The sequence below is a fragment of the Homo sapiens genome, chromosome X (assembly GCF_000001405.40).
Source record: "Homo sapiens chromosome X, GRCh38.p14 Primary Assembly".
Classification (NCBI taxonomy): Eukaryota; Metazoa; Chordata; class Mammalia; order Primates; family Hominidae; genus Homo; species Homo sapiens.
Window position 1 is genome coordinate 141,418,380 of NC_000023.11, and position 288,358 is coordinate 141,706,737.

General features: G+C 38.8%; 3 protein-coding genes and 2 long non-coding RNA genes across 5 annotated transcripts; 3 read left to right on the top strand and 2 right to left on the bottom strand.

The window, feature by feature from the left end:
- The first annotated feature begins 84,469 nt into the window (after window positions 1-84,469).
- On the top strand, window positions 84,470-231,560 carry SPANXA2-OT1 (SPANXA2 overlapping transcript 1). Its single transcript, NR_037183.2, has 4 exons — window positions 84,470-84,860; window positions 96,333-96,450; window positions 102,093-102,140; window positions 230,420-231,560. It is a non-coding gene; the product is annotated as an SPANXA2 overlapping transcript 1 (long non-coding RNA).
- Window positions 165,295-166,359, bottom strand: SPANXA1 (sperm protein associated with the nucleus, X-linked, family member A1). Its single transcript, NM_013453.3, has 2 exons — window positions 166,228-166,359; window positions 165,295-165,580 (listed from the first exon to the last, which is right to left on the bottom strand). The coding sequence occupies exons 1-2, from the start codon at window positions 166,297-166,299 to the stop codon at window positions 165,359-165,361; spliced, it is 294 nt and encodes a 97-aa protein (NP_038481.2). The 5' UTR covers window positions 166,300-166,359; the 3' UTR covers window positions 165,295-165,358.
- Window positions 171,329-172,383, top strand: SPANXA2 (SPANX family member A2). The gene is made up of 2 exons (NM_145662.4): window positions 171,329-171,460; window positions 172,108-172,383. Exons 1-2 carry the CDS (start codon window positions 171,389-171,391, stop codon window positions 172,327-172,329), a joined length of 294 nt encoding a protein of 97 aa, NP_663695.1. The 5' UTR covers window positions 171,329-171,388; the 3' UTR covers window positions 172,330-172,383.
- On the top strand, window positions 207,487-208,365 carry LOC645188 (uncharacterized). The gene is made up of 2 exons (NR_171017.1): window positions 207,487-207,862; window positions 208,052-208,365. It is a non-coding gene; the product is annotated as an uncharacterized LOC645188 (long non-coding RNA).
- A 47,471-nt stretch (window positions 231,561-279,031) lies between the features above and the next one.
- SPANXD (SPANX family member D) lies at window positions 279,032-280,360 on the bottom strand. Its single transcript, NM_032417.4, has 2 exons — window positions 279,955-280,360; window positions 279,032-279,307 (listed from the first exon to the last, which is right to left on the bottom strand). The coding sequence occupies exons 1-2, from the start codon at window positions 280,024-280,026 to the stop codon at window positions 279,086-279,088; spliced, it is 294 nt and encodes a 97-aa protein (NP_115793.1). The 5' UTR covers window positions 280,027-280,360; the 3' UTR covers window positions 279,032-279,085.
- Between the last annotated feature and the right edge of the window lie 7,998 nt (window positions 280,361-288,358).

The window sequence follows — 288,358 nt, forward strand, 5'->3', positions numbered from 1 at the left end:
GTGGGTGGATCACCTGAGGTCAGGAGTTCAAGACCAATCTGACCAACATAGTGAAACCCCGTCTCTACTAAAAATACAAAAAATTAGCCGGGTGTGGTGGCACATGCCTGTAGTCCCAGCTACTTGGTAGGTTGAGGCAGGAGAATTGCTTGAACCTGGGAGGCAGAGGTTGTGGTGAGCTGAAATTTTGCCATTACACCTGGGCCTGGGCAACAAGAGTGAAACTCTGTCTCAAAAAAAGAAAAAAAAGAAAGAAAGAAAGAAAAAGAAAAAGTAAAACGATATCCACCATAAATTCAACTATATCAACAATAACATTGGATGTAGATTAACTTTATAATCTAATCCAATAGGCAAAGATGGTCAGACTGGATAAAAGAAATATGGAATATAAAACAATAAAGAGAATCAGTTAAACCAAAAGTTGACTCTTTAAAAAAAAAAAAAAAAATCTCACAAACCTGTATCTAGACTGACCAAGAAAAAAGAGAAATAAAAACTGACAGGACTGAAATCAGAAGTATAACTTAGGACAAACCTTACAGAAATAAACAGATAAAAGAATACTATGAAAAACTGCACCCCAACACACTAGATAACCTAGATGAAATGAGCAAATTGTCAGGAGAATAAAACTGCCAAAACTGACACAAGAAAAAATAGAAAATCTAAGTACACTTTTACAAAGTAAAGATATTAAATCTATAATCAAAAATCTCCTAAGGAAAAGTCCAGAACCACAATGCTTCACAACCAAACATTTAAGGAAGTATTAACACTAATTCTTCTCAAAATTTTCTAAAAATAGAAGACACTTCCTAACTCGTTCTATGAGAACAATATTACCTGTATACCAAAACCAGATAAAGACATCATAAGAAGACAAAACTATAGGCCCCGCATGGTGGCTCATACCTGTAGTCCCAGCACTTTGGGAGGCTGAGGTGGGTGGATCACCTGAGGTCAAAAGTTCAAGACCAGTCTGACCAACATGGTGAAACCCCGTCTCTACTAAAAATACACAATTAGCTGGATGTGGTGGTCCATGCCTGTAATTCCAGCTATTTGGGACGCTTAGGTAGGAGAATTGCTTGAACCCGGGAGGCGAAGGTTTCAGTGAGCCAAGATCATGCCGTTGCACTCCAGCCTGGGCAACAAGAGCAAAACTCTGTCTCAAAAAAAATAAAATAAAATAAAATAAAATAAACAAAAAAACTATAGACCAATATCTGTTATGGACGTAGATGCAAAAATCTTCAACAAAATACTAGCAAATATTTCAGTAGCACATTTAGAAGATTATATATCATGGCCAAGAGGGATTTATTTTAGGAATACTAAGGTGGGTCAACATGCAAAGATCAAGCTTTATAATATGCTACTTTAACACAAGGAAAAAAGCTCATGATTATCCCAATTGATGTACACAAAAATGTAACAAAATTCAACACTGCTTCATGATAAAAACAATTAACTAGGAATAAAATGAAAGGTTTCAACATGATAAATTACAGTTATGAAAAAAAGCCCCACATTAATATTATACTCAGTTGTGAAAGACTGAATACTTTCCTCCTAACATCAGAAATAAGAAAAGCATGTCTACTTCTATTCAACCTTATATTGAAATTTCTAACCAGAATGATGAGGCAAGAAAAAGAAAGAAAATGCTTCTATCAGAATTGGAGAAATATAATTATTAATATATCTATTCAGAAATGAGATGATCTTATATAGAAAAAATCCTAAAGACTCTTTCAGTTGCCAGATGCAGTGGCTCAGGCCCATATTCCCATCATTTTGGGAGGCCAAGGCAGCAGGATAGCTTGAGGCCAGGAGTTTGAGGCTGTAGTGAGCTATGATTATGCCACTGCACTCCAGCTTGGGTGATGCAGTGAGGGTCTGTCTCTAAAAAGAAAAAGAAATGAAATGAAAAAAGAAAAAGACTCTCTCAAGAAAATATTAGAGATAATAAAGCAATTCAGCAAAATTACAGGATATAAGATGAACATATAAAAATTAGTGCATTTTTATACACAAGCAATAGACAATCTGAAATGGAAATTTTAAAAAAACAAAAACAATAAATTATAAGAAAGTATTTAACCAAAAATAAATAAGACTTGCATACTAAAAATTAGAAAACATGTCTGAGAGAAATTAAAGAAGACACAAATAAATGGAAACACATTCTTCATCGATAGACTGGAAGATTTAAGATTGTTAAAATGGTGATACTACCCAGGCATCTACAGAGCCAATGCAATCTCTATGAAAATTCCAGTGGCCTTTGTTGCAGAAATGGAAAAGCTGATCCTCAAAATTGTATGCAATTTCAATGGTCTCTGAATAACCAAAACAATTTTTAAAAAGGAAATCAAAGTTGGGTGATTCAACTTTCAAAGTTTACTACAAAGGGACATTAATCAAGATGAGGTGGGACTGGCATGTGAAAAGACATATAAGTCAATGGAATAGAACAGATGGTCCAGAATAAGCCCTCATATTTATTATTAATTTATCTTCAACAAGGGTTCCAAAATATTTCAATGGGAAACATATGATCTTTTGTACAAATCGTGCTAGGACAGTTGAGCTTTTATGTGAAAAAAATAAAGTGGTATACCTACCTCACACCACATACAAACATTAACTCATAATCAAAAACCTAAATGTAACAGCTAAAGTTTTAGCATACTTAGAATAAAACAGGTGTCAACCTTTGTGACCTTAAATTGGGCAATATTTACTTAGATATGACACAAAAAAACACAAGCAACAGAAATAAAAAATAAATAAATTGGACTAATCTAAATTTAAAACTTTTTTTTTTTTTTTTTTTTTTTTTTATTATACTCTAAGTTTTAGGGTACATGTGCACATTGTGCAGGTTAGTTACATATGTATACATGTGCCATGCTGGTGCGCTGCACCCACTAATGTGTCATCTAGCATTAGGTATATCTCCCAATGCTATCCCTCCCCCCTCCCCCGACCCCACCACAGTCCCCAGAGTGTGATATTCCCCTTCCTGTGTCCATGTGATCTCATTGTTCAATTCCCACCTATGAGTGAGAATATGCGGTGTTTGGTTTTTTGTTCTTGCGATAGTTTACTGAGAATGATGGTTTCCAATTTCATCCATGTCCCTACAAAGGATATGAACTCATCATTTTTTATGGCTGCATAGTATTCCATGGTGTATATGTGCCACATTTTCTTAATCCAGTCTATCATTGTTGGACATTTGGGTTGGTTCCAAGTCTTTGCTATTGTGAATAGTGCCGCAATAAACATACGTGTGCATGTGTCTTTATAGCAGCATGATTTATACTCATTTGGGTATATACCCAGTAATGGGATGGCTGGGTCAAATGGTATTTCTAGTTCTAGATCCCTGAGGAATCGCCACACTGACTTCCACAATGGTTGAACTAGTTTACAGTCCCACCAACAGTGTAAAAGTGTTCCTATTTCTCCGCATCCTCTCCAGCACCTGTTGTTTCCTGACTTTTTAATGATTGCCATTCTAACTGGTGTGAGATGATATCTCATAGTGGTTTTGATTTGCATTTCTCTGATGGCCAGTGATGATGAGCATTTCTTCATGTGTTTTTTGGCTGCATAAATGTCTTCTTTTGAGAAGTGTCTGTTCATGTCCTTCGCCCACTTTTTGATGGGGTTGTTTGTTTTTTTCTTGTAAATTTGTTTGAGTTCATTGTAGATTCTGGATATTAGCCCTTTGTCAGATGAGTAGGTTGCAAAAATTTTCTCCCATGTTGTAGGTTGCCTGTTCACTCTGATGGTAGTTTCTTTTGCTGTGCAGAAGCTCTTTAGTTTAATTAGATCCCATTTGTCAATTTTGTCTTTTGTTGCCATTGCTTTTGGTGTTTTGGACATGAAGTCCTTGCCCACGCCTATGTCCTGAATGGTAATGCCTAGGTTTTCTTCTAGGGTTTTTATGGTTTTAGGTTTAACGTTTAAATCTTTAATCCATCTTGAATTGATTTTTGTATAAGGTGTAAGGAAGGGATCCAGTTTCAGCTTTCTACATATGGCTAGCCAGTTTTCCCAGCACCATTTATTAAATAGGGAATCCTTTCCCCATTGCTTGTTTTTCTCAGGTTTGTCAAAGATCAGATAGTTGTAGATATGCGGCATTATTTCTGAGGGCTCTGTTCTGTTCCATTGATCTATATCTCTGTTTTGGTACCAGTACCATGCTGTTTTGGTTACTGTAGCCTTGTAGTATAGTTTGAAGTCAGGTAGTGTGATGCCTCCAGCTTTGTTCTTTTGGCTTAGGATTGACTTGGCAATGCGGGCTCTTTTTTGGTTCCATATGAACTTTAAAGTAGTTTTTTCCAATTCTGTGAAGAAAGTCATTGGTAGCTTGATGGGGATGGCATTGAATCTGTAAATTACCTTGGGCAGTATGGCCATTTTCACGATATTGATTCTTCCTACCCATGAGCATGGAATGTTCTTCCATTTGTTTGTCTCCTCTTTTATTTCCTTGAGCAGTGGTTTGTAGTTCTCCTTGAAGAGGTCCTTCACATCCCTTGTAAGTTGGATTCCTAGGTATTTTATTCTCTTTGAAGCAATTGTGAATGGGAGTTCACCCATGATTTGGCTCTCTGTTTGTCTGTTGTTGGTGTATAAGAATGCTTGTGATTTTTGTACATTGATTTTGTATCCTGAGACTTTGCTGAAGTTGCTTATCAGCTTAAGGAGATTTTGGGCTGAGACGATGGGGTTTTCTAGATAAACAATCATGTCGTCTGCAAACAGGGACAATTTGACTTCCTCTTTTCCTAATTGAATACCCTTTATTTCCTTCTCCTGCCTGATTGCCCTGGCCAGAACTTCCAACACTATGTTGAATAGGAGTGGTGAGAGAGGGCATCCCTGTCTTGTGCCGGTTTTCAAAGGGAATGCTTCCAGTTTTTGCCCATTCAGTATGATATTGGCTGTGGGTTTGTCATAGATAGCTCTTATTATTTTGAAATACGTCCCATCAATACCTAATTTATTGAGAGTTTTTAGCATGAAGGGTTGTTGAATTTTGTCAAAGGCTTTTTCTGCATCTATTGAGATAATCATGTGGTTTTTGTCTTTGGCTCTGTTTATATGCTGGATTACATTTATTGATTTGCGTATATTGAACCAGCCTTGCATCCCAGGGATGAAGCCCACTTGATCATGGTGGATAAGCTTTTTGATGTGCTGCTGGATTCGGTTTGCCAGTATTTTATTGAGGATTTTTGCATCAATGTTCATCAAGGATATTGGTCTAAAATTCTCTTTTTTGGTTGTGTCTCTGCCCGGCTTTGGTATCAGAATGATGCTGGCCTCATAAAATGAGTTAGGGAGGATTCCCTCTTTTTCTATTGATTGGAATAGTTTCAGAAGGAATGGTACCAGTTCCTCCTTGTACCTCTGGTAGAATTCGGCTGTGAATCCATCTGGTCCTGGACTCTTTTTGGTTGGTAAACTATTGATTATTGCCACAATTTCAGAGCCTGTTATTGGTCGATTCAGAGATTCAACTTCTTCCTGGTTTAGTCTTGGGAGAGTGTATGTGTCGAGGAATGTATCCATTTCTTCTAGATTTTCTAGTTTATTTGCGTAGAGGTGTTTGTAGTATTCTCTGATGGTAGTTTGTATTTCTGTGGGATCGGTGGTGATATCCCCTTTATCATTTTTTATTGTGTCTATTTGATTCTTCTCTCTTTTTTTCTTTATTAGTCTTGCTAGCGGTCTATCAATTTTGTTGATCCTTTCAAAAAACCAGCTCCTGGATTCATTGATTTTTTGAAGGGTTTTTTGTGTCTCTATTTCCTTCAGTTCTGCTCTGATTTTAGTTATTTCTTGCCTTCTGCTAGCTTTTGAATGTGTTTGCTCTTGCTTTTCTAGTTCTTTTAATTGTGATGTTAGGGTGTCAATTTTGGATCTTTCCTGCTTTCTCTTGTAGGCATTTAGTGCTATAAATTTCCCTCTACACACTGCTTTGAATGCGTCCCAGAGATTCTGGTATGTGGTGTCTTTGTTCTCGTTGGTTTCAAAGAACATCTTTATTTCTGCCTTCATTTCGTTATGTACCCAGTAGTCATTCAGGAGCAGGTTGTTCAGTTTCCATGTAGTTGAGCGGCTTTGAGTGAGATTCTTAATCCTGAGTTCTAGTTTGATTGCACTGTGGTCTGAGAGATAGTTTGTTATAATTTCTGTTCTTTTACATTTGCTGAGGAGAGCTTTACTTCCAACTATGTGGTCAATTTTGGAATAGGTGTGGTGTGGTGCTGAAAAAAATGTATATTCTGTTGATTTGGGGTGGAGAGTTCTGTAGATGTCTATTAGGTCTGCTTGGTGCAGAGCTGAGTTCAATTCCTGGGTATCCTTGTTAACTTTCTGTCTCGTTGATCTGTCTAATGTTGACAGTGGGGTGTTAAAGTCTCCCATTATTAATGTGTGGGAGTCTAAGTCTCTTTGTAGGTCACTGAGGACTTGCTTTATGAATCTGGGTGCTCCTGTATTGGGTGCATAAATATTTAGGATTGTTAGCTCCTCTTGTTGAATTGATCCCTTTACCATTATGTAATGGCCTTCTTTGTCTCTTTTGATCTTTGTTGGTTTAAAGTCTGTTTTATCAGAGACTAGGATTGCAACCCCTGCCTTTTTTTGTTTTCCATTGGCTTGGTAGATCTTCCTCCATCCTTTTATTTTGAGCCTATGTGTGTCTCTGCACGTGAGATGGGTTTCCTGAATACAGCACACTGATGGGTCTTGACTCTTTATCCAACTTGCCAGTCTGTGTCTTTTAATTGCAGAATTTAGTCCATTTATATTTAAAGTTAATATTGTTATGTGTGAAGTTGATCCTGTCATTATGATGTTAGCTGGTGATTTTGCTCATTAGTTGATGCAGTTTCTTCCTAGTCTCGATGGTCTTTACATTTTGGCATGATTTTGCAGCGGCTGGTACCGGTTGTTCCTTTCCATGTTTAGCGCTTCCTTCAGGAGCTCTTTTAGGGCAGGCCTGGTGGTGACAAAATCTCTCAACATTTGCTTGTCTATAAAGTATTTTATTTCTCCTTCACTTATGAAGCTTAGTTTGGCTGGATATGAAATTCTGGGTTGAAAATTCTTTTCTTTAAGAATGTTGAATATTGGCCCCCACTCTCTTCTGGCTTGTAGGGTTTCTGCCGAGAGATCCGCTGTTAGTCTGATGGGCTTTCCTTTGAGGGTAACCCGACCTTTCTCTCTGGCTGCCCTTAACATTTTTTCCTTCATTTCAACTTTGGTGAATCTGACAATTATGTGTCTTGGAGTTGCTCTTCTCGAGGAGTATCTTTGTGGCGTTCTCTGTATTTCCTGAATCTGAACGTTGGCCTGCCTTGCTAGATTGGGGAAGTTCTCCTGGATAATATCCTGCAGAGTGTTTTCCAACTTGGTTCCATTCTCCACATCACTTTCAGGTACACCAATCAGACGTAGATTTGGTCTTTTCACATAGTCCCATATTTCTTGGAGGCTTTGCTCATTTCTTTTTATTCTTTTTTCTCTAAACTTCCCTTCTCGCTTCATTTCATTCATTTCATCTTCCATTGCTGATACCCTTTCTTCCAGTTGATCGCATCGGCTCCTGAGGCTTCTGCATTCTTCACGTAGTTCTCGAGCCTTGGTTTTCAGCTCCATCAGCTCCTTTAAGCACTTCTCTGTATTGGTTATTCTAGTTATACATTCTTCTAAATTTTTTTCAAAGTTTTCAACTTCTTTGCCTTTGGTTTGAATGTCCTCCCGTAGCTCAGAGTAATTTGATCGTCTGAAGCCTTCTTCTCTCAGCTCATCAAAATCATTCTCCATCCAGCTTTGTTCTGTTGCTGGTGAGGAACTGCGTTCCTTTGGAGGAGGAGAGGCGCTCTGCGTTTTAGAGTTTCCAGTTTTTCTGTTCTGTTTTTTCCCCATCTTTGTGGTTTTATCTACTTTTGGTCTTTGATGATGGTGATGTACAGATGGGTTTTCGGTGTAGATGTCCTTTCTGGTTGTTAGTTTTGCTTCTAACAGACAGGACCCTCAGCTGCAGGTCTGTTGCAATACCCTGCCGTGTGAGGTGTCAGTGTGCCCCTGCTGGGGGGTGCCTCCCAGTTAGGCTGCTCGGGGGTCAGGAGTCAGGGACCCACTTGAGGAGGCAGTCTGCCCGTTCTCAGATCTCCAGCTGCGTGCTGGGAGAACCACTGCTCTCTTCAAAGCTGTCAGACAGGGACACTTAAGTCTGCAGAGGTTACTGCTGTCTTTTTGTTTGTCTGTGCCCTGCCCCCAGAGGTGGAGCCTACAGAGGCAGGCAGGCCTCCTTGAGCTGTGGTGGGCTCCACCCAGTTCGAGCTTCCCGGCTGCTTTGTTTACCTAAGCAAGCCTGGGCAATGGCGGGCGCCCCTCCCCCAGCCTCGTTGCCGCCTTGCAGTTTGATCTCAGACTGCTGTGCCAGCAATCAGCGAGATTCCGTGGGCGTAGGACCCTCCGAGCCAGGTGTGGGATATAGTCTCGTGGTGCGCCGTTTCTTAAGCCGGTCTGAAAAGCGCAATATTCGGGTGGGAGTGACCCGATTTTCCAGGTGCGTCCGTCACCCCTTTCTTTGACTCGGAAAGGGAACTCCCTGACCCGTTGCGCTTCCCAGGTGAGGCAATGCCTCGCCCTGCTTCGGCTCGCGCACGGTGCGCACACACACTGGCCTGCGCCCACTGTCTGGCACTCCCTAGTGAGATGAACCCGGTACCTCAGATGGAAATGCAGAAATCACCGTCTTCTGCGTCGCTCACGCTGGGAGCTGTAGACCGGAGCTGTTCCTATTCGGCCATCTTGGCTCCTCCCCCCAATTTAAAACTTTTTAATCCAAAGGATATTATCAAGAGATTGAAAAAACAACCTACATAATCAGAGTACCTATTTCCAGATCATATATCTGATGAAGGTCCAGTATTTATAATGTACAAAGAACACTTAAACTCTACAGCAAAAAAGAATAAAAGTAAATAAAAATAGGCAAGAATTTGAATAGATAAGTCTCCAAAGAAGAAAAACAAATGGCCAATAAGTACAAGAAAAGATGCTCGACGTCATTAGTTATTAGGGAAATGCAAATCAAAACCATAATAAGATATCACTTCACATCCACTAGGATGTCTAGATTATCAAAGATGTGGAGAAATTTGAACCCTTGCACATTGCTGGTATGAATAGAAAATAATGCAGCTGCTAGGAAAACAGTCTGATGGCTTCTCAAAATGTTAAACATAAAATGGTCATTCTATGTTTAATTCCCTGGCAATCGTACTCCTAAGTGTGTATTTAAATGAATTGCTAGCAGATACTCAGACAAATAATTGCACGTGAACGTTCATAGCAGCACTATTCACAATGGCCAAAAAGTGAAAAACTGCCCAAATGTTTTTCAGTGGATAAACTGATAAACGAAATGTCATATATCCATACAATGGAACATCATTCAGCTATAAAAACGAATAAAGTATTGTTACATTTTACAACATGGATGATAACAACATGCCAAGTGAGAGAAGCCAGACACAAAACATCACATATTATCATATTTCATCATATGAAATATCCAGAAATGGATAAGTCCAAAGACACAGAAAGCATGTTAATGGTTTCCAGGGCCTGTGGGAATTAATAATGAGACTAACTTCTTAATGGGCACAAGATTTCCCTTTGGGGTAATGAAAATATTTTAGCAATAGAGGTGATGGTGGCACAGCCTTGTGAATGTACTAACTGCTACTGAATTGTATATGTTAAAATGGTAAACTTTGTGTTATATGAATTTTACGTCAATAAAAATAAGTTACAGTAGGAAAATAAAGCCGCATCTTTTTACACTGGCATATGCAGCAGAAGTCTTTCTGTTCAGGAGATACTTCTCCCTTTCTCCATGCCCCATGACCAATTAATTTCTAAACTCTGTCCATTTTTCCTTTGAAAACCCTCTTGGTTCTTGTTTTCTCTGATTTACCACTTTACCATAGCCCTAGGTGAGGCCTCCATCATGTCACACCAAACAAGCACAGTGTCTTCTTCCCTGGTCCACTGCCACCCAGTCTGTCACCCCCTCCAAGGCATCCTGTATCCTGCATGAGGTATCCTTGCTAAATAACTTATTGGATTCCTTTAGTCCATACTCCTCTATCGAGAGCCTTCTATTGAACCCTGTTGCCTAGAATTACCTCACTTGTAAAACACAGCAATAATAATAATGAACTTTATAAGGTTGTTATGTGAATTCAATTAAATTATATACCTAGCCTATCTTCTGACACAGTTTGGCAATCAGTGAATGGTAGCTTTTTCTTCCTGAGGAAGAAGTCTAGTTAGAAGGTCTAAACGAGATGCTGAGTATTTTTCTGGAATCAATGTGAAGCTATTTAGAATTTATTTAGCTATTTAGAATTTATATCAGAATAGATTCAAGAAGACAGACTTCCTGCATATTTTAGAATTTTGTCATAAAATCAGACCAAAATGGTGTACATGAACAGAAGACTTAAGAAATAGCACCACAGGCCCGGGGCGGTGGCTCATGCCTGTAATCCCCGCACTTTGGGAGGCTGAGGCAGGTGGATCACAAGGTCAGGAGTTCGAGACAAGCCTGACCAACATGGTGAAACCCCGTCTCTACTAAAAATACAAAAATTAGCCAGGTGTGATGACACACGCCTGTAATCTCAGCTACTCAGGAGCCTAAGGCAGGAGAATCGCTTGAACCCAGGAGGGGGAGGTTGCAGTCAGCTGAGATCACGCCACTGCACTCCAGCCTGGGTGACAAAAGGAGACTCCGTCTCAAAAAAAAAAAAAAAAAAAAAAGAAAGAAAAAGAAAGAAATAGCACCATACACGTGGTAGATGAATGAGGGATTCAAGTAGATTCCGTGATATACTTATTACCCACAAGAAATAATGAACAGAATCACGAACCCTTAACTATCTTATTAACTACTTTTAACAAAATAAATCACATATTATACTTATTTTTAGTACGTTATATAAAACAGTGTACCTGAGGCAAGGGAAAAAGTAAGCGTCAATTTCAGAGGCATTCCTGGGCATGATGTTTATAGGAAAAACTCACTATTTTTCTCTACAAACTCAACACTTCTGGGTCCTCATGTGTGGGTTTTTCCACACATCGACCAATTCTAGTCTCTAGACACTAACTGGGTAACCTACAATTCAATTCTGATACTATCTGGAGTTAGTGCAGATCCTACAAGTTAAGGGCTCAATATCACAAAACTGTTGCCCATTTTAAATGCCAATCCCAATTAATAGGTCCTCAGTTACCCACATTTCTGTCCAACATGGCTACAAATCAGATTTTCATGATTCCCCCTTCAGGTTGACTATGACAGCTCACAGAACTTGGAGAAACATTTTTGTTTACTGGTTTATTATAAAGGATAAGATAAAGGACATAGATAAGTAGCCAGATGAAGGAGTAGATAGGGTGAGGTCCAGAAGGGTCCCAAGTTGAGAAGCTTCTGTCCCCCTGGGTTTGGGGTGCACCATCTTCCCAGCACGTGGTTGCATTCACCAGCTCAGCTTTCCAAACCCTGCATTCCACACTTCTGGGATTTTTATGGAGGTTCATGTACTAGGCAAGATTGATTAAATCGTTGGCGGTTGGTGATTACGTCAATCTCCAGTCTCTCTCCCCTCTTCAGTGATCAGGTGGTGGGGCTGAAAATTCCAACCATCTAATCACATGTTTGGTTCCCCTAGAAACAAGTCCCCATCATTAAACTGTACAGGAACCCCCAGTCACCAGTCATCTCATTAGCAGACAAAAGACACTTATCACTTGGTGGATTCCAAGGGTTTTAGAAGCTGTGTGCCAGGAAAGGGGGGTGGTTGGCAGAGACCAAATATATATATTATGTCACAGATGGCATCATTACATTGGTACACATGAAGAACAAATAAAATAATGCAGACGAAAATGGCTTGGTTTACATAAAATTAGCATTAAATTAACATGAACCTGAAAAAATACAAATTAATTCTTTATGAAAAAAAGCTTAAATTTTTCTGTAAGGTTGAGATTTATTTATCAAATTTCCCTTTTTTTTTTTTTGGAGACAGTCTTTCTCTGTCACCCAGGCTACTGAAGGGCAGTGGTGCCATCTTGGCTCACTGCAGCCTCGCCCTCTTGGGCTCAAACAATCCTCCCAACTCAGCCTCCCAAGTAGCTGGGACTAAAGATGCTTGCCACTGTGCTCGGCTAATTTTGGTTTTTAATTTTTTGTAGAGACAGGGTCTCACTATGTTTCCCAGGCTGGTCTCAAACTACTGGGCTCAAGCGATCCTCCCACTTTGGCTTTCCAAAGTGCTGGGATTACAGGCATGAGCCACTGCACCCAGCCTTACAATTGCCTCTTTAATAACACGGGCACCTGAATGTCTGAAATAGCCTCTCTGGGCTTCTTGTGATTAGTAGCACCAAAATGCCTTTAGACAAAAGTTCAAGAGTAGCACAACAGGCAATAGTATAGGGCGTGTCAATACATCTGTTCTGGTCTTATAATGCCATCCTTAATGAGATGTTTCCCTTTCACTCTCTTTTCATATTTTTTTTCCTCCTCTGCAACCCAGGTCCAGACCTGGTCACAGTCCACCTGCTCGCTTTATATAACAGCAGCCCCTGCACCGCCACTCCCAGATTCTTATGCTCCACTAGGAAGCCCTCCAAAGGCTTGATATTTTCTCATGGCCCGTTATGCATTTCCCTTCACCTAGAGATTCTTCACCCCACCCCCACTCACACACTCACCTGCAACATCTCTGTTAATTACAGTCTTTCAAAGTCAAGTTCAAATCTCATCTCCTTAAAATCTTTTTTAAAATCCCATATTCTCTTTAAGCATGATGAGCTATCAGTAGCTGGCTTCTATGTACACATAATCTACCTCGTTTCATGATACAATCTTCTTGTAAAAAATGGTGATCTCTGTCATACTATATCCTGACAACTAAACTTTTATTTTGGCACTTACCACCTTCGGCCGTGTCTGTAAGGACAGGACCTAGCACAATTCCTTGAATATGGCAGGAGATTGATGTATGTTTGTTGAAGAGTAATATTAAAGGTATAATTAAGATTATTCTTGAAAATATATTGTTCCTTTTAATAAATTCTTCTAGCCACGAGATAAAATTTCCACAAACATGCAAAGGTGTCGGAATTCACTTTCTGAAAAGTCAAACAGTATCTGGGATCAGACAAGTTCACCTGCATCATGGTTTTTGCTTGATTACACAAGATGGTGACAAAGTGGATAACATTTCCATCCACAAATTCCTTAAACTCAACTAAAATAAGTGCAAAATTTTTGTAAAAAATAATGCTGACATCTTATGCAATCAACTTTATCGGAGCAAAAGTTGTTCAGCAGAGATTTGAAATCAAGTAAGCACCACTCTAAGCCACTTTGAAAAAGCATTGACCATCATCAAGATGATCTTATCTGGAAAGAGTCATACAAAAATAGCTTGTTGAATGAGGCATGGGCAAGATGTAGTGATGATCGTCTTCTAATAAAAACAATTCCATTTCCACAGAAAAAGAAGAGCATTACTTGTGAACAGAAAGGGCCTACTGGTCTTTGTGAATAGCTTTAGCACCTTAGGCCACTCCATAGATTATGCATATTTTACTGCATATAGTAAGATGAGTATAGAAAGGTAATCACGTTATACACAGCACACTCTAAAATCATTTATTTGAAAACATGGCTACACAATATTCCTAGAACTTCTACCAAACTACATATTAATCAAGATAATGTAAGTCAGTGACTCTCATTTTTTATGACCTTTTATATTCATAAAAGTTACTGAGGACCCAAAAGACATTTTTTACTGGATTCTATCTACTTAACCTTACCACTTTTTAAAATAAAACTGAAACTTTTAAAAATATTCCTTTACTGTAATCCCAGCACTTTGGGAGGCCGAGGTGGGTGGATCACAAGGTCAGGAGATCGAGACCATCCCGGCTAACACGGTGAAACCCCGTCTCTACTAAAAAATACAAAAAATTAGCCGGGCGTGGTGGCGGGCGCCTGTAGTCCCAGCTACTTGGGAGGCTGAGGCAGGAGAGTGGCGTGAACCCGGGAGGCGGAGCTTGCAGTGAGCCGAGATCGCGCCACTGCACTCCAGCCTGGTGGACAGAGCGAGACTCCATGTCAAAAAAAAAAAAAAAAAAATTACTTTATCAGTTCATTTTTAAAAGTGACAAACTCATTACATGCTAACAATTTATTTTTATGAAAAGTTGACATGTTTTCCAAAACAACAAATGAGTTAAAGACTCACATTGTTTTCATTTTTACAAATCTTTTAATATCTGACCTGATAAAACACTGGCGAAGTGCCTAATTTGCTTCTGTGTTTAATCTGTTTTAACATGTCGTTTTGGTTGAAGTATATGAAGAAAATTTGGCCTCACATGTATATGTAATTAGAAAAGTGAGGAGCAGTTTCATAGCCTTTAAAAATAATTGCCTATGTTCGTTGACACTGTACCAAAACTCGGCAAGGAGTGGTTTCTTAAAAGTTAGTTTGAATGTGGAATCTAAAAATATATCAGTAAAATATTCGTTTACAGTAAAATTCTTTGGTCTACTTTGCATCTTGAATGAATCTTTTACTCATGCATGATTTTGTAACATCATTCGACGGTCACTTTGAAACCATTAATTCACAAGTTAAGCAGATCTTTATTACACAGTATCAAAAACATCACATTTGTTCATATCGCCATGAATCTTATCAGAAAAGTCTAAGTATTGGGTAGCTATTACATTCAAGGCAAGGGATACAAGTTTTTCAAAATTCTAATATTTACTTGAAATTTCAAATTTTACAATGAGTAACAGATATCATCCGTTGTTTTCCTTGAAGTAACAGCTCACTTTAACTTCAGAAAAAATGTTCTGCCAAATACCCAAGTCAAAAAAACCATAAATCCCAATAGTTTCTCTTTCATGTAAAACGATCTCACAACTCAAACAATTGCAAAAGCACTTTTCCTTGAGACGACCATTGTCTTATGCCATGCAGAAAAAAGTGCTTTATGCATACTTCCCATTTCTTCACACAGAATATTAATCTCATAAGATTAATACTATTATAGTTTTTACAAAGGATATTCTCAGGTGAAACTGGTAATTTTTTCTTTTCATTCTGAGTGTATGGTGTGAAAAAAAAATCAAGGACCAATAGTACAAGCAGGAACCATTGCCTTGATTTGTACCAAGCCACCAGCAGTTTTACCCACAACTGCTCTAGCATCATCAGTGCAACCGTAAACACACTTGTTTCAGGATAGAACCTGAAAGTCAAAAATATTATTCTATTTTAATATTTATCACCATTGTGTTTATTGCACAGCATTCAAATGAAAGAAGATATACTTTGCTGATTAGTCCATGCTCATACCAGATGAACATAAGCAAAACAGGAAGCCCAGTTACATCTGTAGATTTGTTCATTTGTAAGGCAAAAGTACACTTCTGAAGATAAGATATTAACTCAGTCTTAATGTTTGCAACTAAATATTTAAGACAATGAGTGACTATGTGTTTGGAAAGTGGCAGCACCATGATTGTTTTTACTGACTTTTCATTGAGCAGGTATTTGGCAAAGTGAAATGTAAAAAATTGTGTGTACTTCTCCAGACAATAAAACACAAGGAACTTCCCTATAAAATCCTTTAGTGGCTTTTCCATTTATGTTTTAAAAGTCTGTAATAAGCAATTTTTGACTTTTAAATAGTTTATCATGTCTATGTTAAAATATACAATGCCTTATTTATTTTTAACTTTATGTTTATTGTATATATTTAAGGTGTACAATATAATGTTTTGATATACATATACATGGTGAAAAGATTACTACAGTCAAGCCAATTAGCATATCTGTCTTCTCACATAGCGTAACCTTTGTCTGAGAGTGCGTGTGTGTAGGTGTAGTAAGAGCACCTAAAATGTAATCTCTTTTCAGATTTCTTAGACACAGTACAAAATAATATTAACTATAGCCCTGGTGATGTAAATTAGACCTTATCCATCATAAATGACTACAACATACTTCTTTATAAAAATTTTAAATTATTGGTTTCAAAATCATGCTCCAACTTAGCAGACTCCATAACACTATTCAAAATGTTTTGCATATGAAAAACTAAGATAATTTATTGCCACATATAAGACTGAAGAAAATAAATTTTCATCATATATTTTGTCTTATTAGTTTTTCACCGTTTCTTTGGAGTAGATTATTCTCTTCCCTAAAACAGGCAATTATCTAGAATGTCAGCTTAATATTTTTTTCAGCATCTTTATGTGTACATATTACATTGTAAGCTGAGAAAGGAATTCTAGTCTTTCTTTTTAAGGCAAGAGTGTATCTTTAAATATAAGAAATTATAAATATATTTTGTTTTAGTAAACCATATGGTTTAAGTTATAAAGTAACAACTTTAGACAAAATTTAAAAAGTAATTAAAAAAAAATTTTAATATATTGCCAAAAAAACCCAATAATATATATCCATTTCCAGTTGTGTTTCTCCTTAGGCCCAAGAGAAATGAAAATTTTTTAAAAATTTAATTTAATGCACGATTCTGAAATTACAGAGATTAGAGCACGTATAACCCAAAGATATGTAGTAATAGAAAAGAAGCATCAAGAACAAATGGAATTTATCTCTGAAGTGCATATTTACATCTTAAACATACTACATTCTAAAGTTCTAGAAAACAGAATACACAAGCACACATTCCAGTAGCCTTAAGGGCACTGATGTTATTACAGGTCATGTAGCCTCTGGAGCATTCTCTGTAAACTCATGACAAAATTAATGGAAAAAGCAAAGACTATTTTAGAATTTTGATGAAAATAATTGTTGTTTTGTGGGTCTTGTTAAAGGATCTTGGGGACCCCATACCAATGTTCTTTGGACACACTTTGTGATCTTCTGGCATAGGCAGTGTTTTAACAAAATGAAACTATATTCATCATTAACATACAGTTCAAATGAAGTCAAGTCATCTTCTTCTGAAAATTTAAAGGGCCAGTCCTAAAATAGGCTTATGTCAATTCCATACAAATTCCATTGGCCAGAGTCCAGTCATGTAACTGTAACCTAACTGAAAGGGAATCTAGAAAATACAATGTTTCCCATGAATTTATGGTGAACAATAAAAATACATGCAATAGAACATTCAACCATAAACTCCTTATGTACCAACTTTTCCCAAGGAGCTGCCCAATAACCCACACTGGATTTTAAAGACCTTGAATTCTAAAACTATGTTTTATTCGATATTATACCTAGGGTCCTTGGTACATGGTACAATGTGGGGTACAGATGGCTGAATAAAACATAGCAGGTAATGTGACTAAACAAAGTCTCTACATCAAGAATACCATCATCTAAAAAAGAGAAACTGAAAGTTCTCATTTTCTATTTCTCCTTGATCACTATTGACAGTAATAGCTTATATTTATTAGGGAACAGTACAATGTGAAATTTCCTGAAGCGTTTATCTAAAGTTATCATGACTATCATGTCATCAATATGTAACATCTCCTGAAATCTGTTATAATTGACTATTATTGGGGCACAATATAGTAGCATCATTGATGATTAGCTTCAAATTCAGCTCTTGACAGGTCAAGTTTTGCAAAAAAGAAAAAAACAATATTTCACAGGCTTGATTTGTTGCCACTCCAGATTAAAAAAAAATGACTTACGTTCTTTATTTACAAGACACTTCTGCACAGAGTTGTACCCCAACTTTGGTGTTTACTACTGTGTTCTGCCAAAACAGAATCCTGTGTTTCTAAGTCTGTGAGGTCAAAAAATACATAATTAAGAGAACTCCTACAATTCTGCTTTATCCTAAATAACGATGATTGATGATTAATTGGAAATATTGAATTCACATGCCCTACCAATTCCATAAGATGATAGTCCTTCTCTAGAATATTTCCAACCTGAGTAAGGAGTTAGTCCCTCTTGGATAATAGGAACTATAATATGTGAAATTTGGGGTCTGAGATCCCAAATTTGAGATACTATGCTCTCCACTATATAAATAAAGCAAGCCAGTATAAGGTAGAAAACGATAACCAGATGTAGAGAGAAAATCAAATGACCGCCAGAACAAAACTTCTGCTGCCAGTTGTTCTGAAGCCTTGTTGCTACCATGTTTAATTAATATATGCTTTTATTAGCTCTCAGAAATTCCTCTATTTTCTTTCAATGTAGTATATTTACAGCCTAAACTAATTCAAGTTGCTTCTTTGCCATCTATAAACCAAAAAGTTTTAATTAATATATCAGTATTTTAAGTACAATTTTCAGTAATGAACTCAATAGAATCTATTCACTAAAGCAAATTGAACATTTATTAACTCAGATAAAAAAGGTCACATGAATAAATTTGAAAGGCTTATAGGAGGTAAATCAGAATGAAGTGCTACCATTTGATATTTCTCTTATATTTTCTTATATTTAAGAAGAAGTTCTTAATTCTTCTGTAAAAGTTATCTAAAGCTTAAATTTTAATGCATCTATTTTTCTCAAACTCCCTTGGAGGAATAGAGTGTGTTATTTGAGAGTAAAAACATAGGAGAACTTGAGGAGAACATTTAACAGCCTATTTCTCACATTTTGTTCAAAATGTTACCCATTTATATACCTTGTCAACTTTAAGTAATCAAAAAGATCAGAATCCAGTTCTAAAGAGTTTATTCGATTGAAAACCTAGAAATGACCATTTGGTACACACAGACCCCAGAGAAAAGGGATCAGTTCTCCAAAATTAAAAGTTGAGTTCTTGCTTATATTGGCAGAAAACAAAGAAATTTAATAAGACTGAAACACTTTCTGTAAAAGGCTGGTTTAAGAATTACAAAAAGTAACAGTTTGCTTTCTTCCCATAAGGCTTGTTTTCTTTTCATTACGGCTGGTTTTCATTTCCTTTCCAATTTAAAACAGTGTATTTAACATTTCATCTGAAGACAGTGTGGTAGTCATGAAGCCCTGTGTGAGAAAGATAAGAGGGAAGTTAATCTATAATGAAAATTAAGTGAAGAGGGATAGGGTCTTTCCTGGCATTCTTAAGTCATTTACAACATTTTACAAAACAATGCAGGTAAGGAAGAAGATTTAATCTATAATCACAGAAAGAAAGGTGACAACTGTCTAGGTTATAGCTGCTTGTCACATGACTCAGACCCCATAATCACGTACCTTTAAGGCTCAAAATAATTTAGAGTTCCAACACCTTAGGTTTTGAATTACTTGTTTTCAGAATCTTTTGAAAGTGTCTCTGCCAAATTCCCACTAAAATACTAAGGGAGACATAGAAGAGAAACTAAAAATAAACAATCATAAGAAACCCCATGTAATTATTTATTTATTTATTTAGAGACAAGGCCTCACTCTGTCTGTCTCCTAGGCTGGAGTGCAGTGGCACAATCATGGCTCACCGCAGCCTCCACCTCCTGGGCTCAAGCAATCCTCCCACCTCAGCCTCCCAAGTAGCTTGGGACCACAGGTGTACACCACCATGCCAGGCTATTTTTAAAGTTACTTTGTAGAGATATGGTCTCACTATGTTGCTCAGGTTGGTTTTGAACTCCTGGGCTCAAGTGTTTCTCCCACCTCAGCCTCCCAAAGTGCTGGGATTGTAGGCATGAGCCACAATGCTTGCAACTCTTTTTTAAAAAAACTTTTTATTTCCATAGGTTTTTGGGGAACAAGTGGTATTTGGTTACATGAGTAAGTTCTTTAGTGGTGATTTGTGAGATTTTGGTGCACCCATCACCCGAGCCATATACACTGAACCCAATTTGTGGTCTTTTATCCCTCAGCCTCCTCCCCATACTTTCCCTAGTCCCCAAAGTCCATTGTATTATTCTTATGCCTTTGCATCCTCATAGCTTAGCTCCTACTTATGAGTGTGAACATACGATGTTTACTTTTCCATTCCTGAGTTACTTCGCTTAGAATAATAGCCTGCAATCCCATCCAGGTTACTGTGAATGCCATTAATTCTTTCCTTTTTATGGCCGAGTAGTATTCTATCACATATATATACAGAAGAGTTTCTTTTCCACTCGTTGATTGATGGGCTTTTGGGTTGGTTCCACATTTTTGCAATTGTGAATTGTGCTGCTATAAACATGCATGTGCAAATATCTTTTTTGTATAATGACTTCTTTTCCTCAGGGGAGATACACAGTAGTGGTATTGCTGGATGAAATGGTAGTTCTACTTTTAGTTCTTTAAGGAATCTCCACACTGTTTTTCATAGTGGTTGTACTAGTTTACATTCCTGCCAGCAGTGTAGAAGTGTTCCCTGTTCACCACATTCATGCCAACATCTAATTTTTTAAAAAATTTTTCGATTATGGCCATTCTTGTGAGCATAAGATGGTATCACATTGTGGTTTTGATTTGCATTTCCCTGATCATTAGTGATGTTGAGCATTTTTTCATATGTTTGTTGACCATTTGTATGCCTTTTTTTGAGAATTGTCTATTCATGTCCTTAGCCCATTTTTTTGATTGGATTGTTTTTTTCTTGCAAATTTGTTTGAGTTTATTGTAGATTCTGGATGTTAGTCCTTTGTCTGATGTATAGATTGTGAAGATTTTCTCCCATTCTGTGGGCTGTCTATTTTTCTCTGCTGACTGTTCCTTTTGCAATAGCTCTTTAGTTTAAGTCCCACCTATTTATCCTTGTTTTTGTTGCATTTGCTTTTGAGTTCTTGATCATAAAATCTTTGCCTAAGCCAATGTCTAGAAGGGTTTTTCTGATGTAATCTTCTAAAATTTTTATAGTTTCAGGTCTTAGATTAAAGTCCTTGATCCATCTTGAGTTGATTTTTGTATAAGGTGAGAGATGAGGATCCAGTTTCATTCTCCTATATGTGGCTAGCCAATTATCCCAGCACTGTTTGTTGAATAGGATGCCCTTTCCCCATTTTATGTTTTGATTTGTTTTGTCAAAGATCAGTTGACTGTAAGTATTTGGGTTTATTTCTGGGTTCTCTGTTCTGTTCTGTTGGTGTACATGCCTATTGTTATAACAGTACCATGCTGTTTTAGTGGCTATGGCCTTATAGTATAGTTTGAAATCAGGTAGTGTGATGCCTCCAGATTTGTTCTTTTTGCTTAGTCTTGCTGTGGCTATGTGGGCTCTTATTTTTGGTTCCATATGAATTTTGGGATTGTTTTTTCTAGTTCTGTGAAGAATGATTGTGGTGTTTTGATGGGAATTGCATTGCAATTCATAATAAGTACAAGGTCATTGCTTTTGAAAGAAAAAGCCCAATTAGTGATTTATAGATGCTTTCCTCCTGAAATAAGACAGCTCAGATGGTTGATGGCAAGAGAAAGTTGCTTCTGGCCTGTGTTTGGTAAACACTAGTTCTGATGGGATTACTTCTTATTCCAAGGGAAACAAAATAGAGACTTATGAAAAACCGTTGAAGAAAAGAAAAGAAATAATGACTCAGAGGAATATTATGCTACTGAATATTATCTACTACAGGATCCAAAGAAAGTTTTAGAGAATTATTTGGCAACTTTCATAAATGACAGGACAATATGTCCCCTGTGAAACACAAGAGAAGAAAATGCAATGAAACATTTATATATGTGTGTGTATGAGTGTGTGTGTGTGTGTGTGTGTGTGTGTATATATATATATATATATATATATATATATATATATATATATGTATATCAGCAAAAATCAATTTGGAAGTTAATGAAAAATATAGTTGGTTTGCAACAATAATAAACCTATAAAATGCTTACAAATACACAAGAAATGTGTAGGATATATATGAGGTGAACTACAAAACTTTATGGAAGAAAACAAAAGACATTCTGCAAAATTAGTGATATGCATCGTGCTCCTGGATGGAAAGATTCAGTATTGTAAATCTGTTTAATCCCTTTCACATTAATCTGTAAGTTTAAAGAAGTGGAACTTTTTGAAGTTTATTAGGCAGAATAAATGCCCAACATTTATATATAATTTTTAAAGTGATGTAACAGAGTTTAAGGAATTCAACTAGACATTAAAAATTTATTTTAATAGACAAATTTAAACAGTGTGACACTGCTGCAAGTTGAAGAGACATATCAACAGTAGTGAAAGTAATATATATTTTTGCCTTTATATTTTTTAAAGTTTATAAAATTAGCATGCATTATTTCTGTGTAAGTAACAAAAAATGAACATTATTAGTTTTAAATAATTGTTCATTCTCTCTCATCAAGAAATTCTTTCTCTGGGCTCTATTCCATTACTACGGGGAGATACACACACACACACACACACACACACACACACGGGGATGGATGTATGTGTGTGTGTGTGTGTGTGTGTGTGTGTGTGTGTGTATAGAGATATATATATTCCCGTATAATTCATGATTAGTCCTCCTTCATACCCGTTTTCCTGGTATCATTATTAATAATGCCCCATTGGCCAGGTGCAGTGGCTCACGGCTGTAATCCCAGCAGCTTTGGGAGGCTGAGGTGGGTGGATCATGAGGTCAAGAGATCGAGACCATCCTGGCCAACATGGTGAAACCTCATTTATACTAAAAATCCAAAAATTAACTGGGCGTGGTGGTGCGTGCCTGTAGTCCCAGCTACTCGGGAGGCTGAGACAGGAGAATCGCTTGAACCCGGGAGGCAAAGGTTGCAGTGAGTCGAGATTACGCCACTGCTCTCTAGCCTGGCGACAGAGCGAGATTCCATCTAAAAAAAAAAAAAAAAAGCCCCATTATACTCCCCTATGCTTCCCAGCTTGCACAACGAAGTATATGGTTGATCACTCTATTTATAAAAGCACCATCATCCATACTTCACATTTAGGCATCAGTATATTTTAAGGATGATATTTCTTCAATATGGCTCCCTATTAGACAAACAATTAGCATATAAAGACCGCATTAACATTCAAATTAAGATTTATCTGCTACAAAATATATGATATACCACTTCTGCAAACAATTATAAAGCTATTTCTTTATTATTTTCTTTAATTTTTGTGGGTACCTTGCAGGCATATACATTTATGAGGTACATGAGTTGTTTTGATACAGACATGAAATGTGAAATAATCACATCTTGGTGAATGGGGTTTCCATCCCCTCAAGCATTTATCCTTTGAGTTACAAACAACGCAATTATACTCTTTTAGTTATTTTCAAATATACAATTAAGTTATTATTGGCTACAGTCACCCTGTTGTGCTATGAAATACCTTTTAAACGCTGACAGGAGTAAAATTTCAATAGAAGACTGTGATACCGTGATAGTGTTTAAGAGGAGGACAAGTATAAGAGAAACATTTTAGATTTTCAAAGCTATAGTGGAGGATAACTGAATCCAGGATAAAACAAGGTCTAACTTATATAAAAGTCAATGCAATCTCATGATTACAGATGCTTTTCTGAGGCCTTATGGGCCATGTTATGCTGCCTCATAGTTCCCTAAGGTGAACAGAAGTGATAAAGATCTCTTTGCAAGTTAGTAATTGTTCCCATTCCAGGGTGGTAACCACAAATAAATCTATTTTTCAATTGTATCCAATTATTTTCACCTTCACAGTAACCTTGATGCACTGCTGCCTCTGTTATATCTTAAATGCAGCCAACTATTATTTTAGCTGATTTCAGCTTTCACTGACACTTCAAAAGCTTGTGTGCCATTGCTATCCTTGGGAGTTTTACTAATGGAAAAGGTGATTAGGAAGAATAAAAGCATAATGATAAAATTACTCTTTCTCCCAAATCTCTTTCTTTAGTGTCCCTTTGCTACCCAACATTGGTTACCCTCATGCTAATTTAAAAACAACAAAAAGAAGGCTCTTATATAAAACTAAATTACAGAACATCTTTCAAAATCAGTACCTGTGATGAGTCAGACATCAGGTTAATAAAACTCATTTTTCCTAAGGGCTTTATAAAATTGAGGGTTATTATTTTCTTCCATCATTTTCATTTACCTGGCTAGAAACAACTCAAAATGCTCAAGGTCAGTAGCTAGTGGACTGCACTGTGCGAATGACTATGAAGTAATTATGACAGCACCCTAGAGTATCCTATTATTTAACAAACAAAAGTAGAACATGCAACACTCCACATAAATACTGGTCCCTCTTCACTAAAGGGCTTTAGTTTGAGTCCCATTGCTTCCTGTCAGTTCAGGATTATGGTCTGTGAAATAGAAAATCAGTTACTGAATTTGAATGTGCTAGCTACCTGCTGCTCTTGCCTGAGTGTTGGTTGCTACAGGAAGAAGGAAAGTGTGTTTGGTAATTCCTTTGTGTTTCTCCTTGAAGTTTTTCCATAGACTCTGGGGAGAGGAATACATATCAATACAGATTCTATTCAAACATATCTATCTTTACAAGTGACTTTTTGTGTACTACTTTAATTAAGTTAATCATACAGGTATATTTAAAGAATATAACAATAGCTTGCCATTCTACGGTTACTCTTTATCACCTTATAAATTTAGCACAACCCCCCCACCAGCCTGATATTTAATAAACGTTCACATAAAAAATCGGCCAGGCACGTGGCTCATGCCTGTAATCCCAGCACTTTGGGAGGCCGAGGCGGGTGGACCACGAGGTCAGGCGTTCGAAACCAGCCTGGCCAACACAGTGAAACCCCATCTCTACTAAAAATACAAAAAATTAGCCAGGCATGGTGGCAAGCGCCTGTAATCCCAGCTACTTGGGAGGCAGAGGCAGGAGAATTGCTTGAACCCAGGAGGCGGAGGTTGCAGTGAGCCGAGATCGCGCCATTACACTCCAGCCTGGGCAACAAGAGCAAGACTCTGAATCCAAAAAAAAAAAAAAAAAAAAAAAAAAATTAACTATATACTCCCAGTTTATTACAACTGTCCATTCAAACCGAACACTTCATCCAAATAAAGCTATCTGGAGGATTTCTGTAATGACACACTAAGACCCTACCAGATGGAAGTCACTTGCAGAAAATAATTATAAAATGTAAACCTAATATAAAAACCAAATACTTGCAGGTACTGGATTGTCAATGGAAGCAAAAGACTCTGGTAGGAGCGCATACTCAGAAGAGGGCAGGTAGGTAGTTCCATGAAGAAGTTTCTGCATTGGTGGATTGTATCCTAGGATCAATTGCAGTTGATTGTGTGGTACATAAATTGGTGGGAATATAAAGAATATAATTAATGATAAGTGCCATAGTCCATGCAAATCACTATTATTTTGGCTTCCTTTCCTCTTTGTTTGTTAGCAATATGTGTGACTATTTAAAGGTAAATGTATAATATTGCTTTGTAGTGTTATAATGTAAGTACATTTAATAGATATAACAACAACTGTAGAATAATAGAAGAAATGGGGCATATGATCCTAGACTGTTGCAAGGTTTGTACATTTTATGTGAAGTAATGTGGTATTAACTGAAAATTAACTATAAAAAGTAAAGGATGTATATAAGAATCTCTACAGGAGAATTTTCAGAACTGCAAAGTATAGCTAAAATCTCAATAAGAAAAATAAAATACAATTCTGAAAATAAAATAAAAAATCTTATTAAAAGGCAGGAAAAAAGTAACAGGGACGTAAAACAAAATAAATAAATAAATAAATAAATAAATAAATAAAAGCCAATAGTTAAAAGGTAAACTGAAACCTACTGTTTTAGTTTGCTAGGGCTGCCATAACAAAGTACCATGAACAAGATGCCTTAAACAACAAAAATTTATTTTCTCACAATTCCGGAGTCTAAAAGTCTGAGATCAAAGAGTCAGCAGGATTGGTTTCTTCTGAGGTCTCTTTCCTTGGCTGGACGATTGTGGTCTCCTTCCTATGTCTTCACATGGTCTTTCTTCTGTAAGTGTCTGTATCCTAATTTTCTCCTTTCTTTTTTTTTTTTTTTAGACAGTCTTGCTCTGTCGCCCAGACTGGAGTGCAGTGGCACGATCTCGGCTCACTGCAACCTCCGTTTCCCTGGTTCAAGCAATTCTCCTACCTTGGCCTCCTCAGTAGCTGGGATTACAGGCCTGTGCCACCACACCCGGCTTATTTTTGTATTTTCAATGGAGACAGGGTTTTGTCACGTTGGCCAGGCTGGTCTCAAACTCCTGACCTCAGGTGATCCGCCCACCTCAGCCTCCCACAGTGCTGGGATTACAGGCGTGAGCCACCATGCCTGGCCTAATTTCCTCTTCTTAAAAGGACATCAGACATATTGCATTAGGACCCATCCTAATGAACTCATTTTATTTTAATTACCTTTTTAAAGACCCTATCTGAAAATACATTCGCATTCTGAAGTACTGTGGTTCAACATAGAAATTCTGAATAACACTATCAACCACAACAGCTTAATTGATATTTACAGAACACTGCACCTAACAATGGTAGAACAGCACATTCTTTTCAGTGGCATATGTTATATTAAGATCATATGTTCAGTGATAAAACAAGTCTAAATAATTTTAGAAAGATTTAAATAACACAGTCTTTTCTCTTACCACAAATAAATCACACTAGAAATCAATAATATAACTAGACAAACACTAAATACTGGTTAAATTAATAATGAGCAAAAGCAATACAAGAGACAAGAAATACCAAGGTGATTTAGGCACTATTTTGAAAGGAATAACAAAAAAAATTGTTGGTATATATCTAAAGCAATACTTTACAGGGAAATTATGGATTTGAATTATTATGTTAAGAATAGGAAAGATCTAATATAAGTGATATGAATTTGCATCACAAAAGAATAAGCAAAAAATGAGTAAATCAAAGCCAAAGGAAAAAGTAGAAGGAGATAATAGAGGTAATAAAATAAATGAAGTATTAATTGGAAAAATAATAGAGAAAAAAATCGATGTCACTGTAGTCTGGTTCTTTGAAAATAATAATTTTGGTAAGTCTCTTACTAGATTGAAAAAGATAAAAAAAAGAAAATGTAAATTACCATTATCAGGTCCAAAAGAGTGTCCTATATTATTAAAAAGCTAACAAAAAATGCTGTGAATAATTTTATGCCAATGAAATTGAAAAATTAGATGAAATTGACAAATTTCTTAGAAAGCACTAATTATTAAAAATGACGCTAGACAGGCTGGGCGCAGTGGCTCACGCCTGTAATCCCAGCACTTTGGTAGGCCGAGGTGGGTGGATCACGAGGTCAGGAGTTCAAGACTAGCCTGGCCAAGATGGTGAAACCCCATCTCTACTAAAAATATAAAAATTAGCCGTGGTGACACGCGCCTGTAATCTCAGCTACTCAGGAGGCTAAGGCAGGAGAATGGCTTGAACCCAGGAGGTGGAGGTTGCAGTGAGTCGAGATCGCACCACTGCACTCCAGCCTGGGCGACAGAGTGAGACTCCATCTCAAAAAAAAAACAAAAAAGAAAACACCCTAGACAAAACAGTAAACTTGGTAAATCCTAAATCAATTAGAGAAATTAAACTCATATCTTTTAATGCTAAATAACTTTATTAGAAAGTTAATTAGACAGAGAGAAATGAACAGTATTTTTACCAGTAAACAGAAGATACATATTGTATTACAATACTAGGGGGGATACATTAATAGCAAGGTGTAGGGCCCAACAAAGTCATTAATTTCATGAGAGCAGAAATTCAACAAATTATATATATATAAATTTTAAACTTTTATTTCCTTTCAGGGGGTACATGTGCAGATTTGTTATGTAGGTAAATTGCATGTCACTGGGGTTTGATTATTTCATCACACAGGTGATAAGCATAGTGCCAATAGGTAGTTTTTCGATCCTCACCCTCCTTCCATCCTCTACCCTCAAGTAGGCCCCATTATGTGTTGTTCCCCTCTATGTGTCCGTGTGTACTCAATACTTAACTCTCACTTATAAGTGAACACATGCAGTATTTGGTCTTCTGTTCCTGTGTTCATTTGCTTTGGATAATGACCTCCAGCTCCATCCATGTTGCTGAGAAGGACAGAATCTTGTTCCTTCTTATGGCTGCATAGTATTCCATGATATGTACCATATTTTCTTTATCCAGTCTACCGTTGATGGGCATTTAGGTGGATTCCATGTCTATGCTTTTGTGACTATTACTACGATGAACATACACATGCATGTCTCTTTATGGTAGAATAATTTATATTCTTTGGGTATTTACCCAATGATGACATTTTTGGGTTGAATGGTAGTTATCTAAAGTTCTTTGAGAAACTGCCAAATCACCATCCACAGTGGCTGAAGTAATTTACATTCTCACCAGTAGTGTATAAGCATAGCCCTTTCTTTGAAAACTCACAAGCATCTGTTGTTTTGAACTTTTTAATAATAACCATTCTGGCTGGAGTGAGATGGTTTTGATTCCCATTTATCCAATAATGAGTGAGGTTGAATATTTTTGTTATTTTTTTTCATTTGCTTGTTGGCTGCATGTATGTTTTCTTTTGAGAAGTGTCTGTTCATGTCTTTTGCCTACTTTTCAATGGGGTTGTTTTATTTTTTGCTTAAATATTTAAGTTCATTATAAATTCTGGAAATTAGACATTTGGCAGATGCAAAGGTTGCAAATAGTTTCTCCCATTCTGTAGGTTGTCTGTTTACTCGTTTGATAGTTTCTTTTGCTGTGCAGGAACTCTTTAGTTTAATTAGATTCCACTTGTCAATTTTTGCTTTTGTTGCAATTGCTTTTGGCATCTTTGTCATGAAATATTTTCCAAGGCTTATGTGTAGAATGGTATTTCGTAGATTTTCTAAAAGGGTTTTTATAGTTTTAGGTTTTACGTTTGTTAAGGCAAACTAAATATGTCCTGAAAAGGATTCTGAACTTCTATATTTGAGTCCTTGTGGATGAACTTTAACCTTGTGGACAGTCAGACAAAATAGAAAACCTAACTTAATAGTATACACCTGTATCAATAGCTGAGTGTTGGCCAATCCCAGAGGCCATACTTCAACTACTTATAGGCTGCTGAATGTTCAAACTGCGTTCAAATAAGGCAAAGGCCAAGCTGTAACCAATTTTGCTGTTTCTGTACCACATTTCTGATTCCTGTACGTCACTTTACCTTTTCTGTCTATGTATTTGTTCTGACCACAAGGCACTCCTGGAGTCTCTGTGAAACTACTGTGATTTTGGTGGCTGCACGATTCGCGAATCCATCACTGCTCAATTAAATTCTTTTAAATTTAATTTCGCTGAAGTTTTTATTTTAACACATTTAAACCTTTCTTTAAACCTTTCATCCATGTTCAGTTGATTTTTGTATATGGCCTAAGAAAGGGATCCAGTTTCAATCTTCTGCATATGGCTAGGCAGCTCCCCTAACATCATTTATTGAATAGAGAGTCTTTTCCCCATTGCTTGTTTTTGTCAGCTTTGTCAAAGATCAGATGATCGTAGGTATGCGGCCTTATTTCTATGCTGTCTATTCTGTTCTATATGTCTATGTGTCTGATTTTGTCCCAGTACCATGCTGTTTTGTTTACTGTATCCTGGTAATATAGTTTGCAGTCAGGTAATGTGATGCCACTAGCTTTGTTCTTTTTGTTTAGGATTGCTTTGAATATTTGGGTTCTTTTTTGTTCCATATAAAATTTTGAATAGCTTTTCCTAATTCTGTGAAGAATGTCATTGGTAGTTAGACAGGAATAACATTGAATCTTTAAACTGCTTTGTGCAGTGTGGTGGCCATTTCCTTTACCTGAACATGGAATGTTTTTCCATTTGTTTGTGTTATCCATGATTTATTTTAGCAGTGTTTTATATTTCTCATAGAGATCTTCCACTTCCCTGGTTACCTGTATTCCTAGGTATTACATTCCTTTTGTGATTATTGTGAATGGAATTGCATTATTGATTGGCACTAAGCTTGGACATTGCTGATATATAGAAATAGTATTGGTTTTTGTTCCAAGATGGCGAATAGGAACAGCTCCAGTCTACAGCTCCCAGTGTGAGCGACGCGGAAGACGGGTGATTTCTGCATTTCCAGCTGAGCTTTGAAGAGAGCAGTGGTTCTCCCAGCATGGAGTTTGAGATCTGAGAACAGACAGACTGCCTCCTCAAGTGGGTCCCTGACCCCCGAGTAGCCTAACCGGGAGACACCTCCCAGTAGGAGCCAACTGACACCTTATACAGCCGGGTGCCCCTCTGAGGTGAAGCTTCCAGAGGAAGGATCGGGCAGCAACATTTGCTGTTCTGCAATATTTGTTGTTCTGCAGCCTCCGCCAGTGATACCCAGGCAAACAGGGTCTGGAGTGGACCACCAGCAAACTCCAACAGACCTGCAGCTGAGGGTCCTGACTGTTAGAAGGAAAACCAACAAATGGAAAGGAATAGCATCAACATCAACAAAAAGGACATCCACACCAAAACCCCATCTGTAGGTCACCATCATCAAAGACCAAAGTTAGATAAAACCACAAAGATGGGGAGAAACCGAGCAGAAAAGCTGAAAGTTCTAAAAACCAGAGCACTTCTTCTCCTCCAAAGGATCGCAACTCCTCACTACTAATGGAACAAAGCTGGATGGAGAATGACTTTGAAGAGTTGACAGAAGTAGGCTTCAGAAGATCAGTAATAACAAACTTCTCTGAGCTAAAGGAGGATATTCGAACCCATCGCAGGGAAGCTAAAAACCTTGAAAATAGATTAGAAGAATTGCTAACTAGAATAAACAGCATAGAGAAGACCTTAAATGACCTGATGGAGCTGAAAACCATGGCACGAGAACTACGTGACGCACGCACAAGCTTCAGTAGCTGATTCAATCAACTGGAAGAAAGGATATCAATGATTGAAGATCAAATGAATGAAATGAAGTCAGAAGAGAAGTTTAGAGAAAAAAAGAGTAAAAAGAAACGAACAAAGCCTCCAAGAAATATGGGACTATGTGAAAAGACCAAATCTGCATTTGATTGTTGTACCTGAAAGTGACAGGGAGAATGGAACCAAGTTGGAAAACACTCTTCAGGATATTATCCAGGAGAACTTCCCCAACCTAGCAAGGCAGGCCAAAAATCAAATTCAGTAAATACAGAGAACACCACAAAGATACTCCTCGAGAAGAGCAACCCCAAGATACATAATTGTGAGATTCACCGAGGTTGAAATGAAGGAAAAAATGTTAAGGGCAGCAAGAGAGAAAGGTGAGGTTACCCACAAAGGGAAGCCCATCAGACTAACAGCATGAACAGTGGATCTCTTGGCAGAAACTCTACAAGCCAGAAGAGAGTGGGGGCTAATAGTCAACATCCTTAAAGAAAAGAATTTTCAATCCAGAATTTCATATCCAGCCAAACTAAGCTTCATAGGTGAAGGAGAAATGAAATCCTTTGCAGACAAGCAAATGCTGAGAGATTGTGTTACCACCAGGCCTGCCTTACAAGAGCTCCTGAAGGAAGCACTAAACATGGAAAGGAACAACCGGTACCAGCCACTGCAAAAACATGCCAAATTGTAAAGACCATCGATGCTAGGAAGAAACTGCATCAACTAACGAGCAAAATAACCAGCTAACATCATAATGACGGACCAAATTCACACATAACAATATTAACCTTAAATGTAAATGGGCTAAATGCCGCAATTAAAAGACACAGACTGGCAAATTGGATAAAGAATCAAGACCCATCAGTGTGCTGTATTCAGGAGACCCATCTCACATGCAGAGACACACATAGGCTCAAAATAAAGGGATGGAGGAAGATCTACCAAGCAAATGGAAAACAAAAAAAAAAAGCAGGGGTTGCAATCCTAGTTTCTGATAAAACAGACTTTAAACCAACAAAGATCAAAAGAGACAAAGAAGGCCATTACATAGTGGTAAAGGGATCAATTCAATAAGAGGAGCTAACTATCCTAAATGTATATGCACCCAATACAGGAGCACCCAGATTCATAAGGCAAGTCCTGAGTGACCTACAAAGAGACTTAGACTCCCACACAATAATAATGGGAGACTTTAACACTGCACTGTCAACATTAGACAGATCAATGAGACAGAAAGTCAACAAGGATACCCAGGAATTGAACTCAGCTCTGCACCAAGCAGACCTAATAGACATCTACAGAACTGTCCACCCCAAATCAACAGAAAGTACATTCTTCTCAGCACGACACCACACCTATTCCAAAATTGACCACATAGTTGGAAGTAAAACACTCCTCAGCAAATGTAAAAGAACAGAAATTATAAGAAACTGTCTCTCAGACCACAGTGCAATCAAACTAGAACTCAGGATTCAGAAACTCACTCAAAACCGCACAACTACATGGAAACTGAACAACCTGCTCCTGAATGACTACTGGGTAAATAACGAAATGAAGGCAGAAATAAAGATGTTCTTTGAAACCAATGAGAACAAAGATACAACATACCAGAATCTCTGGGACACATTTAAAGCAGTGTGTAGAGGGAAATTTATAGCACTAAATGCCCACAAGAGAAAGCAGGAAAGATCTAAAATGGACACCCTAACATCACAATTAAAAGAACTAGAGAAGCAAGAACAAACACATTCAAAAGCTAGCAGATGGCAAGAAATAACTAAGATCAGAGCAGAACTGAAGGAGACAGAGACACAAAAAACCCTTAAAAAAATCAATGAGTCCAGGAGCTGGTTTTTTGAAAAGATCAACACAATTGATAGACCACTAGCAAGACTAATAAAGAAGAAAAGAGAGAAGAATCAAATAGATGCAATAAAAAATGATAAAGGGGATATCACCACTGATCCCACAGAGATACGAACTACCATCAGATAATACTATAAACACCTCTATGCAAATAAATTAGAAAATCTAGAAGAAATGGATAAATTCCTTGACACATACACCTTACCAAGACTAAACCAGGAAGAAGCTGAATCACTGAATAGATGAATAACAGGCTCTGAAATTGAGGCAACAATTAATAGCCTACCAACCAAATAAAGTCCAGGACCAGAAGGATTCACAACTGAATTCTACCAGAGGTACAAAGAGGAACTTGTACCATTCCTTCTGAAACTATTCCAATCAATAGAAAAAGAGGGAATCCTCCCTAACTCATTTTACGAGGCCAGCATCATCCTGATACCAAAGCCTGGCAGAGACACAACAACAAAAAAAAGAATTTTAGACCAATATTCCTGAGGAACATAGATGCAAAAATCCTCAATAAAATACTGGCAAACCGAATCCAGCAGCACATCAAAAAGCTTATCCACTAAGATCAAGTGGGCTTCATCCCTGGGATGCAAGGCTGGTTAAACATATGCAAATCAATAAATGTAATCCAGCATATAAACAGAACCAAAGACAAAAACCACATGATTATCTCAATAGATGCAGAAAAGGCCTTTGACAAAATTCAGCAGCCCTTCAGGCTACAAACTCTCAATAAACTAGGTATTGATGGGACGTATCTCAAAATAATAAGAGCTATTTATGACAAACCCAGAGCCAATATCATACTAAATGGGCAAAAACTGGAAGCATTCCCTTTGAAAACTGGCACAAGACAGGGATGCCCTCTCTCACCATTCCTGTTCAACATAGTGCTGGAAGCTCTGGCCAGGGCAATCAGGCAGGAGAAAGAAATAAAGGTTATTCAATTAGGAAAAGAGGAAGTCAAATTGTCCCTGTTTGCAGATGACATGATTGTATATTTAGAAAACCCCATCATGTCAGCCCAAAATCTCCTTAAGCTGATAAGCAACTTCAGCAAAGTCTCAGGATACAAAATCAATGTGGAAAAATCACAAGCATCCCTATACACCAATAACAGACAAACAGAGAGCCAAATCATGAGTGAACTCCCATTCACAATTGCTTCAAAGAGAATAAAATACCTAGGAATCCAGCTTACAGGGGATGTGAAGGACCTCTTCAAGGAGAACTACAAACCACTGCTCAACGAAATAAAAGAGGACACAAATAAATAGAAGAACATTTCATGCTCATGGATAGGAAGAATCAATATCGTGAAAATGGCCATACTGCTCCAAGGTAATTTATAGACTCAATGCCATCCTCATCATGCTACCAATGACTTTCTTCACAGAATTGGAAAAAACTACTTTAAAGTTCATACAGAACCAAAAAAGAGCCCGCATTGGCAAGACAATCCTAAGCAAAAGAACAAAGCTGGAGGCACCACGCTACCTGACTTGAAACTATACTACAGGGCTACAGTAACCACAACAGCATGGTACTGGTACCAAAACAGAGATATAGACCAATGGAACAGAACAGAGCCCTCAGAAATAATACCACATATCTACAACCATCTGATCTTTGACAAACCTGACAAAAACAAGAAATGGGGAAAGGATTCCCTATTTAATAAATGGTGCTGGGAAAAATGGCTAGCCATATGTAGAAAGCTGAAACTGGATCCCTTCCTTACACCTTATACAAAAATTAATTCAAGATGGATTGAAGACTTAAATGTTAGACTTAAAACCATAAAAACCCTAGAAGAAAACCTAAGCAATACCATTGAGGACATAGGCATGGGCAAGGACTTCATGACTAAAACACCAAAAGCAATGGCAACAAAAGCCAAAATAGACAAATGAGATCTAATTAAACTAAAGAGCTTCTGCACAGCAAAAGAAACTACCATCAGAGTGAACAGGCAACCTACAGAACGGGTGAAAATTTTTGCAATCTACCCATCTGACAAAGGGCTAATATCCAGAATCTACAAAGAACTTAAACAAATTTACAAGAAAAAAATCAAACAACCCCATCGAAAAGTGGGCCAAGGATGTGAAGACACTTCTCAAAAGAAGACATTTATGCAGCCAACAGACACATGAAAAAATGCTCATCATCACTGGCCATCAGAGAAATGCAAATCAAAACACAATGAGATACCATCTCACACCAGTTAGAATGGCAATCATTAAAATGTCAGGAAACAACAGGTGCTGGAAAGGATGTGGAGAAATGGGAACACTTTTACACTGTTGATGGGAGTGTAAACTAGTTCAACCATTGTGGAAGAGAGTCTGGCGATTCCTCAAGGATCTAGAACTAGAAATACGATTTGACCCAGCCATCCCATTACTGGGTATATACCCAAAGGATTATAAATCATGCTACTATAAAGACACATGCACACGTATGTTTATTGCAGCACTATTCACAATAGCAAAGACTTGGAACCAACCCAAATGTCCATCAATGATAGACTGGATTAATAAAATGTGGTACATATACACCGTGGAATACTATGCAGCCGTAAAAAAGGATGAGTTCATGTCCTTTGTAGGGACATGGATAAAGCTGGAAACCATCATTCTCAGCAAACTATTGCAAGGACAGAAAACCAAACACAGCGTGTTCTTACTCATAGGCGGAAATTGAACAATGAGAACACTTGGACACAGGAAGGGGAACATCACACACTGGGGCCTGTTGTGCGGTGGGGGCAGTGGGGAGGGATAGCATTAGGAGAAATACCTAATGTAAATGAGGAGTTAATGGGTGAAGCACACCAACATGGCACATGGATACATATGTAACAAACCTGCACATTGTGCACATGTACCCTAGAACTTAAAGTATAGTTTAAAAAATAAATAAATAAATAAAAGTAGGCAAAAGACATGAGCAGACATTTTTGAAAAGAAGACATACAAATGACCAACAAACATATAAAAAATGCTTAACATCAGTAATCACCAGAGAAATGCAAATTAAAACCACCGTAAGACACCATCTCACACCAGTCAGAATGGCGATTATTAAAAAATGAAAAAACAACAGATGCTGGTGGGGATGTAGAGAAAAGGGAACACATGTACACTGTTGGTGAGAATGTAAATTAGTACAACTCCTATGGAAAACAGTATGGAGATTTCATAAAGAACTAAAAGTAGAACCACTATTCAACCCAGCAATCCCACTCACTACTGGGTATGTACCCCCCCACCGAAAAAAAAATCATTCTCCAAAAAGACGCATGCACCCCTATGTTTATTTCAGCACTATTCATACTATCAAAGTCATGGTATCAACCTAGGTGCCTGTCAACAGATAGCTGCATAAAAAATGTGGCACTTTGGGAGGCCGAGGCGGGCAGATCAGGAGGTCAGGAGATCGGGACCATCCTGGCTAACATGGTGAAACCCCGTCTGTACTAAGAATACAGAAAATTAGCCGGGCGTGGTGGCACGTGCCTGTAATCCCAGCTACTCTGGAAGCTTGGGCAGGAGAATGGCGTGAACCCTGGAGGCGGAGCTTGCAGTGAGGCGAGATCGCGCCACTGCACTCCAGCCTGGGCGACAGAGCGAGATTCTCAAAAAAAAAAAAAAAAAAAAAGTGGTACATGTACACCATGGAATACAATGTAGCCATAAAAATGAAGAAAAGCATGCCTTTCACAGCAACATGGATGGAGCTGGAGGCCACTATCATAAGTGAAATAACTCAGAAACAGAAAATCAAATTCTGCATATTCCGAGTTACAAGTGGAAGCTAAACAGTGTGTACGTGTGAACGTAAAGATAGAAGTAATAGACACATGGAGACTCCAAAGGGAGCGAGGGAAAAGGATGGAGATTGAAAATTACCTAGTGTGTACAATGTTTCCTATTCAGGTGATAGGTACACTGGAAGCCCAAATCTCACCATTACACAATATATCCATGTAACAAGCCTGCACATGTACCCCCTTAATGTATAAAAATAAAAAATTGCAGTGTACAAAATTAATAAAAATCAGATGGGGAAATGGGGTATGACTGATTAATGGGTATACGGTTTCCTTTTAGGGTGATGAATGTATTCTAGAACTAGACAGTGGTGATGGTTGCGCAATATTGTGATATACTAAATATCACTAAATTTCACATTTTAAGTTGGTTAAAAAGGTAAATTTTATGTTATGTGCATGCTACCAGGGTAAATAAAACCTATTCCTTCTGATCTTTATTGATAGATTTAAATACCAACTTGGAAACTTGTTAGCTGCATGATCTTAGGCAAGTTACTAGCCACTCTATGTCTCACTGTCCAAGACCACAAAATGGAGATAATACCAACCATGTAGGAATTTTCTAATGATTCCAAATAGTATATACGGATACAGTACTGACCTGAGCATTAACAGATACTCAGTACGTGGCAGTGCTGGTCGGGTATTGGTAATACTGATGGTTGTAATGGCATTTTATGACGTAATGTAATGGCATGGTACATCATGGTCTTTACTGGCAATTCTAAAGCCTAAAATCTAGCTTGGTCAACTAAAACAAAAACTAATTAAGCAGCATAATACCTTTCTCGATTTCCTGTGCAGAAAGTTTTACTTTTCTCAGTTTAACATGAGAGAAAGTTAAAATTCTGTGTATTCCCAAAAGACTACATGAAAATGTGATTATACATACATTATACGGTTTGTTATAGCTGTCTGCTTTTTTAATTGAGAGAAATGTACTTCACAGACAGCAAAATCAGTGAATAAATTGGATATATGCCTTATAGGACTTTTACAAGTTACAACTTTCAAGCTCTGAAAAATTATAAAATCAGACATCATGATCCATGATGGTCATGATCATTCCATGTGAGGCTGCTCACAATTAACTCTGGAGCTTTTTAAAAAAAATCTGAAGGCTTCACATGGACATCATTCGAGTATACGTTTTTAGGTGTTTCAGTTTCTTGGAAGCATTGTTGAAATATTTGAGTGCCAACAATATGCCAGGCACTACAATATGCTACATATTGAAGATGTATCACTGGTCAAAAATAAACGTAATTCCCTATCCAAATGGAATGTACAATCCACTACAAAAGACAGACATTAATAAAATTGCATCCAAACGTGTATTACTACAGCACTGGTAGGTAATATGAAGAGGCAGTACTTCTTCTAGACAGGATTTTTACTAATAAGGGAAGTCTAAAGGGCTCTCTTGGTAAAACAATTACTAAGATCAGTACTCAAAGAAGAGTAACCAATTCCAATAAGAGTACAGAATAATTGAAACTAAAGCTTAAGTTGTAACATTAGATTATATAGGTAATCCTATGTCTTTGAGAGTAGTAGAGACAAAACTAGAAATGAGAACCAAATGGAACTTCCAGAAGTGAAAGTGCAATATATGTAATAAAAGATACACTGGATGGCATTAATAATTGATTGGAAACTACAGAAAAAAAAGATCAGTAAATTAGAAGGGATAGAAATAGAAACTATCGAAACCAAAACACAGAGAGGGGAACAAAAAGACTGAAAAAATGAAATCATAATGAGTTGGGGGCATTTTCAAGTCTTATAATACATGTATCGTTGGAGTCCAAGGGAAAAAGAAGAGATGGGAATACACACAAAAAAATATGTAAAGCAGGTGAAGAAACTTGGTTACATAATTTTACTCTCTGCTTCCTGCCAAAAATGTTACAGTTTTGAAGTAATAAAACTGGTTTACTTGTGCAGAGAATGACTTGAAATGAATTTTCAAAGAGCAGCTAAAGATACCGTTTGAATGTTGTATATATCACTAGAAAGTGAGTTGACTGCCGAAAGACCTAGTTTGATGTGGATAACATGCTTTTAACTATATAAGATCACATTTATTTGTTTAAATATCAGGAATATTGCTTATCTGTGAGGAAAGGAAGGCCTGGTTGAAGACGGGAGCTTTAAGGGGGTTCGTATTTACGGAATACCTATGTTTTACAAAAAGTATCAAATTTAACCATCAGAACATCTCCATAAGTTAAGTCAGACCATTTTTATATTATAAATGGGGAACTGTGATCAAAGATTTAGCCCAAACGACTTAGAGTAAGTAGCAGTGTTGAGATTCAAATCCATGTGTATCTGGCTAACATATAAAAATAATGAGAAATTTACTGACCTAAAATTATGCCGCCCATCAAGTCTATGTAATTGAGTATTTTTTCTTGTTACTCTTCACTTTGAGGGTATATCTCCAGGTTATGCCAACTGAAGCATTGTAAATCTGAAATTAATACTTCATCAGTCATTTTTTAACAAAAGGAAGGAACCCAAGAATATATTTTGCCTAATACTACATCTAGAATCTCTTTTATGTAGCCTTTTTTCTTAAATAAAGACTCTCTTTTCAACCTCTACCAACAGGAAAAGGCTAAGGATGGAACAAAAGAAGAGTCTTTCATAAAAACTTAATGGAAAAATAGCATACAGAACCGAGTGGCATTAATTCTTTTAAATATTTAACCGAGGAGACCTTTTCTCCTGACTTCTAAGAAAACAGTATAAGCAGTCTACTAGACATAATCTCAGCATGCTTTATAAATGAAACTGGCTCCTCAATTATTTTTTTCATTCGAGAAAATGAAGATAATGTTATTTGCTGCCATTTCAAATTTTAGATCAGTAGTCGAAATTAGCAGCATGTCTCTCATGAATTTTATCCGCTAGTCATTATTATTTTTTCATGTAACCTATTTTTTTCCAACATCACCTTTGTTCATGGTTGTTTAATTTCATTATTATATATTCAAAATTCATGTTGTCCTAAACATTTTCATTTTTCAAATTAATTCAAATTTAGACTAGATTTATAAACAAATTTACTTTCCGATTCCAATTTGTTTCAGAATTTATTTAGTCAACAAGATATTTTATTGTAATCTACCAACAGTAATAGGCATATGAATTGACTAATTAAAATAACAATTTGGGAGCCACTGAAGGAAACTCAGCTCCATATGAACATCATAGCAGAAGTCACTTGGGCTACCAGTGCAAATGTACCTTGCATTTCCAAACAGAAGAAAAGACTGTTAAATAATCACTGTTTATAATAGTAATGCCATAACAAGGTACAGACCCATCCTGAGAATAGGAGCAGGCCAGGGTGAAGGCTGTGATTTCAGAGTAGCCCCAACCCCATCCACAAACACCTCCATTAACCAATTATGTAGTCCTGAAATTCTGCTTTTGGAGGATGTCTTTAATTTAAGGCTTTGGAGCCTATTAAAACATTAACTCTGAGTGAAGTCATACTCTAAGCTTAATGTGCTGATGGTGTTCATCATATCCTATCCTGAGAGCAGGACTAGAGAAAGAGAAGTGGAAAAACTGTGAGTACAGTGAGATCCAGGCAAAAAGTAAGTGGAAGGCCAGAGATTCCAGAAACAAGCCTAATTTTCACTTAGAAAACAAACTAAAACAAAACCCTTTTAGAAAGTAAGCTAAGGCTTCGTAAGTAGCAACATATGGAAGACAGGTCAGATTTAAAAGTCACAAAGGGAAGGTTGGTGGTTCAAAGACACTTTTGGCAAATAAGGATCAGTTATTTTTATAAAATACATTAAGAAACCTTCAATCTTTGAACATTTGCTGGGCCCTGTCAATAGGCCAGATACCATGCAAGGTACTGGGCATATACAGAGATTGCTGGTTGCCTCTCGGTATTTCTTTTCTTCTTCCTTAGTCACAGAACCCCAGTTGCAAGCTGGGTACATTACCACCCAAAGTTAAAACTACTGGCTGGCTTCCCAATTATTTTTTCATTTGAGAAAATGAAGATGACAATGTTATTTGCTGCCATTTCCCAGTCTGCCTTGCAGGAGGTGTGATTGAGTTCTACACAGAGAGATACAAAGGAGCACACTGTATAAAATATCCTTGATGTTTGCTTGAAGGGAGTGTATTCAACCGTTTGTTGATTGGCCGCAACAAAACAGAGATGTTTCTGCAGCATCTTGGGTGACCTTAAAGATGAAAACCATGATGGCTTCGAAACATAGGAATATTGTTTTGAATATTGAATATAATTAATTTATAAGAATTATAATTAATGGATTATACTTCGATAATTAGTATTTCTATTAATTAATTAATGGCAATACTAATTGTATATGAACAAAAAGCAACATAGAAGGATCTTGAGAATAAATCCTTACATGTTAAGGCTAAAAGAAAAACCTTAAAAGAAGAATCAACTCATCGAGTCATCAGATGAGTTTCATTTTGTGCCAAACCCACTTCTATGGGTTTGCCTTAAGGATTAGAGAGAAGGGGAGACTAAACTGACACTGAGCACCTAAGCTTGGTGTATTAAATATTGTGGTAGGCATTTGCTTTTTAAAAAAGTGTTACCCCTAAAGGGCAAAGGAAAAAAGGCCAACTAGGAAGCTACTGAAATGATTCCTGCCCCAAACAACCAAGCAAAACAATAAAGCAACAAATGACAGTGGTAGTGAAGGATTTGTTTCAATTCAATCTAACTTGGTGGTTAGTTGGACGTGTAAAGATGAAAAAAGAAGAAGGAAGGATAAGTGTAAGGTTTTACTTGGAAGATTGGGTGAGAATAGCTGGCAATGTTAATTCTTTATGAAATAAAAGAATTTGTGTGTATTGTGTAGGAGTTAGTGGATTTATAATTGAGCAAGTTGGGTTTATATCTGTGTGATACCTGTTTGGAGGTATCGGGAGGTCAAGAGAGTTATCTTAAATTAAGATAAAGGCAGACCAGGCACCATGGCTCACGCCTGTAATCCCAGCACTTTGGGAGGCAGAGGCGGGCGGAACATAAGGTGAGGAGTTCAAGACCAGGGTGGTCAACATAGTGAAAACTCGTCTCTACTAAAAATACAAAAATTAGCTGGGCATGGTGGCGCACACCTATAGTCCCAGCTACTTGGGAGGCTGAGGCAGGAGAATCGCTTGAACCTGGGAGGGAGAGGTTGTGGTGAGCCGAGATTGCGCCATTGCGCTCTAGCCTGGGCAACAGAACGAGACTCCATCTCAAAAAAAAAAAAAAAAAAGAAAGAAAGAAAAGAAAAGAAGAGATAAAGGCTTTGGAGGCATTTACACATAATTAAAACCAAGGGAAAAGCTTAGAAAATTTGTAGAAAATGTAATGAATAAGATGAAGACCCCAGGAAACAACATTTTAAAAATCAAACATGGGAAAGAATTCAGTGAAAGAAATTGAGGAACAACATACAATGATGTAAGAAGAGCACAGGAAAAGTGTAAAATCATGTAAAGCACAATAAGGGCATTTCAGGAAAGAATGATCTACAGTGATATTTTGGAGAACACTATCAGCAAATTGAGGGGAGCAGAAGCCAGATTTAAATATATTGAGGAATAAATGAAATTTAGGAAAATGCCAGAACTAGAATCTTGACTGAGGAAAGAAAGAGAGGTGTAGGGGAGTTGCTAAAGGCAAGGTGTTGGGTCAAATAAACTTTTTGGTTTGTTTTTTATTATATTTTGTTTAAGTGGAGGGGGCGGGAACTACAGTATTTCAAAAGATGAGGACAACAGAGAAGTGTAAGTTGAGTATATGGGAGGCAGTGAAGATAATTGATAATTTCCAGAGCAGCAAGAAGGGAATACAATTCAAAAGACAGGTTGAATGGCATATCCGGGACTGAAAGAAAAGAGAAAATCGTTGGTAAATGTGGATACAGAAAGCTTTATGTAAGAAGTCAGGAAATTGAAGAATTCTGTTCCTGGTAAAATAGAATAGTAAGCCTGAGAACAATAAAGGAAACTACTTAGAAACTTAGTGGTAGTAGTTTCTAAGAGGGATTGACTTGTCAACCTCAATTCTTCACCCTCCCCTGCAACTACACTTTGGCCACGCCATTGATGAGCAGAAAATGTACATTGTCTCCCTTAACTTGGGGCTTGGCCTTGTGAATTGCATTGGTCAATAGAATAGGGCATAAATAACAGTATGCCAGTTCTGATTCAATAACTTAAGAGGATTCACATGTTTCTGCTTGCCCTCCTATGCCTCTGCAATGACCATGAGAAGAATATCCCTGCAATAGCTGTTCACTTTTCAATCTGAGCCCAAGAAAAACAGATCTGGAGATAAATATCCCCAGCTGCTGTACCACTGAAGCAGAGACATCAGCCAATTAACAGATTGATGAAAATAATAGACAACTATAAGCCATAGAATTTGGAGGATTGTTACACATAATTATTGTGGCAATATTTAACTCACACAAGAGAACTGACCAAAGATAAGAAGAAGATGCCTCTTATGTATCCCACATGAGATTAGGAAGAAGGAAGTTAGAAAAGAGAATTATAAGGAGGGGATTGAAGCTCGGAGAGCCCAAGAAACTTGCCCAAAGTTGTGGACAAGGAAATTATGAAACAATGACTGGAATTCAGGACTGTCTGATTCCAACTCCATGTTCTTTTTGCTGTATCAATCTGTATGGTCTCAGAGGAGTCAACCTGACATTCCTGAAGAGTTCTGAATGGAGATGAGCTCTGAGAAGTACAGAAGTCTCCAGGCACCAGGGACCAGAACTCATATTCTATGGCTGATCGTGTATGAAGAAGTGCAATTTATATCACCCACTGGCTTTCTAGGGGAACTCTATATTTCTCTTTGGGGCACACATTTTTTTTAAATGTAGGTAGTATGGGAACATCAGAGTTTGGAAATCAGACAGGTTTGGATTTGAATCCCAGATACGCAATTTACTTACTATGCATATTTCAGCAATTGACTTAAACCTGGATGCACTTCAGTTTTATCATCTATGAAATGGACAAAATTTACCTTGCTGGTTTGTTCAGGGGATGGCTAAGCTTAGGCATCTTTCCCATAGTAGGTGCTCAGTAAGTGTTAGCTCCTCCCTACTTCTTATCACAAGGGCACTGCTGTCTACAAAATGAACCTTCATGCACAAAAATTAGAGAACAACAACAACGACAATAACAATAACAAAAGCTTCCTCCAGGTGTGAATTTTGTTTCCCTTAAAAGTAACAAGATACTGTCTTTATTATAAACAAATATATATTGCACCCCTCTTTTTTTCATCTTTCTTACTTCAAATTTATGTTTACCCTCTGTATTAGTTAGTTCTTGCGCTAGTATAACAACATACCTGAGACTGGGTAGTGTATAATGAAAAGGGGTTTCAGGCACAGTTCTACAAGCGGTACACGAGGCATAGCTGGCGAGGCCTCAGGAAACTTACAATCATGGCAGAAGGTGAAGAGGAAGGAGGCGTGTCTTCACATGGCCGCCAGGAAAATAAGAGACAGGGGGAGGTGCTACACACTTTTACAACAACCAGATCCTGTGAGAACTCACTCACTATCACAAGGACAGCAAAAAGGAAGTTGGCTCCCATGATTAAATCACCTTCTACCTGGCCCCTCCTCCAACTCTGTGAATTACAGTTTGTCATGGGATTTGGGTGGCAACACAGAGCCAAACCATATCACCTTTCTAATTTCCTCATGAATTACTGTGGCACCTCAACTACTACTCTGCAATATTTCTGCCAAGACTGGACAAAGGGCAACATGAGTGAGGTACTAGGGAAGAATCCCATTTCCTCTGCATCCTAAATCTTGCCATAATGTTAGCCTAAAGGTTGAATTCCAACAGCAGGGAAAGAAGGTGGAAAAGAATAATTTTTATTGATCTCTTCCCGCCGCAATTTTCTTCCTTCAGTTCGGCAGCAGTCATGTCAAGGGTAGCGGTGGAAAAATAAATGGCTTCTCTCTGTGATCTGTGTTTTATAACATCTCTGTACTCCTCTTTCTTCCTCCCTTTTTACTAGATTTACAGAAGAAAAGCAAAGGTGACAGATTAGTATAGTGATTTGTGTGTCAAACATAAAAAATAATAATGGTTCCGTGTAGACTATAATAATAATAGTAATAGTAACAATAATGGCCGGCATTTTTCAGGCTTTTAGAATGTGTCAGGTATTATTCTAAGGCCCTTACACCCATTAACTCATTGAATCTTCACACAAATTCTGTTGAGTAGGCACTAGTATTATTCCTATTTTAAAGAAAAGAAAAAATATCTCTGACTATAACATTGGATTTATCTGTTTCTCCTTGTAACTTTATCAGTTGTTGAATCATGCATTCTGATGCTCTGTTTGTAGGTGCATACACATTAAGGATTGTCTCTTTGTCCATTCAGGCTGCTATAACAAAAGCATACATTGGATGGTTTATAAGCAGGCATTAATTTCATACTCCTGGAGACTGGGAAGTCCAAGATCAAGGTGCTGATAAATTCAGTGTCCGGAGAGGGCCTCTTCCTGGTTTGTTGGCCCCTGACTTTCAGCTGTGTCCTCAAGTGGTGGAAGGGGGAAGGAATCTCATTGGGTCTTCTTATAAGGCTGCTAATCCCATTGATGAAGCCTCAGTCCTCCTGACCTAATCACCCATCAAAGGCCACACTTCCTAATACCCTCTTTTTGGGGATTAGGATTACAACATTTAAATTGTGTGTTAGGGGGAGGGTGGGGTAGGGACACAAACGTTCAGACCATAGCAGATTGTTATGTCTTCTTGGATGACTGACTCCGTTATCATTATGTAATTATTCAATTTATCCATGATACCTTACCTTGCCTGGTGGTCTGCTCTGTCTGAAATTAATAGAGATAGTCCCACTTTCTTTTGATTAGTGGTAGCATGGCATATCTTTATTTTTAGTTTTATTTTTTTTATTATTATTATTTTTTGAGATAGAGTTTCACTCTTGTCGCCCAGGCTGGAGTGCAATGGCGCATTCTCAGCTCACTGCAACCTCCGCCTCCTGGGTTCAAGTGATTCTCCTGCCTCAGCCTCCCGAGTAGATGGGATTACAGGTGCCCGCCACCATGCACAGCTAATGTTTTTTGTATTTTTAGTAGAGACAGGGTTTCACCATGTTGGCCAGACTGGTCTCAAACTCCTGACCTCAGGTGATCTGCCCGCCTCGGCCTCCCAAAGTGCTGGGATTACAGGCATGAGCCACCGCACCTGGCTGGCATATCTTTCTATATCTGTTTACTTTTAACCTGCAAGTGTCTTTATATTTAATGTGAGTTTCTTGTAAAAAGCATATGGCTGGGTTTTGTTTTTTGATACACTATGACAATATCTGTCTTTTAATTGCGATATTTAGACCATTGATGTTTAAGTGATTATTGATACAGGTGGGTAACATTGAACACATTTGCAACTGTTTTCTATTTGTTGCCCATGTTCTGTTTCTATTTTTGTCTCCCACACTTTTTCTGCCTTTTGTAGTTATAACTAAATATTCATATGATTCCATTTTCTCTCCTTTATTAATATATCAGTCATATTCCTTCTTAATCTTTTCTTGGTGGTTTCCCTAAAGTTGCAATATATGTTTAAAACCAATCCAGGTCCACTTTCAAATAACACTATACCACTTCATGGGTAATGAAAGTAATTTAAAATAACAAAATAATCTGAATTCCTCCATCCTGTCCTTTGCAACATTGCTATCATTTATTTTACTTATATATAAGCATATAAATACAGAAGTATATATATTGAATACATTGTTGCTATTCTTTTTTAAACAAACCATTATATGTTACATCAATTACAAATAAGAAAAATAAAAGCTTTTAGTTTACTTATTCTTTCTCTAATTTCTTTATGTAGATCCAAGTGTCTAATCTATATTATTTTCCTTCTCTCTGAATAACTTTTAACATTTCTTTCAAAGCTAGTCTTCTGGCAATAAATTCTCTCAATTTTTGTTTATTCAAGAAAGTCTCTATTTCTCCTTCACTTGTGAAGGATAATTTTATAGGATTCAAAATTCTAGGTTGGTGAAGTTGTTTTTCTACCAAAACTTTAAATATTTCACTCCACCTTTTTCTTGCTTGCCTGGTTTCTGAGAAGTCAAGTGTAATTCTTGTCTTTGATCCTATATAGGTGTCTTTTGTTTCTGATGGCTTGTTTCAAGACTCTTTTCTTATCTTTGATTTTCTGCAGTTTGAAAATGGTATGCCTGGCTGGGCGTGGTGGCTCACGCCTATAATCCCAGCACTTTGGGAGGCCAAGGCGGGTGGATCACCTGAGGTCAAAAGTTTGAGACCAGCCTGGCCAACATGGTGAAACCTCATCTCCAGTAAAAATGCAAAAATTAGCTGGGCGTGGAGTGGGCACCTGTAATCCCAGCTACTCGGGAGGCTGAAGCAGGAGAATCGCTTGAACCCGGGAGGCAGAGTTTGCAGTGAGCTGAGATCGTGCCACTGCACTCCAGCCTGGGTGACAGACTGAGACTCTGTCTTCAAAAAAAAAAAAAAAAAAAAAAATGGTATGCCTATGTGTATGTTTGTGTTTTTTTTTTTTTTTGGCTTTTATCCTGCTTGGTTCTCCAAGCTTACTGGATATGTGGTTTGGTGTCTGATATTAATCTGGGGAAATTCTCAGTTATTATTCTGTTACACATTTCTTCTGTCCCTGTCTCTCTTTCTTTTCCTTCTGATATCCTCATTATGTGTATGTTATACCTCTAAGAGTTGCCCCACAGTTCCTGGATATTCTGTTCTGGGGGTTTTCGGTATTTTTTTTTCTTTTTTCTTTTTAGTTTTGAAAGTGTCTATTCCATACCCTCAAGCTCAGAGATTCTTTCCTTAGCTGCATCCAGTCTACTAATATGCCCATCACAGGCATTCTTCATTTCTGTTGCAGTGTCTTTGATCTCTAGCATTTCTTTTAAATGCTATCTCAGAATTTCCATCTCTTTGCTTACATTATCTATCTGTTCTTGCATGTTGTCTACTTTTTCCATTAAAGCTCTTAGTACAATAATACGTATTTTCAAAAAAATTCCTCGTCTGATAATGCCACCATTCCTGATATATTTGAATTTTGTTCTGATGTTTGTTCAATCTCTTCAAACTTTGTTTTGCCAGTAATGTCCTTGTAATATTTTGTTGAAGGATGAACATCGTACATTGGGTGAGAGAAACTGCAATGAAGAGGCCCTGAATGATGTAGTGGTATGTGTTTGAAGGTGGCATGTGAAGTGTTCTATAGCTTTATGATTAGCTTTGTCTTTTTTTTTTTTTTTTTTTTTTGAGAAGGAGTCTCACTCTGTCACCAGGCTGGAGTGCAATGGGGTGATCTCGGCTCACTGCAACCTCCACCTCCTGGGTTCAAACGATTCTCCTGCCTCAGCCTCCCAAGTAGCTAGGACTACAGGCGCACGCCACCATGCCTGGCTAATTTTTTGGTATTTTTGGTAGAGACAGGGTTTCACCATGTTAGCCAGGATGGTCTCGATCTCCTGACCTCGTGATCCACCCGCCTCAGCCTCCCAAAGTTCTGGGATTATAGGTGTGAGCCACCGCGCCGGGTGATTAGCTTTGTCTTTTGGTGAACCTGTGCCCCTAAACTGTGAACTTAGCCAATACTTCTCAGCTTCTTCCCCCTTGGATAGGACAGAATGTTTATAGTGGTGAGAGTTGAGCATCTCCCTTTCCTCACATGAAAGGCTACAGGGAGCTGGAATTGGGTATTTTCCTTCCCACAAGTAGGTTCTGAAATAGTCCCAGCAGGTTAGACTCTTGTAAAATACTGTAGTTTCTCCTAAGGACATGTCTTCTGAAGAAGAACAAAATGCTTTGGTGTATTTCAGAATGTTTACTTTTCTAAAGCATGAGGGGACTTTCTGATGCTCATTATGAAGACCCAATAGAGCTCCAAAAGGTAAAAACTCACAAAATGTAAGTGCAGCCATATAACAGAAGTTTTTAACTTTCAGAGTTGTCCACTCTGAGCCTCCAGCGTTTCACCAATTACAGTTTACGTTTTCTTACTATGGCATTGGTTCTTGTGGAGGTTTCTGCTTTGGGGTTTCTGCTCTAGTAAGCTGTGATTCCCTTTGTCTGCCTGTTTCTGTCTCCAATTTTGGGGGCAGCAATTTACTCTGTGACCTCACTTCTTTGATGAATCTATAGCCTAAGAATAGTTGTTGATTTTCCCTTTTGTTCAGCTCTTCACATGTTGATAGGAAGGAGCAACAACTTCCAAGCACCTTACATGTTGGACCAGACACCAGAAGTGGTAGAAATTAAAATGAACAGAATAATGTTAAGGACATATCCAAGGTTATACACCTAAGAAGTAATGAATCCAGACTCAAAACTAATGTCAGAGCCCACTGTCAACCACTGCCCTAAGCTGATCTCAGACCACTCTGCTATACTTAAAAAGCGTATATTGGTTATATGTGGGCTCTAGAGCTAGACTCTTTAGGTATGAATCCAGTTCCATCACTTTTATTAGTTGTATGACTTTTTGCCTAAGTCTGTTGTAGGGATTAAGTGAGTTGGTTTCTGAAATGCACTTACAACAACAGTGACTAGAAGTGAGAAAGCGCTTACTAAATGGTGGCAGCTTTTGGTACTGCATGGAAGAGCCAGCATTCTTATCCCTCCAATACATGAAAAATGCACAGGTGTGGTATGGTGAATTTGTAGCATCTCTTCTGGAAATTCGGGCGGAAGAGATTTCCAAAGCATCTGTTTTCTTGAAATGCTGCACCCTATATAGTTTCTTGCTCTTCAAAGTCTGGTACATTAAACCAACAACATTGGCATCTCCTGGGAGCTAATAAAAAAATGAAAATTCTCAAGTCCCATCCCAGACCATTTGAATCAGAATCTGCATTTTAACAGGATTCCCAGGTGATTAATTGGTGCATTTTAGTTTAAGACTCTGATATAGCATAGTGGTTAAGAGCACAGGCTTTGAATTCAGACTCATTTGCATCAGAAGCGAAGTTCTGTCAATTATAAGCTCTGTAATCTTTGAGCAGTTTTCTTAACTATCTGTGCCTAATTTCCTCATCTATAAAATTGGAATAATAATAATACCTCTCTCACAGGGCTGTTGAGAAGATAGACACACAGTAGGTGCTCAGAAAACAAATGTTATAGCTACATTGCTACCATTATCATCAAAGTGTCAAGGCTGAAACAGGCCAGGTGAAAAGCTATCCCCATGAAGTCAGTATATAGGGGAAAGAGGGCACTTGAGGATGGCTCAAGTCTGGAGGGTCACAGCCTGGATACTTTATTCAACTACAGTGGAGAGCAGGGTATTATCACAAGGAATGCTTAGATCACATGTGAAACAAAAAGGGCATAAAGTTGAAATTGTGAGGCAAAGACATCAGGACAAGAACAAGTTGAAGATTAGAAGGAAGGACAAGGAGAGAACTAAGCAGGAAGAGTGACTGCTGGTTCAGAGAGAAAACCTAGTCTCCAGCACTGGTACAACCAAGTGGTATGATTGTGTTCTGATGCACTTGGATCACATGGCCAGAATAATAAAGGGAGCTCCTTAAAGGTACTGGAGGGGCTCCGCCAGCACCGCTCCCCACCCCCCAAAAAAACACACACCTGGTTTAGAATACCCCCAAGGACATCGATCCATCTCATCTACTGTATCCTTAATGCATCCCAGGAACAATTAACTAAAGCGGGGTTTCACTGGGTGCAAGAGGAGGAATTCATTCCCTATTTCCATACATTTACTCTTTCATTACTGCTTTGGAGTGCATGAAACTTGACCATGATTAAACAGAAACACTTTTTTGAGTATGCAATCCAAGGAGCTATTTTTCCCCAACCTACTGGGCTGAAAAATATTTATTCTTCCTGAAGGATGGAATGGTAGCCTCCGTGGTTTGGCTTCTTGCAATAACACTCCCTAAGGGTTAATGTGCTATTAATATGGCAAAAAAGGAAGAAACCCCTTTAAATAGCAGCTTATGCTTCTTTTTGATTTCTCTCCTGCAAAAGTTGATTTACTGTGTGTTTCTTCCATCTGGCAGGAAGCTAATCTGAATATGAATCAATCCTTGCAAAAATAACTGCAGGAAATTTTAGACATTCATAACTTTCCAAAGTTTTTTTTTTTCTTTAACAATAGCATTTTTGTCATTCTTTCAGTTGTGCAAAGTTTTTCAATTGAAATGAAGTATGACTATTTAAGGAATTCTGCCACCTCATCCTGAATGCCTCCTTTACTGTTATAGATTCACATTGCTCATCTTCTAGATATTTGCACATAAATGAATAATTGCTGTTATCCCAAAAAGTTTTAATCATGAGGGGAAAACAGATTAATGTGATGTTCCCAACTAGAAAAGCAACATAGCAAAAAAAGATAATTCTCAAATATCTAATTCTTCTTTCCTTGTAGTATATTTTGTAATAATGATGTTTTCTTCTAACACTGCTTGTACCAATTACTATTTCTGGAGCTGCTAAACAAAATGGGACAAGAAAAAGCTATCTTATAAATCTAGACTGGAGTCTTTAACAAGTAACTTGGCATTTTCAAAATCATTGCTTCTCAACCGTTGCCACATCGTAGCATACCTTAAAAATAATGTTTGTACAGCATACTGAGGTAAATAGATGAGGCTGCTTGGGCAGGAAATGACTGGCCCAGGGACTCCAGCTGCCTCAGGTCCCATCAAACCATCTCAACGCTTGGGGAATAAATATTTCATTACACCCACAGCCATTTTCACTAAGCACACAAGCTCTGCTCATGATGACCCTGTTCCTCTGAACTTAGAATTGGTGAAGGAACGGGCCAGGTGTGGTGGCTCACACCTGTAATCCCAGCACTTTGGGAGGCTGAGGCGCGCAGATCATGAGGTCAGGATTTTGAGACCAGCCTGACCAACATGGTGAAACCCTGTCTCTACTAAAAATACAAAAATTAGCTGGGCGTGTGGCACGCGCCTGTAATCCCAGTTACTCAGGAGGCTGAGGCAGGAGAATTGCTTAAACCTGGGAGGTGGAGGTTGTAGTGAACCGAGATCGTGCCACTGCACTCCAGCCTGGGCAACAGAGACTCTGTCTCAAAAAAAAAAAAAAAAAGAAAGAAAGAATTGGTCAAGGAAAATGTTTTCCATTAGAAAATTGAAGTCACATCATCCAGACTAATGGATGAGTGTCTTTGGCAGAATTTCCAGACAAAGGCTATATGGCCAAGTCACTCCACTTTATACTGACTTGTCAAGTATGACTGGCTAGCCCAGCACTTTCCAAACTGTGTTTCATAGAATGCTAGTATTCCACGAGATATTATTAGACACTAAAGAAATTTCCCTTCTGTAGTCAAATAATTTTGAGATTTAGTGGGTTAAACGTATTTCATTACTATAAGAGTTTCTGAACTCTTTCACATCCTAATGTGATTTGTGAATTTCCAAAAAAATAAGATAGAGCTGATTGGCAACATATGGTTGTGCAAGTTGTGCACTGTACAACTCTAGAGGTAAATATTCACATTGTAGCTTATTATACGACACTCATTTATGTAGTGTACAACCTCTACATGGCAGGACTAGAATATAGCATGCAATATTTTCCATATATTCGACCATGGGACGTTGTCCAGAATACTTGTTAATGTCTACTAGAGCACATTTGGTTCTACGTGAACTCCACCGATGATCTTGTTCATTTTGCTACCTTTCCAGCATTCTATGTTCTAAGTAACTCGACTCCTTTTTCCCAAACAGATTGTGCTTTCTCTCACCCCTGTGAGGAAAGAACACGGTCTTTCATGTGACCCCAGCCTGAGTTCAATACCAGATCTGCCACTTATTTACCAGCTCTGGGCCTTGGTGCTATCTGCAAAATAGAAAGAGTATCATGCACATTACAGGGTGCTTGTGTGGATTAAATGAGCAAGCAAATGTAAAGGCCCAGTACAGACCCAGACACAGAGTAATACATGTTGATTGTCCCTTATCTTAAATGCTTGGGACCAGAAGTGTTTCAATTTTTTGATTTTTTTGGATTTTGGAATATTTCCATTATATTTACCAGTCAAGCATACCTAATGCAAATATCTGAAATCCAAAAAGCATTTTCTTTGAGCACCATGCTGGTACTCAAAAAGTTTCAGATTTTGGAATGTTACAGAGTTGGTGTGTTCAACCTGTATACAACAAATATTCCTCTTCACCGTCAGTGCTTTTGCTGAAATTCCCACTGCCTGCAATGCCTTTCTGTGCTCAGTCTGTCCTTGAAGGAATATCTCATTTACAAAGCCTTCCTGGTGCAGCTACTCCCTTCTTCAAACCTCTGTAGCACTTTGTAGTTCATTCAAAGGTATATTCTAGCACATTATTTCTGATAGAATAATTTTGACCAATTTCTCATCTCCCTTGCTTGAGTATGAAATCTTGAGGGCCGCAGCATTGTCTTGTTCACCTTTGATCCTCAACGGAACCTGGGATATCTTAGGTACTCAGTAGATGTTTGTATAATCTAGTGAAATAAAAATCATAAAGTAGCTGGCAGGTAGCCACAATATTTTTCACTGAAGAGGTGATGATAATAGCTCTTCTGGGCTGACTGGGTGCACATTATAGTCTGGGCAAAAATTTGTCTACTGGTTTGCATAGACAGACACAGCAAATCATAAAGATACATTTTGCATAGCACGAAGAAGACATAGAGGTTTAAATTGCATGAATGTGCTGTATAATTAACATCTTCTATGGAATAAAGGCCTTGAAGCATAGAGTTGATGATTAATCTCATAATTGATTAAAAATTCAAAAATAAGGCAAATACTTTAGAACAGAGTCCCAGACTCAAAGATCGATATACATAAAATCCCTTTTCCTTAAGTTATCTTCAACTGCTAACCTATACTAAACACTAAGCTAAGCCTCTTTAGAAATTTCTATTAAGATGATGCATTTGCTTACATTACAATATCTACTGTTCTGAGTATATGTAGACAGCCCATTTTTACATCAATAAAATATGAATTATCTATACCCAGCGTTATATTTTATTCAGGTTCTCATGCTAAAGTATTTTTAAATGAGATATATATGTCCAAAATAAGTTGCACATTAGCTTTTCAAGTAAGAATTTTGTTATGAAGATTTAAGGTAAATGCAAACAATCTTGTAAAGTGGGGCTACATTCATCAACAGGAATTAGATACTTTAGGAAGAAAATTCAAGATCAAGAACATCTTTTTAAATAATGTCAAAGGGACTTTTTACAAAAATCACCTAGTTAAGACATACAGTTCTATTTCTTAACAAGTGTTTTGGCCCTTGACACCTTATTTGAAGAGTGATTTATCAGAAAACTACAAAATTATGATGGTTGAAGGTGTTGATAACTTCCATAACAACTGATTAGTTTCTATAACAGCATGATATCAAAATGCCCCCATACAACGTGTCAATAATAATAATGTGTAAGCATATGAATTGTTTTAATTTACAAATCCAGAGAGTTGCAGGCTTTATTCAATAATTTAACACTTACATTTCAAAATATATATACTGTGTGGACACAACCCTTAAAGCAAGCAAACAATTGATTATTAAAGTAGTCGTTTCAGGACAAATAAAGAAAGATGCTATTGTAATTGTTGCTGGTTTATTTTTTATTTTTTTATTTTTTTATTTTGAAATGGAGTTTCACTCTTGTTGCCCAGGCTGGAGTGCAATGGCATGATCTCGGTTCACTGCAACCGCTGCCTCCCGGGTTTAAGTGATTCTCTGGCTCAGCCTCCTGAGTAGCTGGGATTACAGGCCTGCGCCACCACGCCCGGCTAATGTTTTGTATTTTTAGTAGAGGCGGGGTTTCACCGTGTTAGCCCGGATAGTCTCGATCTCCTGACCTCGTGATCTGCCCGCCTCAGCCTCCCAAAGTGCTGGGATTACAGGCATGAGCCACTGCACCCAGCCGTCTGTAGCCGTTTTAATGTTCTTGTCTACTCATTCTATAGGTGCCATTTTCTGGTCTCTTTCTATTGAATGGCTTTTCTGCTCTTATTTCCTTTCCTTCATGCGTGATTGGTAACTTTTTATTTGATGTCAGACAATGTGGATTTTACCTTTTTGATGGTGTTTTTCTTCTCCTAATATTATTTTCACACTTAAATCTGAGATGCTTTAAATTTACTTGGAAAAAAAAAACATTGATTCTTTCAAGGCTTGTTTGTAAACTTCATTAGACAGAACCAGACTAGCTATTAATCTAGGACTATTTTTCTTCCACTACTGTGGCGATACCCTCTGACGAACCTACCTAATATCATGTGAAATACAAGGCTTTTCACTCTGACTTGTGGGAACAAGAAATGTTTGAGCTCTAAGAATTGTTTTTTTCTGCTGTTTACAGATAGTTGCTTCTCCAGCTTCAGTTAGTTTCCTCATATTCATGCACTGATTCATGCTCAACTAAAGCTGAGAAGGACCTTCAACAAATCGCTGCAGTTGTCTTATTTTTTGTGCAGCTTTCTTTTCTCTTGTATTCTTCCCTGAAATTTGTAGCTGTATTTCCCTTTTTGGACTCCTAGCTCTGTCTTCTCAACTTAGGGAGGCCACTGGATTCCATTTAGGTTCTCCATTTCTTTTTATTTTATTTATTTACTTATTTGTTTATTTTGAGATGGAGTCTTGCTCTGTCGCCCAGGCTGGAGTGCAGTGGCCAGATCTCAGCTCACTGCAACCTCCGTCTCCAGGGTTCAAGCAATTCTCCTGCCTCAGCCTCCTGAGTAGCTGGGACTACAGGCGTGTGCCCCCACACCTGGCTAATTTTTGGATTTTTAGGGGAGACAGGGTTTCACCGTGTTAGCCAGGATTGTCTCGCTCTCCTGACCTTGTGATCCCCCCACCTTGGCCTCCCAAAATGCTATGGGATTACAGGTGTGAGCCACCGCGGCCGGCCTGAGTTCTCCCTTTCTATGATGTAGCCTGAAGTCTCCTTTCAGACAGTAAGCCAGGACAATCGTAAGGGTTCACTTTGTTTTCCCTCTGTAAGGAATTATTTTCTCACACTACCTAATTTCTAACGCTTAAAAAACATTTATATATATATATATGTATATAGTCCAGTGTTTTTAGTTGTTTCTGCCAGGAAGATAACAACTCCATTACAAGTTACCCCATCTCAGCTAGACAGTTCCTAAGAGAATACATTATTGGCCGGGCGTGGTGGCTCATGCCTGTAATCCCAGCACTTTGGGAGTCCAAGGCAGGTGGATCGCCTGAGGTCAGGAGTTCGAGACCAGCCTGACCAACATGGAGAAACCCCGTCTCTACTAAAAATACAAAATTAGCTGGGCGTGGTGACACATGCCTGTAATCCCAGCTACTCAGGAGGCTGAGGGAGGAGAATCACTTGAACCCGGGAGGCAGAGGTTGTGGTGAGCTGAGATCACGCCATTGCACTCCAGCCTGGGCAACAAGAGCGAAACTCCGTCTCGGAAAAAAAAAAAAGAATATATTATTATATAACTTTTTATTATGAAAATAATATTTTCTTATAAAAATTTCAAGCAGTGCAGATGTATATACAGAAAAACTTGCATTTCTACCATTCTCTCCACCCTCTATTCTCCCAAAATTCAACTGAATTACTGGTCCTCAAAGGAAACAGCTTGCAATTGGTATGCTCACTTACAGATAATTTTATATTCATTTAAATATATATACAAAGATTCATAATATAGTCATATACATATATGCAAATATTAAAAATACATAATTATATATTTTTTAAACAGGGTCTTGCTCTGTCGCCCAGGCTGCAGTGCAGTGGCATGTTCTCAGCTCTCTGCAGCCTCAACCTCCCAGGCTCAAGCAATTCTCCCACCTCAGCCTCCTGAGTAGCTGGGACTACAGGCATGAGTCACCACACCTGGCTCTTTTTTTTTTTTTTTTTTTTTTTTTTTTTTGTAGAGAAGAGTTCTCACTATGTTGCCCTGGCTGGTCTCGAATTCCCGGACTCAGGCAATCCTCCTGCCTCAGCCTCCCAAAATGTTGGGATTGCAGGCATGAGCTGCTGCGTTTGGCCTACATAAATATTTTGACATAAATGAGATATTAAGTACTTTTGTAAATTAATTTTCTTGTCTAATTCTGTATCTTTGTTTTTCCTCTATATTTGCCATACATATCTATGTCAATATTTTAATTGTCTGCATATAACTTCATAGTATGGATACATCATTTTTAAATGTAGGTATTTCTCTATTGATGTACAAATGTTTTTCACCAGTTTTTCTGTTTAACAAATGTTACAATGAACATTTTTGAATCGTATGTTTTCGTGCACATGTGTAGCATTTCTAAAAGGAAAATTCTTAAAAATTTAATGAGCATTTTAAAGTTTGCTAGAAATTGCCAAAATATCCTGCAAAGTACTTGTACTTTGTTCTAACAGTGTTAGGATTTCCTATTCCTTCATGATTTTTGTTGTCAATCCAATGGAAGAAAATTGCTTCTTTGTTTTAATTTATATTTACTTTACGAATAGTAAAGTTGAATATCTTTTGTTATCTATTTGTAGTTATTAATCTGTGAATTGTTGCCATATTTTTCTATTGGGTTGTTTGATTTTTTATTTATAGAAAAAATTTGTATAGTCATTTGTTTGTTATACATATCACAAGTATTTTCTCCTAATCTCTTCTTTATATTTTAACTTTGTATAAGAAATAATTTGCCGTATAGAAATAGTGCTGGAAAACATGTCTTTTGAGAAAGAACATACCTTGTTCTATTTTTTTCCGCTTTTGAAAATTCCATCTCATCCACCAGCTGCAGGACAAATCACTGAACTAAATGTTTAACTGGTTTTGAGAAAGAGAAAAACAGCTTCTGACATTCACAAGCTATGCCCAGTTGTTGCTAGGAGCTGGCTTGGCACTCACAGCTAGGCCTTGGTATTACTCTATCAGGAACATCAGCATTAAATGAGGCCGCTGTGTGACCATGACGGATGAAGGCGAAAACAAGACCGCTCTGCAATCATGTCTGAACACAGACAGAACATGGACATTGTGCAAGTCACGAGAATGACCAGTTATCTCACTATTCTGAATAATATAAGTTGCTGGGTTTTTTTCTTTTACCAATTACAAGTCTACCCTTGCTTTAGACTGCCCTCACAATAGATAAGGTGTATTAAGATACCTGATCATCATATTACCCCGACTTCCCGAGAGTATTCAACCCAGAGAAAAATTCTGCTTCCTCAAAATCTCCCCCAAATCACCTAATACAAATCCAAACACTATAACAAATCCTTTTATTATCTTCCTACTGAGATGCCCCCATAATTGATAAAAATAGTTCTCTATGATGTATATTCTCTCCTACTGTAATGAGTAATAAACCCGATTTGTTCAACTATAGTGTGTTCCTGATAGTCTTTAGCTAGAGGGCTTTCAAATAATAATATGAAAACATTGTGGTATATAGTCCAACTGCTTTTTATTTTTATTTTATTTCATTTTTAAACATTTATTTATTTTAATTGATGAGTAAAAATTGTATATATTTATTGTGTACATCATATTGTTTTGAAACATGTATATATTGTAGGATGGCTAAATCTAGCTAATTCACATATACATTGCTTCACATATTTATCTTTTTTGTGGTAAGAACATTTAAAATCTATTTTCTTAGCAACGTGCAAGAATATAATGTTTTTATTAACCACAGCCACCATGCTGTCTGCAAAATAGATCTCTTAAACTAATCCTTCCTATCTAGCTGAAATTTTGTATCCTTTGATCAACATCTTCCCGACCCTTATATTTTATTAGAATGAGTCATTTCCAGTCCGATGAAATCCATTACTGTTTTAAAGCCCCATTCCGTGTAGGTCACATACTAGTTTAAGTTTTGAGAGATACTATGTATATTCGGATAAATTGTATCAGGGAGTCAGTATAGGATCCTTGAAGAGCATTGTATTTGATATGAGAACTGGATTTACAACATTCTAGAAGGAGGATTTTGGGGAAATGTGTTAATCACTCTAAGTTTTTGCTTCCTTATTTGTAAATGGAGACAAGAACTCTTATCTTAACACTATTGTGGTAAGGATTCAATGAGGGAGCTTTTTGTAAACTAAAGCTAAAGTTCTGTAAATAGGAAAGACTTTCAAAATAGTAATGGTTGAGCTTGGGTGGAACTGATTGAACTCACATCTCCTTTCATCACCCCTTATTTATTCATGGGAAACAAGAAAGCACAGAGAAGGAGAATTCTTTTACTTTAGGTGGAGATGGACTCCAGGTTTTTTGACTCCTAGTCTAGCATCCTCTATACTTCATGGAAACTGTTTTCTATTTTATTTCTTTTTGCTTCTTTGTAATAATAAAAAATTCTAGTAAATGATTTTTTGGTACATCATGCTATCTTCCGGGATTAACTCCTCAGAGTCCTCCAAACAATTTGCAAAGTTAATGACTCCTGGGTATTTATGAGATTATGGTTAAGTGAAGTTAAGCCACAAAAGTCTATTAAAAAATAATTTCCAGACTTTTCATATGCAAATTATTCTTGTGGATTTACCTCCCACCCTTGTTTATAGTATGTTGACCATCTTCTTTCTAAGCAAGATTCAGGGTCTTATTTCATCATGATTTCACCTGTTGTGATTGGGTTCTGTGTTCTTATGTTTGTTCTGCCCAGCAGTATAGGTTTAAAAAAGAAAAAAATAATAATAATCTTGGAGCCTGAGGAAAGTGTTCTCTTCACTGATGGAAGATTGCTCTCTGTTTGCCTGTCAGCTCTTTGTTCTGGTTACTTATTCTTTCTAACATGCTTGGCTGCACAAATCACAAAATAGAGGGATAAAAAGATCTTTTGGAATCTGTATTTGCTATGTTGCAAGCTCAGTTACCATATGGAACACAAAAGCCCAGAACCTTAAGTATGAAACAGCATTTTGTTGTTTTGCTTTCTTCCTTACCATTTTAGCAATGTGTCTTTTATCACTACGGAAGTGAAGTCTTTACTGAAGAAATTAATTGTGTGTGTGTGTGTGTGTGTGTGTGTGTGTGTGTGTGTGCGTGCACATGCCCCCGTGTATTGTGTATGAAGTGAGTGATGGGGGGGGCACCAAAATTGTTATAAGAAGCAACATTTTATGCCGTAGGCAAAGATGGTACTTTAGGCATTGTAAATAATCAGATATTTCTTGTGAGCCTTCTGAATATTGCTCAGGAATTGATTACTCAAGCATATCCATTATTCTTCTTCTATGTTGTCAGAATAAATGTTTATTATAGCATTACTTAAAAGGTTTTGGATAATGAGAATTGGCTGCAAGGTAGATGAAAGATGAGACAAATAGTCAAGTGAGCCTTTTCTTCATTCATTTCCTCATTCACTTTTCACACAATTTTTTTAATGTATATATATTTTTTATTATACTTTAAGTTCTAGGGTACATGTGCACAACGTGCAGCTTTGTTACATATGTATACATGTGCCCTGTTGGTGTGCTGCACCCATTAACTCGTCATTTACATTAGGTATATCTCCTAATGCTATCCCTCCCCCCTCCCCCCACCCCACAACAGGCCCCGGTGTGTGATGTTCCCCTTCCTGTGTCCAAGTGTTCTCATTGTTCAATTCCCACCTATGAGTGAGAACATGCGGTGTTTGGTTTTTTGTCCTTGCGATAGTTTGCTGAGAATGATGGTTTCCATTTAGTGTCAGAGACTCTGTTCTGGGCATGAGAATGCAGAGTGAGCAAGACATAGGACTACCCTTATTATGAAGTAAGTATAGGGAGACACATGACAGGGAGACAAAGAGCTGCCTGTTGATAGTGACAATTCTATAATTCCTCTGACCTTTGTAGATGAGGCATCTTCTATGCACTCCACTACATAGACTGAGCTTCATTAGTCCTACGCCTTTTGGGATTCCATTGATAAGGCCTCAAGAACTGCAAACCAAATTGGATATTAATGTAGATATATTCTTAGGAAGACACATCTGCTTTTCAGGTTAACATATGACATTTTTTTTTTTTTTGAGACAGAGTCTCACTGTGTCGCCCAGGCTGGAGTGCAATGGCGCGATCTTGGCTCCCTGCAACCTCCGCCTCCCGGGTTCAAGCCATTCTCCTGTCTCAGCCTCTTGAGTAGCTGGGATTACAGGCACACACCACCACACCCGGCTAATTTTTTTTTTGTTTTGTTTTTGTATCTTTAGTAGAGACGGGGTTTCACCATATTGGCCAGGCTGGTCTTGAACTCCTGACCTCGTGATCTGCCTGCCTCGGCCTCCCAAAGTGCTAGAATTACAGGCTTGAGCCACTGCGCCCGGCCAACATATGTCATTCTTGAATCAGACATTAATGGTCATAAATGTGTCTGGCCGCTGATGAGGACATTGGTATAGGTAACAGAATTTTGAGGAAATTTTGTAACTAATACAGTATTTATTTAACCATGAATCTGTTGCCAAAATACCAGAAAATGTAAAATCTTGTGATAGGAAAAAAATTGCAAAAGTAGAGGACACTTTGGAGGTAAGTTTTACTGATAAGGAAATGGAACCTTAAGAGTTTAAATGATGTTCCCAGGATCACCAGCTGGTAAATACTAGAGTTCCAAACATCAACTCATTTAATTCTTTCAACAACCTTTTATTTTAAGTACTACTATTATTTGTATGTTACAAATTGGTGACTGAGGTCCAGAAAAGGTAAGTAATTTGGCCAGGGCCCTGTGGCTAGTAAGTGTCAGAGCCAGGATTCAGGCCAAGAAGTTTGACTCCAGAGTCGATGCTTTTAACTTTACACCATTCTGTCTCTTCAGGAATAGCTGTACTCAGTTTCCAGACTCCACTTCCCTCAACCCCTCCCACTTTTCTTTTCATTCTATTATGGTGCCAAGCACACACATACACACCTGCTAAAAGACATATATACCCCCCTATAAAACATTTTAAACATAAGCATGTATATGTGTATACATTCTTTGCTTCTCAGTGTGTCTGCGGAATGATGATTGATAAATGACTCAAATCAGAAAGCAAAAGAGACTGATTCTGTTTTATCATCAGCCAGAAACAGGAAGCTTCCTTTAGGCATTCTAAGCATAAGGCAAGATGAATGGGGTGCTAATTAGCTCTTCTAGCTCTATCAGCCTGCTGTCCTTTGTTTGGGGCCAAGAATGAAAGAGGTTAGATTGTGCCTAACAATATGGTCCACTGGCCTGATTACAAGGCTCCAAGAGGGCTTTTGCAACATGAGCATACGGACGTTTTGCAATATTTACAGGAGGAAATGTATGCTGATCGGCATACAGGCTGCAAATGGCTTCCTGTTGTAAGCTTCTTCAATGTATTTCCATAGGTATGGTTGCTCATACTCCACTTGGATATATATTTTTTAATTTGAAGAAAATATCTTACTCAATTATAACCTGAGCTGTGATTTTTCTAGTGAATTTAAAATAAAATACCATTAATATAGTATAGTACAAAGAATATTGGTCTTAGAGTCGGAACTCATGAAGTTGGGTCCCATTTTTGCCTTGCACATTAATTACCATTTCTTCATAGCTGGAGAAAATCAAATCATCAGGCACCCTGGTTTAACTTTAATGCTCTCAAAACTCAAGTCAGGTCTCAATACTTCCTGGAATTTCAACTGTTTTTCTATAGCAAGTTCACTTTTTCACTGTCTGAGAACTCATTTTCATATGTTCCCTTTCCTTAAACTTCATATACCCACCTGTCCCAATCCCCTTATTTCCAGTTGTATACCTCACTGAGAAAATCGAAGGAAGCCATGGAAAGAGGTCTGCTCCATCTTTTGACTGTGATATCTCCAAGCCTCATGTTAATATACCCCTTTTCTTTATTTCAAACCAAAAAAGTGTCCCTGTTCCTATGAAGGGGCAGTCCCTCCACAATTGCACTGGGTCCCATTCTCTTTCACCTCCCCAAGGATTTTGCTCTTTCAGTTGCACCATCTTTCTCTTGCAACATCAGTTTCTCCTCTATTGGATCATGTCTGTTAACACCCAAATGTGTTAAAATAACTACTATCTTCAAAATAAAATAATGAAAAACTTTATTCACCCTAAATCTCATCTATAGTCTAATTTATCTGCTCTCCTCACTGCGAAACCTGTTATAAGAGTTGTTGGCTGGGGGCGGTGGCTCACGCCTGTAATTCCAGCACTTTGGGAGGCCGAGGTGTGCGTATCACGAGGTCAGGAGATCAAGACCATCCTGACCAACACGGTGAAACCCTGTCTCTACTAAAAATACAAAAAAAAAAAAAAAAAAAAATAGCCAGGCATGGCGGCGTGCGCCTGTAGTCCCAGCTACTCAGGAGGCTGAGGCAGGAGAATTGCTTGAATCTGAGAGGCAGAGGCTGCAATGAGCTGAGATCGTGCCATTGCACTCCAGCCTGGGCTACAGAGTGAGACTCCATCTAAAAAAAGAAAAAAAGAAAAAAAGAAAAAAGAGTTGTTGATACTCACTGTTTCGTTTTTTCAAAATTCCTATCGCTCCTTAAACCACTCCTGATTTCAATCTGTCCACTCCATTGATCTTGCTTTTGTCAAGGTCATCAGCGACTTCCATATTTCCAATTTAACGGTGACCTACCACTCTTAAACAGTTGGTCATTCTCTCTTTGTTTGAACATCATCTTCCCCTGTCTTTTATAACTTCACATTGAACTTTGTTTTCTTCCTACCTCACTGAATTCTCTTTCTCACTCTCCTTTACTGGCTCCTACTTTATTCAACCCCTAAACATTTGTCTTAGGCTCTCTACTTATTTGCTACTTTCACTAGATTGCACCTCACCTCTGCTTCCAATATGCATTTTTTTTGTTTTACTGTGTGTCCACCATTTTTATTTCGAACTGTTGGGAATAACACTCAAAATTCTAAGGAAATCGAACAGTCGAACAAAGGATTCTTAGCAAAGCCATTTTACTTCTGTGCAGTGAGGTGCCTCCTTGGCCAGTCGCCATGAGAACACACCTGAACAAAGGGGCACCAGAGCCTTTATTCCTGATGCAAGTCCTGCCCCTGTACCCTTTCCCCATTGGCTGGGGTCGGGTCATACAATCTAAACTAATCCCGGTTGGCTAAACATTTGATTTTTTTTTAGACAAGGTGGGCAGGTAAAAGAAAGCAGAGAGGAAAGGGGAAGGGGTGGCTGTAATGAGCTAGAAAGTTAGTCCTCTTTCCAAATAAGGAAAGGAATGTGAGCTGGTACTGATAACGCCTGGTACTGTGGCGTGCCTGGGCATCTAATAAAGGCAAAAAGGAAATAAGGAGAAAAAAGAAAAAAGAAGGGAGGAGGGTACTATGAATTAAAGAATAAAAGATTGATCAGGTTATTTGAAGAGAAACTTCATCATATCCCACATCATACATAGCATTTATCAAAAGCTGATTAGACATAGTTTGTGAAGGAATATAGTTGAGGTTTAGATTGGAGGGTGGTTTCCGATCAGATTTTATACGCCTTGAATACTCAGGTTTACAGTCTCTATCTTATAGTCATCAAGTACCAGATATAATTTTTAAAGCAGGTTGAATTTATACAAACAGGAACAGAACATGGAAGACAATGGAGGTGAAGTCTGTCAGTTAAAAGAGTTTGAGTGTTGTAACATCTTAACGTAAGGTGAACATGACCTGAATTAGGTATTTTGTGGGAGTGCAAATGTAATGAACCACAAAAGACATTCCAAAATACTTGACAAGAGTAGGCAAACGGCTGAATAGGAGGGTTAAAAAACAGAGAATTGTACCTCCCCATGGTTTTTAATCCAAATGACTTGGAGGATAAAGTGCTGCTAATATTGGTAATGAACACATTTCTCTCCAGAGACTGACTGACTCCAAATTTGAAGCCAAATTTACTTTTATGGCTATGCTTAAACTGACATAATGATATATTGGTCTGCTTTCTTTTATGAAATCAGCTCTAAAAATAAATATTCTTGTATTCAGACTTTCTGTGTGTTCTGTTTTCATCTTTTTACTGTAGCTAAAGATCACTTTGTGACTTTTTCTTGTTTTTGGCCAAAGGCTTTTGCAAAAGCAATGAAGTTATGACCTAGTTCTGTGGCAGAACAAGTATGGTCTACAGGGAAACCTGACTTGGAGCAACAGATGTGGTTTTAGACATGTTGGGTTTAAGGTGGTGTCAAGATATCCTAGTGAAAATGGCAGTTACAGAACTATGGCTCAAGGTCAAAGAACACTCTGAATGGTGAATGCAGACTGGAAAGTCATTCAACCATGATATAATGGCCTGGAGACACATAGCTAGTAGTGTCCTAAATATTTAGGCTGGGGTTTACATTTCGCAACTAGCAGATGACATAATAAAGCCAAAGAGAGAGAGAACATGCGAGCAGAAAGGGAAAAAAAAAAGGGAATGAATAGCCAAGGGACACATTTCGCAAGGCTCAAACAAGTTGACTATACTGAATGTTGGGAGAGCTGTCAAGGGAAGTAAAGACTGAAGATTTTGTAATGATAAGGTTGACCTTGAAGAGTATATTTTCCGTGGAGTAGTAGGGGCAGGATTCTTGGAGAAAATGAGATGACTGAATAATGATGAAAAGGAGATAAGCAAAAAAGAAAGAAGATAAATAGCTTTAGGGAGGTGTTTTCAAGGGAAAGTATTTTTTAATACCTTTAATAGGTTATTGCTTTATTCAGTGAAAAATATGTGCCTATTGTAAGATTTAAAAATACAAAAAGTACAAAGAAGAAAGTAAAAAAACCACATGTAATGCAACAATACAGAAAAATAACCACCCTTATTGTTTTGATAATTTTCATACTTGCAGGTTTCAATTAACAGCAACATAAAATTGATTGAAAAGAGTATGTTAGGTTTTTTTTGGAAAATAATTGCTAAACATACAATGTTAATATTTATTGAAAATACATTTCTTGGCCGGGCGTGGTGGCTCATGCCTGTAATCCCAGCACTTTGGGAGACTGAGGCGGGCAGATCACCTGAGGTCGGGATTTCGAGACCAGCCCGACCAACATGGAGAAACCCCATCTCTACTAAAAATACAAAATTAGCTGGGCGTGGTGGCACATGCCAGTAATCCCAGCTACTCGGGAGGCTGAGGCAGGAGAATCGCTTGAACCTGGGAGGCGGAGGTTGCGGTGAGCCAAGATCGCGCCATTGCACTCCAGCCTGGTCAACAGGAGCAAAACTCCGTCTCAAAAAAAAAAAAAAAACTACATTTCTTAATGAGATGGCCCATATTGTTCCTGTTCCCCTCTCATTTACTCCCATTCATTCTTGTAGACATAGATAACTATTACTAATTGCTAGAATAAGAGAGGGTCCATTATTAATTCTATTTTGATTTTTTTCTTTGTCAAAAATAGACTTTGTTTCCATGCATATGTATATAGGAATGGAAGAAGGATTTTTTTTTTTACAGCAATTTCACTCAATTCTTTGAATTCTTCATGAATTACATACCAAAAACTATGTACATGACAATTGCAAGTCATTCAATTTTGTTGAAAACAAAGCATTGGAAATTGCTTGACTTACAAAAGGAGTTGCTATCTAGTCTTTAGAAATTGTTCACCTTGTCAAGTCAATGAGTAATATTCCTAATGTTAAAAGGTAAACTGAGGCACAATACCATTTTTAAAGAGTTTGAGCAAAAAATATTCCCTGAATTGTACAGCTCCAAACTAGAAGCCATTCGGGAGCTCCATCAAGGGAAAACAATGGGGAGAATTTTATAAAACAGACACGGAAGTAAAGCAGATGGTGTTTGATTGGTTACAGTTATACAGTTGCCTCATTTGATCTATCCCATTGGAAAGTCCTAATTCTATAAGTTTGTTAACTGCTTCTGATTGGTTGAGTTTACATTCTGTTTCTCTGTGATATAAACATTGAGAAATAGCTCAAGTTAAGTTTTGCTTATGTTTGCAAATCAAGCAAGGTTGAAGTCACTTCTGAGGCCTAACTGTGTTTTTCTTCTAAGAGATTCTTCCGGTCTCGTCTCTATTTTAATTTGGTTCAGCCTTAATCAACCTCTTGTCCTCAACGTGTTTCTTTTTTGTTGTTTTTATTTTTACCTTTTTATTTTAAGATAAAACTCAGATATGGAAAGCACACGACAAAAGTGTATGGTTTTATTTCCGCCACGCAGATATAAAGCAACAGAATATTGCTACCCAACCTAGTATTCCAACGCAGATACCTTGTCCCAGTCACCATTCCCTTTAGGCCGTTTAACAAAACTAAGACATTTGTCTGTGTTAATAGGAAGCCACTAAGTGGCCAATGAAGAAATGAAGACCAAAGACAAACTAAGAAGAAATACATCATATGAATCAAAGTCTTGAAGAAGGCATGAGTGGAAAGAATCAGATAAATTCTACATCATTGACAAGGTTTAGTCTTAGAAAAAAAGAAATTTCTCTTACCGCAAGTCAGAGAAAAGAGAAGAGACGACAAATTCATTCAACCTATCATTTAACAAAGATTTATTCAGCCCCTATTAATTGGCAGTACTGTAGAAAGCACTAGAGAGAGACTTTAAAGAGGAAAATAAACTGTACTCGGGCTCTCCTGCTAGATGGACTTAATCGCTTCGAAAAAGGAGGAGATGAGGTTGTGGTTCTCAATAAAAGCTGTTTAAGGGATTGTGGATTTGGACATTTGAAGAGTGAGAACGAAATTTCAAAAAGCTACAGTAGAGAAAGCCCTATGGAATCAATACATTTTCTTTGCAGGACTCTGGAAAGAGGCAAGCCTAGCATTTTGTTTGAAAAGCTAAGCTTGGAATGCTTTTATCAGACATCACAGTGAATCTAATTGATTCCATTTTTAAAATTGCACCTGCCATTGGAGTTATGCCAAAACACACATACCAAATTAAAGCACAAAAACCAATAAAACATAACAGGAGCAGAATGCTGCAAACTCAATTGCTTATTAAAAACCTATTAGCTTTAAAATGTCAGCATGTCAGAAAACAGTTTCCTTCTACTAACATCAGCTTTGAAGGCCAGCTAATCGGAAATACATAGAATTAGGACAGGCAGTAAATTCAATAAAGTAGACCTTGCAGTAAAATAAACTTTGCTCCAGGCCCATGCCGTTGCAATTAGAAAGGCATCATCAGGCACAGGCCTGCAGATCAGAGGTCTTAGTAAGCCAGTGGTCATTCTGGTATTTAGAGTCCGCTTGTTATAACTTAAGTCATCTTTTTAAATATCCTATTTGATATAATATTTAATTGTCTCTTTAAGAGTGCTGAAAAAATATCAGGATGCTTGAACACTTTAGAAATAAAAATATCCAAATGAGCTAGCCAGTGGGACTTCTTTTGTGTTTTTCTTTCTTCCAGCAAGACAGCCTTTTTTTTCTTTCAATTCCTTCCTTCTGTTCTCATAAATTAATCTGCATTTGTGATTTTGGATTTGTGCAGAGTGGAGTGTGATTACTGAGGTCTTCACCAACATTCAGGCTGACAGAGAACAGTTGAACCAGCTATTATCTTTTGTGCTGAGAGATATGTTTATGGTAAATGCTCTTGGCTCTCTGAAAAGTTGGGAGAATAGGCCCTTGAAACTGATGAGGGTGTCAAAATGTTGCTTTAGATCCCTATAGCTGAGAGAACTGCAAAGGTGACTTGGCGAAGAGTTATTTATAAGATCATTGAATGGAAGATAAAAAGGAAATTATTTTACTTCAAATATGATATGTTTTGTAATTATTAACTGAATCATAGAATTTGAATTGGAAGCGATTTCATAAGGCAATCAGTCTAGCGATTTCCCAATACTGATTTCTAGACAGACACAAGACTGGGATAATATTTTCACTAATCCATGGCAGAATTAAAAGAAAAATAAGAAAACAGTATAGACAGGTTTTCAATGAAGCTAGATTTGTTATTTGATTTTAATCTTAATATTACATTCTTTTTATTTTTAGTCCTAAAATACTCTTTCTTCTTTGAGATGACAGATGTATATGGTGGGATGTATAAAGTGCTCTTGGTTAGATTAAATGAAACAATCATTGTTCTTTTGGGAACTGGAGTAGGGGTGATGTGAAGCTAGATTAGAAAGTAGGCAGCATTCGGTTTGAGGACCAGGATCTTGTTGTTCCTGAGCTCTTTTCTTCCTCTACGGTACTCAGTATCCTTATTTTTCTATGCAGTTTACAATTTTCATTTTGTTCCGTACTCCCTTCTCTCCCAAATAGAAACCAACCTTGAAAAAGAATCAGCTTTCAGCCATTTATCCAACTCAAAGGCAAGGTGAGAGTGAACTGTTGGTGCTAGAAACCACAATCCACTGCTCTCAATTTTATTTTCTCATGTACGTTAATCTCTCCCTCTCTGCCAGCTCAGTATACATGTGCGATTGTGATCTAAATTCTTATATCACTTTTACAAACTAGAATTCTCCCCGTTGTGTATCCCCCTGCCACCTACCCCCTCATTTGTTTTCTCCACTAAACACACTGTAGCCACTTCCCTCATTTCTTCCCACTTACTTTTCAGTTCAGTTCAATTTGGTTTTGTTCTCATTCCACTGGAACTGCTTTTATCGAGGTCAGCATTACCATCTGCACTATTAAAACCACTGGTTACTTTATCATTTTCCTCTTACTCAAATTCTCGGCATTATTCTGCACATTGGCAACTCTCTGTTCTTCAAACACAGAACTATGCCAAAATTGTCCTATTTTTGAGCCTTGGCAGCTGTTTTTTTTTTTCCTCTTTTTCAATGCTTGCTCTTTCTGATATATCAAATAAGACTTCCTTGGAGAAAGCTTCACTTAGTACCCAATATCAATATACAGTAGTTCTGTCCATTACACTAACCATCACTGCTGTCTGTTACTCTCTTGCAGCATCCCAAAATTTCCTTCACAGCATTTACAACTGCTTGTGTCTTTTATTTATTATCTGTCTCTCCCTGTACATAAAGCTTTATGAAGTTCAGGGACTATGAATCCCATATTCATTGCTGTACCTCCAGAACCCAGCACAGTGCTTGTTGCATAGTAGTTTTTTTAATAAAGACTCGTTGAATAATTTGATGGATAGATGAATGCCAAGAATCCCACAATATTTTTTACTAGCCCCAACTTGAAAACTCATGCCAAGACTTTTTTACTTTATCTTTGCAATGATTCTCGCATCTGTCTCTTTCTTCCAGTCCTTGCTTCCGCTTTCCTTGCCCAGGCCACCATCATCTATTAGTTTAACCATTTAATAAAACTCATAACTCACCTTCTGTCTTCTCTTGTTGATCTTCAATCCATCCTATATATTGCAGTTAGTCTTATACCCTTCCTGAAACTCTGATCTTATTTTCCTATGAAAAACAAAACCAAATAAAACAAACTCCCCTTTGTGTAGACAGTTTGTTCTAAGTTTTCTATCCTGGCATTCATGGGCCTTGAAGACCTGGCTTTAACTGATACCAGCTATAAGTGATATATAATGTCAGACGCATTTGCCTAGCTCTTTTTTTGTGTGAACTTCTCTTTCGAAACTTCTATGACTCAGTGTTGTGTTATTACACCATTTAATAGAATGACAACATGTTGAGGGCAGGTACATGGTATGTTTTCTAATTTCAGCACTTAGCACAGTTTTTGATACACACAAGCTCTATACATATTTACTGAATAAATCATTGTGTGACCCTCTTCTTGAAGTTGTACAATCAGTGTCAAACAGAATATAGAATGTAAAAATGATTAATTGCAAACCCTATCTAGTGTTTGGGTGTAACTAAAAATATTAAGTTCTGTACATTTTGTTTAATGCAACGGATATGACTTATTAGCTGTGCTAATGTTAAATATTGTTGTGCAACTGATGCCTGCAGTTTCCTGAGCCAAAATAGGAGAAATCTTGTCCTTAGAAATTCTTTGACTGAAAGGTCATCCAATTAATTACAAGACCCTTAGCAAAAAAACTGCTGATGCATGCGGCCTTTTCCCCAGAAAGATCTGCAAGATATGAAGAGAACAATAGCCTCAGGCAGTACACTCAGAAGATGAAAGTGTATGTGAAAAAACCCACTCTGAACATTTCTAGCACAGGCTGGCTGCCTGCAGGTCCTGATATTGACCCTCAAGCATGCTGCTCAGACTTCCATTGCAGAGGAATTAAAGTGGCCAAATCTGTGTGTGTGTGTATATATATATATACACTCACTTTGTTGCCCAGACTGGACTGGAGTGCAGTGGCTCCATCTCTGTGCACTGCAGCCTCAGCTTCCTGAGCTCAAGTGATCCTCCCCAGCAGTCCTCTCGCCTTACCTTCCTGAGTAGCTGGGCCCACAGGCACGCACCGCCAGGCCCGGCTAATGTTTGTAGTGTTTGTAGAGACAGGGTTTCACCATATTTTCAAGCTGGTCTTGAACTCCTCAGTTCAAGTGATCCACCCACCTCGGCCTCCCAGAGCGATGGGATTACAGGCATGAGCCACTGCGCCTTACCACATATATTTTTAAATATTTAAAAATACAAATTTTGGCCGGGTGCGGTGGCTCACGCCTGTAATCCCAGCATTTTGAGAGGCCAAGGCGGGCAGATCACGAGGTCAGGAGCTCGAGACCAGCCTGGCCAACACAGTGAAACCCCGTCTCTACTAAAAATACAAAAATTAGCTGGGCGTGGTAGTGGGCGCCTATAATCCCAACTACTTAGGAGGCTGAGGCAGGAGAATGCCTTGAACCCGGGAGGCAGAGGTTGCAGTGAGCTAAGATGGTGCCACTGCACTCCAGTCTGGGCGACAGAGCTAGACTCCATCTCAGAAAAAAATTAATAATTTTGACTTGTATCATGCTGCATGAGAACAGTGTAGTATAATTAAGGGCAGATGAGTAGATAGGAACTTACTTTCATGGATTATTTTTCTTGACATAGAAGCTCTCAATTTTGAATGCGCATTAAAGTTATCTGTCAAGCTTTCCAAAATTCAGATGTCCAGGATCCATCGATCCCCATAAATTCTGATTTAATTGGTCTGGGATAGATCTCCCACGTGGTATGCTTTTTGTAAACTCCCCAGGTAAATCTAAGTTGTTTCTATGGTTGAGAACCGTTTCTACTAATTGAAGATTGCCATTCTGCTGTAAGTTATTCAGGAATAAAATAATTGATGTAGTTGTTGAGGGGCTTTGTGTTTCATTCTAACGTTGATTTTTCTTTCATGAAGCTGTAAGTTTGAGGTTTGAGCACTCCACACTCAACACCTGTAGTGAATGCCAGTGAAACCCTACAGTCAGAATGTTAATTAGTATTCCATTGGGTACTAGCTGTTCCAGCTATATCTGTTAACAGTTAGAAGAGGGTTGACATGACGTGTATAATTGTAATCAATCATGGTCTTGTCTCTGAGTAAACAAAGTGCATGACTGACATTTGAGATAGTTCATGCTTTATCCCTGGCTATCTTCTTATCTTATATTTTCTACTTTTTTTTTTTTTTCTGAGATGGAGTTTTGCTCTTGTTGCCCAGGCTGGAGTGCAATGGTGCGATCTCGGCTTTCCGCAACCTCCGCCTTCCGGGTTCAAGCGCTTCTCCTGCTTCAGCCTCCCGAGTAGCTGGGATTACAGGCATGTGCCACCACGCCTGGCTAATTTTGTATTTTTAGTAGAGACAGGGTTTCTCCGTGTTGGTCAGGCTGGTCTCGAACTCCTGACCTCAGGTAATCCGCCCACCTCGGCCTCCCAAGGTGCTGGGAATATAGGCGTGAGCCACCGCATGCGGGCTCTTTTTTGTTTGTTTTTTTAGACGGAGTTTCACTCTTTTGTCCAGGCTGGAGGGCAATGGCGCCATCTCAGCTCACCACAACCTCCGCCTCCCGGGTTCAAGTGATTCTCTTGCCTCAGCCTCCTGAGTAGCTGGCATTACAGGCGCCTGCCACCATGCCCGGCTAATTTTTGTATTTTTAGTAGAGACTGAGTTTCACCATTTTGGCCAGGCTGGTCTCAAACTCTTGACCTCAGGTGATCTACCTGAGGGAGGCCCACCTGAGGGATCTACCTGAGGGAGGCCTCGGCCTCCCAAAGTGTAGGATTATAGGCATGAGCCACCAGGCCCAGCCTTCTATTTTCATCTTATACCATGACTGGTTAATCTTCCAGTTTATGCTCCAATCACCCTGAATTATGTTATAGTCACCTTGATTCCAATAATGCACAAGCTTTTGTGTCTCCAGGCTCCTGCACATGCTGTTTCCTCTGTGTGGACTCCCCTTCCCTTCTTGTCTGCCTGAAACATTGCTACTCATTCTCCTATACCCAGAGTTCTTGATGATGCACATTCTGAGTTAGTAAGCAAAATATATGTGTATGTTTGTTATATAATTTTTTATTGAAAGAATCATTATAAATTTCATTACATCCTTAAAAGGGTCTGTGACCCTTAAATGTTAAGATTCATTTGTTTCTGCCTATAATCAAATGTGACACAGTGAAAGCATACACTGAGACCTCCTTGTTTCCAACTGCCCCAACCAAGTTATCTGTCACAGATATTCTGTCCCTCTTCTCAGTTTTTATAGAACTTTACATATCTCTGTCTCTCTTTTTTTTTTTTGAGATGGAGTCTCGTTCTGTCGCCCAGGCTGGAGTGCAGTGGCATGATCTCGGCTCACTGCAACCTCTGCCTCCCAGGTTCAAGTGATTCTCCTGCCTCAGCCTCCCAAGTAGCTGGGACTACAGGCGTGTACCACCACACCCAGCTAATTTTTTGTATTTTTAGTAGAAACGGGGTTTTACCGTGTTAGCCAGGATGGCCTCGATGTCCTGACCTCACGATCCACCCACCTTGGCCTCCCAAAGTGCTGGGATTACAGACGTGAGCCACCGCGCCCGGCCTAGATATCTCTCTTTTTATATCATATTTACTTGTCTCCCTTTGGACTGAGATATCACCGAAGGCAGAAACAATGTCTTATTCACCTTTGATCTCAGAACGTAGCACAAATAGATTCATTTTAGCTGGGAGAATGTTGAAGCTTAAATCAACTTGCCTGGAATTTAAAGGTTTTCATATGCTAAAGTTCTGGAGGATACAGTGCTTGCATCTTCTAACTATTACTCATACATTTCAATGTTTAACCAGTCATTGCCCTTCTTTAGGTAACAATGTGAATGCCAAGAAATACAATTCTCCTTAATAAAATATGAAAATCTTGAGCTGTGATAGTTTGACACAGATAGAATCAGTGTGGCGCTATCTTCTTCTCCAAGATAATTTCTTCCAACATTTTAATTATATGAGTTATAGAAAGAAAATAAATACGTAAAAGAAAGGGGACTAAATCGTTAGCAAAATAATTCAATAAAAAGTCTCAGAACTTAAGGATGCTTATTTATAGATTAAAAGGCTAGCACCTCGCAAAATAGATGAAAATAGACTTGTGTCAAGATATATCAGTGTACAATTTCAGGACACTGACAACAAAGAGAAAATTGTATAAGTTTCCAGAGGGGTAAAAATAGTTAAGGGAGAAAGAACGAGGAATCAGATGGCTTAAAAATGTTCAACACCAGCCAGGCGTGGTGGCTCGTGCCTGTAATCCCAGCACTTTGGGAGGCCGAGGTGGGCGGATCACCGGAGGTCAGTTCGAGACCAGCCTGACCAACATAGAGAAACCCTGTCTCTGCCAAAAACACAAAATTAGCAGGGTGTGGTGGCGTTTGCCTGTAATCCCAGCTATTCGGGAGGCTGAGGCAGGAGCATCACTTGAACCCGGGAGGCGGAGTTTGTGGTGAGCCAAGGTCGCGCCACTGCACTCCAGCCTGGGCAACGAGAGTGAAACACCGTCTCAAAAAATAATAATAATAATAATTTGACACCATCACTATAAACCAGAACGCAATGGAGTTATGCTTTGAAAATTCTAAAGGAAAATGATTTCTGGCGTACGTTTCTATTCCCACATAGACTAAAATCAAATGTACAAGGAGAAAACATACACTTTTCAGACATATGAGATCTCTAAAATTTTGTCTCCCTGTGAACCTTTTCTTAGGAAGCTACTAGAGATGTTTTTCCTACCAAAAGGAAGAAGTAAACCAAGAAAGATGAAGATGTGGAATGCGGAAAATAGGAGACACAACACAAGAGAGAGAGAAATTCTTAAAAGTGTAGTGATGGAAAATCCTAGGATGAGAAAATTGAATCAGGCCTAGAGGGCAACCAGTCAAGACAGTTGCAGGGAAGCAGCTTACAAGAGAGTGTTCTTCAAGGTGAGAGCATTTGCACAACAATTGATGTGAATAAAAGTCTTGATATGAGATTTAAAAAATTAGTAAGGAATTTTCAATTGAGTTAGCACAAATTAAAATAAAATTAAGTTGAAATTCAACAACAAAATCAATAACATAAATATTTCTCGGCAATTCATGGATTACCATAATATAAATTTAAAAGTACTTAGAACTTAATGATATTGAAAATATTACAGAGTAAATGTGTGAGTAGCAGTAAAAGTGATATTACAATAGGAGTTTATAGACTTGAATGTTTCTACAACTTGAAAATTAATGTACTACATATTTAAATAAAGAATTAGAAAAGAAACAACAGAATTAATTCTGAAAAACTAAAGTGAGGGGATAATGATGTAGAGAAAATTAGTAAAACATACAAAGCTAAAATTTGGTTGTTGGAGAAATATAATAAAAGGCGCCAACCTCAGGGAAGTTAAGAAAAAAAGAGAGAAAGCACAAATAAAAGTAAGAATTAAAAAGATACATAACTACAGACAGAGTATAGATTAAGAAGCTAATGAGAAAATATGATTAACACTTTATGCTACAAATTTGAAAGCCTAGATCAAATACACAGATTTTTATAAATGTATAACTTAGTAAAATTGAAATAAGAAGTATGTAATCTGAATAGTCTCATAAATGTTAAAGGAAATAAAGGATTGTTCCTACAGATAAAACAGTAGGCCCAGATTTTTTTCCCCAGACAGAGCATTTCAATATATATGAAGGATTCTATAAAATAAAAAAGGGAAAATCCTAAACTTATTCTATGAGGCGAGCAGAACTTTGATACCAACACCACAGAAATTGAGTATAGAAACAGATATTAAAACTAAAGTCCATTCTCATTCATAAAACAAATGGTAAAATCCCAAATGTAAAAAGATTCATGTGGATTCTTTGAGGGTTGGGTTGAAATTTGTTTCTGCCAGATCCTGCTACTCTGGGACAACACACACACAAATTTATGTTTTGAGATTTTCCGTAATACCCAAGCAATACGGAGCTGGCTTGACAATCTGTGATAGCCAGCCTGTGTCATGACTTCTCACGGACACAAATTTTTTTCTGTTTTCCTCCTTGTTCTGCTGAGCTCCAAGACAACTTCTGCGAAAGTTCCTTGAGTTTGGAAATAGGGACGGGTTTCCTTCTGTTTCACCCTTAACATGAAGATACAGTCCTATGGAATCCCAGATCCATCTGGAGAGAGTCGGCTATTAAACTCTTTTCATAAGTACGCCCTGGGCTTTGACTACTGTCTGTCTAGAGATAGGAGGCTGATAGTTCCTTCCTGGCCCATCAGTTTTGGATACAATTAATGTTTCTTCCATTCAGAATTTTCAATTGTTTGGGAGGTGATATGGTTTGGCTGTGTCTCCATTCAAATCTCAACTTCAATTGTATCTCCCAGAATTCCTACCATGTTGTGGGAGGGGGACCCAGGGGGAGGTAATTGAATCATGGGGGCTGGTCTTTCTCGTGCTATTCTTGTGATACTGCATAAGTCTCAGGAGATCTGCTGGGTTTATCAGGGGTTTCCGCTTTTGCTTCTTCCTCATTCCCTCTTGGCACCGCCACGTAAGAAGAGCCTTTGGTCCTACGCCATGAATCTGAGGCCTCCCCAGCCATGTGGAACTGTAAGTCCAATTAAACCTCCTTTTCTTCCCAGTTTCGGGTATGTCTTTATCAGCAGCGTGACAATGAACTAATACAGGTTGGTCCAAATAACCTTGGCTTCCGTTATAGAACGTGGACATTGGTGAAATTTTTAATCTTTCCTGTGGCAAACTTTAGCAGTGGGTATTATTTTTCTGACATTTTTTTTTCTGTTCTATTCACCTTTGTTTCTCATAGGGTGCCTTTTTTTGAGACGGAGTCTCGTTCTGTACCCCAGGCTGGAGTGCAGTGGCACGATCTTGGCTCACCGCGACCTCCACCTCCCAGGTTCAAGCGATTCTCCTGCCTCAGCCTCCTGAGTAGCTGAGATTACAGGCATTCATCATCACATCCAGCTAACTTTTTGTATTTTTAGTAGAGACGGGGTTTCACCATGTTGGTCAGGCTGGTCTTGAACTCCTGACCTCAGGTGATTCACCCGCCTCGGCCTCCTGAAGCGCTGGGATTACAGGTGTGAGCCACCCCTCCCGGCCCTCATAGGGTACTTTTTATTTATTTGTGCCTGCCCTGTTTTGAGCACCTTTTTGATTGAAAAAAGGCTTTTCTGGGCCAAATAATTCCCATCTATCTATCTACGGAAAGTGCATGGGAAGAGTTTGGGGATGGTAGGAATTTTCCTTAATATTCAGAATTTTGCACGTGTGTGCATGTATGTGTATGTGTGTTGATGTGTGTATGAGTGTATTTTTTTTTTCTTTTGAAGCTTCATTTTCCCCTATGTCAATAAAGACATTGGCTGCTCTAGGGATATTTACAACGCAGAGTATTTGTCCTTTTCTTTTCATTCTAAGAATGAGTGCAAGAACGGGTGCAGGAAGTTCGAGAGGTGGTCATTAGTCTTCCGAGTATGGGAGCAGGGAGAGTAAGACAGAGAAGAAAAGTGAATGGAGGGTGCATTACTGAGCTTGTTGTTGGTGTGGGCGACTGAGACTGAGTCTCACTGGGAATCTTTAAAGGAATTGTGTAGGGCATACCTCAGAATTGTCCCTCTGAAAGATAAGGTGGCTGGGGCAATTACCTTCTTACTCCCTCCCACCATCCTTGGAAGTTGGGTGCTCGGGACATTAATTCTGCAACATTTGTAAGCTGCAGCTGAGCACCAGACGAATGGAAGTTGCTGTTCAATGGGTATAATGTTTCAGTTAGGCAAAGTGAGTAAGTTCTAAACCTCTGCTTACAGCATGGTGCCTACAGTTAATAATATTGTACTGTGCACTTTAATATTTGTTAAGATGGTAGATCTCATGTTGAGTGTTCTTAACACAATAAAAAAACTAATTGTATTCATACAATTCAATTAATTAATACAATTAATTGTATTAATTTTGCTACAACATGGAGGAACTTCAAGAACATCACGCTAAATGAAAACAGCCCCCCGACACATAAGGCCACAAATTGTATGAATCGTCTGATTCCATTGATATGAAATATTCCGACAGGCAAATCCACAGAGCCACAAAATGGACTAGTGGTTGCCAGGAGCTAAGGTGAAGAATAACGAGTGTCTCCTGATGAGTCTGGAGTTTCTTTTTAGAGTGATTAAAATATTTGGGAATTAGCGTTGTGAGCTGCGCAACTCTGAATACGATAACACCACCAAACTGTATACTTCTTAAAATGGTTCCTCATTTTGTTTTAAAAGAACCAGAATGTCTAATTAGGTTTATGTCATTAAATACATTTTTTAAAGGGACTTGATGCTTGAAAATGGGAGAGTGATGGGCATTTCTACCTTCTCCGCTCTGAAATAACCCAAATATAGCAGAGGAAACTTAAGATAGCCAAGTTCGCTATTAGCAAAATCTAAGAAACATTTTAATGTACCAACCCAAGGTAGAAGAAAGAGCTGCCCCAAAGAAGTATAGATTTAAATATAATTGAGAGAGGAACCTGAGAAAGTATACCAGTGACCATGCATTTTTTTCCTTCCAGCAGACCCTGGAAACCACCATTCTACTCTTTGTTTTATTATTTTTTTTATTTTTTGAGGTGGAGTCTTGCTCTGTTGCCAGGCTGGAGTGCAGTGGTGCAATCTCGGCTCACTGCAACCTCCGCCTCCCGGGTTCAAGCAATTCTCCTGCCTCAGCCTCCCGAGTAGCTGGGACTACAGGCGCGCACCACCACACCCAGCTAATTTCTGTATTTTTAGTACAGACGGGGTTTCACCATGTTAGCCAGGATGGTCTTGATCTCCTGACATCTTGATCTGCCCGCCTCGGCCTCCCAAAGTGCTGGGATTACAGGCGTGAGCCACCGCGCCCGGCCCTCTTTGTTTTTATGGGTTTGATTATCTTAGATATCTCATATAAGTAGAAACACGAAGTAACTGCCCTTCTGTGACTGATGTATTTCACTTAGCATAACATCCTTCAGGATTATTTATGTCGTAGCATATGGCAGGATTTCATGGCTAAATAATATATTCCACTGAATGCATATATATTTTTCTTATTCATTCATCGACTGACAGACATTTAGGTTTTTCTATTATTAATTTTTTTGAGGAACCATCACACTGCTTTCCATAGTGGCTGCCCTATTTCACATTCCCACCAAGAGTTTACAGGTTCTCAATTTCTCGACATCATTGCCCCACTTGTTATCTTTTGATTTTTTAATTACAGCTATCCTAAAAGCGTGAGTTAATATCTCCTTGTGGTCTTGATTTGCATTGCTTTTATGATTAGTGATATTAAGGATCTTTTAATCCCTTTTTTGGCCATTTGTATGTCTTCTTTGAAGAAATGCCTATTCAGCTCCACTGTCCAGGTTTTTTTTGTGTGTGTGTGTGTGTTTTTTTTTTCTTTTGCTATTGAGTTGTAGGAGTTCCTAATATATTTGGACATGAATCGTTTGTCAGGAGTATGGTTTGGAAACATTTTCTTCCATTATGTAGGTTGTCTTTCACTCTGTTGATTGTGTCCTTTCTACATCAAGCTTTTCAGTTTGATGTAGTACCACTTGTTTAATTTTGCTTCACCTGCTTGCACTTTTGGCTCATCAGTTAGCAGGTGATGAATGCTGCCAGGACTGCATTCTTTCCTTCAAGCCAGCAGGTTCCCTTCTGGCCCAGGGTGCATCTAGAAATATCATCTAGGAGCTAGTGCCTGGAAAGGGAGTCTCATGATTCTGACTGGTGCCCTATCCGGCTATGGCTGAGCTGGTTTCCAAGATGCAAAACAAAGTCCTCCCAACTATTTCCTCTCCTCCCCTTTAGTGGAAGGAAGGGGTGTATTTTAGAACCATGAGCTGTGCAGCTTGGGGTTAGGGGAGCAGTGATGCCAGCACTTCCTTAGAAACTGTAGCTGAAGGCCGTACTCGGTGGTGTACGCCTGCCATTCCAGCACTTTGGGAGGCCGAGGCAGGCGGATCACCTGAGGTCAGGAGTTCACAACCAGCCTCACATGGTGAAACCCCATCTCTACTAAATACAAAATAATTAGCTAGGCGTGGTGACACATGCCTGTAATGCGAGCTACTTGGGAGGCTGAGACAGGAGAATCGTTTGTACCTGGGAGGCGGAGGTTGCAGTGAGCCGAAGTCGCGCCATTGCATTCCACCCTGGGCAACAAGAGTGAAACTCCGTCTCAAAAAAAAAAAAAAAAGAAAGAAAGAAAGAAAGAAGCTCCAGCTGTTTGCTGGGTGGGTCACGTCCACTGGTTCTGGGCCCAGTTCAGCACTAGGTTTCACGGAAAAGTTGCAGTCCTTGTGGTCTAAACTACCATTCAAATTTACTTAGAGCCCCAGGGCACTTTGTCCCGCAGTGATGAGGCTTGCAGGAACTCATGTTTAGACCACTGGTGTCAGAGGCGTTTGAACCAGAGCAATTCTATCTTGAGTAGGAGCTAGGTAAAATGAGGCTGAAACCTACTGGGCTGCATTTCCAGATGGGTAGGCATTCTAAGTCACAGGATGAGCTAGGAGGTCGGCACAAGACACAGGTCATAAAGGCCTCGCTGATAAAACAGGTTGCAGTTTTAAAGAAGCCAACCAAACCCGCCAATACCAAGATGTCGATAGAGTGACGTCTTGTCGTCCTCACTGCTACACTTCCGACAGTGCCATGACAGTATACAAATGCCATGGCAACGTCAGGAAGTTACCCTATATGGTGTAAAAGGCGAGGTATGAATAAGCCACCCCTTGCTTAGCATATAGTCATGAAATAACCGTAAAAATGGGCAACCAGAGCCCTCCGGGCTGCTCTGTCTATGGAGTAGCCATTCTTTTATTCCTTCACTTTCTTCAACTTGCTTTCACTGTACTCTATGGACTCGGCCTGAATTATTTCTTGCACCGGATCCAAGAACCCTCTCTTGGAGTCTGGATCGGGACCCCTTTCTGGTAACAAAAGAATCAGTGATTTCCCTCTGGCTGGGCTGGTTTAAATGCTCCCTCTGTGGGCAGGCATCAGCTGAATTTGGTCTGGTTTTATGTTATGCTATTACAGGGCAGGAGCTACAGTGCTTCACAATTGCTGCACTATCCCTCTCTCCTGCACACGGAAATGCTCCCCACACCACACCACTGCTGCTGAGGGATGAGGGAGAAGTGGCATTGGTGATTCCAGGCACTTTTTCTTACCTCTTCAGTGACTCTTTCAGCAATTTGAAATTAAAACCATGTATTCTGTGTAAACCCCAAGTATCTGAGACAAGTCTCAGTCAATTTAGCAAGTTTATCTTGTCAAAGTTAAGGACGTGCGCCCGTGACACAGCCTCAGGAGGTCCTGGCAACATGTGCCCATGTGCCCAAGGTGGTCGGGGCACAGCTTGGTTTTTCTGTTGTGTTTTTTTTTTTTTTTTTTGAGACGGAGTTTTGCTCTCGTCGCCCAGGCTGGAGTGCAGTGGTGTGATCTTGGCTCACTGCAATCTCCACCTCCCGGGTTCGAGCGATTCTCCTGCCTCAGTCTCCTGACTAGCTGGGATTACAGGCACACGCCACCAGGCCCAGCTAATTATTGTATATTTAGTGGAGACAGGGTTTCACCATGTTGGTCAGGCTGGTCTCGAACTCCTGACCTCGTGATCCGCCCACCTCAGCCCTCCCACAGTGCTGGGATTACAGGCGTGAGCCACCACGCACGGCTACAGTTTGGTTTTATATATTTTTAGGGAGACATGAGACATCAACTAATATATGTAAGATGTCCACTGGTTTTGCCTGGAAAGGTAAGACAACTCGAAGTGGGGACGCGGCTTCCAGGTCATAGGTATGTGAGAGACAAATGGTTGCATTCTTTTGAGTTTCTGATAAGCCTTTCCAAAGAAGGAAATCAGATATGCATTTATCTCAGTGAGCAGAGGGATGACTTTGAATAGAATGGGAGGTAGGTTTGCCGGAAGCAGTCCACAGCTTGACTTTTCCCTTTAGTGTAGTGATTTGGGGGTTCCAAGATTTATTTTCCTTTCATAGTGAGTGCTTACTTGATTTTTGGTTCTTCTGAATGTGCTTTTTTTGTGTGTAGATAATTGTTTACCTGATGTCTTTGTGAGGTGGATGACTGGTAGAACTGTCTATTCTGCCATCTTGCTCCCCAACTTTTCGTTTTCCACTAAAAAATTCTGCTGTGATTTCACTGAGATCATGACGAATGTATAAATTAAATTAGAGAGAACAGGCATGTAAACAATATTAAGTAATCCAATTGATGAACATAGCACATGTCTCTTTTTATTTAGGTCTTCTTTAATTTCTCTCAATGCTGTCTTACAGTTTTTAGTGTGGAAGTTTTAGATACTTATTAAATTCATTTCTAAGCATTTTCTGCTTTTGAATATTATGAAAGTGGTATTTTAAGTTTATTTTGCAATTTTGGTTGCTGGTACATAAACAATAGTCTTTTTACGTCAACTTTGTATGCTGTAAATTTGCTAGATTAACTTTTTAATTTTACTAGTTGTTTTGTATATTACATGGAATTTTCTGTGCAACTGACCGTGTCGTCTGCTAATAAAGTTTTAACTCTTTTCATACTAAAATGTCGACCTTTTATTTAATATTCTTGCTTTATTGCTCTGTCTAGGACTGCCTGTAAAACCATTTCCTCTTTGGAAGTCTTATGCAAACTGTTTACAATTTCACAATAAGTATGATACTAGCCATAAGTTTTTATAGATGATTTTTATTGGAATGAGGAAATTACTGTCTATAACTAGATTATCAAGAATGTTGAATTTTGCCAAGTAGTTTTACTGCATCTATTCAAACAATCAGATGTTCTTTATTTGGATTATTTTGTTAAGATGGTGAAATACACTGGTTGGACTTTAATTGTTAAAACATTTTCTTTTTATTCTCAGAATAAAACTCAGTTGGTCATTGTTCAGAAAAATGTTAATATTGTAGGCCTAGATATTAGAAAGGCTTGCTTGCAAGTTTGGCCATTGGATGGTGTCCGGTAACTTGGATTTTGGGAGACTTCTCCCCAAACGAACTGATAAGAGTGGCTTACTGTGCTTAAACCGTACAATGTGGTTTATACTGAACACCTACTTTACTTTCGGGGGACTGGAATTTTGGTATGCCCTAGGCAGAAAGTCACCACATAATCAACCTCTAATAAACACTGAGTCTTTAAAGAAATTGTCTGGTAGAAAACATTTCACACATTTTGTTACAGCTTGTTGCTGCAAGAAGTAAGTGCGTCCTATGTGACTCTCCCAGGAGAAGACTTGGAAACTTATTCCTGGTTCCCTCCATACCTTTTCTCCTTGCTGATTTTGCTTTATATCATTTCATTTTATTACATCTTAGGCATGAATACAACGTCTATATCCTGAGTCAGTCCTGTAAGTCCTTCTAGTGAATCACCAAGGCTGGTTTTTGGACTTGGGGACACTTAGCACAGTCATGATAAATTACCCTTTTGTTTACTTGATTTTATGTACTTGATTTTGTTGGCTAATGTTTTAATGATTTTCGTGCCTGCATTCATGAGGTATATTGATCTTTAGTTTTCTTTTCTAATAATATCTTTGATAGATTTTGATATCAGGGATTTGCTAGTCTCATACAATGAGTTGAGGAACATTTCTTTCTCCTGTTTTTGAAAGAATTTATGTAAATTAGGTATTATTTCTTTAAATATGTCAGAAGTCACTAGTGAAAACATTGGAGTCTTTTTGTGGAGGGGAGTTAAATTACATATACATAATATAACATATATAACCTTTAAAAGTTCAATTTTTAACAGATTTTGGGCTGTTTGTATATTTGTATATCTCAATTCATTCTTATATTAGTTTTTGTAAGTTGTATTTTTCAAGTAATTTTTTTATTGAGTCTGAATTTTCAAATTTATTGGCATAAAGTTGCTCTCATTTTTTTTTCTTTTTCTTGAGACAGAGTTTCACTGTCGTTGCCCAGGCTACAGTGCAGTGGCATGATCTCTGCTCACTGCAACCTCCACCTCCCTGGGTCAAGTGATTCTCCTGCCTCAGCCTCCCAAGTAGCTGGGAATACAGGTGCGCGCTACCACGCCTGGCTACTTTTGTAGTTTTAGTAGAGACGGGGTTTTACCATGTTGGTCAGGCTGGTCTCAGACTCCTGACCTCAGGTGATCCGCCCGCCTTGGCCTCCCAAAGTGCTGGGATTACAGGCGTGAGCCACCGTGCACGACCAGCTTGCTCTCATATTCCATTAGTATTATTTCACTTTCAGTAGGGCCGGTAGTGCTGTTATGGGCGTGTCTTTGCGTCCAGAGCTACCAAGATGGCGGCAAGCCTCTTGCTCTCTGACCTGGGGTTCTTGGCCTCACGGATTCCAAGGAAGGGAACCTTGGGCCACGCGGTGATCCGTACAGTTCTGTTAGAAGCCCGGGGTTATGGAAGAGAAGCGTGGAAACCAGCGACCAGCGTTCAGGTAGATTAGGACCAACCCCGGCACTTAGCTGCACAGGAACAATGGCGAGCCCCTTTGGGCGCCTCACTGATCAGAAGGGCAGAGGACACCCTGCTGGATCTGGAGGAGTGGAAGTCAATGGCGGGTCTGCGAGGGCGGCGTTCAGCGGTGGTGGACGGAGGGTGTTGAGCGGTGGTGGACGGTGGTGGACGACGGCCTTCGGCGGTGGTGGACGGACGGCCTTCGGCGTTGGTGGACGGACGGCCTTCGGCGGTGGTGGACGGACGGCCTTCGGCGGTGGTGGACGGACGGCCTTCGGCGTTGGTGGACGGACGGCTTTCGGCGGTGGTGAACGGTGAGCGAAAGCCGGAACAAACATGGACGAGAAGAGTGTGCAGTTGCAAGGTTTAATAGAGTGAAAACAGAGTTCCCATACAACCGGAGGGGACCCAAGGGGGTTGCCCACTCCTGGCTTGAATGCCTGGGGTTTATATCCCAATCATTGTCCCTCCCCCAGTGCTCTCAGGCGATAGATGATTTGGTATTTCTTTACCTCCTGTTTTTAGCCTAATTGGTACTTTAGTGAGCTCTCTTTACTACCTGATTGGTCGGGTGTGAGCTGAGTTACAAGCCCGGTGTTTAAAGGTGAGTGCAGTCACCTTCGTCAGCTAGGCTTAGGAACTCTTAGTCGGTCTAGGAAATCCAGCTAGTCCTGTCTCTTAGTGCTGTTCCTCTTTGTTTCGTGACATTGGGAATTTGTATGTTCTCTTATTTTGTTTTCAGTTTTATTGGGAGATTAACAAATTTATTAATCTCTTGAAAAAACTTCTTCCATCCTTTTACATCTAATTGAAAGAAAAGAGCCACACATTTTATGTGTGGGTTTTTATTATTTAGTTTAAAATATTTTGTAAATTCCAGTATGATGCTTTTTCTAATATGTGAGTAATATGAGAGCAATTTGCTAATTTCTAAAAATGTAAACTCATCTTTTAATTTCTGACTTCTACTTTCTTTGTGTGTGTGTGTGTGTGTGTGTATTGTGTGTGTGTGTAAATGAGGCCTAAGATGTAAATTCTTTAAATTTATTTAGATTTTTTTTTTTGAGACAGGGTCTTATTCGGTTGCCACAGCTGGAGTGCAGTGGTGTGATCACAGCTCACTGTAGCCTCCACCTCCAAGGCTCAAGCAATTCTCCTGCCTCAGCCTTGTGAGTAGCTGGGACTACAGGCACATGCCACCATGCCCAGCTAATCTTTAATTTTTGTTCTTTTTTTTGGCAGAGATGAGGTTTTGCCATGGTACCCAGGTTGGTCTCAACTCCTGAGCTCAAGCAATCCATCTTTCTTGGCCTCCCAAAGTGTTGGGATAACAGGCGTGAGCCATTGTGACCAAGCTGAAAATTTTTTATGAGGTGAAACAGTCACATTGGCAAATTTTTATAAGTAAAGAGTTGTTGGCACACAGCCACGCTCATTCGTGTGGGTATTATCTGTGGCTGCTTTTGTACTGTATTGGCAGAGTTGAATATTTGTAAAACAGAGACCTTATAACCCACAGAGCCTACTACATATCTGATTTTTTTTCTTTTTTTGCGACTGAGTTTCGCTCTGTCTCCCAGGCTGGAGTGCAGTGGCGCCATCTCGGCTCACTGCAACCTCCACCTCCCGGGTTCAAGCGATTCTCCTGCCTCAGCCTCTCGAGTAGCTGGGATTACAGGCATGTGCCACCACACCCGGCTAATTTTTTGTGTTTTTAGTAGAGTCCGGGGTTTCACCGTGTTAGCCAGGATGGTCTTGATCTCCTGATGTCGTGATCTGTCTGCCTTGGCCTTCCAAAGTGCTGGGATTACAGGCGTGAGCCACCGCGCCCAGCCACGTATCTGATTGTATACAGAAAAAATTCGCAGACCTCTGACCCAGAGCACAGTCAATTTTTGTAAATGTTCACTGTGTGCGTGAAAAAAAAAAGAACACTTTTCTTCTTATGTCTCTCTCTATTTTCTCCTTTTCGTCTCTTTTTCTACACACATGCACATACATGCATGAACACACACGTTAGATCAAGCATATTCATGGCATTGTTCAAATAATTTTTATAATTTGATATTTTAATTGTTGAGTTTTGAAAAGAAATTCATGTTAAAACTACCTTAGTGGTTTCTTTTTGTGTTTTCTTCAAGTTTTGTTTCATGTGTTTTTGGGTCATGCTGTTCAGTTTTCACAAATTCGAGCTAGGTGGGCTGGGTGGATTATCGTTTCTATCATGATGAAGTATACTTCGTCATATATTTAGTATTTTTTTCTTTGAATTCAACTTATTTTCATATTAATATTGATTGTCGATGTACCAACTTAATTATTTGCCTCATATATCTTTTTCTTTTTTTTTTTTTTTGAGACGAAGTCTCACTCTGTCGCCCAGGCTGGAGTGCAGTGGCACGATCTCTTGCCTCATATATCTTTTTATGTCGTTTTAATTATTTCAACCTTTCTGGTGTTTGTTGCTTTTTTTTTTTTAAAGTGAATTTCTTGTAAGTAGTAAATAGCTAGATTTTTAGATTCAAATATTACTATCTTTCTTGTTAAATAGGCAAATATAATCAACATTGATTTTCATTTTGTATATTTGGAATTATGTCATCTTATATTTTCTACTTACAATTCCTTCTGTACCATATGGGTTTGGACTTGATCCTCTGGGGTAAGAATATTAGGAATCTCCATTTGTATGCAAAATGTGTCCAGTCAATCCAAAGTCATGTAGATGGAGGTAAAAGTTTCTGGAATACTATTTTCCCCTCGGTTCTTCCAACTTACTTTGAAATGAATAACCAGTATAAGCACACTTTAGAAGCAACTTTAAAGCCTACTTGGTGTCCCCATTTACTAAATAACTCTGTATTTAATAAAACTTACTTTTGCTAATGGCAGGAAATGGGAGAATCAGACTCTCCCAGAGATCACAGGCTTCATTTCCCTTCACACTTTATAGCTGGATCAGCAGTTACTGCTGTATCTGAGTTGTCTAAGGCTAATAACGCTGGAGCTGAGAAAAAAATACCTCACTTACTGTTTTACAGCAGTCACTGTCTGATAATCACAGAATGATCTCTGTGTCAGTTATGTGTCTTCCAGGTAAGACCAAAGTGCCAGCTCAAATAATGGGGCAATGCAGTGTCTTAATACAGATATTTCTATAAAATGCTCGGAACACCGGTCTTAAAATTGCAACAGATTTTCTTTCATGCCAATTCCTAGTTAAACTAGGTACTCTATAACATGTATTTATTTAAAAGGTATAACTGAATTCCATTGATGTTAATAGCAAATGTAATATTTGAATGTCTCCATTAAGAAAAATACTGTTGAGCAAATGGCTCATGAAGATGTGTACCAAAATATTCATACTTTCTACAGAGGCTCCATCTTTTAGAGTTCAATTAAAGTTCCTCTACCCATGAAGCTCAGGTGCCAGAAAGGGTTTCAGCTGGAAATCTCTTCATAGAATTAAGGGATTGATAAGAAGAGAATATTTTTTCATTCCTTTTTTATCAGTAGTCCATGTTAACAATTAAAGTTGAACGAGGATTTTTCCTTAAGTTAATTTTTTTTTAAATGCAGAGGTTTAAAAACTTTAAAAGAAAGGAGCTTTCCCCTTAGAGTCCTCACACTAGTTGACTGTGAATTTTAAAAGAATACCTACCACAGGGTACAAGAAACTCACTGGTATGTATCTGAGGCCTGTGTTTTTCCAATCTAGAAGCTACAAGGATATTTGCTGGGAAAGTCCTTATAAGAAAAAGACTTAGCCAGGCACGGTGGCTCACGCTGTAATCCCGGCACTTTGGGAGGCTGAGGTGGGTGCATCACGAGGTCAGGGGATGGAGACCATCCTGGCCAACATGGTGAAACCCGTCTCTACTAAAAATACAAAAATTAGCTGGGCATGGTGGTGCGCGCCTGTAGTGCCAGCTACTCGGGAGGCTGAGGCAGGAGAATCGCTTGAACCCGGGAGGTGGAGGTTGCAGTGAGCCGAGATCACACCACCGCAGTCCAGCCTGGCGACAGAGTGAGACTCTGTCTCAAAAAAGAGAGAAAACTTAACCAAGTTATGTAATAACCACGATTACTTACGCCAGTTAACTCTATGCAGATCAAATTTGGCCTATTGGTGATGGCAATCTACTTCATAAATTTACTTCCAGGTCAGTGAGGGCCTATAGAAGTGTGATTCACATGGCTGAAATGAGAGAGGAATCTGAAGATTGTTTAAGAGAAAGACACCTTGGATAATACATACCCATCAACCAAGGGATACCTTACCTCACCTGAGATTCCCTGTTAAAAATTACTTACTTGATTTCATTCATTTATTTGTTTCAACAAATATTTATTGAGTGCCAGCTATGTGCCAAATACTGTTCTAGACACGGAGGATACAGCAGCAAAGAAAACAGATAGAAATCCTTACTCTCATAGAACTTACCTTTTAATAGAAGGATATAGGCAATAAATGAGAAACAGAAAAATTAAAAAAAAAAAAGCACGAGGAGAGATTGTGCAGCGGTTGGGCAGAGTTTAAGTTTAGATAGGGTGGCCAAGGAAACTTCACTAGGAAAACGACATTTGAGTAAAGGCCTGAAGGAAGTGAGGAAGTGAACTGTGCAGATATCTAAACGATAGCATTTTAGGCATACGGAAGGAACAGCGATTGCAACAACCGTGAAGCACAAGCAAGCCTGATGTTTTTAAGGAATAGCTAGGAGGCTAGTATGGCTGGATCATAATGAGTGAGCAGGAGAGTAGGATGAAATGAAATGAGAAATATATAGAGGAAGATCATGTAGAACCTTATAGACTATTGTAAGGACTGGAACTTCTACGGTGAGTGAGATGAAAATCCACTGGAGAGTTTGATGCAGGAGAGGCAAAATGGAAGGAGGGGGAGGGGAAAAGTTAGGATACTATTGGCAGTGTTCTAGATGAAAGCTGAGGTCTTTGGGATCAAAATGGCAGCAGTGGAGGTTGTGGAAATGTGGAGGTTGTGGAAATGTCAGATTTGTTGATGAACCACATGTGGGTTTTGTGAGGTGGTAGGGAGTAAATGGTGACTCTAATTGTGTGTGTGTGTGTGTGTGTGTGTGTGTGTGTATATGTCTATATATATATGTGTGTTGTATATACATACATATGTATGTGTGTGTATATATATATATGTGTATATATAGAGAGAGAGACGGAGTTTCGCTCTTGTTGCCCAAGCTGGAGTGCAGTGGTGCAATCTCGGCTCACTGCAACCTCTGCCTTCCGGGTTCAAGCGATTCTTCTGCCTCAGCCTCCCGAGTACCTGGGATTACAGGCGCACACCACCACGCCCGGCTAATTTTTTTGTATTTTTAATAGAAACGGGGATTCACCATGTTAGCCAGGCTGGTCTCGAACTCCTGACCTCAGGTAATCCACCTGCCTCGGCCTCCCAAAGTGCTGGGAATACAGGTGTGGCCTCCCCGGCCATGTGGAACTGTTAAGTTCAATGAAACCTCTTTTTCTTCCCAGTCTCGGGTATGTCTATCAGCAGTGTGAAAACGAGCTAATGCAACACATCATAGGTTTTTGTGAGAATTGAATTAATATATTTTTTAAAGTGCTTATGATAAAGTCTGGCAAATAAGAAGAACCTAGCTTAACTATAAGAAATTAGCACACGCTGGGCAGTTTATAAACAATAGACTTTTATTTCACATTTCTGGAAGCTGAAGGTCCAAGATCAAGGTGCTGGCATGGTCAGGTTCTGGTGAGGGCCCTCTTTCCTGTTGCAGACTGTCAACTTCTCACTGAATATGCAAATGGCAGAGAGCAGAGAGAGAAAAAGCAACTGTTTTGCATCTTTATGTAAAGGCATAAATCTCATTGATGAGTGTGTCTTCATGACCTAATTACATCTGAAAAGTCTCTTTTAATACCATCACATCAGGGGTTAGGATCTCAACATATTAATTTTGAGAGAACAGGAAGACTCAGTCATTAATGGCACCACACAAGCATCGGTTGTTACTATTGTTATTATTACTATTAGATATTTTAGTTGAGATGTTAACTAGGCCTTTTAAAAATTTGTACATATTTAGGGGGTACTAATGTGGTATTGTTATCTTACTATATTGTATAGTGGTGAGGTCTGGGCTTTTAATGTAACCATCACCCTAATAGTGTACATTGTACCCATTACGTAGTTTCTCATCTCCCTCAAAGCCTCCTACATTTCCAAGTTTCCAATATCTATTATTCCACCCTCCATATCTATGTGTACACATTATTTAGCTCCCACTTATAAGTGAGAACATGCAATATTTTATTTGTTTCTGAGTTATTTCACTTAAGATAATAAATTTTCAGTTTCATTCATGTTGCTGCAAGAGACATGATTTCATTTTCTTTTCTTTCTTTCTTTCAAGAGTTTCGCTCTTGTTGCCCAGGCTGCAGTGCAGTGGTGCGATCTCGGCTCACTGCAACCTCTGTCTCCCGTGTTCAAGCGATTTATCTTGCCTCAGCCTCCCGAGTAGCTGGGATTACAGGCACCTGCCACCACACCCAGCTAATGTTTTGTATTTTTAGTAGAGACGGGTTTCACTATGTTGGCCAGGCTGGTCTCGAACTCCTAACCTCAGGTGATTCACCTGCCTCAGCCTCCCCAAGTGCTGGGATTACAGGCGTGAGCCACCACACCTGGCCATCTCATTCTTTTTTATAGCTGAGTAGTGCTCCGTATACACACACACACACACACACACACACACACACACACACACACACACACACACACATATATACACACATAGATATATATACATATAACGCACATATATATCTCTCTCACATTTGCTTTATCCAATCATCCATTGATGGGCACTCGCTGATTCCATGACTTTGCTGTTGCAAATAGGGCTGCGATAAACATTCGAGTGCAGGAATCTTTTTGATATCACTGTTTCTTTTCCTTTGGGTAGGTACCAAGTAGTGGGATTGCTAGATTGAATGGTAGTTCTATTATTAGTTCTTTGAGAAATATCCATACTGTTTCCCAAAGAAGCTGTACAAATTTGCATTCTCGCCAACAGAGTACGTGTTCCATTTTCTATACATCCACACCAAGGTCTGTTGTTTTTTGACTTTTTAGTAATAGCCATTCAGACTGTTGTGAGATGGCAACTCATTGTTATTTTAATTTGCATTTCTCTGATGATTAGTGGTGGTGAGCCTTTTTTCATGTTTGTTGGCCATTTGTATGTCTTCTTCTGAAAAATATCTGTTCATGTCTATTGACCACTTTTTTTTTTTTTTTTTTTTTTTTAAGATGGAGTCTCCCTCTGTTGCCCAGGCTGGAAGGCTGGAGTGCAGTGGCACAATCTCGGCTCACTGCAACCTCCGCCTTCCGGGTTCAAGCGATTCTCCTGCTTTAGCTTCTCGAGTAGCTGGGATTATAGGAGTGTGCTACCATGCCCAGCTAATTTTTTGTATTTTTAGTAGAGACGGGGTTTCACCGTGTTAGCCAGGATGGTCTCGATCTCCTGACCTCATGATCACCTGCCTCGGCCTCCCAAAGTGCTGAGATTACAGGCGTGAGCCACCGCGCCCAGCCAAGAATATATAAGAATATTTATATATAAGAATATTGTTATATATAGAATATAAAGGTATACATATAAAGTTCAGAGAAGGGATCTAGTTTGGAAACATAATATTTTGGAGACAGCAGCATGTAGATGGTATTTTGGCCAGGATACAAAGAGACTATCAAATATATGAATGTAGAGAGACTCTTTAAGGGCCAGAAACGCTCTGCCATTTAGAAGCCTCGGAAATAACAAGGAACCTTGAAAGGGAACCAAGAAGCAGTGGAAAGAGTGTTGGGAAGAAATCCAAGTGTGTGGTATTCTGGAAGCTACATGAAGAAAGCCTATCAGAGAAGGGAATATGACCAACTTGTTGAAATGCCGTTGCTAACTTTAATAACGTGAGGCCTCAGAATAGAAAGAGTAGGTTTTAATTCATTTTATTTCAATTCAATTTATTTACTTGTGACTTTGACAAGAGCAGTTTTATTGGAATGGTGGGAGCTCAAGCTTTATTTGGGTTTAAAATGAATTAGAAACAGAATATAGACAATACTTTCTAAGACTTTTGTTTTTCAGAGAAGGACAGAAATGGGGGTGAAGCTGAACAAAGAAGTGGGATCAAGTCAAGTTTTTCTTAAGATGATAGAAATAATAGCATAGTTGTATCTGATGATATTGACCTAGAAGAGTGGGAAAAGAGCAATGCTAGATAGAGGGGAGAATTGCTGGAGTGATGCGATTAAGACATGTTTCTCGACATTACTGGAGAGAAGACATTGCTTTTGGCTGTCCCTGAAGACTTTAGCTATGTAACAGGAAAAATGGAGTACTGACATTGAACTTGGAAAGACAAATTACCAGTAACGTTGCAAACAAATCAGGGAAAGGGGTTATTTTGGAGCTTGCCTCTCTCCCCACTAGTGATGAGCCTTATAAACTACTAGTAATGTTTATGGTCTGAAGAGGGGATATGTTGACAAAGGCACATATCATCAATTCCTGCAAACTCAACAACCAAATTTCTTATGGATCTCTATGCTTTTTTCCATCTGCACCGACAGTGTCTTAGTCCAAGTTGCCATCGTTTCTCATCAGAATTCCTGTAAGACGCTCCTAAGTGGTGATTCTACTTTGATGGTTGCATCTTGGAATCTCTTCACCACATAACAGCAAAAGAAATTATTTTTAAAAAGAAGTCATATAATATCAACATTCTGTTCTGTATTAGTCTGTTTTGTGTTGCTAAAAAGGAATACCCGAGACTGGGTAATTGGTAAATAAAAGAGGTTTATTTGGCTCCCAATTCTGCAGACTGTACAAGCATCACAGCAGCACCCTCAGCTTCTGATGAGGCATCAGGAAACTTGTATTCATGGCAGAAGGTGAAGTGGAAATAGGCATGCCACGTGGTGAGAGAGGGAGCAAGAGAGAGAGAGGAGAAGGTTCTGGGCTCTTTTTAAGCAGCTAGCTCTCACGTGAATTGATAGAATGAGAACCATGGGTAGGGTACCAAGCCATTCATGAGGGATCCACTCTTATGACCCAAACACCTCCCACCAGGCCCCATCTCCAACACTGGGGGTCACATTTCAATGTGAAATTTGGAGGGGACAAACATCCAAACTATATCGTACTCCCACCAGTGTCTTTGTGAAAGAAGGCTTTATCCAAAACTTGGAAAAATCACAAAATAGGAATGACCTGATATGTTAATATCATGTTATAATATGTCCTAAGAAGCCTGATTGATTCTCATCTGACATTCCTCTGACACACATTCTCATCTGATGGCAGCCTTGTCAAAATTTGGCTAATAAGCATCCACAGCTATTAACAGTGAAGTCAGTTTGGAACCCTGTGAAGTTAGAGGTTAACCAAGAAATTGATAAGGTGTTAGAATTGTGTAGTCTGCTGGGAAAGTTAATACCCAAACTGCTATGGTTTTCTTTTCCTGTAGAAAAGCATACAACCATATATCTAACTTAGAAGTCTTACATAGGCATTTTTTTTTCGCCTTGACTATATAAATTCTTGCTTGTCAAATACTCTTGGAACTCTCTTTTCTTTCTTCCCTATTGGTTCCCTTATTAATAAATTAAAATGTTCACATCTATTTATATTAAAACATTGTCACATTACCCATACTATTTTAAATGAACTTCAAAGTTCTTTTTATTGCCGCAAGGCCCTGTGTGATCACACAACTGCTTAACGCTCTGGGCTCATCCCCCACCAGTCTTCTAAGCTGTGCTGGCTTTCTTGCTGTCCTAAAACACAGCAGGTCATGTTTCATCTTAAAGCCCTTTCAGCTTGCTCTACCAACTGCTTGGAAATCTTTCCTCCCAGATTTCAGTTTGGATCCATCCCTCCCATCTGTCAGATCTCTGCTCAAATGTAAGCTCTTCATAGATGCTTCCCTGACCACCCCATCCAAAATGTCAAAAACACATCCACTTTATAAACCCCTTAACCTGCGTCGCTTTTTCAAACGTTTCACTGTCTACCCACCATCGATTCTACCATTAACATTTTTTTTTTTTTGAGATGGAGTTTCGCTCCTGTTGCCCAGGCTGGAGGGCAGTGGTGCGATATCGGCTCACTGCAACCTGCGGCTCCCGGGTTCAAGTGATTCTCCTGCCTCAGCCTCCGGAGTAGCTGGGATCACAGGCATGCGCCACCATGCCCGGCTAATTTTGTATTTTAAGTAGAGATGGGGTTTCTCCATGTCGTTCAGGCTGGTCTCGACTTCCTGACCTCAGGTGTTCCACCCGCCTCGGCCTCCCAAAGTGCTGGGATTACAAGCGTCAGCCATTGCACCTGGTCTACTATGAACATTTTTAACATTGCGTAACATTTTATAAATACACCTGGGGTTGTGCTCATTGTTTTCATGTTTCCACAACTGCAAGTTAAAACCCAGCAGCGTTGTGGCTTTGCCTGTTTTGAGCACTGCTCTATCCTCAGTGTTTGTAACAACTCTTGGGATGCAGCAGATGTGGTAGATTAAATTGTCATAATTATTCAGTCACTTGTAGTACTGGTATTATACATACATTTCCCTGCCATGGCCTTATGATAGTTGGATGATGTAATGGTTAATTTTATATGTCAAGTTGATTGGGTCACCTGGTACCGAGATCTCAAATTAAACATTACTTCTGGGTATGTCTTTGAAAGTGTTTCTAGAGGAGATTATCATGATCTGAGAAGAGAGTTGAAATGTACCTTTGAAGTACCTTTAATGCTGGGCTTGTCTCGTCTACTGCCATTGCTGTGAGAAAAAAAAAAAGATGCCCTGTCTAGTTGCGACTGCTTCAACCTATATACCGGAATGAGACACATAGTGAAGCACACCTATATTCAGTTTTCAGCCTGAATTTATTCTGCCCTCATTGACTTTGAAGACCCATGGATGAGAAAAATGAGTATTTTTGTCTACCTCTGAGATATTATACTTATGTGTTATGTAGCCTTACTGTACCAATAGCTACTTTAGGCTCTAAGTGTTCAATAGGTTATCATTAAATGAATGAAATGAATTGTAAATATTTGGCACATGTTGCTTCGTACGATTAAAAAGCATTTTGTTAAACTACTAGGCATTTTACACTGGGAATCATCATGTTCCTATGTAGAATGTATTAGTAGAGGAAATTTTGGATGTTGGAGTATGGTAGCTCTTCTTCCTGTCTTCATAAATGTCGTCTAATAGCTAAACAGAAGCTGAATGTAGCACTTTGAAAGCTCTAGCAAGGAACGTGATATTGTCAGATTCCAAGCCCATGGTTTGACAAGATCTCTGGCTGGAGTTCCTCGCCAGTAGAATGGATTAAAAGTAAATAGGCTGTTAATTTATGTGTGCTTTACTGCCCAAGAAACAAAAATCCTAGCCAACAACCTTGATCCCTTTGTCTGTATGCTTATACCAATACAAAGCAGACTACTAAAGCAGTGAAGCCTCTTATGAGGAATAATCTGGAAAATGATTATCCTGCCTCTGACTTTGGGGAAATACTGATGAGGGATACTTTCCCAGAACAGAACCAGGGGAAGCCAGCTTGGGTGATCAGGAAACTCAATTCACTTCTAGGACAGAACATCCTCTGTGTTGCTGTCTAACAGATTATATTGTATTGTAAAGCATTATCACTTTATTTTCCCTCCTGTCGTTTTCCAAAAATAATAACTTTTTTTTTTTTATTGAGACAGAGTCTCACTCTTGTCACCAGGCTGGAGTGCATTGGCGCGATCTTGGCTCACTGCATCCTCTGCCTCCCGGGTTCAAGCGATTCTCCTGCCTCAGCCTCCCGAGTAGCTGGAACTACAGGTGGGTGCCGTCATGCACAGCTAATTTTTGTGTTTCTAGTAGAGACGGGGTTTCACCATGTTGGCCAGGATGGTCTAAAATAATCACTTTTATTAATGTTGCCTTGTTTTTCCTGCATCATGGGTACATGAATGTGTTTGGGGTTAGTATAATACTATTTAGTCTTGGATCACTGATGCATCACTTAGAGATTATGGACTTGAGTTGAGTGCATTACCCAGAAGAAACTTTAGGGAGCCTCTCTTTAGGGACACTTGAAGGAATTTCATGTAGGTGTGGACACTTTTAAAGATGTATGTATTAGAAGGACGCAGAACATGGTTGTTGTTTGCCTACAGATTATCCATTTCCCCCTTCTTTCTTCTTAAGAGAACCGTAATTTTCTTAAGGCATTTGCCTTCCTTCATGAAGCTCATGTAATTGAAAAAAAGGTGCCCTTATCTTCAGCTTCAGAATAAATGATAAACTAATCAATCATAATAATGCCTTTCCTCTTGCCAGCAATTATTTCAGGAAGCCAAGCTTAAGCTAATCAGTATGTGGCAATGTCTAGGGATGAAGATGTGATGTAATTTGGCTCAGCGAGAAAGAAGGTATAAATAGGGTGATAGAATTTCTCTGGTAGAAAATGAACAAAGACGTGCATAGCTTTGATGGCTCTTGCAGGTATCATATAACCATGAGGGGTACTAGCATTATTAATACGAAGCTGAAAATGTGGACAGGAGGGCTAAGAAATTACATGAACTAATTACATCATTAAAGAGTTGATCCAGTCCACCCAGAAGCCTTCACTTCACTCGAAATACCTTTTGTGTGTGATAACATACGCCTCATTGCTTGAGTTGTGGATTTTGGTTACTTGCAGCTGTAAGCATTCTGACTGATACAAGTCATTCTTGGTGTGTGATTTTGAATTGGTGACTTAAATTCTCCAAGGTTCAATTTTCTCAACTTTTTTTTCTGAAAATACTATATCAATCACTTTTGTCTTCATAGTATCTAAATAACATTGGGGGTAATCCAGAGAGAAATGTGAGTCAGGGCCTTACCTTTTACTTGGAAACTGAATGAGGGGCAGATATTCTTAACTTCAAGTTGTTGGCATAGACCCAGGGGACGAGCATAGCCATGTGGACGCTTCTGCCAGGAGCTCTGACACTTTAGGAGGTATACTAAGATGTAGAGAAAGTCAACACTTATTTGCAGTGTTTGTGGCAGAGGCTAGAGTCCAGTAGTGTGACAGTATTGAGAAGTGACAGTGCTTCCAGTGGGACCCTAAGAAAACTGCTTCTCTGGGGTGATTCTGGGTGAGCTCTTCCTCCCTTGACTATTGCCATATATTCTTCACCTGACTCTCTGCTCTTCTCATGGACTCTAAGAACAATGTGTTATCTCTCTAACGAATTGTTTTTCTGCTTATATTACCAGACTCGGTGTCTGTTGTTCGCAAATGAAAGCACCAACTAGAATAGTTATTTGCCTAATAAGGTTGATTTGAGGACTAGATGAGATAACATTTAAGTAGATGCTGAATAAAATTAAATTTAAGATTCACAAGGTTTTGCTTGAGTAACAAATGTATCCTACATTTTGGATACATGTAATTATAAATATCTACTTTTCACTCATGCTACAAGTCTACTGTGGATTGGCTATTTCTCGGTGCTATGTCATTTTTTTGAGACGAAGTCTCGTTCTGTCGCCCAGGCTGGAGTGCAGTAGTGCGATCTAGGGTCACTACAACCTCTGCCTCCCAAGTAGCTGAGGTTAAAGTAGCTGTAGTTAAAGTGATTCTCCTGCCTCAGCCTCCCAAGTAGCTGGGATTACAGACGCCCACCACCATGCCTGGCTAATTTCTGTATTTTTAATACAGACAGGGTTTCACCAAGTTGGTCAGGCTGGTTTTGAACTCCTGACCTCAGGTGATCCGCCCGCCTCAGCCACCCAAAGTGCTGGGATTACAGGCGTGAACCACCGCGCCCAGCTGCTATGCTATGTCATCTTTACTTCAGAAAACAAGCTGAGGGAGTATCTTCTTTCTGGAATACTGTCAGTCTTCATGGCAGAGAGAAAGGAGACAAAGTGAACCACTCTCTTAAACCTTCTGCCCGGAAAAGACACATATCACTTCCACATTTCACTAGCCCAAGTGAGTCCCGTGGGCTCTCCTGATTTCATTTGGAGTGGGATGTATCCTTCTACAGGGAAGAAGACTAAAGGAGCAACACTGGAACATTTAGTGAATAGTTACAGAGGCTACCGCAGTATATTTACCTGTTCCTGACGTCTTTACATAGGGACTTGGCCAGTTATAAATTCCTTGGCGGAGTCATGTTAGTTCCTATCAGGTGCTCTACGTGGAGCAGTACTTAGATTTTAGCTTCATTTTTTGGCCTCTAAGGATTTTCCTCATTTTTTGGATGGATGATACATTTGAAAAGTTTTAAAAATAGGTTATACATGGTTTTTAGTTGCTTTGCAGTGAAGGGAAGTTTAGTTTGTCTTGATGCCATTAACAGAATTTGACATTTACAACGCACAAACACATACAAATACATACCACCTGATATGTTGCTGGAGGTTGGGATCTCAAAAACAGACATTGAGGTTGAGTGTATGGGGTGTCAAATATTTATTAAGGATCAACAGCTGTGAGAGGGAGGAGGCTGAAGCAGGATTGGGCAGAGAAAGAGGTGGAACTTCTATGCAGGCGCAACAAAGCCTCATTCAGCCTTACTGGCAGCTCTTGAGAAAGCGTTGTGCATCAGTGATACCGGGCATTGGCCTGGAATGGTGTAGGCTTTATGGCTATAAAGCCACCTGTTCAGATGCCAGATGTAGGCTTCTGTGGGTGTTACCTTGAGCCAGGTGACTCTGCGGCTGAGGCAGACCCTGCAGGAGTTGACAGCTAGAGGCTGTGTGCTGAACCACACTTCCTGCAGATGGGCAGCAAGTCCTTCCTTGAAGTGGGAGCTGGGCAGTATATTTTGTGTCTGCCACACTCCTAGCATTTGATAAATATTATATTTGATTTTACCCAGATTATTTGAAACAAGTAGGGTTTGGATGAAGCTTTGATTTTTGGTTTAAAGAGATTTTCCCTGTAACGGTGGCTATCGCAACAGCATCTGGCCTACTGAAGGCTGAATCTAATCTATCTAGCCAGTGATAATGGCTTAGCATTACACGGTTTCTTTGTCGCTGGCCAGGTCATGAGGAATTACACACAAAGAACGAGGCGCAAGACTTATCAACCCGTAAAATTACGTAGCAGAGCAAGATATCTAACTGTAGTCTGATGTGATTTCATAGAGTCCGTGAAACAGCATCAAGGACTTGGCTTCAAAGGGTTATTTTATAGTACTCTGTGGTACTTGACTTTTACCAATAGCTAAAGTCCATGACCGTATGTGTTCCAATATTTGCCAGAGACATGTTGGTGCCTTTAAAGCTGTATCAGTAAATGATTACACTAGAAAAATTTACATTCCTAATAAAATTAATGTTTGGCAATCAAGAAATGTTTTACTTAACTATTAGAAATCATCTAATAATGCAGTAACTATCATTATAGTAACATTTAACTCTTGTAATAAATGCATTACAGTCAGTTACACAATTAAAGAAATAATGTGGTAGTATGAATCCTAAGATAAAGAAATAGAGAACTATATTACCCAAATTAGATTATGTGTGAAACAATGGTGGATTAAAGAGTTCATTTATGGGAATGAGCTAAAAGAAAAATCACATGCAAAAGGGATAAAAATATACATTTTAGCTTTCATGGTAAAAAAAAAAAAACTAAAGTAGATGATCATTTATTAGTTCATGGAATAGTCATAGGGGTGCTGTAACTCGTGTTGAATTCACTAAATGATAATGTGACTGAGATGCAGTGTTAGAAATTCTGATTTAATTTTTAAAATAATTATTTGAGCATTAATTAACTTGGAAGCATTCATCTTTTGTTCTCCAAAACATTTTAAATGAAAAAAATGTTAATTGTGTTGCTGTGACAGTGATAGTATAGGATTAACCATTATAGTATTCACCTAGATACAACGAGGAATTTTAATGCTATTTAAATGAACTGGCCGTATTTTTGTGGATTTCAGTTTTAGATTTGCTTTGCAGAAATAATAAATAAACCTAGTGTATTTTGATAGCATTATGGAAAGCGGTAAGTAGTTGCAGCCTTTAGATACTTCTGAAAACCAGTAGAATGCATTCCTTTACTTGCAAGTGAGACCTTTGTATAAATTAACCTATAAAACCAAAATGTGAAATGATGATGTGCATGAGTACATCTGGATGTGTAGGAGGACCTTTAATTGCATGGTGACTGAGAAACCCTTTCACATATTGGAGAGATTACAAATGGCAGGAGATTATAGGAATTCTTTAAAGGAATTCAGTTTCTGTGGAGCAGGAGGCATTCCTATGGGTAAGCCTGGGTGTGCTTTATCATTGCCGGGACGTTTCAGTGTGGTCATTGGGTCAGATTGGCAAAGAAGGTTTCTTTATGGGGACAAATTTGTTCTTAAGTTAGATCTGTGAATCTCTGTATAAAACCTGGATGGCTTTATATCAACACAGATTCCTTCATAGAGCTGCTGTGTCTGTAGGGTGACAATTGCCCCATTTAAGCAATCATCAGAGATCATTTATTCCAACTGTCTCACGTCATACATGAAGAAAATAGAACCTGCTCAGTGAATAAACTTTGAAATAGCGGTGTATTTTAGAAGACTGCTCTGTAGAAACATAAATAAATAGATAATGTATGTATAAAGATATAAATGCATAGTTGTATTCAGATGCAGGATTTGGAGATAAATCTGACTTGTCCAACTCACAGTGAGATGTTTAGCAGATCCAGGTCACTGTTTTTTCCCATTGTAGGAACTATGTTGTATTTCCCAGGAAAACAATGTAATCATGGAAATAATATTTTCTTTATTTAAATTCAGAGATTTAATCCTAAGGATTTTAAATGAGCTGTCCTAAATTATTGTTAATTATTTGTATGTTTAAAATTAGGGTTTTAATTTTATGTATGTAAACATTTATATGAATTACATTCCTAGATATAAATTCAATGTATCTTAGTTTTAGAGTCCAAAATTAGAAGTTATCTATTACGCTAGCATTAGAAACAGAAATTGAATCCGTTCTTCCCCTCGCCCACGGGCTTTATGATTCCCATCAAACTCAGTGGGAATTTTCCAGCGTATTGTTGAAAAAAGTGGGCTAATTAAGAACTACCATATGAACTATTACACATTAATTTTATGGCATTCATTGTTGTTTAATTTGTGAAATAACATCAATTTTTCTGATTACCAAAGTAATACATATTAATTGCTCTCAATGTAGCAAATACATAAGACTAAAAAGAAGTGAACTAATTATAATCTCAGTTCTGGAGAACTGTGAACAAGCTGGTATACATTTTCTAGTTATTTTTTCTATGTATGTGTCCAAAGGATAGCTGTAATTTAATGGTGTCTCATTCTGTAATGCTATTTAGTGATTGCTTTTTGGATATATCATAATAAACTTTTGCTATAAGAATTCAAGATTTGTCTAACATTACTCTTAATGGATTTATCATTTTTGGTGTAATTATGCCTTAGGTGCTGGACAAAGATCAGACCAGATGTGAGGAATGCTGAAAATGAAAGGTATGGATACCTATGACTTCTCCTCCTAAGTTTTGTCAAGCTAAAAAAGGTAAGAGAACAGATACGCACAGGACATATCTGAGGTAGGGTAGCTTCTGAATGTCCCTTTTCTGTCCATTGGCAGGAATTTGTTAGATCCGTGGTGTCCTGAGCAAAAGAGTTTGTAGGCTTTTATTTTGACCTCTGCTTAAAGGGTCACATAAGTGCTCCAAAGCATCATATACTAGCCCAAAAGTGAATACTTTTGCGACTCAAGAAGTACCGTTCATTACTAAGGCTTAGCGTTACAATTCCGGGTCCTAAAATAGTTGTTCTTTCACATTTATTCGCAAGCATAGCATTTTCATTCATCTGGGTCTGTGCATCAGGTTATACAATGGCCCTTTGTCTGTGCCTATATGGGAACTAGCAATTTTTTATTCATGTCCAAGAAAGGGCATTCCTGGCTGTTAGAACTGCATGTGAGTGCACCAGTGATTTATCTAATCACTGCTCTGTTGTGTGACCGTGGGTTACTACCAATCTATTTCTAATATAAACAATGTTGCAATGAACGTTATGTGAAAATATATTTATGTGCAAGTCTGATTAGTTCCCTAAGGTAAGTGCCTGAAAGAGAAGTTGCTGGTTTAAAGGATTTGTGTAATTTTAAGGCATTTGATACATACTGTGAAACAGCCTAGTATAGTTAATGAGAATATTCCTTGTGTGCTTGAAAATGAGACCGGGCACGGTGGCTCAAGCCTGTAATCCCAGAGCTTTGAGAGGCTGAGATGGGTGGATGACCTGAGGTCAGGAGTTCAAGACCATCCAGCCTGATCAACATGGTGAAAACCCCATGTCTACTAAAAATAGAAAAATTAGCCGGCCGTGGTGGCGCGTGTCTGTAATTCCAGCTACTTGGGAGGCTGAGGCAGGAGAATCGGTTCAACCTGGGAGGCGGAGGTTTCAGTGAGCCGAGATCTCACCATTGCATTTCAGCCTGGGCAACAGGAGCGAAACTCCGTCTTAAAAATAAAAAAATAAAATGAAGTATGTATTTCGTTTGCCGAATATAAATTTTAAATGTAAACAAATCTACAGTTGATTACACTCGTTTAAGTTTTATCTGCTTGAACTACCAGTGTCTGAGAGGGTTGCATTAAAATCTCCCAAGTACATTTATCAGCTTAATTATTTGGCTGCATAGTTCAGCCACATGCTTTATTTGAAAGCTATATTATTGAGTGCATACATGCTCATAGTCATTGTGTATTTCCCTCGATCCCTCTTGACCATTTACTGGTACATAATGACCTTTTCTTGAAATGAAAAGTTTTTACGTCTGCTTTTTTTTTCTGGTTCACATTTGCTCAGTTTACATTTTCCTGTATTTTTATTTTTGAATCACTGTATCTTTTTGCTCTAAATGCAGTTGCTCTAGATAATATCTTGGCATATATGTGTTTCTTAAAATAATCCAATCATTGAATCTCTTTTTATGATTCTAAAACAGATGTTGTAAGCTTCCTCTGTACAAGGCCAGATAGTGAAATATTTTCAGCATTGTGGGCCATATGGTATGTTTTCCAACTACTCAACTCTGCCATTATAGGATAAAAACATTTATAGACAATATGTAAACAGGTGGGGTCCCTATGACATTTTATATTCTGTTGGGCCCTCAGGTCACAGTTTGTGGAAACTGGTTCTAGAGTTTAATCTATTTACATTTATTATAGTTAGTGTCATATTGGGACTTACATCTGTCATCATAGTCTATGTTTTCTATTTATCCTTCTATTTTCGTTTATTTTTTTCCTTCTTTCCCATCTTTCACCTGGTTTGGAATTTGGATTTTGCTCCTATTGTTATCCTCCCTTCAACTTTCCTGCGATAATATTTTTAGTTCCAGGTTGTGATTAGATTTCTTTTGTAGTGTATCTTTTCTCTTTCATGTATACTACACATTCACAGTCACAATGGCATATTGCATTTAGATTTACTTATCTATATTTCAGTATTTATTGTCACCTCTGTTTCTTTCCTTTCATCATTGTTTCCTCTCTTAAGGCTTTGGCAGAGTTTATTAGATGTTTGATCGGTGTCCATTAGTCTTTTCTTGAAAATATTACTCAAAGAGATCTATGGGCACTATGTATATCTTGCCTGGATTTGGGGGTCACACTTTGTTTTTTTCACAGTGGTTTGCCCCTTAGCCTCCAACTTCTAGTTTTTGGTATTACAGATGACAAGTCCAGTATTAATTTAATTTTTTAAAAAGTTACTTCCCTCTCCAGATGCTATACTCATTTTCTATTTTTTTTTAAGATCAGTATATACCTAGCTGTATATTCCTTAATGAGTCCCTTCTGGAAACCCCCATGTTATTTTCAATAGGTACACTCTGTTCAATTATTTCCTTAATGATTACTTCTTCATCTGTTGATTTTTCTCTTTCTGGAACCCCTATTAATTTCAGGGTCTATGCTCAAAGTTCCTCAGCTTTTCTAGCCAGATTTACATATCTTACTTTAGTTTTATTTTATTTTTAATGGACATATAATTGTACATATTTGTGAAGTACAATGTAATGTTTCAATACATGTATACATTGTTTAGAAATCAAATCGGGGGCCGAGCCCGGTGGCTCACTCCTGTAATCCCAGCATTTTGGGAGGCCAAGGCAGGCAGATCAGGAGGTCAAGAGATTGAGACCATCCTGGCCAACATGGTGAAACCCCGTCTCTACTGAAAATACAAAAATCAGCTGGGCGTGGTGGCACGCGCCTGTAGTCCCAGTTACTCGAGAGGCTGAGGCAGGAGAATCACTTGAACCCGGGACGCAGAGGTTACAGTCAGCCAAGATTGCACCACTGCACTCCAGCCTGGTGACAGAGCGAGAGACTGTCTCAAAAAAAAAAAGAAAAGACAAAAGGAAATAAAAGAAGTAAAATCAGGGTAATTAGCATATCCGTAATCTTAACCATTTTTTTTGTGATAAGAATATTCAAAATCCTCTTTTCTAGCTATTTTGAAATATACAACACGTTATTGCTAACTGTATTCACCATGGTGCACTATAAAGTACCAGAACGTTTTTCTCCTGGCTAACTGTGACATACTCATTGACCAACCTCACCCTATCTCTCCTCCCCAGTACCCTCCTCAGCAACTGGTAACTGCTCTCTACTTTTATGAGATCAGCGTTTTTAAGATTCCACATATAAGTGAGGTTATGCAGTATTTGTCCATCTGTGTCTGGCTTATTTCACTTAAAATAATGTCCTCTAGGTTCATCCGTGTTGTTGCAAAAGACAGGTTTTTGTTATTTGTTATGGTTGAATAGTATTCCATTGTGTACATGCACCACATTTTCTTTATGCATTCATTCACTGATGAACACTTAGGTTGATTCTATATCTTGGCTACTGTAAATGGTACTGCAATAAACATGAGAATGCAGGTATGTCTTGGACATAATGATTCTATCTCCTTTGGATATATACCCAGTACTGGGATTGCTGGATCATACAGTAGTTCCATTTGTAACATTTTGGAGAACCTTTATACTATTGGCCGTAATGGCTGTACTAATTTACACGCTCATCAGCAGCATATAAAAGGTCGCCTTTCACCACATAGACACCAACATTTGTGGGGTTTTTTGGTCTTTTTCATAATAGCCATTCTAAAAGGTGTGAGATGATCTTATTGTGATTCTGATTTGCATTTCCCTAATAATTAGTGTAACGTTCAGCATTTTTTCATATACCTGTTGGTCATTTGTATGTTTTCTTGTGAGAAATGTCTATTCAGATATTTTGCCCATTTTTAAATCAAAGTATTTATTTTTTTGTTACTGAATTCTTTGAATTCCTTATAAATTCCAGATATACATTATATCCCTTATCAGAACATTGTTTGCAAGTATTTCTCCCATTCTGTAGGTTGTAGCTTTGCTCTGTTGATTGTTTCTTTTCCTGTGCAGAAGCTTTTGAGTTTGACTTAATCCCGTTAGTCTGTTTTTGCCGTTGTTGCCTGTGCTTTTGAGTTCTTATCCAAAAAATCCTTGCCTAGACCAATGTCCTGAAGCGTTTTCACTGTTTTCTTCTAGTAGTTCCACAGTTTCAGGTCTTGCATTTAAGCCTTTAATCCATTTTGAGTTGATCTTTGTATATGATGAGATGTAGGGACCTAGTCTTATTTTTTTGCATGTGGAGGTGAAGTTTTCCCATCATCATTTATCTTTTGAGATTTTTCTTCTACTTGATCTTCCAAGGATGTAATTTGTGTTTGGGAAGTATTATCCCGTCTCATTTCATCGTTTAAATGTTTTAATTCACAACTGATATTTTTATTTTTCAGAATCTTTTAATGCCGTAATTGAATTTCTTTGTTTTTTTTTTGGGGGGGGAACAGAGTCTTGCTCTGCTGCGCAGGCTGGAGTGCAGTGGTGTGATCTCGGCTCACTGCAACCTCTGCCTCCCGGGTTCAAGCAATTCTCCTGCCTCAGCCTCCCGAGTAGGTGGGATTACAGGCACACGCTACCATGCCGGGCTAATTTTTGCATTTCGTTAGTAGAGACGAGGTTTCACCATGTTGGCCAGGCTGGTCTCGAACTCCTGACCTTGTGATCCGCCCACCTCGGCCTCCCAAGGTGTTGGGATTACAGGCGTGAGCCACTGTGCCTGGCTGAATTTCTTTAAGTGTTTTTTTATTAACGTATTTTTATTGTCATCCATCTCTGCCAGCAGCTTCATTTCACTAGTAACTTGTTCTCTTGCTTTTTCATTCTTTACTTGACAATGGGTCGTCTTAAAGGAATTCTTACTTTCCTTTGCTTAGTCATGGATATATTTATTATCAGAGCTCAGATCAAGCTATACGGTACCTTAAGCACTGGTAATCGTGATTGTGTCATGTGGCATGGTAGTCTTTATCCCTGTGCAGGTCACTAGTCCTCTGTGGCGATACTCGTATAATGTATTTCTGCCCTCTGGTCTCAGTTGCAAAAATTTCCACTCTGTCCCATTAGGCGTATAGAAGGCTCAAAGCATCTTATAAACTTCCGTAGCACAGTGGGAGCTAGGGACACCACTTCCCATCCTGCAGGAGGACTCACAGATATTCTCTGGCTAAACTCTTTCTAGCAGCTTCTCACCCCTGACTGGCAGATCATGAAGCTCTAGTCTCAGCAGATAGCTACACAGTCATCCTCTAATTTTGTGAGGACCCCAGCACACACGGGGCTTAGTTTTTATAGTCTTGGAGTTTCATAGATCTTTCTGCCTCAGCGGCAGTCTCGTAAATAGAGTAGACTTGTAGTTGGATTAGAATTGGGAGGTGAGGGTTGCACAGATATATGTTAAAGGCGGCATCTTCCCACAGCCTTTTTCCTGATTCCATCAACAATTCCTCACATAACCCCTCCAATTTGTAAATGCCTCCAGGTCATAGTAGTAAGTATTTGTAGAATTTGTGATTGACAGTTTTCTGCCCCCAAACAACTGCAGACACTCATATTTGGAAACTTGAAGATAACACTATTTGAAAGTAAACTTCTGGGGCCAGGCGTGGTGGCTCATGCCTGTTATTCCAGCACTTTGGGCAGCCGAGGCGGGCGGATCACCTGAGGTCAGGAGTTCGAGACCAGCCTGGCCAACATGGTGAAACAACATAGTAGAAATTTTAATCTCTACTAAAAATACAAAAATTAGTTGGGCATGGTGGCGGGTGCCTGTAATCCCAGCTACTCGGGAGGCTGAGGCAGGAATCGCTTGAACCCGGGAAGCGGAGGTTGTGCTGAGCCGAGATTGTGCCACTGCACTGCAGCCTGGGATGCAGATCGAGACTCCATCTAAAAATAAATAAATTAAATAAACTTCTGAGAAAATAAATTTCCTGACATTGCCTTAAAACCCATATGATTTCAGTTATCATAAACTAAATTACATATAAACTTTAATTGTTTATCTTCTTAATAATTAGAGCAGGAGAGTTTTAAATTGCAGGCAAAATAGAGGTAAAGTAATATTTTTTTTACCCCCAGAGAGCTGGAAATGAAATAAAATATTTTACAACTCTTCAGGAAAAGAAAAGTGATACTTTGTCAAGTGTCAATGCAGGAAGCAACATAAATGAAAACAAACAATAATGAAATATCCAGTGTTCATACCAGTATTAGTCTATTCTCATCTTTTTAATAAAGACAGACCTGAGACTTGGTAATTTATAAAGGAAAGAGGTTGAATGGACTCACAGCTCCACATGGCTGGGGAGGCCTCACAATCATGGTGGAAGATGAAGGAAGAGCAAAGGGACATCTTACATGGTGGCAGGCGAAGAGCATATGAGAATCAAGCAAAAGGGAAGACCCCTTATAAAACCGTCAGATCTCTATGAGAACAGTATGGGGGAAACAGCCCCCGTGATTCAATTATCTCCCACTGGCTCCCTCCCACAACACGTAGAAATGATGGAAGCTGGCTGGGTGCGGTGGCTCACCCCAGCACTTTGGGAGGCCAAGGCGGGCGGATCACCTGAGGTCAGGAGTTCGAGACCAGCCTGGCCAACGTGGCAAAATTCCGTCTCTACTAAAAATACGAAAGTTAGCCAGGTGTGGTGGCACGTGCCTGTAATCCCAGCTACTCAGTAGGCGGAGGCAGGAGAATCGCTTGAACCTGGGAGACGGATGTTGCAGTGAGCTGAGATTGTGCCACTGCACTCCAGCCTGGGTGACAGAGCGAGACTCCATCTCAAAGAAAAAAAAGAAAAAAAAAGTATGGGAGCTACAATTCAAGATGAGATTTGGGTGGAGACACAGCCAAACCATAAAAATAGCTCATTTTCCCCAAAGCATTTATTCTTTAGAGTGATAGAAAAATGGACCCCTAAGAGGACGGTGTTTAACAATTTTGCAGAAAGTACCTTCTGGTAGCTACTATAATGTTAGGCTGCTTTTTCCTGGGATCCAAAATTTACTGTAGCATTTCATTGACTTAGAGCTAGTGTGACCATAGATTTTGGATTTTCTAGAAAGTTTTAATTTGGAGGATTCTGTAATATTGTCCAGCCATATTTTGTAGCACTAGGTTCAGAAATATGACCTGTATGTTGCCTTTGAATTTTGTGGCAGAGTTTCTTGAAGGTTATAGAGGATGAACATCTATTAACTAGGTGATGAATAGGTAATGGATTTCGAACCTCTAGCCTGTTTAGCAATTCCTTCCATGTAAAATGATCTTCCTTTTATGAAAATCTAGTCTTGACAGTGATATAGAAAAAAACCCGTAATTTAAATGGACAGATGATTCCCTGATGTGTTACCAGAGAAGTGGCTCCATTCGTGTTGTTCTCTGTTCTGACTTACCACTGAGAAGATAATGTTTAATCTCAATTCTAAAGACTTGGAATAAGTGAAGACCACAAATCACTAAAAATTTCCGGGGTTTCATATAACATTTTACTTTAATGTTCTTCTTGCTTCTTTTCATTTAAGCTTTCCAGTGACCTAGCATGTTCAGGCATGACATAGAATAACTAAAGAAAGAAGTACACTTAATTGAAGTTCCTAAGAATCTATCTGAAAAGGAATTTTCCACCTGTTGTAATTTACTGTGTTAAATATAATATGTTTTATAAATATAACATGTTTTGGTTGCATTTTAATTGCTTGTTCAGAAATACACCAGGGACTAACGTAATAGATGATATGAAGCTGTGTCGTCTACTATAGTAGCAACTGGCCGCAAACGATTGCACATTTGTCACGTGGCCAGTTGCAATAGGAATGTGCTGCAAATGTAACATGCATGCTGGATTTTGAAGACTTAGTACAAATAAGATAATGGATAATATGACGTTAATACATTGTATATCAAATACATAGGAAATGACAATATGTTAGATATATTGGGTTAAATCAAACATGAATTAAAATAATCTCAACTATTTTATGTTTTTATTATGGCTATTAGGAAACTCTAAATGAAATAACTAGCTTATGTTATATTTCTATGAATCAGCACTTGGATAGAGAAAATAGATTTTTAAATGATTTAAAGGACCAGTTGATAAGAAGCTTTTTGCTGTTATTATCTCTGTTAGAGAGGATTTCAAGAAAGACTTGGGCTACTCCAGAAAAGCTAGTCAGCTGCTGGTCCTCCGTCAGAAAAATGCCAGTGTCAGTGTGCTGTAGGCAGGCCCCAGGTCACATTTGACTATTTGTGACTTATTGTGTTTGACTCATATTTAGTGCTCCATAAATGTTTATCGAATTAGTAATGACTTACCGTTGTAATTCATTGGCTTGAGATTCAGAAATAACGAGTTTTATTTCCAACTCCGCCCCAACTAGCTCTGCGATCTTGCACAAAACACATCCTCTTTCCTTATGTCATTTTTTTTTTTTGGGGGGGCGGGGGTGGACAGAATCTTGCTCTCTCGCCCAGGCTGGAGTGCAATGGTGTGGTCTCGGCTCACCGCAACCTCCGCCTCCCGGGTTCAAGCAATTCTCCCTGCCTCAGCCTCCCCAGTAGGTGAGATTACAGGCGGCCACCACCACACCTGGCTAATTTTTGTATTTTTAGTAGAGATGGGGTTTTGCCATGTTGGCCAGGCTGATCTCGAACTCCTGACCTCAGGTGATCTGCCCGCCTCGGCCTCCCAAAGTGCTGGGATTACAGGCGTGGGCCACCGCACTGCGCTCGGCCTCCTTACCTCATTTTTTTTTCCATCATAAAATGAGAAGGTTTAATGTGATGACTGAATAATTTTCAGCTCAGACATACTGTGGTACTGTTATGCGACTCTGTGTTGCTGGTCTACTAGGCAGTTAGAATGTCCATTTCTAAAGTGGCAAATAAGCTGCTGCTTTAGTCAGGATTTTATTTTGCATGTGTCTACCCTCTGATGCTGATTATTCTTTTTCTTGAATATGCTAACGTAGGTTTCTGGAACCTGCAAAGAACCACTCTTCTGTCATCCTTATCTAATAAATAAAATATTCTCATCTCTCAGTTTTCTCTCTCCCCTGTCTACAAAATTAAACTCTTTGATTATCACCCTTCTTGGAATTTTAACTTTGATTTTGCATTAGAATATACCCAGCTTCTCACATGAAGAGTCTCGGTTCAGATGAGAAGATGAGGGCTTTGAGGCATAGTGATGGCTTACTGTGATGCCTTACCTTATTTTAACCTGATTGTCTCTCTTAGCTGAGAGAGCTGGACAGACTCCATTTTTGTTTCTTCACTCGCAGTCCCCCTTATCCCCCTCCCTCAAGGACATAACTAGTGCAAGCTGACTCCAAGCACGTCCAGGAATGCACTTACTGATAAGAGATAGAGGCAAACTGAACCAGCAGCTCCTGGGGATGCGCTCGGTGGGTGGTACCCGAAGCCCCTGCATTATCTCTCTGTGATAGTTTAAGCCCCTGCACCTGGAACTGTTTATTTTTCTGTAACTGTTTCTGTAACCATTAATCTTTTTAACTTTTTGCCTGTTCTGCTTCTGTAAAAATCGCTTCGGCTAAACTCCCCCTCCCCTATTTAGACCAAGGTATCAAAAGAAATCTAGCTCCTTCTTCGGGGCCGAGAGAATTTTGAGCTCTAGCTGTGTCTCAGTCGCCGGCAATAAAGGACTCGTGAATTAATCTTGTAGTGTGGCATTTCTCTATAACTCGCTCGGTTACAATATGACCAGGTGACATGGAGAACCTGTCATAACTTGGGGCCTTAGTTTATTACTCCATGGAATCCATCTAATAATACTCTATGTGTTTCTGCTGACCTATGTGAGAGAAAGTTCTAATCTGGCACCCATGCTTTCAAATGGGAGATAAAGAGGAACTAGGCTGGGTAGAAGGTACCAAGAAAGAAAGGAGTCTTTTAAGGAGATCATTCAACACACTTTATTTTTCCTCTTCATTCGTGTTTCAAGCCCCATTATGTTTATTCGCCTATGCATGTTCCCCAAAGCCACGTTCTCTCATCTGTTTCCCGTAACGATGGAGAGGACTGGAAACGCTGTTGAGTACTTTGAGCTCCTCAAGGAGTACAAATTGCTTGTTTCTGTACATTAACGAATTCTTTGACTTTTTCACACTTAGTTCCTTTCACTAAGAAGCTAATAGGCCGGGCTCGGTGGCTCAAGCCTGTAATCCCAGAACTTCGGGAGGCCAAGGTGGGTGGATCACGAGGTCAGGAGTTTGAGACCAGCCTGGCCAACATGGTGAAACCCCGTCTCTACTAAAAATACAAAAATTAGCTGGGCGTGGTGTGGTGGTGGGCGCCTGTAATCCCAGCTACTCGGGAGGCTGAGGCAGGAGAATCACTTGAATCCGGGAGGCAGAGGTCGTGGTGAGCCAAGATCGCGTCATTATACTCCAGCCTGGGCAACAAGAGCAAAACTGGAAAGAAGCTAATAGTTCAGGAGTAGATGCCACATACAGATACAAATAACAACTTCAAAACAAAGAACATATAAGAAGTGCCAGTAGAATTCAGAGAAGACAGGCTAGAGGCATGAAGGAAAGCTTCAGGAAATACTTGAACATGGGAAGAAAGAGAAGCGAGTAAAGCATTAAAGGCAGAAGGAAGAATGTAAGAAAGGGAATAAGGCAAAAGTAGGAGCCAAGTTAGTGGGACAGCTGATACTCCCATTTGAATTGATACTCAGTCAGGATTAGTAAAATGAACTTTGTAAAATTACTTTAGAGTTTCAAGGGAACTCTAATGGGAAATACTGCAGATGTGAAAGATGCACAATGTGATGGCAAGAGCTGTCGACAGGGAGAGGTGGAGCAAGATTGCAGAATAGAAGGCTCCACCATTCGTCCCCTGCACAAGGACATCAGGTTAACCACCACTACACAGATAAAAACACCTTTATAAGAACCAAAAATTAGATGGGCACTCATAGTACCTGGCTTAACTTCATATGGCTGAAAGAGGCAATGAAGAGATAGAAAAAAATGTCCAGAATCGCCTACGTGACCCCTCTTCCACCCTGGGTAGCAGCTGCATGGTACAGAGAGACTTTCTGGGAGCTGAGAAGGAGAACACAGCAACTGTGAGGCATTGAACTAAGTGGCATCCTGTTAAATCAGGAAGGAAAACTAGACCAAACTCAGATGACACAGAAGGAGCATTTACACTAGCTCTAGCCAGAGGGGAATCGCCAATCCCAGCTCTCTGAACTCGAGTGCTCGGAAGCCTCACCACTGAAAGCCAAACTGCTCTTGGTCCCTAAGTAAACATGAAAGGCAGTCTAATCCATAAGGTCTGCAACTCATAGCCAAGTCGTAGTCTTGAATTAGGCCCAGAGACTGTGGACTAGAGAGACACGCAGCATACCAAGACATCAGCTGGGGCAGGCAAGGGGGTGTTGGCATCGCCACTCCCCTGACCCCAGGCTGCACAGCTCAACTTCGAAAGAGACCCCTTCCTTCCACTTGAAGAGAAGACAAGGAAGAGTGAGTAGGACTTTGGCTTGCATCTGGGATACCAGCTCAGCCACAGCAAGACAGGGCAATGGTTGGAATCAAGAGGCCCCTGTTCCAGGCTCTAGCCCCAGATGACATTTCTAAGCACACTTGGACCGGAAGGGAACAAGCTACCTTGAAACAAAGGACCCGGTCCTGACAGCATTCATTATTTGCTAATTGAAGAGCCCTTGGGCCCTGAATAATGAACAGTGATACCCAGGTACTATGTTTAGGGCCTTGGTGAGCCTCTGAGACTTGCTGGCTTTAGGTAAGACTCAGCATATTACTAGTTGTGGTGGCTATGGGACAAAACTCCTTCTGCTTGAGAAGTGCAGAGGGAAAGGCAGAGGGGACCTTGTCTTGCACTTTAGGTACCAGCACCAATATAGGGGGTTAGAGAGCCAAGTGGGCTCCTGGGGCCCCCCATTCCAGGACTTGAATCTTTGAATTTTTTTTTTTTTTTTTGAGGTAGAGTCTCACTCCTCACTCTATCACCCAGGCTGGAGTGCAGTGATATGATCTCAGCTTACTGCGACCTCTGCCCCGGGCTCAAGCGATCCTCCAACTTCAGCCTCCCAAGTAGCTGGGACCACAGATGCGCACCATCTCACCCAGCTAAGTTTTTGTATTTTTGGTAGAGAGGGGGTTTCACCATGTTGCCCAGGCTGCTCTTGAACTCCTGAGCTCAAGCAATCCACCTGCCTCAGCCTTCCAAAGTGCTGGGATTATAGGCATGAGCCACTGTGCCTGGCCTGGGACTTGACTCTTGAATGGCATTTCCGGACCTGTCCTGGGCAACATGGATACAGTAAAAAAAGTAAAGAAACAACCCACAGACTGGGATAAATTATTTTCAAAGTACCCGTCTGACAAGGGATTAATATCCAGAATATGTAAGATGCTCAAATAACTCTGTAGGGGAAAAAAATGTAATAATTTGATCGAAGAATGGGCAAAATATTTGAATAGACATTTCTCGTAAGACATACTATGGCAAATAGGCATTTGAAAAGGTGCTGAACATCATTGATCATCAGAGAAATGCAAATCAAATCTACAGTGAGATTTCTCACCCCAGTTAAAATGACTTACATCAAAAGGACAGGCAATAACAAATGCTGGCGAGGATATGGAGAAAAGGGAACCCTTCCACACTATTGGTGGGAATATAAATTAGCACAATCACTATGGAGAACAGTTTGGAGGTTTCTCAAAAAACTAAAATGAGGTACCGTATGATCCAGCAATCCCACTGCTGGGTATACACACCCAAAAAAAGGGAGATCAGTATATTGAAGAGATATCTGCACTACTGTGTTTGTTGCAACACTATGTACAATAGCTAAGATTTGGAAGCAACCTGTGTCCATCAACAGATGAATGGAGAAAGAAAATGTGGTACATAGACTCAGGGGAGTTCTATTCAGCCATAAAAAAGAATGAGATCCAGTCATTTGGAACAACATCGATGGAACTGGAGATCATTATGTTCAGCAAAATAAGCTAGGCACAGAAAGACAGACATTGCATGTTCTCACTGATTTGTGGGATCTAAAAGTCAAATGAATTAAAATCATGGGCATAGAGAGTAGAAAGGTGGTTAACAGAGGCTGGAAAGGGTAGTGGGGGATGATGGTGGAGGCTGGGATTGTTAATGGGTACACAAAATAGAAAAAGTAAATAAAACCTACTATTTGATAGCATGATAGGATGACTACAGTCAATAATAATTTAATTGCACATTTTGAAATAAGTTAAGGAGTGTAATTGGATTATTTGTAACTCAAGGTCTAAATGTTTCAGAAGATCGATACCCTGGTCTCCGTGATGTGCCCTGTTCTCCATGATGTGCTTATTTCACATTGCATGCCTGTATCAAAACATCTCATGTACTCTATAAATATACACAACTACTGTGTACCCACCAAAATATAAAAAAAACTGGAAAACATTTTAAAAAAAAAAGAGTTGTGGGCATTATTTTATAAGCACTGGAGGAAATGAATGATTTTGAGCAAGGACATGGCATGGTCAGACATGGGGATTGAAAATCGCACAGTTGCAGGATCATTGAAAAGAATGTTTTGAATACCAATTTAAAAAATAGAGAAATGCAGTTATATTAATTGCATTTCTATGGTGTTCCTTGGACTGAGTTCCTGAGTTTGGGATTTAGCCAAATACGGATGAGTTCAGGTCCTCCATTATGAATATCTTCTGATTAAAACAGTATTATTTCATATTCTTTGATTTGTTGTTTATCCTGAAGAGCAGATGTATTTCTGTTCCCTTAATTTCTTTGTAGTTTCCATGTAGATTCCCGTCTTCCCATTTTTGCACCCTCCATCTAGAGAAGATTCTTGCCCAGTCCCTCCCATCTGAATTATTTTTATTCAACCGTTTCCTCATGAGTGCCATAATCTGAGGCTTCCAATTTAAGGCAGTCATCCTGCATTCTCAGCATCTCCTATGTTCACACCAAAATACAAGAGAGATTCAGAGAGGGGATGGAATCCTTAACATAATTCAAAGTAAAGCTAACATCCAACCTTTTGCCAGAAGATGGGAAGAGTTTCTACTAACAGTACTGAAAAAAAAACTGCTATTGGCAGCAGATTTGAAACACTTTGCTGCTTGAGAAACCCACCAGCCTGAAGTGAAATATTTATCCCGCCCTCATTTCTAGTCTTAATTTCTCCCAAGGTCTTACTCAGCAGTCAGTAAACTGAGAAATTGATTCTATATGTTCTGAAATTGCATGCTGAAGAGGCTGTGGCAATAAAATCTCACTCTGGCGGACATCCTCCTTCCTCCAATGAACGGATAATACCCATAAAATTATCTCTTTGTACATGTATTGTAAGAGTATAATCCCTATAAAGTATCATTGTGCCCAGGTTTTCTTGTGGAATAAGTATCAATTATCTACTTCCACAATATTGCTGTGTAACCAACTACTGTAAAACCAGTGGCATGTAACAATACCCAATAATTTCTCATGTGTCTGTGAGGTTCAGTTGATGTACTCTGGGTTTACCTGAGCTTGCTCACATACCTGATGACGGGCTCTGCTCCTCGTCTCTTACTCTTTTTCTGAGACAAGCGTGTTAGCTTGGGCATGTTTTCAAGTTAACAGCAGAGGACAACAGCAAGCAAGAGGATGCACACAACGAGTCATGGAAAACTAGGCTTGGAATGGACACGTTGAAACTCTATTGCATTCTATTGGCCAAAGCAAGTCATAAGAGGAAAAGCAAAATCATGTAAGGGTAGATTCAGGAAGGGGTAAAATAATATGGCCATCATTGCTATCTACCATAGGAAGGCATTGCATAAATGCATAGGAATTAGCAATCATTGCATAAAAAGATATAACGGTGGCTCACGCCTGTAATCCTAGCACTTTGGGATGCCGAGGTGGGTGGATCACCTGAGGTCAAGAGTTCGGGACCAACCTGGCCAACATGCTGAAGCCCTGTCTCTACTAAAAATACAAAAATGAGCTGGGCGTGGTGGCATGTGCCTGTAATCCCAGCTACTCGGGAGGCTGAGGCAGGAGAATTGCTTGAACCTGGGAGGCAGAGGTTGCAGTGAGCCGAGATCGTGCCACTGCGCTCCAGCCTGGTGACAGAGCGAGCATTCGTCTCAAAAAGATAAAAAAAAGGAAAGAAGAAAAAGACACAAAGTTGGTAGAAGAAAAAGAAAGTGAACTAAAAAAGAAATCTTTCCTATATAGTTATTAGTTTTGATAGCTCTTTTATGCATACTTTAAAAATTATACATTTTCCTAGTTTGCCTACAGTTTGTTGTGGAAATGGTTAAAATAGTTTTCCATTTAGTGAATAGTACATTCTCTTTCTACTAGTTTATTTTTAACAGTAGATAAATACTAATATCTTTTTATTGGTGTTTGTATTCGTAAGAGTAATGCTAGGCCGTGCTGACTCCACGACAATCACAAAATAAAATCTCAGTGATTTAACATAACAAAGGTTTGTTTTCTGATGAATGAAACTTCTATCTGGGTGAGCAGAGACTCTTGCATCCAATACCTTATGGAGCCAGGCTTCCTCCATCTTGTTCATTTCCTTGTCAACTCATGGTTGTCAAGGTCACTGTGACAGAAGAAGAGAATGAAGAAGCCACATGAGGGCATAACTGCCTCAACCTTAAAATGATGTGTATGTTTTCTGCACCCGGTTCACTGCCTGCCCAGAGCTAGTCAATTTTGAGACCATCTCAATCTGATTATAAAACAGGCTATAAAATATAGGGAAACACATAGAATCTTTGTGAGCACTCCCTATGGCACATCTTTACATCTACATATACTTGTGTAATTACCTCGTTAAATACATGATTATAAGGTTTTAATATCTGGTAGGATATAACTTCCTCTCATTAATCTTCTTCTAAAATTATCTTAGGCTGGAGATGGTGGCACACACCTGTAATCCCAGCACTTTGGGAGGCTGAGGCAGGAGGATCTCTTGAGCTAAGAAGTTCCAGAAGAACCTAGGCAACATAGTGAGACCTTGTTTCTACAAAAATAATTAATAATAATAATAATAATAATAATAATAATAACCACTACACATAATTAGCTGGGCATGGTGGCATGCACCTGTAGCCTCAGCTGCTCAGAGACTGAGGTGGAAGGATTTCATAAGCCCTGGAGGTGAGGCCGCAGTGAACTGAGATCACACCACTGCACGCCAGCGTGAGCAACAGAGGGAGACCTTGTTTAAAAAAAATGATATTGGACATTATTTGATTTGAAAATGTATTCTGGGCTGGGCGTGGTGGCTCACGCCTGTAATCCCAGCACTTTGGGAGGCTGAGGCGGGTGGATCACCTGAGGTCAGGAGTTGAGACCAGCCTGACCAACATGGAAAAGCCTCGTCTCTACTAAAAATACAAAATTAGCCGGCCATGGTGGCACATGCCTGTAATCCCAGCTACTCGGGGCTGAGGCAGGAGAAACACGTGAACCCGGGAGGCAGAGGTTGCGGTGAGCCAAGATCCCGCCATTGCACTCCAGCCTGGGCAACAGGAGCGAAACTCCGTCTCAAAAAAAAAAAAAAACAAAAACACAGGAAATGTGTTTTGAAGGTATTAACAACTAGTATTTGTTTTTTTTTGTTTTTGTGTGTGTGTGTTTGTGTCTTCCTCTAATTATTATTATTATTTTCTTATACTTTAAGTTCTAGGGTACATGTGCACAACGTGCAAGTGTGTTACATATGTATACATGAGCCACGTTGGTGTGCTGTACCCATTAACTCGTCATTTACATTAGGTATATCTGCTAATGCTATCCCTTCCCCCTCTCCCCACCCCCTGACAGGCCCCAGTGTGTGATGTTCCCCATCCTGTGTCCAAGTGTTCTCATTGTTCAGTTCCCACCTATGAGTGAGAACATGTGGTGTTTGGTTTTCTGTTCTTGCGACAGTTTGCTGAGAATGATGGTTTCCAGCTTCATCCATGTCCCTACAAAGGACATGAACGCATCGTTTTTTATGGCTGCATAGTATTCCGTGGTGTATATGTGCCACATTTTCTTAATCCAGTCTATCATCGATGGACATTTGGGTTGGTTCCAAGTCTTTGCTATTGTGAATAATGCCGCAATAAACATACGTGTGCATGTGTCTTTATAGCATGATTTATAATCCTTTGGGTATGTACCCAGTAATGGGATGGCTGGGTCAAATGGTATTTCTAGTTCTAGATCCTTGAGGAATAGCCACACTGTCTTCCACAACGGTTGAACTAGTTTACAGTCCCACCAACAGTGTAAAAGTGTTCCTATTTCTCCACATCCTCTCTAGCACCTGTTGTTCCCTGACTTTTGAATGATCGCCATGCTAACTGGTGTGAGATGGTATCTCATTGTGGTTCTGATTTGCATTTCTCTGACGGCCAGTGATGATGAGCATTTTTTCGTGTGTCTTTTGGCTGCATAAATGTCTTCTTTTGAGAAGTGTCTGTTCATCTCCATTGCCCCCTTTTTGATGGGGTTGTTTGATTTTTTTCTTGTAAATTTGTTTAAGTTCTTTGTAGATACTGGACATTAGGCCTTTGTCAGACGGGTAGATTGTAAAAATTTTCTCCCATTCTGTAGGTTGCCTGTTCACTCTGATGGTAGTTTCTTCTGTTGTGCAGAAGAGAAGCTCTTTAGTTTAATTAGATCCCATTTGTCAAGTTTGGCTTTTGTTGCCATTGCTTTTGGTATTTTAGTCATGAAGTCCTTGCCCATACCTATGTTCTGAATGATATTGCCTAGGTTTTCTTCTAGGGTTTTTATGGTTTTTTGGGTCTAACATTTAAGTCTTTAATCCATCTTGAATTCATTTTCATATTAGGTGTAAGAAAGGGATGCAGTTTCAGCTTTCTCCATATGGCTAGCCAGTTTTCCCAGCACCATTTATTAAATAGGGAATCCTTTCCCCATTTCTTGTTTTGTGTCAGGTTTGTCAAAGATCAGATGGTTGTAGATGTGTGGTATTATTTCTGAGGGCTCTGTTCTGTTCCATTGGTCTGTATCTCTGTTTTGGTACCTGTACCATGCTATTTTGGTTACTGTCATCTTGTAATATAGTTTGAAGTCAGGTAGCGTGATGCCTCCAGCTTTGTTCTTTTGACTTAGGATTGACTTGGCAATGCGGGCTCTTTTTTGGTTCCATGTGAACTTTAAAGTAGTTTTTTCCAATTCTGTGAAGAAGGTCATTGGTAGCTTGATGGGGATGGCACTGAATCTATAAATTACCTTGGGCAGTATGTCCGTTTTCTCGATGTTGATTCTTCCTATCCATGAGCCTGTAATGTTTTTCCATTTGTTTGTGTCCTCTTTTATTTCATTGAGCAGTGGTTTGTAGTTCTCCTTGAAGAGGTCCTTCACATCCCTTGTAAGTTGGATTTCTAGGTATTTTATTCTCTTTGAAGCAGTTGTGAATGGGAGTTCACTCGTGATTTGGCTCTCTGCCTGTTATTGGTGTATAGGCGTGCTTGTGATTTTTGCAAATTGATTTCGTATCCTGAGATTTTGCTGAAGTTGCTTATCAGCTTAGGGAGATTGGAGGCCGAGACGATGGGGTTTTCTAAATATACAATCATGTCCTCTGCAAACAAGGACAATTTGACTTCCTCTTTTCCTAATTGAATACCCTTTATTTCTATCTGCTGCCTGATCGCCCTGGCCAGAACTTCCAATACTATGTTGAATAGGAGTGGTGAGAGAGGGCATCCCTGTCTTGTGCCAGTTTTCAAAGGGAATGCTTCCAGGTTTTCCCCATTCAGTATTATATTGGCTGTGGGTTTGTCATAAATAGCTCTTATTATTTTGAGATACGTCCCATCAATACCTAGTTTATTGAGAGTTTTTAGCATGAAGAGTTGTTGAATTTTGTCGAAGGCCTTTTCTGCATCTATTGAGATAATCATGTGGTTTTTGTCTTTGGATTACGTTTATTGATTTGGGTATATTGAAGCAGGCTTGCATCCCAGGGACGAAGCCAACTTGATGATGGTGGATAAGCTTTTTGATGTGCTGCTGGATTCCATTTGCCAATATTTTATTGAGGATTTTTGCATCTATGTTCATCAGGCATATTGGTCTAAAATTCTCTTTTTTTTTGTTGAGTCTCTGCCAGGCTTTGGTGTCAGGATGATGCTGGCCTCATAAAATGAGTTAGGGAGGATTCCCTCTTTTTCTGTTAATTGGAATATTTTCAGAAGGAATGGTACCAGCTCCTCTTTGTACCTCTGGTAGAATTCAGCTGTGAGTCTGTCTGGTTCTGGACTTTTTAAGCTGGTAGGCTGTTCATTATTGCCTCAATTTCAGAGCCTGTTATTCGTCTATTTAGGTATTCAACTTCTTCCTGGTCTAGTCTTAGGAGGTTGTATATGTCCAGTAATTTATCCATTTCTTCTAGATTGTCTCGTTTATTTGTGTAGAGGTGTTTATAGTATTCTCTGATGGTAGTTTGCATTTCTGTGGGATCAGTGGTGATATCCCCTTTATCATTTTTGATTGCGTCTATTTGATTCTTGTCTCTTTCCTTCTTTATTAGTCTTGCTAGCGGTCTATCAATTGTGTTGATCTTTTCAGAAAACCAGGTGCTGGATTCATTGATTTGTTGAAGGGTTTTTGGTGTCTCTATCTCCTTCACTTCTGCTGTGATCTTAGTTATTTCTTGCCTTCTGCTAGCTTTTGAATGTGTTTGCTGTTGCTTCTCTAGTTCTTTTAATTGTGATGTTAGGGTGTCAATTTTAGATCTTTCCTGCTTTCTCTTGTGGGCATTTAGTGCTATAAATTTTCCTCTACACGCTGCTTTGAATGTGTCCCAGAGATTCTGGTATGTTGTGTCTTTGTTCTCGTTGATTTCAAAGAACATCTGTATTTCTGGCTGCATTTCGTTATGTACCCCCAGTAGTCATTCAGGAGCAGGTTGTTCAGTTTCCATGTAGTTGAGCGGTTTTGAGTGAGTTTCTCAATCCCGAGTTCCAGTTTGATTGCACTGTGGTCTGAGAGACAGTTTGTTATAATTTCTGTTGTTTTACGTTTGCCTAGGAGTGCTTGACTTCCAACTATGTGGTCAATTTTGGAATAAGTGTGATGTGGTGCTGAGCAGAGCGTATATTCTGTTGATTTGGCGTGGAGAGTTCTGTAGATGTCTATTCGGTCCGCTTGGAGCAGAGCTGAGTTCAATTCCTGGATATCCTTGTTAACTTTCTGTCTCATTGATCTGTCTAATGTTGACAGTGGGGTATTAAAGTCTTCCATTATTATTGTGTGGGAGTCTAAGTCTCTTTGTAGGTCTCTAAGGGCTTGCTTTATGAATCTGGGTGTTCTTGTATTGGGTGCATATATATTTAGGATAGTTAGCTCTTGTTGAATTGATCCCTTTACCGTTATGTAATGGCCTTCTTTGTCTCTTTTGATCTTTGTTGGTTTAAAGTCTGTTTTATCAGAGACTAGGATTGCAACCGCTGCTTTTTTTTTTTTGCTTTCCATTTGCTTGGTAGATCTTCCTCCATCCCTTTCTTTTGAGCCTATGTGTGTCTCTGCACGTGAGATGTGTCTTCTGCATACAGCACAGTGATGGGTCTTGACTCTTCATCCAATTTGTCAGTCTGTGTCTTTGAATTGCAGCATTTAGCCCATTTCCATTTAAGGTTAATATTGTTATGTGTGAATTTGATCCTGTCATTATGATGCTAGCTGGTTATTTTGCTCGTTAGTTGATGCAGTTTCTTCCTAGTCTCGAAGGTCTTTACAGCTTGGCATATTTTTGCAGTGGCTGGTACCGGTCGTTCCTTTCCATGTTCAGTGTTTGCTTCAGGAGCTCTTGTAAGGGAGGCCTGGTGGTGACAAAATCTCTTAGCATTTCCTTGTCTGTAAAGGATTTTGTTTCTCCTTTACTTACGAAGCTTAGTTTGGCTGGAGATGAAATACTGGGTTGAAAATTTTTTCTTTAAGAATGTTGAATATCGGCCCCCACTCTCTTCTGGCTTTTGTAGAGTTTCTGCCGAGAGATCCGCTGTTAGTCTGATGGGCTTCCCTTTGTGGGTAAGCAGACCTTTCTCTCTGGCTGCCCTTAATATTTTTTCCTTCATTTCAACTTTGGTGAATCTGACAATTATGTGTCTTGGAGTTGCTCTTCTCGAGGAGTATCTTTGTGGCATTCTCTGTATTTCCTGAATTTGAATGTTGGCCTGCCTTGCTAGGTTGGGGAGGTTCTCCCGGATAATATCCTGCAGAGTGTTTTCCAACTTGGTTCCATCCTCCCCGTCACTTTCAGGTACACCAATCAGACGTAGATTTGGTCTTTTCACATAGTCCCATATTTCTTGGAGGCTTTGTTCGTTTCTTTTTACTCTTTCTTCTCTAAAGTTGTCTTCTCGCTTCCTTTCATGCATTTGATCTTTAATCGCTGACACCATTTCTTCCACTTGATCGAATCAGCTACTGAAGCTTGTGCATGCACATTCTCCGTCCAGCCGTGTTCTGTTGCTGGCGAAGAGCTGCATTCCTTTGGAGGAGAAGAGGCTCCCTCTGAGTTTTAGAATTTTCAGCTTTTCTGCTCTGGTTTCTCCCCATCTTTGTGGTTTTATCTACCTTTGGTCTTTGATGATAGTGACGTACAGATGGGGTTTTGGTGTGGATGTCCTTTGTGTTTGTTAGTTTTCCTTCTAACAGTCAGGACCCGGACCTGCAGGTCTGTTGGAGTTTCCTGGAGGTCCACTCCAGACCCCGTTTGCCTGGGTATCACCAGCCGAGGCCGCAGAACACCAAATATTGCAGAACGGCAAATGTTGCCGCCTGATCCTTCCTCTGGAAGTTTTGTCTTAGAGGGGCACCCAGCCGTATGAGGTGTCAGTTGGCCCCTACTGGGAGGTGCCTCCCAGTTAGTCTACTCGGGGGTCGGGGACCCACTTGAGGAGGCAGTCTGTCCATTCTCAGATCTCAAATTCCATGCTGGGGGCACCACTGCTCTCTTCAAAGCTGTCAGACAGGGACTTTTAAGTCTGTAGAAATTTGCGCTGCCTTTTGTTCTGCTATGCCCTGCCCCCAGAGGTGGAGTCTACAGAGGCAGGTAGGCCTCCTTGAGCTGCGGTGGGCTCCACCCAGTTCGAGCTTCCCAGCTGCTTTGTTTACCTACTCAAGCCTCATTAATGGTGGACGCCCTTCCCCTAGCCTCGCTGCTGCCTTGCAGTTCGATCTCAGATTACTGTGCTATGAGTGAGTGAGGCTCCGTGGGCGTGGGACCCTCCAAGCCAGGCGTGGGATATGATCTCCTGGTGTGCTGTTTGCTATGACTGTTGGAAAAGCGTAGTATTAGGGTGAGCGTGTCCCGGTTTTCCAGGTACCGTCTGTCATGGCATCCCTTGGATAGGAAAGGGAATTCCCCGACCCCTTGCGCTTCCCGGGTGAGGCGATGCCCTGCCCTGCTTGGGCTCACGCTCCATGGGCTGCACCCACAGTCTGACACGCCCCAGTGAGATGAACCCGATATCTCCGTTGGAAATGCAGAAATCACCCGTCTTCTGAGTCACTCGTGCTGGGAGCTGTAGACTGGAGCTGTTCCTATTTGGCCATCTTGGAACCTTCACACCTAGCATTTTCGACAAATTTTTTACAATTGATTAATTTTCTTTTAAAATTTTAATGTATTTTTATGACATCCTAAAATTTATAATTTTGTGTAGCCAGATATATTAATATTTTTCTTTAAGGTTTTTGACCTTGGTTGGTGTTGTATTTAAAAGAGTTTCCAAACTGAAGATTGTATGAATATTTACCAGTATTTCCTTTTCCCACTTTTATAGTTTTATTTTCAGAAATTATTTAACCTATTTTTATTTCTTTTGGTGCATGATGTGACATTCTTTTCTTTTCAAATGGTATTCTATTTCACCCAGTACCTTGAATAATTCATGTCCCGATGTCAATTGAGGATCCTATAGAGTTTACTTTTAAATATAGTTTCAGCTGTTGATTTGGGATTGTCATTGTCATTGAGGAAGTATGTATCCTAGTCTTAATTTACTATGTTCTTTCAGTTAAAACTCAATGCAGTGATGACAGCAGTAAATATCATTATATAATTTTCCAGTTATCATTGCATTATATATCGCTGTGTAAACAATTACTCTAATATTTAGGCTTAAAAGAAAAACCTGAATTACCTTAACAGTTTCTGTAGGTCAACAATCTGCATGTGGCTTATGTGGTTCCTCTGACTCAGGGATTTTGACAGGATCCAGTCAAGGTTGCAGTCATTTTATGGATGAGCTGGGGGAGGAAATAATTCTGTGCTTGTTGGGAAGTGGGTTTTTCCATTGTTCAGCATACATCAAGGCAGCTGGTTTCATCAGTACGTGCAGGTGAGAGGGCAAAATAGAGTGTCAGTAAGAATACCAGTAACATAACAGGCAGAGTCTTTTGTCATGTCATTTGCAACTGATACGCCGTCACTCATGCCTTATTCTACTTATTAGAAGGAAATCCATGGGTTCAGCTCACACAGAAAGAGACTTGTAATTAGTCAGGGTTCTCCAGAGAAACAGAACCAGTAGGATGGATGGACAGACAGAGATTGAGAGAGAGAAAGAGAAAGAGAGAGAGAGAGAGGGAGGGAGAGGGAGAGAGAGAGGGAGACGGAGAATGGGAACTTACTCATGCATTTGTGAAGGCTAAGTTTCACCATCTGATGTCCGAAAGTTGGAGAACCAGGAAAGCCAGTGGTGTAATTTAGTTTGAGTCTAAAGGCCCAAGAACAAGGAGCTCCAATTTCTAAGGGTAGGAGAAGTTGGATGTTTCAGCTCAAGCAGAAAGAATTCTCCATTCCTCTGCCTTTTGATTCTGTTTTATCTCTCAACATATTAAATGATGTCTACCCACATTGGTGAGTGAAGATCTTCTTTACTCAGTCTACTGATTGAAATACTAATCACTTCAGGAAACACCCTCACAGACATACTCAGAAATAAAGTTTTACCAGCTTTCTGGGCATCCCTTAACCGAGTCAAGTTGACCTTTAAATTAACTATCGCAGAAGGGGATTACGCAAGGGCATAAATACTAAGAGATAGGGACCACTGGAGGACATTTAAAAAACTACCTACTACAGTCACGTGAATATGGTTGATTCTATTTTTAATTTTCAAATATAGGATGATTATTTTAATTTCCTCATCAAACATTACATGGCCCTAGTGTATTATTTATTTTAAAACTCTGCATAATTCAATTTCTAATATTTTATTTAACATTGTTATGGTAATATTTATAAGTGAGAGTATTTTTTCTTTAAATTTGAAAAGTAACAAATCTGTTAACTGTGTTAAGTAAAATGGCAAAACAAGGACTTTTGAAATCATTTCCTCATAAAAGCGGTAAGAACACTGGCAAAAATAGTCAGAATAAATAAACCTCTTCAGAAGTCTGGAAATGATCCAAAGTCAGACTTTGAGAAACATCTGATCATTTATCTTTGTGTAATAAGTGCTTCTTCCTTGCCCCTCGGCAGAGTAAAGTCAAATATCAACCAAGAGCACCAGGGCAATCGGAGGCAGCGCTTAGATTAAGGGGAATCTTCTGGCTCCTACCATGTGCCTTGCCCACCTCATCTCATTAACTTTGTGAGAAAACAGGAAGGCTAGGGAGACATCCTCTAAAGTCATGGAGTCAAAGCGTTGTTATAGGGCCAAAAGTCATACATATTTTGTAAAATGTCTTACCTATGAACATCCAATTGAAGCTAACCATAAGAAAAAAAAATTACCTCTAAAAAGGTTAAGGACTTTACAAAGAACTCTGTATAATTAAAACAGTAGAAAATCATAGGAAAAAAATGAAAATGAAGTATTCACACCGACCTGGGTTTGAAACTTAGCTTTACCTTTTACTAGCTGTGTAAGCTTAGGCAAGCTACCTGACTTCTCTAAGCCTCCATTTCCTCATGTGTGAATCAGGAATAATGAAAGTACTTAACCTCATAGAACCCTCTTTAGGATGAAATATAATAGTACTTAAAAAGCTATGGATAGCTTGGTAAATGCTTGAAAATGAAAGCCTATTTGTATTGCTGACTTGGTATTTTAAGATGCCTGAGCCAAGAATGGATTTTACTAATTTCTTCTCTACTTGTTGCCTCCCTTCATTTTAAAACATATTTTCACTCCCAATATATAACAAACAGTACATAATAAGGATTTAATAAATTAGAAAGGAAATCGGATTGCAAAAAGTTAACCGAAAAGGAAATCTAATATTGTTCTAGTCAAATATTCTTCTTTCCATTTTTTTCTAAAGTCCTGATTTTTTAATTACTAGAATAAGTAAAAACCATAATGAGTGAAAAGAGAAGTCATAAAGAGTAGCATTTCGAATACAGTAAACACTGTATTATGATTGTTGTTCATGATTCAAAACCAGTTTCACATTAAATACCTTTGCCTTTGCTCTTCCTTTTCTAGGTAGAAAAAAAAATGTTTCCCAATAATAACAGGTTTTAGTTACCCTTTGATATGGTTTTGCTGAGTTCCCACCGAAATCTCATCTTGAATTGTAGTAGTTGCCATAATCCCCATGTGTTGTCGGAGAGACCCGGTGGGAGGTAATTTAATCATAGTGCCAGTTACCCCCATGCTGCTGTTCTCCTGATAGTGAGCGAGTTCTCATGATATTTGATGGTTTTATAAGAGGCGTTTCCCCCTTTTGTTGGGCACTTCTCCTTCCTGCCATCATGTGAAGAAGGAAATGTTCGCTTCCCCTTCTGCCGTGATTGTCAGGTTCCTGAGACCTCCCCAGCCACGTAGAACTGTGAGTCAATGAAACCTATTTTCTTTATAAATTACCCAGTCTCAGACAGTCCTTTATAGCAGCATGAGAATGGACTAATACACCCTTCCGGTAAGCCTACCTTCTCCCCTCCTTAGGTAGCACAGACAAGAAATTACCAAGAGGGAAGAAAAGGCTATAACTCTTTTCTGGTTCTTGATATCCTGTTCTCATCCCAAAGTGCGAAGCTATTGACTAGTAAGAAACTCTATGATTGTATTTCTTCAATCAAACATTTTAAGGATTTTTACTTCTGTTTTTGTTCATTTTTAAAATGTAACCACATACCACCTGCTGCCTAAAACTATCTCTAGCCCATTGGTTACATCAGTACCCTGCCTTAAATAGCATATTAGAAAATGAAATGTATGTAGCAAGCGGCTTTGACTCACCTGATTATAATCTTGTCATCAAAAAAGTTATTTAAAATTACACTTATACAATCACAGCTTGCATATAAACTTTAAAAATGCATTTGTGAGAGAAATAAATAAGATATTTTGCAGATATGTAAAGTGGATCTACCTGATTCTATAAACTAGGATTCTGATAAGCGTTAAGAAATTCCACTCGGGAAAATTAAAGTACATTTCTCAGAAGTAGCCAAAGTCATTGCTTTTTTTCTTTTCATTTCATAGCTACAGCAACAGAAGCCATAACCATTTTAATACATAGTGCCTAGCATATAGTAGCATCTCAATAATTTTGTTGAGCATATGGACATAAGAATTAATAAAATAATGCAACATTATGTATAGGGATAACAAGATACCACATGCGCAGACATATATATTGGAAGAAATGTTCATTAAAAATGCGTTGATTATATACATATGAGTGAATATAACCTCTAAAATATTAACCAGATATTAAATAAAGTAAAGTAGAATTTCATCTATAGTATATCTTTGATATGTTTACAAAGGGGTGAGGTGGGGATTGAAAATAGCAAAGAAATATATATGGTATGATTAAATTTTTAAATTAATTTTTGTAATTGATAAATAATACCTGTACATATTTATGCAGTACATAGTGATGCTTTGATATGTACAATGTGTAGTGATCAGATTCGGGTAATTAGCATATCCATCATCTCCAACATTTATCATTTATTTATGTTAGGAACGTTCAATGACCTCTTTTGAGTTGTTCGAAGCTATGTAATACGTTATTGTTTACTAACTTCCACTTCTGTCCATGTTCTCTCCCAACGTGAACAACCAGAAAATGAGAACAAATATTTGAAACAGATGTTTTCATTAATCAGGATAATGGGCAGTATAGCACTGTGTTCACTAAGAGAAACAAAGAGGTGAGCTCTACAATCACTCCAGCTTCCTATCAGGAAGGAATTTTAGAACGATGACACAGAAAGAATTCAAGTAAGAGAGACTTTTGTTTCACGAAATTGAAAAGATAGAAATCAGAATTTAGGTATTTGAAATGAATTGGAATTTTATAGCAGAATAATAGAGAGAGGAGGGAGCTATGCAGAAAAAAAGCTCCAGAAATCTTTCTGTGGGCCCTTTGAATCCTTCACTACTAATCAACACATTTGCAGGGTGAGTCCCGTGAGGCAAGAGAAAGAACGAGTGCCTGGGAATCATCAACTGAAAATTTTTCAGAGCTCACTGTCACTGCCCTACAAGAACACAGTTGTTGTTTAAGAATTTGGGTTTATTACTCACTCGTTGCGGTGAAGGAGAATAAACACCATCTCGTTTGTTTTCCTTCTTTTAGTGATCATAACCCCGCACTGCCCTTTGTCTAGATTAGAAAATAAGTTGTTTCCAATATGTTTTCTGGTTGTTTATATTGGCAGGAAAAGTTGTGTAAGTACCTGACAACTCAGATATAGAGTCTTAGAAAGAACTTCTTATAGGATTTGGGCTTTGGCTGGGTAATTTGGTAAAGGGTCTGAGGAAGAGGGAGTTTTGTCTAGATTAACTGCTGTCAGGAAACGGGAGCAATTCTACAACTGGGTATCTGAGTAGAATTTGTATAAAAGGAGGGCAGGCTAGAACAAATATAAAGCTGTAATTGGGAAAACAAGTAGCAGTCACTCAAATTAGCAGGTAAGTGGGATATTTTGCAGTTTTTGCATTGCACAGCGATCTTATTTGTGTCTATCCTCAGACAAAATTATGAGATGACCTTATTTTATCTTACTTTATCATGGTCTGAAATTGGTGTTCTGTGAAATTGTCCGTCTTCACCAAGAGAATAATATGGCTTAGCTGTGAGTGGCAGCCCAGCTTCTAATAGCACTGAGGCCTAGCTATGAGTGTCTGACCAGTTGCTGGCTGTCAAAGACTGCTTTTCAAAATTTCCTACCACATAGGACTGAAACATCTTTAATACCCCACCAGTGAAATAGAGAAACGCCACTTAATGCTCTAAGCACTCAGTAGGCACCAGAAGGCTAAAGTATCCCAAGAGTAAAGGCTATTCTAGGTATAGCCTAGTGACACTTAATAAACGAACTTTAAAATTAGTATCCAAAAAGATTAAGCTGATCTTCAGTTTATTGCCTAGCAACAACAGCAACGAAACAAAACAAACAAACAAACAAACAAAAAAACAAGCAGCGCAACAGCAAATTGTGACCCATAACCTGGAGGAAATCAGAGATAATTAGATTGGCTGGCAAAGCTTTAAAATAGTTTTGTTTTGTTTTTGTTTTTGTTTTTGAGATGGAGTTTCACTCTGGTCACCCAGGCTGGACTACAGTGGCCCGATCTCGGCTCACTGCAACCTCTGCCTCCCGGGTTCAAGCTAGTCTCCTGTCTCAGTCTCCCAAGTAGCTGGGATTGCAGGTGCCTGCTACCAGGCCAGCTATTTTTTTGTAGTTTTAGTAGAGACGGGGTTTCGCCATGTTGGGCAGGCTGGTCTCCAACTCTTGACCTCTGGTGATCCACCTGCCTTGGCCTCTCAAAGTGCTGGATTACAGGCGTGAGCCACCAGGCCCAGCCTAAAATAGTTATTAAAATACTGTAATGAGAGTAATGGAAGACAAAACATGGAATTTTTGAGCTGAAACATATGCCATCTGATACTGAAAGCGAAGTGTGTGTAATTACTATCACAGTAGACACTGCAAAATAAAAGATATGGGAATTACTTAAACTGAAGCAAAGATAGAAAATTCAGACTGTGACAATAGAATATGACTGATTTACAAATCTATTAAATCATCTTACCGGGGAGGTTAGGAGAAAAGGTGGAAATGAGCTTAGGAGATTAAATGTAAAAGGAGCTCACATAAACACTGCATTCTGTAGTATAACATTGCTTCCCATGGGAACATGGGTTAACAATTCTGAAACCAGTATACATTGACACTGCAGCTAACCAAGTGAGCAAATAAATGATGGACTGTGGGAGCCTAGTTTCTCACAGTTAGAATGAAAGGTTGTAGACAAATGAGGCAGAAAACTAGAATGATGCATGTAGTAATGGATTAGAGCTGAAGACATCAATATAAAGTCATGTTTAACGTAGCATACATACAGAAATATTTATAGATAGGCTGATATACACAGCCTAGTACACATACCTATGTTTTCTTGCTTTGTCAACTGCGAGAGCCTAAAAACAATGGCAACCCATTGACAACCAACAAAGCTAGGACCCAGGTCTAGGTTTCTAATATGATTATCTAATTAAAGAGAAAAACAAAATAGGAATGCCTGAAGAAATGGCTGTTTCTAGAACTAGGGCAGGCAGTACATAAGATGAGCCTGAAGCTTCTTACGGTACCAGAAAGTAAAGAAATTTTTAAAAACAGAAAAATGAGAGCATATCAAAAGGACACAGGAGCCAACTGAAAGAGCACACAATGGCCAAAGTTGAAATAATTTGAGGAAGAAAATTAATGAGGCAATATTAAATTTTACTCCAAAGCATACAATAAGTATCTGGGATTTTATAGTGATATAAATTAATTATTGGAAAAAAAACAAATAATGGAGAATAGAGAAATCCATATAGAAGAATTTCAGATATTTTATGTTGATACTCCCTAATCCAACAAGTGGTGTTTAATCCCCCTCTCTTTTTAGTATTGGCTTCACTTAATGATTTGCTTTGAAAAAGCAATGTATGGAAAACAAGGAGTACCTTTACAGTGGAGAAACCTGTCATACGCTGGTTTGACGACGTGATTAAGCCTAATATCCTCAGCAGTTTGTCATGCGATATCATGTAACCCTGATATAATATGACAAGGAAAATAGTTTGCCTCTGTGAGATTTTCTGCCCCAAATCTCATAATGTTAGTCTAATAATACGAGTATCACCAGACATATCCCAACTGAAGGATGCTCTATAAAACACCTCACTAGTACCTCTCAAAGCTCTGTCAGGGTCATAAAAAGTAAGGACAATCTGAAAAGCTGTCACAGCCAAGAGGAGCCTAAGGAGACTTGAGGAGTAGATGTAATATGGTATCTTGCACAGGATCAGAAAGCAGCAACAGGTAAAACCTAAGGCATACTGAGTAATACAAGGACTTTAGTTAATAATATTGTATGAATATTGGCTATTAGTATTGGGAAATGCACTATACTAGTGTAAGATGTTAATAATAAAAAAACGAGGTATGAGATTTTCTTATGTGGGAAGTTACTATACTATATTCATGTCTTTGCAGTAAATCTGAAACTATTCTGAAATGTTTATTAAATATTAACAGGCCAGGCACGGTGGCTCACGCACATAATCCCAGCACTTGGGGAGGCTGAGGCGGGCAGATGACGCGGTCAAGAGATCGAGACCATCCTGGCCAACATGGTGAAACCCCATCTCTACTAAAAATACAAAAATTAGCTGGCCGTGGTGGTGCGTGCCTGTAGTCCCAGCTCCTCGGGAGGCTGAGGCAGGAGAATTGCTTGAACCCGGGCGGCGGAGGTTGGAGCGAGCCGAGATCACACCACTGCAGTCCAGCCTGGTGATAGAGCGAGACTCCATTTCAAAAAAAAAAAAAAAAAAAATTAACAAAAGCACTAGTGACCAGTAGAATAATACTACATGATTCTGTATATGTATATTAAAAGATCAAGAATGAAAAGAGAGACAAGATTAGAAAAATTATTGGAGGCGAGGTGTGTTGGCTCACACTTTGGGAGGTCAGGGTGGATGGATCACAAGGTCAGGAGATCAAGACCATCCTGGCTAACACGGTGAAACCCCATCTCTACTAAAAGTACAAAAAAGTAGCCAGGCATGGTGGCACACACCTGTAGTCCCTGCTACTGGGGAGGCTGAGGCAGGAGAATCACTTGAACCCAGGAGGCGGAGGTTGCAGTGAGCCGGGATTGCACCAATACCCTCCAGCCTGGGCAACAGAGCGAGACTCCATCTAAAGTGTATGTGTGTGTGTATATATACATATATATATGGACATAATGGACATTTCGTAAATGTGGTTAAAAGCTAAATTCATAGAACCAAGGAGTTCAATAAAACACAGGAGAGTAAACACAAAGAAAACCAAACCAAATGTATCATAGTAAAATTTATAAAACAGGAGATGGCAAATGAAGTTAAAAACAGAACAAAGAAAGATGTGTTACATGTAGAGGAATAAAAAGAATTATTACAGACTTCTTGTCAGAAATTATAAAGCCAGAAAACTCTTTAACGAAACTTGTAAAGCATTAAACAAATCCAGCTATCAATGTAGATTTCTGTATCAAATAAAAAAATTTTGGAGTTAAGATATAGACATTTTCAGAAACACAAATCAAAAGCAGAGATAATTTTATACCAGCAGTCCTGAAACATCAGAAATGTTAAAGGAAGTTTTTCAGATTGAAGGAAAATGATGGGTACTATACAAGTTTTGGAGCTACACAAATTGAAGGGGCTTGAGATCATGATTATGTCGTGTAAGTTTAGAAGAATTTTTTTTCAATGATCAGGAGAAAAATATAGAAGACACAAATTATAAATATAAGGAGTGCAAAGGAGAATGTGACTATATATCCTGTAGTCATTAAAATATTTAAACACATTCCAAACAAGATTATGACAATACATTTGTAACGTAGATTGAAGGGACAACTGCTTTGATAGACACAACTTTGCAAACAACTACAATCCCAAACATGAACTCTGAGGATCCATATTCACATGAAAGTAATTGAGTTCAAAATGAATCCCGTTGCCACAAAGAAAACTCCAAGACAAGGTAACTATACTGGTGATCTTATCAAATGTTAAAATAGAAGTCATGCAAAAATCATATGTGAATTATTTCAGAAACGAAAGGTCAGGGAACCAGGGGTGGTGACATATGCCTATAGTCCTAGCAACTTGGGGGCTGAGGCAGGAGGATTGCTTGAGCCCAGGAGTTCAAGAGCAACCTTGGAGATATACTGAGATGCTGTCTCTTACAACCAAAAAAGAACTAAGAAAAAAGAAAAAAAGGTTTGGGGAAACAGTTCTAATTTTATTTCATAAGGCTGGTGTATTAGTCATTTTCACACTGCTAGTAAAGACATACCCAAGAGTGGGCAATTTCCAAAAGAAAGAGGTTTAATGGCCTTACGGTTCCATGTGGCTGGGGAGGTCTCACAATTATGGCAGAAGGCAAGGAGGGGAGAGTCACATGTTACGTGGATGATGGCAGGTAAGGAGAGAGCTTGTACAGGGCAACTCCCCCTTATGAAACCATCAGATCTCATGATACTTATTCACTATCATGAGAACAGCATGGGAAAGACCTGTCCCTGTGATTCAGTTACCTCCCACCAGGTCCCTCCAACATCACATAAGAATTAAACATGAGATTTGTGTGGGGACACAGCCAAACCATATCATTGTGTCCCTGGACCCTCTCAAATCTCATGTCCTCCTCACATTTCAAAACCAATCATGCCTTCCAAACAGTCCCCCAAAGTCTTATCTCATTTCAGCATTAACTCAAAAGTCCACAGTCTAAAGTTCAAAGTCTCATCTGAGACAAGGCAAGTCCTTTGTGCCTATAAGCCTGTAAAATCAAAAGGAAGTTCGTTACTTCCTAGATACAATGAGGGTACAGGCATTGAGTAGATACAGCCATTCCAAGTGGGAGACATTAGACAAAACTAAGGGGCTACAGATACCATGCAAGTCTGAAATCCAGCGGGGCAGTCAAATTTTAAAATTCCAGAATTATCTCCTTTGACTCCATGTCTCACATCCAGGTCACACTGATAGAAGAGGTAGGTTGCCATGGTCTTAGGCAGCTTCATTCCTGTGGCTTTGCAGGGTACAGCCTCCCTCCTGGCTGCTCTCATGGGCTGGTGTTGAGTGTCTGCTGTTTTTCCAGGTATATGGTGCAAGTGGTCGGAGGAGCTACCATTCTGGGGTCTGGAGGACAGTGGCCCTCTTTTCCCAGCTATCCCTAGGTGGTGCTTCAGTAGAGACCCTGTGTGAGGGTCGTGACCCGACGTCTCCCTTCTGCACTGCCCTAGAAGAGGTTCTCCATGAGGGCCCTGTCCCTCCAGCAAACTTCTGCCCGGGCATCCAAGCATTTCCATACATCTTCTGAAATCTAGGCATAGGTTTCCAAACCTCAATTCTTGACTTCTGTGCACCTGCAGGCTCAAGTGCATGTGGAAACTGCCAAGGCTTGGGGCTTGCACCCTCTGAAGCCACGGCCTGAGCTCTGTGTTGGCCCTTTTCAGCCACAGGTGGAGCAGCTGGGGCACAGGCCACCAAATACCTAGGCTGCACACACCAGGGGATCCTGGGCCCAGCCCATAAAACCGTGTTTTCCTCCTAGGCCTCCAGGCCTATGATGAGAGTGGCTGCCGTGAAGACCTCTGACGTGCCCTGGAGACATTTTACCCATTGTCTTGGGGGTTAACATTCGGCTCCTTGTTATTTATGCAAATTTCTGCAGCTGCCTTGAATTTCTCCTAAGCCAATGGGATTTTCTTTTCTTTTTTTTTCTTTCTTTTTTTTTTTTTTTTTGAGGTGGCGTCTTACTCTGTCACCCAGGCTGGAGTGCAATGGCGTGGTCTCGGCTCACTGCAATCTGCACCTCCCAGTTTCAAGCAATTCTCCCACCTCACCCTCCCGAGTTGCTGGGACTACAGGCGTGTGCCACCACACCCAACTAATTTTTTTGTATTTTTAGTGGAGATGGGGTTTCACTATGTTGGCCAGGCTGGTCTCAAATGCCTGACCTTGTGATCCGACTGCCTCGGCCTCCCAAAGTGCTGGGATTACAGGTGTGAGCCACCGTGCCTGGCTGGGATTTTATTTTCTGTCCCATTGTCAGGCTGAAAATTTTCCAAAGTTGTATGCTCCGCTTCCCTTATAAAACTGAATGCCTTTAACAGCACCCAAGTCACCTCTTGAATGCTTTGCTGCTTAGAAATTTCTTCTGCCAGATACCCTAAATCATCTCCCTCAGGTTCTTTTGCAGGAAGTCAGGGACCCTGCATGGAGGGACTGGCTGGAGCTCTGGCAGAGGAACATAAATTGTGAAGATTTCATGGACATTCATCAGTTCCCAAATAATACTTTTATAATTTCAAAAGCTGTCTTACTTTAGTCTCTTAATCCTGTTATCTTCATAAGTTGAGGATGTACGTCACCTCAGGACCACTGTGATAGTTGTGTTAACTGTAGAAATTGATTGTAAAGCATGTGTGTTTGAACAATATGAAATCAGTGCACCTTAAAAAAGAACAGATTAACAGTGATTTTTAGGGAACAAGGGAAGACAACCATAAGGTCTGACTGCCTGTGTGGTCGGGCAAAAAGAGCCATATTTTTCTTCTTGCAGAGAGCCTATAAATGGACGTGCAAGTAGGGGAGAGATCGCTAAATTCTTTTCCTAGCAAGGAATATTAATATTAATACCCTGGGAAAGGAATGCATTCCTGGGGGAAGGTCTATAATCGGCCGCTCTGGGAATGTCTGTCTTATGCAGTTGAGCTAAGGACTGAGATTCGTCCTGGTCTCCTGCAGTACCCTCGGGCTTACTAGGGTGGGGAAAAAACTCCACCCTGGTAAATTTGTGGTCAGACCAGTTCTCTGCTCTGGAACCCTGTTTTCTTTTGTTTAAGATGTTTATCAAGACAGTACGTGCACCGCTGAACATAGACCCTCATCAGTGGTTCTGCTTTTGCCATTTGCCTTGTGATCTTTGTTGGACCCTTATCAGTGGTTCTGCTTTTTCCCTTTGTCCTGTTCCCTCAGAAGCATGTGATCTTTGTTAGACCCTTATTAGTAGTTCTACTTTTTGCCTTTTGAATCATGTGATCTTTGTACCTACTCTCTGTTTTACACCCCCTCCCCTTTTGAAATCCTTAATAAAAAAACTTGCTGGTTTGAGGCTCAGGTGGGCATCACGGTCCTACCGGTATGTGATGTCACCCCTGGCGGCCCAACTGTAAAATTCCTCTCTTGTACTCTTTCTCTTTATTTCTCAGCTGGTCGACACTTACGGAAAATAGGAAGAACCTACGTGGAAATATTGGGGGTGGGTTCCCCCAATAAAGTTCAGAGTTCTACAGATCTCTATGGCAGGAACAAAATGCTGCCGCCTTTTTGCTAAAACATAACAAGAGTCACCTTTGCTCCAGTTCCCAACAAATTCCTCATATCCATCTGAGACCACCTCAGCCTGGACTTTATCATCCATCTCACCATCCGCATTTTGGGCAAAGCCATTCAACAAGTCTCTAGGAAGTTCCAAACTTTCCCACATTTTCCTGTCTTCTTCTGAGCCCTCCAAACTGTTCCAACCTCTGCCTGTTACCCAGTTCAAAAGTAGCTTCCACATTTTTGGGTATCTTTTCAGCAGCACCTCACTCTACTGGTACTAATTTACTGTATTAGTTTATTTTCATACTGCTAATAAAGACATACCTGGATTGGGTGCTTGGCTCACACCTGTAATCCCAGCACTTTGGGAGGCCAAGGCAGGTGGATCACTTGAGGTCAGGAGTTCGAGAGCAGCCTGGCCAATATGGTGAAACCCCGTCTCTACTAAAAATACAAAAAATCAGCTGGGTGTGTTGGTGCACACCTATAATCACATCTACTTGGGAGGCTGAGACAGGAGAATCACTTCGTCCCGGGACGCAGAGGTTGCAGTGAGCTGACATCATCCTGGGCCTCAGAGCAAGACTTAGTCTCAAAAAAAAAAAAAAAAAAATCCCATACCCGAGACTGGTCAATTTACAAAAGGGAAAGGGGTTTAATGAACTTCCAGTTCCACATGGCTGGGGAGGCCTCACAATCATTGCAGAAGGGAAGGAGGAGCAAGTCACATCTTAACGTAGATGGCAACAGGCAAAGAGAGAGCTTGTGCAGGGGAACTCCACCTTATAAAACTATCAGCAAGGCCGGGTGCACCATGGCTCATGCCTATAATCCCAGCACTTTGGGAGGCCAAGGCGGGTGGACGACCTAAAGTCAGGAGTTTGAGACCAGCCTGGCCAACATAGTGAAACCCCGTCTCTATTAAAAATATAAAAATTAGGCAGGCATGGTGGTGGGTTCCTGTAATTCCAGCTACTAGGGAGGCTGAGGCAGGAGAATCGCTTGAACCCGGAAGGCGGAGGTTGCAGTGACCCGAGATTGCGCCACTGCGCCCCAGCCTGGGCGACAGAGTGAGACTCTGTCAAAAAAATAAAAAAGAAAACCATCAGAGATGTCATGAGACTTATTCACTGTCAAAAGAAGAGCACAGGAAATACCTGCTCCCATGATTCAGTTACCTCCCACCAGGTCCCTCCCACAATACATGGAACTTCAGGATGAGATTTGGGTGGGGACACAGCCAAACCATATCAGCTAGCATCAATCAGTGTGGTATGAAGAATAATGCTTGCTTCTTCCACAAAAATTTCGAAGCCCTAACCTCCAGAACCTGTGACTATGTTACCTTACACATCAAAATAATTTTTCTGATGTGATTAGTTAAGATGCTTATAATGGAATATTTATCCTGGATTGTGGGGTCGCTGTAATCATAAGGGTTATTTTAAAGGGAAAAGGGAAGCAGGAGAGTCAGAAGAGATTTGATAACTGAAGCAGAGAGCGGAGTGATGTAATTGCTGGAAGAAGACCACAAGCCAAAAATTGCAGACAATCTTTAGAATCTGTAAAAAGCTTTCTCCCATAAAAGGCTTCCCCACTAAAGCCTCCAGAGGAGTGCAGTCCTTCAGATACCTCTCCTTTAGCCCTATAAGGCACATTTTAGATTTCTGACTTCCAGAACTGTAAAATAATGTAATTTTATTGGTTTAAGCCATTGAGTTTGTGGTAATTTTTCAAAGCAGCAATAGGAAACGAATACACCGTGATACACAATCTAAACAGAAAGCTAACTAGATAAGAAAATCACAGTACAACTTCCCTTATGAGCACAAATACAAAAGTCCTTCAAAATATCTCCAAACTGAATAATCCATCTTGCCAAAATGTTTTTTATCTCAGTAATGTGAGATTGATTTATCATTTGAAAAACAAACTTTGTACTTCATTAACCAATGAAGGAAGAAAAAAATCTCAATAAATGCAGCAAAAGCTTGTGAGAAAATTCACTATATATTCATGATAAAAATTCTCAGAAAACTGGGTAGAAAAGTAAACTCTCAGTCAGATAACTTGTATCTGTGAAAAAACTACTCCAACTAACAAACTAACATCATGCTCATGATTTAACACTGAATTCCTTCTGGTTAAGAGAAAACAAATAAGATATATACAGCTTTGAAAGGAACATTAAAACTGTATTCACAGAATACATCTCTCTAGATAGACAGATAGATAGATAGATAGATAGATAGATAGATAGATAGATTATCCTAAATTATCTTTTTAAAAAATTACTAGAACTGGTAAGTAAATTTACCAACATGACAGGACAAAAGGCCACCGTGTATAAGATTAGATGTATTCCTGTATCCTAGGCATGGAGAATTAGAAATTAAAAAATTTAAAATGCCATTTGTAACAGTATGAAATATATATATGGGTAAATATACTAAAATGTGCTTGTAAGACCTGTACATGTAAAATTATTAAACACTGCTGAAATAAACTTATGAATACTAAATACATAGACAGCTATACTGTGTTCATGGATTGAAAAAGTCAATATTGTTAATATGTAAGTTTTCTTAAAATTGATCAATACAATCTATTAAGATGTCAGCAGGTTCTTTTTTTTTAATTGAAATTGAGAAACTGAGATAAAAAATTCATATGGAAATAAAAAGAACTTAACGATTCAAAATTATTCTGAAAAAAAGAAAAGTTTCAGGACATGAACAACATGATTTGAAGATTTAATATGAAGCTAAAATAATCAGGACAGCATGGTATTAACATAAGGATAGACAAATTAGTGGAAGATAAGAGATGGTCCAAAAATAGACCTAGAAGGAAATATAAATGTTTATGACATTGTAAAGGGCAAAGATTTCTAATGTGGGACACCAACATTGTGAACTCTACAAGAAAATAAAAATGTTAAACTAGGTTTATCAGTATTAAAAGTTCCTGCTTTTGAGAAGACACTATTAAGAAAATGAAATGGCACATTGGGAGAAAATATTCACAATACACTTATCTGAGAAAACACTTGTGACTTCACAAAAGAAGATATGCAGATGGCCAAGGCACACATTAAGTGTAATTATCAGTCTTTAATCATCGAAGAAATACACATTATACTTGCAATGAGATACTATTTCACACCTGGTAGTATTGCTAACTGGCAAATGATAGAAAATTACAAGTATTGGTGAGGTTATGCAGCAAACCAGAATGCTCATAAATTGCTGGTGAGAAAGTAAAAATTTATAATAGCTTTCAGAAAAGTTGAGCATTTTAAATTAAAATAAACATACATTCACTTTATGGCTCACCAACATAAATGAAAATATACGGCAACATCTATACATGCACATGTATGTTCCAAGGAATTTCATTTGCAATAGCTAATAATCTAGAATAAACTCAAATGCCCATCAACTGGTAATGGATCATCGGGGTATATTCATACAATAGAGTGCAACTCAGGAATCCAAAGGAACGAACTACTGTTATATACAACATATAGATGGATATCAAACACATTATGCTAAGTAAAAGAAGCCAGAGGAAAAAAGTATACAAGTAGTATAATCCTATTTATGAGATTGTACAAGAAGTAAAACTAATCTATTGGAAAAAATAGATCAATGATATGGCTGAAAATAGCGAGGACTTCTAGCAAAGGGCCACAAAAATATTTTTAAGGTAGAGAAAATATTCTATATCTTGATTGTCAGCGTGAATGCATGGGTGTAAAAATTTGTTAAAATGACAAACTGTACACTTAAATAGTTCCATTCTATTGTACATAAAGTATAACTCAATGCAATTGATTTTCAATGTTTACATATGTGTGTGTGTGTATTTTGGCATGTGTTTGTAAGAGGTGGCGAATGAAGTGCAGGAGTGCATACTAGGCTATTTGATTACGTTTGCGCTGTAGACGTGGGGTCGAGGAATGTAATTTTTTGAAACTTTCTTATCTTGTAAGGTTTATTTTTTCAAAAACAGTAAGCATGCATTACTTTTGAAAGTTAATAAATAAGATAGAGACACAATTAAAAGGTAAAAGGCAAGTTCTATTTATTCATCTCTTTCCCAGCTCCATACCGTAGGGTCTAGCACAAATGTGATAATACGGGACTTTGAATTATTTAATCTTTTAAATAGAGGAGCAGGTATCCTGCAGTCCTGACAAATATCAAGTGCTTTATGCCTTATCCTGGTTGAGTTTCCCATGATGGTTAATGGTGGCATCATCCTTACGGGTCTCTGCGCTCGAAAGTCGGCTGTCATTTTCGATATTCCCAAGTTGACAGGCCTGTTTTCTCCCCTCTGTTCCATCTCACATCTGTTTATTGAAATTATGCCTACCCGACAAGTTCTAGTTGAAATAACTCTCCCAGGAAGGATGGGCAAAACTTCTGATTAAAGATTGGCTTATTTAAACTCTTAGATTGCGTTATCATTCTCCTATAGCACTTCACACATGAAATATAAGGAGGAAAGTGTGGTAAAGTGGAAATAGCTTTTGGACTTAGAATGTGAAGGTCAGGACGCACACTCCAGCTCTGTCATTTACTAGATCTGTTACCTGTGGCATCAAGCTTTAGCCACAGGGTCCTCAATCTTCTCATAAACAAAACGTGGGCAGTAACCACTCCTTGGTGTTGTTTTGAAAGTCTGATTAGTTACTTTATGAATAAATGCATAACACACAACTTGGAATATGCCAAATATGTTTAGCAGTTAACCAAAAGATAAGCTTCTATCTTTTAACAGACTGCAAGTCTCTTGATAACCAGGGTCAAGCCCTGCCCACCTGTGTCCTATCCAAATCCTCCCTATGCACCTACTTAGCATATTGCCTGGTACATGACAAACTCAGTCAATGTTAAGTGAATTAAATTTTTTGAATTAGGATAAAAATAACCTGCTGACCAGTACTGAAGACAGCTTATTCTGGTGTTTGTCCCCAAATCTTCATTTTGCCCCATTAGAATTAGGTTGTTTACCACGTATACCCTCTGTGGTTTTGGTTGTAAAAGATGCATGTTTCAGGAACAGATTGTGTTGACTTTTTCTGCAAGATCGTGGCATTTGATGGCACTATATCTCATGTGGTAAAAGACTCTAAGCAGGACCCCACACTCTTTGACGACACCCTATTTTGCATTTACACTGTTGCTCTGAGAGCTACTGTGAAGGGAGCAGTAAGACAGTAGTCTGACAAAGTAAAAATAAGGTTTATTTGGGGTGTAAGTTGGCTAATTCCTTGATTCAAATTTTTTCCCCCTTTGTGATTACTGTGTCTTCGTTTAAAAGACAGAAAACTTATAAATTATACTTTTCTACCTGAGAGAAGATCGAAATGAAGGAGTAATATGAAAGATGTAATTATAATGTGCCAAAATAGGATCATTGCAAGTCGTTCTCTTTTTAAGAATTTATTTTGTTGGGAAGCCGAGTCAGGCAGATCACCTGAGGTCAGGAGTTGGAGACCAGCCTGGCCCACATGGTGAAACCCAATCTCTACTAAAAATACAAAAATTAGCTGGGCGTGGTGGTGGGCGCCTATAATTCCAGCTACTCGGGAGGCTGAGGCAGGAGAATCGCTTGAGCCAGGGAGGCAGAGGTCGCAGTGAGCCGAGATCGCACCACTGCACTCCGGCCTGAGCAACAGAGTGAGACTCTGTCTCAAAAAAAAAAAAATTTATTTTGGATGACATTTAAATTAAACTGCATCTCAATTCAAATACAAAGTAGGAAACTCTGATCACTAACTTTGCCAATCTGTCAATAGACTATCAAAAGTTTTAGCAAGACAGAATTGTCCTTTTGAAAATCTTATACCACATCCCTAGACACAAGGAGAATTACTTTGTTCAAGTTGTCACCTTGTGACATAAACTTAAAACTGCCTTCCCCCACAGTGGTAACAGTCCTTATTCATGAAATAACTTGTATGTGTTGGTAGCTAGATAACTAACATTTCTTAATTATAACAGATGCAGATCCATTAAGGGAATAATATTGCATACTCCGAAACCAGTCATGTGTATAATCGTGAGCAATGAAATAATCATGTAAAACTAATCATAATGGCTGTCGTTTAATGAACACCTACTAAATTTAGGTTTTGTTTGTTTGTTTATTTTTTGAGACAGAGTCTCAACTAGGACCGATATTTATGTATTTAGTTTTTTGCGACAGAGTCTTGCTGTTTGTCACCCAGGCTGGAGTGCAGTGGCACGATTTCAGCTCACTGCAACCTCCGCCTCCTGGGTTCAAGTGATTCTCCTGCCTCAGCCTCCTGAGTAGCTGGGACTACAGGCATGAGCCAGTATGCCCAGCTAATTTTTGTATTTTTAGTAGAGATGGGGTTTCACCAAGTTGGCCAGGATGGTCTTGATCTCTTGAGCTCGTGATCCACCCACGTCGGCCTCCCAGTGTTGGAATTACAGGCGTGAGCCACCGCACCCAGCCATAGATTTTTAAATGATACTTTATTTTTCAAAACTCTCACGGATAGGTAGTATGGCCCATTTAATAAATAAGAAAGTGAGGCTCAGCAAAGTTAAGTCAGTCTTCCAATTTTGCGTAGTTAGGAGGTGCATAGCTTAGTCAGCTTTTCCTGAGTAAAGCTCTTGTTTTTTATCTTATGCCAAAGCCAGGCTAAAAACATGCTGGACTTCAAGCAAGCCTCCTGAAATCCAGTCGTCCAACAGTCAAGTAAGTGCTTCAAGGGCATGTTAACATGCACAGCTGCACTCTAGAAATTATTTTTCAGCACGGTTATTTTTTTTAAGAATTTTTTTTTTTATTTTTTTTACCAGAACAGGTGACTCTCTTTCCACAATCTTGGTGAATCAGAAAGTATGATGGATAACCTCAGCTTCTTTATAATAAATATTTTGCATTATGTTTAAAAAATATTGCCAGTTTTCCTAATTCTTTTATTCTCATTCTTAGTTTTTTACTCAATGATATTATGTCCTATGTTTATGATCATAAAATACTCAATTGCTTTATTTAATATAGACTGATGTGTTTTCCAAAAACAAAACACTGTAAAACTTTGGGAATTTTTTCTTGTGTTTTATTAGTTCATTCCATAGTATTTAGTTAACAAAAATCTGTTGATTGCCTTCTTTACGTGAAGCATTATTCTATGCCCTGGCAATACAACGGTAAAAAAAAAATAAGAAAACATAACATTTTTTCCTTTGAAAAAGCTTAAATTCTCATGGTGCTGTGATATGGTTTGAATGTCACCTCCATAAATCCATGTTGAAACTTTATCCCCAATAAAATAAATAAATAAATAAAAAAGAAACTTTATCCCCAATGTGGCAGTATTGAAAGGTGGTGAGAGGTGGGGCCTCTTTAATATGATTGGATTATGAGGCTTCCGGCCTCATGAATTGATTAATCCATTCATGGATTAATGTGTTAATGGATGAATGGGTTATCACGGGAGGGGAACTGGTAGCTTTATAAGAGGAAGAGAGACCTGAGTATAGCATGCTAGCCTACTCAGTCCTCTTGCCGTGCAATGCCCTTGGTCATCTCAGGACTCGTTAAAGAGAACACACTAGCAAGAAGGCTCCCACCAGATGTGCCCCTCCACTTGGACTTCCAAGCCTCCATAACTGTAAGAAAGAAAGTCATTTTCGTTATAAATTACCACGTTTTCATTATTACGTTATAAGCAACAGAAAATCAATGAAGGGCGATAGAAAACAAACCAGAGAAATGAAATCTAAGCTAGGTGGTATAGTGATGTTAAGTGCTATGAATAGTAAAACCATAGCACACCACCATGAGGATTTAAGCTTTTTGAAAGCAAAAAATGTTATTTTTTCTTATTTTTTTTTACCGTTGTATTCCTAGGGCTTAGAATAGTGCTTCACATAAGGAAGGCAATCAACAAATTTTTGTTTGTCTATACGTTATTGAAAGTGGTACATTAAAGTTTCCAGTTATGACAGCTGAGTTGTCCTATATCTATCTTCAATTTTGTCAGTTTTCGGTTTATTTATTTTTGGGCTCTGTGGCCAGGTCCAAATATTTTCATAATCGTCACATATTCTTGACAGATGAACACATTTACCTTTATAAAATGTCCTTATTTGTCCCTAGCCACAAATTTTGCCTTTTAATCTATTTTGTCAATGGCCACTTCATTGTTCTTTTGTTACTGTTTGCGTGGAATATCATTTTCCATCCTTTTACTTTCAATCCATTTGTGTCTTTGAATCTAAAGTGTCTCTGTTGTACACAGCATATAGTTGGACTATTTAAAATATGTTCTAGAAACCTCTGCCTCTTAATTGAGTTATTTAATCCATTTACCTTTAAGGAAATTGCTGATAAGATAGAATCTATGTCTGCCATTTTAAAAATTTTCTTTCTGTTTGCATGGTGTCTCTTTTGTGTCTCTCTTGATTGACTACTTTTTTCTTCTGTGTTAAATAGACATTTTATAATGTACCATTTTAATGTTTCTTTACGTATATTATTTGTGGTATCTCAGGGGATTGCAATGAACATATTAATTTGTAGTATCTAGCTTCAATTAGTGACAATTTGGTTTTTAAAGTATATAAAAATTTTGCTGATGTATGGCTGTGTTTCTTCCATTTCTTGTCTACCAACAAGAAACGGATTTTCTTAACTCCCTGGTTTGTAGGATGAAGTATCAGTATTTCTTTCCTTCTTCTTTCTTTATGTCCTTCCTGTACCCATCCTTGCCTGCTGCTAGCACCGAGGCTCTGTAAGCACTAAATTTATGTAACTCTCAAGTACTTTTTAAAATCTATAGCTAGTTGATTGTATGGGTAGAAAACCATGAGTGTGTATGTTATTATGATTATATAAATATTATTCACTCTGAAAAAATAGGTGTGCTTAATTAAATTTCTTCCTTTGTGGGCACAATGTCAAGACATCGGTCATACTCCAAGAAGCATATTTCTAGGTGCAAATAGATTCACCTTTTTTTTTTCTTATTGTACTTTAAGTTTTAGAGAACATGTGCACAACGTGCAGGTTAGATACATATGTATATATGTGCCATGTTGGTGAGCTGAACCCAGTAACTCGTCATTTAACATTAGGTATATCTCCAAATGCTATCCCTCCCCCCTCCCCCCACCCCACAACAGGCCCCGGTGTGTGATGTTCCCCTTCCTGTGTCCATGCGTTCTCATTGCTCAATTCCCACGTATGAGTGGGAACATGCGGTGTTTGGTTTTCTGTCCTTGCGATAGTTTGCTGAGAATGATGGTTTCCAGCAAACCCTACAAAGGACATGAACTCATCATTTTTTATGGCTGCATAGTATTCCATGGTGTATATGTGCCACATTTTCTTAATGCAGTCTATCGTTGTTGGACATTTGGCTTGGTTCCAAGTCTTTGCTATTGTGAATAGTGCCGCAATAAACATACGTGTGCATGTGTCTCGATAGCAGCATGATTTATAGCCCTTTGGGTATATACCCAGTAATGGGATGGCTGGGTCAAATGGTATTTCTAGTTCTAGATCCCTGAGGAATCCCCACACTGACTTCCACAATGGTTGAACGAGGTTAGAGTCCCACCAACAGTGTGAAAGTGTTCCTATTTCTCCACATCCTCTCCAGCACCTGTTGTTTCCTGACTTTTTAATGATCGCCATTCTAACTGGTGTGAGATGGTATCTCATTGTGGTTTTGATTTGCATTTCTCTGATGGCCAGTGATGATAAGCATTTTTTCACATGCTTTTTGGCTGCATAAATGTCTTCTTTTGAGAAGTGTCTGTTCATGTCCGTCGCCCACTTTTTGATGGGGTTGTTTGTTTTTTTCTTGTAAATTTGTTTGAGTTCATTGTAGATTCTGGATATGAGCCCTTTGTCAGATGAGTAGGTTGCGAAAATTTTCTCCCATTTTTTGTAGGTTGCCTGTTCACTCTGATGGTAGTTTCTTTTGCTGTGCAGAAGCTCTTTAGTTTAATGAGATCCCATTTGTCAATTTTGTCATTTGTTGCCATTGCTTTTGGTGTTTTAGACATGAAGTCCTTGCCCATGCCTATGTCCTAAATGGTAATGCCTAGGTTTTCTTCTAGAGTTTTTATGGTTTTAGGTCTGACGTTTAAGTCTTTAATCCATCTTGAATTGATTTTTGTATAAGGTGTAAGGAAGGGATCCAGTTTCAGCTTTCTCCATATGGCTAGCCATTTTTCCCAGCACCGTTTATTAAATAGGGAATCCTTTCCCCATTTCTTGTTTTTGTCAGGTTTGTCAAAGATCAGATGGTTGTAGATATGTGGCATTATTTCTGAGGGCTCTGTTCTGTTCCATTGGTCTATATCTCCGTTTTAGTACCAGTACCATGCTGTTGTGGTTTATGTAGCCTTGTATAGTTTGAAGTCAGGTAGCGTGATGCCTCCAGCTTTGTTCTTTTGACTTAGGATTGACTTGGTGATGCGGGCTCTTTTTTGGTTCCATATGAACTTTAAAGTAGTTTTTTCCAATTCTGTGAAGAAAGTCATTGGTAGCTTGATGGGGATGGCATTGAATCTATAAATTACCTTGGGCAGTATGGCCATTTTCACGATATTGATTCTTCCTACCCATAAACTTGAAATGTTCTTCCATTTGTTTGTATCCTCTTTTATTTCGTTGAGCAGTGGTTTGTAGTTCTCCTTGAAGAGGTCCCTCACATCCCTTGTAAGTTGGATTCCTAGGTATTTTATTCTCTTTGAAGCAATTGTGAATGGGAGTTCACTCATGATTTGGATCTCTGTTTGTCCGTTATTGGTGTTATAAGAATGCTTGTGGTTTTTGCATATTGATTTTGTATCCTCAGACTTTGCTGAAGTTGCCTATCAGCTTCAGGAGATTTTGGGCTGAGACGATGGGGTTTTCTAGATATACAATCATGTCATCTGCAAACAGGGACGATTTGGCTTCCTCTTTTCCGAAATGAATACCCTTTATTTCTTTCTCCTGCCCGATTGCCCTGGCCAGAACTTCCAACACTATATTGAATAGGAGTGGTGAGAGAGGGCATCCCTCTCTTGTGCCAGTTTTCAAAGGGAATGCTTCCGGTTTTTGCCCATTCAGTATGATATTGGCTGTGGGTTTGTCATAGATAGCTGTTGCTATTTTGAGATACGTCCCATCCATACCTAATTTATTGAGAGTTTTTAGCATGCAGGGTTGTTGAGTTTTGTGAAAGGCCTTTTCTGCATCTATTGAGATAATCATATGGTTTGTGTCATCGGTTCTGTTTATATGCTGGATTACATTTCTTGATTTGCGTATGTTGAAGCAGCCTTGCATCCGTGGGATGAAGCCCGCTTGATCATGGTGGATAAGCTTTTTGATGTGCTGTTGGATTCGGTTTGCTAGTATTTTATTGAGGATTTTTGCATCGATGTTCATCAGGGATACTGGTCTAAAATTCTCTTTTTTTGTTGTGTCTCTGCCAGGCTTTGGTATCAGGATGATGCTGCCCTCATCAAATGAGTTAGGGAGGATTCCCTGTTTTTCTGTTGATTGGGATCGTTTCAGAAGGAATGGTACCAGCTCCTTCTTGTACCTCTGGTAGAATTTGGTTGTGAATCCATCTGGTCCTGGACTTTTTTTGGTTGGTAAGCTATTAATTATTGCCTCAATTTCAGATCCTTTGATTTGTCTATTCAGAGATTCATCTTCCTGGTTTAGTCTTGGGATGTTGTATGTGTCGAAGAATTTATCCATTTCTTCTAGATTTTCTAGTTTATTTGCATAGAGGTGTTTATAGTATTCTCTGATGGTAGTTTGTATTTCTGTGGGATCGGTGGTGATATCCCCTTTATTGTTTTTTATTGTGTCTATTTGATTCTTCTTTCTTCCTTGTTTGTCTTGCTAGCGGTCTATGAATTTTGTTGATCTTTTCAGAAAACCAGCTCCTGGATTCATTGGTTTTTTTGAAGGGTTTTTTGTATGTCTACTTCCTTCAGTTCTGCTCTGATCTTAGTTATTTCTTGCCTTCTGCTAGCTTTTGAATGTGTTTGCTGTTGCTTCTCTAGTGCTTTTAATTGTGATGTTAGGGTGTCAATTTTAGATCTTTCCTGCGTTCTCTTGTGGGCATTTAGTGCTATAAATTTCCCTCTACACACTGCTTTGAGTGTGTTCCAGAGAGTCTGGTATGTTGTGTCTTTGTTCTCGTTGATTTCAAAGAACATCTTTATTTCTGACTTCATTTCGTTATGTACCCAGTAGTCATTCAGGAGCAGGTTGTTCAGTTTCCATGTAGTTGAGTGGTTTTGAGTGAGTTTCTGAATCCTGAGTTCTAGTTTGATTGCACTGTGGTCTGAGAGACAGTTTGTTATAATTTCTGTTCTTTTCCATTTGCTGAGGAGTGCTTGACTTCCAACTATGTGGTCAATTTTGGAATAAGAGCGATGTGGTGCTGAGAAGAATGTATATCCTGTTGATTTGGGGTGGAGAGTTCTGTAGATGTCTATTCGGTCCACTTGGTGCAGAGCTGAGTTCAATTCCAGAAGGAAAACTAACAAACAGAAAGGACATCCCCCCCAAACACCTTCTGTTCGTCACCGTCATCAAAGACCAAAGGTAGATAAAACCACAAAGATGGGGAAAAAACAGAGCAGAAAAACTGGAAACTCTGAAAATCAGAGTGCCTCTCCTCCTCCAAAGGAACGCTGCTCCTCACCAGCAGCAGAACAAAGCTGCATGGAGAATGACTTTGTCGAGTTGAAGGAAGAATGCTTCAGACGATCAAACTACTCCGAGCTAAAGGAGGAAGTTCGAACCAATGGCAGAGAAGTTAAAATCCTTCAGAAAAAAAATAGATGAATGGCTAACTAGAATAACCAATGCCGAGAAGTCCTTAAAGGACCTGATGGAGCTGAAAACCAAGGCACGAGAACTACATGACGAATGCAGAAGCCTCAGTAGCCAATGCGATCAACTGGAAGAAAGGGTATCAGTGATGGAAGATCACATGAGTGAAATGAAGCGAGAAGAGCAGTTTAGAGAAAAAGAATAAAAAGAAATGAACAAAGCCTCCTCGAAATACGGGATTATGTGAAAAGACCAAATCTGCGTCTGATTGGTGTACCTGAAAGTGATGGGGAGAATGGAACCAAGCTGGAAACCACTCTGCAGGATATTATCCAGGAGAACTTCCCCAATCTAGCAAGGCACGCCGACATTCAAATTCAGGAAATGCGGAGAACGCCACAAAGACACTCCTCGAGAAGAGCAACTCCAAGACATATAATTGTCAGATTCACCAAAGTTGAAATGAAGGAAAAAATGTTAAGGGCAGCCAGAGAGAAAGGTCGGGTTACCCACAAAGGGAAGCCCGTCAGACTAACAGCTGATCTCTCAGCAGGAACTCTACAAGCCAGAAGAGAGTGGGGGCCAATATTCAACATTCTTAAGGAAAAGAATTTTCACCAGAATTTCATATCCAGCCAAACTAAGCTTCATAAGTGAAGGAGACATAAAATCCTTTATAGACAAGCAAATGCTGAGAGATTTTGTCACCACCAGGCCTGCCCTGAAAGAGCTCTTGAAGGAAGCACTGAACATGGAAAGGAACAACCAGTACCAGCCACTGCAAAAACATGCCAAACTGTAAAGACCATCGAAGCTAGGAAGAAACTGCATCAACTAAGGAGCACAATAACCAGCTAACATCATAACGACAGGATCAAATTCACACAGAACAATATTAACCTTAAATGTAAATGGGCTAAATGCTCCAATTAAAAGACACAGACTGGCAAATTGGATAAAGAGTCAAGACCCATCAGTGTGCTGTATTCAGGCAACCCATCTCACGTGCAGAGACACACATAGGCTGAAAATAAAGGGATGGAGGAAGATCTCCCAAGCCAATGGAAAACAAAATAAGGCAGGGGTTGCAATCCTAGTGTCTGATAAAACAGACTTTAAACCAATAAAGATCAAAAGAGACAAAGAAGGCCATTCCATAATGGTAAAGGGATCAATTCAACAAGAAGAGCTAACTATCCTAAATATATACGCAGCCAATACAGGAGCACCCAGATTCATAAAGGAAGTCCTTAGAGACCTACAAAGGGACCTAGACTCCCACACAATAATAATGGGAGACTTTAACAACCCACTGTCAACATTAGACAGATCAACGAGACAGAAAGTTAACAATAAGTTTCAAAGAATGAAAATGAATCAAGCAGAGATTGTAGAGCTGAAAAATGCAAGTGATAGGCTGAGGAATCTCTCAAGTTCTGTTAATAGCAGAATCAATCAACAGAAGATGGAATTAATAAGCTTGAAGAAAGGCTATTTGAAAATAGTCTTTTGTCAGAAAAGACGAAAGAAAAACCGAGTAGAAAGCAATGAAGCATGTCTGCAGGATCTAGAAAATAGCTTCAAAAGGACATATCTAAGAGTTATTGGCCTTAAGGAGGAGGTACAGAAACACATAGGAGTAGAAAGTTTCTCCAAAGAGATTATAATAGAGAACTTCCCAAACCCAGAGAAAGAGACACATATCCAAGTATAAGAATGTTATAGAACACCAAGGAGACTTAACTGAAAGAAGGGTGCTTCAAGTTATTCAGTAATGAAACTCCCAAAAATCAAGGATAAAGAATTTTTCTTAAAGCAGCAAGAGAAGAGAAACAAATAACATCCAATGGAGCTCCAATATGTCTGGCAGCAGACTTTTCAGTGGAAACCTTACAGGCCCGGAGAGAGTGGCATGACATATTTAAAGTGCTGAAAGAAAAAAATTTTAACCTTAGAATAATATATCTGCAACAACTATCCTTCAAACATGAAGGAGAAATAAAAATGGGCCCAGAGAATCAAAACCTGAGGGATTTCATCATCACTAGCCCTGTCCTGCAAGAAATGTTACAAGGAGTATTTCAATCAGAAAGAAAAGGACGGTAGTGAACAATAAGTTATCAACGGAAGGTACAAAACTCAGTGGTCATTGTAAGTACACAGAAAGAATATTATAAAAAAGTGACTGTAGTGTGTAAACCGCTCTTATTCTAAGTAGAAAGACTAAAGGATAAACCAATCAAAATGTAAAAGCACAACTTTTCAAGACACAGTCAACACAATGAGATACAGAAAGAAATGACAAAAAATTAGCGGTGGGACAAAGTTAAGATGCAGCTTTATTAGTTTTATTTTTGTTTGCTGTTTGTTTGTCAAAATCGTCTTAAGTAAATATCAGATTAAAAATAATGGTTTATAAGATATTATTTGCAAGCCTCAAGGTAACCTGAAACTAAAGAACATGCAATATATACACAAAAATTCGAAGGCAAGGAACTAAATCATCTACCCACAGAAAAATCATCCTAAGAAAAGACGGAAAGGAAAGAAAGAAGGAAGATAAGATCACAAAAACATCTGAACATAAAAATCAAAATGACAGGAGTAAGTTCCTACTTATCAATAGTAACATTGAATGTAAATGGGCTAAACTCTTCCATGAAAAGACATAGACTGGCTGAATGTATGAAAAAACAAGACACATTGATCTGTTGCCTGCCAGAAACACACTTCACTTCTGAAGACACACATAGACTGAAAATAAAGGGATAGAAAGAGATGCTCCATGCGAATGGAACCAGAAAGAAGCAGGATTAGCTATATTCCTAGCAAACAAAATAGATTTCAAGACACAAAATGTAAGAGGAAAAAAAGTCACTATATAATAATGAAGGGATCAGTTCAACAAAAGGCTATAAGAACTTTACATATATGTGCACCCAAGTCTGTAGCACCAAGGTATATAAAGGAAACACTATTACAACTAATGGGAGAGATAGGTCCCAATAGCATAATGGCTGGGGGCTTCAACACCCTACTTTCAGCATTGGACAGTTCTTCCAGACATAAAATCAACACAGAAACATCACACTTAATGTACATTACAGACCAAATGGATGTAACAGACATTTACAAAACACTTCTTCCAAGGACTGCAAAATACACCTTCTTTTACCCAGCACGTGGATCATTCTCAAGGTTAGAATATATGTTAGGTCATAAAACAAGTCTTAAAACATCAACATTCAAATAAATTGAAATAATATCAAGCTCCTTCTCTGACCACCAAAAAACAAAAAAAGAAAATCCCGAAAATAACAAGGGGAACTTTGAAAATTATACAAATCCATAGAATTAAAAAAAAAATATGCTCCTGAATGACCCACAGGTCAATGAAGAAATTAAAAACTAAATTGTAAAATTTCTCAAAATAAATGATCATGGAAACACAACATACCAAAACCCATGGGATACAGCAAAAGCAGTATTAAGAGGGAAGTTTATAGCTATAAGTGCCTACATTGAAAAAGAGGAACACCTGCAAATAATTCATGACGCATCTTAAAAAAACAGAAAAATAAGCTCAAAGTGAACCCCAAATCAGTAGAAGAAAAGAAATAATAAAAGACCAGAGCAGAAATAAATGAAAGTAAAATGAAGAAAGTCAAAACACTATCAAGGAAACAAAAAGTTGGGTTTTTTTTTAAAAAGCTATTCAAAATTGAGAAACCTGTAGCCAATCTAAGGAAGAAAAAGGAGAGATCGAGATAAATAAACTCCAAAATTGAAAGGAGACATTACAGGCTAAAGCTGCAAAAATTCAAAGGGCTCTTGTGGTGACCGTGGGAAACTGTATGTGAATAAATTGGAAGATCTCCCTGAAATGAAAATTACTTCCTGCTGACGAGGGGACGGAGAGTTTTTTGGGTTGACAGTAGGAGCAATGCCGTCTGTAGATGTTTTTGGGTAGTTGTCTGTGAAATGGCCGTGATCCTGTTAGTTAAAATTTTCCGAGAAAGGTTAATTAGGCAGGGTAAGAAAATTAGCCCCAGGCATATTATTAGGAGAGGGCCCAGAAATAGGATGACCCATGCTATGATTGTGTTCCCAAACCAAGAACTTATTTGGTTGTTTTGGTACTCCCTTAGCTTTTTAGCCTTTTCTTTATGTTTGTTTTAGCAGCGTTTTTTTACTAGGCCTGATTGGTTGATAAAGAAACAATATTCCTTACCTAATGAGAGGTAGAAGCACATGTTTGGAAAGGCCCATGTGTTAGTTTCTGTTAGTAAGCGTTATTCCTGCTAAGAGGCTAATAATTAAGCAAAATGCTACAGTAATTGAGATTGTTTTTGTCTGACATTTTACCCTGAGGGTGCTACAGTATATAGTTTTACTGCAAATAGTAGGGTGAGTAAAGCAGTTTCCACAAGGGTGGTGTAGTCAATAATTTCCATTAAAAAGTTGTAATATTTGGCTTGAAAGGAGAGATAGGAATGACAAAAGTGTTTGGTGAGGTAGGGGTGAGACTGAGTAAGACGAGCAATTCTTTCTCGGTTATTTATTTTTTATGATTTTTAGCTTACGATTTCCTATTTCTTTATTTGCTCCTGTGAGGGTTAGGGGGCTTAGAGGCAGTGCCTGCTGAAACATCTAGTTTCCAGTTTATAGGGCTTTAAGAAAGCACAGCTTATTTTGAAGTCTTGTAGTCAGAAAAATTAGAATTTAATTAAACAGTAGCAAATAATAACTGAAAAACATCAGGCAACTCTAGAATTTAACAAGAGGTGTGTCATAGTTTTGGAAACATAATTTCCTCTCTCCACTTTCCCATTTTTATTAAAAGACAAATTATGGTAGGTTTGCTTTAGGATACTTGGCTTACTTGTTTGCATACAGTGCTGCAAGAATAATTATTTGTTACATAGGCCTTTTAAATGGGCTTTGGTGGAATTTGGTTTTGTAGAAGCAATCTGAGATAAAAGACTTTTGAAAGCCAAGCCCAGCCATGGATTTGTACCATTAAATACCTATGACTTGGGTGAATTCCTCTCCTCTTGATGTTTCAAGATAACTTAGGGTTCCTGGCCTGTTAGAAAGTGACATGTTCTGTTTACCACAGATCACAACCCCTGTACGGGGACTGTGTACACAAAATATGAGGCCAGTTTTTCAAGGGCTTTATTGGCTTTATAAGTTAAAGCTGGATTCCTTAAAGGAAAAGCACACCATTCCAGTTAAAGCCTTGGTAAGAATAACCAGTTTTTCCAATCGTGTCCCGTTACAAAAGAAAACAGATTCTTGTTGTATTTATGCAAATAACTATATTGCCATAAGTTAAGAATACTCATAGATAGTTTCCAAATTTTGGAGAGAATCAGGTAGAGAGAAACAAGTATCCTCCAAATTTTGTTGATGGGAGTTAACAGTTAAAAGTTAAACAGTTAAAAGCTGTTAATCGCTTAAAAAAAGTTTCTTTGACTTTGAAAGGTAAAACAAAGGGATAGCAATATTTTAAGCAAAACGTTAAACAGATTAGTTTCCTATTAGTTTGGTTTATGCAGTTAATTCCTGTCCTGCTTTTTATCAGAAACCTGCATTCAGAGCTTTATAGCTGATTAGAAAACCACCCTTTGAAGAGGACTAAAACAAGACAACAATTGTTTATGGATGACAAAAAGTTTTAGGGTAGCCATAGTTAAAGACACAGTTGACAAAGATATCCGTTACCTCTGTGGCACACAATAATTTTAACAAAACAATTATAATTATTAGTGATAACGTACACTAAGATATATTAGAATGATAGGAATCTGCCATAACTTTGGAACACATCCCAATAGCATATTTATACAACTATAGCCCAAAGAAAGCCAAATACCATTTTATATTTGACAATGCTTCCTGTATGATTTTATATCAAATAAGCCGAATTTTACCATTGTATTAGTGTGCTATTAATGTTAAGCTCCATTTTTCATAAAACCTTGTAGACGCATTTACCCAATGTTCATGTTTGACCGGAAGGTAAGGTTTTTATAGACCCTTTTTAACCGTTTATACTTTTTGTTAAAGAGCAGGTTAGTGCTTTAACAGAAACCCATTGTGCTTTTATTTTAATGCTCGATTTACAGAAAACCTGAATGATACCCCTTTAACTTTAGCCAGTATGTACACACACGAAATTTTCTTTACAATTAACCTTCCAAAAGTTGCTTAAACCTTTAAAACAATTTTTTAACCTTTTAATGTAGGCAAAAATCCACATTCTTAGGCCTCCTTATAATCTTTTTACCAAAAGTATATTTTACTTTCCTTACACACCTTGCTCATAAACTATTTCTTCGGTAGTTTTAAATACGTGTTACACTGCTAACTTTTAGCAACCTTTACTTTTGATGAAAACCTTGGTAAGTCTGGGAATCTAATTACGCACTAGGTGTAGGGCCTAGGACCCAGACGGAAGTGCGGAGAAGGTCTGGTTTATTCCAGCATTTAACTCCATGTGTCCTAGGGTTTATTCAGCTGCAAAGCAGGCAAGCTGTACAGCTAAGAGTTAGAGTGAAATTGTATACAGCATTCAGGAGGCCGAATTACTTTTAAATTGTGCGACATTTCTTGCACAAATTCCCTTTTATAAAATTCTTCACGACTTTCACAGACAATTTCTGACATGCCTTACCTTTCTGACTTGTTGTAAAGTCATCCCTTTTTTTAAACAACAGTTAATTTACTTTAGGACAAAAATTTACCATGTGAGATTCTTTCTTATACCAATTATCTTTTCTTTAATATTAAAGATGATAACAGTTCTTTCCCAAAACAAATTTCCTTCATGTCTGTGGACTAGACTGCCTAAGGCCACAAGGTTGGAAGTTAGCATATTTTACTAAATAGTTAAAGATATAGCTATCTTCGTTAAACCAATATTCATGCTTTATTTATTGAAAAAATTACACAAGCAAAGATTATTTTGTTTGGGCTGAGTTGTCGTTTTGTAGCCTCTGTGCCAAATGTTGACACCTTATAGTATTTTGCAGCCATAAGTATGAAATTGCTTGATTAATAAATGCAAATAAAAACGTACGCTGGCACCTCTTAACGACTTTCAACTCAACTTTTAACTTTGCTGTACCGGTAAGTTCTAAAGATTAAAATTACGAGAACTGAAAGGTCCCACAGCTTTTACTTTTCCCTTAAAAATATTTGATTTAAGTGCTTATTTTTTTGGCCAGTTAATTAGAGTTCTTTTAATAGACATCACACACATAAAACATATATAGCCACACAGACAATCAGAAGAAGACTTAGTAGTTATAAGATTTTTTTTCTGCTAATTTTCCAATTGGATTATTGGCCTTCGGGTGAGGCCTTTTAGGAACAGGGCTAAGAAAACAGTTTCTAGGGCCTAATGAACAAGTACAGTTGGAAGACAAAGACAGATCTTTGAGAGGTACTTATTTAAGTCTAGGGGTTTCATAAGGAAAACAGAGGTTTTTCCCAAAACGGGATTTGTGGCACCTTTTTTGTTTTCCCAAGGAGTCCCAGGCCACCAGGAGTCATTTCAGGGTCTTTCATACATGCACCAAGAGTGGCAAGACAGAGTGGAGAAAAGTAATTTAGTCGATCAGGAAAAAACCTTTTCCAGGAAAACAAAATTTATGAAGAGAAAAACATAAACGCGGCTGGGCACGGTGGCTCACGCCTGTAATCCCAGCACTTTGGGAGGCCGAGGTGGGCGGATCTTGAGGTCAGGAGTTCCGAGACCAGCTGGGCCAACATAGTGAAATCCTGTCTCTACTAAAAATAGAAAAATTAGCCGGGTGCGGAGGCAAGCGCCTGTAGTCCCAGCTACTTGGCAGGCTGAGACAGAAGAATCGCTTGAACCCAGGAGGCAGAGGTTGCAGTGAGCCGAGACCACGCCTCTGGGTGGAGGGGAGGAGGTTATTTTGGGGCTGGCATCTTCCTGGCCAGGGTGGGGTTATCTTGGGGCTAGCTTGTCTCTGGTCGGGGAGGAGTCTGGAATGTTTCTGGTTGGAGATGTTATTTGCGGTTTATGGTCATGCTGACCTTAGCCATTAGGCTGATGCCGTTTGGATTTTGGCGGTTTTTGATTAAGGTGAATTTTAAAATGACAGAGCTTGTTCAAGATGGCAATACTCCTGCTTTGTCAGTGATGTCCTAAGCCTCTAGCCCCTGATGCCTTGGTATCGTCACTGATTGCAAAAGCTATGCCATGCCTAATGTGCATTTTCAGGAAGGAACAATCAGCATGTTTCTGAGTTTGGAGACCTGGATTCTTGCAAGAGACTGTGGGTTCCTATGATCCTATGGTCTCTTCCAGCTTTAATATTCTATGATAAAATGATGTCCAGTGCTTTCTCTATTGCAAAAATCTGGCCAGACGTGGTGGCTCACACTGTAATCCCAGCACTTTGGGAGGGTGAGGCAGGTGGGTCACACGGTCAGGAGATCAAGACCATCCTAGCTAACATGGTGAAACCCCATCTCTACTAAAAATACAAAAAATTACCCAGGCATGGTGGCACGCACCTGTAGTCCCAGCTGCTCAGGAGGCTGAGACAGAAGAATTGCTTGAACCCGGGAGACAGAGGTTGCAGTGAGCCGAGATCACGCCACTGCACTCCAGCCTGGGCGACAGAGCTAGACTCTGTTGCAAAAAAAAAATGTGTGTGTGTGTGTGTGTGTGTGTGTGTGTGTGTGTGTGTACATATGTCTGCGTGTGTGTGTGTGTGTGTGTGTATATATAAATCTCGGTTCTAGTTGTTTGATGTCATGAATTTTCACATCCTATTATACTCACTAGTAATAGTTTGTAATTACTGAACATACACTATGTACTAGGCTCTGTGCTAAAAGCTTAAATATATTAATTAATTTGTTTTTCAAAACAATCCTGAGAAGTAGGTGCTAGCATTTTTTCCATTTTTCATACGAAGAATCTAAGACTCAGAGGAGTTAAGAAACTTGACCTACATCACCCGACTAGGACGTAGCAGAATTTCAGATTTGAACCAGGCCCATGATCTTACTTTTATTCCATATTTCCTCTGAACATAACAAGAGTAATACTAACGAGTACAACATTAATATAAGTTTAGTACTACAGTTGGCAATTTAATAACCCTTGCCACAACTGTGAGAACATGTAGCATGAATAGTACTCTATCCATTTTATTGATAGGGAATTAATCACTTACCAGTGTTGCTCCCTGACAGTTAAAACATGTAAATGCTTTCTAGTAATGAAGACTGCAATACTAAATTCAGGTTAACCAAATATTTCATTCACCAAATATTGCTTGCAAGTTTACATGTTCCAGGTACTGTAGTAAAATAACTGATAAAAGTATCATTTTTTTGGAAAGAAGTACAAGTACCATTTAACGTCTTCACCATTAAATGGAGGATAGCCTTTCCAATAAAGTGACGTCTGACTAGTGACCTTAAGAAAATTCGGATACACAGGCTGGGCGTGGTGGCTCACGATTGTAATCTCAGCACTTTGGGAGGCGAAGGCAGGTGGATCACGAGGTCAGGAGTTCAAGACCAGCCTGGCCAACCAATGAAACCCCATCTATACTAAAACTACAAACATTAGCCAGCCGTGGTAGCAGGCGCCTGTAATCTCAGCTACTCAGGAGGCTGAGGCAGGAGAATTGCTTGAAACCAGGAGGTGGAGGTTGCAGAGAGCCGAGAGTGCACCACTGCACTCCAGGCTAGCCGACAAAGCAAGGCTCCATCTCAAAAAAAAAAAAAAAAAAAAAAGGAAAGAAAAAGAAAAGAAAAGAAAATTAGGATACATAGTGGATATTTTAGAGAAGAAGCTTCCAGGCAGAAGTATGCAAAGACCCTGATATGGATGGCAGGTTAGAGGAATCACATGCATGGTGAGTTACAAGAGTCACAGATTGGGGAGTGTGATAGAAGCAGAGTGATTCACGAGAAGAATAAGTATTAATGTCAGAGAGGTAATAGGTGCCCACATCATGTACGGCCTTATTAGGAATTTGGATTTTATTTTCATGAAGATGAAAACTCTGTGGAGTTTTCATCAAAGGAAAAACATGATCTGGCTTAAAATATATTTGTAGGAGATCAAGGATAGAAGAAATAACCCATTGTCATTATTACATTACCAAATATTTTTCAGAATCATTTTTTGTTTGCTCAGATGATTTTCAAAAACATCTTTAGCTACTTAATTTAACTTGTTAAGTATTCAGACTTGTGAAGCTTTCTACCAATTTAGGTTTAAGCTCGTCTCCTCTCTTCTCTCCTCTTCTCCTTTCCTCCCTCCCTCCCTCCCTCCTTCCCTCCCTCCCTTCCTTCCTCCCTCCCTTCCTTCCTTTCTTTCTTCCTTACTTCCTTGTCTTTTAGATTCCTCCCAGAGCATAAGATAACACAGGACGAGGTTTGCTGTCTGAAATGCGTTGAAGTCCCCTGTTATTACAAGAGTTCAAAAACGTGATGACCTCCAAAGGATGCTTAAGAAATAGAATCAGTCTTAAGTTGTAGTGTGGTGTATGGGGATCACTCTCTAGGGTCCATATTTAGTCAATGACAAAATATTTGCTGACTTTCAAATGGATCGGTGATTTCTTGTTTTTGTTTTTGTTGTTTTGAGACAGAGTCTGGCTCTGTCACCCAAGCCGGAGTGCAGTGGCACGATCTCGGCTCACTGCAACCTCCACTGCCTGGATTCAAGCAATTCTCCTGCCTCAGCCTCCCCAGTAGCTGGGATTACAGGCGCCCGCCACCACGCCCAGCTAATTTTTTTTTTGTATTTTAGCAGAGACAGGGTTTCACCATGTTGGCCAGGTTCGTCTCAAATTCCTGACCTCGGGTGATCCGCCCGCCTCGGCCTCCCAAAGTGCTGGGATTACAGGCATGAGCCACTGCACCTGGCCAGATCAGTGATTCTTGATTTTCTTGGCCATGAAGAAAATGATGCAATATGCTCTTCAAGGGCCTTTCTGCAGAATAGAGAAGATGAGATGCAAACTATTCTCATTGATGAACACCTTGGTTATAACTATATCTCTTTCTCTTACATTCAGAAAATTGTATTGGAATGCAAATGGTTGTGAGAGATACCACTTTTTATTGAAACAGCTGGCACATGAATATACCTGGTTACAATGCTTGGCCGAATGAGAAATGCAATGCCATTTTATGTAATTGCACTTAATATGCATGAGTCTCACACTTAATCAATTCAGAATCTCAGAATTTCCCAATGTTGTATCCATCGAACATCTCCTGAGATGCGTATCATCCCATCTGGCCCTAAATGGCTGATTCATGCAGAACATTTTCATGTCATCCCTCAAGCCCAACCACAGGGCACCTTCAGATCCAACTCTCTTTAAAACACTTTAGTGTCCTTCTTAGGGGCATGAGAAACATCAAACTGGTTTCTTTCACCATTCTGATTCTTCAAGAAAGGAAGTAGAGCTGTTATAGGCCATTTAGTGACTATGTGCTGCTCTCAGGTAGCCCCTCTCCCTCTGCTGTCCTGCACAGAAAAACATAGTACATGATTAACTATGTAAGACTCTCTCAGGCCCATCTTCCCAGGCAGAACACTTGGACATGTCTTTCTTCTTTATTTTTATTATTTTAAACTGAACAGATAAAATGGAATGTGTCTATCATGTATCTAATGTTTGAAGTATATACATTGTAGAATGAATAAATATAGCTAATTAACATATGCATCATCCCACAAAGTTATCATTTTGTATTGAGAACACTTACCATCTACTCTCTTAGCATTTATCAATAATACAACATATTATGATCACCTGTAGTCACCGTGTCGTACAATGTATCTCTGCAGCTTATTCCTTCAGTCTAACAGAAATTTGGTATCCTTTGAGCAATGTCTTTCCAGCCACCACCACCGAGCCCCTAGTCACCACCATTCTACGCTCTACCTCTGTGAGACTTCTTAATTTTTTATTATTTTATTTTTAAATTTTTGTTAACTTTTATGTTAGGTTCAGGGGTACATGTGCAGGCTCGTTATAAAGGGAAGTTGCGTGTCACATGGGTTTGGTGTACACATTATTTCATCACCCAGGTAATCAGCATAATAGCTGATAGGTAGCTTTTCAACCCTCACCCTCCTCCCCATCCTTTACCCCCAAGTAGACACGGGTGTCTGTTGTTCCCTTCTTTGTGTCCATGTATACCGATGTTTAGCTCTTGCTTATAAATGGAAAAAGGTGGTATTCCATTTTCTGTTCCCACGTGAGTTCGCTTAGAGTAATGGCCTCCAGCTCCATCCATGTTGCTGCAAAAGACATGATCTCGTTTTTTTATGGCTGCATAGTATTCCGTGCTGTTTATGTACCACATTGTCTTTATCCAGTCTGCTGCTGATGGGCCTTTAGGTTGATTCAAAATCTTTGCTATTGTGAATAGTGCTGTGAAGAACATACGCATGCGTATGTCTTAATGGTAGAATGATATATATCCTTTGGGTATATATCCAGTAATGTGATTGCTGAGATGAATGGTATTTCTAAGTTCTTGCAGAAATCACCAAACTGCTTTCTACAATGGCTGAACTAAGTTACATTCCCATAAACAGTGTATAGGTGTTCTCTTTTCATTTCTTTCAAGGCAGCAGGTTTCTTTCTGGCCTAGGGTGTGTCTAGAAATGTTATCCAGGAGCGAGTGCCTGGAGCAGGGGCTTCACAACCCCGACCGGTGCCCTGTCCCGCTGTAGTTGAGCTGGTATTCAAGATGCAAGAAAAAAAACGCTCCTCACTATTCCATCTCCTCAAGTGGAAGGAGGGGGTCTTTTATGGAGCCGCTAGCTGGGCAGTCTGGGGCTAGGGCAGGGGTGACACCAGCACTCACTTGGCTGCCCCAGCTGGTATCTCAGGAGGTCATGTGCACCCCTCCACATACCCGCCACAATCCACTGCCTCTGGGCCCAATTCTATGCTAGAACTCACCTACGAGTTAGAGATCTTATGGCCTAGACTGCCTTTAAGGTTGTCTGAGAAACCTGGAACCGTTTCTTAGCCCTTGGTGGCAAGGTTTGCAGAAACTCAAGTTCTGATTCCTGGGATGGGTAATTTCCCTCTGGCTAGAGGTGGTTTCAATGCTCCCTTCCCAGATGGGAGTCAGCTAAGTTTGGTCTGGTTTTCCTTTCTCCTGTAAGAGACAGCACCGAGGTCAGCGACCCACAACTGCTCTGCTCTTGCTCGTCCAGCTTCCAGAGATGCTCTTTACACCATACTGCCACTGCCTAGGATAGGGAAGGGGTGGGGTCAGCGATTTAAGACTGTTTCTTCTAACTCTTCAGTGCCTCTTTCAGTGATACCGCCAGGTACTATGAGAGTTCCCCTGATTTTGGGTTCTTATGGAGGTGTTTTCTACTGTGTGGATCGTTGTTAAATTTGTGTCCTTGCGAGGGGGCTGATCTGGGCAGCCTTCTATTCTGCTTTTCTTGCTCCGCCTCTCTCAGCTTAGTTTTGGTTTGGTTTTGTTTGTTTTTCCTCTGCAATGCCTAAGGCTAAAGAATGTGATCCCGTATTACTATCCTAAATATGAAAAATTCTTTAATGTCTCGTGCTGGGTGGAAATAGTAGTTTGCAATGAGGAATACCTTCAATTGTACATATCAAAGAGTAAGAAAAAAAGCATTGGGATTTTTTGTTTTTACCTTGTGGTCCGACAACTTGAAAGAATATTCTTTTATTCCAAAGATGGTACGTGTGGGATTTTGTTCCGGAAATCAGTGCTAGGTATTTAGGTATTTGGTTGGAGAAAAGCAAACTGGTTTTTGTCTATTGATATTTAGTATATTTTATTTTTTCATGTTATCCATGACAGTGTTATGACTTAGCAAACAACAGTTACAAATAACTAAAATTGTAATTGCTCCTGCATTTCTATTTAACTCCCTCATGTATCCTGAGAAGACCTTCTTGTTTTACCTAATGATCTCTCCAACACCCCTGAACTCTCAAGAGGTAGACACTATGTGAAGGTCAATTCAAAGACAGAAACTAAAACCCCATCCACGGGTGACTCCATGGTGAATCCCTGTGGTGTCTTTTCCCGCTAACCGATGTGTATCCACCAAGCAGTTTTCTTTTTCAGTATAAATATTATACTGTTTGACATTTTAAGACACATGGTAATCAAAATCTATAGCCTTAATTAAATGATGACTTTCAGGAAATTATCATGCAAAATGGAAGTGTTAGGAAGCCGATAATAGACACACTCTCCTAAAAATGATCTCACCACATCACACCTAACCCTTCTCACCACCTTGCAGTTCACATTCCATGGGAAAAAGCTCCTCATACTTAAGAGTGTTTTACTTTCCTTTTCCCAAGTCATGGCGATTTTGAATATTCACCCTTTGCGGATATCAACACATTTCTAAAGTATACTTATCTTGATTAAAGACTGCTGAGGTCATTAAAACACTAACAAATATTTAAGATGCATTGAACATTTTGTTTTAGAATTGGCTTTTCAATCATTTCATCACAAGCAATGCTTTCCTGCCGTTTACTTACTCCTACATCTACTATCTTCTTTTGTATTGTGCTTTGTGTTTTACAGAACATTTGCTCTTTATAAAGCATCTATTTCTAGCCTAGGAAAATATCAAATGGAAAGGGGATGGGAATACCTTTGATATGTCCATTCAGCAGAACTATGTGCTGCCGGGTACAGTTGCGTGAACATATACACATCTCCACTTCCTGTGAGATAAAATTTTAAGAAGAAAATTTTCTTTAGGAATCAGTCCTCCCCCAGGCCTTATTTACAATGTCTGGCTTACTGTCAACCTGTGGGTCTGTCCACCAACCCTACAGGACCTCATATCCCTCCCTTCTCAAATGCCTACCTCTTCCCTTCCCTTCCCTTCCCCCGCCACCATCAGAAAACAGGCAGAGATATACACAGCCATCAGCTTCTCAAACTTTATTTTCATTGCCCAAGGTTGAGAGATGTAGCTTCTTGCTACTTTGCAGGTATTTCAACCATTATTTCCATGAATTCCTCCTCCTCCATTTGGAGGGGGTTGATTCTGTTCTCTCGGGCGTGGTCATTCAGCAGTTCCTCTGGAGATGTTCTTTTAAAGTTCCTCCTGTAGCGAACCACTAGTATGGTCGAGGACTCAGATGTTTTCATTTTTTTAGGAGCAGGTTGCGGGTCTGAGTCCCCAGTTGGGGTCTCCGGCATCTGTTAAGAAAGCAGGGAGAGGCCAGGAGGACATTATTTTGGGTGAACAGGATAGAGACTGGATAGCAAGGGGACTTCATGAGAAGAAGGAATGCGGGTTGAGGAAGGGGTTTGATCCAGAGAAGAAGAAGGTTGAAGCACAGAGTAGGGATCTATGGGGAAGAAGAAGAGGAGCGTGGGTAGGGTCACCTGTGAGTCCAAACTGCACCATTTTGTCAGTTCTTTGCTATTTTGCAGACCTTGGTCAAAGTGAAACATCCCATGGGGGTTCAGGCCGTGAGAAACATCCTGCCTAACCACCTGTCCGCAAGGCGGACAAAGGCCCAACTGAAGAAACATCCCTATCATATCTTGCTTGGCAGCGTTCTAAGGAACACCACAATGATATTCCACCAGAAAAAGGGCCAAACCACCTGATCATAAGAACATCTTATCAATATCCTGCCGGGCAGCAAGCCATACTGCCCAGGCCCCTCCCACCCCTACCTACAAGCACCCCAGCCTGTAAGCGGCGGTGGGCTCTGGCATTAAGCGGGCCCCCCACTTCCACAATGGTCTGCAATATTCCTGTGTTGTTGTTTGAGCCGCCCCCGCTCTGTGTGTCTTTCTTTCACCCTCGCCTTCACTTCAGAACCTAACAGTCTTACCATCTCGTTGGCCTCGTTGGAATCACAGGGGACGCTCCTCTTCACCCCGCCGGCACTGGATTGTTTGTCCATTGTATATATTGGTTCTTCAATGTCAGTGGCAGGCTTTTGTAGGTTTTGAATCTTCTCAGTGGCCCGGAGCTCTTGCCCTCCCTATGTATACCCTCCTGGTGACAAGGCAAAGCCACACCCTTGAGCTTTGTTTGATCATACAGGCAGTGTCCCAGCCAATGGCAGCCCTAGGGTGGCTTCACATCACAAAGCCCCACTGCTGACCACTCCCTGGGCTTGCGGGCGAGGGGTGACAGGGGTGTAGAGCAAACCAAATGCTGCTGTTGTTTCAGCATCCCCTGAAGATGCATCCCAAACCGATCTGCCGCCGCTCCTCATTTCTCCATGTTTAATGTTCACGGTTCACATGGAAGTCAGAGGATGATTCCTTCAAGCCCTTCCCCACAGCCATTCCTATTAAGTGATTCATTCTTTTGTCTTCCAGCCCTCACCATGACTTAGTATTTTCGATGTCTCACCTCAAATCCCCCACGCTAGTGTGGCTACATTTATTTATTGGCGGAGATGTGAATTATCCCATTTCCCTCCTACAGTTCCTTCACATGCACCTCGAAGACCATTTACTTTTGGGCTACTGCTGAGATGAATGGTAATTCTAAGTTTTTGACTAAAACAGTTATTAGAACAGAGAGTATTCTTGGATTTTTAAGGAAGAAAGTAGCTTGGACACTTAGAAATGTCTTTGTTAAAAAAAAAAAAAAAAGTACACTGTAAAACCGTCACTTGGTGTAGCCTCATAGTAATTCTCCCTTTTTGGAGACCTAGGATTCAGTGTGGGCTCTGCCCAGAGCTCAGAGATCCAGTTAAAAGACAGGTAGTCCCTATCTAAATACAACTGGTCTCCTTATACAATCCTATATTTCTACAATTTTGTGTTTGATTTGGCATCCATCTTCAATCTCCCTCTAACATCACCAGACTCTTTCTCTCGGTGCTTTGAGATGCAAATTTCACTATCTGATTTTTTTTACCTAAGGGTTCCTTTAATATGCACATTTAGGGCTATCTAGCTGACAATTGCCTAGGGCAATAAAATAGGTTATGAAGAAATTGTAAATCTAAAATACGAGGAAAAAATAAAGGCCTTAGGAATTTATAAGATCTACTTCTATCTACATGTCTAATACATCTATGTATTTATGTGTCATGGATATGACATTTCACTACTTAAAATGTAGAAAAAAGCTCTAATTAATTGGCTTAACAAAGGCACTTAAATCTAATGCTTTTCGGAAAAATAGACTTTAAGCCAAATGCTTTTTCAAGTTCATGTGACTTAAGCAAATCTTCAATAAACAAGCTGGTTTTAAAAATTTTAGTGAAATTGAATTAGAAATGGCTTTGGAATTCTCAACATACATTATTTATCTCTGCTAGATGTCAACATTTGGCATGAGGGTTCTAAAGCTATGAATGCAGCTCAAATAAGAATTATCTTTGTTTATGTAAGATTTAGTAAGTAAGGAATTTAATATTGTTTGGTTAATGAAAATAGCTAAATCCTGAGTTATTGCCAAAAAAACAAAAACAAACAAACGAACAAAAAAACGACCCTTTATCTAACCTTAATGTTCTTACTCAGGACAACCTGAAATTCACAGGTTATAAAAATGGTTAACAAGGACATAACTTTAAATGGTAACTATTACAGTTTTCATAAGTAATCTGGGTAAACTATTAGAAAATTAATTAATTACACAAATGTAACAGAATAAGTTCTTGTAGATTATCTTGTCATATAATTTAAAATCCAAAGTTATATTAAGCTAAATAATAGATATTTATTACACGTCTGGGTCATTTCCAATTTTTTTAATTATAGGATAACATTTTTCTGTAAAAAAGAAATGTGATCTTAAAGGAAAATACTTTTTGTCTAATTCGAAGCTTATTTAAAAGTTATTTATGAAATTAGGTAATCAGTGAATAAAAGCAATGTGAAGGAAGTTATGAACAGGCATTTTTGGCACAAAAGGTTAAAAGGAAAATAATTTTATCTGAGCAAGAATCTTGTATAGTAAATTTTTGTTCTAAAATAAAATAACTGGTTATTTAAGAAAAAGGAAGCCTGGGCATGGTGGCTCATGCTTGTTAATTCCAGCATTTTGGGAGGCCGAGGTGGATGGATCACCTGAGGTCAGGAGTTCGAGACCAGCCTGGCCAACGTGGCAAATCCCTGTCTCTACTAAAAATACAAAAATTAGCCAGGTGTGGTGACACGTGCCTCTAGTCCCAGCTACTCCGGAGGCTGAGGCAGGAGAATTGCTTGTACATGGGAGGCGGAGGTTGCAGGGAGCCGAGATGGCGCCACTGCACGACTCTAGCCTGGGCGACGGAGCAAGACTGTATCTCAAAGGAATAAAGAAAGAGGAAGGGATAAAACAGAAAGTCCAAGCTGTCATAAATGATTTGTATAAAGTTGTCTATAATTAAAGGGAAATTATTTATAATAGTCTTTCCAGATTTAGCTTATGATATTAAAAAAACACTAAAAAAATTCATCAGAACAATAAAATTTTCTTAAGGAGTTGATTTACTCTTAATAAATTAAAAGATTTTAATTGTTTAAACCCAAAGTTTAACTTTTATCACATCTCACCATTTTCGGTTTACTCTCCTCTTTTAAAAGGTGAAAATAATAACTCTCTCTTTCAACTCATTTTCAGCTCATATAAGTTTTTTCTTTTTTTCTCTTGTGTTCTGTTTGTTGTGGCCTCATGCTAAAAATGTTTTTTTTTCTTTTTCTTTTTTTTTTTTTTTTTTTGAGGTGAGGTCTCACTCTGTCACCCAGGCTGAGAGTGCAGTGGCACAATCTTGGCTCACTGCAACCTCCCCCTTCCAGGTTCAAGCAATTCTCCTGCCACCACGCCGGGCTAATTTTTGTATTTGTAGTAGAGACAGGGTTTCACCGTGTTGGCCAGGCTGGTCTCGAACTTCTGACCTCAAGTGATCCACCTGCTTCAGCCTCCCAAAGTGCTAGGATTACAGGCATGAGCCACTATGACAGGCCAAAAATTTTTTCTTCAAGGTCTAAAAAAGTGTTTTCTTCCATCTGTGTAACTTTCTGTATGTGCTTTTAAAGTCCTTGTGCCATTGAGTTATAGGGCTTTGACTTCTGGGTCTAAAAAGGACACCAAGTTCTGCTATATCTTAAACACTGACAGCAATTACAGCCTCATCTTCAGGCCCAGTAGAAGATGCTAATCAAAGTAAACTGCGTTCATGAGATGCAGGGCCAGAAATTAAAACTATTCAACTCCTCAAGGCCCAAGGACTATCGTGGAAGAGGTGGGCATGTGAGATTGTAAGGGCTGATATTAAGAGAAAAGTAGCTCAGTTTCTCTAGGAATTAACCATTAATATCAAAGGCACACTAAAGCAAAACCAGTATCTAGGTTGCTGTGTCAGTTTAACAAGGCTTTCTTGGAGCATTAACTCACTCCTTCATGCAAAATGATAAAGGTTACAAGGTTTATAGAAATTATATTTTATACTCAAGATGATTAAACTTTTATTATAAAATTTCAAAAAAACAAATTTCATTTGCCCATCCTGTTTTTAATTAGGGCTTATTGTTTGGGATATTAAGCCTCCTCTCTCAAAGAATAAAGATTTTCACCTTTTTTTTTTTTTCTTTTTTGAAATCTTTGAGTTACTGCTTTGGTTAAATGAATGACTTATTTTACAATGACCCATGACCCTATTTCGTGATATCAAGCATTTTAAATTTTTTATCTTTGACGAACTTTCCAAAGTCAAATTCTAACTTGATTCCTCATTAATTTTTTGATATGAGTCCTCTGAAGTCCAAAAGAGACATATTGGTCTTATTTGGTATAAAAATCATACAAGAAGCATCGTCAAATATAAAATGCTGTTTGACTTTCTTTGGGCTGTATTTATAGAAATGTCATTGATATGTGCTCCAAAATTATGGGAAACTCTTATAATTCTGAAATAACTTCTGTATGTTATTAATTATAAACTTTATGTTAAATTGTTGTATGCTACAGAAGTAACCAAAATTTACTTGTCAATGGTGGTTTTAATAATGGCCGTCCTGGCTGGGTGTGGTGGCTCACGCCTGTAATCCCAGCACTTTGGAGGCCAAGGCGGGTGGATCACGAGGTCAGGAGTTCAAGACCAGCTTGGCCAAGATGGTGAGACCCCGTCTCTCCTAAAAATACAAAAATTAGCCGGGCGTGGTGGCACAGGCCTGTAATCCCAGCTACTCAGGAGGCTGAGCCAGAGAATCACTTAAACCCAGGAGGCAGAGGTTGCAGTGAGCTGAGATCATGCCATTGCACTCCAGCCTGGGCAACAAGAGTGAAACTCCATTTCAAAAAGAGAAAAAAATATACACCCCTGATTTGAAACAAGACTAGGATACACGGTAAAGAATGTTTATTCACTAAAGTTTTGACAGACTGAAGGCCATTATTTCAGATTGGAAATAGGAAACTTGAACTACACGGACACTGGGTAAAAGAACATGGGTTGAAATTTGCCTGGCAGTAGCCCAAAAGTAAATGGTCTTCGAGGTGCATGTGAAGGAACTGTAGGAGGGAAATGGGATAATTCACATCTCCGCCAATAAATAAATGTAGCCACACTAGCGTGGGGGATTTGAGGTGAGACATCGAAAATACTAAGTCATGGTGAGGGCTGGAAGACAAAAGAATGAATCACTTAATAGGAATGGCTGTGGGGAAGGGCTTGAAGGAATCATCCTCTGACTTCCATGTGAACCGTGAACATTAAACATGGAGAAATGAGGAGCGGCGGCAGATCGGTTTGGGATGCATCTTCAGGGGATGCTGAAACAACAGCAGCATTTGGTTTGCTCTACACCCCTGTCACCCCTCGCCCGCAAGCCCAGGGAGTGGTCAGCAGTGGGGCTTTGTGATGTGAAGCCACCCTAGGGCTGCCATTGGCTGGGACACTGCCTGTATGATCAAACAAAGCTCAAGGGTGTGGCTTTGCCTTGTCACCAGGAGGGTATACATAGGGAGGGCAAGAGCTCCGGGCCACTGAGAAGATTCAAAACCTACAAAAGCCTGCCACTGACATTGAAGAACCAATATATACAATGGACAAACAATCCAGTGCCGGCGGGGTGAAGAGGAGCGTCCCCTGTGATTCCAACGAGGCCAACGAGATGGTAAGACTGTTAGGTTCTGAAGTGAAGGCGAGGGTGAAAGAAAGACACACAGAGCGGGGGCGGCTCAAACAACAACACAGGAATATTGCAGACCATTGTGGAAGTGGGGGGCCCGCTTAATGCCAGAGCCCACCGCCGCTTACAGGCTGGGGTGCTTGTAGGTAGGGGTGGGAGGGGCCTGGGCAGTATGGCTTGCTGCCCGGCAGGATATTGATAAGATGTTCTTATGATCAGGTGGTTTGGCCCTTTTTCTGGTGGAATATCATTGTGGTGTTCCTTAGAACGCTGCCAAGCAAGATATGATAGGGATGTTTCTTCAGTTGGGCCTTTGTCCGCCTTGCGGACAGGTGGTTAGGCAGGATGTTTCTCACGGCCTGAACCCCCATGGGATGTTTCACTTTGACCAAGGTCTGCAAAATAGCAAAGAACTGACAAAATGGTGCAGTTTGGACTCACAGGTGACCCTACCCACGCTCCTCTTCTTCTTCCCCATAGATCCCTACTCTGTGCTTCAACCTTCTTCTTCTCTGGATCAAACCCCTTCCTCAACCCGCATTCCTTCTTCTCATGAAGTCCCCTTGCTATCCAGTCTCTATCCTGTTCACCCAAAATAATGTCCTCCTGGCCTCTCCCTGCTTTCTTAACAGATGCCGGAGACCCCAACTGGGGACTCAGACCCGCAACCTGCTCCTAAAAAAATGAAAACATCTGAGTCCTCGACCATACTAGTGGTTCGCTACAGGAGGAACTTTAAAAGAACATCTCCAGAGGAACTGCTGAATGACCACGCCCGAGAGAACAGAATCAACCCCCTCCAAATGGAGGAGGAGGAATTCATGGAAATAATGGTTGAAATACCTGCAAAGTAGCAAGAAGCTACATCTCTCAACCTTGGGCAATGAAAATAAAGTTTGAGAAGCTGATGGCTGTGTATATCTCTGCCTGTTTTCTGATGGTGGCGGGGGAAGGGAAGGGAAGGGAAGAGGTAGGCATTTGAGAAGGGAGGGATATGAGGTCCTGTAGGGTTGGTGGACAGACCCACAGGTTGACAGTAAGCCAGACATTGTAAATAAGGCCTGGGGGAGGACTGATTCCTAAAGAAAATTTTCTTCTTAAAATTTTATCTCACAGGAAGTGGAGATGTGTATATGTTCACGCAACTGTACCCGGCAGCACATAGTTCTGCTGAATGGACATATCAAAGGTATTCCCATCCCCTTTCCATTTGATATTTTCCTAGGCTAGAAATAGATGCTTTATAAAGAGCAAATGTTCTGTAAAACACAAAGCACAATACAAAAGAAGATAGTAGATGTAGGAGTAAGTAAACGGCAGGAAAGCATTGCTTGTGATGAAATGATTGAAAAGCCAATTCTAAAACAAAATGTTCAATGCATCTTAAATATTTGTTAGTGTTTTAATGACCTCAGCAGTCTTTAATCAAGATAAGTATACTTTAGAAATGTGTTGATATCCGCAAAGGGTGAATATTCAAAATCGCCATGACTTGGGAAAAGGAAAGTAAAACACTCTTAAGTATGAGGAGCTTTTTCCCATGGAATGTGAACTGCAAGGTGGTGAGAAGGGTTAGGTGTGATGTGGTGAGATCATTTTTAGGAGAGTGTGTCTATTATCGGCTTCCTAACACTTCCATTTTGCATGATAATTTCCTGAAAGTCATCATTTAATTAAGGCTATAGATTTTGATTACCATGTGTCTTAAAATGTCAAACAGTATAATATTTATACTGAAAAAGAAAACTGCTTGGTGGATACACATCGGTTAGCGGGAAAAGACACCACAGGGATTCACCATGGAGTCACCCGTGGATGGGGTTTTAGTTTCTGTCTTTGAATTGACCTTCACATAGTGTCTACCTCTTGAGAGTTCAGGGGTGTTGGAGAGATCATTAGGTAAAACAAGAAGGTCTTCTCAGGATACATGAGGGAGTTAAATAGAAATGCAGGAGCAATTACAATTTTAGTTATTTGTAACTGTTGTTTGCTAAGTCATAACACTGTCATGGATAACATGAAAAAATAAAATATACTAAATATCAATAGACAAAAACCAGTTTGCTTTTCTCCAACCAAATACCTAAATACCTAGCACTGATTTCCGGAACAAAATCCCACACGTACCATCTTTGGAATAAAAGAATATTCTTTCAAGTTGTCGGACCACAAGGTAAAAACAAAAAATCCCAATGCTTTTTTTCTTACTCTTTGATATGTACAATTGAAGGTATTCCTCATTGCAAACTACTATTTCCACCCAGCACGAGACATTAAAGAATTTTTCATATTTAGGATAGTAATACGGGATCACATTCTTTAGCCTTAGGCATTGCAGAGGAAAAACAAACAAAACCAAACCAAAACTAAGCTGAGAGAGGCGGAGCAAGAAAAGCAGAATAGAAGGCTGCCCAGATCAGCCCCCTCGCAAGGACACAAATTTAACAACGATCCACACAGTAGAAAACACCTCCATAAGAACCCAAAATCAGGGGAACTCTCATAGTACCTGGCGGTATCACTGAAAGAGGCACTGAAGAGTTAGAAGAAACAGTCTTAAATCGCTGACCCCACCCCTTCCCTATCCTAGGCAGTGGCAGTATGGTGTAAAGAGCATCTCTGGAAGCTGGACGAGCAAGAGCAGAGCAGTTGTGGGTCGCTGACCTCGGTGCTGTCTCTTACAGGAGAAAGGAAAACCAGACCAAACTTAGCTGACTCCCATCTGGGAAGGGAGCATTGAAACCACCTCTAGCCAGAGGGAAATTACCCATCCCAGGAATCAGAACTTGAGTTTCTGCAAACCTTGCCACCAAGGGCTAAGAAACGGTTCCAGGTTTCTCAGACAACCTTAAAGGCAGTCTAGGCCATAAGATCTCTAACTCGTAGGTGAGTTCTAGCATAGAATTGGGCCCAGAGGCAGTGGATTGTGGCGGGTATGTGGAGGGGTGCACATGACCTCCTGAGATACCAGCTGGGGCAGCCAAGTGAGTGCTGGTGTCACCCCTGCCCTAGCCCCAGACTGCCCAGCTAGCGGCTCCATAAAAGACCCCCTCCTTCCACTTGAGGAGATGGAATAGTGAGGAGCGTTTTTTTTCTTGCATCTTGAATACCAGCTCAACTACAGCGGGACAGGGCACCGGTCGGGGTTGTGAAGCCCCTGCTCCAGGCACTCGCTCCTGGATAACATTTCTAGACACACCCTAGGCCAGAAAGAAACCTGCTGCCTTGAAAGAAATGAAAAGAGAACACCTATACACTGTTTATGGGAATGTAACTTAGTTCAGCCATTGTAGAAAGCAGTTTGGTGATTTCTGCAAGAACTTAGAAATACCATTCATCTCAGCAATCACATTACTGGATATATACCCAAAGGATATATATCATTCTACCATTAAGACATACGCATGCGTATGTTCTTCACAGCACTATTCACAATAGCAAAGATTTTGAATCAACCTAAAGGCCCATCAGCAGCAGACTGGATAAAGACAATGTGGTACATAAACAGCACGGAATACTATGCAGCCATAAAAAAACGAGATCATGTCTTTTGCAGCAACATGGATGGAGCTGGAGGCCATTACTCTAAGCGAACTCACGTGGGAACAGAAAATGGAATACCACCTTTTTCCATTTATAAGCAAGAGCTAAACATCGGTATACATGGACACAAAGAAGGGAACAACAGACACCCGTGTCTACTTGGGGGTAAAGGATGGGGAGGAGGGTGAGGGTTGAAAAGCTACCTATCAGCTATTATGCTGATTACCTGGGTGATGAAATAATGTGTACACCAAACCCATGTGACACGCAACTTCCCTTTATAACGAGCCTGCACATGTACCCCTGAACCTAACATAAAAGTTAACAAAAATTTAAAAATAAAATAATAAAAAATTAAGAAGTCTCACAGAGGTAGAGCGTAGAATGGTGGTGACTAGGGGCTCGGTGGTGGTGGCTGGAAAGACATTGCTCAAAGGATACCAAATTTCTGTTAGACTGAAGGAATAAGCTGCAGAGATACATTGTACGACACGGTGACTACAGGTGATCATAATATGTTGTATTATTGATAAATGCTAAGAGAGTAGATGGTAAGTGTTCTCAATACAAAATGATAACTTTGTGGGATGATGCATATGTTAATTAGCTATATTTATTCATTCTACAATGTATATACTTCAAACATTAGATACATGATAGACACATTCCATTTTATCTGTTCAGTTTAAAATAATAAAAATAAAGAAGAAAGACATGTCCAAGTGTTCTGCCTGGGAAGATGGGCCTGAGAGAGTCTTACATAGTTAATCATGTACTATGTTTTTCTGTGCAGGACAGCAGAGGGAGAGGGGCTACCTGAGAGCAGCACATAGTCACTAAATGGCCTATAACAGCTCTACTTCCTTTCTTGAAGAATCAGAATGGTGAAAGAAACCAGTTTGATGTTTCTCATGCCCCTAAGAAGGACACTAAAGTGTTTTAAAGAGAGTTGGATCTGAAGGTGCCCTGTGGTTGGGCTTGAGGGATGACATGAAAATGTTCTGCATGAATCAGCCATTTAGGGCCAGATGGGATGATACGCATCTCAGGAGATGTTCGATGGATACAACATTGGGAAATTCTGAGATTCTGAATTGATTAAGTGTGAGACTCATGCATATTAAGTGCAATTACATAAAATGGCATTGCATTTCTCATTCGGCCAAGCATTGTAACCAGGTATATTCATGTGCCAGCTGTTTCAATAAAAAGTGGTATCTCTCACAACCATTTGCATTCCAATACAATTTTCTGAATGTAAGAGAAAGAGATATAGTTATAACCAAGGTGTTCATCAATGAGAATAGTTTGCATCTCATCTTCTCTATTCTGCAGAAAGGCCCTTGAAGAGCATATTGCATCATTTTCTTCATGGCCAAGAAAATCAAGAATCACTGATCTGGCCAGGTGCAGTGGCTCATGCCTGTAATCCCAGCACTTTGGGAGGCCGAGGCGGGCGGATCACCCGAGGTCAGGAATTTGAGACGAACCTGGCCAACATGGTGAAACCCTGTCTCTGCTAAAATACAAAAAAAAAATTAGCTGGGCGTGGTGGCGGGCGCCTGTAATCCCAGCTACTGGGGAGGCTGAGGCAGGAGAATTGCTTGAATCCAGGCAGTGGAGGTTGCAGTGAGCCGAGATCGTGCCACTGCACTCCGGCTTGGGTGACAGAGCCAGACTGTCTCAAAACAACAAAAACAAAAACAAGAAATCACCGATCCATTTGAAAGTCAGCAAATATTTTGTCATTGACTAAATATAGACCCTAGAGAGTGATCCCCATACACCACACTACAACTTAAGACTGATTCTATTTCTTAAGCATCCTTTGGAGGTCATCACGTTTTTGAACTCTTGTAATAACAGGGGACTTGAACTCATTTCAGACAGCAAACCTCGTCCTGTGTTATCTTATGCTCTGGGAGGAATCTAAAAGACAAGGAAGTAAGGAAGAAAGAAAGGAAGGAAGGGAGGGAGGAAGGAAGGGAGGGAGGGAGGGAGGGAGGGAGGGAGGGAGGAAAGGAGAAGAGGAGAGAAGAGAGGAGACGAGCTTAAACCCAAATTGGTAGAAAGCTTCACAAGTCTGAATACTTAACAAGTTAAATTAAGTAGCTAAAGATGTTTTTGAAAATCATCTGAGCAAACAAAAAATGATTCTGAAAAATATTTGGTAATGTAATAATGACAATGGGTTATTTCTTCTATCCTTGATCTCCTACAAATATATTTTAAGCCAGATCATGTTTTTCCTTTGATGAAAACTCCACAGAGTTTTCATCTTCATGAAAATAAAATCCAAATTCCTAATAAGGCCGTACATGATGTGGGCACCTATTACCTCTCTGACATTAATACTTATTCTTCTCATGAATCACTCTGCTTCTATCACACTCCCCAATCTGTGACTCTTGTAACTCACCATGCATGTGATTCCTCTAACCTGCCATCCATATCACGGTCTTTGCATACTTCTGCCTGGAAGCTTCTTCTCTAAAATATCCACTATGTATCCTAATTTTCTTTTCTTTTCTTTTTCTTTCCTTTTTTTTTTTTTTGAGATGGAGCCTTGCTTTGTCGGCTAGCCTGGAGTGCAGTGGTGCACTCTCGGCTCTCTGCAACCTCCACCTCCTGGTTTCAAGCAATTCTCCTGCCTCAGCCTCCTGAGTAGCTGCGATTACAGGCGCCTGCTACCACGGCTGACTAATGTTTGTCGTTTTAGTATAGATGGGGTTTCATTGGTTGGCCAGGCTGGTCTTGAACTCCTGACCTCGTGATCCGCCTGCCTTCGCCTCCCAAAGTGCTGAGATTACAATCGTGAGCCACCACGCCCGGCCTGTGTATCCGAATTTTCTTAAGGTCACTAGTCAGAAGTCACTTTATTGGAAAGGCTATCCTCCATTTAATGGTGAAGACATTAAATGGTACTTGTACTTCTTTCCAAAAAAATGATACTTTTATCAGTTATTTTACTACAGTACCTGGAACATGTAAACTTGCAAGCAATATTTGGTGAATGAAATATTTGGTTAACCTGAATTTAGTATTGCAGTCTTCATTACTAGAAAGCATTTACATGTTTTAACTGTCAGGGAGCAACACTGGTAAGTTATTAATTCCCTATCAATAAAATGGATAGAGTACTATTCATGCTACATGTTCTCACAGTTGTGGCAAGGGTTATTAAATTGCCAACTGTAGTACTAAACTTATATTAATGTTGTACTCATTAGTATTACTCTTGTTATGTTCAGAGGAAATATGGAATAAAAGTAAGATCATGGGCCTGGTTCAAATCTGAAATTCTGCTACGTCCTAGTCGGGTGATGTAGGTCAAGTTTCTTAACTCCTCTGAGTCTTAGATTCTTCGTATGAAAAATGGAAAAAATGCTAGCACCTACTTCTCAGGATTGTTTTGAAAAACAAATTAATTAATATATTTAAGCTTTTAGCACAGAGCCTAGTACATAGTGTATGTTCAGTAATTACAAACTATTACTAGTGAGTATAATAGGATGTGAAAATTCATGACATCAAACAACTAGAACCGAGATTTATATATATACACACACACACACACGCAGACATATGTGTACACACACACACACACACACACACACACACATTTTTTTTTGCAACAGAGTCTAGCTCTGTCGCCCAGGCTGGAGTGCAGTGGCGTGATCTCGGCTCACTGCAACCTCTGTCTCCCGGGTTCAAGCAATTCTTCTGTCTCAGCCTCCTGAGCAGCTGGGACTACAGGTGCGTGCCACCATGCCCGGGTAATTTTTTGTATTTTTAGTAGAGATGGGGTTTCACCATGTTAGCTAGGATGGTCTTGATCTCCTGACCGTGTGATCCACCTGCCTCACCCTCCCAAAGTGCTGGGATTACAGTGTGAGCCACCACGTCTGGCCAGATTTTTGCAATAGAGAAAGCATTGGACATCATTTTATCATAGAATATTAAAGCTGGAAGAGACCATAGGATCATAGGAACCCACAGTCTCTTGCAAGAATCCAGGTCTCCAAACTCAGAAACATGCTGATTGTTCCTTCCTGAAAATGCACATTCGGCATGGCATAGCTTTTGCAATCAGTGACGATACCAAGGCATCAGGGGCTAGAGGCTTAGGACATCACTGACAAAGCAGGAGTATTGCCATCTTGAACAAGCTCTGTCATTTTAAAATTCACCTTAATCAAAAACCGCCAAAATCCAAACGGCATCAGCCTAATGGCTAAGGTCAGCATGACCATAAACCGCAAATAACATCTCCAACCAGAAACATTCCAGACTCCTCCCCGACCAGAGACAAGCTAGCCCCAAGATAACCCCACCCTGGCCAGGAAGATGCCAGCCCCAAGATAACCTCCTCCCCTCCACCCAGAGGCGTGGTCTCGGCTCACTGCAACCTCTGCCTCCTGGGTTCAAGCCATTCTCCTGTCTCAGCCTGCCAAGTAGCTGGGACTACAGGCGCTTGCCTCCGCACCTGGCTAATTTTTGTATTTTTAGTAGAGACAGGGTTTCACTATGTTGGCCCAGCTGGTCTCGGAACTCCTGACCTCAAGATCCGCCCACCTCGGCCTCCCAAAGTGCTGGGATTACAGGCGTGAGCCACCGTGCCCAGCCGCGTTCATGTTTTGCTCTTCATAAATTTTGTTTTCCTGGAAAAGGTTTTTTCCTGGTCGACTAAATTACTTTTTCTCCACTCTGTCTTGCCACTCTTGGTGCATGTATGAAAGACCCTGAAATGACTCCTGGTGGCCTGGGACTCCTTGGGAAAACAAAAAAGGTGCCACAAATCCCGTTTTGGGAAAAACCTCTGTTTTCCTTATGAAACCCCTAGACTTAAAGATAAATAAGTACCTCTCAAAGATCTGTCTTTGTCTTCCAACTGTACTTGTTCATTAGGCCCTAGAAACTGCTTTCTTAGCCCTGTTCTTAAAAGGCCTCACCCGAAGGCCAATAATCCAATTGGAAAATTAGCAGAAAAAAAATCTCATAACTACTCAATCTTCTTCTGATTGTCTGTGTGGCTATATATGTTTTATGTGTGCGATGTCTATTAAAAGAACTCTAATTAACTGGCCAAAAAAATAAGCACTTAAATCAAATATTTTTAAGGGAAAAGTAAAAGCTGTGGGACCTTTCAGTTCTCGTAATTTTAATCTTTAGAACTTACCGGTACAGCAAAGTTAAAAGTTGAGTTGAAAGTCGTTAAGAGGTGCCAGCGTACGTTTTTATTTGCATTTATTAATCAAGCAATTTCATACTTATGGCTGCAAAATACTATAAGGTGTCAACATTTGGCACAGAGGCTACAAAACGACAACTCAGCCCAAACAAAATAATCTTTGCTTGTGTAATTTTTTCAATAAATAAAGCATGAATATTGGTTTAACGAAGATAGCTATATCTTTAACTATTTAGTAAAATATGCTAACTTCTAACCTTGTGGCCTTAGGCAGTCTAGTCCACAGACATGAAGGAAATTTGTTTTGGGAAAGAACTGTTATCATCTTTAATATTAAAGAAAAGATAATTGGTATAAGAAAGAATCTCACATGGTAAATTTTTGTCCTAAAGTAAATTAACTGTTGTTTAAAAAAAGGGATGACTTTACAACAAGTCAGAAAGGTAAGGCATGTCAGAAATTGTCTGTGAAAGTCGTGAAGAATTTTATAAAAGGGAATTTGTGCAAGAAATGTCGCACAATTTAAAAGTAATTCGGCCTCCTGAATGCTGTATACAATTTCACTCTAACTCTTAGCTGTACAGCTTGCCTGCTTTGCAGCTGAATAAACCCTAGGACACATGGAGTTAAATGCTGGAATAAGCCAGACCTTCTTCGCACTTCCGTCTGGGTCCTAGGCCCTACACCTAGTGCGTAATTAGATTCCCAGACTTACCAAGGTTTTCATCAAAAGTAAAGGTTGCTAAAAGTTAGCAGTGTAACACGTATTTAAAACTACCGAAGAAATAGTTTATGAGCAAGGTGTGTAAGGAAAGTAAAATATACTTTTGGTAAAAAGATTATAAGGAGGCCTAAGAATGTGGATTTTTGCCTACATTAAAAGGTTAAAAAATTGTTTTAAAGGTTTAAGCAAGTTTTGGAAGGTTAATTGTAAAGAAAATTTCGTGTGTGTACATACTGGCTAAAGTTAAAGGGGTATCATTCAGGTTTTCTGTAAATCGAGCATTAAAATAAAAGCACAATGGGTTTCTGTTAAAGCACTAACCTGCTCTTTAACAAAAAGTATAAACGGTTAAAAAGGGTCTATAAAAACCTTACCTTCCGGTCAAACATGAACATTGGGTAAATGCGTCTACAAGGTTTTATGAAAAATGGAGCTTAACATTAATAGCACACTAATACAATGGTAAAATTTGGCTTATTTGATATAAAATCATACAGGAAGCATTGTCAAATATAAAATGGTATTTGGCTTTCTTTGGGCTATAGTTGTATAAATATGCTATTGGGATGTGTTCCAAAGTTATGGCAGATTCCTATCATTCTAATATATCTTAGTGTACGTTATCACTAATAATTATAATTGTTTTGTTAAAATTATTGTGTGCCACAGAGGTAACGGATATCTTTGTCAACTGTGTCTTTAACTATGGCTACCCTAAAACTTTTTGTCATCCATAAACAATTGTTGTCTTGTTTTAGTCCTCTTCAAAGGGTGGTTTTCTAATCAGCTATAAAGCTCTGATTGCAGGTTTCTGATAAAAAGCAGGACAGGAATTAACTGCATAAACCAAACTAATAGGAAACTAATCTGTTTAATGTTTTGCTTAAAATATTGCTATCCCTTTGTTTTACCTTTCAAAGTCAAAGAAACTTTTTTTAAGCGATTAACAGCTTTTAACTGTTAACTGCTAACTCCCATATGTATGGGAGTTAACTGTTCACTTTTAACTGTTTAACTTTTAACTGTTAACTCCCATCAACAAAATTTGGAGGATACTTGTTTCTCTCTACCTGATTCTCTCCAAAATTTGGAAACTATCTATGAGTATTCTTAAGTTATGGCAATATAGTTATTTGCATAAATACAACAAGAATCTGTTTTCTTTTGTAACGGGACACGATTGGAAAAACTGGTTATTCTTACCAAGGCTTTAACTGGAATGGTGTGCTTTTCCTTTAAGGAATCCAGCTTTAACTTATAAAGCCAATAAAGCCCTTGAAAAACTGGCCTCATATTTTGTGTACACAGTCCCCGTACAGGGTTTGTGATCTGTGGTAAACAGAACATGTCACTTTCTAACAGGCCAGGAACCCTAAGTTATCTTGAAACATCAAGAGGAGAGGAATTCACCCAACTCATAGGTATTTAATGGTACAAATCCATGGCTGGGCTTGGCTTTAAAAAGTCTTTTATCTCAGATTGCTTCTACAAAACCAAATTCCACCAAAGCCCATTTAAAAGGCCTATGTAACAAATAATTATTCTTGCAGCACTGTATGCAAATAAGTAAGCCAAGTATCCTAAAGCAAACCTACCATAATTTGTCTTTTAATAAAAATGGGAAAGTGGAGAGAGGAAATTATGTTTCCAAAACTATGACACCCCTCTTGTTAAATTCTAGAGTTGCCTGATGTTTTTCAGTTATTATTTGCTACTGTTTAAATTAAGTTCTAATTTTTCTGACTACAAGACTTCAAAATAAGCTGTGCTTTCTTAAAGCCCTATAAACTGGAAACTAGATGTTTCAGCAGGCACTGCCTCTAAGCCCCCTAACCCTCACAGGAGCAAATAAAGAAATAGGAAATCGTAAGCTAAAAATCATAAAAAATAAATAACCGAGAAAGAATTGCTCGTCTTACTCAGTCTCACCCCTACCTCACCAAACACTTTTGTCATTCCTATCTCTCCTTTCAAGCCAAATATTACAACTTTTTAATGGAAATTATTGACTACACCACCCTTGTGGAAACTGCTTTACTCACTCTACTATTTGCAGTAAAACTATATACTGTAGCACCCTCAGGGTAAAATGTCAGACAAAAACAATCTCAATTACTGTAGCATTTTGCTTAATTATTAGCCTCTTAGCAGGAATAACGCTTACTAACAGAAACTAACACATGGGCCTTTCCAAACATGTGCTTCTACCTCTCATTAGGTAAGGAATATTGTTTCTTTATCAACCAATCAGGCCTAGTAAAAAAACGCTGCTAAAACAAACATAAAGAAAAGGCTAAAAAGGTAAGGGAGTACCAAAACAACCAAATAAGTTCTTGGTTTGGGAACACAATCATAGCATGGGCCATCCTATTTCTGGGCCCTCTCCTAATAATATGCCTGGGGCTAATTTTCTTACCCTGCCTAATTAAGCTTTTTCAGAAAATTTTAACTAACAGGATCACGGCCATTTCACAGACAACTACCCAAAAACATCTACAGACGGCATTGCTCCTACTGTCAACCCAAAGCCAAAAAACTCTCCGTCCCCTCGTCAGCAGGAAGTAGCCAAAAAGAACACGCTGCCCCTTGTCCTTTTTATAACTATAGGGTCTGGATTGACAAAGCAGGAGTATCGCCATCTTGAACAAGCACTGTCATTTTAAAAGTCACCTTAATCGAAAACTGCCTAAATCCAAAGGGCATTAGCCTAATGGCTAAGGTCAGCATGAGCATTAACCACAAATAATATCTCCAATCGTAAATATTCCAAACTCCTCCGCGACCTGAGACATGCTGGCCCCAAGATTTAAATGTGCTGTCTGGCTTTTGGAGCAAAAAGCAGACACTGTTTTTTTCATAGTTTAAGTTCTAGGGTACACGTGTACAACGTGCAGGTTTGTTACATATGTATACATGTGACATGTTGGTGTTCTGCACCCATTAAGTCGTCATTTACATTAGGTATATCTCCTAATGCTGTCCCTGCCCCTGCTTCTACCCCACAACAGGTCCCGGTGTGTGATGTTCCCCACGCTGTGTCCAAGTGTTCTCATTGTTCAGTTCCCACCTATGAATGAGAACATGTGGTGTTTTGTTTTCTGTCCTTGTGATAGTTTGCTGAGAATGATGGTTTCCAGCTTCATCCATGTCCCTACAAAGGACATTAACTTATCATTTTTTATGGCTGCATAGTATTCCATGGTGTATGTGTGCCACATTTTCTTAATCCAGTCTATCATTGATGGACATTCGGGTTGGTTCCAAGTCTTTGCTATTGTGAATAGTGCTGCAATAAACATACGTGTGCATGTGTCTTTATAGCAGCATGATTTATAATCCTTTGGGTATATACCCAGTAATGGGATCGCTGAGTCAAATGAAATATAACTATGAGAAAGTAGTTATATTTCTAGTTCTAGATCCCTGAGGAATCGCCACACTGTCTTCCACAATGGTTGAACTAGTTTACAGTCCCACCAGCAGTGTAAAAGTGTTCCTATTTCTCTACATCCTTTCCAGCACCTGTTGTTTCCTGACTTTTGAATGATCGCCATTCTAACTGGTGTGAGATGGTGTCTCATTGTGGTTTTGGTTTGCATTTCTCTGATGGCCAGTGATGATGAGCATTTTTTCATGTGTCAAAAAGCAGAGACTTTTATAAGGTAAGGGAGAAATGAGCAAGGGGAGGGGTCCTCCCTGCTACTGGGCAGTTATCTACTGTGCAGTTGTCCAAGTGGACATGCTTTTGGCATATCTTCTCGAGGTGAAACCCTGGAGATGGGAGTTCCAAGGGGACATGCTTTGATCTGCAAATAGGCTGTAAACTCTCGAAGAGAGATCCAGAGCACCCAGATGAACTTGCGCTGCAGAGAATGTCTGATGAGGGAGAGGTGAGAGTTTATTTTGCATTTCAAAAAGCACTGAGTAGGAAGTAAAGGGAAAGGGCAAAAGAGAAAAGAAAGCCATTAAACTATCTCTTAGAAAAATGGGGGCACTTGGTTACAAAAAGAGTCAGAAAAGTTCTTATTTCTTAGTTTTCTTATTGTCAACACTTTTATTTTACACGCAGAGCGTCCACCATTTTCCCATAAGTATTATTTTTTTTCTTATGAATGTTGTACCTTGTATGAATTTTATATCCTACCTTGCAATTTAATTTGATTTGGCTCTCTTTTGGCCCAAACCTAGACTATAATCATTCAGCACTAGTAGTATGCATACCTTCATCGTATAATCCTCATCTAACCTTCATGTTTTCCATCATTTAAGAATAAGAACAAGATACAATATGTGCAATTAAATAAAGAAAACTATTTTCTTTGTTGTTGTTGTTCTAGCCAAAGGAGCCTGGGATTTTTCAATGATAGCAATTCAGATGACTTGTAGCTGCAAAGACTGACTCCAAACTTTTAATGTAAAAAAGTCTTTGAGGATATTTTTCTATCAAAACATCAGTGAATAAATTTCTGTGTAGAAGTCCATAATACCACCTAACTCTTTGATATCGTTTGAATAGACACTTGTACCATTCTCCCATAGGTAGACATTTGAAATGAGAATAAAACTTTGGCTCAGTGGAGAAATTTTATTATTCAAATTCAAGGTGATTTGATGATGAGATCGAAATGTACAGCATATTAATTTGGTTTCATCACAAAGTTATGTGAAAACCCAATGTTTCAACATTTTTTCATAAAAAAAGTGTCACCAAGTACAATATTGATGTTACTGTTCCTTTTTAATCATAGAGGTGGTTAATTAAAATACCAAATCGGAGTTTTCATTTTGGGTTACAAATGGGTTTCTGAAAATGTCCCGTATGTTTATGAGATCATTTAAAAAACCATACATATTTGAGTATAAACTTCTTCAACAATATGTATTGATTATCAATTATGTGGTACTCATTATGCTAGAAAATATGTATACAATGTTGAACAAAATAGACATGGTTCTCATACTTCTTATAATTGTTAAAATAGATATTAATAAGTCAATTACATAAGTATTTTATTATAATCTAAAACAAATTTTATTAAGGCCAAGAACATGATTACATGGAACACATTATAAAGGACCCTAACCTAGACTAGGGAGAAAGGTTGTCCAGGGGAAATTTTCTGCAGGATCGTTACTTGAGCTGAGACCGAGAATATCAGTAGGCTTTAATTAGGTAAAGGGCATAGATGTATGAGAACATGCCAGAAGAAAGCAGTATGTATAATAACTGTATAGCAGGAGAGACTGATACTTTAAAGGCACCAAAATCAGGCTAGAGGGACTGGAGTGTAGAGGGTGAGGATGAGAATGCTGCTAGACATCGCTGGAAAAGTATGGGGAAGTCATACCATACAGAGCCTTGTAGGTCATGTTAAGAATTTTAGTTATTTATTCATGAGAAGTGAGAAACTGATGACTTTTATGCATGCAGTTTGGCATGCTCAATTTTGTGTTTTGAAACACTCTGGTTGCAGGAGGGTAAGTAGATTGAAGTATCCAGAGTAGACGCAAGGAGATCAGTTAGGAGGTTATTTCAGTTGACTAAGGGAAAAATAATGGTAGCTTTAGTTAGACTTGTAACAATGGAGACAAAGGGAAAGACAGGTTAAAAAATTATCAAGGAGGGAACCTTGACAGACTTGATAATGGATTGGAAATGTGTGGCAAGAAAAAGTTTCAAGAATGACTGAGGTTTTTGAGTAGTACTACTTAATGGGAATGATACAGAGACGTTAAAGACTTCTGGATAGGACACTTCTATTTTAAAAAAAGGATCAGAATTCATTTGGAAACAGAGGTTATAGTATAAGGAAACCAAGACCGTTCCAAAATTCTACAAATAATTTATAGTCCACATATCTGCTGTACGAAAGGACTAAAATGTTGCTATCTTGTAAATGTCATGCATTGCCAAGTGAATTGTCTTGTAGGTTAAAATCGTTAATCATTATTAACCTATTTATTCATAAGTCACGTTGATTGCACTGTAGAAAAAAACTTTTTTTTTTGAGATGGAGTGTCGCTTTTTTTGCCCAGGCTGGAGTGCAGTGGCGCGATATGGCTCACCACAAGCTCCGCCTCCCAGGTTCAAGTGATTCTCCTGCCTCAGCCTCCCGAGTAGCTGGGATTACAGGCATACGCCACCACGCCCGGCTAATGTTGTGGTTTTAGTAGAGAAGGGGTTTCTCCATGTTGGTCAGGCTGGTCTTGAACTCCCGACCTCAGGTGATCTGCCCGCCTCGGCCTCCCAAAGTATTGGGATTACAGGCGTGAGCCACCGTGCCTGGCCACAAAACTTTTATATTTATCTCCTTTCCTCCATCTTCTTTCTTCTTTTGTTACATCTGTATCTTCCTTCATTTTCTTTCCTTTCTTCCTTCCTTCCATTTTTACTTCATTTTATCCTTCCTTCTTTCCTCTCTCTCTCTCTCCACATATTTATGGAGGATTTACTAGGAATCATGCATTATGCCAGGCACTAGAGAAAATATGGCAAATCAAATGTATTTGTTGTCTTCATGAAGTTTAAAATCTATCAGGGTAGACATTTTAAAACAGACAGTAAGAAAGAAAGATTTGATTATATCTGTGATAAGTAGCATATAGAACCTTGTAGGTCTAATAAATAAGTAAAATCGATAGGATGCAATGAGAGCTGTAACCAGCATGTTTGGTCACTTGGGTACAAAGAGAAGATGGCTACCTATGTATTGAAATAGCCCATTGGCTTTTGAACTGTGTTTCCTGAAGAAATAACAAAATGGACCATCATCTCCACAACAGGCCTTAACATGGAAAAAATATTTTGTGCTATAATTGTCAGCTCCTGTATTTTCTCTTTTCTGGAATGAGTAATTACAATTCTAGACAAAAGCTGGGATGCCTAAACTATGCTCTGGAATTTACTGAGATGTATAATGTTTCATTGTCATAATCCCTAAATAATCACCTGCTGGAAATGGCCCTGTTTTAGAAATAGTATCTTAATGTAATAGCATTGGGAGACTAGAATTGTCCCTTTGTTTTTGGTTATATTTTAAACCTTATAAGTTTATTATATTATGCATGTAAGCACTTAAAACTGTGATCTGTTATATTAAGTAAAGCCTTTTAGATCTTATTGCATCCATACCTGTGTATACAGTTGTTTTGCTTGAAAGAGGATAGCATAATTTGCCAGCTGACATGAACTTTATGTAGGAATGTTACCTTCTGATATAAGTGGACAAATCTTAATTAAGAAACATGGAGTGATCAGAGAGGGCCACTCAACATGTCTCAGCATTTTGCGTTTACCATCATCTGCCCTTTTAAGTCCCATCTGTGTTCTGTGGGGCCCAAGCACTCGAGAAAGCCGAGGCATTGGCTTAGCCTCCTTCACCTGAAATGCATTCATTGCTAAGTTCTCTGTGCACACGGCTTCCAGATTGTGCACTCACATCTGGACACAGAGGAGATCTGTTGCCCTGAGTGTAGAGGACAAAAGACCCACGACTCCACGACAAGCTCTCCCATCACATTCCTGGTGACCTCACCTAGACTCAGGCTTAAGCACCAAGGGATTGGACAGGTGGAGTCAGGCCTGTTTAGGACCTGTGGGCCACAGAAACACAGGTAGTTGGGATTGTTGGGCTGAGGTTGGAAGGCAGGGACAGAATAAAAATATGACTGTCTGAAGATGAGCCAAGTGGAAGCACTTCTAATACGTTTATTCCAGGAAGGAAGAAGCTGTCTAAAATCTGCATAAATAGAGTGACCCAGTTCAATGGTAGTCAATTAGAGGCCCTAATTGCAATGTCATCCCCAGCTCCACCCTGCTCCAGGTACCTTCTCCGGCCCTGACTGCATTTTTCATCCTGGCTCTGTGGGCCCCAATGTAACCTGCTGCCCCCTCAGCCCCGGCCAAAAACTCAGCCCCAATTACTTCCTTAGCTTTAGCTGCCTCTTGGCTTTAACCTCCTATTTGTCCCTTATCTTTCAGCTCTGTTTCCCACTCTGCCTCATTGACCCCAACTACCTTCTCAGGCCTGGCCCATTAGTGTCCAGTGGCCCCAGGCCCACAGGCCCTGTAGGCCTCAGCCACCCCAAGTGGAGGGAAGGACCCAATAAGCATTTTTGAAGTCAAGGAGAGAAGAAAAAAAAGAATTTCAATTTTTAACTTTTTTTGATCAACATACAATTGTTTCTTTGAATGCAGTCTTCTGTGCGACTGGACCTTGAGGCCAGAAGGTGACCTTTATATGGGTTATATAGTTTTATGCCCCAGGGTGAGGTGAAATCAGTGTCTTTGGGAAATACATTTTGTTCACTTTATGCTGTATACCTGCCTCATAGCCCAGAAACATTTCTCCCTTTCGTTCACACAGTTCTTGCAGCAATTTGAAGGGAATAAAATGGTGCCAGGAAAGTATCTTTAATTAGATGTAGGGTAAGAAAAAAAAGTTTTAACTGGAAGAGCACCACTCCTGTGTTCCCCATCAGCCATGTTTTACTTGCAGCTCTTCATAAGTTGTGCAGGTGTAACTTAGTGAAAGCCTGCTGTACATTATGAATTGCATTAAAGATTTTTTTAAAGCCTTGTTGAACTTTACATTTATGCATATAAAATCTTTCAAATGACAAGCCTCTGTTCTTTATCCATAAACAGAAATAATTTTTTTTGAAACTATCGAGTTTCTAAGAGATTTAAAACCCCATTAACTTTTCAGCAAATATATTCAGCTCTTCAAATTGCACTGAAATATTTGGCTGTGCAAATACAGATGCCACAGACAAAGCCAACTGAGATGGGAGCAAGGGTGCAAATAGCAATCATACTTCCCTAGGTATCTTGATGAGATTCTTAATTCAATACAGTCCATGTTGTGCTGGAAACAGCTTGCATGTGGAATTCAAAGGTCCCAATATTGCACATTTTCATTCCCATTCTTTTCAAGAGGTGAAAGATTTCATGATTTTGCATTACTTTATATGCTTTAATTGTGTTCCTGTATTTGCATGGTGATGTTTAAGACAACATGGTATCTCTTGGAAGCTCCCAGTGGTCCTGCTGGCCAACACTGCAACGTATCCTGTGACAAGGCTGTTTTTCTAGGGACGGTTTCTTTGTCCACTTTCTCTGACCATCTGACCTATAAGGCCTGCAAGCCACATTTTCAAACCTCTTCCCCAGCTCAGTCAGTTAACAGACACTATTATTTGCCTTTTAAATTCAGCCCTATATAGAATTACTACCAGTGATTTTATATTCCACCAAATAACATTTTTATGTTACCAACCTAATCAGAAAATCCCAGTTCAATCAGACTTTCTCAGAGCAGAGCTACAAAATGTCCTCCTATTCTAGTTTTTAATCTCCACCTTGAGAGAAATATGCAGAAAGGGTCTATAGGCAGCAGTTAATCTTACAGTGATTTCTTTACATCAAAAAATAGTTTCTAAAATTATTTCTAAATTTAAAAGATTCATCTCAGGAAGAAAGCATGCAGCAGTCTTTGTAGATAGAATTTTGCATAAGGGAAGGTGCCTCAGATCATGTTTTCCCTTTAGAAGGAAGGAAGGAAAGAAGGTAAGAAACTGACATGTATCAAACACTTACTACCTATCAAATCATGTACTGGACGTTTTCACTGACCTTAATAAACTCAGCTCATTTGACTTTCATCACAACCCCTTGAGGTAGTTACTATGCCTCATTTTTACATGTAACGACCCAGATTCCGAGAAGTTCAGTGACTTCCCTAAGTTCACACAGGTTTCAAGTTCTTTTTTGAATCGAGGCCTGTGTGATTACAAATCCTGTGCTCTTTCCACTACATAACACTGCCTCCTCATTTGGGGGCAGTTGCTTTCTTCCTTCTAGTTAACTTTATAGTTTAACTAAATGTCAGCCTTCCAGACTTATTTTGTTTCTTTCTCAGGTCATCATTATGCTTACTGTTCAAATGCTATCAACTTTCAGTAGAACAACAGGGACAGATTAAGGTCAAGTGCGCCAGCATAAATCACCTGTCCTATTATTCTCTGTAGCTTGTCTTTTTTTTGTCAGCACAAGAAACAACTCTCTAAATCAGGTTTATTATACTGCAAAAACTTTGTGTCCTCCTCAATTTCATGAAAACTTGTAAAGGAACTCTCAGAAGTGAGTCAATGAAACTGCAGGAGAAGATTCACTCTTATCAAGTCATTTTTAAATAGCTGGGGCAGAATCATTAAATTGGAAAAACACAGAAACTTAAGTTCTTGGAACTGGAAGCCATTTTAGAGATCATTTCCAAGAAAGATGAAAAAGTTTCACCTTGACATGTTAACTCTGATAGTCTGGTAGCAGCTGCCTGGATTGTTGGGTTTAGGATTGTGAAGCTATCTGGATTCAGGGAAAAGGGTGCAGTGAACCATTGTGAGTATCTGCCTTAGTTGGAAGAGAAGCTAGTGGAAGCATGTAACTTTTTTCAATTTATTTTAATCGCTATCAATGTTAAGATATACAAATTGGGACCCTAAGAGTGCATGCTTGAGGCCACTTGCCCAATTTCTGAGATCTTATCAGGAAGCTGCTGATCACCAGTTTCAGGTATTTTCTATCTATCAGGAGACTGCCTTTCTCTGGCACTGGCTGTAACCAATTATTATTTTAGAGAGACAGTTAACAACTGCCTGACTATCATCTGATGATCGCTTGACATTCCTGGTGTGTGGCGGGGGGAGGAAGGTGGAGCCCTCTCCTGCCCTGTTCATGCCTGACTAGCTACCTACTGTAACAACTGTATTAGTGTCTTGTGGCTGCTTTAACAAAGGATTATGAACTTTACAGCTTAAAACAACATAAATTTATTATCTTACCATTGTGGCTATCAGACGTTGAAAATGGATATCAAGTGGCTAAATTCTGCAGAGAGTCTGCGGGGCTGTGTTCTTTTCTTGAGACTCTAGGGGAAAATCTGTTCTGTTGCCCCTTTCCAGCTTCTAGAGGTTTCCACATTCCTTGACCCGTAGCTCCCTTTCATATTTAAAGCAAGCAATGGCCAGTGTAGTCTTTCTTATGATGCCATCTCTCTAGTTCTGACTCATCTGTCTTTCTCCCCCTCATTTAAGGAAGGACCTTTGCAATTACATTGATCCCACCTGGATAAGCGGGGATAATCCCTTCATCTCAAGATCTTTAATCATATTTACAAAGTTCCTTTTACCATGTAAGGTAATATGTTTGCAATTTCTGATCATTAAAGTTTAGAAATCTTTGGGCAGTCATTATTCTCTCTACATAGTCACTAAAAAGGGATTAATATAACGTACTTATAAAGTCTCATATCTATTTTTTCAACATTGAAAAAAATGTGGCGAAGCACAGCTGGTTCAGAATAGATGTAAGATTTTAAGCAACTTACTACATGCATATGGAAACAGAATTAACTACACATTTAATTATTTTTAGTAAACGAAATTCCTTCAACAAAAACGCATGTGTCATCTGTCTTAGCATTGCCATTAAGTATGATCATTCAGAGCTGGGGAAAAACACATTCCACTGACACTGGCAAAATCAGTTTCCACCTACTTATTTTAGGCATGTCGTTGCACCAATGAACACATTAAATGTGATTAATTTCTTTGGACATGGAAGTTGAAATTGCTTATCAGTAAGGCCTGAATAAACAGGAAAAAATTTGAATAATACATTACCCTATTAATTTATCCTATCAAAGAAATAAATTGCATTTAACTTTATCTGTAAATGCTATAAAATTTAAGTTTATTTTGGTGAACTAATTGTATATTTTGGTTTACCTAATATGTTATGATAAAGAAAAATTCTCAGTTTATGTTATAATTTACTTTATTATACTGAATGTTCCTATTATATGGAAAATGCCTACCTCCTTATTATTATTATTTTTTGTCTCCTCTATATAATCAAAGGAACTTGGGCTCAGTAATGACTCCAGAGATAATAGAGCTTTCCCATGATGGCAGGACCAAAGCAAATATTAAGTCTGTGATTACTGATTGCCTGATTCACTGATTGATTCATTTTTTCAAGTTTTGTATTGGTTATTAACTAACTGCTTAGCGCTAGGTAAGAAAGGCAAAATGAAAGAGGAAAAAGACATAATCATATAATCCCGGTTTGCTTCTTTGTGAGGCTTGCAGTCCTCCAAGAAGAAAAATAATCAAAAATCACATTGAGTATAGTTGGGCTAATTTTAACAAGTGTAGTCATACCATCAAATATGGCCAGCCCACTATCATGACAAACATCACATCTATTTGACCATGAATGCTGTTGCCTTCGCTTTTAACACGAGGTAAATAATTTCACTAAAATATGCTAATGAATTGGTGGACCAAACAAATGGTACTACAGAAAAAAAATCAGAGTCACTATGTGTTTCTAAACAATACAATGGAAAAAGATAAAGTGTTGATAGTTATATAAATATGACTCCAGAGCTCTCATAGTGTGCCCGCCTTATACCTTAGGGGCTGCTTTGAGAAACAAAAATGCCCTATGACTCTGGAGGGGCAAACTGAAACTGTGATTTCATTCAGAAAAGTTATTAGGCTCTCTGTTGCCACAGAAAGCTTACATGCCTTTGCTCAGTCCCTATTTCTGAAAAAAATCAGTGTAGTTCTGAATGGGTCTGTTCATGCCCCTTGTCAGTTTTACTCTATTTCAGTCTACTAAGCTAGCATGCTTTGGAGTTTTACCTTGTGGCCAATGTGATTTCAAAATAATTAGTTGGTTAAAAGGCAGAAAATTCCATTGATAGGTATTAATTTACCAGTTTCACTGATTATTTTGTAGAGGTGGGGGCTTGCTATGTTGCCTAGGCTCAAACAATCTACCCAAAGTGCTGAGATTACAGGCATGAGCCACCATGCCTGGCCATAATTATAATTTTTTAAATGGAATTAAAAGGTATATCAATTGCAATGCATGGTCCTTATTTGGAGTTTAATTCAAACAAACTGTAAAAATGAAAATTTATAACTTTGTGAGATAATCAGATATTTGAACTATGGCTGAATATTAGATGACATTCAAGAATTACTATTAATTTTTTAGGTGTGATAATGGTATTTTGGCTACATTTAAAAAAAAAACTCTACCTATTAGAGATTTATACTAAAATTTTAATGGTTAAAATTATATAATGTCTAGCATTTGCTTCAGAATAACTGAGTAGCAGGGTAAAAATAGAATGAGATATAAATGAAACAAAATTGGCCATAAATTGACAGTTGTTAAAGCTGGATGGTCAGTATATTGCGTTTCATTAAGTCATTCTGTCAACTTTAGTGTATGTTTGAAATTCTCTATTAGAAATTAGTTTGAATACTAGTTTCGATAGTTCCCTTAGGGCATTTTCAATTTCATTTTTATACATCTTTTCTAGAAACACAGCCGCCATGTAAAGCAAAGTATACACATACCAAGTTCCATTGATTCTGCCTCCTAAATCTTTTTTCTTAGCTCCATGTTTTCACTTAAAAAAAAATCGTATTATTTATATATAATAATATTCATTCATTTTAAGGGTAGCATTTGATGAATTTGGTGGTTGTATACAGTATGTAACCACAATCAAGACATAAAAGAGTTCCTTCATCCTAAAATCTTCCTCCTGCCCTTTGAAGGTGAGTTCCCCAGCCCCTACCCCCGCCAACCACTGATATGCTTTCTGTCATTATAGTTTTGCGTTTTCTACAATTTTATATAAATAGAATCATACAGTACCAAAAACTTCATTTAAATTCATTGATAGATTGACCTGTTTTAGACTCAGGTGGATATACTGCTGCAATGGTATTGTTGCTATTCACATTTAGTAAAATCATGTTTTAGGGATAACTGAACGATGTGTATTAAATTATTGTACTTTCTTTTCTTTTCTTTTCTTTTTTTTTTTTTTTTGAGATGGAGTCTCGCTCTGTCACCCAGGCTGGAGTGCACGATCTCGGCTCACTGCAACCTCCGCCTCCGGGGTTCAAGTGATTCTCTTGCCTCAGCCTCCCGAGTAGCTGGGATTACAGACATGCGCCACCAAGCCTGGCTAATTTTTGTATTTTTAGTAGACACAGGGTTTCACTATGTTGGCCAGGCTGGTATCGAACTCCTGACCTCAAGCGATCCACCTGCCTAGGCCTCCCAAAGTGCTGGGATTATAGGCGTGAGCCACTGCACCCAGCCAAATTATTATACTTTCTAAACTGAAGTCAGGTATGTTTGAAAGGTCACCGACTATTTTAGTGTCACAAATACTGTAGTCACCCTTTTTGAAGCCTTATGACAAGACACATACAATGTATTGCTAGGTAATACTCTCTTATCTTGTGGGGGAGTTTTATCTACTTGTTCTACATTTCTTAAGTATCTTAGGTTAAGAGAAACACTGGGTTCATAGTCATAGTACCACTAGTTTACTAGTAACTTATATTCATCAGTTCTGTGCCTTTCTGCTTGAAATTGCTTGCCTCTCATCCTTCTGCAGAATCCTAATTGAGAAAGAGAACAATCTCAGGGTTGTGTGCAGTAGTGTCCTGGTAAATGTTTAACAACTGGCTCTCTGCAAAAGTAAAGCCCTGGCGTTAAGGGGTGAGCTGTGTACCATGCAAAATGTATATGTTGAAGTCCCAACCTCAGTACCTCAGAATTTGGAAATAAAGTCATGGCAGATGTAATTATTAAGTTAAAATGAGGTCATAAGGGGGTAGGGTGAGCCCTTAATCCAATATAACTGGTGTCCCTATAAAAAGAATGCCATGTGAAAAGAAACAGACACATGTAGAGGAAAGATGATATGAAGAGACATACACAAACAACTCTCTGAGGCTGGTTCGAATCAGCAGATCATGCCTAATCTGGGATGCCTATAAAAGCAGTGAACAGGTAGGTGGTCCTAGGGTAAAAAAAAATGCCTATTACTGAAATAATGTTGATGCTTTTGTTCATGTTTTATTCTCTAAGCTGATTTAATTACATAAAGAAAAAATACAAGTAAATTTAAAAAAGTGGAAGTTGACAATTTATGGCCTGTGATCTGCTTTTGCATGGCCATTGAGCTGACAATATTTATTAAACATAGTTTTCATGTGTGGTGAAGAAGAAAAAGACCAAAAAAAGGAGGAAGAATAGAAGGAGTAACAGAAACCCTATGGCTCACAAAGGGTAAACTACTGTCTGGTCCTTTGCAGAAAAAATTTGCTGGCTCTCAAAGAGTAATTTGAAGTAGAGAATCTCCTGGTCAAGTTAATTCTACTTTAGGGAAAGATATTTGGAAAAAATTTGGTAGGATGTGTGTCATTGACATGGAGACCACAACTGAAAGATCTGGTAAGTGTGCAGTTTTAAGTAAAAGCTCTTAATCGTTGGACACTAATGTTTATATATATATATATATAAAAAGAACCATGTGAGGGATTTCAAAAGTGCCTCTTCATTTGTCTTGTAGAACTTAAATTTGACATGTAGCTCTGCATTTGATTCATAGGGCGAAAGTTTGCAATCTTTAGTCTAGGCCCAAGAAAGAATGGAGATTGATCTGACCAACCCTTATAGAGGAGATTTGAAGGCTATATGGTTTGAAGAGCTCAAGAAGAAAGTATACCATCAAGAAAGGTTGGCACTCTCAGACTAGGAGAAAAGACAAGGAATAGTAAGTTCTGATGTCAGACATTTATATTGGCTTTACAAGCTGTGCCTCAAGGTGGCAGGGCTTTGTATGCCAATGACTGGAGGAGGTGGGACAGCTGTGGTTTGGAGAACATTGGTGGGGGAGCCACACTGCTGAGATCCTGAGAGTCATTATTGGGAAGGAGATCTCTATAGTCAACAGAAGCAACAGATCCTAGAAATTATGGAGAACTATAATCTAACGGTGCTGCTGGACAGCAAAAAAAGCCATGATATTTATCAAGATCAGTTTCATTATCCAATAACCTCACCTTTGTTGTCCCAAATTCTACTTTCTAAGTTTCCAGGTTTGATATTATTTAAAAATAACAAAGCAAAGAAAACATGAACAATATATCATGCCTTATGTATTTTGGGGCATTCTATATGTGCTGTAGTAGAAATCAAGGAATGTAAATTAAGATATTATAGTTTTCATCTAGAATTTAGCAAAAGACAAAAAATGAATGAGACAGTAGTGTATAACATTTAGAGTCACCAGTTTTGGCTACAAATACCAATTCTGCTGCCTCCTTCTTTTGTGTCCTTCAGCAAGCAATGTAACCTCTCTGAGCCTCAGTTTCCTTATTGGTAAAGTAAAACTAATAATCAAACCTACTTCATAGGGTTGTTAGGAGGATCAGTTAAAGCAATGCATGTAAAGTGCTTACAACAGTGTCTGGGACATGGTAACAGCTTGTTGAATGCTAGCTCTAATGACATGATTACTAATTAATGTGAAGAAATTGTTCAGGATAGTGGCAAGGTGGTAGGGCAAGATGAGGTGGCTTTGAGGAATCTGATAGTGAAGCTGGCAGCATGGGAGTGACACTGGTATGGCCCAGCAAGAGTATGGACAAGAGGCATTTCAGAGGAGACAAAGCCAAAAGGATAGTAAAGTGCATCTGATTCCATAAGCACAAGGGAGCCCAATGAATTAACACAGTAGGTGCAAGGAGTGAACATAAATAATGCTACCAGACCACAGTGAATCTATAAAGAGATTTTCATCTCAGGGACAATCTCTGTGACCTTCAGGTCATCCTGTTCACAGAAGCAGCATTGTGCCATTTCTTCCGAGGATTAAAATTTTCACATTGGCCTGTCACTTGCTTACATCTTGAGAAGACAATACACTTGACATATGCCATTCTCTGTGTGGAGACTTGCTGCTGGGCACAGCTTTCCCCCAGACAGCTTGTAATGTATGTTTTGCTTTTGTTAATGTTTCTGTTAAGTTAGTTTAAAACAGCTAAAATTTCAGAGCTAAAGCATAATGTTGGAGCTATATATGAAGACTGAGACTTTTATAGACAATTCTTTGCTACATTTCTGAATAAAGTTATAAGGTATAAAAATGTGTTTTATTCCACTGTAGAAAAATTTAAGCTTGATTACAAAAGTACATATGGTTATTTTTAAATTCAGTGAATGTATTTCTACTGTATAGAATGAAATGTGGAAGGCTTCATAGATTTTGTAAAAAGTCACACATCTGGGCCGGGCGCGGTGGCTCACACCTGTAATCCCAGCACTTTGGGAGGCTGAGGTGGGTGGATCACGAGGTCAGGAGTTTGAGACCAGCCTGACCAACATGGTGAAAACCCGTCTCTACTAAAAATACAAAAATTAGGCGGGCGTGGTGGCGGGTGCCTGTAGTTACAGCTACTTGGGGGGCTCAGGCAGGAGAATCTCTTGAACCCGGGAGGCGGAGGTTGCAGTGAGCTGAGATCGCGCCATTGCACTCCAGCCTGGGCGATGGAGTGAAACTCTGTCTCAAAAAAAAAAAAAAAAAAACTAAAAGACTTCACAATAGTACAATCTTGAATCAGCTCGTAAGAGTTTTCACTTCTGATGTTAGCAACCATATTCATTAAATCACGTTTATTTCATTGACTTTTCAATGAACAATTTTCTTATAGGTAGCCAAAGAGTGCAGCAAAGGAACACCAGTGGCTTATTAAACCAAAGAAATAAAATCTTGTATTTGGTAGCCCAAAAGCATGGCTACAATAAATAATAATTTATTGTACAATTTAAAATGACTAAAAGAGTACAGTCAGAATGTTCGTAACACAAAAAAATGACAAGTGCTTGAGATGATGTCTACCTCATTGACCCTGATGTAATTATTACACATTGTATGCCTGTATCAAAATATCTCATGTACCCCGTAAATATATACACCTGCTGTGTACCCACAAAATTAAAAAGAAAAAAAAAGAGTATCTTCTAACTCAATGAGCATCAGTGACTTTTTTCTATCTACTAGTTACCTATAGAGGACAATGAGTATAAAAATGCAGCTTTGGCCGGGCACCGTGGCTCACGCCTGTAATCCCAGCACTTTGGGAGGCTGAGGTGGGCGGATCACAAGGTCAGGAGTTCAAGACCAGCCTAACCAATATGGTGAAACCCCGTCTCTACTAAAAATAGAAAAAAATTAGCCAGCCTGTAATCCCAGCACTTCGGGAGGCCGAGGTGGGCAGATCACAAGATCAGGAGTTCAAGGCCAGCCTGACCAATATGGTGAAACTTCGTCTCTACTAAAAGTACAAAAAAATTTGCCAGGCATGGTGGTGGGCGCCTGTAGTCCCAGCTACTCAGGAGGCTGAGGCAGGAGAATCGCTTGAACCCGGGAAGGGGAAGTTGCAGTGAGCCGAGATCACGCCACTGCACTCCAGCCTGGGTGACAGCGAGACTCCGTCTCAAAAAAACAAACAAAAAAAATGCAGCCTTTTGGTATACTTTACATTTCGGCAGCTGACAATATTTAAGCAGCAAAACATTGTTATTAGAAGCAATTTCCAGGAAAAGTTTTACATTTTAAATAAAATTATTAACATATAAAGATTGGAAAGATCTTTTGTGGGCATTTGAAGATGTCGGATGTTGACTCCAAACAGGGGAAAGTAATTTTTGATGAGTGCCAGTCTCTGTATTGCTCTCAGCACATATTTTATTTACTTCTAATAATAATTAAACGGGGCAGGCACCATTAATATCTCCATCTTATAGATGAGGAAAATGGGAACTTAATATGCTCATATGTTACAGATGGTAGATCCATAATTGTCTGGTTCCAAGGATCATTTTCTCAATAATTATCATCTATGGGTCACATTTAATTTCTTACTACTAACTTAATCATTTGCTATGGATTGATTTTGAGACAAACAAACTGAATTGGTCTGAGGAATATAGTAAATGATGGTAGAATAATAATGGGTGATACTTAATTAGCATTTGTTGTGTTCTGGGTTACTGTGCTACACACTATTTCTTTCTTGAGTCACTGAAATTCTGCTCCGCTATCCCCTGCTAGCACACAGGCTTTTAAAAGCAGCTTTATTGAGATATAATTAACATACCATAGGATGTATCCATTTGAAATGTATAATTAAATGTTGGTTAGTATTTCAGAGGTATGTGCAATCATCAAAACGGTCAATTTTAGAACATTTTTATCACTTTATGAAGAAACCCTGTGCCCTTTAGCTATCACTCCCCATGCCACCAACTCCCATCCCCAGCCCTAAGCAATTCTTAAAGTACTTTCTGTCTATTGATTTTCTGTTCTGGTTATTTGATATAAATGAAATCATATAGTATGTGGTCTTTTGTGACTGGCTTATTTCACTGAAGATAATGTTTTCAAGGCTCATGCATGCTGTAGTATGTACCAGTACTTCATCCCTTTTGATGGCTAAGTAATATTCTATTACATGGATTGTCAATTTTTTTATGCATTCATCAGTTGATGAGCATTTGGGTTGTTTTCACCTTTTGGTTATTGTAAATATTGTTTCTATGACAATTTATGTAAAAGTTTTTGTGTGAAAATATTTTCAATTTCTTGGATATATACCTAGGAGAGGAATCTCTGGACTATATGCTAATTTCATGTTTAACTTTTTTGGGAACTTCTGAACTATTTTCCAAAGCAGCCGCACCATTTTACACTCCCACTATCCCTGTATGAGGGCTATTATTTCTCTACATCCTCATCAACACTTGTGAATATCTGACTTTTGGATTCTAGTCATCCTCGTGAGTGTGAGGTAATATCTTTGTGGTTTTGATTTGCAATTCCATGATGACTGATGATGTCAAGGATTTTCTAATGTGTTTGTTAGCTATTTGCATATCTTCCTTGGGAGAAATGCCTGTTCATATCCTTTGCCCATTTTAAACTGGGTTACTTATCTTTTCTTCATTGATTTGTATATGTACGTTATATATTTTGGATACAAATCCCTTATCAGGTATATAATTTAAAATTATTTTCTCTCATCTGTGGATTGTGGTGCTACACTCTTTTTATGGATCCCTTAATCTTTACAATAGCCTCATAAGGAATTATCCACTCATCTCCAGCTTTTAAAATTTTTTTAGAAATGCAAAAGTAGACTGAGTGGGTAAGCACTTAACTCAAAATGTGACTAAGGGATTCCTGGGTTTGAGCTCATATCTCTGTTGGGGATTCAATGAATGCTTCCCTTCTCCTGCCATGATGCTCACATACGTTGTAAGCATTTGACCAAAAACAATTAAATCTTAGGAATGCATTCCCCTGACTGTGCGTAACTCCTAGACATTCCAGTGTATACACATTGAAAAACATACAAAAACAACACTTTGGCAATACTCCCCAAATTTATTCTCTGTGGACTTTGCTGATTTCTAGCAGGAAGGTGTAACCAGAAAGCACTTGAGGCAGGTTGAATTCATATTCTGAGTCAGGATTTATAAGCATGGGGAACTGTTCTCTTAAAAGACAATAACAAAGATAAACCTTCTAATGGGAGCCAGATGCAGTCATGATTTTGATTAAATGTTTGCTAGTAACTATACTTATGTGAGAACATCTGCCCACTGATGAGCTCCCTGGGGTTTTAGCAGGTGAATTTATGTAGGAAATAGAACTTCAAGTGCTGCTTCCTGAGGAGAGAAGTTAGATAAAAAACCTCACTTACCTTTCTTTCATTTTTTTTCCCATCTGCCATTTAGAAAGCCCAAGTAAATACATTCCTACATTGAGCTAATACGCTTCCCTTCAGCCTCTCTGCATCCCCAGCTTCGGCTTTGCAGGTGCCCAGTAAGTGTTGGTGTCTATATCTGGGCCCTGGATGTACAGGCATGTTGGGTTGTTCAAGAATAATGCAGTGCTTCATATGCCTGTAATAGCAACCCAGGGCTGGTCTTTGTTGTTCACACCCACACTCCTAAACATACACACTCCTCTCTTTTCAAATCTTCCCCCTCAAATGTTCTCAATAGTTTATCTTTGGAAGGCTGGATCAGAAAGCAGAATACATGGTATTTAGGGAAAGGTTTTTTTATTGATGCTTTCGGATTCCTCTGAGCTCTAGGTCACTCTTAATTAAGCAGTCAACAGGCCGGTCTTTACTCACTTCCCAGACTGCCATACAAGGTACAGAAAAGAATAGTCTTAAGTATATCTCATATTCCGGATAAATACTCTGGACTGTAGCTTATCTGATTAGTGACCTTCTTCTGAGACCATCAGGATTAATTCCATCTTGTCTCATCACTTTTAAGTCACCTACCTGCAGATTATTCATTGCCTGGTCACTTATCCACATATTGTTATATACATAACAAAAGTAAACCCAGCTCTCTCTCCATCATCATTAGCCCTTCTTTTCTGCCCTCTGTAACTCATAGTCTGCCATTAGAAACTCCCCAGTAGCTTCAAACTCTTCCCTTCCTCTGGTTATAACTGGAATGTAGCTGTTCTTTCATGTGAACACCAGTTTCCCTCACCTACCCCAGAGACTAGAGGTGGAGTAAGTGGCCACTTTGCTCCTTTTTGTCACTTACAAATCATTTCTGTTTCTTGTTCAAAATCCAGAGCTCATTTGAAGTATAGAAATTTTCAAGAGTAGACTGACTGATGTCACCTGAAATTCTTGACCACATATCTCAAATGAGCAATCTTTCCATATTATGTGTCCTTTTCTACTATTAAAACCGACTATTCAACACCTTATTCTCTTCTGAGTTCTTCAGAAACCCAGCCTCTCATGCCTATCATTTTATGACCTTTCCTCTTCCTTCACTGAGAGAATAGAAGAATCAACAGAGATTTATTCCCTTTTATCTTTACCACCAAATTCACCATCTTACCTGCATTTGTAACCATGTCATAATCCTTTCCTTTTCTTCTGTACAATGTATAAAATAACCTGTTCTCATGTAAGGCCAGATCTTCTACTTTGAGTGTAGGTCCCATCTACTAGTGCTCTGATACTCCTCTTGCATTATCAATATTTTTTTTTCTTCTGCAGTTATCCTCTTGCTCTTTACAATCATTGATTTCACTTAATCATTCACATCGGCATAAAGGTATGCTCTAAATCTACCCTCTTAAAAATACACTCTCGGCTGGGCATTGTGGCTCATGCCTGTAATCCCAGCACTTTGGGAGGCTGAGGCAAGCGATCATGAGGTCAGGAGTTCGAGACCAGGCTGACCAACATGGTGAAACTCTGTCTCTACTAAAAATACAAAAATTAGCTGGGCGTGGTGGTGCATGCCTGTAATCTCAGCTACTCAGGAGGCTGAGGCAGGAGAAACACTTGAACCCGGGAGGCAGAGGCTGCAGTGAGCTGAGATCACACCGCTGTACTCCAGCCAGGCGACAGAGTGAGACTCTGTCTCAAACAAACAAACAAACAAAAAACCACACAAACAAAAAAAAACCACTCTCGGGACACCAAATCAATGTCCAACTCCATGGTTTTTCCTTTTCTTAGCATGAAACCTCTCACTTCCTCACCTCATATTGTGTTCTTAATATACGTCATTCAGGTTTACACTAAATATTTTCCATTCTTTTATTCTCCTTTTTTTTCAAGATTACCAATAACTTCCATACTATCAAGTTCAATGATCACTTGTGTTGCCCCATATTACCTGTGAGAAGTATTTCATGAAACTGACTATTTTTTCTTCTTAAAACATCATTTGCCTTTGGCTGTTGTAATGCTCCACTCAACTGTTTTTTTCTGTTTTCAATTATTTTGGTTATATACCTAGGAGTATTATGTTGGGTCATATAGTAAGTTTATGTTTAACTTTTTGAGGAATTGCCAAACTGTTTTACATGGAGACTGCACCATTATACATTTCCTCCAGAAGTGTATGAGGGTTCCAGTTTATCCACATCCTCACCGACGCTTGTTATTTTCCATCTAAAAAATTATTTATATAGGCCAGGCACAGTGGCTCACGCCTGTAATCCCAGCACTTTGGGAGGCCAAGGCGAGTGGATCACCTGAGGTCAGGAGTGTGAGACCAGCCTGGCCAACATGGTGAAACCCCATCTGTACTAAAAATACAAAAAAAATTAGCTGGGCGTGGTGGCACGCGCCTGTAGTGCCAGCTACATGCGAGGCTGAGGCAGGAGAATCACTTGAACCTGGGAGGTGGAGGTTGCAGTGAGCCGAGCTTGGGCTACTGCACTCCAGCCTGGGTGACAAAGCAAGACTCCGTCTCAAAAAAAAAAAAAAAAAAATTAATATAATTATCTTAGTAGGTGTGAAGTGGTATCTTGTTGTGATTTTGATTTGCATTTTCCCTAATGACTGATGATATTAAGCAGCTTTTCATGTATTTGTTGGTTATTTATACATCTTCCTTAGATAAATGTCAGCTTAAGTTCTTTACCCAACTTTTAATTGGGTGTTTTATTTTTTTGTTTTTGAGTTGTAAGAATATTCTGCCTACTAGTTCTTTGCCAAATACGTGATTTGCAAATATGTTTCTCCTTTTCTTTGGGTTGCCTTTTCATTTTTTTGTAAATTTTTTGCAGCGGATTTTTAAATTTGATATAGTCCAGTTTAATCTTTGTTTGTTGCTTGTGCATTTGGTGGCATATCTAAAAAATTACCTAACCAAGTTTTATGTGTTTCTGACCTAGTTCTATATCTTTCTATATGTAACTCTGACCAAATATTCAAACTCATTCACTCAACAGATATATTTGTGACCACTTACTACATACCAGTCCCTACTCTATGCACTAGGAATAAAGTGATGATGGGACAGCTGTAGCAGATTGCTAGCTGATCACCAACACTCAAATAATCCTCTTCTTGGTAGATTCCATTTATCCATCTCTCTTGCAGTTAAATGTGGCTATGTGAGCTCTTGCCAATGAAATGTTAGTGGGAGTGATACATGTCCCTTTCAACCTGGCCTATAAATATTCCCATGTACTTTCCTCAATGATCTTTTCTGCTTCCACAATTGGAATGGAGGTGGCAAAAAGTGTTATTTTGCAAATTACCCCAATAGGGTTTTGACAAGCATTGAATATGGATGTGGTTATAGCTATGCTTTAAATGTGTCTCCTCCAAAATTCAGATTTTGCCAATGTGATAGTATTAAGAGGCGGGGTCATTAACAGGTGATTAGGGTATGAGGGCTCCTTGCTCATGAATAGGATCAGGGCCCTTAAAAAGAGTCTTCATACAACTTTAGACTGGCTTTTCCTTCTACCACCTTCCATGTGAAGACACAGCGTTCCTCCCTGCCAGAGGATGCAGTAAAAAGGTACCATCTTGGAAGCAGAGAGCAAGCCCTTACCAGACAACCAAACCTGCTGGCACCTTGATCTTGCACTTCTCAGCATCTGGAATTGTGAGAAATAAATTTCTGATTTTTCTAACTTACCCAGTCTCAGGTATGACAATTATTTAGCTTAATTTCAGCATGTATTTAGTGGTCAATAAATGTTGGCTTCTGTAATTATGATTACAGTCTTTAATGATCTGAGATAGGAAGAAGGTAAAAAGCCTCACATAATTCAGCAGATAGTGAAATTAGGTCTGCACTCCTGTAGACAGAGTAGCAGACTTGCTGATGGTAACAGCTTTGTCTTTCTGCACAGTTTCTCTGTTGATGAACCAAGATAATCCTAAGCTTTCTTAAAGAATATTTAAAGGACCATAATTTTGGTTATGCTAATGTAATGAAATGCAGCTTATGCCAAAAACAATATGAGAAGCTTGGTTACAGTGGTTTTGAAAATTCTAAATTTTGCTGGAACGTTTTTCATTTACACAACACTTCTGTAAAATAGCTCTGTAATAGAATCTGACTCCATGTTTTACATTTGACGGCTAACAATTTTCACGACCCACCGCTTCCTCTTCCTCTTCTTACCTAGATCTGATAAGAAAGCCCAGGTGATTCCTTCTTTAGGGCTAGTGTGAAGGTCAAACCATGCAAGCCCTAGTCTGTGTGTGGGACACTCATACCAGCTTTACCCCCTAACCGTCATAAAAGCCAAGCCATTTTTTTTTTTTTTCTCTCTGTTCTCTCAAGCATTCTTTTACCTGCTTGGAAACCTGTCCTGATCTCCCCAGAAAGCCTCATTATGTGAGTAATAAAATTTTCCATTCCCTTTTGGTGCGTGTATCATCAGTTTTGACATCCAAACCAAATTTTTGGTGTGGAATCCATCCTGTCACATTGAATCTGTGAACAGGATATCTAGGCAGTCTTCACTACCACCAGGGATCTTTTTTCTCTTGCTTTAGCTTCCTAACTGGCACTGCTACCTGCTGGTGACATGCAGTTTGAGCTACTGCCTGCGGCCTAGCTTGTATTTTAAACTGTACTGCTTTGTGCAGCATTGGTAGGGTTCTACCAAGCCTATGCTAAAGATTTCAACAACGTAAGTCAGCAGTTTAACTAATTGACATTTATTGACAGGAATATTGGGTTGGAGCCCTTCTTAATGCAGCCCTGAATCTTGTGTTTCAGCCTGGATCTGTGAATTCAGATTGAATCATGTGTCTCAATTCCAATATAAGATATGACTGAAACTAGGCTCAAGGATAAACTCTTCCGTTTTTACCATCAGTTGTTTCTAAACCAGGTGTTAGTATTCTTTCTTTAGACAGTTGAGGAGAAAGACTGAGAGTCTCTTCAATATATAGGCCCACTGGTTGGTCACTCATATGGAGGGAGAGCAGTTACTATTTGAAATGCTGAGAACACACTCCTAAAAGCAGATAACTCACTAGGAGCTTTAAAAATGCTTCTTGCGATACTGTTTAGGTCAGTGTCACAAAAAAGATTTTGATCATCAGAGTTTTAGGGAGAAACATCCATGACACCCTTGTGGAAAAAACGGATTCATTCAACCATTTTCATGAAGGAGTCCCATAATCCTGATGATATTGACTTGATATGAGGTTCTCTGAAAGAAGAAACTTATATGAATAAGGTAGAGAGGAATGTCCATGAATTGTATGCAGTAACCACACACACACACACACACACACACACACACACACACACACACCTTGGGAAAGTTGCCTGGTAGAGGCACGTGTTGTTGGAGAAAAGTGAGATAACTCACATCTGTATTTAGACTTAAATATGGGTACACTGGCTCAGAAGGATTTTCGATAAGACATACAAAATATCCAGTATTGGTGAAGGCTGGGAGACAACAGAATGAATGACTGATTGGGGTAGCCATGGGGAATGCCTTGGGGGAAACACCCTTCTAAGCCATGTGACACACCACAATTAAACTAGGAGAGACAAAGAAGGGTGAGAGGTCACTTTGGAATGACCCTTATTGGTGTTGAGGAAGCTCTCCTTTTTCTCTAACCAGACCATTTAGACTCCTCTGTACCCTGTCCCTCCCCGCATGGAATTGTCAGGAGTGGTGCTTTGTGATGTGTAAGCCATGAAATTGTCAGGAGTGTTGCCTGGTGATGTCTAAGCCACCCCAGGGCTACCACTGGCAGAGTAATTTCTTGCTGGCCAATCAAACTGAAGAATGTGGAATCTCATTGTCCTGAGGAGTATATATAGAGAGAGATCATGAGGCCTGGAGTAGGCTACTGTTGCTCTAGGGTGGCAGGGGTTAGGGAAAAATCAGGAGAGGCTGTAGGCTACTGTTCATCTAGGATGGCAGAGTTTAGTGAAGAAGAGGAAGACACTGTACGCTACTGTTGTTCTACAATAGAAGATGTTCCTGAAGAAATAAAAGAGGCTATAGCCTACTTTTGCTCTAAGATGGCGGAGATTAACAAGGAGCCAGAAGGGAATATAGGCCACCATTGCTACATTATCCCAAAGGTTACCGAAGAAGTAGGAGAAGCTAGTTCAGACATGCCTGAACCATCCACAAGCACAAGCCAAGAAAATCCCAGCATGAAATGGAGAAAGAAAACTACTTGTGAAGCTAAAGAAGGTGAAACTGACGAGGTCAGATATCCCTAATTATGTGACTCTTCCTCCCCATTGATACCTAACCCAAGATTCCTACCTTGTCCTTATCTGGCACAAAATCTTTCCTCAACCTGTACACATCATCACAAAATCTCCCTTTCCACACATTCCCCATCCACTTCTCCAAATTAATGTCTCTTTTGGCTCACTCTGTTTTTCTTCCAGTTGTTGAAGGCAGCAAAGAAGATAAGATCATTTGTTCAGCAGAATTCAGAAAGACGTAAAGCGGGGAAAAAGTCAACTGTATTAATTTTTTATTACCACAGTAATAAAAAAAGGGATGAAAATCAGCCAAATGAGGATGAAGACAGCCACGAGTAATCTCCCACCTCAAGTGATTCTGAGAGCTCATCAGAAGACCAAGACCTATCTCATCTCTAGGTTAACCTCTAGAAATGGTCTCCTGTGCAGAGAAACTACATATTGCACCAAGATTCTTGGATGTTGGTGATTAAAATTCAACCAAAAGATTTTGAAAAGTTCTGTATATCTCTGTGGTGTTTTCTAATAATGGAGAGGGAGGGAAAGAAGGGGAAGAGCATGTGTATGAGGAGGGAGGGAGTTGAGAACCTTCCAGGTTGTGAGACAGGCTGGTAGCCACAGTTAGCCAGACATTGGGATTAAGGACTAGATGAGGAACGAGCACTGAAGACAAATTTCCTGCTTAATAATTTATTCCACAGTAAAAGAGGAAAAGGAATTGGTGTTTCTGTGTGTGTGGGAGGGTGTAGATAGGGAGAGTTGTGATGTGTATGGGGTGGTAGTATGCAACAATGGGTTTGATTCCGTTTTTGATGTTTGTCTGCCGCCAGATTTTAAGCTTCATCTCATTCCCTTCTCCTACCCCACATCTGATCAAGCTGATAAAAACAACTGGAGAGTTACTGAATTTAAAATGGAAATGAACAGATATGCCCAGCCTCAACTATTTTAATTATTCCCTTGCCTAAAATCCCCATATCCATGGCATCAATTCTTTCCAAATATCCCCTACTGATCATGGACAATCTAACCTAATGAGTAATAAATTAAAATTAAGTCTTTGGTACTTGTGATCAGCTTGAAAAATGGGACCCTATGGACTGCCTCACGCAGTTAAAATAAGTTAATAATTAACATCTTCCTCCGTTGCTTTTTAAAAAAGCCCAATCTAAATTAAAATAGAATCTTCAATAATTGAAACCCATTATATAAGACCTATTTAGAGAATTAGACCTGTATAGATGATTACCCTCACTGCTTATGCATTTAACAGCCAAATTTGGATTGTTCTTAAATCTGGAAAATATAAATGGTGCCTCAGTGTATATTACTGTAACCTTAATGCCATGGTTCCACTCATCAGGTCTTCATACCTAATATTATTCAATTTACTGATTCCATCCAATACGTATCTGGTAAATAGTTTGCAGTAATAGCAAAGTATTTGGCTAAATGTCCTGTTCACTTCCTGTTTCAACAGCCTCTCACCTGCAGTGTACTTACCTTCACCTTCAAAGGGACACAATACAACTCTACCAGGGTACTTGGTGGGGTATCTTTCCACTTCCGTCATCTCATATAATCTTCACAGGCAGAATATTAACTACATCCAGATTTTCCTAGATGCTCAGGTATGACATTACACTGATGACAACCTCTTCTGAGGAGTTTCCTATGAGACACTTCTTCAGGACATAAAAATGTTAGCAAAAAAGATCACAGAAAGGAAATCAGCCATTGCCCTCACACATAGTACAAAGCCACACTACATCAGTTAAATTTCTGAAAATTATTTGGTAATCAGAGGGCTGCTCCAATGCAACAGTGTCAAGAAAAAGCTTTTAGTCTCAGCACCCACATTTTTAAAACAAGTCTAATATCATTTAGACATTTTTGGATCCTGGAGGTAATATATTCCCTACATACAAATTTATTTAAGTGTATTTGTTCTGTCACTTGTAAATTGGTCCATCTTGAATGAAGCCACCTGCAACAAAAGGCTCTGGAATTTGTCTAAATTGCTATGCAACAGGCACTTGTGTTAGGTCTCCCCAGAGACTTAAGCACTGTAGAGATTTTAGCAACCTCATTTCATACTTACTGAAGTCACCAGACCAGCAATGATAGCCTTTAGTTGCCCATGGGCTTCTGATACAAGGAACTGCTCTGTTTGGCTTTATGCTATATGCCATTAGTGTGGCAACTGGTGGCAACCTACTGGGTTTTGACCAGAAATATAAGTTCTCTCAGGCCCTGTACCTGTGACCCTCAACATCTAGGTGTTCATTATGCCTGGGTCCTGGAATTAGCAACCAGTTAGCTCATCATGGCTAGTGAATCTTCCTCACTACAGGATGGAGCCACACCTGATTTTTCTGTATGTTCCCACCTACAGGAGACGGTAACTCCTCTGTCCTCAGTCCCTCACTAGATTCCACAGTTCTGTAAGACGACATTGCTCTCTCAGACTCCTTGGATAACCAGGGAGTCCCTTAGAATCAACAGAGTGACTACCGAAGGATTATCATTCACTATTACCAATGGCATTACCACCCTCACCCCTAATAGAGGTTGCTTGGGAACTGCTGCTTTTCATATCTTAACCAAGATTTCCCTGATAAAGGACAAAACCCAAGATTCAGTTGGCCAAACTAAACAATCATCTTAACACTGGATGTCCTGGCCATTAATTGACCTCATCTGAACATTTTTAGAGACCTTTGAGCTATTGTCAATTGTCTGACTATTTGGTCTGGTGTTGTGGGAAGTCAGGGACCCCAAATGGACGGAACGGCTGAAGCCATGGCAGAAGAACGTGAATTGTGAAGATTTCATGGACATTTATTAGTTCCCCAAATTAATACTTTTGTAATTTCTTATGCCTGTCTTTACTGCAGTCTCTAAACATAACTTGTAAAGATTTCATGGACACTTATCACTTCCCCAATCAATACCCTTGTGGTTTCCTATGCCGTCTTTACTTTAATCTCTTAATCCTGTCAGCTGATGAGGATGTATATCGCCTCAGGGCCCTGTAATAATTGCATTAACTGCACAAATTGTACAGCATGTGTGTTTGAGCAATATGAAATGTGGGCACCTTGAAAAAAGAACAGGATAACAGCAGTTGTTCAGGGAATAAGAGAGATAACCTTAAACTCTGACCGCTGGTAAGCCGGTTGAAACAGAGCCATATTTCTCTTCTTTCAAAAGCAAATGGGAGAAATATTGCTGAATTCTTTTTCTCAGCATGGAACATCCCTGAGAAAGAGAATGCGTACCTGGGGGTGGGTTTCTGAACTGCCCCCCCGGGCGTGGTTGTCTCTTTTGGTCGAGACTGCAGAGGTGAAATAGAGTCCAGTCTCCCATAGTGCTCCCAGGCTGATTAGGAAGAGGAAATTCCCACCTAATAAATTTTGGTCAGACCGGTTGATCTCAAAACGCTGTCTCCTGATAAGATGTTATCAATGACAATGGTGCCCGAAACTTCATTAGCAATTTTAATTCTGCCTCGGTCCTGTGGTCCTATCATCTCACCCTGCCTCCACTTGCCTTGTGATATTCTATTACCTTGTAAAGTACTTGATGTCTGTGATCCACACCTATTTGCACACTCCCTCCCCTTTTGAAACTCCCTAATAAAAACTTGCTGGTTTTTGTGGCTTGTGGGGCATCACGGAACCTACGGACACGTGATGTCTCCCCCGGACGCCCAGCTTTAAAATTTCTCTCTTTTGTACTCTGTCCCTTTATTTCTCAAGCTGGCCGACGCTTGAGGAAAATAGAAAAGAACCTACGTGAATATTGGGGCAGATTACCCAATAGTCTGGCCATTGAGAAAACAATTCTTTATCCAAGTTTGCCCCATTTGGGTTAAAGAACTCTTGAATTATTTTGACTCATAGATGCCCCAAATGTAAATTAAGATTATGCATTTCTCTGTACATATGAAAACCTCAATACCATGTTCTTACCAAGGCATTCCTTTGTGTTTGGTGTTGTAGACTTTTGAGTTCCAGACATCATTGATAGTGACCAAGATACTCATTTCACTTCTTAAAATAAACAACATTCAGCTCTTGAATAAGGCAATGGAACTTTTACCTTCCTTGTTGATTTTAGGTAGGAGGCCTCATAGAATGTTATTTAAACTAGTTCAAAATAAATACAACATGGCAAATTTCAGTTGTCAGTCAAGCATCAGGGCCGAAGTTTCATACAGTCTTACTCCATTTTTGTTGTTTGACTCATGTAAATAATAATCCTTATTGTACCCTCTTGGTGCATGTGTGGCACCATTAGTCTTGACTTTGAAACCAAATTTTGAGTGTTGGGTATAAATTCCACTTCTTCAGGATGACTATAAGAAGCTCATATACTGCATACTATATATATATATATGCATATATATTTATGCATATTATGCATTTATCTAATATATGCATTAGTGGTCATATGAATATGACATTTTATTGTACCAATGTCTCAGCAAACAAATATTTTATGGAGTGCCTGATATGTGTCAGACCTGTTCTAGGTCCTGGGCTTACAGTTAAGAATGTATAGTCTGTAGTTATGCAGTTGTTTAATTTATATTTACATGGTCAAAGGGAAGGGTGAGAATGGTGGTAGTGGGACAGAGGCCAACATTTTACTTAGGAGATGTGGGAAAATCTCTGAGGAGTTGACTTTTGAATTCAGAACTAAACAGTGAGATAGAATCTGCTGTGTGAAGACTTTATAAACAACATCTTAGATATAAAGAAGAGCAAGTAGCAATGTCATGAAGTAAGAATAAGGACAAAGTGTTGAGGAGCAGCAAATAGGCAAGTATGCCTGGAGTAGAGTGAGAGGAGGAAGAATGGAAATAGACAACTGAGACTAGAGAGCTTGGCAAAGATAAAGACACGTAGAGACTCATAGTGTTAAGAACTTGGGTTTTATTTTACATGTAGTGGAAGCCATTTTGGCTTTGATGCATGACAGTGATGTAGATTGATTTAATTTTTAGAAAGATCACTGGATGTTGCAGATTTGATAAGACCACAGATGTGACAGATTGTAGCAACAATGCATGTATAAGATAATATTAGCTAAGACTAGGCTTGTAGCAGGAAGAATGTAACTTAGTATCTAACATAGCAGTTTAGGGGATAGGCTTTGAAGTTTGACCTCATTTTAAAGTATCACCACCTAAAGGCTATTTGTCCCTGAGCAAGTTCCTTAACCTCTGTAAGGATTAATTCCCTGATGTATAAAATGAGATGATAATGGTACGCCTCTATGTCCTAGGGTCACTCTGGAATTGAATGAAGTAATTTATGTAAAAAACTTGGTACTATATTAGACACATAATAGGCATTTGATAAAATGGCTACTGTTATTAACAACCATAATATAAATAAATACATAAATAAAAGCAAGCTACTTCTTGCTTTTCTTTGCCAACTCTCCAAGTGCTAGCATGTCATGTATAAGCTGCTGTTAACTCATGATTACTGAGCCCTTATTTGTTTTTATTGAAGACACAATTATCTTTGGTCACCTGTGCTCAATAGCTAGGCATTCTGGTACCCTTATGTATTAGTTCATTCTCACGCTGCTATGAAGAAATACCCAAGACTGGGTAATTTGTAAAGAAACAAGTGTTAATTGACTCACAGTTCTGCATGGCTGGGAAAGTCTCAGGAAATTTTCAATCGTGGTGGAAGGGAAAGCAAACACATCCTTCTTCACAAGGCAACAAGAGAGAGGTACTGAGCAAAAGGGAAAAAAGTCCCTTATAAAACCATCAGATCTCCTGAGAACTCACTATCATGAGAACAGCATGAGGATAACTGACCCCATGATTCAATTACTTCCAAACAGGTCCCTCCCACAACATGTGGGGATTATGGGAACTACAATTTAAAAAGAGACTTGGATGGGGACACAGCCAATCCATATCACCTTAGATACTTCATAATAACTGGTCATATATGGCTTATGATTAATTTATAAAATGAAGTTGTGGTAGTGGCTGATCTATGACATTTTCTCTTTGTACCTGATGAGTCATCATTTGAACATCTCTCCTCTCCAACCTCCTTCCACAGGTGTAAATGAGCAGCAACCCATGTTTCTAACCTAACTGCAGACAAGTTGCTTAACTTAGCCAGATTTCTTTGGTGTTTTTTTTTTCTGTTAAATGCATATTTGTGTGTTTCTTCATCCAGAAAACAATGTTTGCATTTTTTTGAAGCCAGTTCTCATTTTATTACTTTCAAACCAGAACTTTCTCTAAATATCTTTGTCCCTTGGTGCTTTTAGTTGTTTGCCCCATGCTTTTATCCTGGACATCTGATACCTCATGAGATATGATGGTTTTATAAATGGGAGTTCCCCTGCATAAGATTTCTTGCCTGCCTCCATGTAAGATGTGATTTTGCTCCTCATTTGCCTTCTGCCATGATTGTGAGGCATCTCCAGCAATGTGGAACTGTGAGTCAATTAAACTCTTTCCTTTATAAATTACCCAGTCTTGGGTTTGTCTTTATTAGCAGCAAACTAATACAGCAACAGACTAATACAGCAAATTGGTACCGCAGAGAGTGGAGCACTGCTGTAAAGATATCCAAACATGTGGAAGCGTCTTTGGACCTGGGTAACAGCCACAGGTTGGAACAGAGGTTTGGAGGTCTCAGGAGAGGACAGGAAGATATGGAGAACTTTGGAACTTCCTAGAGACTTGTTGAATGGCCTTGACCAAAAGGCAGATAGTGATATAGACAATAAAGTCCAGGCTGAGGTGGTCTCAGATGGAGATGAGGAACTTGGGAACTGGAGTAAAGGTCATTCTTGCCATAGAAAGAGACTTATGGCATTTTGCCTCTGCCCTAGAGATCTGTGGAACTTTGAACTTGAGAGAGATAATTTAGGGTATCTGGCAGAAGAAATTTCTAAGCAGCAAAGTGTTCAAGAGGAAACAGAGCATAAAACTTGGAAAAGTTTACAGCCTGATAATGCAATAGAAAAGAAAAACCTATTTTCTGGGGAGAACTTCAAGCCAGCTCCAAAAATTTGCATAAGTAATGAGGAACCAAATACTAATTGTTAAAACAATGGGGAAAATGACTCCAGGGCATGTCAGAGACCTTCATTGCAGCCCCTTCCATCACAGGCCTGGAGGCCTAGAAGAGAAAAATGGTTTCTTGTGCCAGATCCAGGGACCCTCTGCTGTGTGTAGCCTCTTGACTTGGTGCCTGCTTCCTAGGCACTTCAGTCCAAGGTTAAAAGTGGCCAAGGTGCATCTCAGGCCATTGCTTCAGAGGATTCAAGTCCTAAGCCTTGGTAGCTTCCACATGATGTTGGTCCCGTGGGTATGTGGAAGACAAAAATTGAGATTTGGGAACCTCTTACTACTAGATTTCAGAGGATATATAGAAACACATGGCTGTCCAGGCAGAGGTGTGCTGCAGGGGTGGACCCCTCATGGAGAACCTCTGCTTGGCCTGTGTGGAAGGGAAATGTGGGGTCAGAACCCCCACACAGAGTCCCCACTGGGGCACTGCCTAGTGTAGCTGTGGGAAGAGGGCCACTGTCCTCCAGACCCCAGAATGGTAGATCCACTGACAGCTTGCACCGTGCACCTAAAAAAGCTGCAGACACTCAATGCCAGCCTGTGAAAACAGCTGGGAGAGGGGCTGTACCCTGCAAAGCCACAGGGGCAGAGCTGCCCAAGGCCATGGGAGTCCACTACTTGCATCAGCGTGAACTGGATGTGATACATGGAGTCAAAGGAGATCATGTTGGAACTTTAAGGTTTAATGACTGCCCTGTTGGATTTTGGACTTGAATGGGGCCTGTAGCCCCTTTGTTTTGGCCAATTTCTCCCATGTGGAATGGGCGTCTTTACCCAGTGCCTATACTTGCATTGTGTCTCGGAAGTAACTAACTTGCTTTTGATTTTACAGGCTCATAGGCAGAAGGGACTTACCTTGTCTCAGATGAGACCTTGGCCTGTGGACTTTTGAGTTAATGCTGAAATGATTTAAGCCTTTGGGGGACTTTTGGGAAGGCATGATTGGTTTTGAAATGTGAGGACATGAGATTTGGGAGGGGCCGGTGGCAGAATGATATGGTTGGCTGTGTCCCCATCCAAATCTCACCTCGAATTGTAATAATTCCCATGTCAAGGGTTGGGCCAGGTGGAGATAATTGAATCATGGTGGTGACTTCTGCCCTACTGTTGCCATGGTAGTGAATACATCTCAGGAGATCTGATGGTTTTATAAATGGGAGTTAACCTGCACAAGCTCTCTTGCCTGCTGCCACGTAAGATGTGACTTTGCTGCTCATTTGCCTTCTGCGATGATTGTGAGGCTTCCCCAGTCATGTGGAATTGTGAGTCCATTAAACCTCTTTCCTTTATAAATTACCCAGTCTCAGTTATGTCTTTATTAGTAGTATAAGAACAGACTAATACACTGTCTTTCCACATTATTGTCATTTAGAACTATAATTAACAAGCTGTAGGCTGGGCATGGTGGCTCACGCCTATTATCCCAGCACTTTGGAAGGTGTGGTGGGCAGATCACGAGGTCAGGAGTTCGAGACCAGCCTGGCCAATATGGTGACACCGAATCTCTAATAAAAATACGAAAATTAGGGGGCCGTGGTGGCATGCACCTGTAGTTTCAGCTATTCGGGAGGCTGAGGCAGAAGAACTCTTTTGAATCCAGGAGGCGGAGATTGCAGTGAGCCGAGACCATGCCACTGCACTCCAGCCTGGGCGACAGAGTGAGACTCCATCTCAAAAACACACACACAGACACAAATAAACAAACAAAAAACCAAGCTGTTTACTGCTCCTTACATGTCACTGATGAGCAAGTAAAATAGTGCTACGTGTTTTTCCTTCCTCTTTGAATTAATTGCTTTCTCTTCCCCACCTATGTCTGATGAGTGATGAAAGCTTAATCATTCTTCAAGGCTAAGATCAAATGTTGCTCCCACTCTGATGTCTCCCCACCACCAACCCCAGCAGAGTTAGTGGCTCCTGTTGTCCTACTACTACTTGTATTAGAGCACTTACCATGTTGTATTAAAATCATTGATTTACAACTTTGTCTCCCTCATTATACAATATACACCAGGAAGAAGCATATTTCATTCATTTTTGTAATTGCAACCACCTTAATACACTTATCACAACATCATGGTGGCTGCTCAATGTATGTTTGATGAATAAATGGAAGACAAAACAATCATCAATTTTATACATGTTAGGTTATTTTCTGAATCTGCTGTATAATGTTTTATTTAGAAATGTTGCTGTGGTTTGAATGTGTCCCCAAAATTGCATGTATTGAAAATATAATCCTCAGATTCATATGTCAATAGGAGGTGAGGTATTTGGGAAGTAATTTGGATTGGATAAGTTCATCAGGATGGAGCCCCTATGATATGGGAATAGTAGCTTTATAGGAAGAGGTTAGAGATACCTGGGCTGACTCCAATGCTGTTGCCCTCTCACCATGTGATGCCATCTCTCATCTTATGATGTAGGAAGAAGGCCCTCACCAGATGCTAACACCATGCCCTTGGACTTCCCAGTTCTAGAAAAATGAGCTAAATAAACTTTTTGTTCTGTTTTGGTTTTTTTTTTTTTGAGATGGATTCTCGCTCTGTCACCCAGGCTGTAGTGCAGTGGTGTGATCTTGGCTGACTGCAACCTCCGCCTGGGGTTCAAGCAATTTTTCTGCCTCAGTCTCCTGAGGAGCTGGGACTACAGGCTCCTGCCACAATGCCCAGCAATTTTTTTTTTTTTTGTATTTTTAGTAGAGATGGGGTTTCACCATGTTAGCGAGGATGGTCTCAATCTCCTGACCTTGTGATCTGCCCACCTTGGTCTCCCAAAGTGGTGGGATTACAGGCGTGAGCCACCACGCCCAGCCATAAAGTCCTATTGTTTTTAATTTAGCCGGTATGTAGTATTACATTTTAGTAAGATAAAATGGATTAAGACAAAGGTTAAAGCTTAAAATCATTTAAAAATTTTATTTAAAAAAAATTCAGGGTGGGGCATGGTGGCTCACGCCCGTAATCCTAGCATTGTGGCAGGCTGAGGCGAATGGATCACAAGATCAGGAGTTCAAGACCAGCCTGACCAATATGGTGAAACCCCATCTCTACTAAAAATACAAAAATTACCTGGATGTGGTGGTGCATGCTTGTAGTCCCAACTACTTGGGAGGCTGAGGCAGGAGAATCGCTTGAACTCGGGAGGTGGAGGTTGCAGTGAACCGAGATCACACCACTGCACTCCAGCCTGGGTGACAGAGCAAGCCTCCATCTAAAAAAAAAAAAAAAAAAAAAATTCAAGTTACAAGAAAGTTTAAAAATACATAAAACACTGAAAACCAAAAATATCCAGCAATATGCACAATATTGGCAACTATCTTTTCATATATACATAGCTTTATACATATAAACGCTCATATGTGAATTTATGTAAGAGTTATGTATACACGTATATACATATATGTATATATTGTTTAGAAAGACCATCTCTATAAAATTTTGCATTTCTTTACTCTCTCCTCCAATTGGATAACCAATGTTAAAAGGTGATTGTGCATTTTTCCATATCTTTGCCAATTTCATATAGTAATATAGCATATATACATATACGTACACCTGTATAGAAGCACTATTTTACTCTTTAATGCATCTTGGTTATATAACTTAGAAACACTACATAAAAATCTATCCACATTTTCTGGTATAGAATTATCATACTTTTAAATGTAGTCATGTGAATGAGGATGGCTTAAATGAAACTTATTAAGCCATTTCTCTATTGCAGGCATTCAGGTTGATTCCAGTTTTTGGCCACTGCACTTTATTGGTCTTTTTTGGCTGCTATAACACAATACCACAGAATGGGTTGTTCAAACAACAGAAATTTATTTCTCATTGTCTGGAGACCAGAAATCTGAGATTAGCGTGCCAGTATGATGCGTTCTGGTGATGATTTTTTTCCTAGTTATAGACAGTGGCCTTCTCATTGCATCCTCACATGGAAGGGAGAGCAAGCTCTCTAGTGTCTGTTACAAGGGCACTAATTCTATCAGATAAAGGCCCCACCCTTACGAACTCATCTAATCTTAATTACTTCCTTAGAGGCCCCATCTCCAAATACAACCATGGAGGGTGTATTAGTTTTCATACTGCTATAAAGATACCACCTGAGAGTACATAATTCATAAACTAAGGAGATTTAAGTGACTCACATTTCCTCATGGCTGGGGAGGCTTTAGGAAAATTACAATCATGGCAGAAGTGGAAGCAGGCACATCTTACGTGGCGGCAGGCGAGAGAGCCAGAGAGCGAAGAAGGAACTTGCTAATAACTTACAAAACCATCAGATCTCATGAGAACTCACTCACAATCGTGAGAACAGCATGGGTGAAACTGCCCCCCTGATTTAATCATCTCTCACCAGCTTCCTCCCTCAACACCTGGGAATTACCATATGAGATGAGATTTGGGTGGAGACATAGAGACAAACCATTTCATTCTGCCACTGGCCCCTCCCAAATCTCATGTCTTGTCACATTTCAAAACAAATTATGCCTTTCCAACAGCCCCCCAAAGTCTTAACTCATTTCAACAGTAACTCAAAAGTCCACAGTCCAAACTCACATCTGAGACAAGGCAAGTCCCTTCTACCTATGAGCCTGCAAAATCAAAAGCAAGCTAGTTACTTCCAAGACACAAAGGGGGTAAAGCCATTGATAAATGTTCTAATTGCAAATTGGAGAAATTGGCCAAAACAAAGTGGCTACAGGCCCCACGCAAGTCCGGAATCCAACAGGGCAGTCATGATATTTTAAAGCTCCAAAATGATCTCCTTTGAATCCATGTTTCACATCCAGGTCACTCTGGCACAAGAGGTGGGTTCCCATGATCTTGGGCAGCTCTGCCCCTGTGGCTTTGCAGGGTATAGCCCCACTCTCAGCTGCTTTCACAGGCTAGCATTGAGTATCTGTGGCTTTTCCAGGTGCACAGTGCAAGCTGTCTGTGGATCTATCATTTTTGGGTCTGGAGGATGGTAGCTGCCTTCTTACATTCTAGTAGACAGTGCCTCAGTGAGGACTCTGTGTGGGGGCTCCAACCCCACATTTCCCTTCTGCACTGCCCTAGCAGAGGTTCTCCACGTGGGCTCCACCCGTGCAGCAAATTTCTGCCTGGACAATCAGTTATTTCCATAAATCCTCTGTAATCTAGGCAGAGGTCCCTAAACCTCAATTTTTGAGTTCTGTGCTCCCACAGACCCAACACCACATGGAAGCCACCAAAGCTTGGGTCTTGCACCCTCTGAAACAACAGCCCAAGCTGTACCTTGGCCCCTTTTAGCCAAGGCTGGAGCTGGAGCAGCTGGGACACAGGGCATCAATTCTTGATGCTGCACACAGCAGGGGGCCATGGGCCCTGCCCAGTGAACCAGTTTTTTCTTCTTGGCCTCTGGGCCTATGATGGGAGGGGCTGCCAGCAAGATCTCTGAAATGCCACGGAGACATTTTCCCCATTGTCTTGGTGATTAACAATAGGCTTTTCATTACTTATGCAAATTTCTGCAACTGGCTTAAATTTCTCCCAGGAAAATGGGTTTTTCTTTTCTATTGCATTGTCAGGTTGCAAATAATCTAAACTTCTATGCTCTGCTTCCTCTGGAACACTTTGCCACTTAGAAATTTCTTCTGGCAGATACCATCAATCATCTCTGTCAAGTTAAAAGTTCCACAGATCTCCAGGGCAGGGGCAAAATGCTACCAGTCTCTTTGCTAAACATAGCAAGAGTGATTTTTACTCTAGTTCCCAATAAGTTTCTCATCTCCACCCGAGACCACCTCAGCCTGGACTTCACTGTTCACATCACTATCCACATTTTGGTCAAAACCATACGAGTCTCTAGGAAGCTCCGAACTTTCTCACATCTTCCTGCCTTCTTCTGAGCCCTCCAAACTGTTCCAACCTCTGCCCATTACCCAGTTCCAAAGTCACTTTCACATTTTCAAGTATCTTTATAGCAGCGCCCCACTCTGTGCTATCAATTTACTGAATTAGTCCATTTTCACACTGCTATAAAGATATTCTCAAGACGAGGTAATTCATGAACAAAGGAAGTTTAATCAACTCACAGTTCTGCATGTCTCGGGACACCTCAGGAAACTTACAATCATGGTGGAAGGGAAAGCAGGCACATCTTACATGGTGGCAGTTGAGAGAGCCAGCAAGCGGATGAGAAACTTACCAAACACTTACAATACCATCGGATCTCGTGAGAATTCACTTATTATCATGATAACAGCATGAGAGAAACCACCCCCATTATCCAGATCATCCCCCACCAGATTCCCCTCTCAACACCTGCGGATTACAATTCGAGATGGTATTTGGGTGGGGATACAGAGCCAAACCATATCAGGGGGATTAGGGCTTCCACATATGGATTTTGGGAAGGCATAAATATGTAGTCTGTATCTCTCGTGCTGCATACTGAGTCATGTGCTGCATACCAATATTTCAGTCAATGATGCACTGCATATACTATGGTGTTTTCCTAAGATTATAATAGAGCTGAAAAGTTCCTTTTGCCTAGTAACATTGTAGCAGAATGCAATACTCATATGTTTGTGATAATTCTGGTATAAACAAACCTACTCTACTACCAGTAATATAAATGTGTAGCTCATACAATTATGTGTAGTAAATAATATTTGATGATGACAACAAACAAATATGTTGCTGGTTGTATATTGTGAAAGGAAAATAAATCTTGGGACCCCAAAATTACTAAGCTAAAGAAAAAAGTTAAGCTGGGAACTGCTTAGGGCAAAACTGCCTCCCATTCGATTCAAAGTCATTTTTCTGCTCACTGAGATAAATGTGTATCTGATTGCCTCCTTTGGAAAGGCTAATCAGAAACTCAAAAGAATGCAACAATTTGTCTCATCTACCTGTGACATGGAAGCCCCTTCCTTTGCTTTGAGTTGTCCCGCCTTTCTGAACTGAACCATTGTTCATCTTACATATATTGATGGATGTTTTGTGTTTCCCTAAAATGTATAAAACCAGCTGTACCCCGACCACCTCAGGCACATGTCATCAGGACCTCCTGAGGCTGTGTCATGGGTGTGCATCCTTAACTTTGGCAAAATAAACTTCCTAATTGTCTGAGACCTGTTTCAGATATTTGGGGTTCACAGTATTCACCATGCTATCCGTAATTTTCATCACGATTTTAGAATGTACTTCTTCTGGAATAATGTTAACTATAAAACAGTCTGAGGTCAGTCCTTCAGGAGGTATTTCAGAAGAAGTCATTGTTATCATAAAAGATGACAGCTCCATTCCTGTTATTGCCACTGAAAAACTTACAGTGGGACAAGTTGTGGAGGTGGACAACAGTGATATTGACAATCCTGACCCTGTGTAGCCCTAGGCAAATGTGTGTTTATGTCTTTAAAGAAAAAGTTTAAAAAGTGCAATAAATTTAAAAATAGAGGAAAGCTTATAGAATAAGGATATGAATAATTAAGATATGTTTGTACAGCTGTGTAATGTGTTTAGTTTTTAAGCTAAATGTTATTATGAAGGATTTAAAAAGTTGAAAGTGTATAACGTAAAAAAGTTACAGGAAGATAAGGTTAATTTATTATTGAAGGAAGAAAACTGTTTTAATATATTTAGTGTAGTCTAAGTGTTCAATTTTTATAAAGTCTGTAGTAGTTCACAGTAAGGCCTTCACATCCATTCACCACTCATTCACAGACTCACCCAGACTAATTTCCAGTCCTGTAAGCTCCATTCATGGTAAGTGCCCTATACAAGTGTGCCATATTTATCTTTTATACCATACATTTACTTTAAGTTTTCTATGTTTAGGTACACAAATACTTTCCATTGTCTTACAATTGCCTAAGTATTTAGTACAGTAAAATGCTGTACACGTCGTGGCCTGGGAGAAATAGGCTGTACCGTATAGCTTAGGTGTATGGTATGCTATACCATCTAGGTTTGTGTATGTACACTCTATGATGTTTACCCAATGATGAAAGCTGCCTAACAACACATTTCTCAAAACACATTCCCATAGTTAAGTGATGCATCATTGTATATGTACAGATTCCTACAAATCGAGATGAAAACAGAAACAGAAACGAGCTAATAAAAAATCATGCAAGTGTTTAATAACTTTAATAAGAAATGATTCAGAGGATAAGCATACGAATAACTAGTAAACACATAGAAAGGTTAATTGCGTTTGTATCCTGGAAAATGCAAAGTTTTTCTTATTCGTGTTTGTAAATATACAAATGATTCTCATGCAAGAAATATTAGCGGTAAATGACACTCCTGACTTGTTTGGTGCTAGATACTATGCTAAACACTTTACCTGAATTATTTCATGTTATTGTGAAACAGCATTTTGAGATACACATCCTTAACCCCAAGCTACAGATGGGGAATCTGAGAAACAGTGAGGTTAGGTAGGATGTACTGCTTAAAGTCATATAGGTTACAAATAGTAAATCTGAGCCAGAACCTGGATCTAGATCACACACTTCTGTGGCCTCTCATTAGTGACAGCAACAGCAAATACATTCAGTAGGTAGTAGACTCTGTTCTAAACACTTAACATGAATTAATGAATTTAATTCTACAACAGGCTTATTACGTAGTTGATATGTGACTATTATCTCCATTTTGCAGATGAGAAAATAGAGGCAGAGAGCGCATAAATAGCAGTCAGTAGAATCAAAATTTCAATCCTGGAAGACTGACTCCAAAGTCCACAGCCATAATCCACACTAAAATGCAAAAAGCTAAAACCTGCTGCTTGGGGAGATTCAGAGTCTAAAATAGAAATTTGTCTTTGACCTTTAAAAAAATATTTTTTCAGGCATAGGCACAGACAAGTATGTTATTCTGCACTGTCACATATTAGGGTGTGTTATCATTGGGAGAAAACAACAGCTCTTATTGACAGGATTAAAAAACAAATGATAAGTGATCCTACTGTAGGGAAATGCCAGAAACTGTTTTTTTTTTTTTTTTTTTTTTTTTTTTTTTGACAGAGTTTCGCTCTTGTTGCCCAGGCTGGAGCGCAATGGCGTGATTTCGGCTCACTGCAACTTTTGCCTCCCGGGTTCAAGTGATTCTCCTGCCTCACCCTCCCTGAGTAGCTGGGATTACAGGCATGCACCACCACGCCTGGCTAATTTTGTATTTTTAGTAGAGACGGGGTTTCTCCATGTTGCTCAGGCTGGTCTCGAACTCCCAACCTCAGATAATCCGCCCGCCTTGGCCTCCCAAAGTGCTGGGATTACAGGCGTGAGCCACTGTGCCTGGCAACCAGCAACTGTTAATAAGAACTGCTTTTAATTTCCATTGAGTAAAACAAGAAAAAAGTGGAATTTCATCATTTTCATTTCAACTCGAATACATTCTCAGTGACTTCCCTGCAACTTTCTGCATTAACTCAGTGGTAGTAAATAGTTTGTCAGCTATTGACAAACGTTAATAAATTGTTCTACATCAAGAGCGACAAATGTTCCTCACCTGCGTATTACACAGTGGTGGCAAAAGTGAAGAAATAAAACCATGTAATCCTTGTGCTCTCTAATCAGTTGAGGATGAAGTTAATTTGAGACCTTTTGGAATGAGAAGCCAGGTTTTTGCCAAACAGCAATCAAAAAAGCATTACCCTTTTGCTGCTGACAGGAAAGTTCAAAAATTCCATCATGTTCCAGTTTCTCAGCAGTTGATAAAGGTTAATAAAACAAGGTTTTAGGAGGGTAGCGTTTGTACATTTTTTATGCTCTTAAAGGACAGTTCTCATTAGCTCCACATGGCTGAGTTCTCATACTCTTCTCATATTTCAACTGCAGCGTGTCCCTACTTCCTGCTTTGCATGGACCAATAAACTGTGGATAGAGCTCCCAATTCTGATAGCTGAGAAGAGAGATGAAGCCCTTTAAGTAATCTTAGCCAGTGACAGTAAATGGGTAAGAGGAGTTAAGGTTTGCACTAAAGTCTCATGGGAAGAGAACGTCTGTTTTGTGGAATTATAAACATCAAATTAGAATGGGCAATTGATTATTTTGTAGAATTCCCGAGGTAGTTGGGTAGCAAATTTTTTATGGGATTTTACAAATGGCAAGTAATTTCTTCCCGGATGAGGAAATGTTATATCTCATATTTAACAATGTCTGTATGTTTCATTCTCTTATACCTCAGCAATTTGATATTTAAATGTGATTAATACTGTTGTTTCAGAAAGTATTATATTAATTTTCAAATTATTTTGAGAATATGCTACATGGCAAAATACTATACCTTGAAGAAAATAAGTGCACTCTTCGCTTACAAAAAAATAAAAACTATGAGTGTACAAAAATAACTTATTTCTGAGTAATTATATTTTTTTCTAACTTAATTTCTCTGGACTTCAGTTTTTCATCTTCAGAATGTGAACATAGTGCATATATTTCTGGTTTCATAGGGAGGATTAGAGGAACTCTTTCATATAAAATTCTTATACTGTATAGTGCGTAATAAGCACTCAAATATTAACTGTTAGTACTGTCATTTTGGTATATTTATTATTATTAGGTAGTTTAGTAGCTTATTAGATAAGGTTTATGCAGGTAACAAAATACATATGGACCTCGGCAGCTCATTTGGAAACTATTTCTCATAATATATTGTAGACAATATGAAGAAATATAAGCATGATTGTGTTTCTAACTGGCCGCATTATAGCTGATTGTACTGTAATACAACTAGAGAGAGATTTATAATTGTATACCACAGGACACTAGCCCAAACCTTGTCTTGATTATGGTTATTTTCAGTGAGTTAGATAAAGCAGTTAAGTGTTTGCTCATCAAATTCATGGATAAAGTTGTAAGGGAGAACAAATAGTTTTGGTGAGGGAATTAGAATCTAAAAACATATTGACAAGCTGGGATGATAGACAAAATATATCAGAATGAAATTTAATAAAAATTGATATAAATCTACACCCTTGAGATCAAAAATCTAATACACATATTCATGTTTGGGGGCATCATTTCATAGCAGCACTTGCAGAAGACGGTTTAGTGTCAGTGGTAAACTCAGTGTGAATCACAGTATAATTTGTGTCATTTTCCAAAAGAATGTATGCTATCTTAGACTGCATGAATGAATGCTATCTTAGACTGCATAAATGAAAGTATAGTGACTAAAATGAGAGAGACACTTCACTTCACTTTGTCCAATAGTAATTAACAGTCTATTCAGTTTGGAGAGGTGTTAAAATGTTTAAAGTGAATAATAAGAAATGAAGACTATTCAGAGTAGAATGATTTTCCAACATGATGGAAGGAACTGAGGCTATCTAACCTTGAGAGGGACGACTAAGGAGGGACAGGGCACCTGCACTCTGAAGATCAGTTATGTGTGTGATTGTTGGACATTTAAAACATAAGAATAATGTTCTGCCATTCTGTTGTCTTCCACTGAGGGGTAAAACATAAAAAAACACAATCGTTAAGAGTCTTAAGTGTGAGTGCTGTAAAGGCAGAAAAACAAAGGGCTAGAAAATGATAGCAGTAAGAGAGTTGTTACTTTATTTTAGGTTACCAGGAAAGACCTTCTGAGGAGGTGAGTTTTGAGATAAGAGCTGAAAGATGAGTAAATGAAATAAAGATATTCCAGGAAACAAGAATAACAAAAATGGTTTTATTGGTTTGTTTAAGGAATACATTTAGGCCAGTGTGGATGATGATTAGGAAGAGAAGGACAAAGTTGTTACACACAAACACACAATGTAAAAAGTACATAATGTTTTATTTTTTGTGGGTTCTTTTTACGGAAAACCCACAATATATTATATGTCTCCTAAATCTTGAGTAACAAACCATGTTAGTATATATGACTTTATTCTTGAACAACTTTCTGCCTATTCTTCCACGTTATGGATATATTATTTTATTATTGGATATATCATTTTATTATTCATAGCCCTTTGCTAATTTCTATTTTTTGTTAAAAATTTCACCCGTTTTCTCATTTATTGAGTAGTCTATCATTTTCTTAATGATTTATTGAAGATTTTTATATGCTGGATAGTAATCCTTTGTCTAGTATATGCATTGAAAATATATTTTCCTAGTTAGTGATTTGCCTCTTCACTTTATTAAGTCTTTTCAAGAAAAGAAGTTCTTATATGTAATGTAGTAAAATTTATTATTGTTTTCTTTTAGCAATTGTTTTGAATGTATGGAAAATGTGATTATAGACAAGATCATATAGGGAGAAAATGTACAGAGAAAAGAGAGGGAAGCTAAGACCAGGTCTTGAAATCATGATTTACAGTCTCCATTTTGTGTTCCAGATGAAACATTTGAGAAAAGCCCAATTTATTTTCCTTCGAAGATAACTTGTATTCCTGCTCAGATGGTTGTAAATTTTTGTGCTTGTACCTCAAAAACAGTTTGCCAGTTTATGGCCAACCCCGGTTGTCTTTTCACTGACTTTTCTTATCACATGATGATACTCTTCAAAGTATTTATTCAGCTTTTCCACCAGTTCAGAAACAATGATGCCTTGGATTAGATAGCTTCAGTTCCATGACTTCTTGTTTCTTCTTCTAGACACTGCATACCTGGATCTGTCCATATCTACAATCCTCTCTCATCATTTTCATTTCTTCATTCTCTATCTCTACATTGTGGTGAAGTTTCTTAAGCTTGTCATTCTCATTGCTAGCTTGACTGGTGATGTTTTTATTTTGTCTCTTTATTGCTTCAAGCAAAGGTTTTCATTTTGCCATTAAAATTTGATGTTGTTTTTAAATAGTTTTTGTTCATTTTTTCATTTAACCAGCTGGAGGCTCCTTGTACTTCTCAGTGTTTTGACTTATCTTTACTTCTTATTTCATAGTCTTTTCAAAAAATTGTATTAATAAAGCAAAACTTTACCCTCTTATTTCTGCCAATAAGTAATGCCCTTGTATAAAATAAGTATATTAATGTCTCTTTAGTCTATTTTCTGTTTTATCACCATAACTGTCACTTGTCTTAATTCCTAGTAATGGATGCAGACTAACTTCAAGCTAAACTACTAATTATAGCTTTTATCATTAGCTAAAATGCTTCGAGTTTATGTTTCTTTAATATGTTTATCAACATAGTTTTATACTATATACATAGAATCTGAATGTACTGTTTAATTTTTTGTTTCTTCCAACCCTCAAGAAATGATAATATTATGTTATAGGGTAGAAGAAACTGAATTTAGGTGTAGGAATATACCATTTTTCAAGGGATTATCTTAGTGCTAAATAGGCAGAGTGAGTGGGAAATCCACGATATTCAGACCCAGGCTGTTCAGATAAATCTCCGCAAGGGGAAAGCCTCAGTGGTGTGGATCAAACCCAGATGAATAATTACACTTTAACAAATTAGATAATATTTTTCTCATAGGAAATTGTGGAGAAAACAGTAGTGTATATCTGCAAGATTAAGAATGGGAGGCCACCTGATAAAGAGTCTAGATAATCAATAGTCCCTTTATTAAAAGACTTTGACTTCTCACAATTAATATAATAGCCAGGGCAAAAATTCTCAGATTATCATTCTTTGCACAGCATATAGTACGGTACTTTCACACGCACTCATTAAATCCTTTTTTGACAATTAGTGATAATGGTAGGGATGATCCAGACAAAATGAAATATCACCAAGTGACCAGTTAAAGACAGAAACAGCCAATCAAATTCCACTAATATTGACTGAATACATACTGGGCTGCAAGCTCTGTGCTGAATGGGAGGGTGCAAGACTTGGTGAGAACACATTTTTGCCCCCCTGGGAAGATCTCATAAAAGACGTTCTTGGTGCCCTTCACTTTTACGTTTTCATCTTCATGCATGCTTCTCTCTTTTCTTTTTTTCAGGAGGAAACATTAAAAATCTGATGTAGCACAGAAAGAAATAAAATATATCTTTTACTTATAGCATTGGTTAGCAAACCATAGCCTATGGGCTAAATCTTGTCTGCTACCAGCTTTTGTCAATAAAGCTTTTTTGAGCATGAAGATACGCCCATTAATTTATGTATTTTCTGTGGTTGCTTTTGTGCTATGATAGTGGAAATGAGTAGTTGGCACAGAGACTATATGGCCCACAAAGCTAAAAAAAATTACTATCTGGCTTTTTACAAAAAAGTTTGGTGATCCCCTCAAAAAACTGTTAGTCTACATTGTCCGATAGAATTCCATCCACCTTCAGTGGCCAGTATTCATATCTTGTTAAATTTTATGTGTATCTTCCAAACTCACTTGTATATCCCCTCTTTTATTATTCTCATTTGTGCCCATAAATAAGGTAGTTCAAATGAACACATTAATTGATTGAAATTATCACATGTCCACATTACTGGGTAAAATTGCCTGTATGTGCCAATGGAATATATCATTACCAAGAAGAGCATTGTTTTAGCTTTGCCATGTATATTCTGACTCTGTCGCCTTTTACTTTGCCCGCTACCCCTGTGCTTTAGCTACACTGGCCTTTTCTTGGAACTTGAGAAGCATGATCATTTTGGATGTACATTTTGCAGTGTATATTTTGGGACTGTACACTTGCCCTTCTCTGTGCCTGGGATGCTTTTAACTCCCTTGTTTGTTCAACTCTCTCTTATGTTCAAATATTACTTTCACTGAAAGGCTTTCCTTGACCACCTAATCTATAATAGCCCCTCTCTTTCCCAGAACTCTCACTTTAAAACACTCAGTGACCCCTATTATTTGCTGATATTATATGGAATAATAATTTCTTGTGTCTCCCTACCCAAGTGTTGTCTCCATTAGAATAGAGACATTTTATTTGACTCGATGTTATATTCCCACAGCTTATAACAGTGCTAGGAATTTCATAGGTACTCAACCAATATTTATAGAATGAATGAGTAGTTGGATCTAATAAATACATTAAAGAGATAGTATATCTAAGTGGTTAGGTAATTATAGCTGACATAAATTTAACTTCTAAGTGACCTTGAACAAGTTACTTTTCTGAACCTCAGTTTCCTCATTTGAAAAATTGGGATAATAACAGTACTTATCCTCTCAGAGTTTCTGTATGAATTAAAGAGTATATGGAAAAGTTCAAACATATTGTATAGTGTTATAAGTGCTTAAAGAAGAAAATTATTACCATTAATGTGGTAATTCTTGGCATTACCAAAATGCCAAGGATAATCAGGAAAGCTTTAACACAGAAAGCTTAATGCTAGCTATTGGAAAATGCATTTTTTATCATAAATAAGATTATGTTACATCAGCCAATCTGTGATCTTGCAAGTTAGTGTTGTCACAAATTGAATCCTTGGAAGTGGGAATATTAAGTTATTGTATTCAAAAATATTTATTGAGAGCCTAAACTCTGTGTTAGGTACTGTTGAGCAAATTTTTGACGATAATTTTCTCTGTGTATTTTTTTTTTTTTTTTGCCAGTCTCTTCTGATATGTTCACCAAAGAAAGCGATCCCTTAGCCCAGATCTTGGCAAGAACCAGTGTCAAAGGGATGTTCATCCAGTAATCCTGAATTGTTGGACACCCAAGAAGAGAATCAAGATGAAAATCTGTGCAGTTCTGTGAGATTTCTGTAGTACTTTGTTCTGCTTACACTTCAAAAGCAAGCTAGACTTTCAACTTAGTATAGCATTGTCATTTCCACTGATGTATTTCCTGAGTATAGATACCAACTCTCCTGATTTCCTCAGGACTAAAGGAGTTTCTGGGACAAGAAAATTATAGTTTTAAAAACAGGACAGCCCCAGCAAACTGGGACAAGTTGGTCACACTATGCATGAGGATGTGTATATATGCATATTTTTATGTATGCTAATTCATATTATAATTTACATACCATATTTATACTAGGAATCAGGTGTGTTAAATCCCATGATACACATATGTTTATACTCCAAAATCTATGTAATTACCATCTATTTCTAAAAAACATTCTAGAAACAAAAGTAATTATGAAAGGCTATTTTACTATATTTTGGACCATATATCATCATACCATATTTAGGACCTCATTTGTTAAGGCTAACTACCTGAATATCTTGAGCAGCCACAAGTTTAGCCCATTTCATGGGACTCATTATAGCAAGTGTTCATTTCTCCCACCCTCTGTTCATGTCCCCAGTTATATGAACAGGAATTTTTTGTTAGAATAGAACAAATTCTTTATTTTTGCTATGTTACAGATAATGGAAAAGCTTGCATACATGGCCACTTTGGAGGATAGACACTTTTCCTCATTTAACAAAATAGTGTGAATACATAAGACCATGCCATCATTTTTATTAATCAAAGCTGTTACCTTTTCTGAAAGAATTGTTCTATTTCCTTGAGCTCATTGTGATGAATCTTGAGTCTCCCCTCAAGAATTAAGCTGTGTTCTGGAAGATGAAAAGCAGCCCTCCCCAAAGTTATACCAAGACATATTGGAATATGCTTTTCTATTATATCTAGATATCTGGATGGAAAAATTAGACTGGGGATTTATTTTAAAAAGAGAGACATTTCATACTTGGTATTTGAAAATACGCTAGCACAGCTCTTGGAAATAAACAGTAATCTAACAATTCTGGTATGATATCCTACTGCCCAATGTTGTTTCTTCTTTTTATTGGATTGGTGCAATTACTTTTGCACCAACATAATATATTTTGATTACACTTTTCTGCCACTGTTTTCTTGATGTGAGCGATGCCATTTGAGAATTGCAAGCTTCTTGAAGACAGATAACTAGTTTATGCTTGTGTTCCCAGCGGTTAGCATGACGTCTGGTAAAGGAAGGTATTCAAGAAATGTTAGTTAAATCTATAAAGAAGAAAATATAGGGTAAAATGATTCCCCAAGAATGTGTATATTTTATCCAGAAAATTTCAAATCCAACAGTAGCTATGTAGATTTACATACACAAAGCATTGAACATCCCCAATGATCTCATTGAATCTCAAGATTTTACCAAGGCCAATTTTAGTAGCTTTGTTTCTGGGTGATTTTGTCTGGTCAATATACAGAAATAAGAATGATAATGAAAGTGATAATGATAGGAATAATAATAGGAAGAGTAGTGACTTTTTGTCTTTGTGTATCAATTCATTCAACAAATTTGACCAAGTGCCTGCTACATGCCAAAGCCCTTTTGGTGCTGTGAGTAAAATGGTGAGTACGACAAAGTTCCTCCTCTCAAGGAGGTTACAGTCTTTAGCTTTCTTTTGAGCTCCATTTCCATCATCCTATGTGCCAAATGAATATTTATGCCTCAATGTTCCATAGTGATCTCAAACTCAAAGTGTTTAAAACTGACTTCTCTCCCCCTACCAAACCAAATCCTCCCGTATTTTTTACTTTAGAGTAAATCCCATGAGGGCAGGGATAATGTATATCTTACTCTTACTGTGTATAATTGGTGCCTCCTATGGAGTCTGACCTATAGAAGATTTTCAATAAATGTTTGTTCTGAGGCAACGTCTTACCACCACCCCCCTCACTGCCCAATAGAGACAAATCCTATGGCTTCTAAATTCTTATAATCTCCTCTCCACATCTAATATAGCAGCCTTCACAGACAATTCTGTACCAAATTGTCCACGCGTGCATTTATATTTACTCTTAAATTGGAAGCTCTTTGGGAATAAAACCTGTCTAAATTATCTGTCATTACCACAGATCCCTGAATATTGTAAAATAACAGTAGATGCTTATTGAGTTAAGTAATGTTCAAAATACCTCAGTTCAAAAAACTTCAGTATATGGTGACTGAGTACTTATTTTTAAGGAATTCTAGTGGCCTTAGTATTGATGATTCTGTAGGATCACTCTAGAGAAATAATAGCAATAATAATAATATGTATTATCTATGATGACACAGGCAAAGTGTCAAGCATAGTGTTAAGTGCTTTACTTAACTACTGTACAAAATATTCCCCAAATTTATTATAACATCCATTTTATAGATGAGAAGACTGAAACAAAGATAAGGCAAGTGACTTACTTAAGTTCATGCAAATGGGAATTAAATCGCCACTGGTTACCTGGTTACATAGTCCCATAATATTTTTTCATATATAATTTTTCACTGGAGAAGCACATTCATTCCTACATAGGTTAGTTAAACAAAAAATGTGTCCATTTGCATTCCAAGACATTCTTACTGGCTATTCAGAGCCCCAAAGTTACATAATAATGTGCTGATCATCATTTTGGCAGGCAATTTCTGTAGTGTGTAAGGTGAACCAGAAATTCTTCTGGTGTTAATTTGAATTTCCCTTCAAATGTAAGCCACTGGAGATGAGCCATACTTTTGGTTGTGTGAAGTCAGAGTGCAGGCCACTGATAACCTAATGCTGGGGAGGAGTCAATAGGCACCTCCTTATCACTGTAATACCTTTTTAGGAGGAATTTGGGATAGAGGGTTATTAAAAAATTCAGGAAAGGAAAAATATGGCATGCTTCTGTGATTGACTTTGACATGGATATTTGAGGGACTAAAAGGTCATTTTTATTTGAAATAAAAATAAACATTTGTGTGATTAAGCAAGTTTTTCCACAATAGCAACTACGACAGCCTTTTGTTCAGCTTTGTGTGGTGAGAGGAAGCCCTTATATTTTAACTGACTGAAAGGTGTCGGAGCATAAGTGCTTCTAACCATGCTTAGGCTCCTTTAAAATGTCCTTGTTTAAGGTCAATAAAGCAAAACTTTTATCTATTTTACTATGAAAAGATTTCAGTGGGAAATCTCTAAATTCTTGCTGGAAATCTGAGTGTTTAATGCCTAAACAACAAAAGGACTTGGCATTTTAGATAATTACTTTGATAAAGAATGTACTTGCTTAGTGCACAGTTTCAGGTGGACATGGGAAAGCCGTTGCAGTATACCTAATGACAACTGAAGATAAATGGCTCTGAGTTTACTGTCTTGAAACAGTGTTGTGCTGTGCTTTGATTAATGGTTTTATTTTGCATTGTCTTCTCCCACCGCTTACCATGTCCTAGCCACCAGAATACCACACTTTAGTGCCCTGCCCTGCTCCTTTATGCTTTAGCTATATGATACAGTTCTTCATTCCCTAGGCGTATTCCTGCCTCTTTTTGTTTCCTGAGGGTAGCGTGCCTTCTTTCCCATGATTAATGCTTACTCATTCATCAAGGCTCCATTCAAATGTCACCTCTTTTAGGAAATCTCCAATGGACACCCCCTAATTCCAAAGTGAGTTAAACCTCCTCTATATGCTTTATGGCACACATCTCAATTGCACGATGTATCACATTATGTTGCAATTGTTAATGGGTGTGTCTTCCTAAAAGCGTTCTACAAGGGTAAGGACTGGTTTATGTGTGTATGTATGTATAAATGAACTAAATACTTTCCTTATTTTTTTTATGCTGGACCTTATTTTGGCAAGAACTTAAGACAACTAAAAGGCTATACAACAAAATAACAAGAAATAGGTGAGAAGAAGGTAGGAAATATGTTAATTAGGATGAAAATAGGGATGTGAATGAGGCAGATGAGGCCTGTGATTTTATTTTATCCATCTTCATATTTCTATAATGCTGCAAAGTGACTAGCATTTAGAAGACAGCTAGCATGCATAATTTTAAATTCACTTATTTATTGAATTAATAATTAATTACTATTACCCTTGAATGTCACTCAGCAATATTTTACTAAAGCATTAAACCTTTTCCTGTTTATAGACTATTCAGTCACCAACCCCACGACATGACCTGTCAAGCACTGCAATTTGTCACTTTTATTTTTCCCAAAAGTTCTCCCCATTTATAGATGTGGAACCAGAGTCCTAGAGAGATTAAATTATTTGATCAGGATCACACAACTCAAACTTTGGTGAAATCACCACTCAAGACCTCATCTGCAAAATGACAAAAATGAAAGGGAACTCAGCATTCATTTAGCCCAAGCTTTCACAATATATGACTCTAAAGTAATCCTGAGTGCAATTTATTAAAAGTCATTTCTCATTTTGACTCACTGTAATTCCCTGGTGTTCTTTTATTTTCAGTCTCTTCATAATTGGGCTGATTCCTGTAGAAATTTCATGCATTATTAAATTATTTGATTTATCTTGCTTCCCATATTTGTGAGCGGCTCTGTGTCGTGTAACTGCTTACTTGCAGGCTATTAAATTGGTCTCTTCTGATACGGACTTGCCTTTGCAGTTGTGGTAAGAGGTGAGCCCCATGAGCCAAGTGCATGAGTTTCGGATGTCTACATTACACGGGCACGTTACAGGAGCAAGTGTGCTACTGTCCCTTACTGCCCTTCAGAGCACGATTATTTCATCTACGCCTGGAGAACGAGTAGTGACTCTTTTCAAAGCCCAAGGAAGTTTGGTTGACATGAGAAAAGCAACAGTGGCTAGAGGGAAGAGCAAGGAGAGGAAAATGAGACAAACTTGAAGAGGTAGAAGGAAAGGACCGCTGATACTGATAGATTGCTAAAGGCAGAACAGAGTCATTTGTTTGGACGTCATTTTGAAATCACAATTATCAAAACCACAAACGGAACACTGGAAGGAGACAAGCCTCTATGTGTCCCATAACACATCCCTCGGGATGTGAAAATTGAAGAGAAGACAGATGAAAATGACTTTCTATGAGGTGATGACCAATTTCCTTATTTATATTTTGTTCTCAGGAAGTAATCAGGACTGGTTAGGAATGCAGTCTTATAATGTTTTGGCCCAATCAGCATGCTTATCAGAGAACGTTTTTTAGAGTTCCCACAGTGTCTAAGTTTTTTTTTTTTTTTCCACAGAAAAATTGTTCGAGTAGTTGACAGAGTTTTGTTTGTGTAGCTTCTTTAAAGAGGGAAAGTGAATTTTAACCAGCCTCAGCATGAATCTTACAAAAGGATATCTTCCCTAGTCTACAATTATAATCCTGGGCTAGCTTATTATTTGCTCAATGGCTTCCAAAATGCAATACTACATCTATTACAACTTGTATTTTAAAAATGAAGCAAAATCATTATGCTAAATGAAATTAGCCAGTTACAGAAGAAGAAATACTGCATGATTCTACTTACATGAGAAATATAAAATGGTCACACTCATAGAAACAGATTGTAGAATGGTGGTTGCCAGCGGGTAGGGGAAGGGGAAAATGTGGAGCTGCTAATCAATGGGTGTAAAGTTTCAGTTACTGAGGATGAATACATTTAGAGATCCACTGTGCAACATTGTGCCTATAGTTGACAATTCTGTATTTTACACATACAAACTTGTTAAGAGGGTAGATCTCATGCTAATTTTTCTTATCACAAAGAAATTCTATTTACAAAGCAGAGTTTCCAAATTGATCTTACAGAGTGCTTTAAAGTGCAAGTCTTGTGTTAAAGCTTTTGGATATTTAATGTTTCTAAACAAGATATCTCTAGGTAGAGTTGGGTGCCCTGGTTCGCAGTGAATTTAAGTGGTTTAATATTAAGTAACCAGAGATTGTGTACTTAAAACAGAAGGATGCTTCACCTCATTACTCTGGTTGATTGATGGTAAATTTCATTCAAAGTAGGTAAATAAATTTTGAATAATAACCCTTAAAACAGGAACTATAAGATAAAGTATGCTGTCTTTTCTACACAGCTAAGTTCTGGTGATTTTATTTTAAAAAGAGAACTAGTAGCTCTTGAGAGGGAAAAGTATAAAGACTCACTTTACAGCTGTGATAAAGCATCCAAGATAATAAAAAACAAGCAAGATTGTTAAGAGAAAGATAGATAACCCCCTAAGTAAAAACCAGCTTTCTATAGACAATGTCAATGAATCAAATCTCGGTATACCTAATTATCTGGTCACCTTAATTTAGATAAAATTGTTTCTGAAAATAGGTGAATATACATAATATTTTTTAAATGATAAAGAAAAAAGTATTTGTTTCCTTTCATAATGCAATGTCTCTGTAACTGGAAATTGTTCATCTAATTTACTAAAACAGGGAGCACTCAGTAGCTTTAGAATATTTTTAAAATTATCTTTTTTATATTAAAATTTAAAAAATTGTAGCAGAGATTGAACAATTAAGCCGCACTTGTTAAAAAGTACATGGTTGTCCAAGTCACCATGTCAGCAATTAAAATGCCTTTCTGGCATTTAATGAACATGTAACAAGAGGCTTTTACAACTGCTCATTATTTACCTATAGGATTTTAGTTTCCCCACATGATCCATTAAGTTTATCATGTAGATACACTTTTTGGGTCATTTTAAGCATAAAAGTGTGTTTGAAAGTTTCTAACAGTATCTGAGGAGCCATTAACAACTATTATGCAAATATGTATTAGGAACCTTTAAAAGTTTCTTCTTTTTTCTGCCATTTCATCTTGCTAATGTAGTCTAATTAGATCCAGCACATCTCCTAGATTAAGAGAGCAGTTATTCAGAATAGCAATTTTGCTTCTCTGGAATAACAGTTTTATAAGGTATCATAATGGTTTTCTTGGCTGAATCCCCAACTTGCAATGTTAGTGTGAAGATTCCATATTCATTAAATTTGCTTCTACATTCGTTTTATTGAGCTGAATGTGAGACAGGATGCTCACCAGAAGTGATTTTATGTGTTTTTTATGTGATTTTTATAGTTTAAGTCTAGAGCCAATGTGTAGAAATCAAAATCCATGGGAGATTTCTTAGAGGGACTGCTTTGATTCAATCAGTTCTCATTAACATGCATTTCATATGTGTCAATCACTGAGTTAGGAGATCTGCCAGGCAGATATGCAGAAAAAATTAGCTACATACTCTGGTCTCAAGGAAGATGGCTTCAGTGTTAGACTGTCTACATAGTATTGGTCTAAAGTGTTATCTACACAGTAATGATATAAGTTAGAACTGGACATGGTAGATACATTAGATCTATTTGTTAAATAGACCTAAGAAACACTTTCTGAAGAAATGAACAAATGTACTTCATATAATAGAGGAATATGCAAATGTATTGAGAAGTCAAAAAAATAAGAACTTGCATCTAACTTAGAGAGCTTGTGGCTTGAATTTTGTGGAAAGCTTATCTTCTTTAGTGTAATGTTGAAACAACATGCAAAATAATAACAGCCATATACGACAAACCCCCAGCCAACACCATACTGAATAGGCAAAAATGGAACCATTGCTCTTGGGAACTGGCACAAGACAAGGATGCCCTCTCTTACCACTCCTATTATAGGTAGTTCTGGAAATCCTTGCCAGAGCAATCAATGCAAAGGAAGAAAAATAAAGGCATTCAAATAGGAAGATAAGAAGTCAAACTATCTCTCTTTAGTGGTGATAATGATTCTATACATAGAAAACTCTAAAGACTCCACCAAAAGGCTCCTGGAACTATTAAACAACTTCAGTAAAGCTTCAGAAAACAAAGTCAATGTATAAAAATCAGTAGCATTTCTATACACCAATAATGTTCATGCTGAGAACCAAATCAAGAACACAGTCCCATTTACAATAACCTGAAAAAAAAAGAAAAAACAAAACACCTAGGAATTCATCTGACCAAAAAGGTGGATAGTTCTTCTACAAGGAGAACTACAAAACACTGCTGAAAGAAATGAGAGATGACATAAATGAAAGAAAAAAAATTCTATGCTCTTGGATTGGAAAAATCATTATTGTTAAAATGGCCACACAGCCTAAAGTAATTTACAGATTCAATGTTATCCCTGTCAAAATACCAACAATATTTTTCATAGAATTAGAAAAATCTATTCTAAAATTCATATGTAACCACAAAAGAGCCCAGATAGCCAAAGCAATCCTAAGCAAAAAGAACAAAGTCAGAGGCATCACATTACATGACTTCAAACTATACTATAAGGCTACAGTAAGAAAAACAGCATGGTACTGGTACAAAAAGAGACATATACACTAACAGAATAGGTTAGAGAACCCAGAAATAAAGCTACAAAGCTACAAGCATCAGATCTTTGACAAAATCTATCTATCTATCTATATACACACACATGTATATACACGTGTATATATATATGTGTATATATATACGTGTGTATATATATATGCATATGTGTGTGTGTGTATATATATATATATATATATGCAATGAGGAAATCACTTCCTATTCAATAAATTGTGCTGAGATAAACTGGTGAGCAATATTCAGAAGAGTAAAACTGGATTCCTTTCTTATACACAAAACGTAACTAAAGATGGATTAAAGATTTAAATGTAAGACCTCAAACTATAAAAATTCTAGAAAACCTAGAAAATACCCTTCTCGACATCAGCTTTGGCAAATAATTTTTGGCTAGGTCCCCAAAAGCAATTGCAACAAAACCAAAAATGGACAAGAGGGACATGATTAAACTAATGAGCCTCTGTACAGCAAAATAAACTGTCAATAGCATAAACAAACACTATACATCTGAGAAGGGTCTAATATCCAGAAACTAAAAGAAACAAGTCAAAAAGTAAAAAAATAAAACATCCAGTTAAAAATAGGCAATAGACATGAACAAACACTTCTCAAAGGAGACATACAAGTGGCCAACAAACATAAGAAAAAATGCTCAAGATCACTAAGCATTAGAGAAATAGAAATCAAAATCACAATGAGATACTATCTCACACCAGTCAGAATGGCTGTTATTAAAAAATCAAAAGATAACACATGCTGGCGAGGTTGTAGTAAAAAAGGGAACGCTTATGCAATGTTGGTAGGAATACAAATTAGTTAAGTCACTGTGGAAAGCAGTTTTGAGATTTTTCAAAGTACTTAAAACAAAACTGCCATTCAACTCAGCAGTTTCATACAGAGTATATACCTAAAAGAAACCAAATTGTTCTACCAAAAAGACACATGCACTGGCATGTTGATTGCAGCACTATTCACAATAGAAAAAGACATGGAATCAACCTAGGTGCCCACTAATGGTGGAGTGGATAAAGAAAATGTGGTACACATACACGATGGAATAATACACAGCCATAACAAAGAACAAAATCGTATCATTTTCAGCAACATGGATGCGACTGAAGGCCATTTTCTTAAGGCCATTATCTTAAGCAAATTAATGCAAGAACAGGAGACCAAATACCACGCATTCTATCTGATTAAGCATCTGATCTTTGAAAAAATCGATAAATATAAGCAAGGAGGAAATGACTTCCTATTCAATAAATGGTGTTGGGATAAACGGGTGATCCATATGCAGAAGAGTGAAACTGGACCCATCTAGTAGTGTCCACTGTCTATTCTTCCCATCTGTATGTCTGTGTGTATAATAGTGTGTATACATTGTAAACATCGTATACACATAGACATAAAGATGGGAACCATAGACAGTGGGGACTACTAGATGGGGAAAGGAGGGAGGGGGGCATAAGCTATAAAAACATCTGTTGGATATTATACTCACTACCTGGGTGACAGGATCACTTGTACCCCAATCCTCAGCATCACACAATGTACCCATGTAAGTACACCGCTGCACGTACACCATTTTATCTATGGTAAAATTGTGCACACACACCATTTTATCTATAATAAAAGTTGAAATTATAAAAAATAAAATAAATAAAAATTTAATATGACTCAATTCATTAAAAATATTGATGTAAAGTATAACTCTTTAAAGTCTTAGACTCGACAGTTATTTTGAAATAAGCATGTTCTTTGCTGTGGATGTAAATATTTAAGGGTATATGTCAGGAATTATGGAAAATTGAAAAGAAAAATAGCAAATATAATAAGAGTATGAGATCTTAAATAAACATCCGTTTCTGCCTGGGTCAGACCCATGGAGAACTAAAAGAATGATGTTTAAGGGTATGACTGTCTCAATAATACAGACCTCAGAGGCTACAATGTCATTCCAAACATCTTAGTTTTCATTAATAACACATCATAGTGACTTATCCTTGAACTTAGTTAAGCATCTTTTCAGTATCCATTACCTCTTAAAGTAATGTAGTTTTGTAAGGTGGAAAATTTCCTTCTTCTTTTGTATTTCTCTCTTCAAGGTTAATTTATGTGAAATGCTATTCCTAATGCATGAATACATAGAAATATAGTGTGAATTATGCTGTCTTTCCTAAGTAGCTGAAAAATTCGACCTCATTTTTGTAGAAGTTATCATATGCATGTATTTGTTTTTTAATTCCAATTTATGAAGTTCTATGTACAAGGTACTGGAACTGTATATTGGAGACACAAAGACAAGCAAGACAGATATGGTATCTGCCCCAGTGAACCTTTATAGACCAAATACAAATAGATAAACATGTAGATTGTTTTGAGAACAATGAAGGAAGGAAATAGTATTTGGTAATAGAGCCCATGGGGCAGGACAGTAGTTTAGATTAGTGGACAGAGAAGTCTTCTTCGAAGAGGTGAAACTTAAGCTGAGATCTGAAGGATGAGAAGGAGCTAGTCACTCAAAAAGCACACACAAGAATATGCCAGATAAAAAGAAACAACGGCCCGGCGCGGTGGCTCACCCTGTAATCCCAGCCCTTTGGGAGGCCGAGGTGGGCAGATCACGAGGTCAAGAGATCGAGACCATCCTATCCAACATGGTGAAACCCCGTCTCTATGAAAAATACAAAAATTGGCTGGGCGTGGTGGTGCACGCTTGTAGTCCCAGCTACTCGGAAGGCTGAGGCTGGAGAATTGTCTGAGCCTGGGAGGCAGAGATTGCAGTGAGCCAAGATCACATCACTCCACTCCAGCCTGGTGACAGAGCGAGCCTCCATCTCAAAAAACAAACAAAACCAAACAAACAAGCATGTGGAAATTACTTATTGGTATGTTACAGGAACAGATAAGAAGGTCAATGTCAGGACAGAAAGGGGATATTGGTATGGGCGTGAGATGAAGTTTGAGAGAAATAGCCCAGCTCATGCAGGTTGTTATAGTTCAGGACATAGAAGTGGAATGATAGTGAAAGCTTTTATGCAGAAGTGTGTAATGATATGATTTGATTCTTAAAATTATTCTCAATATTGTAAGGAGAATGAATTCAAGAGAAGGAGTTGGAGAAGGAAGATGTTTTTAAATATAAAAATATATTTAAGTAGTTCAAGCAAGAAATGTGGAGGTGGCTTAGAGTAGTGGTGGTAGAAATTTAAATGAAGTAATTGAGATATTTTCAGGTATATCTGGTTGGGTAATATTATAATTATATGTTTACTTGTCTTTCTTCCCTTTCAGTCTGGCGCCCATGTAGGGATAATCTATGTTATATTAATCACTGAATTTTCATTCCCATCTACGCATATTCAATGAAAAATATTTTTCCATAATTTGGAGTATCTGGTGCATGGAAGGCACTCATGAAATCTGCAAATAGATGAATAGCTTTGCTATCTATAGTGGAATTCCCCTCTTTGTGCCCTCAAATTACTTTTTTTCATACTTCAAGAGAGGTCTACTGGTTTTGATATAATACAATGTGGTGGACATGGCTACATCCTGTTTCTCCACCCCCCTTTAAGATCTTTCAGACTTCAATAACATATGTTCAGTATTTTTATCTTTCAGGTTGAAGACACACAGTCTTTTGATTCTTAGAAGGCACTTCTTTCTTTTCACTGATCATTTCTGTTGCCTTCCTCTGAATTTTCATCTCATTTATATCTTATTTGAGATGTGATAACACTATGCTCCTGGTGTGCACTCACCACAATCCTGTATGTCAATTGGATGCTGCATTTTGGCTTATTCCAGTATATTTTCTAATAAAGCTTAATATTTTCTAGAACTTTTTGTTTCTAAAAAACAGGGCCCAAAGACATATAAGTTTTCTTAGAGTAAAAATGTAATAGCTCATAGCTTGAAATAGAATCGTGAGAATTTTTTTCTTGCCCTTGTCAGTAATGAAACTTATCTATAATTTTGTTTCTTTTTGATGTAGCCTTATGTAATTTTCTTGCATTCTGTCCCTGGCAGTTTGGCATCTCACTGTCTCCAGAAGAGCTTAGTGTCAATTGCATTCTTTCCTTCAAATCACTTATAAAAACTGTCGGCTTAGGCTGAACCCTGGGAGATTTCTCCATTTGTACTTTCTGTCCAGAGCAATTTTCCCTTAGTCTTTGTTTCTTATTTTATAAGGCAATTCTCTATTCATGGCAAAAACAGCTTCTCAACTTCGTGGTAACTCCAGTTGAAGATTATGTAAAGGTACTTTGAAAATGAAAATAACGTATCTGCTTGTTATATATTGTTGATATTATTAATTATTCACATTTATGAAGAGCTCAATCATGTTAATCAGCTGAACGTAAAGCAAATTCTCTTTTCATGAATATATTATGTCTTCTTGAATAAAGCAGTTAACTTATATATAGTGGGATGTCAATGTCACAGTAACTTGCCCCATATGCGGGTAAAATTTGTCATTCTTTGGCTTTAGAATCTCCATGAAAACTCTTCTTATAGATGCCAACTATCATCCTTTCAGCATTTTTAATGACTATTTACATTTTTTGACTAATAGCTCCACAATGCCACCCTTGGATTCTTTTAAAATTTTTGATGCATTTAATTTAATTTATTATTTAAATCTTTAAGATACTATAACTTTATTATTATTATTATTTGAGACGGAGTCTCACTCTGTTGCCCAGGCTGGAGTATAGTGGCGTGATCTCAGCTCACTGCAGCCTCCACTCCCGAGTTCAAGCGATTCTCCTGCCTCAGCCTCCCGAGTAGCTGGGAGTACAGGTGACAACAACCACGCCCATCTAATTTTTGTAATTTTTGTATACACTAGGTTTCACCATGTAGGCCAGGCTGTTCTCGAACTCCTGACCTCAGGGAATTCACCCACCTCAGCCTCCCGCCCTGCTTTATTATTTATTTAAATCCTTTTCTGAAGCTATTTTCTGACTTATAAGGTGTCTTATTTGACCTTTTAATGATTACTTACACATTTATTTAATTAACATTTATTGAATGGCTGCTAAGGATTGGGAACCTAGCAGTGAACAAGGTAGGTAGAAATGTCTGCCTTCATGCAGTTTACATTCTTTTAGAGTTGACAGACAATAAACAAGCAAAAAAAAATACTAGATTGGGTGGCCATAAATGCTATGAAATAAAAATAAAGCAGTTAAGAAGATAGAAGGTGGGTGGGATACTATTTAATACAAAGGGATTAGGAAAAGTTTTTCTAAAAATATAACATTTTAGCAGGCACCTGAATGATGGGAGGGCCTGAGTGATGTGAGGAAGTCAGGTAGTTATCTGGAGAAAAGGGAGTTGCAGGCAGAGGGAACAGCAAGTGCATAGTCTCTGATATAGGCATGTGCTTGGCTTGTTCAATGAACAGCAGGGAGTCTATTGCTACAGAAACAAAGTAAGTGAGTAGGAGAGTGGTAGGAAATGAGAACTAGGGATTTATCCAGAGTCCGGATGATGCAAGACCTTATAGACCATATTGAGGACTTTGAGTTTTATTCTTAGTAAGATAAGAAATCGTTTGATGGTTTTAAGCACTGGGGGAATCATAATGGCACTTGTTTAAAAATAAAAGTCTCATTACAGTGTGTATAGAATATATTGAGGCGTGGGGCGGTGGAAGCCAAAAGACAAATTTGGCAGCTCTTAGAGTAGGCAATTCAGATAAGAAACAATGATGACGTGAACGTGGGTGTCAGTGGAAGTCATCGAATTATGAATGTGTTTTGACAATGTGCCAGACTGCATATGCTGATGGACTAATTGTGTAGTGTATGAGAAAGCTAAAAAATGATTCCAAGTTTTAAGCCTAGGCATTTGCAAGCATGGAGTTGAAGTTTAATGGGATAAGGAAGATGATGGGAAGAGCAGGATATTCCTGGGGAGTTGCAAAAGGATCATGCTTGGATTATGTTAGAATTTAGAAGCCTATTAGACATCCAAATAGAGATTTGTATCATCTCGATATACATGTCCAGATTTGGGAGAAAATTCTGGGCTAAAATTGTACATTTGCAAGTTGAAAGCTACTAGTATGCAGATGGTATTTAAAACTATGTGACTTGTTGAGATAGTCTAAAGAGTGCATATAAACTGAAAAGAGAAGAGGATTCCTTCTGGGAGGAGTCCTGGGGCACCCAGTTGTTTTGAGGTTTATGAAAGAAACCAACAAGAGTCTTAGAAGGAGTTGCCAGTGAGGTAGGAGGAAAATCAACAGAGTAGTGGCCCAGAAGACAAATGATGGAAGTGTTTCAAGAAAGAGTGTGTGATCTGTGATGTCAAATGTGACTGGCAGTTGAATAAAATGAGGAAAGAAACTTGACCATTGGACATGGCAAGATGGAGGTTATGGTCTCCCTGAAAAAAACTGTTTAAAAATGGAATAATGAGATCCACAGTCTAACTGGAGTAGACTAAAAAGGTAATTTGAAACCAAAAATATAGACAGCACTTTTGAAGGGTTTTTTTCTAAAGAGCAACAGGTTGAATGAAGGAATAGAGTAAAAAAAGAGTTGGAGTTGAATGCATGGGAGTGAGGGACATTCATGATGAGCAATTAATAGAAAAAGTCAATGTGTTGGTAGTCCCAATGTGGTCAAAGAATTGTTTTAAAGGCACTAGAGGGAGTGACTTAGAAGAATACGAGGTGGCAGATAATGACATATAAAATTGATACTTGGGAGAAGGTAAAATTTTAAGTAATGACAACGTCTAAGAAATAGCCATAGGCACATATCACTAAGGTAAGATGGATGACATTTGGACTGAAATTAGATCAGAGAAATCATATTCTTTGAGGAATTGTCTAAGATATGGGTGTTGAAGCCACTAAAAGTGGTGACAGGCATAAAAATCATTTAGGGGACAAATAGTTCAATAAATGGTAAGTAGAATAGAGAAGTCTCCATAATTAAAACAAGAATTGGAATTGGTGTGATTTGATGGCTTGTACTACACAGGAGCTGCGGATTTTGAAGCCAGAGATGAATGGTTTGCGAATGGCAATAGAAATAGGAAGACGTCCACTCCAACCTTTGAGCCTACTGATATGAGGAGTGTAAGAAAGTAAACAACTTTCACTTAAGTGGTAATGGGGAATCAGGGTTCTGAAGGGTTATCTAAAATCAAGTTAGAGCATATATGTAAGATAAACATTATGAAAGGAGATTTAGAATAAAGTAGATATGGTTCATAATAGACAGTGAGTTCCAAGGTATACAGTGAAAGATTCTTTGGGCTTAGAACACTGTGGAGATGGGGGGATGAGCTGGGAGTCTTGGCCTGTTGTGGTGCAAGTTTCAGGATGTATTATAATCAGTAAGCATTTATATGTATTTGATAACATTTCATAAAGGCCTTTATTAAAAAAAATTCAACTTTTATTTAGATATATTGGGTACATGTGCAGATTTGTTACATGGGTATATTGTGTGATGCTGAAGTTTGAGGTATAGATCCTCTCACCCAGGTAGTGAGGATAGTACCGAATAGTTAGTTTTTCAACCCATCCTGCCTCTCTCCCGCATCTAGTAGTCTGCAGTGTCTATTGTTTCCATCTTTATGTCTGTGTATTGAATGTTTAGCTCCCAATTACATGTGAGAACATGTGGTATTTGATTTTCTCTTCCTGCATTCATCTGCTTATGATTATGGCCTCCAGCTGCATCTATGTCAATGCAAAGGGAATGATTTTGTTGTTCCTTATGGCTGTGTAGCATTCCATGGTGTTTATGTACCACGGTTTCTTTATCCAATCTACCATTGATGGGCACCTAGGTTGATTCTATGTCTTTGCTATTGCGAATAGTGCTGTGATGAAAAAACAAGTACATGTATCTTTTTTGTAGAATGATTTATTTTCTTTGAGTTATATACTCAGTAATGGGATTGCTGGATCAAATGATAGTTTTGTTATAAGTACTTTGAGAAATCTCCAAACTACTTTCAATAGTGGATGAACTAATTTACATTCCCACCAATGGTGTATAAGTGTTCTCTTTTCTCAGTAACTTAACCTGCATCTGTTGTTTTTTGACTTTTTAATAACAGCCATTCTAACTGGTGTGAGATATTTTGTTGTGGTTTTTATTTGCATTTCTCTGCTGATTAGTGATGATGAACATTTTTTTCATATGTTTGTTGGCCACTTGTACATATCTTTTGAGAAGTGTTTGTTCATGTCTTTTGCTCATTATTTAATGGGGTTATTTGTTTCGTGCTTATTGATTTGTTTAATTTCCTTGTAGATTTTGTATATTAGACCTATTAGTCCTTTGTCTGATGCATAGCTTGAGAATATATTCTCCCATTTTGTAGGTTTTCTGTTTACTCTATTGATAGTTTTGTTTGCTGTGCAGAAGCTTTTTAGTTTCATTAAGTCTCATTTATCAATTTTTGTTTTTGTTGCAATTGCTTTGGGGGACTTAGCCAGAAATTCTTTGCCAAAGCTAATGTTCCAGAAGGGTATTTCCTAGGTTTTCTTCTAGGAGTTTTATAATTTGAAATAGTACGTTTAAATCTTTAATTCAGGTTGAGTTAATTTTTGTATGTGGTCAAAGGGAGGGGTCCAGTTTAATTCTTCTGCATATGGCTAGCCAGGTATGTAAACACTGTTTTAAAATTAGATATTATGTCTTAAAATTGATGATGCCTTAGAATCAAGGAAGTATAGACATTACCATCAATAAAACAAGTTTGAAATGATTTAGATGAGAGGTCAGAAAACTATAGCCCAAAGTCTAAATGCAGCCTGATGCCTGCTTTTATAAATAATATTTTATTGGAATCTAGCCACATCTCTTAATTGGTATTATCTCTGACTGCCTTGCAGTGATATGACAGAGTTGATTAGTGTAATAGAGTTTGTATGGCCTGCAAAGGTGAAAATATTTACTATCTGTCCCTTTACAGAAAAAGTTTATCAAATTTTGATCCATCGAATTTTATTGGGGAAATATTGTTTTAATGTAAATTTATTTTATGTACCCCTCCCAGGGACTCTGATTTAGTCAGCCTGGGGTATATCCTAGGACACTGTGCACTTCACAATTGCCCCAGGTAATTCTCATGCAGAATAACTAAGGAACAGACTTAAAGGTACTTTGCTATAGATCGGGCTTGCTCAAATTTTCTTGCTGCTAAGAATATTCTTGGGTGATTGACAAATCAGTGAGTTGTAGGCCTGGCAAGTGTACTTTGGTAAATATCCATGGGTGATTTTTATCTTCAGAAAAGTTTAGGAAACTTTGGACTGGATACTCAGTTTAACCGGGAGCTATGCCTGCAATTCAAATAATCAGCACTCGATGATTGTATACCCTTTCTTTAAGCATTGTTAGGCACTGAACTATTTTCTAAGGGGAGTACCAGTCAATCATCCACTGTCAGTTCGAGAAGATAGCCCAGGCAGAGGTTGCAGTGAGTTGAGATCGTGCCCTTGTACTCCAGCCTGGGTGACAGAGTGAGACTCCATCTCAGGAAAAAAAAAAAAAAAAAAAAAGAAAGAAAAATTTCCCAGATCTGTTAGACGTAAGTTTCACAAGGCACAGCACAATGTGCAGAAAGACATCAACCTACAGCATATTCTGAGAAGTTTTATAAGAAGGGTAAAGAGAAAATCCTAAAGTCTTTCAAGAAAGGAAAGAAAACAGAAATAGAAACCAAAATAGCATTGAGCTTCTTAACACCAACACCAGAAGCTAAAAGTGGAAAAAAATCTACCAAAATTCTGAGAGGAAATTATCGAGCCAAATCAAATATGAAGAGAGAATAAAGACATGCAAAGACTTAAAAAAAAAAAAAAAGAAAGATAGCCCTTGCTCATCGCTTGATATTTTATTTTTTATATTACTCCATTTATTCATCTAGCATGCTCTATAGTTCCTGCCTTCTAAAGAGCTTATAGGTTAATGGGGAAAGAGGGCAGATATTAAATAAATAGTTACATGAAAATATCATTACAACTCATTGACAATATGAAGAAATACTAAAGGCTGCAAGGAAAGATTATAAGGGAACCTGATTGGTTGGGAGTGAGAATTCAGGAAATACTTTTCTAAGGAAGTGTTATAAATGATTTTTAGTTAATTGGATACTGCATCTTGCTTCTGACCCTATCATATTGAATTACTAGTGTAGATCTATTCCAGGGATCTTGATACTGGGCTCAGTTGTGAATAGATTGATAACTCTGGATCTATTGGTCTTTTTGTACTGATCAATGAAAATGTCACATATTCTTTGACTTATAGCTTCTCATAGATCTTAGCTTTCTTCCTTCTTGTTAGGTTGAACCGGTTGGTATGCAGATTGTAGATACAATTTTATACCTCTATAAATTTGGTTAGTAGGAATCCTTTCCCCTCACTCCATTGCTTTGATCCCTTCATAGGGATCAAACTTCCTGAATTCTCTCACCAACTTTTCTAATCTCCTCAGTAAGCAACACAATTGTCAACCTGAGTATCTCAGTATCTGCTCCATGTTTCAGCTCTTCTCTTAACCTCTCTTGGCATTCAAGGACAGAAGTTTTACTGAGCAATCCTCCAAATACAAATTTAACCACTCCACTACTGAATTTATGGAACCCAACATTAAAGAAATAATCCAAACAATTAATTTTAGCTCTTCTTTAAATATTACTGCATATAAAAGGAAAACAAAGACTTCTAACTATTATGAGAAAAAATCAACGGACCAAATGTAAGTAAGGATCAAGTGTTTTCATTGGCATGTTAACATACTTTAAACTTTCTAAAGGGTTTTACCACACATTTTCATTTGTGCCTGACAATTATCCTATATAGGGGAGGTGTTATTATCATTTTACTGATAATGAAACCAAGGCCCAGAGATGGGAATGTGTAGCCTGAGGTCAAAACCTCACCTAGTACAATCTGTTTCTATTTCTGATTATAATGACAAGGTAGCTCCCTCAATTTCGTGGCTTGTCTTATCTTGTGTTCTCTTTTCTGGTCCCTGGGAGCCTGTTTATTTGCAGTTCAACAAGGCTCCTGAAATTTTGATTTGCTTTTTCCAACTGTTCCTGCTGTTTGAGAGCTGGGACTTCAAAGCTCTGCTTGAATCTTGACACTTTAGCCATGGAAACCTTTGTAATTTTCACTGTTCTACTTGGAACCTTAACTATACTGAAGTCCCTTTGTTTTTCAGTAGAGAAAGTGCTGGAGCAAGAACCCCACGTGGTTCACGTGGTTTTACCGAAGATATCTTACATGCCCACAGGACGTGACCTGTGGGAGAAACTCTCTAGCCAACTAACAGCACATGCTGGATCACTGCCTCTTAAAAACCCCTCTCCTGCCCTGCCATCTGTAGCTATGGTTGTTATAAGGATTACTCTGTGTGCAAGTTTCCATATAATTCAGAAAGCCAGCTTTTAAATCTAGGTTATCATTCAGAATTATTTCCATTATGACTATTTTTAAAAGAACAATGTAAGAACAGGATCACATGCTTTTCAAATGTACAGAGTGGGATTTTCTTCCCAACTGTAATCTGGGCACTACCAAAGACAGGGAACTGGGTCCTTCCTGATGTCTTATGTCTACCTCCCTGAACGCTGAGGCAGAAAGGAATCTGGCCTCACCAGACTCTTTTTCATCCTCAATTCTACCATTTGCTCTTTATCTTTCAATAGTTTTCTCTGGTTCTCAAGGCGTCATCAAAAAGAAACTGCAATTGCTCAAGTGCTCTTTACAAATGTTTTCTGAAGTTCACTTTGGACCCAGATGTAAGATATCATACTCAGGCACATGTCTGCTTTTTGCCTGTGGGTGATCTGACTATATTTGAAAACATGTTTCCTTCTGCACTGGCCTTTGTACTTTAGTTCCGATTCACCACTTTATCCTCCCTATCACCTTCTGACCCTTCTTACCACGTACATAGCAATCGTTAAAATAGCAGTATTTAAACTTCTGATTCCATTGTCTTTAAGTGCTCAATATGGTTGAGAGTCAAAATGTCTGGATTTAAACCCTGGCTCCACTGCTCATGAGCAGGTTGCCACATCTCTCTGGATCTTAGTCTCCTCATCTGTAGAATGAGAGAATTGAAAGCATCTACCAACTCTGAGTTGCAATGAGAATGAAAAATGATAAGGCATGCAAAGTGCGCAGAATAGGGTTGAGCAGGTAATAAGAATGCAATAAATGTGAGCTATATTATTATCACCCCAATGTATGTTTCTGTTAGAGTCAAGCTTATTGATTTCACAGGGCTGCCATGAAAACTAGATCATGTAGGCAGAATGCCTAGCAAAGGGTCTGGCATAAAACAGACATTTAGTAAATAGTCCCATTCTGCACCAAATCACTCCTCCCTTTCCATGCCTCCTTGCTTCATTTGAAGAGTCCTTTTCCTCATATATTTTTCCTTTTCTGTATTGACTACTATACTACAATTCTAAAACTAACTTTAAAGTGCTGGTTTTGAATTAAGTCCCAAAAAATGAAAAAAAAAATGTAAAAAGGAAAATTGTCAAGTAGCAGCTGTGTTCTCAGGCAAAAAGACATTGGAGTGGTGACTCATTTTTAAGAAGTTTCTTTTAACTCCACAGTGAAGTGGATATTGTAATAGCCCTTGCCTTCTGGCCGTAAGATGCTTGAGGACTGCCAGAAAAACTGAAACCTGGCTGTTCTGCCTGAAGTCATTCTTTTTAATTGCATGAGGTCAAGTGTAAAGTGTAATCACCTTACTTCTGTTCAATTGGTGCCACTTTTCATTTTGTTCTTTTTAATAGTCTCACAGATTGCTGGGCCTGGGAGAGGATAGGAAATGCCATATTCTCCTACTTGAGTTCTAGTGTTTGAATGGCCTCTAGATCACTCCTGCCAGGTGGTCATCCAGTCTCAGTTGATGTCTTTCAGGGTGAGGAAGCCCACAATATCCAGAGAGCTGCCTAGACCAGTTTGAGACAGACGTATCTGTGAGAAAACTTTTTCTTTGATGAGCCAACATCTGTCTTCACATCTTCTTTGCTAATGTCCTAACCTTGCCTCTTGAGGCCTTATAGAACTAGTGTCCTCTTTCTTGTGAAATAAGAGTCAGTCTATTACTGGAAGGAAGTTCTCACATCCCATCCTCCACAGATGTTTTTCTTTCTCCACCTGGCGACAATTATAAGCTAATTAATATTTTTAAATTGAGGTAAGTATCCAGATAATGTGGACTCACTGATGCATTTGTTTTTGGTATTTACTATACCCTTAAAGAACTTTCAGATTTGGGAACCCATTGCATGTCTGCAGAAGCCACTCCATAATGTATTGTTTGAGGGAATCACAGTTGATGTTTGTCTTAGTTCATTCAGGCTGTTATAACAAAATGCCATAAACCGGTGGCTTATAATAAAACAGAAACGTATTTCTCCTAGCTCTGGAGTCTGGGAAGTTCAAGAATAAGGTGACAGTGGAGTAGATGTCTGGTGAGGGCCCACTTTCTGGTTCATACATGGTGTCTTCTATCTGTGTCCTCAGATGAACAGGGAAAGGCAGTTCTCTGGGGCTTCTTCTATAAGGGCACTTATCTCATTTATGAGGGCTCCACCTCCACGACCTAATCACCCTCTACAGACTTTACATCCTGATACCACCACATAAGTGATTAGTTTTTTAACATATAAATTTGTGAGGGGGTGGAATAGAAACAATCAGATCATAACAGTTTTAGAAAAATATAAGATCTGTGTACAAATGTTCATTCATTCATTCATCCATTCACTCCAAGTTGTAAATATTTGATATAATTTTTATGACACAAGAAGTATTTCAGCATAATATTTTACAATATTCTCTTCATATCAGCCCTCTCCCAACTGTATACTTAAATAATCCATGTTTAAAAAATGGGGGTAGAGGAGAAAATTATTTTAAAAGATCGAAATAACACTTTTGCCATTACAACTATCCTTCTTTGTCCTTTGAACCACACTCTCCCTGTTCCATCAATTTTCCTCTTCTTTGCCCTTCTTAGTTTATGATCTTCAGCATTTCCCATGGGCATTGAAGGCTCCTGGCTCACAAGACAGCTTGATGCTTGGATCTTTTTTTCATATCCAGAATCAGTATGTCAGCTGGCACATACCGTGGCTTAGAGATTCACGTATCAACCACAGGAAAGTTGAAAAATCCTCCTAAGACAATGGAAAGGATCGTTGTCATTAATTTGCTTTATTCACTAGATAAGGAAATGTAATCTGCAAGGCAGGAGAGCTCTAACATTGCTTTGTGCACAAAAGCATAAAGTTGGAACTTTGCATATATCTGGAGTAGCCATAACTTTAAACCACTGGTGTTTAGGCGGGATATCCAGAATACTGATTCAATGATTTGTCTACCCACTTCCCATTCCCTCCAGTCAAAGACCACCAGAAACACTTCTGTGGTTGAACCACTTGGGTTTATTGCTCACTGAAACAAGAAAGGAGAATGCACACCATGAGATGTCTTAGTAAGATAAAAGAAAATATAGGATTTGGGTTTATATTAGGAGATTTGGGGGAAGGTTTAAGGAAGCAAGGCAGTGTCGGAAAGCAGGAGATATTTTATGACTGGGTATTTCAATAAGTCTTATGCAGAAGGAGGGGAAAATAGAGCAACGTTAAAGTGGCAGTTGGTGAAGAAGAAGTGATCATTCACATTAGCCAGGATAGGTGGATATTTGGTCATTTTTTTCTGACTTGAACAATGTTTCCATTATGTACGGGTTTAGATGTGATTATGGAGTGGTCTTGTTTTTGTCTTGATCCATCATCGTAACAGAGTGGCCTTATTTGATGTTGATACTGTGTGAAATTGTTCATGTTCAACAGGAGAACACCAAGACCTTGCCATGAGCGACAGGCCAGCTCCTAGCAACACCCAGGCCAAGCTGATGGGACCAGGTCAGCTCTCTGATGTCAGGGCTGCTCTTCTCCTTCTCACTGCTGGACAATTGTGGTGCGTCAGTGGAAGCATTAGAGAACAAAGCAGATGGCAGTATATCCATTCTCATTGGGAGAAGGGGATATAAAAAAATTAATAAACTTAGTAAATTATATAGTGTATTAAAATGCTATGGGAAAGGATAAAAGATAATGGAACACTGCAAAAGGATAGGAAGTGGAGAATGTATAGGGGAGGAAAATTGCAGTTTTATATAGGGCAGTCAGGGCAGGCCTCACTAAGGAGGTGACATTTGAGTTAATGCTTGGAACGGAGGTGAGAAAGTGAGCCATGAGAATAGCTGAGGGCATTCTGGTCCAGATTCAGAAAAATCACCCTAATAATGAATATAGATGGCTGACAGTCATCTGCTTACTCTATAGGCAATTGAACCCATCCTTTGCTTCATGTCCAGTTCTTTGTTTTCCCATTGACTTCTCTGAGGCCTTTCTGCCCTTGAATAGAGAGAAAGGGGTTGAATAGAAGGCACAGACAAGCTGGGAGATGGTTTCCTTTCCCTTAGAACTTCTGCTTTATAACATCGAGGCAATGAGTAATCTTCTTACCCATCTTCCTCCCCAAAGCTGCTGACATCAGAGGTCTGTCCTTCATGGGAGGCAACTGCCCATTTGACTATTACTGTTACAAGATGATTCTTGCTGCATCTTCGCTCTAGCCAGGATTCTGCATTTTCTGTTCTTACGCAAGGTAAATGTTGTTCAAGTTCTATCCCTACCCATTAGAACTGCAATCAGAGACAGGACTCTGAGCTGTCTCCTATGGGATTTATTCCATTGCTTCTGTTTCTTCAGAGCATATTTATGGCTATTAGACTTTTTTTTTCTAGCAAAATCTCCGATTTCTCTTCAGTATGCATTATCATCAGTTGTCAAATTTAAAAGTGTATACACGAGCTGATAATTTATCTGTACTTTGATCAAGATCACAGCTTATAAGTGATATAACTAAGTGCGCTCAGGCTTCAAATTTTCTTAGCAATGATCTTGCTTCTAGGTCCTAATGCATTCTAACCTGGTAGCGATAGTGAACTAAAAAATTGTGCAACAAAAATGTTGAAGGTGAAAATAATTGACACTAAGTGACATAATATAGTACCCTTCTGTGATAAATTTAATAACACTAATTTAAATTTGTACATATCACTGAAATGAAAGTAATGGAATGGGAGTCCCTTATTGATAACCAACATGGCAGTATGAGAAAAGGTATACTCTATAAATGTCTGGTTTTTGAAATTGAATTTGTAGCTGAATAGTTAAGACATCCATACAATAATAAATGTCAGTATTAAGATACAATTCTTGATTTGATATGTTTAATAATCACAATGTGGAACCCATTTTTATTACTGAATTATAATAATTATAGTAACTTACATTTATGTGGGGCATTATGCCTTACTTTTATATTCACTTTCCCATTTGAGTCTCTTAATATCTCTGGAAGGTAGAGAATGTGTGGAGTTACTGTCTTCATTTTACTTTGAAGAAAGTAGGGCTCAAAGAAAATAGACTTGCAAATTTAATAAGAGCTGGATGCAGGGATGGAATCCAATTCTCCTTAATATGAATATATCTTTCAAATAAAGGTCAATAAGTTATTATTTCAATATTCTATCTGTTGCTTACTACATATGTGACCTTGGACAAGTCCTATAATCTCTGAGTTTCCATTTCCTTAAGGCTAATGACAGTGCCTACCTCAATATATTATTTGATAATGAATATATAAACGTGTATATCAATCTTAGTATAATGCCTGGAAAACTCTATGTGCTCAATAAGTGATAGCCTTGTTATTATTATGAGCAACAGCAACATTTATGAAATTATTTGTTAATGTGTAAAACAGGAAGACTAGAATTTGACTCATAGGGTTGTCATCGGTATTAAATGAAATATTAAAAGCAAAGTATTCAGCATAGTATGTGTCACATATGCAGACAATCAGTGGTAGCTTATATTGTAATTATTTTCAATTGCATCTTAGGATTCACTTTTCCTAAGAGTGACTGAAATCTGGTCTCAAATTTAAGTAAAGATGAGGACTTATTGGCTCAAGTAATTTAACAATGAAGGGATATATCTTGCTTCTGGTGTGCCTAAATAAAGGCTATTAAATGATATCTTCAGAATCACTCCCACCACGTGCCCTGCTTCTCTTTGTTGACTCCATTATCAAGGAGTTTCAAGGTAGCTTTCATCAGTTCCCACATCTACATACTCCAACATGTTTATCTGGTGGGAAAAAACAAAAATGTTTATTCAAGCATTCCCATCTTAATGTCGCAAGATTCATGTGATTGTATCAAGTTAGGTTAGGTGCTCACCTCTGTATTAATCACTTTGGCCAGAGAAAAATGATGCACATATAGACATGCATCCTGAGTAACATGCAAATATCTAGTATGTCACTAGTAAGCTGTACACACTTATTCCCAAGGAGATAGTTCCTTGTTATTGATCTATGTAATTTGGTTCTTCCATTGTAGTTCCCATACCCACAGTTCACCTTCATCCATGCAGTCTCTCATTTTTCTGTCGATAGCACAGCAAAGTGGAATTTAGCACAAAGGAATTGAACAAAACTGTTACTTAACATACTAAGAAGATCACACTATTCATTGTAATTAGCATTTCTGTGATACATCCTTACATTGTGTAATCATCTGTCTTGAACACCGAAAGAAGATGAAAGAATGATTCTTGCGTTCAAGAGGATCCCAAGCTCATAACATACAGGCGAATGTGAGCAATAAGATAGAGCCATCCCGAAGTGCTCTGGAAATGCAGAAGATATTAATTCTGAATGAGACTGAACAAAGGCAAAAACTTGAGATGGTTAAAAATTTGATGAGAACAGTTGAGAAAACTGTTGGTTTAAGGCATTAACACCATAGTTTTCCAAAGTAGGCCTGGGTGTATGATGGGGAAGTTATTCTAGAGTCAGGGGGCATATAGTTTGCAGGTGAATGAGTGTATGCTTTCTTTTTGTTTTTTTCAAGACACTTTTTTCCTTCCCTTTTCTGCCTCTTGATAAATGAAATCCCATCATGTTTGTAAATTTCCAGAGACAATTCCTCATTTGGCCCCACCCCCAGGACCTACTCTCAGGATTCAAGTGGGTTATGTAACAGCAGTTATTCATTCAGTCTGTCAGTTAGTGTTCTCCTATTTGGTGTCAGTTGTGTGCCAGCCACATTAGGGAATCAAAATATAGCTAAGATATATTTTTGCCTGAAATTTAAGGTGCATACATTTTGCTTGAAGAGACAGATATGCTAACAACTTAAAAGTACAATTTGAGCAATGCAGTGCTGAGACATGTGGAAAGTACTTAGAGACATCAGAAGGAAAAATAACTAGTACTGCCTGTTGCAAAGTGTAGGTGGATAGTTGGTTAGGAAGGTTTTCGCTGAGGAGATAACATTTGAACTGGATCTCTAAGCAGAAGAGAAAGTTTATGCAAATGAAGGGAGGCATGAAAAAAAAACACTTGGGAAGTACCTAAGGATTGGGCAGTAGCTTGGTTTGGCTGGTATGTGTATAGCTTCAAGGGAGAAAGTGGCACGAGATAAGGCCATAAAAGTGTGCAAGCACGAGGTCAGGAATGATCGTAGGGATTTGGTATTACCTCATAAGTGAAGGTAATGCAGGGGATCGGGGGAGGGAAACGAAGAGATTCAATCAGGGCTGTTGCATAATTGCTTAAACGTAACTATCAAGCATAATTACAAGTTGTGGAATGGAAGGCTGTAACATTCTATCGAGGCCTTGTTTCAGAAAATTCTAATGAACCCAATGCAAACAAAAATTAAATACAAAAAACAAGTCAATAATATTTCATTTTAAGGAAACAGATTTCCTTGAAATTGAGATCTCTTCTGGTACAATATGATATGGAATTCTATTTATAATAAACCATCATTATATTTTCCTCAGAAGTATTTCCATTTGTCTCCACCAAGGGCTACTTGCTTGTTTGGGCCAAACGTGTAAATCTGACGACAGCTGAGTACGTAGCTGAAATGCATTGCTGGACATGTTCAATATTTGAAGAGAAACCCAAAGATGACACAGCTATGTTCTCATAATATACCAGAGTCTAACTTTAGCAGTAACTTTGGGATTCCTGTTGAAATATCATCACACAGGTGGAAGAAAACAACAAGTAAAAGGCCTTGTAATGCTTGAAAAAGTAAATCCTCTTAGATTAAATCCAAGAGCCCATCTTATTCTGAATTCTATGGCATGACAGAGAGTATTAGCAAATATCAGGTTTATAATAAAATTGTGACGACCTTGTGCTTTTTCTTTAGAAAGTTTACATTTTTCTTTAGAAAGCAAAATCATGTAAGGGTAGATTCAGGAAGGGGTAAAATAATATGGCCATCATTGCTATCTACCATAGGAAGGCATTGCATAAATGCATAGGAATTAGCAATCATTGCATAAAAAGATATAACGGTGGCTCACGCCTGTAATCCTAGCACTTTGGGATGCCGAGGCGGGTGGATCACCTGAGGTCAAGAGTTTGGGACCAACCTGGCCAACATGCTGAAACCCTGTCTCTACTAAAAATACAAAAATGAGCTGGGCGTGGTGGCATGTGCCTGTAATCCCAGCTACTCGGGAGGCTGAGGCAGGAGAATTGCTTGAACCTGGGAGGCAGAGGTTGCAGTGAGCTGAGATCGCGCCACTGCGCTCCAGCCTGGTGACAGAGCGAGCATTCGTCTCAAAAAGATAAAAAAAAAAAAAAAAAAGGAAAGAAGAAAAAGACACAAAGTTGGTAGAAGAAAAAGAAAGTGAACTAAAAAAGAAATCTTTCCTATATAGTTATTAGTTTTGATAGCTCTTTTATGCATACTTTAAAAATTATACATTTTCCTAGTTTGCCTACAGTTTGTTGTGGAAATGGTTAAAATAGTTTTCCATTTAGCGAATAGCACATTCTCTTTCTACTAGTTTATTTTTAACAGTAGATAAATACTAATATCTTTTTATTGGCGTTTGTATTCGTAAGAGTAATGCTAGGCCGTGCTGACTCCACGACAATCACAAAATAAAATCTCAGTGATTTAACATAACAAAGGTTTGTTTTCTGATGAATGAAACTTCTATCTGGGTGAGCAGAGACTCTTGCATCCAATACCTTATGGAGCCAGGCTTCCTCCGTCTTGTTCATTTCCTTGTCAACTCATGGTTGTCAAGGTCACTGTGACAGAAGAAAAGAATGAAGAAGCCACATGGGGGCATAACTGCCTCAACCTTAAAATGATGTGTATGTTTTCTGCACCCGGTTCACTGCCCAGAGCTAGTCAATTTTGAGACCATCTCAATCTGATTATAAAACAGGCTATAAAATATAGGGAAACACATAGAATCTTTGTGAGCACTCCCTATGGCACATCTTTACATCTACATATACTTGTGTAATTACCTCGTTAAATACATGATTATAAGGTTTTAATATCTGGTAGGATATAACTTCCTCTCATTAATCTTCTTCTAAAATTATCTTAGGCTGGAGATGGTGGCACACACCTGTAATCCCAGCACTTTGGGAGGCTGAGGCAAGAGGATCTCTTGAGCTAAGAAGTTCCAGAAGAACCTAGGCAACATAGTGAGACCTTGTTTCTACAAAAATAATAATAATAATAATAATAATAATAATAATAATAATAATAACAACCACTACACATAATTAGCTGGGCATGGTGGCATGCACCTGTAGCCTCAGCTGCTCAGAGACTGAGGTGGAAGGATTTCATAAGCCCTGGAGGTGAGGCCGCAGTGAGCTGAGATCGCACCACTGCACGCCAGCGTGAGCAACAGAGGGAGACCTTGTTTAAAAAAAAATGATATTGGACATTATTTGATTTGAAAATGTATTCTGGGCTGGGCGTGGTGGCTCACGTCTGTAATCCCAGCACTTTGGGAGGCTGAGGCGGGTGGATCACCTGAGGTCAGGAGTTGAGACCAGCCTGACCAACATGGAAAAACCTCATCTCTACTAAAAATACAAAATTAGCCGGCCATGGTGGCACATGCCTGTAATCCCAGCTACTCAGGGGGCTGAGGCAGGAGAAACACGTGAACCCGGGAGGCAGAAGTTGCGGTGAGCCAAGATTGCGCCATTGCACTCCAGCCTGGGCAACAGGAGCGAAACTCCGTCTCAAAAAAAAAAAAAGGAAATGTGTTTTGAAGGTATTAACAACTAGTATTTGTTTTTTACTTTTTCTTTTTGTGTGTGTGTGTTTGTGTCTTCCTCTAATTATTATTATTATTTTCTTATACTTTAAGTTCTAGGGTACATGTGCACAACGTGCAAGTGTGTTACACATGTATACATGTGCCATGTTGGTGTGCTGTACCCATTAACTCGTCATTTACATTAGATATATCTGCTAATGCTATCCCTTCCCACTCTCCCCACCCCCTGACAGGCCCCAGTGTGTGATGTTCCCCATCCTGTGTCCAAGTGTTCTCATTGTTCAGTTCCTACCTATGAGTGAGAACATGTGGTGTTTGGTTTTCTGTCCTTTCGACAGTTTGCTGAGAATGATGGTTTCCAGCTTCATCCATGTCCCTACAAAGGACATGAACGCATCGTTTTTTATGGCTGCATAGTATTCCATGGTGTATATGTGCCACATTTTCTTAATCCAGTCTATCATCGATGGACATTTGGGTTGGTTCCAAGTCTTTGCTATTGTGAATAATGCCGCAATAAACATACGTGTGCATGTGTCTTTATAGCATGATTTATAATCCTTTGGGTATGTACCCAGTAATGGGATGGCTGGGTCAAATGGTATTTCTAGTTCTAGATCCTTGAGGAATAGCCACACTGTCTTCCACAATGGTTGAACTAGTTTACAGTCCCACCAACAGTGTAAAAGTGTTCCTATTTCTCCACATCCTCTCCAGCACCTGTTGTTTCCTGACTTTTGAATGATCGCCATTCTAACTGGTGTGAGATGGTATCTCATTGTGGTTTTGATTTGCATTTCTCTGATGGCCAGTGATGATGAGCATTTTTTCGTGTGTCTTTTGGCTGCATAAATGTCTTCTTTTGAGAAGTGTCTGTTCATATCCATTGCCCCCTTTTTGATGGGGTTGTTTGATTTTTTTTATTGTAAATTTGTTTAAGTTCTTTGTAGATTCTGGATATTAGCCCTTTGTCAGATGGGTAGAGTGTAAAAATTTTCTCCCATTCTGTAGGTTGCCTGTTCACGCTGATGGTAGTTTCTTCTGTTGTGCAGAAGAGAAGCTCTTTAGGTTAATTAGATCCCATTTGTCAAGGTTTGGCTTTTGTTGCCATTGCTTTTGGTATTTTAGTCATGAAGTCCTTGCCCATACCTATGTCCTGAATGGTATTGCCTAGGTTTTCTTCTAGGGTTTTTATGGTTTTGGGTCTAACATTTAAGTCTAATCCATCTTGAATTAATTTTCATATTAGGTGTAAGAAAGGGATCCAGTTTCAGCTTTCTCCACATGGCTAGCCAGTTTTCCCAGCACCATTTATTAAATAGGGAATCCTTTCCCCATTTCTTGTTTTGTGTCAGGTTTGTCAAAGATCAGATGGTTGTAGATGTGTGGTATTATTTCTGAGGGCTCTGTTCTGTTCCATTGGTCTGTATCTCTGTTTTGGTACCTGTACCATGCTATTTTGGTTACTGTAATCTTGTAGTATAGTTTGAAGTCAGGTAGCGTGATGCCTCCAGCTTTGTTCTTTTGACTTAGGATTGACTTGGCAATGCGGGCTCTTTTTTGGTTCCATGTGAACTTTAAAGTAGTTTTTTCCAATTCTGTGAAGAAAGTCATTGGTAGCTTGATGGGGATGGCATTGAATCTATAAATTACCTTGGGCAGTATGGCCATTTTCTCGATGTTGATTCTTCCTATCCATGAGCCTGTAATGTTTTTCCATTTGTTTGTGTCCTCTTTTATTTCATTGAACAGTGGTTTGTAGTTCTCCTTGAAGAGGTCCTTCACATCCCTTGTAAGTTGGATTTCTAGGTATTTTATTCTCTTTGAAGCAGTTTTGAATGGGAGTTCACTCATGATTTGGATCTCTGTTTGTCTGTTATTGGTGTTATAAGAGTGCTTGTGGTTTTTGCACATTGATTTTGTATCCTCAGACTTTGCTGAAGTTGCCTATCAGCTTCAGGAGATTTTGGGCTGAGACGATGGGGTTTTCTAGATATACAATCATGTCATCTGCAAACAGGGACGATTTGGCTTCCTCTTTTCCGAATTGAATACCCTTTATTTCTTTCTCCTGCCCGATTGCCCTGGCCAGAACTTCCAACACTATATTGAATAGGAGTGGTGAGAGAGGGCATCCCTGTCTTGTGCCAGTTTTCAAAGGGAATGCTTCCCGTTTTTGCCCATTCAGTATGATATTGGCTGTGGGTTCGTCATAGATAGCTCTTACTATTTTGAGATATGTCCCATCAATACCTAATTTATTGAGAGTTTTTAGCATGCAGGGTTGTTGAGTTTTGTCAAAGGCCTTTTCTGCATCTATTGAGATAATCATATGGTTTTTGTCTTTGGTTCTGTTTATATGCTGGATTACATTTCTTGATTTGCGTATGTTGAAGCAGCCTTGCATCTGTGGGATGAAGCCCGCTTGATCATGGTGGATAAGGTTTTTGATGTGCTGTTGGATTCGGTTTGCTAGTATTTTATCGAGGATTTTTGCATCGATGTTCATCAGGGATACTGATCTAAAATTCTCTTTTTTTGTTGTGTCTCTGCCCGGCTTTGGTATCAGGATGATGCTGCCCTCATCAAATGGGTTAGGGAGGATTCCTTCTTTTTCTGTTGATTGGGATCGTTTCAGAAGGAATGGTACCGGCTCCTTCTTGTACCTCTGGTAGAATTCGGTTGTGAATCCATCTGGTCCTGGACTTTTTTTGGTTGGTAAGCTATTAATTATTGCCTCAATTTCAGATCCTTTTATTTGTCTATTCAGAGATTCAACTTCCTGGTTTAGTCTTGGGTTGCTGTATGTGTCGAATAATTTATCCATTTCTTCTAGATTTTCTAGTTTATTTGCATAGAGGTGTTTATAGTATTCTCTGATGGTAGTTTGTATTTCTGTGGGATCGGTGGTGATATCCCCTTTATTATTTTTTATTGTGTCTATTTGATTCTTCTTTCTTTTGTTCCTTATTTGTCTTGCTAGCGGTCTATTAATTTTGTTGATCTTTTCAAAAAACCAGCTCCTGGATTCATTGGTTTTTTTGAAGCGTTTTTTTGTATGTCTATTTCCTTCAGTTCTGCTCTGATCTTAGTTATTTCTTGCCTTCTGCTAGCTTTTGAATGTGTTTGCTGTTGCTTCTCTAGTGCTTTTAATTGTGATGTTAGGGTGTCTATTTTAGATCTTTCCTGCGTTCTCTTGTGGGCATTTAGTGCTATAAATTTCCCTCTACACACTGCTTTGAATGTGTTCCAGAGATTCTGGTATGTTGTGTCTTTGTTCTCGTTGATTTCAAAGAACATCTTTTTTTCTGACTTCATTTCGTTATGTACCCAGTAGTCATTCAGGAGCAGGTTGTTCAGTTTCCATGTAGTTGAGTGGTTTTGAGTGAGTTTCTGAATCCTGAGTTCTAGTTTGATTGCACTGTGGTCTGAGAGACAGTTTGTTATAATTTCTGTTCTTTTCCATTTGCTGAGGAGTGCTTGACTTCCAACTATGTGGTCAGTTTTGGAATAAGAGCGATGTGGTGCTGAGAAGAATGTATATCCTGTTGATTTGGGGTGGAGAGTTCTGTAGATGTCTATTCGGTCCGCTTGGTGCAGAGCTGAGTTCAATTCCAGAAGGAGAACTAACAAACAGAAAGGACATCCCCCGCAAACACCTTCTGTTCGTCACCGTCATCAAAGACCAAAGGTAGATAAAACCACAAAGATGGGGAAAAAACAGAGCAGAAAAACTGGAATCTCTGAAAATCAGAGTGCCTCTCCTCCTCCAAAGGAACGCTGCTCCTCACCAGCAACAGAACAAAGCTGCACGGAGAATGACTTTGACGAGTTGAAGGAAGAATGCTTCAGACGATCAAACTACTCTGAGCTAAAGGAGGAAGTTCGAACCAATGGCAGAGAAGTTAAAATCCTTGAAAAAAAAATTGATGAATCGCTAACTAGAATAAGCAATGCAGAGAAGTCCTTAAAGGACCTGATGGAGCTGAAAACCAAGGCACGAGAACTACATGATGAATGCAGAAGCCTCAGTAGCCAATGTGATCAACTGGAAGAAAGGGTATCAGTGATGGAAGATCACATGAGTGAAATGAAGCGAGAAGAGCAGTTTAGAGAAAAAGAATAAAAAGAAATGAACAAAGCCTCCTTGAAATACGGGATTATGTGAAAAGAGCAAATCTACGTCTGATTGGTGTACCTGAAAGTGATGGGGAGAATGGAACCAAGCTGGAAACCACTCTGCAGGATATTATCCAGGAGAACTTCCCCAATCTAGCAAGGCAGGCCAACATTCAGATTCAGGAAATGCAGAGAACGCCACAAAGATACTCCTCGAGAAGAGCAACTCCAAGACATATAATTGTCAGATTCACCAAAGTTGAAATGAAGGAAAAAATATTAAGGGCAGCCAGAGAGAAAGGTCGGGTTACCCAGTAAGGGAAGCCGGTCAGACTAACAGCTGATCTCTCGGCAGGAGCTCTACAAGCCAGAAGAGAGTGGGGGCCAATATTCAACATTCTTAAAGAAAAGAATTTTCACCAGAAATTCATATCCAGCCAAACTAAGCTTCATAAGTGAAGGAGACATAAAATCCTTTATAGACAAGCAAATGCTGAGAGATTTTGTCACCACCAGGCCTGCCCTGAAAGAGCTCTTGAAGGAAGCACTGAACATGGAAAGGAACAACCAGTAGAGCCACTGCAAAAACATGCCAAAGTGTAAAGACCATCGAGGCTAGGAAGAAACTGCATCAACTAAGGAGCACAATAACCAGCTAACATCATAATGACAGGATCAAATTCACACATAACAATATTAACCTTAAATGTAAATGGGCTAAATGCTCCAATTAAAAGACACAGACTGGCAAATTGGATAAAGAGTCACGACCCATCAGTGTGCTGTATTCAGGAAACCCATCTCACGTGCAGAGACACACATAGGCTGAAAATAAAGGGATGGAGGAAGATCTCCCAAGCCAATGGAAAACAAAACAAGGCAGGGGTTGCAATCCTAGTGTCTGATAAAACAGACTTTAAACCAATAAAGATCAAAAGAGACAAAGAAGGCCATTCCATAATGGTAAAGGGATCAATTCAACAAGAAGAGCTAACTATCCTAAATATATACGCAGCCAATACAGGAGCACCCAGATTCATAAAGGAAGTCCTTAGAGACCTACAAAGGGACCTAGACTCCCACACAATAATAATGGGAGACTTTAACAACCCACTGTCAACATTAGACAGATCAGCGAGACAGAAAATTAACAATAAGTTTCAAAGAATGAAAATGAATCAAGCAGAGATTGTAGAGCTGAAAAATGCAAGTGATAGGCTGCAGAATCTCTCAAATTCTGTTAATAGCAGAATCAATCAACAGAAGATGGAATTAATAAGCTTGAAGAAAGGCTATTTGAAAATAGTCTTTTGTCAGAAAAGACAAAAGAAAAACCGAGTAGAAAGCAATGAAGCATGTCTACAGGATCTAGAAAATAGCTTCAAAAGGACAAATCTAAGAGTTATTGGCCTTAAGGAGGAGGTACAGAAACACATAGGAGTAGAAAGTTTCTCCAAAGAGATTATAATAGAGAACTTCCCAAACCTAGAGAAAGAGACACATATCCAAGTACAAGAATGTTATAGAACACCAAGGAGACTTAACTGAAAGAAGGGTGCTTCAAGTTATTCAGTAATGAAACTCCCAAAAATCAAGGATAAAGAATTTTTCTTAAAGCAGCAAGAGAAGAGAAACAAATAACATCCAATGGAGCTCCAATATGTCTGGCAGCAGACTTTTCAGTGGAAACCTTACAGGCCCGGAGAGAGTGGCATGACATATTTAAAGTGCTGAAAGAAAAAAATTTTAACCTTAGAATAATATATCTGCAACAACTATCCTTCAAACATGAAGGAGAAATAAAAATGGGCCCAGAGAATCAAAACCTGAGGGATTTCATCATCACTAGCCCTGTCCTGCAAGAAATGTTACAAGGAGTATTTCAATCAGAAAGAAAAGGACAGTACTGAACAATAAGTTATCAACGGAAGGTACAAAACTCAGTGGTCATTGTAAGTACACAGAAAGACAGAATATTATAAAAAAGTAACTGTAGTGTGTAAACCGCTCTTATTCTAAGTAGAAAGACTAAGGATAAACCAGTCAAAATGGAAAAGCACAACTTTTCAAGACATAGTCAACACAATGAGATACAAAAGGAAATGACAAAAAATTAGAAAGCGGTGGGACAAAGTTAAGATGCAGCTTTATTAGTTTTATTTTTGTTTGCTGTTTGTTTGTCAAGATCGTCTTAAGTAAATATCAGATTAAAAATAATGGTTTATAAGATATTATTTGCAAGCCTCAAGGTAACCTGAAACTAAAGAACATGCAATATATACACAAAAATTCAAAGGCAAGGAACTAAATCATCTACCCACAGAAAAATCATCCTCACTAAGAAAAGACAGAAAGGAACGAAAGAAGGAAGATAAGATCACAAAAACATCTGAACATAAAAATGAAAATGACAGGAGTAAGTTCCTACTTATCAATAGTAACATTGAATGTAAATGGGCTAAACTCTTCCATGAAAAGACATAGACTGGCTGAATGTATGAAAAAACAAGACACATTGATCTGTTGCCTGCCAGAAACACACTTCACTTCTAAAGACACACGTAGACTGAAAATAAAGCGATAGAAAAAGATGCTCCATGCGAATGGAACCAAAAAGAAGCAGGATTAGCTATATTCCTTGGAAACAAAATAGATTTCAAGACACAAAATGTAAGAGGAAAAAAAGTCACTATATAATAATGAAGGGATCAGTTCAACAAAAGCCTATAAGAACTTTACATATATTTGCACCCAACCCTGTAGCACCAAGGTATATAAAGGAAACACTATTACAACTAATGGGAGAGATAGGTCCCAATAGCATAATGGCTGGGGGCTTCAACACCCTACTTTCAGCATTGGACAGTTCTTCCAGACATAAAATCAACACAGAAACATCACACTTAATGTACATTACAGACCAAATGGATGTAACAGACATTTACAAAACACTTCTTCCAAGGACTGCAAAATACACCTTTTACCCAGCACGTGGATCATTCTCAAGGTTAGAATATATGTTAGGTCATAAAACAAGTCTTAAAACATCAACATTCAAAGAAATTGAAATAATATCAAGCTTCTTCTCTGACCACCAAAAAACAAAAAAAGAAAATCCCGAAAATAACAAGGGGAACTTTGAAAATTATACAAATCCATAGAATTAAAAAAAAATATGCTCCTGAATGACCCACAGGTCAATGAAGAAATTAAAAACTAAATTGTAAAATTTCTCAAAATAAATGATCATGGAAACACAACATACCAAAACCCATGGGATACAGCAAAAGCAGTATTAAGAGGGAAGTTTATAGCTATAAGTGCCTACATTGAAAAAGAGGAACACCTGCAAATAATTCATGACGCATCTTAAAAAAACAGAAAAATAAGCTCAAACTGAACCCCAAATCAGTAGAAGAAAAGAAATAATAAAAGACCAGAGCAGAAATAAATGAAAGTAAAATGAAGAAAGTCAAAACACTATCAAGGAAACAAAAAGTTGGGTTTTTTTTTAAAGCTGTACAAAATTGAGAAACCTGTAGCCAATCTAAGGAAGAAAAAGGAGAGAAGATCGAGATAAATAAACTCCAAAATTGAAAGGAGACATTACAGGCTAAAGCTGCAAAAATTCAAAGGGCTCTTGTGGTGACCGTGGGAAACTGTATGTGAATAAATTGGAAGATCTCCCTGAAATGAAAATTACTTCCTGCTGACGAGGGGACGGAGAGTTTTTTGGGTTGACAGTAGGAGCAATGCCGTCTGTAGATGTTTTTGGGTAGTTGTCTGTGAAATGGCCGTGATCCTGTTAGTTAAAATTTTCCGAGAAAGGTTAATTAGGCAGGGTAAGAAAATTAGTCCCAGGCATATTATTAGGAGAGGGCCCAGAAATACGATGACCCATGCTATGATTGTGTTCCCAAACCAAGAACTTATTTGGTTGTTTTGGTACTCCCTTAGCTTTTTAGCCTTTTCTTTATGTTTGTTTTAGCAGCGTTTTTTAACTAGGCCTGATTGGTTGATAAAGAAACAATATTCCTTACCTAATGAGAGGTAGAAGCACATGTTTGGAAAGGCCCATGTGTTAGTTTCTGTTAGTAAGCGTTATTCCTGCTAAGATGCTAATAATTAAGCAAAATGCTACAGTAATTGAGATTGTTTTTGTCTGACATTTTACCCTGAGGGTGCTACAGTATATAGTTTTACTGCAAATAGTAGAGTGAGTAAAGCAGTTTCCACAAGGGTGGTGTAGTCAATAATTTCCATTAAAAAGTTGTAATATTTGGCTTGAAAGGAGAGGTAGGAATGACAAAAGTGTATGGTGAGGTAGGGGTGAGACTGAGTAAGACGAGCAATTCTTTCTCGGTTATTTATTTTTTATGATTTTTAGCTTACGATTTCCTATTTCTTTATTTGCTCCTGTGAGGGTTAGGGGGCTTAGAGGCAGTGCCTGCTGAAACATCTAGTTTCCAGTTTATAGGGCTTTAAGAAAGCACAGCTTATTTTGAAGTCTTGTAGTCAGAAAAATTAGAACTTAATTTAAACAGTAGCAAATAATAACTGAAAAACATCAGGCAACTCTAGAATTTAACAAGAGGGATGTCATAGTTTTGGAAACATAATTTCCTCTCTCCACTTTCCCATTTTTATTAAAAGACAAATTATGGTAGGTTTGCTTTAGGATACTTGGCTTACTTATTTGCATACAGTGCTGCAAGAATAATTATTTGTTACATAGGCCTTTTAAATGGGCTTTGATGGAATTTGGTTTTGTAGAAGCAATCTGAGATAAAAGACTTTTGAAAGCCAAGCCCAGCCATGGATTTGTACCATTAAATACCTATGAGTTGGGTGAATTCCTCTCCTCTTGATGTTTCAAGATAACTTAGGGTTCCTGGCCTGGTAGAAAGTGACATGTTTTATTTACCACAGATCACAACCCCTGTACGGGGACTGTGTACACAAAATATGAGGCCAGTTTTTCAAGGGCTTTATTGGCTTTATAAGTTAAAGCTGGATTCCTTAAAGGAAAAGCACACCATTCCAGTTAAAGCCTTGGTAAGAATAACCAGTTTTTCCAATCGTGTCCCGTTACAAAAGAAAACAGATTCTTGTTGTATTTATGCAAATAACTATATTGCCATAACTTAAGAATACTCATAGATAGTTTCCAAATTTTGGAGAGAATCAGGTAGAGAGAAACAAGTATCCTCCAAATTTTGTTGATGGGAGTTAACAGTTAAAAGTTAAACAGTTAAAAGTGAACAGTTAACTCCCATACATATGGGAGTTAGCAGTTAACAGTTAACAGTTAAAAGCTGTTAATCGCTTAAAAAGAGTTTCTTTGACTTTGAAAGGCAAAACAAAGGGTTAGCAATATTTTAAGCAAAACGTTAAACAGATTAGTTTCCTATTAGTTTGGTTTATGCAGTTAATTCCTGTCCTGCTTTTTATCAGAAACCTGCAATCAGAGCTGTATAGCTGATTAGAAAACCACCCTTTGAAGAGGACTAAAACAAGACAACAATTGTTTATGGATGACAAAAAGTTTTAGGGTAGCCATAGTTAAAGACACAGTTGACAAAGATATCCGTTACCTCTGTGGCACACAATAATTTTAACAAAACAATTATAATTATTAGTGATAACGTACACTAAGATATATTAGAATGATAGGAATCTGCCATAACTTTGGAACACATCCCAATAGCATATTTATACAACTATAGCCCAAAGAAAGCCAAATACCATTTTATATTTGACAATGCTTCCTGTATGATTTTATATCAAATAAGCCGAATTTTACCATTGTATTAGTGTGCTATTAATGTTAAGCTCCATTTTTCATAAAACCTTGTAGACGCATTTACCCAATGTTCATGTTTGACCGGAAGGTAAGGTTTTTATAGACCCTTTTTAACCGTTTATACTTTTTGTTAAAGAGCAGGTTAGTGCTTTAACAGAAACCCATTGTGCTTTTATTTTAATGCTCGATTTACAGAAAACCTGAATGATACCCCTTTAACTTTAGCCAGTATGTACACACACGAAACTTTCTTTACAATTAACCTTCCAAAAGTTGCTTAAACCTTTAAAACAATTTTTTAACCTTTTAATGTAGGCAAAAATCCACATTCTTAGGCCTCCTTATAATCTTTTTACCAAAAGTATATTTTACTTTCCTTACACACCTTGCTCATAAACTATTTCTTCGGTAGTTTTAAATACGTGTTACACTGCTAACTTTTAGCAACCTTTACTTTTGATGAAAACCTTGGTAAGTCTGGGAATCTAATTACGCACTAGGTGTAGGGCCTAGGACCCAGACGGAAGTGCGGAGAAGATCTGGCTTATTCCAGCATTTAACTCCATGTGTCCTAGGGTTTATTCAGCTGCAAAGCAGGCAAGCTGTACAGCTAAGAGTTAGAGTGAAATTGTATACAGCATTGAGGAGGCCGAATTACTTTTAAATTGTGCGACATTTCTTGCACAAATTCCCTTTTATAAAATTCTTCAGGACTTTCACAGACAATTTCTGACATGCCTTACCTTTCTGACTTGTTGTAAAGTCATCCCTTTTTCTAAACAACAGTTAATTTACTTTAGGACAAAAATTTACCATGTGAGATTCTTTCTTATACCAATTATCTTTTCTTTAATATTAAAGATGATAACAGTTCTTTCCCAAAACAAATTTCCTTCATGTCTGTGGACTAGACTGCCTAAGGCCACAAGGTTAGAAGTTAGCATATTTTACTAAATAGTTTAAGATATAGCTATCTTCGTTAAACCAATATTCATGCTTTATTTATTGAAAAAATTACACAAGCAAAGATTATTTTGTTTGGGCTGAGTTGTCGTTTTGTAGCCTCTGTGCCAAATGTTGACACCTTATAGTATTTTGCAGCCATAAGTATGAAATTGCTTGATTAATAAATGCAAATAAAAACGTACGCTGGCACCTCTTAACGACTTTCAACTCAACTTTTAACTTTGCTGTACCGGTAAGTTCTAAAGATTAAAATTACGAGAACTGAAAGGTCCCACAGCTTTTACTTTTCCCTTAAAAATATTTGATTTAAGTGCTTATTTTTTTGGCCAGTTAATTAGAGTTCTTTTAATAGACATCGCACACATAAAACATATATAGCCACACAGACAATCAGAAGAAGATTGAGTAGTTATGAGATTTTTTTTCTGCTAATTTTCCAATTGGATTATTGGCCTTCGGGTGAGGCCTTTTAAGAACAGGGCTAAGAAAGCAGTTTCTAGGGCCTAATGAACAAGTACAGTTGGAAGACAAAGACAGAACTTTGAGAGGTACTTATTTATCTTTAAGTCTAGGGGTTTCATAAGGAAAACAGAGGTTTTTCCCAAAACGGGATTTGTGGCACCTTTTTTGTTTTCCCAAGGAGTCCCAGGCCACCAGGAGTCATTTCAGGGTCTTTCATACATGCACCAAGAGTGGCAAGACAGAGTGGAGAAAAGTAATTTAGTCGACCAGGAAAAAACCTTTTCCAGGAAAACAAAATTTATGAAGAGAAAAACATAAACGCGGCTGGGCACGGTGGCTCACGCCTGTAATCCCAGCACTTTGGGAGGCCGAGGTGGGCGGATCTTGAGGTCAGGAGTTCCGAGACCAGCTGGGCCAACATAGTGAAACCCTGTCTCTACTAAAAATACAAAAATTAGCCAGCTGCGGAGGCAAACGCCTGTAGTCCCAGCTACTTGGCAGGCTGAGACAGGAGAATGGCTTGAACCCAGGAGGCAGAGGTTGCAGTGAGCCGAGACCACGCCTCTGGGTGGAGGGGAGGAGGTTATCTTGGGGCTGGCATCTTCCTGGCCAGGGTGGGGTTATCTTGGGGCTAGTTTGTTTCTGGTCAGGGAGGAGTCTGGAATGTTTCTGGTTGGAGATGTTATTTGTGGTTTATGGTCATGCTGACCTTAGCCATTAGGCTGATGCCCTTTGGCTTTTGGTGGTTTTTGATTAAGGTGAATTTTAAAATGACAGAGCTTGTTCAAGATGGCAATACTCCTGCTTTGTCGGTGATGTCCTAAGCCTCTAGCCCCTGATGCCTTGGTATCGTCACTGATTGCAAAAGCTATGCCATGCCTAATGTGCATTTTCAGGAAGGAACAATCAGCATGTTTCTGAGTTTGGAGACCTGGATTCTTGCAAGAGACTGTGGGTTCCTATGATCCTATGGTCTCTTCCAGCTTTAATATTCTATGATAAAATGATGTCCAATGCTTTCTCTATTGCAAAAATCTGGCCAGGCATGGTGGCTCACACTGTAATCCCAGCACTTTGGGAGGGTGAGGCAGGTGGATCACATGGTCAGGAGATCAAGACCGTCCTGGCGAACATGGTGAAACCCCATCTCTACTAAAAATACAAAAAATTACCCGGGCATGGTGGCACGCGCCTGTAGTCCCAGATGCTCAGGAGGCTGAGGTAGAAGAATTGCTTGAACCCGGCAGACAGAGGTTGCAGTGAGCCGAGATCAAGCCACTGCACTCTAGCCTGGGCAACAGAGCTAGACTCTTGCAAAAAAAAATATGTGTGTGTGTGTGTGTGTGTGTACATATGTCTGCGTGTGTGTGTGTGTGTGTGTGTGTGTGTGTATAAATCTCGGTTCTAGTTGTTTGATGTCATGAATTTTCACATCCTATTATACTCACTAGTAATAGTTTGTAATTACTGCACACACAGTATGTACTAGGCTCTGTGCTAAAAGCTTAAATATATTAATTAATTTGTTTTTCAAAACAATCCTGAGAAGTAGGTGCTAGCATTTTTTCCATTTTTCATACGAAGAATCTAAGACTCAGAGGAGTTAAGAAACTTGACCTGGATCACCCAACTAGGGCGTAGCAGAATTTCAGATTTGAACCAGGCCCATGATCTTACTTTTATTCCATATTTCCTCTGAACATAACAAGAGTAATACTAATGAGTACAACATTAATATAAGTTTAGTACTACAGCTGGCAATTTAATAACCCTTGCCACAACTGTGAGAACATGTAGCATGAATAGTACTCTATCCATTTTATGGATAGGGAATTAATCACTTACCAGTGTTGCTCCCTGACAGTTAAAACATGTAAATGCTTTCTAGTAATGAAGACTGCAATACTAAATTCAGATTAACGTGCATTCATTCACCAAATATTTCTTGCATGTTTACATGTTCCAGGTACTGTAGTAAAATAACTGATAAAAGTATCATTTTTTTGGAAAGAAGTACAAGTGCCATTTAACGTCTTCACCATTAAATGGAGGATAGCCTTTCCAATAAAGTGACTTCTGACTAGTGACCTTAAGAAAATTCGGATACACAGGCTGGGCGTGGTGGCTCACGATTGTAATCTCAGCACTTTGGGAGGGGAAGGCAGGCAGATCACGAGGTCAGGTGTTCAAGACCAGCCTGGCCAACCAATGAAACCCCATCTATACTAAAACTACAAACATTAGCCAGGCGTGGTAGCAGGCGCCTGTAATCTCAGCTACTCAGGAGGCTGAGGCAGGAGAATTGCTTGAAACCAGGAGGTGGAGGTTGCAGAGAGCCGAGAGTGCACCACTGCACTCCAGGCTAGCCGACAAAGCAAGGCTCCATCTCAAAAAAAAAAAAAAAAAAAAAAAAGAAAGAAAAAGAAAGAAGGAAAGAAAAAGAAAAGAAAAGAAAATTAGGATACATAGTGGATATTTTAGAGAAGAACCTTCCAGGCAGTAGTAGTATGCAAAGACCCTGATATGGATGGCAGGTTAGAGGAATCACATGCGTGGTGAGTTACAAGAGTCACAGATTGGGGAGTGTGATAGAAGCAGAGTGATTCATGAGAAGAATAAGTATTAATGTCAGAGAGGTAATAGGTGCCCACATCATGTACGGCCTTATTAGGAATTTGGATTTTATTTTAATCAAGATGAAAACTCTGTGGAGCTTTCATCAAAGGAAAAACATGATGTGGCTTAAAATATATTGTAGGAGATCAAGGATAGAAGAAATAACCCATTGTCATTATTACATTACCAAATATTTTTCAGAATCATTTTTTGTTTGCTCAGATGATTTTCAAAAACATCTTTAGCTACTTAATTTAACTTGTTAAGTATTCAGACTTGTGAAGCTTTCTACCAATTTAGGTTTAAGCTCGTCTCCTCTCTTCTCTCCTCTTCTCCTTTCCTCCCTCCCTCCCTCCCTCCCTCCCTCCCTTCCTTCCTTTCTTTCTTCCTTACTTCCTTGTCTTTTAGATTCCTCCCAGAGCATAAGATAACACAGGACGAGGTTTGCTGTCTGAAATGAGTTGAAGTCCCCTGTTATTACAAGAGTTCAAAAACGTGATGACCTCCAAAGGATGATTAAGAAATAGAATCAGTCTTAAGTTGTAGTGTGGTGCATGGGGATCACTCTCTAGGATCTATATTTAGTCAATGACAAAATATTTGCTGACTTTCAAATGGATCGGTGATTTCTTGTTTTTGTTTTTGTTGTTTTGAGATAGAGTCTGGCTCTGTCACCCAAGCCGGAGTGCAGTGGCACGATCTCGGCTCACTGCAACCTCCACTGCCTGGATTCAAGCAATTCTCCTGCCTCAGCCTCCCTAGTAGCTGGGATTACAGGCGCCCGCCACCACGCCCAGCTGATTTTTTTTCGTATTTTAGCAGAGACAGGGTTTCACCATGTTGGCCAGGCTCGTCTCAAACTCCTGACCTCAGGTGATCAACCCGCGTCGGCCTCCCAAAGTGCTGGGATTACAGGCATGAGCCACTGCACCTGGCCAGATCAGTGATTCTTGATTTTCTTGGCTATGAAGAAAATGATGCAATATGCTCTTCAAGGGCCTTTCTGCAGAATAGAGAAGATGAGATGCAAACTATTCTCATTGATTAACACCTTGCTTGTAACTATATCTGTTTCTCTTACATTCAGAAAATTGTATTGGAATGCAAATGGTTGTGAGAGATACCACTTTTTATTGAAATAGCTGGCACATGAATATACCTGGTTACAATGCTTGGCCGAATGAGAAATGCAATGCCATTTTATGTAATTGCACTTAATATGCGTGAGTCTCACACTTAATCAATTCAGAATCTCAGAATTTCCCAATGTTGTATCCATCGAACATCTCCTGAGATGCGTATCATCCCATCTGGCCCTAAATGGCTGATTCATGCAGAACATTTTCATGTCATCCCTCAAGCCCAACCACAGGGCACCTTCAGATCCAACTCTCTTTAAAACACTTTAGTGTCCTTCTTAGGGGCATGAGAAACATTAAACTGGTTTCTTTCACCATTCTGATTCTTCAAGAAAGGAAGTAGAGCTGTTATAGGCCATTTACTGACTATGTGCTGCTCTCGGGTAGCCCCACTCCCTCTGCTGTCCTGCACAGAAAAACATAGTACGTGATTAACTATGTAAGACTCTCTCAGGCCCATCTTCCCAGGCAGAACACTTGGACATGTCTTTCTTCTTTATTTTTATTATTTTAAACTGAACAGATAAAATGGAATGTGTCTATCATGTATCTAATGTTTGAAGTATATACATTGTAGAATGAATAAATATAGCTAATTAACATATGCATCATCCCACAAAGTTATCATTTTGTATTGAGAACACTTACCATCTACTCTCTTAGCATTCATCAATAATACAACATATTATGATCACCTGTAGTCACCGTGTGGTACAATGTATCTCTGCAGCTTATTCCTTCAGTCTAACAGAAATTTGGTATCCTTTGAGCAATGTCTTTCCAGCCACCACCACCGAGCCCCTAGTCACCACCATTCTATGCTCTACCTCTGTGAGACTTCTTAATTTTTTATTATTTTATTTTTAAATTTTTGTTAACTTTTATGTTAGGTTCAGGGGTACATGTGCAGGCTCGTTATATAGGGAAGTTGCGTGTCACACGGGTTTGGTGTACACATTATTTCATCACCCAGGTAATCAGCATAATAGATGATAGGTAGCTTTTCAACCCTCACCCTCCTCCCCATCCTTTACCCCCAAGTAGACACGGGTGTCTGTTGTTCCCTTCTTTGTGTCCATGCGTACCGATGTTTAGCTCTTGCTTATAAATGGAAAAAGGTGGTATTCCATTTTCTGTTCCCACGTGAGTTCGCTTAGAGTAATGGCCTCCAGCTCCATCCATGTTGCTGCAAAAGACATGATCTCGTTTTTTTATGGCTGCATAGTATTCCGTGCTGTTTATGTACCACATTGTCTTTATCCAGTCTGCTGCTGATGGGCCTTTAGGTTGATTCAAAATCTTTGCTATTGCGAATAGTGCTGTCAAGACCATAGGCATGCGTATGTCTTAATGGTAGAATGATATATATCGTTTGGGTATATATCCAGTAATGTGATTGCTGAGATGAATGGTAATTCTAAGTTCTTGCAGAAATCACCAAACTGCTTTCTACAATGGCTGAACTAAGTTACATTCCCATAAACAGTGTATAGGTGTTCTCTTTTCATTTCTTTCAAGGCAGCAGGTTTCTTTCTGGCCTAGGGTGTGTCTAGAAATGTTATCCAGGAGCTAGTGCCTGGAGCAGGGGCTTCACAACCCCGACCGGTGCCCTGTCCCGCTGTAGTTGAGCTGGTATTCAAGATGCAAGAAAAAAAACGCTCCTCACTATTCCATCTCCTCAAGTGGAAGGAGGGGGTCTTTTATGGAGCCGCTAGCTGGGGCAGTCTGGGGCTAGGGCAGGGGTGACACCAGCACTCACTTGGCTGCCCCAGCTGGTATCTCAGGAGGTCATGTGCACCCCTCCACATACCCGCCACAATCCACTGCCTCTGGGCCCAATTCTATGCTAGAACTCACCTACGAGTTAGAGATCTTATGGCCTAGACTGCCTTTAAGGTTGTCTGAGAAACCTGGAACCGTTTCTTAGCCCTTGGTGGCAAGGTTTGCAGAAACTCAAGTTCTGATTCCTGGGATGGGTAATTTCCCTCTTTCTAGAGGTGGTTTCAATGCTCCCTTCCCAGATGGGAGTCAGCTAAGTTTGGTCTGGTTTTCCTTTCTCCTGTAAGAGACAGCACCGAGTTCAGTGACCCACAACTGCTCTGCTCTTGCTCTTCCAGCTTCCAGAGATGCTCTTTACACCACACTGCCACTGCCTAGGATAGGGAAGGGGTGGGGTCAGCGATTTAAGACTGTTTCTTCTAACTCTTCAGTGCCTCTTTCAGTGATACCGCCAGGTACTATGAGAGTTCCCCTGATTTTGGGTTCTTATGGAGGTGTTTTCTACTGTGTGGATAGTTGCTAAATTTGTGTCCTTGCGAGGGGGCTGATCTGGGCAGCCTTCTATTCTGCTTTTCTTGCTCCGCCTCTCTCAGCTTAGTTTTGGTTTGTTTTTGTTTGTTTGCTTTTCCTCTGCAATGCCTAAGGCTAAAGAATGTGATCCCGTATTACTATCCTAAATATGAAAAATTCTTTAATGTCTCGTGCTGGGTGGAAATACTAGTTTGCAATGAGGAATACCTTCAATTGTACATATCAAAGAGTAAGAAAAAAAGCACTGGGATTTTTTGTTTTTACCTTGTGGTCCGACAACTTGAAAGAATATTCTTTTATTCCAAAGATGGTACGTGGGGATTTTGTTCTGGAAATCAGTGCTAGGTATTTAGGTATTTGGTTGGAGAAAAGCAAACTGGTTTTTGTCTATTGATATTTAGTATATTTTATTTTTTCATGTTATCCATGACAGTGTTATGACTTAGCAAACAACAGTTACAAATAACTAAAATTGTAATTGCTCCTGCATTTCTATTTAACTCCCTCATGTATCCTGAGAAGACCTTCTTGTTTTACCTAATGATCTCTCCAACATCCCCTGAACTCTCAAGAGGTAGACACTATGTGAAGGTCAATTCAAAGACAGAAACTAAAACCCCATCCACGGGTGACTCCATGGTGAATCCCTGTGGTGTCTTTTCCCGCTAACCGATGTGTATCCACCAAGCAGTTTTATTTTTCAGTATAAATATTATACTGTTTGACATTTTAAGACACATTGTAATCAAAATCTATAGCCTTAATTAAATGATGAATTTCAGGAAATTATCATGCAAAATGGAAGTGTTAGGAAGCCGATAATAGACACACTCTCCTAAAAATGATCTCACCACATCACACCTAACCCTTCTCACCACCTTGCAGTTCACATTCCATGGGAAAAAGTTCCTCATACTTAAGAGTGTTTTACTTTCCTTTTCCCAAGTCATGGCGATTTTGAATATTCACACTTCGCGGATATCAACACATTTCTAAAGTATACTTATCTTGATTAAAGACTGCTGAGGTCATTAAAACACTAACAAATATTTCAGATGCATTGAACATTTTGTTTTAGAATTGGCTTTTCAATCATTTCATCACAAGCAATGCTTTCCTGCCGTTTACTTACTCCTACATCTACTATCTTCTTTTGTATTGTGCTTTGTGTTTTACAGAACATTTACTCTTTATAAAGCATCTATTTCTAGCCTAGGAAAATATCAAATGGAAAGGGGATGGGAATACCTTTGATATGTCCATTCAGCAGAACTATGTGCTGCTGGGTACAGTTGCGTGAACATATACACATCTCCACTTCCTGTGAGATAAAATTTTAAGAAGAAAATTTTCTTTAGGAATCAGTCCTCCCCCAGGCCTTATTTACAATGTCTGGCTTACTGTCAACCTGTGGGTCTGTCCACCAACCCTACAGGACCTCATATCCCTCCCTTCTCAAATGCCTACCTCTTCCCTTCCCTTCACCCCCCACCATCAGAAAACAGGCAGAGATATACACAGCCATCAGCTTCTCAAACTTTATTGTCATTGCCCAAGGTTGAGAGATGTAGCTTCTTGCTACTTTGCAGGTATTTCAACCATTATTTCCATGAATTCCTCCTCCTCCATTTGGAGGGGGTTGATTCTGTTCTTTCGGGCGTGGTCATTCACCAGTTCCTCTGGAGATGTTCTTTTAAAGTTCCTCCTGTAGCGAACCACTAGTATGGTCGAGGACTCAGATGTTTTTAGTTTTTTCGGAGCAGGTTGCGGGTCTGAGTACCCACTCGAGGTCTCCGGCATCTGTTAAGAAAACAGGGAGAGGCCAGGAGGACATTATTTTGGGTGAACAGGATAGAGACTGGATAGCAAGGGGGCTTCATGAGAAGAAGGAATGCGGGTTGAGGAAGGGGTTTGATCCAGAGAAGAAGAAGGTTGAAGCACAGAGTAGGGATCTATGGGGAAGAAGAAGAGGAGCGTGGGTAGGGTCACCTGTGAGTCCAAACTGCACCATTTTGTCAGTTCTTTGCTATTTTGCAGACCTTGGTCAAAGTGAAACATCCCATGGGGGTTCAGGCCGTGAGAAACATCCTGCCTAACCACCTGTCCGCAAGGCGGACAAAGGCCCAACTGAAGAAACATCCCTATCATATCTTGCTTGGCAGCGTTCTAAGGAACACCACAATGATATTCCACCAGAAAAAGGGCCAAACCACCTGATCATAAGAACATCTTATCAATATCCTGCCGGGCAGCAAGCCATACTGCCCAGGCCCCTCCCACCCCTACCTACAAGCACCCCAGCCTGTAAGCGGCGGTGGGCTCTGGCATTAAGCGGGCCCCCCACTTCCACAATGGTCTGCAATATTCCTGTGTTGTTGTTTGAGCCGCCCCCGCTCTGTGTGTCTTTCTTTCACCCTCGCCTTCACTTCAGAACCTAACAGTCTTACCATCTCGTTGGCCTCGTTGGAATCACAGGGGACGCTCCTCTTCACCCCGCCGGCACTGGATTGTTTGTCCATTGTATATATTGGTTCTTCAATGTCAGCGGCAGGCTTTTGTAGGTTTTGAATCTTCTCAGTGGCCCGGAGCTCTTGCCCTCCCTATGTATACCCTCCTGGTGACAAGGCAAAGCCACACCCTTGAGCTTTGTTTGATCATACAGGCAGTGTCCCAGCCAATGGCAGCCCTAGGGTGGCTTCGACGTCACAAAGCCCCACTGCTGACCACTCCCTGGGCTTGCGGGCGAGGGGTGACAGGGGTGTAGAGCAAACCAAATGCTGCTGTTGTTTCAGCATCCCCTGAAGATGCATCCCAAACCGATCTGCCGCCGCTCCTCATTTCTCCATGTTTAATGTTCACGGTTCACATGGAAGTCAGAGGATGATTCCTTCAAGCCCTTCCCCACAGCCATTCCTATTAAGTGATTCATTCTTTTGTCTTCCAGCCCTCACCATGACTTAGTATTTTCGATGTCTCACCTCAAATCCCCCAAGCTAGTGTGGCTACATTTATTTATTGGCGGAGATGTGAATTATCCCATTTCCCTCCTACAGTTCCTTCACATGCACCTCGAAGACCATTTACTTTTGGGCTACTGCCAGGCAAATTTCAACCCATGTTCTTTTACCCAATGTCCGTGTAGTTCAAGTTTCCTATCTCCAATCTGAAATAATGGCCTTCAGTCTGTCAAAACTTTAGTGAATAAACATTCTTTACCGTGTATCCTAGTCTTGTTTCAAATCAGGGGTGTATATTTTTTTCTCTTTTTGAAATGGAGTTTCACTGTTGTTGCCCAGGCTGGAGTGCAATGGCATGATCTCAGCTCACTGCAACCTCTGCCTCCTGGGTTTAAGTGATTCTCTGGCTCAGCCTCCTGAGTAGCTGGGATTACAGGCCTGTGCCACCACGCCCGGCTAATTTTTGTATTTTTAGGAGAGGCGGGGGTCTCACCATCTTGGCCAAGCTGGTCTTGAACTCCTGACCTCGTGATCCACCCGCCTTGGCCTCCAAAGTGCTGGGATTACAGGCGTGAGCCACCACACCCAGCCAGGACGGCCATTATTAAAACCACCATTGACAAGTAAATTTTGGTTACTTCTGTAGCATACAACAATTTAACATAAAGTTTATAATTAATAACATACAGAAGTTATTTCAGAATTATGAGTTTCCCATAATTTTGGAGCACATATCAATAACATTTCTATAAATACAGCCCAAAGAAAGTCAAACACCATTTTATATTTGACGATGCTTCTTGTATGATTTTTATACCAAATAAGACCAATATGTCTCTTTTGGACTTCAGAGGACTCATATCAAAAAATTAATGAGGAATCAAGTTAGAATTTGACTTTGGAAAGTTCGTCAAAGATAAAAAGTTTAAAATGCTTGATATCACGAAATAGGGTCATGGGTCATTGTAAAATAAGTCATTCATTTAACCAAAGCAGTAACTCAAAGATTTCAAAAAAGAAAAAAAAAAAAAGGTGAAAATCTTTATTCTTTGAGAGAGGAGGCTTAATATCCCAAACAATAAGCCCTAATTAAAAACAGGATGGGCAAATGAAATTTGTTTTTTTGAAATTTTATAATAAAAGTTTAATCATCTTGAGTATAAAATATAATTTCTATAAACCTTGTAACCTTTATCATTTTGCATGAAGGAGTGAGTTAATGCTCCAAGAAAGCCTTGTTAAACTGACACAGCAACCTAGATACTGGTTTTGCTTTAGTGTGCCTTTGATATTAATGGTTAATTCCTAGAGAAACTGAGCTACTTTTCTCTTAATATCAGCCCTTACAATCTCACATGCCCACCTCTTCCACGATAGTCCTTGGGCCTTGAGGAGTTGAATAGTTTTAATTTCTGGCCCTGCATCTCATGAACGCAGTTTACTTTGATTAGCATCTTCTACTGGGCCTGAAGATGAGGCTGTAATTGCTGTCAGTGTTTAAGATATAGCAGAACTTGGTGTCCTTTTTAGACCCAGAAGTCAAAGCCCTATAACTCAATGGCACAAGGACTTTAAAAGCACATACAGAAAGTTACACAGATGTAATGACCTTAAGTAAAAAATTTTTTATGTTTTTTTTCTAAGCAATCCAGAAGTTTATAATAATGACATAGGAATTATTTCAATAAAATGTAAAATCTCTTAGGCCAGTTACCAATAAGCAAAATAAAAGACCATCTGCAGTGTACGGAATATTATGTTGGAAGAAAACTCTTTTTTAGACCTTTAAGAAAAAATTTTGGCCCTGTCATTGTGGCTCATGCCTGTTATCCCAGCACTTTGGGAGGCTGAAGCAGGTGGATCACTTGAGGTCAGAAGTTCGAGACCAGCCTGGCCAACACGGTGAAACCCTGTCTCTACTACAAATACAAAAATTAGCCGGGCGTGGTGGCAGGAGAATTGCTTGAACCTGGAAGGGGGAGGTTGCAGTGAGCCAAGATTGTGCCACTGCACTCTCAGCCTGGGTGACAGAGTGAGACCCCACCTCAAAAAAAAAAAAAAAAAGAAAAAATTATGAGACATGTCTCTACCCCCATGTTCTTAGCTTCAGGTCATCCCAGAAAAAAATAACAAACTGTTACAAAATGGGAGCCACTGTACTCAGTTCTTCTTCCTCAGATTGTGTAAGAACAAGCTAACTGAACTCAATTATTTATCATTAATACAAAAGGCAGTACGTGAACCTACTTTCCTTCTACTTTATACAGCACAGAAATGATTTCTCCTCCTGCAGTGATGACAAGAAATATATTTTTGGTCTCTGTAGTTGACATGCAAATGTACTCACTGTATCTCAAGTGAAAACTCATTAAAAGCCAGTGGAATGCAATTGTGTTATCTCCCAGGAACACAGACAATAACATTCGTCATCACTCCCAGTGCATTTCCATTTGCTAACACAGTGAAATCACCAACCTCACCTTCGTTCCCCTGAGGTTTCCATAGAAAGTTTTCACATTTTATTCCAGTTGATCAGACAAAAGCTCTAGGTGTCTGTTTATCACCAAGACATTTTTTAAATTTAAATTGCAAAATGCAGCCACACGATCACCTATAAAACCATGGAAACTTCTGTTTCCTAATCTGTCGAGTAGGTCTGAGTTTGTAGATATTGCTAAAAATTTCCCACCAAGTGTTTGGAATTGTTGCTTAGATAATAAATATTAGGCTAAATTAGACACATAGGAGGGGCTAATACATAAGAAAAATGACATATATCGTTTGAAAATATATACTTTTCTCTAATATTTTACTCATTTTGGGAAAATAATTCCTTTTGCAAAGAGATTTCCAATGCTCTTGGTTTTGTGGGTACTCTGCAATTGTGTGTATAATAGACAGTTGGGCAAATCTTACCCAAGTTTACCTTTCCTGGCTTCCCTATTTCTACTTATGATCACTATCACATCTTGAAGCTGGAAGGAATCGTGGTAGCTATTATTCATTTGGCAATTTTTTACAGGTTTATTGAATGTCTGTTGTGGATCAGGCTCTATTTTAGGCACTGAGGATTTACACATACCCTTGGGAAACCTCAGGGGGCAAATAAAACACAACTAAGTGAGTGAGATAAGGTCAGATGGTAATGGTTGCTATAATGAAAACTGTTCGGGGAGATATTTAAATTAAGCTTTTGATCAGGAACTTCTTCAATGAGGAGATGATATTTAATCTTGAGAAAGAGCTGGCCAAGTGGATTTATGAAGAGAGCATCCCAGATAGAGGAAACAGCATCTGTATACAATGAGGTGCTCGACAATTTTTGATAAATGAGGAATTATCTTTAATTACCTTAAAATTTTAAAGTATTTTCTTATTTAGTGTCCATCTATATTTTAACTGATATTTGCAATTTTCTATGAGGGTAATCATATTTTAGTAGAAAGGGATTTTTTGCCTTCAAGATATTAGCCCTTTGTTACTGGTATTGCAAATACTCTCCCATTTAGTTATTATTTATACATTGACAAATTTTGTTCTTTTTTTAAATAAAGGTTATATATTATATTTAATTCTATTAACCTTTTTTATGTTTCTTAGCTTTCATTATATGCTTAGAAATAACCACTCTACCTAAAGATATTTAGTAGTTAAGTCACTAGTAATTATTTATGTTAACACTTCATCTTTAATGTTTTAAAGTATTTGATATATCCTTGCATTTATTTGAGTTGAGAAACCGTTTTAGTTTTTAACAAATGGTTAACTAGTAATCACAAAGAAATTAAATAATTGACATTCTTGCTGCTTATTTTATTTTATTTTATTTTATTTACTTATTTTTAATAGTTTTTTTAATTATATTTTAAGTTCTAGGGTACATGTGCACAACGTGCAGGTTTGTTACATATGTATACATGTGCCATGTTGCTGTGCTGCACCCATTAACTCGTCATTTACATTAGGTGTATCTCCTAATGCTATCCCTCCCCCCTCCCCCCACCCCACAACAGGCCCCGGTGTGTGATGTTCCCCTTCCTGTGTGCAGGTGTTCTCGTTGTTCAATTCCCACCTATGAGTGAGAACATGCGGTGTTTGGTTGTTTGTCCTTGCGATAGTTTGCTGAGAATGATGGTGTCCAGCTTCATCCATATCCCTACAAAGGACATGAATTCATCAATTTTTATGGCTGCATAGTATTCCGTGGTGTATATGTGCCACATTTTCTTAATCCAGTCTATCACTGTTGGACATTTGGGTTGATTCCAAGTCTTTGCTGTTGTGAATAGTGCCACAATAAACATATGTGTGCATGTGTTTTTATAGCAGCATGATTCATAATCCTTTGCGTATATACCCAGTAATGGGATGGCTGGGTCAAATGGTATTTCCAGTTCTAGATCCCTGAGGAATCACCACACTGTCTTCCACAATGGTTGAACTAGTTTTCAGTCCCACCAACAGTGTGAAAATGTTCCTATTTCTCCACATCCTCTCCAGCACCTGTTGTTTCCTGACTTTTTAATGATCGCCATTCTAACTGGTGTGAGATGGTATCTCATAGTGGTTTTGATTTGCATTTCTCTGATGGCCAGTGATGATGAGCATTTTTTCATGTGTTTTTTGGCTGCATAAATGTCTTCTTTTGAGAAGTGTCTGTTCATATCCTTCACCCACTTGTCGATGGGGTTGTTTTTTTATTGTAAATTTGTTTGAGTTCATTGTAGATTCTGGATATTAGCCCTTTGTCAGAAGGGTAGATTTCAAAAATTTTCTCCCATGTTGTAGGTTGCCTGTTCACTCTGATGGTAGTTTCTTTTGCTGTGCAGAAGCTCTTTAGTTTAATTAGATCCCATTTGTCAATTTTGTCTTTTGTTGCCATTGCTTTTGGTGTTTTAGACATGAAGTCCTTGCCCATGCCTATGTCCTGAATGGTATTGCCTAGGTTTTCTTCTAGGGTTTTTATTGTTTTAGGTGTAACATTTACGTCTTTAATCCATCTTGAATTAATTTTTGTATAAGATGTAAGGAAGGGATCCAGTTTCAGCTTTCTACATATGGCTAGCCAGTTTTCCCGGCACCATTTATTAAATAGGGAATCGTTTCCCCATTTCTTGTTTTTGTCAGATTTGTCAAAGATCAGATAGTTGTAGATGTGTGGTATTATTTCTGAGGGCTCTGTTCTGTTCCATTGGTCTATATCTCTGTTTCGGTACCAGTACCATGCTATATCTGTGTTTTGGTTACTGTAGCCTTGTAGTATAGTTTGAAGTCAGGTAGCGTGATGCCTCCAGCTTTATTCTTTTGGCTTAGGATTGACTTGGCGATGCGGGCTCTTTTTTGGTGTCATTTGAACTTTAAAGTAGTTTTTTCCAATTCTGTGAAGGAAGTCATTGGTAGCTTGATGGGGATGGCATTGAATGTATAAATTACCTTGGGCAGTATGGCCATTTTCACGATATTGATTCTTCCTATCCATGAGTATGGACTGTTCTTCCATTTGTTTGTGTCCTCTTTTATTTCGTTGAGCAGTGGTTTGTAGTTCTTCTTGAAGAGGTCCTTCACATCCCTTGTAAGTTGGATTCCTAGGTATTTTATTCTCTTTGTAGCAATTGTGAATGGGAGTTCAGTCATGATTTGGCTCTCTGTCTGTTATTGGTGTATAGGAATGCTTGTGATTTTTGCACATTGATTTTGTATCCTGAGACTTTGCTGAAGTTGTCTATCAGCTTAAGGAGATTTTGGGCTGAGACAATGGGGTATTCTAGATATACAATCATGTCATCTGCAAACAGAGACGATTTGACTTCCTCTTTTCCGAATTGAATACCCTTTATTTCTTTCTCCTGCCTGATTGCCCTGGCCAGAACTTCCAACAGTATGTTGAATAGGAGTGGTGAGAGAGGGCATCCCTGTCTTGTGCCAGTTTTCAAAGGGAATGCTTCCAGGTTTTGCCCATTCAGCAGGATATTGGCTGTGGGTTTGTCATAGATCGCTCTTATTATTTTGAGATACATCCCAATAGTACCTAATTTATTGAGAGTTTTTAGCATGAAGGGTTGTTGAATTTTGTCAAAGGCCTTTTCTGCATCTATTGAGATAATCATGTGGTTTTTGTCTTTGGTTATGTTTATATGCTGGATTACATTTATTGATTTGTGTATGTTGAAGCAGCCTTGCATTCCAGGGATGAAGCCAACTTGATCATGGTGGATAATCTTTTTGATGTGCTGCTGGATTCCGTTTGCCAGTATTTTATTGAGGATTTTTGCATCGATGTTCATCAGGGATATTGGTCTAAAATTCTGTTTTTTTGTTGTGTCTCTGCTAGGCTTTGGTATCAGGATGATGCTGGCCTCATAAAATGAGTTAGGGAGGATTCCCTGTTTTTCTGTTGATTGGAATAGTTTCAGAAGGAATGGTACCAGCTCCTCCTTATAACTCTGGTAGAAGTTGGCTGTGAATCCTTCTATTCCTGGACTTTTTTTGGTTGGTAAACTATTAATTATTGCCTCAATTTCAGAACCTGTTATTGGTCTATTCAGGGATTCAACTTCTTCCTGGTTTAGTCTTGGTAGGGTGTATGTGTCGAGGAATTTATCCATTTCTTCTAGATTTTCTAGTTCATTTGCATAGAGGTGTTTATAGTATTCTCTGATGGTAGTTTGTATTTCTGTGGCATCAGTGGTGATATCCTCTTTATCATTTTTTATTGCGTGTATTTGATTCTTCTCTCTTTTCTTTTTTATTAGTCTTGCTAGCAGTCTATCAATTGTGTTGATCTTTTAAGAAAACCAGCTCCTGGATTCATTGGTTTTTTGGAGCATTTTTTGTGTCTCTATCTCCTTCAGTTCTGCTCTGATCTTAGTTATTTCTTGTCTTCTGCCAGCTTTTGAACGTGTTTGCTCTTGCTTCTCTAGTTCTTTTAATTGTGATGTTAGGGTGTCAATTTTAGATCTGTCCTGCTTTCTGTTGTAGGCATTTAGTGCTATAAATTTCCCTCTACGCACTGCTTTGAATGTGTCTCAGACATTCTGGTATGTTGTGTCTTTGTTCTTATTGGTTTAGCTACAAAGAAGCTTCTTAAATTTTAAAAAGCCCGCTCTATAATCTGATTGGTCAGTTTTTGTTCCATCATCAGTAGGTGGTTTCTCCGCGTTTAAGCCATTTAGGCGCCAGCTACTTCGGCGTTACTAATCTGCTCGGCATTAATGTAATATGCTATCCACACACAAGCCAAGATAGTAGCAAGTTTCAAGATGGGGTACATTACATGCCAATTTGATACGACCGTGTTTATTTTAAATGCTGCCTTATCATATACTAAATTATATATTCTTGAGTCTAAATCCAGACTTTGTACTGTGTTCCTTTTAGCTATTGCTCTTTGCCAATACCAAGTGTTTTGTTTTTTCTATCTTTATAATGGCATTGATGTTGGGACCGGTCTTCCCTCATTCGTCTTTATCAAAAGTATCTTAGTATCACCTGTTATTCCAGGTATATCTTTGAGTCCTTTTGCCAGTTTATTTTTAAATAATATTTTGATTGGAACAGAATAAAAATTATAATTACATTTACATAAAATAGAAATTTTTACTTTGATTATTCCTAAATACATTCTGTTGTTGTTTACTATAATAAATATGCCCACTTTTTACCATACTGAACCTCTAATTAGTTCTAAAAAGATATAGAATGAATTTTCTCACGTTTTCTCGGTATATAAGAATGTAATCTACAGATAATTACATATCTTATAAGGAATTACACATTGTTATTACACATATGTGTATATTCATTTGTTTATTTATTTATAGGAACTAGAGCTCATATATTTTAATATGGCTTCACCGCTTACCAGCTGTGATACTTTACATCTCTTAACCTCAAC

Bases quoted from the DNA above. Each gene is read 5' to 3' on its own strand.
- SPANXA2 (NM_145662.4), top strand. From the start codon at position 171,389: ATGGACAAACAATCCAGTGCCGGCGGGGTGAAGAGGAGCGTCCCCTGT. The intron at 171,461-172,107 runs GTAAGACTGTTA...CTTTCTTAACAG, and splicing joins CCAACGAGGCCAACGAGATG to ATGCCGGAGACCCCAACTGG.
- SPANXD (NM_032417.4), bottom strand. From the start codon at position 280,026: ATGGACAAACAATCCAGTGCCGGCGGGGTGAAGAGGAGCGTCCCCTGT. The intron at 279,308-279,954 runs GTAAGACTGTTA...TTTTCTTAACAG, and splicing joins CCAACGAGGCCAACGAGATG to ATGCCGGAGACCTCGAGTGG.
- SPANXA1 (NM_013453.3), bottom strand. From the start codon at position 166,299: ATGGACAAACAATCCAGTGCCGGCGGGGTGAAGAGGAGCGTCCCCTGT. The intron at 165,581-166,227 runs GTAAGACTGTTA...CTTTCTTAACAG, and splicing joins CCAACGAGGCCAACGAGATG to ATGCCGGAGACCCCAACTGG.